Here is a 243,793-nt window from a genome sequence, read left to right on the forward strand (position 1 = left end):
ATAGAAATACTACTGACTTTCATGTATTGATTTTGTTTCTAGAAAGCTTGCTAAACTCTACTACTAATACTGATGATTTATCTTTAGAGTCTTTCAAATCTATGATGTTTAAAAAACCATTACTGGAGTATAATGGTAATAGTTGCGATCATTTAAGAGACATGCCACAGGGCACCTGGGTGGCTCAGTCCGTTAAGCATCTGCCTTCGGCTCGGGTCATGATCCCAGAGTCCTGGGATCAAGTCCTGCATCAGGCTCGCTTGGTGGGGAGCCTGCTTCTCCCTCTGCCCCTCTGCCTGTTTATGCTCTCAATCCCCCCCCCTCTTAAATAAATAAATAAAATCTTAAAAAAAGAAAAGAAACATGTCCACAATTTTTTTGCTCCTTCTCTCGTCATGGTTCCACTCCCCGCTGAGTTGCAGACAGAGACTACGCTGGGGGAGTTTCCTCACAAGGTCGTCTTTCTTTGTACAAATAAGAAGATCATGAGGAATAATCTCCAAAGCCCTGACTCCCTAGTAGGGTTTGGAATGACTATTCAGATGGGGATTTTAACATTATAACGAAGCCGAGGTAACCCTCGGGCACTTCTGGCACTTCTGGTACTTTCTGATTCATCTGAGCAGGTGTCTTCCACTAATGTGTCTTTCTCTGTTCCAGCAGTCTGTTAGTTTGTTTCTAAAAGCTGAGATTGACAGCTAGGCAGAAGCTTGTACTAGAAGTTTCCGGAGCTTGGGGGTCAGGAGCCGTCAGAGGCCACAAGCAGGAGCGCAGGGCACCCAGCTGAGCCCATTGAGCGCCTCCTGGTCGTGGTCTTCAGGAAGAGCTACCCAGGGAGGCTCTTCCTTGTCTATTATCCTCCCAGGCCACACATGAAAGTGTGTGGACTTTAAGGGCGCCCTTCTGGGGGCAGCGCACCTCCGGAAGGAAGCCCGTTTCCTGTTACTGCAGGTGCGGGGCTCATCTGTTCCTCCAGAGGTTCATCAACCACAGGATTTAGCACACCCTGCTTGGAATGTCTTTGCCAGTATAATTTCTTCAAAACCCTAGGATGTTTTCTGTTTACTTCCAGTCGGTTCCAACGTGCATGTAATTACAGCCACAAATCTTGTCAAGACGAGTTTTTTTGTTAACTGGTCTCTGTGCTCTGTCCTTCCTCTGCTCTCTCAACTCACTGGTGCCCATGGGGAACGAGTGGCTTTGATTGGAAGGTTACAGTCGGGATCTGGTCTTTGCTGCTTGGGTGGCACCCGCTATCTGGGGAAGGACCTTTCAACAACATGCTTGAGAAAGACCTCAGGCTCGTCTCATCTCTAAGATGGCTTCTTCTTCTTTGGCTCTGCCGTAGTGGTCATGCCAAGGCCATGCCCATCTGCCCTCAGACTACATTCAGGACTAAATTTACCATGCTCATCACCCCTGTCTGTCCTGCTGATGAACCAAGTAGAAATCAGCCTGGGGCACTATTCTTAGGACACGTTTCCCATAATGCTCTCCACCCGCAAGCCCTCTCCTGGTCCTGTAGGAACTGGTGAAGAGTTGCCTGGCTCCCTGCCCTCCACCCCAACCTTGCCCCTTGGTGGACTGTTCCCGCATGGTCCTCAGGTCCATGCAGGGAAAGCTGCTGCTTTCCCCACGTTCCTCGTACCTCAGTCACGAGTTGGTACCAGCCTTTCCCCTGACCATCACTACACCACTGCTCGTCCTGCCTCTTGTCTAAGGTGGCATTCCTTTAGAGTGTGTGCTGCTCCTCTGCCCACCCTCTCTCCCTCCCTACTGCTATCATTCTCCGACCCCCCTCCCGCATTGGATCCCCCTCACTGATTGTACACTTTGGCACCCAGCTCTTGGCCTTCCTTTCCACCCCATGTCCCACCATCATCTTGGATGAGTTCCATGGCCATCCCAGACCCCCTCCTCACATCTGATGAGCTCCTCAACGTCCCTTGGCCACTTATTCCCAAGGGTGACTTGGGACTTGTTATTGCCCCAAACCTGCTCAATACCTGCTCAGCCCTCTTCCTTTCTGACCACGTCCCCGTCCTCCTAGGTGACATTTGCTCTATAGTCACCTGCACCTTTTCTAACCTCACCGACCCTTCAATTCACTTTAACAGCTACTGACTCCTATAGTTCGCCTACTTTTCATCTCCCCACCCACCCCTTCAGTGTATACCATCCATCGCTGTGACAAATTCCTCGTCAAAACCCTGACCTTTTACTCGTTTCCTTTTTCCCCTCCCAGCTTTCCCCCACTGTCAAAAATGCAGCCCTTGATCAGTTGCATCCTGCTAGAGGTCATCACCAACCAGGCTGCAGGAAAGCCCAGGGCTTTGGGGAGTCTAGTTGCGGTTGTCACAGGTGGTAAAGAAACGTTCTTTGAAGAGGCAAAGAATAATATGGGTGAGTTTGGGAATAATGGAATGGAGGCTTTTGTGAATCAAGGAGTTTGAAGGGAGGAGGAATGGGGATGTAAAAGGAAAAAGGAACTACAGAGCATTATGGGGATCAGAAAAGAGGAAAATAGAATTGACTAGTGGAAGCCCTCACCCGTTTTGGGCAGCACTGAAGCAAGCCCTGGATGGATATATTCATCTGGCCACAGTGTTAACCAGGTAACAAATCCCCATTTATTTTTGGAAGATGGTGGAAACTTAACCCACTCCATGTTTATCTGCTGCCTGGAAGTTTCTAGGACCAGGGACTTGAATTTGGGTTCTTTCATCTTGGAGTTGTTTGAGGGCAAAAGCGAACAGCTACAAATGAATGAGTGAGAAAGGAGATTGTTGTTTGGAGACAAATACCCTGAGCAAGTGGGAAGGATGTGAGGACAAATGAGGCTCTAGGCCTAGAGAGAAGGAAGGACGACCCTTTCATCGAACGCAAGGAGAGGAAGAAAGGGTGAAACCATCATCATTAGTCACCTAAGTGTGGCTCACGTCATCATAACAATCCCCAAATCTCAGGGGATTGTTATGTTTTATACCTAAAACAACTAAGGTCTTCCTTGTTTGTGCTACGTGTTCATCATAGGTTGGCAGGGAAACTACATTTATCAAAGGAACATAGGCTGATGATCAACCACCACCTTGAATGTTGCTGGTTCCTGTGCCAGAGAGAAGAGAACTCTGGAGGGTTTCCTGCTGGAGGTTCCAGCTTGGATGCGACATGTGCTGCTTTCCCTCACAAGTCACTGGCAAGAATTCATCTCTCTCATTCTCCCTCTCTCTCCCCCCCACACCCACTCACCCATGAGGGGGCTAGGAAGTGCTCTATGCACTAATGGCCTCTACAGCGTTTTGTGCCAGGTGGGCTTTAGTTGTAGAACTCACACAAAATGCCTGTGCTGGAAATAACCTCGGACAAGCCAGTATCTGCCCAAGATCACACAGAGCAGTAGCAGGATGGCTGGGAGCCAGATTTCCTGTTTCCCAGTCTCTCTGTTCCATGGCGGCCAGGACTCTAAGGTTTTACCTTCAGCAAGGTTAAGAACCCTTTGGAGTGTCCTCCCTTTACTTGGAGTCTTTTTTTTTAAATAACTTTCCACTTCATTTTTTACGTAAGCTCTATACCCAATGTGGGGCTTGAACTCGTGATCCCAAGATCAAGAGTTGTAGTCTCTACTGACTGAGCCAGCCAGGTGCCCCTGGAGTCATTTTTGTTAATCCTTGCCCCCAAGTGTTGATTGTATCCTCGACTATTGTCAGTCCTATCATGGCCACTAGAATTAAATTTGCTTTCTTCCCTGGGGTCATGTCAGCTGATGAAACATCTAGATGCAGAAGCCTCTGTAGGGCTACTTTGTGGTCTTCCCAGCCTGATTCTTACAGATGGTGAACATTTTGCCTACTTTGCCTCCATTTCTTATCAGAACTTCTGTTACATAATACTTTGCCTATCTCTTCTCAGATGCCTTTGCAGAGCTTCATGCTCCCACAGCCCCCATGCTTCTTTCTGTAATAGCATTTGATATAAAAGGACACTTGTCACACCTGAAGCACCTGAGCAGATAGGTTCCACCTTCAGGGAGGCTGTGCAATGGAGAGAACCTGACCAAGAACCCCAGCAGGCCTTTCTGCATAGCTGTCCATGACTGGAACTCTGAAGGACAGCCAGGAAAGGCACAGAGAGCCTGGGGCTTATAAAGGACATATATATAATAAAAACTTCTGGCAACCCTGGTCATACTTGCTGTGATTATATCCCATAAGACTGCCTCTCAGAATGGATCCTTAGAACAGTCTTTGCTTAGAAAATGCAAGAGATTTGATTGCTTCAATTGCTGGCAATCCAGGACAGACTTCAGGAGCTGGGGACGTTGGAGTTGGTGGTTTCTTACAAGAAGGAGGAACCAAGTAAGGAGTTACTGAATGTAATTTAGGATCAAAGTTCTCAAACCTCTAAGGATCATCTGACTACTTCACAATTTATAGGACAATAAACATGTAGCCACTGGAAAAAAGAATGCAGATCCAGATGTTTAGATAGGTAAGATTTTTAACCAGTTTCAGGTGGAAAAAAACACACAAAGGTCACTCACAGGTTATACAGTGTGCTACCATCTATGTAAAAACAAAAAGAGGGGCGCCTGGGTGGCTCATGCGTTAAGCGACTGCTTTCGGCTCAGGTCGTGGTCCCAGGGTCCTGGGATCGAGCCCCGCATCGGGCTCCCTGCTCAGCGGGAAGCCTGCTCCTCCCTCTCCCACTCCCCCTGCTTGTGTTCCCTCTCTCGCTGTGTCTGTCGAATAAATAAAATCTTAAAACAAAAAATCAAAAAGAAACCCAAAAAATCCCCAAGGTCGGGGAGAGTTATATATATATATGCACTCAAATATGCATATTTGGAAGGGTACACGGTACTGTTAAATGGTTGTTTTCCTAGAGGGCAACTGGGAAGACGGGGGGGGGGGGGGGGGGGGGGGGGGCGGAGGCAGGAACGGGTCACTTTTTATCTTCTGAATTTTGTGCATTCGTGTTCGTTTAAAAGTCAACAAACCAAATGCCACGTGGTATCCTGAAGCAGTAAAACAGGCATTACTAGGAAAATGGTGAAAGCAGAATAGTCTGTAGTCCAGTTAGTAGTAGTATACCAATGTTAACTTCCTAGTTTTAGCAAATTACCAAATTTAACTTTTTTGGTGGCTGTTCCTGGTTCATAATTTCATCCTACCCACTTCTTACCATTAAGACCCATAGAGAAAATTTGGAATTTCTGGCATTTCCTCACATTGGTCCTTGTGCCTGGATGTCCCTTAACCTCTTCTTGTTCTCAGAAGCTGTACTCATCTTTCAAAGCCTTCACCAGTTATTTGCTCTGAAATGCTTAACTCTCCCAGAGACAGGATATGCAGCTTTCGACACACATGGTTTCCTATTGTTTTACACTTAACAATTGGGCTTCCCTGCCAGCTGACTTTTAAGATGAAAATTACAGTACAGGTTAAGTTTATTAGGGATTAGGCCCTGTGGAAGGGGAGGTCCTTAAGCCCAGGCAGACCTAGCAAGAGCCTCAGGAGACCCCACAAGGAGCTCACAGAGATGCCCTTCAAAGTTGTCCCAACTTGCAGTGAGAGGGAAAGAGCTCTTAGTCTCCTAGCCAGTTACTGGATATGGGCCACCCAGGAAAGGGGCCATGAACTTGGCAAAGGCAGCCCTCTTAAGCAAAGGGTCTTCTCAAGAGGGCTGACCAGCTGAGGGCTGTCTGTCCGCAATACTTTCAGCAGCTGGGGAGTAAGCGCTTCATTTCTCAAGGTGCTGGGGAGTGGTGTAGTCCGCCACACCGTTGTAATTATGACATCGTAATATTCCTAATGTGAGGACTAGAGTAATGTTCCAGTTTTTTTAGGTTAGGTGACTGAAAGTACTCTGGCTTGGTTCTCTGAAGGCAATGGCCCAAACCACAGGATTTTAGGAGGTCCCTTCCTACACTAAGGACCGAGTCTGTCCTTTCCTTGACCAGTTCCTATAGTAGCATGCAGAGATAAATGTTCCCCATGACGAGGCTTCCCGAGAGCCTCAAAAACCGTAAGAAATTCATCTTCCATTTGGCAACGACTTTGATTTCATTTTGAGAGAAGTAAAATTTTAGTCAATAACTTTTTAGGTCTTTTGTCTTTTCAAGCAAATGAACACTTTTATTAACATGGTCATTTTTTTTTTCCTTTTTATTACACATGGTAGGGTTTTGACCTCAAATACTTGTCAGGTCTGCTACTCAAATGAACTTATAGCAGGACGACTTATGAACTTCAAAAATACCTAGTCCCTGTCCAGTTTAGGGTCCAATGCAGACAGTCCTCCTTTCCTTTCCCAGCCCCTCAAGAGCCTTTGCAAATCTCTTTTCCATTTTATGCCCGGAATCCCCTGAAATGCATCAGAGTATTACATCAACTTGTACAAAACCGAGATCTTGTCTCCTATTCTAGGTTCCACATCAAATAAAGCTGAGTTGCGTTGTCCAAACAAACTGACCAGACAGGTTACATCAGATAGCGTGCCACATAAAATTTAAATTTTGAACAAAATACATCTCTTCTCCTTTGGTCTCACACAGAAATCAGAGTCCCAAAACACAGACACTACCATCCGCCACGCGCTGCCTTCTGATTCATCAGTTCTAGCCAGATCAGCTCCATTCACATTTCCAGTTGAAGTCTGGTCCCTTCTTCTTCAGCTTCTTTAGCAGTTGCTGCATGAAGTAATCTTCTAGAAGTAACGCCGCTCCTTCAGCACCTCCAGAGCTGGAAAACCCCAGCTCTTGAGTCTCACGTGGACACAGACTCAAAGTTCCAGGGAGCTATCAAGTCACACAAGAAAGCACAAAGCACCTCAAAATTTAGAAATAACCAAAGCCCAGGAACAAATGTGACTGCTGCAAGAGCTTACAATCTAGGCCCTAATTCTCGTGTGAGAGCATCTTCCAAATAAAAGTTACTTCCCCAAACAAAAAACATTTAACAGAACTTATCTTGAGGTCGTCAACCACAGACCATAGCAGAAACGTAGTGTAAGTGAGGACAGAGTGTAGACAGAGGGGAAAAAAAAAAAAAAAAAAAAGAGAAAACAAAAGGCTCTCTGGTTTCAGCTTCTCAAGGATGTCAGCCAATCTCCATCAGTTGACCAGAATCCGTTGGCTGTCAACCTAAGGCGCAGGTGGGAGAAAGTCATCACTAAGAGATTAAAATCCTGAAAACACAAATCAACACCCCTCACAAATTCAACCACGCAGGACGCCAGCTTTTCGGGATGCCCCCTGCCCCACTGCAGTCTTCTAGTAAAATCTGAAACCGTCCAGCAATGGCCTTCCCTCGGATAATCCCCCCCCGTCTCCCCCTTGCTCAGTGGCCCCCGGTGTGACTTAAGTTTCCTTAAAGGCCTGCACGACTGTCGTTCCAAAACCGTGATTTTGGCTTTCAACCAGACACACTCCAACCTACCTTCTCCCCAACCACCAACGTCAAGAATCTGGACGAGCGACCTCCTCCCCCCGCGGTGCAAACCGAGCAAACGTTCACTTCTCGCCCCCCCCGCCCGCAGCTTCCAGCCCCGCGGACCTTTACTGATGCGGGTTTCGTCGGAGGTCCACCGAGGGTCTGGCAACGACCCGGCCCCGCACCCGGCCCCGCCGGCCTCCCGCCTTACCGCCCGCGCTCCTTCAGGACGACTCGCTTCTCTCTATCCGCCGCACCAGCTCCACCAACATCTCTGCCATCTTCGCGATCTCCTTGGCCTTCTCCTCGGCCTTCTCGCACCTCTTGGCCGCTCTGCCCTCCACTCCATCGTTGGGGTTCTGCAGATGGTTCAGGGCGCTCTCCTCCGACGCCTCCACCTGCGTTTTTATTTGGATGAGCATATTGTCCATCTCCCACAGCTTGCTCCTGTTCCGCATGTAGGCTCTCCCGTGCTCCCGGGTGAGGGCCGCGATGTCCTCCCGCATCTCGTTGATGACTGGGAGCAGGAACTGCTCGAAATCCTCCTCGGGCTCCAGCACTTCCACCTCCTCCGGCTCCGCCAGCTCGACGATGTCCAAGGGCCGCATCCTCCCCGCCTCACCCGGAACCGCGGTATCGACGTCTGCTGCGGAGAAAAAATGGAAACTCGCTAGGCTTACCAACAGAGTTCCAGAATATTCTTTAAAACTTTTACCCTTTTTAAACTTTTCGCCTCACAGAAGCCACGGAAACGAGCGACTTACGAGCAGAGAAGCCGCGAACAAAATGGAGTCCCAGCCGTCAACCAGCGCCCTGCGCGTTGCGGCCCCTTTCACGACACGGCCGTGCCTCTTTACGGTCACGCCGCTCGTAGACCGAGGCGCGGGCGCGCGCTCGTCAACGGGGCGGGGGGCGGAGCAACCATTCTCCTGTGGCCGCGAGCGCGCACGGGTGCGCGCCCGTTTTCCCTCATTTCGCCTACCCTCTGTGGCTCGCCCCTCCGCCGCCGTCGTTTTGGGGTGAGCCCTTCTGGGTGCACCCTCCTGTTGGAGGGTTTCTGGAGCACTGAAAGTTACATATTTTTAAGTTATAAACACGATCTTCCTACAATGAAGAAGATAGAAAGGCTGTGGCATCCCCAGATTAACTCCCAATAGCCCCTTCCACTTTAGTAGCGCCGCCAGACCCCTCTCAGCTGTCTGAAAGGGTAGTTTTCCTTCTTTGAATTACAGTCGGAAATTTCGGGGCGTCTTTCCGCCAGTCGGAGCCCCCCACACTCCAGGGTCCCAGGCCTTGTCCGGTACCTTCATCTCGAGGACCCACCAGACCCAAAGCTCAGTGGATGTGAAGAGGGTTTTTCTGGCTAGCTTTCACACCTTTTACCTGGTTGAGGGTTCTCCGTGAGTCTTATTTAGCTCTGTGTCCCTGAAGCCCTGAGCAGAGCTTGGCACACAGTAAACTTGCTTTAACATTTACTAGACGGAATTTTAAGAAAAGAAGTTAGTTTCCTAGCCTGTTCACCCAGTCACAAAACCAGTAAAAACGTGAGGGATCCAGCTTGCCCAAGTGTCGTGCATTTGGCTTCTGTTTTCCTGTCCGTTAAATGGATACAAATCCTAGTTCTGAATATGGCAGAGTTAAGAACGAAATAGTCATGAAAATGCTTTGTAAATACCAAACATATACACCTGTAAAGTCCTTACACTTTAGACTTTTCTCAGGATCTTTATATTTTGGTTGCTCTATTAAAAATCCAACTTTTGGGCTTCCTCAGTATATCAGAGGCAGCTAGCTCATAAGTGTTTTGTATGCGTGAAAGACTCAACAATGAGATACCACTACACCCTTGTTAAAAAGCCCCAAATCCAGGAAACTGATACCACCAAATGCTAGTGAGGATGTGAGGCAACAGGAACTCTCATTCCTTCCTAGTGCAAATGCAAAATGATACAGTCACCTCGAAAGACTGTTTGGCAGTTTGTTGTTTTTTTTTTTTTTTTTTTTACAAAACTAAGCATACTCTTCCTATATGGTCTACCAATTGTGCTCCTTGGTAGTTCTCCAAATGACTTGAAAGCGGACATCCACACAAAAACTTGCACACACCATGTTTATAGCAGCTCTATTCATACTTGTCCAAACCTGGGAGGATTTAAGCTGTTCTTTAATAGGTGAATGGAAAAATGAACTGGTAATGCTGGCCGTGGAGCATTATTTGGCACCGTGAAAATGAATAAGGGGAAACCTCACTAAAACCGAATCAGGAGATTCTGCAGGGGGAGCTCTCATGGCCTTCTTGTCAAGAGCAAATCCAACAGAAAGAGGCACAGGGAAGCTTGCAGGTGGATACTACTTCAGCTACTACTTTACTATCCTTAGCAGGAGGAGGAAGGGCTTACTTCTCCCCTAGCAACAGTCCAGCCAATAAGAAGCCACTACACTTCAAACTCCTGGTTTACTCCAGTGGACTTTCGGTTTTCAACAGCCCTGCTAACTCCCACTTTCCTCTGTAAAAGAGTGTTCCTCTTTGCAGTGCGTCCTCACCTATGGTCTTGCCACCAGTTGCTTGTCCTGGGTTGCAATTCTCTGCTGTTCCCGAATAAACCCATCTTTTGCTGGTAAAATAACTGGCAGTTTTATTTCAAGGTTAACAAAGATCTTTTTTCAGATATCAACATGAATTTCTGCTCTCACCTCCTTGAGATCTTTGACCATTTGCTAAATGAATGAAAAGAGAAGTTAATAGCACTTTAAATATTCTCTATAACCTTGTTAATGTGTTGTCTGCTTGACCTAGCAATTATCTCATTATGTTGATGGATTTGCTAACTTCTTGTAATTCTGTCACTTTTTCAAACACATATAACATACGCATGCAGATATTTTATTCAGTGCACAGAGGTTAGAATCATGATACAATTCTTACCAATTGAAGTTTCAGGAAGGTTTTCCTTTTTTTCCCCAAGTCTCCTGGCCAATTTTCTCTTTTTCTTTTGTTTTATTAAAGTAATACTTTAACAGATTCTCATTGCAACTTGGTTTCACATTTATTTATTTTTAAATTTAAAAATATTTTACTTATTTGTCAGAGAGAGAGCGAGCGAGCACACACAAACGGGGAGTGCAGGCAGAAGGAGAAGCAGGGTCTCTTGCTGAGCAAGGAACCTGATCCCAGGACCCTGGGGTCATGACCTGAGCCGAAGGCAGATGCTTAACTGACTGAGTCACTCAGGCGTCCCTTGTTTTCACATTTAAATTTCTCCGAAGTTGTGCGGCATCTTTCATTTGTTGTGATTTTAAAAAAAATTGATTCACACTTTAATTGTAGTGTATTCACATTTTAGTATTACCTAAAAGAAGGGTAAATCTTAAAAATTGATGGCTTTTTAGATTTGACAAAATCCCATATTATTTCAAAGTTTTATTGTGATTTTGCTGCTTGCTCAGTTATGTTTTCTGTAGTATCTGATCTTGTACCTTGCTCTAGAACAGGATGTTCTCAGCGGCAAGTGATTTGTCCCTCAGGGTATGTATATTTGTCAATGTCTGGAGGCATTTTTGACTGTCACAGCTTGCCGCGGAAGGGCTGCTATTGGCATGTAGTGGATAGAGTCCAGGGATGTTCTTAGCATTGCCTGGCTAATTTTGATAGTCTTTTGTTTATTTACATTTTTTTTCCTTCAGTCACCTTTCATTTCTTTAAAAATTTCATAAAAAGTCATTTTATATTTTATATCTGATAATTCCAGTATCAGTTACTTTTTGTTTCTGTGACTCATTATGGTGTTTTGTTTCTGTGTGTGTGTAAGTATGTGTGTATAATATTTGACTGAACTTAATTTGGGGGAATCCTAATAGGTTTGTTTGAGAAAGCTACTCCAGCAGGGATTTGTGGTTGTTTCTGTTGGGCACACACCTCCGGATCTGGTAGAGAGCAATCCCATAATTACAAGTTCTCAGAATTCTTTTTTCAAATGTGTATTTATATTTTTATTAGTTGTTTCCACCTATAACCAGAATGTACAAACTGGTGCCTTTGCACAGATTGGAAGATTTTCAAAGGCATGGTTGGTTCAACCCCTCCAAGACCTAGTCTCCCATCCCTCATATTTCTGCTGTTGGTAGCTCTGGATTTGATCTTTGCTCATGCATTTGGTTTTAGTATTCACTTCCTTCCTGGCCACCTTTGGGGATTTCTCTTACATTCTTGCAAGCTCAACAATGCATTTAAAGGAAAGTTTGTTGTAATCTATGCACCCTCTGAGTGTGGTAGAAAAGCATTCTAAAGATATTCTTATCCACCATAACTCCAGAAGCAGATGGCCTCCCTCCAGCCTGCCTTTCCTGCCTTTCCTTGCATCACATCTAATGCTTGGGTGAGAAGTCACAAGTACATCAGGACTTCCAGGACATTGGAACTCCACCCCTCCTGGGGCATTAAGAGGGGAGGTACTCCAGGAACCTCAGGCTGTTTGCACTGTGAGGACCTGGAGACCAGCAAGTCCCACCTTACCCCCTTTCCAAGTGGAAACCTGGCAGGGATGGGTAATGAAATTAATGGGGCAGAAGCTTATGGCCCCCTCTTTTCCCTCCTGATGGAGTACCTAGCATATTTGACGCTCAGTGGGGATAATTTTAATACCCCCTCCTCTCTATGACAAATTATTTGCAGTAATAAATGTGAAATAAAACTATTTGTGATGTTGTGGGCATTTCATATTCTAGAATAGATCCAGATATTGTTCCAAATGCCTCCTCTTTTGCTTAAAATTTTTCTTTATTGAACTTCATGGGGGGTCAATGTCGTTCAGGGTGCTCCCTTCACATTTCCTTTTTTAAAATTTTTAAAAGATTTTATTTATTTATTTGACAGAGAGAGAGAGAGACAGCGAGAGAGGGAACACAAGCAGAGGGAGTGGGAGAGGGAGAAGCAGGCCCCCCGCTGAGCAGGGAGCCCAATGCGGGGCTTGATCCCAGGACCCTGGGATCATGACCTGAGCCAAAGGCAGACGCTTAGTGACTGAGCCACCCAGGTGCCCCTCCAATATGATTACAGTCCTTATAAGAAGAGAAGAAGAGACACGTGGGCAAGATGGCCCTGTGAGCATGGCAGTGTTGGAGAGACTGGGGGGATGCATCTACAAGTCACGGGACACTGAGAATTGCTGGACCTACCACGAGCTGAAAAAGTCAAGGAAGGATCCTTCCCCTGAACTTTCCAGGGCCCAGCCTGGTCTTGCTGACACTGGATTTTAGACTTCTGGCTTTCAGAACTGTGAGAGAATACATTTCTGTTGTTTTAAGCCCCCTGGTTTGTGGTACTTTGTTATGGTAGCCCTGGGAAACAAATACAAGGGTGGTCTGAAACTCGCTTTTCCCTCAAAGATGGGTCAAGCATGTTTTCCTGAGCCAATCAGTGGGTTCCTTTTCACGGGGCCCATTGGAGTCTGATGTTCACGATACCCTCCCACCTCTGCCCTGCCCGCTTTGTCACCAGCCTCCTGGGTCCCTCTGGTGTCTGCCCTTCCTCGGTGGTACTTGGAGAGATTTGTTAACTCAAATCGAAGCAACAGAAGTGGTCAGTGATGCTGGGCTACCAAATACACTTTGTGATTTAGCAGTTCCTGTAAGTTGATTATGCTTTTACCTACACCTACATACCCACTCAGCCGCAATTCTGACACCCAAAAAGCTCTCAAAAGGAAACATTTCTTCTTACCTCCTGTGATGGCAAACCTCACCTGAACTGAGGTGAGGACATTTGTGGCCCTTACATTATTCCATTTACTGTGAATATCGTGTTTTCACTGCATAAATATCAGTGTTTGTGTCAGTTGGCCAGGATCCCAAGAATGAAGTCACATAGACTGGAGACTTGAACAACAGAAATTTGTTTTTCATGGTTCTGGAGGCTGGAAGTCCAAGATCATTATGTGGGTAGGGTTGGTGTCTTTCTGAGACCTCTCTCCTGGCAGTGTGGACAACTGTCTTCTCTCTATGTCCTCACATGGTCGTTCCTCTGTGCACCCTAATCTCCCTTTAAAATAAGGATTGTGGGGAACCTGGGTAGCTCAGTCGGTGAAGCCTCTGCATTCAGCTCAGGTCGTGATCCTGGGGTCCTGGGATCAAGCCTGGTGTCAGGCTCCCTGCTCTGCGGGGAGTCTGTTTCTCCCTCTCCCCTGTCCCTTCACCCCGTTTGTGTTCTATCACTCACTCTCTCAAATAAATAAATAAATAAATAAAATCTCTAAAAATAAAATAAGATAAAATAAAATAAGGATTGGATTAAAGCCCACCCATATGACCTCATTTTACCTTAATGATCTTGTTAAACACCCCATCTCCAAGTACATCCATATTCTGAGGTCCTGGGGGGTAAGGACTTGAACACACCAATTTTGGGGAACACAATTCAGCTCACAGCAGTGTTTAATCACAGGTGCTGCCCCAGATCTGATGCAGGGAGCTCCTTGACACAGGACATGTAGATCTAAAGATCTAAAGAAGTCTGAGGTCTGGGGCACCTGTTTGGCCCCAGACTCTGTGGAAGGACCTCTATTACAAACAGATCCTGAGGGCATCTAGGGTGTGAAGTGGGTCATCTCTGACCGCTAGGGTCCAGATGAGGTAATCTGTTAGAAGTGACCTGGCCAGGGATGTGCTGTGAGCCACCCACACTCCTGAAATTTCCCATAGCTGGGGTGCTGCTCCACCCACAGCCCAGGCAGGAGTTTGTGGCTTTCTAGAGTACAGAATCTTCTGCTTGGCCACGCCCACTTCTGTCCCCTGCTCCTGGCCAGGGCAGCTGAGGGGCCCCTTGGACTCAGCCAGGCCCATAAGTGCTCACTGCCATTATCTCCCCCACCCTTCATGGGCCTGGAACTAGCATTAGCAGCCACCCAGGTGCCTCAATTTCCAGAGAAGAGCATCCTGTAGCCTCTCTACTCAGCCACCCTTCAACTTCTTCAAGATGAGCAGCTCCTTAAGAAGGCTACAGTTGATAAACCATCCTGTGTGTAGCTGGGGCCTTCACCTGGTCCCATCTTGGGAAGAACCACTAGCCGGAGATATCAGTAGCCAGGGGCCTGGGAGCTAGTCCTGGGCGACACTGGCAGAGGGATTTCAGCAATCCAAATCATAGTTCCCATAAAAGAAGTGGAGTCAAGAACCCAGACCACGCAGCATGCCAGAGGCTTCCAGATCACATCTGTCAGGTGCCCCAGACAGAGCCTGGCACACACAGGAATGGCAATGAGGGGATATGGAAAGGGCCCCTAAAATTTCCTCCAATGACAAGGTGGAAGGTGCTGGGAATCCTCTTCAGGCTCCTGCTCCCACCTCAGGGCCCCTCCTAGGAGAGCATCACACGACACTGGACACCTGGGCTGTTTCCGACACAGCCCACGGTGGGCCACCCAGGAGCCCTGTAGCGAGAGCAGAAAGAAATACCCAGCAGATCCTGCCCCTTGCTCTTGGCGCCCAGCCTGTTGGGGCTCAGGCCTCAGGGCGCCTGCTCTTCCCACAACTCCTGCCCCGAGGGTAACCTTTCCACAGCCTTCCCGAATGCGTCCCAGAGGCCCATGCCACCCACGTGCTCTGAGGGCCCCCTGTCCTCGCAGTGCACCCCCCTCCACAACCCATCATTAGGCACACAGTAAGCCCGCACGTCACACTGGTGGCCTGGGCGAAAGGGGGCGGGGCCTGCATGGCAGGTGCATTTGCTGTCACACTGGGTATTTCACTCTGCCTTAGGGGAGCTTCCTGAGGACTCCACACAGGCAGGAGGAATGTGAGGGTGCGTGCAGGCATCGCCCAGGTAGGAGGATAGGAGAGGCCGGCTCTAGTGCCCCAGGAGAACATGTGGGTCTGTGAAATGCAGTTTTTATTTAAAGAACAACAAAACCCTCAATCTGACCATTTTCTGCATTAGCCTATCGGGTGGGCAGCTGGTCTCCCCTCATCCCTCCATGCTGCTTTTCCATGTCCTGGGTCCTGTTCCTTTTCCTGGGGTCCCTGGGGTCTCTCTGAAGTCACAGGGTCGGCCAAGGGCTCACTGCTACGAAAGTGGATGAAGAATGTCCGGATTTCCTTTGGGTAGATGGTGACCTTGGTGCCTTGCAGGGGTGCCGAGTGAGAGCTGGAGCTGTCTAAGGGAGCAGAGATGGTCTGTCCTTAGAACCACCTGCTTCCCCAGGGCATTTCCACTCAGCATCCCTCTCATACACTGTACCCACCTAGACTCTATTGTGACTGTTTGATGAAGGTCCTTGAGTGCCCCTGTCCTGCCAGGACCCCACTGTCCCGGGCCCCTTGCATTTTGGCCCTCCCATGAGCATAATATATAGGTGGTCCTGGCCATACATGGCCTCATTTCCCATGGAGTGTAGCACTGAATGCCTAGAGCTTTTTCACTGAAGCCGTCTGGTGGGCCTGCTCTTTATATTATTGGGTTTCACTAAATTCAACCTTGAGAGGGAAACCTCTTCATCCATTCATCCACCCACTCACCTATCCATCCATCCATGATCCATTAGTCCATTGATCCATCCATCCTTCCTTTCAGTCATTCAAACACTCAACCTTCCAAAGACTCATCCATCCATCTATCCATCTATCATCCATCCATCTATCCATCCAGCATGCATGCATACATCCAACCATCATCCACCCACACACTGATCCATCCATCCACCACCAATTCATCCATCCATCATCCATTCATTCATCTATCAATACATCCTTCCTTTCATCCATTCACATAATCACATTTCCATATACCCATGTATCCATCCATCCATCCATCATCTTGCAGAAAGAAATAGACATCTACCCATCCATTTATCCATCATCCCTCTATCATTCGTCATCTATCTACCAATCCATCTATCCATCCATCATCCATCCATCTATCCATCAGCCATCACCTATTCATCATCCATCCATCCGCCCATCCATCAACCCATCCATCAATCCACCCATCCATCCATCCATCCATCTATCCATTCCCAAATGACACAGTGTCCAGCTATGTAGATGGCACTCTGCTGTGTGCAGTGCACAGAGGATGCATGGGAAAGAGGAAAGAGAGGGAGAGGAAACAAGGAGGAACCTGACCCAGCCCTGGGCTCCGCAGAAGCTTGAGTAGGGGTGGGCCAGAGGGAAGAGGACAAGGGTGATCCAGGCAGAGGGAACAGCGTGGGAAAGACTGGGAGGCATGAAGCTGCTGTGGTTCCCAGGAGCTGATGGTGGTGTGTGCAGTGTGAGGCACAGCACGGCAGATGTCAGAAGCCCCTGGGATATGCTTGCCAGTTCAGGACGGAACCAGGGGTGTGGTCTGCCGACACACACACAGGCATGCACACACACACTGACCTGTGGTAGATTCAGGACGATACAGAATCAGAGAAGCAAAGTGGCCTGCTCAAGGTCACACAGGCCGTAAGGGGCAGAGCTGGGATCTAAGCAAGTTCTGGCCAGCTTCTGAGTGAGACGGGGGGCATGCTGGGATTCCCGGCTTGGCCTGAACCAGGGGCTCCCAAACCTCTGCGGTGGGGACGATCCTGTGTCCTCCAGCTCCAGCGGTGCAGCGTGCTCACGTCCCAGGTCCCTGTGAGCGAGCGCTCCTCCACCGCCACCACGGACCCCAGCCCCTGCAGCACGACCTGAGGGACAGGGACAGGAGCACAGGGAGGGTGAGCTACCCCCGAGGCCCCATATCAGAGCAGAGTCAAAGCAGGAGCAGGGGCGGCACCCACACCCCCCGCACAACACACCTCCTCATGAATTCTTACAGCAAATCCCCAGAGGGAACTGTGTGCCCATTTTATAGATGAGGACACGGAGGCCGGCACCAGCATGCTTCCCCAGGTACTGTGCTGGATGAGCATACCCAGGGGGAGGCAGGCACAGGAGCTGCCTCCAACATCCAGACCCCTTCTCCCCGGGATGGCTCAGGGGGCGGCCCCAGGGGTGAGGCCAGGAGTAGTTATCCATCCGCTGTGCCAAGTAAGCAGGGACCCGGCCTCCTGTGCGGGCAGGGAGGCAGGTGGCCCGTTCTGGCCTGAAAAGGAAGGGCGGGCTGGCCGGGAGGTGGGACGGTTCTGGAGAAGCTTCTCTGCACCGACAGAAGGAGAAAGCACTTGAGGGCAAGACCCCTTCTGCTGCGGCCTTCCCCGCTCCTGCGGATCCACCTGCTTGCGAGGCCTGTGCCTGCTGGTGACCACAGGGGATGATCCGAAGAGAAACAGCCAGCGCGCTGATGAGGCCGGCTGCGGGACAAAGTGCCCCAGGGAGGGACCAGAAGGAGAAAAGGCAAGAAGCCAGGGAGAGGCGGGTGGGGTGCCCCGCGCCCCCACACAGCACCCAGGCCAGGGTGAGCAAGAGCGCCTGTAGGCATCTCTCTGCCGAGGTCTTTGCCAGAGGGGATGACCACACTGGAGTTTGCCTCCCTGCTGGGGCTCCAGGCCACGGCCAGGAAGGCCTGTTCCAGGGGCCTGAGGGCACTCACCTCCAGGTTCACACTCACTGGCTCAGACAGGACCGGATCCTCCCCCACCTCATACAGGTGGTGGAGCCTCAGCAGGACACGGCGGAGGTCCGCCTTGGCCTTCCCTCGATGGCCTTCAGGGACAGAAGGACCCCCATCAGGCCCAGTTGTCTAGTCTGGGCCCAGCACTCGACCCCTGCCCTTCACTTTGTACCCTCAGCCTCCCTGGGAGGCAGCTGACACCGTCCCTGCTTGATGAACAAGGAAACAAGGCTCAGAGAGGTACACTCACTTGCCCAAAGACACGCAGCTGGTGGGCACCAGAGGGAGGATTCCAGCCCAGGTCTGGCAGCCTCTGAGGCCTCCTGCCACACCCACAGGGGCGATGCTGAGGGCCCCTGCAAGTCTTGTCTCCCCTTGTCTGCTGCTGGGGTCCTCACTGGACCTGTCCTTAAACCGCCCAGTACTATGCCGGACCCCCCTTCCCTGCCCCCATATGCCGTGGTGTGGCCCGACACCCCAGGCCGATGCGCAGGGAGCAGAGGGACGTGTCTCTTACACAGAAGCTTCTACAGCCTCCGTGAAAGAGGAAGCACCTGCTGCATACGGCCTCCATCAGCCGGGGGCCCTGGGGGCCCCACTGACAAGGGCCATCTGCTGAGCCCCCTGGACGTGTGGCTCTGGGGAGAAGGAACGTGGCTGTGTCAGGCGGGGGAGTGTGGGGCTCCTGTTCCTGCCGCACATGGGGTTTGTAAAATCCCTTCTACCTGTCCTGGGGGGCAGGGTGGTTATGGATTCGAGCCCGAGGGTCAGGCAGGTCCTCTGTCTCCCGATGGGTGTGGGGGTGGAGGTGAGGCTGAGGACGAGCTGATGTCCAGGACGATGTACCTACTTCCTAAGGTGGCCCTGAGCTCGGGGAGAGCAGCGGGGGGGGAGGTCACACTCCGTCCCTGAGGCTCCCCTCACTGTGCCCCTGATTCACTGCTCTCCACGGAGGACAGACCTTCATTGAGTGGGTCTGGGGTTACCCCCAGGAGAGCCCCTTCCTCCTCCTAATTGGGACCCAGCTGTCTATAGGGGACCCAGTCTCTTGCATGTGACCTTGCACACAAGTGGGAAGGGAACGCTCTGACTTGTAGGGGAGGTTCCCGGCCCAGCATCTTCTGTGACAGTGGGGATTCCTGATGATGGGGTTCAGTGCTAGAAAGTCACTTGGCTGCAGGCATGAGCCATGGCCCCCAAGGTCCATTTTATCAGATAAAGGTGTTATCTGGCCTATTGCCTCTTCCTTTTCCTCCTTCCTAATTCTGCGCAGTCCTACTGAGCAGTCTTCGGTGCCTGCCAGGACCTGGGAGGGGCTCTGGGGACAAGACCCCGGTTGAGGGGCAGCCAGCCCTGCCTTTGAGCTGCTCCCAGTGGAAAGGGGAAGATAAGGTGCAGCTGGAGCTTTGGCAACAGGATGGGTCGGTTCATGGCAGGTGTCACCTCCACCAGGAAGCCCTCCATGATGCCCTGCTGGGGGCTTAATGTGAACACCAACATCACTGGCTGGTGACTTGGCTGCTTCCCCCTCTAGTCTGAGAGCTCTGTGAGTCCAGGGTCCTTGACTACCTTGGTCACTGCTGATTCCCCAGTGCCTGGCACAAGAGATATTTGTTCAGTGAATGAATGGAAGCTCTGGACAGTCAGGCTTCCTGGGTTCCGAGGACGAGTGGCACTGGCTGTTCGGGGCTCCAGGAGGAGTCCCTGAGGAGGCAGGACTGCACTGCAGGCTGAGGGTCTGGCAGAAGGTGGACGATGACTGGGGTTTGGTGGTGGGGTTAGCAGGGATCCATCAGAGAATGGGTGTGGACAGGTCCTGGGCTGGGGTCCATGCCCACCGTGTACCCTGCTTGCTGAGTGACCCTGGCCCCCCAGGGCCTCTCTGTGGGCCTGGGTCTCCCCACTGGGGAGAGAAGGGGATCAGGTGACCATGCGGAAGCAGGACAACACTGAGAGGAGCCCACTTTGTGTGGTGATGGGCGCGGGGCCAGGTTGACATGGGGAGGGAGCCGTGAGTCTGGTTCCCTTGGACACCTGCCCCACCTTTCTGGAGGTTCTGCAGGTGCTCTGTGTGGTTGGAGCTGTAGTTCCAGCCTGGGATGCTCAGGATCTGCAGGTGAAGACTTGGGGGCAGGGTCACGGCTTCTGGCTGCTGGGGGCCTGGGAGATTCTGGGCAGTCTCTGCAGGGCAGACACACAGAGCCAGGACGAGGATTGGGACCATGGTCCTCCTGCTGGCACCCGGAGCTCGGCACACTATGTGCCCCCGATCAGGTGACCCGGCTCCTGCCCACGTGAGCCCCACAGGGAGACAGCCTGAAGCACCTGCTGCTCCAAGTGCCTCAGGCATCCCCTTTCTTGCATTTGCCCACGGACATCCTTCCACCTGGATGCCTTTCCTCCCACATGCCCAGGGGCCTAGATCACAGAGTCTAAGAGCTGGAAGGACCCTGAATCTCTAGTCCAGCCATTTCAAAGTACAGATGGGGAGACTACCCCCCAGAGAGGTGGTGGGGTTTGTTCCAGATCACAGGGCAGGTTCATGCAGAGCCCTGATTTCAATTCAAGGTCTGAGATGCAAGCTCCTCCCTTGTTTTGTCATCCTTGGTCCCCCAGCTCAGAGGGCACCTCAGCCCCTCCTCCTCCCAGGAAATGCCCTTTCAACTCTGGGCTCCAGCTGGGGCACCACCTCCTCCCAGTCCCCCGGCCACAGTGATTGGTCCAGGCTCAGACCTCCAGCTCCTCTCGGCACCAATCAGAAACTTTCCCTGGGACCTCTGCCCCTGAGCATGGGAAGATTGAGCTCAGTCCTTCTGCAGGGGTAGTGTGGAGGGGGGCATGCACTACACAGGAGTTCACAGCCTCATCCCAGTAAGGAGGGTAAAGAAGGTTGCAGACAGAGAGAAGCACAGCTGAGAGTGTGAGGGAGAGGGATGGCTTCATGAAGGTTCCAGCCCCTGAGCGCCAATTGCACCCCTGCCCTTCCCGCAGTCATGTGCATTCACCTTGGGATAGGGTCTCCTGTTGGCTCAGCCAGTGCATGTTGAGTTTTTCCCACTTTCAACCAAGAGAGACCAGAGTGGGGCCGGTGGGAGATGCTGACCTAGCCACGGGCCCTCCTCCGACAGGGGCCATGGCCCTCTGTGCAAAGGGCTCCCAGCCTCCTGGAAGGAACCACTGAGTCATCCTGAAGCAGACCCCGACCTCCTGGCCCATCAGATTGGGAATCGGGAGCCTGAGACCCAGAGGTGGCCAGGCAGGCAGCTCTTGGCAGTCCTGCAGGGATGACCGAACACCTGCTCCCTGCAGGAACCCCAGCGGCCTTGCCCCCACCCTGCCTGCCCACGCCTCTCATCCAACTGCTCTGATTCCAGGAGCTTGTCTACACTCTGCCCAACCAGCTGCCCCTTCAGTGTCTCTGACTTCCAAACAAGAGAACCTCAACTGACACCCCTCCAAGTGGATCCTGCTCTCCTCCAGGCTCTTGGTCCCCAAAGCACAAGGCCCCAGGCTCTTTCCTCAGTACCTCTCCCTGTGTTCCCTGAAGCCTGGATGTGTATGAGCATGGCTCCCCAGTGGACAGCTCAGGAGAAATCCTTCGGGAGAGGCCTGGCCCTTTACCCATCCCTGGTGCGCAGCACACAGCAGGCACTCAATACGTTCTTCATACAAGAGTGAGCAACAGCCTGCCTGCTTCTAAAAACCTGGGAGGGCCCCGGCTCTAAAACTAAAGCAAGGAGAAATTATAACCACATTCTCTTCAAAACCTCAGCAAGTGAGTAGAACAGAAACACTTGAAGGATTAGTGAGACGGGTACCAAATTGTATCTAGCTGTTTCATTCTTTAAATGATGCTCCGAAGTACCATCTTTACACACGATCATTACCTATTGTTTCTCATGTTCAATTATTTTCATACAGACACAGACTGTGTAAGTCAATAGGGGTCTGAGTGGAGGCAATGCCTGAGCTTTGCAGATCACACCTGGATTCACCATCACCTGGTGACAGCATACTCAGAAGTCAAATGAAACAAGTCTTTAATGTTGATCTTCTAGGTATGAAGCCATATATGTCATATTAAAAAAGAAAAAGAGACATCAGAGAAGGAAATGAAAGATACTCAGGGAAAATGTAGAGGGTAGAATGGGTGTGAGTCTCAGAAAAGCTCTCACTACCTACATGAGCTTGAGTGAACCCTGGACCTCTTTGCCCGAGTTTGCCCACACCTTAAATGAGGACTTTGGGTCAGAGATCCCTGAGTTCCCTCTGCTCAAAGTTGTCCAGATCACTGGTGGCCCACACCCCTCCCCACGTCTGCCCCGGCCAGGTGGGCTCATTCTGGGGTGAAACCCCCTTACCATTCAGCTCTCTTAACACCACTACAGGTGCGTGCTGCAGCGCCAGCCCACTCCTCCGGCGCAGGCCCGTGGTGAGCGGCCGGGGTCCCAACAGGAACCAGAACACAGGCTGGACAACAGAGGTGTCGTTCAGTGTGAGGTCGTATTCCAGAGCCCAGTCAAAGTTGTTCCACAGCCGGCGATGGAGCATGACCTGCAGGGAAGAGCTGTCTGACAGGCCCCCGTCCCACCTGCTCGTGCCCCGGGGGGCCAGGAGGGCCCACTTCCTACCTCCACCTGCCCGTTCCCTTGGCTGGAGACGCCATGTGCCTGCTCAGACAGCAGCACCAGCCTGCTTCGGCCGTCCTCGATGAAGGCGGACTGAACCATGGGGTAGTAATTCTGTGGACACAAACATGGCCACACTGGCGGTCGTGGCAAAGGACCGGCAGACCTGCTGCTCGGGGTCCCCCTCTGGCCACCCCAGCCAGCCCCCCCCCCCCCCGCCACGGGCACAGCAGCAGCTCAGGGTGCAGCAGGGAGACTATGGTAGAGGCTCTGACGTTGGAGACCAACAGACTGTCATTCACATCCAACTCCACTGCTTCCTGACCATCTGAGCTGGGGACTTAGCCCACTCAAGCCTCAGTTTCCCCACCCATATAATGGGCCCAAAGACCCACTCTGCACATTCCTGCAGGAGTGATGAGGGGGTGTGTGGGGTCCAGCCTGATGTGGGTGCTGGGCCGAGGGCTGCTACAGAGAGAAAGGGACGAGTGTGGGCTGGTGGGGGTGGCAGCCACACCCTGCACGCTCTGAGCTCCTGGAACAAACACCCTGGCGGACCCACAGGGATTGTCAGGAGCCCCTGCACAGTGGGGAAGAGCGACCAAGTAGGGACGAAGGGACCAGAACTCACGAGCAGAGCAGGGAGGGGACACACCCCTCTGGGCCCCACAGGAGGAGCAAGAACTGATGTTTACCGGGGGCACAGGAGGCCCGCAGTGCGGGCTTCACCTGGATTGTTCCCGCTGACCCTCACAGCCCGGGGGGCCGAGGTCATTCCCTTGATCGGGTCAGCAGGGAGCCATAGGGGGCCGACCAGCTTGCCCAGGGTCACAGGGCTGGAGGCCTAGGGTGTGGGAGCTGATGTGTGGCTGGGGTACCGGGCTTCCCGCTCCGGCCGGCTGGAAAAGCGCCATCTGGGCTATCCTCGTGGGCACGGGTCCAGCCGGCACCCTAGGGCGTACCCGAGCGATGCTGTTGCTCGTGTGTTCCCGGAAGAGTCTCCGCTGCATCTGGTAGCCGTTACTGTCCGAGTAGAGGACCTGTCGGCTGTGGAGACTGGTGCTGGTCCTCAGGATGGCCTCGCAGTTCAGCTCCAAGGGGCCCACCCGGTACTCCTGCTCGATTCGACGGCAGAGCAGCTCCCCACCATGGCCGACTGGCACGTGGGCGAGCCGCGAGTAGATGGCATATGTGTGATTCCTGTCCCTCACCTTCCTGGAGCAGAAGTGGGAATTGGCGGGTCAGGCTCTGGGAGCTTTGTGGATGCCCCTCCCTTCTCCTTCCCCTTTCCTCCCATCTCCCCTCCATTTGCCCTCCCTCCTTTCCTTCCTTCCCTCCCTCCCTCCCCACATCTTCTTCTCTTCCTCCCTCCCTCCCTCCCTTCCTTTTTTCATGCCCCCTTCCCTCCTTTCCTCCTTCCTGCAGTCAGGCTGAGGGCAGGAAACCTTCCTGGACCGTATAATGGGAAGAGCCTGGTACCATGATAATCAGAACTGGGGTGCCCAGCCTGGATGGCTTCGATCTGTGCTGTCACCTGACTTCTTGTGTAAGTCATTATCCCTGGGTTCCTGTCCCAGCTCTGAACTTGGACACCCCCCACGAGGTACAGCACGTGCACTGGAGCCAGGATGCCCCCCACCAGGGCAATCACGCCTTCATCAAGTTCCCATCGAGAATGACCGTGTGCCAAGCAGCGGTCCAGGAGCAGGAATCAGGAACACACACGGACCCTGATTCGCTCGTACACGTGCCCACGTGCACCCAGGGAGCCCGAGCGCACCTGTAGAAGAACTGCCGGATCTCCGTCATGAGCTTTCCTGCCACAATCTGCATCCGCACGCTTTTCCATGGGCGCTTCGCAGTGTCGGTGGGGATAAACACAATGTTGTCAGATATAGGGCCATATCTCAAATTACCGTTGACACGGTACTCCATGAACTCCTGGGTCACACGCACTGTGCGGTTACTCTCTCTGCAGGGACAGGAAAGGGAAAACAGTATTCTCTTCATGCACGTGTGTCCTGAGCATTGTCCACGTCCTCTGGGAGCTGGCGAACAAGCCTTCTATGCAGACACCCACCTCCACCAAAGCGAAGAAAAGCGACTTCAGCAGAACCTCAGCGACAGTCACGAGGCCGCTCGGTGACACCCATGCACGTGGTTCAGATAAAGTCCATGAGACAACCCCTCCCCTGAGCCAAGTGGCCTTAGATCCTTCCATGTGCCGGGGGACCCCAAGCAGGAGGGCCACAGAGGCTGCATAACAGGCACCGGAGAGCATGAGCAGAGGGCATTAATGCTGCCCCAGAGGGAACGTCCCCCGGAGGTGATGCCTGGTCATCAGGCGGCCAGCAGCACCACCCCACACCTTTCCCAGGGACCCTGAGGAGCACTAGCAAGGACTTTGTCATGCAGACCCCCAGGTGTCCAGGTGTCAAGAGCCAGCACCTTCACGCACTTCGCTGCCTCCTCCTGATTCCCGAGGGCAGGGAATATGAACCCACTTTGCTAACGAGCCCCGCGAGGCTGGGGGCCCTGATCACTGGCACAGGATCACATGTCTGGGAAGAGCCCAAAGCAGGACTCAGGCTCTGTTCCAACAGCACGATCTGGGCTCATTCCATTCTGTTCAGATACTGGGGCTGGGACGGGGGATGGGGGAAGGGTGGGCAGGGACTCAGAGCCCTGTAGACACGTGGATGGTGTAGACATGAGTATGGATTGTACCTCTGTGTGTGGTCTAAGCAAAGGCACAGCCATGTATTGGGATCGGGGCATGGCGCTGCCAGGAGCAGAACATGAAGTGATATCCCTTCCACACCCAACTGGGGGATTTCTGTGCTATGGTGGTGGGCATGGACAGGAAAGCGGTGGGGAGTGGGCATCTGAGAAGGGCCCCTCTCGCCCTTCTGAAGAGGCCAGAAAAGATCCTGGTCGTTAGTCTGGCCCCAAGCCCTTTCCCTTCTGCCTGCAGGCTGCCCGCCCCCGCTTCCTTTCATCTGCTCCCCCAGGTGTCGTCAGCTAGAGACTGGAGTCAAACGTGCTCCATCTGTTGTGGGAATAACACTGAGCCTGAGGAGGGATGTGGCGCTCATGCCTGTGGCAGGCATTGTGGACGGACCTTGGACACACGATGCTCGGGGGAGGGAGCCAGTCCCACAGGGCTGCATCGAGTTTATCCCCTGGTATGAAATGTCCAATTTAGACAAATCCAGACAGACAGAGAAGGGTCAGAGGGGCCATGAATGTGGCAATGCTCACACGGGCTGTGAGTGTCCTAACACCACAGATGGGGACCATTTCCATGGCTGAGCTGCATGGTCAGTGAATTCTATCCATAATGCTGTTATATAAGAAAGAATCTTCCCTCCACCCACCCTCTGTGGGGTGGTCTTGGCACATGGTGGCCTCCCCCTTGGGCCTCTGCACAGGAGGCTCCTTCCATGGAACAGGTATCCCCTCGTCTGGGCCCATGAATTCTCTGGCCCTTCCAGTCCTCAGGCCTGGCTCCAGGTGCCTCCTGCCCACCAAGCCTCCTCTGAGCCCACTGCCCTCCATTTCCATAGCTTCTCTCTGTGACCAGGGGTCAGGCACTGGACTATCAGTTTACCCTGGAGGGGATTTCAGGGACCCATAAGGAACACCCAGTCCTCACTCCCTGAAAAGCAGCAGAGAGAGACGAGGGTAGCGGGGTGGTCGGCAGCCCACACACTGTACTGTAGACATGCCGGGTGGGTCATGGCTGAGGATGAGGCCTTCACGGGATGCACACATGGAAGGCGAGGTGGGGCTGGCTCAGCAAGGGCTGTCTAGCAAGGGGCATCGGGCCTGACTGGAGAAGCATCCCAATACCAGCCCGGGGACTCTGCTCTGACCAGGGAGGCTCAGAAGTTGCCTGGCCCTGCCCGGGTTCCACTGCTGTCCCCACTCTTCCCTCCCCACCCACGCTGGCTGCAGTCAGCCCCTTCTACCTGCCACAGTCTCTCTCAAGAGGATCTGCTGAACGATGAAGGACATGGCTCTGATGGAGCCCCTCTGTCGGGGACTTCCTAGTGCTGTGAGGCTCCAGAGTTATGCACAGCTGCCTTCGGGCTGAGCTCTAGGTGCCACTCACCTGGCACCCATGCTCCTCCCTCCCCCTTACTTTCTGCCAGCTGCTCCTCCCAGACTCCCTGTTCCTCCCCCCGCTCCCCATCCTGTTGGGAGGTCACATCAGGAAAAGCAAGTGGCTGTTCTGGCAGAGGCAGCAGGGGTGGAATGACAGCTATCTGGGATGTGGCCTGAGTATGGACAGGGCTGGCCCCAAAACACCTGGGAGGCTTTTTCCTGGGGGTCATCTGCTTTCTCTGCTGTCAACAATTAGTTACTGAATGAATGGATATGTAAATGGATATATGGATGGATGGATGGTTGGATGGGTGGATGGATAGAAAGGTAAACAGACATGGATAGATCAAATGGCAAGTGGATAGAAGAAGGTGTGTAGGCATGAATGAGTGGGTAAGTAGGTAGATATATGGATGGATGGGAGGGTAAGTGGATGGATGGATGGGTGAATGTGTGGTTAGGTATGTAAGCAGGTATATATACAGATGGATGGGAGGTGAGTGAATGGATGGGTGGATGGTTGAGTGAGTGAGTGGATGGATGGATGGTTGTGTGGTTGGATGAATATATAGATGACTGGGAGGACAGTGGATGGATGGAAGGATGAGTGGTTGGATGGATGGATGGGTGGATGGATGGATGGATGATGGATGGATGGATGGATGGATGGATGGATGGTTGGATAGATGGATGGGTGGATGGATGGGTGGATGGATGGATGGATGGATGGATGGATGGATGGATGATGGATGGATGGATGGATGGATGTGAGGGTGTGTGAGAGGGTACCTGATGGGCGGATGGGTGGTTTGGTGTGTGGATATAAAATGATGGTTATGGGGGTTAGTGGATGGATGTGTGGTTGGTTAGTTGAATAAATGGATGAACATGAAGGATAGTGGATGGTTGGATGGATGGATGGATGGCTGGATGGATGGATGGGAGGGCGAGGTGATGGATGGGTGGATGGATGGATGGATGGATGGATGAATGGATGGACGGATGGACAGACGGATGGATGGATGGGAGGATAAGGTGATGGACAGATGGGTGGATAGTTGGATAGATGGATAAATAAGAAGGTTAGTAGGTGGATGGATGGATGGATGGATTGATGGTTGGACGGATGGATGGTTGGATGGAAGGGTGGGGTGAGGTGTAGGATGGATGGGTGGATGGTTGGATGGATGGATAAACAAGGTTAGTGGGTGGATGGATGGATGGATGGATGGATTGGTGGTTGGATTGATGGATGGATGACAGACAAACAGATACATGGATAGGTGCAGGCTTGGACAGATCGAATGGTAAGTGGATATGTGTGTGGGTGTGAATGAGTGGGTAAGTAGGTGGATATATGGATGGATGGGAAGGTAAATGGATGGATGGAAGGGTGAGTGTGTTGTTAAGTATATGGGTGGGTGGATATATGGATGGATGGGAAGGTGAGTAAATGGATGGGTGGATGGTTGAGTGAGTGAGTGAGTGGATGGATGGATGTGCGGTTGGATAAATATATAGACGAGTGGGAGGATAATGGATGGATGGAAGGATTGGTGGTTGTATGGGTGGGTGGATGGAGGATGAATGGATGGGAGGGTGTATGAAATGGGTAGATGGGTGGGTGGATGGGTGGTTTGATGTGTGGTTATATGGGTGGTTGTGGGGGTTAGTAGGTGGATGGGTGGTCGGTTGGATAAATGGATGAACAAGAACGATAGTGGTTGGTTGGCTGATTTGATGGATGGATGGATGGATGGAGGGAGGGATGGATGGATGGATGGAAGGGTGAGTGGATGGTTGGGTAGATGATGGGTAAGTCGATGGATGGATGGATGAGCGGTTATTGGGTGGGTGGGTACATGGATGGTTATATGTTTCTTTAAATTTAAGATAGTGAATAAAGTGAATATTACATATTCTCCCTGAGTGGGTCTTCAACAACCACTTTGTGGATCAACAGCCCTGGAATGATAAGATTCATGAAGGGCTTTCTTATCCTGGTCTAAGTCTCACAATTGCAGAAATAAAAATGGTAACACAGGAAGGGCCTTAACCACCTTCTGGTGATTCCCCTAGCAAGTGAGGACACAGAGGCAGGTGGGGGAATGACATGCCCAGGTCCCAGTGCACGCCTCTGCCTCAGAGCCAGCAACGGCTGTACCTCACCTCTCCAAGATGCTGTGCATCAAGTTAGTGTCCCGGTCAAGGAACAAAGTGTAACAGTCATTCTCCACACGAATTAGGTGCCTGCCCCGTGGACCAGCATGTGTCTCTGTCTTGCGGCCAAAGTTGGAGGTTCTAGCCAGACTGGTACCCAATTGCTTGGTGTCTTCTTGGGTCCCCTGGGTGCGTGTGATGCTGTAGTGTCGATAACTGAGGCCTGGGATTGTGGTCAGCACATGCAAGTTGTAAGCTGGGTGCTTCTCCTTTGATTCCTGGACCTGCAAGGCCAGCAGAACAAAACAAAATGGTGGGTCTCAGTATCCTCAGTAACCTGTGACTTGCACACCTCCTGGGCAAGGTGCTCACTACTCACAGGCGGCAGGGTCTTTCCATCATTGGACTGTGCTGAGGTCCCTCCAGGCATCCTCCCTGCTCAACAGGATCCTGCCCCAGCCCCATCTCCCTCCCTGGCCTCCCCCACTCCTCAGACTCCAGCATCAGCAACTGCCCTCCCTTCTCAGCACCCCTGCTCTTTCCTGCCTCTGAGCCACTGCCCATGTTGTTCCCTATCCCTGGAGGGCCTTCTCTCCAAAGGGGCACTCTTATTTCACAACCTCCAATTTCCCCAAGGGGGCATATTCCTGTTCACCCACCTGGCCTTCCCCAACCCTCTGTCACATGAACTGGGAGGGATGGAGGAGGACCCTGGGCACACTCAGCCGAGCCTCTCACTCTCTTGGGGAAGCATGCAGCATCCGAGGCCCCGTGGGAACCTTGGGGGCCCTATTAGCAACCCCAGAATGGCTGCACACACCGTCCCACCCAGGCTCTGCGGGACATACAGCAGACACCTTGTCCCTGCCCCCATCACCTCCATTGGTCACATTAACATGCTCTTACTTGGTTTCCTGCCTGTCACCCAGGGCGAGAATATGAGTTCCCTGCAGGCAGGGACTTCATGGGCTTGGTTATTAAGGAAGTCTGGCACCCAGGGCAGGGCCTGACACACAGCAGGTCTCCAAAATATTTGTTGAGTGCATTTACTCTGAGTGGTGTTGCGTGTGGGTGAAGAAGGGGATGCCAGGGGTTGGGTCTGCTGAAACCAACACCGTCCCGTCTCCCTGCCCAGGTCGATGAACTCCTCCTCCTTCTGCATCAACCAAGGCCTGCTACCCTGGCTCCCCGGGTCATCACTCCAGACCACACATGTCCTTTAAAGTTCTGACCTCCCCTCCCCATGGTGGCACTGCTGTCCAGGGGACCAGCACAAAGCCCTGGATGGACCAGATTGCACCTTCAGGAGTGTTTGCTGAGTGGCTGATGTCAGCACCTCCTGCACCTCCGCAGGGAAACACTGGCACTGGGGGACAGGCAGGGTCCCTGGAGCCCCCCTGCTGGCTGCAGCCAGTGGAAGGAAATGAAGACAGATCACACACATGCTGGTATCTGGGTGTGTGGACACAGGCAGCTGGGCCAGCCTGGAACATCAGCGCCTCCACGAAGCACCCCTCTGAAGACTCCTGAGGGCCTTTCCACAGAAAGTGGTCGTTTACATGAGAATATCAATATGCCCCATGGCAGGGGCGTGAGGAGAAGCCTCCAACCAGGGCAGACCACCCAGGAGATCCTCCAGGGGGGAGAGAGTGGCAGGACTTCTGATGCTCATAGGCCAGTGTCAGTCTCCTGGTGGGTCCCACAGACCCTACTGGATAAGGGTCCCCATGGGGATATCCTCCAAGTGGGCCCCCATGGTCACATGTTCGCGTGAACTGCTCCCATTTCTGGAAGTGCCCTCCCGGAACAGATGTCAGCAACAGCGAGTGTGCCCCGTGCATGCTGTCATGACAGCCATACCTGTGCAGCCACTGGCCGGCCGGACTCATCTGTGACGTTGACCCTGGAGAAGCCCACAGTCAGGGTAACAAGTGTGGTGACCGTCCAGGCCAGGGGGTTGTAGACCACGGCAACGTGTCCCCCAGCTCCTGGGTCTGCACACAGAGAACCGGCGTTACCTGCTGCCATTGGACTCACCCAGCACACCTGGGGGCCCCTGGCTACATGGGAAAATGAGGCAGGAGACACAGCCCCCCAGAGCTGCCAGGGCAGCTGAGTATAGGGACCAGTGGGCTAGTGCGCTCCTATACCCAGCGGGCCCCATACTCTGCTCAGAGCTCTGTGTCCAGTCCCCAGGCAGGGGAGGATGAAGGGATCACTCCGTGTCCCTCTGGACAGTGAGGGTCCCTGTGTTCCTGACACATCATTCCCTGACAGCCCCACTGGACGGACGAGGGAACTGAGGCCCGGAGAAGGACAGTCACCTGCCCAAACTGACCCGCCACTAAGGTGTGGCTACCAAGTTTTGAGTGCTTGGCATTGGGAAGGACTGGAGAATTCTCAGAAGGCTGGAGGGTCCAGTCCAATCGCCTAGCCCAGCGTTTGAGCCCCAGTGAGGGTTTGGGTTCATGTCTGTTCTATCCTTTACCCCCAGTAAGGTAAACTCTGGCCATGTCTGATGATTCCTGGACCCCTGAACACATCACACACTTTCCAGCCCCCTGCCCCTGCCCAGGCTGTTCACTGTGGCTGGGACACCTTTCCTGACCTCCACCCGTTCACTGCTCGGGCAAGCCTCCCTGGTGAGGTCATGGGAATGGATGGCACCATCTGGCAGGGAAATCAGACCCTGGTTCCAGCTCTGCTGCAGCTGTCTCTCCTAGCCAACCCCAGGGTCTGTGGGCTGGGACTGTGTGCTGCGTGCGTGGTCCCCAGGGGCCTTCCCCAGTCTGAAGGTCAGATGGCATTGCACACAGACACAGAGGGGAGGGAAGAGCAGGCCAGGTGAGCAGGGAGGTCAGAAGTGAGGGGTGCACCATGACAGAGCGCAGGCTGAGATGGGAGCTGGGGAAGGGGCAGCTGGCCTTGTGCTCATGACATCAGGCCCAGGGAGGGAGGCCGATGTGTCCCGGTGCTCCTAGGACTTTCTGGTTCACAATTCCTCAGCATGAAGCTGGCATGATCAGTTACTCCATACGTGTGATCCCTTCGCTGTCAAAGGGTCGGACATCAGCACCCAAGCTAAGCTTAGGAGGGAGTTGGGGAATCTGGGCTGGGCTCAGGTCCCCGAGGACACCTGCATCTTCTACAATACTGAGCACAGTCCCTGGGTTCAATCCCTGCTCTGTTCCTTCCTAGCTGGGTGACCCTGGGCATGTCCACAACCTCTCTGTTTCTGGTGTGTCCTCAGCTACACAGTGAGGATAATAGCACCCCCTGGCTTACAGACTCTCCACCCACTGCAGTAAACACGGCGGGCTGAGCTCTGAGCAAATGCGGTACTGAGTTGGCTCACATGGTAACCTCCCCATCTTCTCATCACAGAGAGGACATGGAGGCTCCCAACAGTCAAGGCACATGCCAAGCTCAGACCAAGCGTCCATGGTGCACAGGGGATGTGGTTGCAGAGTCTGAGGCTTGGGTTGTTCAGGTCCTCTCTGAGACCCACAGGCTCTCTGCTCAGAAAGGTTCAGCCCTCCTCCCACACCTGCAGGGACATCCCATAGGGACCTCGCTTACCTGTGAAGGCAGGGGTCCTATCCTGGACGATGGAGGCCATCAGTTCATGCACACCCTGCATCCCTGACCTCAGATTCTTCACGTACATGTCTCTCACCTTGGGGGTCTCAGTCCCAGTGATGGCATGGTGGTGCTGCACCTGCATCCCGACCAGAGTGGGGAAACACCGGATCAGGCCTGCATCTGCAAACCACCTCCAAGGGGCTGGCTCTCCTTCCTTCTCACCAGCTGCTAGTGGAGCAGGTGAGGGTCCCTAGCACATTCCAGAACAGGAAATTGAGGCTCAGAGGGACTGATGACCTTGCGGAACCCCGCTGAGTCCCCTAACTTGGGCTGAAAACAGACATCTGCAAGGGACCCGCCCCAGCTTCACCTCCATTGTGCAGCGTTCCTGTGAGTGCCACTGGGATTCTCCAGGCACGCTCCATTCTCTGTACCAAAATGGGGGTGGGATGAGCTTCTTCCCCACAGGGAAACTGAGGCCCCAGCAGCTGAAGCCACGTGTCCCACTCACTCCAGTGGACTCTAAAATCCATTTCACCCCCAACACAGTGACACATTCTGCCGTCAATGCCCTTCCGGTGAGTGTGCCAAGGCCATGGCCAGCATGGCGCTTTTCTGGCTGGGTGATGACAAGTTACAGGATTTCTGGGGTCTCAGGTTTCCCATCTGTTCAGTGGGGCACGAGTGGAGACAGAAAATTGGGAGCAACTTGCTACGGGGCAGCCACCGTGCCGAGCAGGTTATGTACATTCTCACATTCAGTAGCCCCACTATCCGGGGGTGGGCATGAGCGTCTCACTGTACAGGGAGGGAATTAGAGCCCAGAGAGGGAAGTCCCGAGCCTGAGGCCACACAGCAGAGGCGGACTGGGTCCACACAGGACTGTAGACACCAATGCTTCTCCACTTTGCCCTTTGCCCTCTGGGTAAATTTGGCTCTAAAGCCTACTGAAGCCACCAGCTGAAGGTTGTCAGACCATGGTTCTAGCGTTGGCCCCGTGTCCACATGCACCTGCCATGTGACCACAGGCCACCTGCGCGTTCTGTTTGGAAAGTGGACCTCTAGTGACCCGGGGCTGGGGAAGCGCACTGCACAGCAGGTTTCCAACCTGATCGTGTTGCTGAGAGGTGTGCCATTACCTCGGAGACTGCCCAGCGGAGCTGCTGGAGCTGTTTCAGGGCCCAGTCCAGGTCCAGGTGCTGGTGGGGGGCCGGCCACATGGAGCGTGTGAACATGGACTCCCCGGCGTACAACAGAGCGCTGGCTTGCCTTGCCAGCCTCTTGAGCCTGCTGCGGGACGTGTAGAAGCCGGTCCAGGCCTGAAATGGACCTACAGAGAAGGGCTGGCAGTTGGCGTGAGTCTCCCTGGCCTGGGGGCTTCCTGAGCCCAAGTCCCTGTAGAACCGGGGAAGCTGGGGCCTGGGGTCTGGCTCTGCCTGGGTCACCTATGGGGGCAGCCATACATTCCTACTCTGGCCAGACCAGGAGTGGCCCGGGGATCCCAGAGAGGGGCTGGGGTAGGTGTGAGGATCAGGCTGGGATGGACCAGGACTGGGTTGGGGGACCAGAGAGCCCAGGGTGGACCTGGGAAACCTGGAACCGCCTGTGAGCCCAGGGCCTGGGAGACCTCGGGGAGGGGAGGGGGGGTGGGAGTCAAGTAGGCAGCACCCAGCTGGCACAGGCCCTGAGTGCTGGCAGAGGCCTCTGTATGCGACTCAGGAGCAGTGGGGAGTCCGGGACGAGCCTGCAACCAGTGGGGTTCCACTGGCAGCGCAGGGAGGTGGGACGGGGGAGAGCTGAGGGATCCCGCAGCTGCTGTGCCGACCCACACACATGATGACTCCTGACCAAGGCTCCTCGGGAGGATGGGGGCTGGGTGCCTCCCGGGGAGGGGGGGGTGGCTGGGTCTCACAAGGTGGTTGACTGTTCCTACTGCTCTTGCCTCCACACAGGCTGAGCAGTGTCTCCATTCCCTGACCGTCCCCCACACGACCTGAGCATACCAGGAAGGGTAGCCCCCCAGCCCCGGGAAAGGAGACCATGTAGTCCTCAGCTCCTGCAGCAGGCTGAGTGTCCTGGTCAGGCAGGGGCACTCCGCAGCCTAAGCTCTAAGTCCCCAGTGACTCAGAGCAGGGACCAGGGCTCACCGCACCTGTCCAGGCTCCCAAGAAACATTGTCTTGTTGCAGGGCTGCACCAAGCCGAGCCCATTCAGAACACCCTGCAGGACCTTGCCCTGTCTCCTCCCTCTTTGGTGTAGCCCCACCTATTTCAGCATAACCCCACCCACATCCACTTATCCATCTCTACCTGGGCTGTAACCACGCCCACACAGATGAGTCTTTGACCGTCACCTGTAACCCCACCCACATCCACGTATCCATCTCTACCTGGGCTGTAACCACGCCCACACAGATGAGTCTTTGACCGTCACCTGTAACCCCACCCACATCAATTTTCCCCTCCCCCCGGACTATAACCAAGCTCATAGCCTTGTTGCCCTCCCACATGAAGGCAGCCAAGGCCTCCTGGATGTGGAAATAGGAAGCTACAGAGCCATTCTGTGAGTGTTCCGTCAATCCTAGGATGTCTAGTGGGACAGAGTACGGGGGGCAGTGGGGGGCATGGCCAATCTCGGCCCCAGTGACCCTCACAATCTCCTCAGAGGGCAGAGCAGACACTAGGTGGGTGCCCTCCGTGGTACCAGAGCTGCCCCCCAACCTGCATGGGCTCATACCTGAGGAATAGGGCAGGAAGTCTTGGTGATCGCGGACGTGCCAGGTGACATTGGCAGCGTGCAAGGCACCGAAGTATTCGGCCAGCGTGGCGTACTCCACAGTGATGCCGAGCTTGGATGTACTACTGTTGATGAAGTCCAGCAGATGGTCCATGTTTTCGAACTGCAGCGAAGCGTTGAAGAACTGTTTGTCACAGCCCTGCAGGCCAGGACACAGTGCAAAGCCTTGGAATTCCGGGGCAGAGCCCAGCCCAGGTAGAGCCCAGCCCATCCCTCAACACCCCCTTCAGGGGCCCTCCGCTCTTCCTGGCAGAAGCCCCAACCAGCTCCCAGAGGGCATTTTTTGCACCTTCCTTCATCTCTCCCTCCCTCCCTCCCTCCCTCCCTCTCTCTTTCCTCCCTCCCTCCCTCCCTTCCTTCCTTCTTTCCTTCCTTCCTTCCTTCCTCCCTGTTTACTTTTTTCGTTTTAAAATCTTGTTTTAATCATGCTGTACATTACATCTCCAGCACATATTTCTTATATAAATGGAAGTTGGTACTTTTGACCACTTTCGCCCAGAGTCTCCTCCCTCACCCCCTAAATCCGGGGACTACAAAACTCATCTCTTTTCTCTATGCTTGAGGATTTTATTTATTTTTTTAATATTTTATTTATTTGAGAGAGAGCATGAGATAGAGCATGAGATGGGGGAAGGTCAGAGGGAGAAGCAGGCTCCCCACTGAGCAGGTGGCCCCGATGCAGGACTCGATCCCGGGACTCCAGGATCATGACCTGAGCCGAAGGCAGTCACTTAACCAACCGAGCCACCCGGCGCCCTATGCTTGATTTTAGAACCACATTAAATGAGATCGTGCAGTACTGGAATTCTCTGTCTGACATATTTCTCTCCGTTGGAGAGACCAACAGAATTACTATTCATCAATATCATTAATTATAATAGTATGATAATCATGAATAACAGGGATAACAGCCATCACCCACAATGACAGACCTTCTGTACACCTTCCCACGGGCAGTCAAGAGGTAAGAGGACCCGCTAGGGGGCGCCCTGCCGGGGTCTGAGCGCAAACCCGCATCCCCATCCTAACTGCCCTGCTACGTGGCTGTGCAGCGTTGGGAGGATCCCAGGACCTCTCTGGTTTTCAGTTCCCTCATTCTCAAAATGGGATCCCAGCACTGCCTGCGTCCCAGGCCCATGGGGCAGATTAAGTGGATGAGACAAATACAGCACACAGAGGGCGCCAGGTGCCCTGGAGCTGCTCAGGGAAGGCGAGCTCTGCCCGCGAGGGTGGGGAGGAGGGGGACGTCCCGTGTCTGACGCTGTCACGGGGCATGCCTCCTGTCAGTCTCAGATCAAGCCTCTGAGGCAGGGCCTGTCATGATGCCCGCTTTAGAGATGAGGAAGCCGAGACCAGAGGGGCTAAGGCACACAGCGACGGAGCAGGGGCCGGGATCCCCGTCCCGGCCTCACACCCCAACACAGAGCTAGGAGAGGAGGAGGGTGGAGCTGAGTGGAGCTGGGGGCTGGCATGGGCCGGGGGCTGTATTTCAGGTGGGAGAGGCTGGGGGAGTCCCGGGAGGTGGGAGGACCTGGAGGAAGGGGTGAGGCTGTGCGGTATGCAGGGCAGAGGCACTGGCCCGGGGCTGCGGATGGCAGCCTGGCCCGGCCCCTGGAAGAGCCTGCTTGGGTGAGACTGGACTGTGCTGGGGACCCCGGGGCCTGGGACCCTGACTTACCCAGGGCCAGAGGAGGTGTGATGTCCGGAACCAGGCGGCCCGCTCCTTCACATTGTCCACGAGGAGACGGACATAGTATTTCATGTTGTTCCAAGTGATGGGTTCAGCCATGGGTTGAAATAGGTTATTTGGGGGTGGCTCCGGGAAGACGGCCGAGCCATCCCAGAGAAAGCCTTCCCTGCAAGGGAATGAAGGGTTAGCTGATCCCACCCCGAGAAGGGAGGCAGCTTGGGATCCAGGAGGACAGGCAGGGTGCAGCCGGACCCGTGCAGCTCGGGGAGTGCAGACCGCTGCTCAGGCCTTGCTCTCCCACTTGTTGTTGTTGGTTTTTAATATTTTATTTATTTATTTGAGAGAGTGAGTGTGTGAGAGAGCACAAGCTGGGGGAGGGGCAGAGGGAAGAGGAGATGCAGACCCCCGCTGAGCAGGAAGCCTGATGCACAGCTCATTCCCAGGACCCCGGGATCATGACCTGACCCGATGGCAGACTCTCCACTGGCTGAGCCACCCAGATGACCTCCTTCTCCCACCGGTACGATGGGCAGCTCAATGGTGGCCCACGAGAGCTCTGCACACACATGGGACTCAAATGCACGTGTCACGGTTCGCCAGCTCTGGGTCCACACTGCCTCAGCCGCCACATGGAGCCCACAGCCTGCGCAACCCCACTTTCACCCCTGGGGATCTCACGGGGTGCCTTTCATCAAGGGATCCTTGGGGCCACCTCGGTGCCCATCAGACCTGGGTCCAAGGCCCCGAGCAGGGCTGGGGCGGGGTGAGGCGAGAGAGGCACCGTGCCCTGGGGGTGAACTGTTAGCGGGTGCTGAGTTTCAGTAGGGGACACAGAGATAAGTTAGTGCGCTATTTCAAAACTCCGACTTAATGCAAAATAAATCGCCATGAATGGAATCCGAACATTCCACTAAGGAAAAGGGCAGTCTTCCAGATTTTCCCTTTGCCTCGGGCTCCAAATTGGTCCTCACGACAGAGACCCCAAAGATCCATCCTGGGGGTCTGGATGCCCCTATCAGGGTCCTCCCTGCTCACGCAGGGCAACACGGGGTGACATAGGGGGATCCCAGGCCAGGCGCCAAGAGCCACCACTTGGATCCTCTGAGCCTCTGTCTCCTCATCCATAAAATGTCCTGATGGTTGTCATGAAGGATAAATGAAAGACATCGGTGGAAAACCCTGGACTCGGGCCTGGCACAGAGCGGGGCCTGACTAACAGGAACGACCGGTCCTGAAGTCCGTGTCTGGCATCCTGCTTGCCAGCTGCCCTTCAACTGCCTGCTAATCTCTCCTGCTCAGGGACGGGCAAGCCACTTGCCCACAGCCTCCCGCGTAGGAAGGGCCAGGGCCGGTTGAACCCAGGGCCGCCCACCCCCAAGAGCCCACAGGCTGGCCGCTCCCACGATGTGGAGGCTTTGGAGCCGGCCACCCGAGCCAACCTGACCCCGCCACTGCTGACCACGGGGCCGGGGCTGAGTGGCCCTGCCTCGGTTTCTCTTCCTGTAAGCTGGAGCACTTAGAGCATCTGACAAGGGGCTGATCGTTTCTCAGGTAATACAGGGAGATTGCTTAGAACAAGGGCCGCCCAGGGAAGGTGCTCACGAACAGTAGCTGTACTGGTCCAAGATGTGCGTGAAGATTTCCCGCTCAGCCGACAGGGATGGGGACCCGCGCCACACGAACTGCAGCCCCTGCAAACCCCGAGGGAACAGAGTCAGGGCCCAGGGGCAACACGGCTGCCCTGGTTCTGCCTCCCCAGCCCCACCTGGGTCTCCCTCAGTGCTTCAGGACTCCATCCTCTGTGCTGGCTCATCTAGACTCCCTCTGCCACGTATGGTGGCGGAAACTGCCCTCCAGAAGGAGCCAGCCTGCTTGTGCCGCCCCCCGCCCCCAGAGCATCACTGTCTCTGCCAAGGCCTGCAAGAGAAGCTCATTCTGGCTCTGCTTGAATACCTCCTGGCACAGGGAGCTGCTCGCCTCTCACTAAGCCTGTGGTCTGTTTCTTTTTCTTTCTTTTTTTTTTTTTAAGATTTTTAAAAATGTATTTATTTGAGGGAGAGAGAATGAGAGATGGAGAGCACGAGAGGGAAGAGGGTCAGAGGGAGAAGCCGACTCCCTGCCGAGCAGGGAGCCCTATGCGGGACTCGATGCCGGGACTCCAGGATCATGGCCTGAGCCGAAGGCCGTCGCTTAACCAACTGAGCCACCCAGGTGCCCTGGTCTGTTTCTTCATTGCTCTCATGGTTAGAACACAGTCAGGGTCACAAAGCAGGGAGAAACCCTGCTTCTATTAAGCTCTGGCTCTGGGACCACGTGCGTGTTCCCTGAGTCCTCCGTGCCTCGGTTTCTGCACGTGAGAAATTGGGGTGTCCCCTCTCAGCCCCGAGCAGCTCACAGAGTCTGCTGCGGGAGAAAGGAGCTGAGGCGGGAAGGGAGGTCCGTGCGCAGCGTGGCCTGTGGTGGGGCTCAGTATGATGTTGCTTCTCTTGCCCAGCTAGAGCCCAATTCCGCCTTCGTCTACCGCTGCTGGCCGTGCCTAAAATTGGTCTCAGACCACTCTTACCCGGAGAGAAAACTCATTAGTGCAGGGGCTTGGGAACATGCCCTGCACCGAGACGGAAGGAGGCTGTGGCCAGAGGCAGCAGCGCATGTGGCCCACGACTCACCTGCGCTTTCTGCATGGCTTCCTTCAGGTCATAGTCGATCCGGGAGATGACGTGGGCGTGGAAGCCTGCCAGGGCAAACAGGGTGGGGGTCGTGGCAGAGGCGCCAAAGGGGTCGACTTGCCAGGAGAACCGCGGCCGGATCCCAAAGGTTTCATACAGGAACCCGTGTCCTTCTGCAAAGAGAGCACCGCCTTGCTGCGGACAGGAGGGTGGCCTCTCGCCACCTGCTCACTCAGGGCCCCTGCCCTTCCAGGGGACTGGAGCGTCATCCCGGGCTGTGCTGCAAGAGATCCTAACACACAGGGCGCCACACCAGGATCACCTGACGTTTCCTTGACTCATTCATGACCTGAGAGCCACCACATGAGCCTGAGGTCAGGTTGAAGGCCGCAGGGCAAAGAAATCCCCAGACTAGCGTCAGCCATTGCTTCTGCTTCCCAGGCCTCCCCCGACGTGTTGTGTCAGAAAACTCTGGGTGCTGGGCTGCAGTCTGCATTCAAGGGAGAAAGCCAGGCCTCCCAGAGCTGAGAGAATGGTCTTCGCTCACACTGCCTCTCTCCACTCACTCCCCAGGCCTGGGGGCACTGGCCGCGTCCCACAGGACCCCAGGCCTGTTGGACAGAGCCACGAGCAGACCAGAGGCCAGGCCGAGTCAGGAGGGGTGACGGCTGGCAGGTGTGGGGGGCTGAGGAAGTCCGGGTCTGATGCACCCGGGAGGGGATGAGGACCAGCCAGCGGGCACGGACCTGGCGTGGGACTCCTGGTCCTCAGGGACAGCAGGGGGAGGAGGCAGAGGCTGAGCAGGAAGCAGAAGAGACCAGGAGGGAGCGGTGGAGGGGAGGGAAGACCTGGGGATTGTGGGGTCCGGGATTCTGAGGGAGTGCTCAACAGCATCCCGGGAGGGAGGGCCGGTAGCAGGGAGCCAGAGGGAGGGCAGGCCTCATTGCTGCCTGTTCGGGAGCCCCTTTTCCTGCACTCACAGAATCCTCACTTTGTTCAGGGGACACCATCCCCACCCCAAGGGATGAATTATCATTGGTCTCAGCTGCTCATGGCAAGTTCATTCCCCTCTGGCAGATACTGGTTTTCTCAGCCTGTCTGGAAGCTAGAGGTGGGCATGGACCACGGTTGGAGCCAAAAAGATGTGTGCATTAAGCTTGCTTTGCTTTGGGGAAAGCTTTCCCACCTTCATTAAAAACGGCGAGTCAGGGGGCGCCTGGGTGGCTCAGTCGTTAAGCGACTGCCTTCGGCTCAGGTCATGATCCCAGGGTCCTGGGCTCGAGCCCCGGAGCCCGCTTCTCCCTCTCCCACTCCCCCTGTTTGTGTTCCCTCTCTCGCTGTGTCTCTCTCTGTCAAATAAATAATAGAAATAAAACTCTTAAAAAACAAACAGCGAGTCAGGACGAACGTCCCTTTGTCCCTTCTCCTGACTCGAGGGGGGATATATGGCAACGTGACGCCTGGAGCCGTGGCACTCGTGTGGGACCTGGAGGGGAGGCGTATGAGACTCAGGGAAACATCAACGAGCTGCCCAAGGGGACCCCAAAACAATGCCCGCCAGTGTAGTAAACGGGACATGTCCTTAAGACTCAAGTCGCTGCCGCTCAGGTTCCCGGGCCCTCCGGCACAAAGCATCCCTGAGCCTCAAACGAAGAGGTGAAGAGTGAACGAAACTGCTAACTGTCCCATGGAACGGCGTGCTCCTGTGCCTTCTGCTATCAGAAGTCCACCCTCCTTCTCAGCTTCAGCAGGGGCAGAGCCCCTCAGCTAGACCCCGCCTTCCATAGCACCGGCCTCCGCCCTGGCCAATGGGCTGTGAGCTGAGAGTTGCAGTAAATTCCCCAGCATCCCTTGAGGGCCGTTCGGGTCACGTGACTGCATCCTGGCCAATGAGGTAGGAAGCAGGACTTTCGGACCACACCCCCAGCATCCCCTGCCGCAGAGTCACCCTGGGGGGGAGGGGCTTGGGGGCGGGGCCGAGAGCTGGGGCTGGACCACCCCAGTCCCAGCTGTGTCCTTCCCTCCTGGCCAGACCCTTCCCTTCCCTCCGCCGCGGCGCTGGCGCCCCGGGCGTCTGCCCGGAGCCGGGCTCTCTCCCACTCGGGACGGGGTGGGGGTGGAGCTCTCCCTCGGGCACCTGCCCCTCGTCCCACCTCTGTGGAGGATCCCGGCCGGGGAGCTGGCCCCTCAGCCGGCGGGGTGAGGGCTGCCATCCCCGGGGGCGGCGGCCACACTCAGCTCTCCCTGGTCACCGAGGTGCTGCGGGCAGATGCGTCTCCCCGCAGGGAAGTGTCGGGTTTCAGACTAAGGTGGGTGTGGGCGGCCGTCAAGAGCAGGAGTCGGGGAGGCCCCTCCAGTCCCTGCCTCCCTCGCGGGCAGCCAGAGGGGGCCTGTCACGGCGAAGCGACGCCTCAGAGCTGGGCGGAGGGCCAGTGCTTGTGGCCACCGAGGTGCTGGAGGGCGGATGGCGATGGCCGGGGAGGTGGCGGTGGTTTGGTGGGGTGTGCATGGGGCTGCGTGGATCCGAAGCTGGTGGTGATGACGCTGGACGTGACGATGGTGGTCATCGTGCGGGTGACGTGGGTGGTGTGTTGGGTGCCGTGGCTGTCAGTGTGGACGGTGGGGGTGTGTCGATGCAGGTGGTGGCGGTGAGGCTGGTGAGGGGGCGTGTGCAATGGAGGCGTGGAGGGTGGCCGCACTGGTGCTGATGGCGCTGTGTGTACGGGTGCGAATGGGGGGGATGGCGTCTAAGCCCCGCTGCTCATTTCCTGGGAACCACACGCTCCACTCCGTGTGCTCTGAAGAATTGTCCCCGTTTGATCCTCACAACTACCCTGTGAGGGAGGCAGCGCCTTCAAACTCAGTTAGGCCAGGAGGAAAGGGAGGCCCCGTGAGGGGACGTCCCTTGCCCGGGTCACAGGGTTGGGAATGGGCAGAGGCAAGAGAGAGCCGGGCCATCTGGTCTCGAGTCCACGCTCCACACGCCTGCACTCAGCGGCACTGGCAGGAGGATGGCACCCGCCAATGACTGCTTCCTCTGGCCACAGTGTCCTGCTCAGAGGGGAACACGGGGCTCACAAACCCAGTCCCAGCCTGATTGGAGGCCCCAGGAGAGCCTGGGGCTGGGGAAGGGGACCTGACCTGTGAGCTGTAGGATCTGGTCATCAAAGTGGGTCACGGCCTCGTCATGCATGACCTGGCCCCCGATGACAAACTCCAGGCGTCTTGTGGCCAGGAGATGGCGGACCTTGGTGACAAGCAGAGAGAACAAGGCCAGGTGAGAACCCGAGAGTCGGGCTGGGTCTGTGGGGACATGTCTCCAGGGTCTCGTGGCGCCTTCCCCCAAACCCTCATGTGCATTCAATCTGCAAGAGGAGCAGGTCAGCGCTGCCTCCCACCAGCCACCGCAGCACCTGGCCCATGGCTGTTACTGGATCGAGGTTACCTCCACCTGTAAGTCTACGTGTGCCTCTACCTCGACCTCTTTCTCTACCTCCATCTCTACTTCTTTCTCCGTGTCCGCCTCTACCTCCTTCTCTACTTCCTTCTCTGTGTCCGCCTCTACCTCCTTCTCTACTTCCTTCTCTGTGTCCATCTCTACCTCCATCTCTACTTCCTTCTCTGTGTCGTCTCTACCTCCATCTCTACTTCCTTCTCTGTGTCCGTCTCTACCTCCTTCTCTACTTCCTTCTCTGTGTCCGTCTCTACCTCCATCTCTACTTCCTTCTCTGTGTCCGTCTCTACCTCCTTCTCTACTTCCTTCTCTGTGTCCGTCTCTACCTCCTTCTCTACTTCCTTCTCTGTGTCCGTCTCTACCTCCTTCTCTACTTCCTTCTCTGTGTCCGTCTCTACCTCCATCTCTACTTCCATCTCTGTGTCCGTCTCTACCTCCTTCTCTACTTCCTTCTCTGTGTCCGTCTCTACCTCCATCTCTACTTCCTTCTCTGTGTCCGTCTCTACCTCCTTCTCTACTTCCTTCTCTGTGTCCGTCTCTACCTCCATCTCTACTTCCTTCTCTGTGTCCGTCTCTACCTCCTTCTCTACATCCTTCTCCGTGTCCGCCTCTACCTCCTTCTCTACTTCCTTCTCTGTGTCCGTCTCTACCTCCATCTCTACTTCCTTCTCTGTGTCCGTCTCTACCTCCATCTCTACTTCCTTCTCTGTGTCCGTCTCTACCTCCTTCTCTACTTCCTTCTCTGTGTCCGTCTCTACCTCCTTCTCTACTTCCTTCTCTGTGTCCGTCTCTTCCTCCTTCTCTACTTCCGTCTCTGTGTCCGTCTCTTCCTCCTTCTCTACTTCCTTCTCTGTGTCCGTCTCTACCTCCTTCTCTACATCCTTCTCCGTGTCCGCCTCTACCTCCTTCTCTACTTCCTTCTCTGTGTCCGTCTCTACCTCCATCTCTACTTCCTTCTCTGTGTCCGTCTCTACCTCCATCTCTACTTCCTTCTCTGTGTCCGTCTCTACCTCCTTCTCTACTTCCTTCTCTGTGTCCGTCTCTTCCTCCTTCTCTACTTCCGTCTCTGTGTCCGTCTCTACCTCCTTCTCTACTTCCGTCTCTGTGTCCGTCTCTACCTCCTTCTCTACTTCCGGCTCTGTGTCCGTCTCTACCTCTTTCTCTACTTCCGTCTCTGTGTCTGTCTCTTCCTCCTTCTCTACTTCCTTCTCTGTGTCTGTCTCTACTTCCTTCTCTACCTCCATCTCTGTGTCTGACTCTACCTCTGTATCAACCTCATGCTTACCTTTCTCTTTCTCCAATTTGTATCTATATCGGTTAAATTTTCACTGATGACATAATTTCAAACTTACCAAAAACTTGTACGAAACGTGCGAATGGCTCCCACGTATTCCTTCCCCACCTTCGTTCCCAGATATCCTGCTTTACCTATCTGCTGTAGCGCTCCCCAATGTGCTTATAACCTGGTACGATTCTCTCTAAGCCTTTTGAGGGTCCCGGTTAGACATATCGTGCCTGCCCCCGATTCCTTCACTGTGTGTTTTGTCCCAACAGGGTAATTATAGCCATAATATAATTCTCAAAATCAGGACATTTAACATTAATGCAACACTGCAGCTAATCCAGACCTCATCCACATGTTCCCAGTTGTTTGATTAACACCCTGTTTCTGGTTCAGGGTTCCGTCCAGGATCGGGTCCTGCCTCCCCTGTCACGTCTCATCATTGTCCTGTATTCCCAACAGTTCCTCAGCCCCTAATCCTCTTGATCAGCTGGATCATCTCGGGGATTACAGCTCAGGGATTTTGGCGAGTGTCCTCCTGCTTGCTTTGCCTCGTGATTGGCCGATAGGTATTTTTTAAAATAAATGAAGGAATGGAGGGATGGAGACATGGATGGGAGGGAAAGACAGTAGCCGTGGGTCCAGAGAGCTGTTTGGAGACTGTAGTTTGCATTTGCTTTCAGGACCCTCAGGAATCCTGATTATTCACTCCTGAGGATTGAATGGGCTCCCGCTGGGTACTGTTTTCCAGGAGCACCCACCACATCCCAGGTGCTGCCCAGGCTCTGGGGATTCATGGGAGCAAAATAGACAAAATTCCCTGTTTCTGGGGAGCTGTGCCATGAGTGGTCTGCCCAGGTCTCTGGTGGGTCACGTCTCTCCTCAAGGGTAGGGGACAGACAGTTGGGTTTGGGGGTGTTCACGTAGGGGGCAACCCGACCCCTGGACACTCTGAGAGACCTGCTTCACTCAGACCTGCCCTGCGCAGTGTCCCACCCATCTCATAACAGCTGTGTGACCACAGCGCCTGCCCTCTCTGAACCGGGACCATCTGTGCAGCATGGAGTAACTACCCCCACCATACACCCTGTTGGGAGGACGCAGTGACGTGGAGTGTAAGAAGTAGAGGCCAGCACCTGGCACGTGGCCAGCGCCCATGCCGTTCGAGGCTCCTCCTCATGACTCCACAGGCTGCAGGTTCAAGACACCCCTCAGGTGGGACCCGTGGACTCTCCCCTCCACCTTCTCAGCTCTGCTACCTTGGGGGCATCTCTCACCTCCCTGCTCTCACGGTCAGTGACTGTTCTGAAGGAAGGTGAATGCCGGGGAGGGGAGCAGGTCCACAGTGACCTCCCAGGTGCTCATCTGGACCCGGCCGCTCTGAGGAGGGGGAGGCCACTCCCATTTGCACAGTGTACCCCCCTGCCTGAGGTGAACCGGGTCCCGGGCTGCCCCCCGTGGGGCGGGGCCTCTCTGACCCTGCACCCCGTGATGCCTTCTGCGGCCCACTTTAAATGCAGGGACTGGGGCACCCTGGGCAGGGCAGTCAGCTGCGAGCCACGGGGCCATGCAGATGGTAGGTGAAGGGGCAGGTGGGGTCCAAAGCGACCCCGTTCCGCGCCGGCTGAGTGCAGGGCTGACTTGCCAGAGCTCCATTTCACACCACCAGCCACAAAGGCGGATGAAATCAAACCTGTCTTGTGGGCTGGGGCTGAGCACAACCCTGATCCAAACAAGCCGTGTGAAGCGCCCAGTGGGCCTGGTCCGGGAGCTTCAGGCCACACAGCCCCGGTCACTGAGGTTCCTGGCCCGGGCGTGCCCCCCGGCCCTGGGAGGCCCCCGTAAGCTGCGGTACCTGGCGTTTCTGCCTGTCCGAGGCGATGCCGTCCCACCACAGGCGGAAGTACTCCTGCTCCACGGCGATGAAGCGGCGATGCTTCTGGAGCATCAGCTCCTCCACCACGGAGGTGTAGACGTTGGCAGCGTAGGCCCGCAGGCTTTCCTGGGGAGGGGGGACCGCGTCACACCAGCCCCTGTGGAGGCCCCACAGGTTTGGCCCCAAGGATCCAGGACTACATTCCCGGTGACACAGGGTCCCTCGGCCCCCCCCTCCCTGCGTGCCCAGGGCCCTTCCCCTGCTCCCCCACCCCCAGCAGCTCCGACGGAGGCCCCTCGGGGCCCGCTCTGTGCCGGACACGCAGTGCGGACTGGCCCTGAGACAGCGATGTGCTCGCCTGCCTCTGATGAGCTCCTTCTGTTCTAGGAAGAGAGGGGACCCTCCAGACCGTGACACACGACGTGCCCAGGGGTCAGGGACGGCTTCCCTGAGGGGGCACCGTAGCTGGCCCTGAGGGGGCAGTAGGGAGACAGCCCAGTAAAGGCACGGGCTGTCAGGGGAGGAGGTGCAGGGACCCCACGGGGCCTGCCGGGGGCTGAGATGCCCTGAGCCTGTGTTGAGACCTGAGGCTGAGAGCGGCTGCCCCCGCCCCCTGGCTGGTCGTGGGCGTCCGCCGATCCGCCTCCCCCAGGCCGGGGGCTCCACGGGACAAGCCTGGCTGCTTCCCCGGTGTGTCTCCAGGTTGGCACAGGTGGTGTCCCCAGGGGCTCCTTTAATTAAATGCAAAGTTCCCTGGGCAGGGAGGCCTCAGGAAGGGGGGGGGGGTCGTTCCTGGGTGCCCTCATGCAAGTCACCAACCCTCTCTGGGTCTCAGTTTCCTCTTCTGTACCTGAGGGCGGCAAGCACGTTTGCCCCCCTTCAGCCAGCTCCTCAGGCAGCTGAGTGTCCCCCCAGAGGCTGCCCAGTGCCTCCCAGGACCGGACTCCACCCGCTCCCCCGCGCCGCCCCCAGCGCCTGATCCTCCTGCTTCCTCGGGCTCCCGTTGAAGTCCAGCTGACCACTCAATAACGTCCTCAGAAGAGTCACTGTGTCCCTAATCCCAGACACCGTTGTCTTCCGGGTTTCCTTCCTCTTCCCACAGGACAGCTGGAGGGGGCCTGGGTGACAATATCCCGTCACTGACCCAGGACTCCGAGCCGATGTGAGGCTCTTCCTGCTCCTATTCCTGCATTCGGTCCTTCTTGCATTCATTCATTCCTGTACTTATTCATCCCTGTATTCACTCATTCCTGCATGCATTCATTCATTCGTTCGTTCATTCCTGCAGTCATTCATTCATTCATTCCTGCATTCATTCGTTCATTCTTGCATTCATTCATTCCTATACTTATTCATCCCTGTATTCATTCATTCCTGCAGTCATTCATGCATTATTTCCTGCATTCATTCATTCCTGCATTCATTCCTACATCATTCATTTATTCATTCCTCTTTTCATTCATTCATTCAGCAATACCTGTTGCACCTCTTCTGTCTGTCAGGGTGGAGATAACATGCCAGGAAATAAAATGGATGAAGCCCCTGGCCTGTGAAGCTAGCCTTCTGGTGAGGACAAGGGACAGTCTACCAGCCCCCTACCTAATGTGCATGGAAGGGCAGAGGGGGAAGGCAATGGGGGTGCAGACGGGGATGCCAGGAAGGCACCGCCAATAGTGCCTCTTGTGGAGCCACCCACAGGATGGGGGAAACTGAGTCCTGCCGGCTTGTGGGAGGAAGGCCTCTGGGCATAAGGAACAGCCTATAGAACGGGTCGGAGGCCTGTGTCATCCTACAGAAGGGGGGCCTGGGGCTCAGAAAGGGAACACAGTCCACCCAGGGTGCCCCAGTCACAGACTGCGACCATGGCCTGTGTCAGGCCCATGCCTCTTTATCTGACTTTCCCTAGCACAGATGGGGAAACTGAAGCCAGGGAAAGGAGGCAACCAGCCCAAGTCAGCCTCCCTGATCTCCGGCAGACTCAGGTCGTAACCCAGCTGCTCCCCTGCAGATGTCAGCAGACCCCAGGCTTCAAACCCACCCTGGGATCTGGTAGGGAGAAGGAAGATGAGCTCCAGGGGGGCCTGGGGGGCAGCGACCGGGTGCCTACCTGTACCGTGTAGATCCAGCCCACGTCCATGTGACTGTGGGGCACCACGAAGACCCTGATGGGGCTCACGGACCCGGCCACCAGGAACCGCAGCAGCATCAACTGTGTGAGCACAGGAAGCCAGCCAAGAGGCCCCATCCTGGTGGCAGGCGGCCAGGGGCTGCTACTGGCAGTCACTTGCCATCCACTGGCGACTGGCGACCGGTCCCCCAGCAGAAAACAGGGCTCCCGACGCTCGGGGCAGGTGGGGCAGGAACAGGAGGAGCGGCTCCTGTAGCCGTGCTGTCACCTGAGCCAGGTGAGGGGTGGCCCTTGGGCATCACCATTCGGCGCTCCGCCCCCATCTCGGGTCCCGGGCATTGCCGTCAATTTTATAAATTTAGTTTTATTTAAATTCAATTAATTAACATATAATGTATTATTAGTTTCAGAGGTAGAGTTCTGTAACTCATCAGTTGCGTATCACACCCAGTGCTCATCACATCATGCGCCCTAATTAATGCCCATCCCCCTAGAGTTAACATTGTGTTTTGGTTTGTCTCCGTCTCTGATTTCGTCTCCTTTTATTTTTCCATCTCTTCCCCTATGATCCTCTGTTGTTTCTTTTTTAAGGATTTTATTTACTTCTTCATTTGAGAGAGAGAGAGAGAGAAACAGCATGAGATGGGAGAGGGTCAGAGGGAGAAGCAGGGTTCCCACTGAGCCGGGAGCCCGATGTGGGACTCGATCCCAGGACTCTGGGATCATGACCTGAGCCAAAGGCAGTCACTTAACCAACTGAGCCACCCAGGCGCCCCCTCTGGTTTATTCTTAAATTCCACAGAAGAGTGAAATCACATGACAATTGTATTTCTTTGATTGACTTATTTTGCTTAGGATAAACCGTTGCTGTCCACTTCTCAGCAGAATCCCAAACTCCATCTTCCCCAGGGCGGTTGTCATGGTGTGCCCTCTCCTGGAGCCCTGTCTGGAGGAAGCCAGCAGTCACGTTGCAGGTCACCACAGCCTTCCGTGCAGGGGACACACAGGGAGGGGCCCTGGCGACCTGCCCACAGCCAGCACTGGCTTGGGCGCCACGTGAGCCAGCCACCTGCAAGCCGCTCCTCCGGCCCAGCCCAGGCTCCGGGAGTCCCGGCCGAATGCTCGCTGCAACCTCAGGAAGGCCCGGGAGCCAGAAACACCCAGCTCATCGCTCCTGAATCCCTCACCCCAGAAACCCGGGTGCTAACGGGTGTTCGTGGCTGCTTTAAGTCCCAGTCCTCAAAATAGCCTGAATCCTCTCTCCCCAGCGTCCAGTCAGTGAGCAGGAGCCACCTTGGGGAAGGGATGGAGGAGTCCTTCCTATAGGCTCCTGCCGGGCCCTCCTTCCTCCCAGGGACCCAGCTCTCCTTCCATCACTGGGTTCTGGGTTTGGAAACTGGGTTAGGTCTGGAACCTGGGCAAGGGATCCGACATGTCATTGGGGTGGCTACCCTCAGCATCTGGACTCAGCGATCCTCAGTGGCTCCGGAGAGGACATGCAGAGGGCTGTGCATGCACCAGTCCATCTGTTTTCCCGCTAGGCGCTAGGAGCGCCATGTACTGTCTCCTCCACGGCAGGCAGTGGTCCTGCTGCCATTCCGACCTCCATGTGTTCCCAGGGATTGACCTGACCTTGCTTTCGACGGCTCTGTGCAGTCACCTGGCCACTTGTTTCTGTGTCCTGTGACCCCCTGAGCCAGTAGCCCACCCAGTTCCGCCATGGACCCACTGCATCAGCCCCCGCCTGGAGAGGGCCGCCCATCTCTGAGCTCTTGGTGTGCTGGTGCTTGGGAAATGGGAGTGTCCCCTGGGCCTCCTGTGAGCACTGTCACCTGCAGGGCTCTCACCTCACCCACCGTCCTTCCGCCTGCCTGTGCCCACCTGTCCGAATCTCTGCTCCCACTTCCCCCTCTGTCGTGGCACCTCCTCTCCACCCGGAGTGGGTGACACCATGTACACCTCCAGAGCCTCGTCCCCTGTATGTGAGCCGCACCCCCTGCTGACGGTCCCCACGACGGCAGCATGGTCTGCTGGAGCTGCCAACACAAGATCCCACAGCCCGGGCTCCAACTCTGGACGTGTATTTGTCCGGCTCTGGAGGCTGGAAGTGCCTAGGGCTGGGGACAGGGTCGGGGTGGCCTGTGTGACCCCCTCAGAGCCCCCGCTCTCCCCGACTAGGGGGGTGGCGTTGGCTGCACAGGGAGGCTGCCGAGGAGGAGCGGAACTTCCTGGAACAGGCTCGGGTGGGCCCGGCCTCAGGAGGCTGTTTCAGTTTCTGGATCCTGTGACCTCTGTCACTAGCAGCATACTGTTGTCAGGAACAAGCCGGCGGGGGACGTGTATTCCCCGCTCCAGTGAGATGCCCCTCAGACGCCACACATCGGAGTCAAAGCTCCGGAAAAAGAACGCAGGGTGCCGGCAGCTCCCTGGTGGCAAAGGGAACATGTTCCCAGCGTCACACATGGGTTCTCCGGCCTGTGACTCCTGATCTGGCCACCGCTGCACACGACGGTGCTGGGATTTGTTCCGGGCGATCTAGAAAGAGGAACGTCCTGAACGTTCTTTGTGGGTCTGTAGGAGGTTGCGGATGGGCACCCCTGCACCGTGTCCCAGTGAATCCTTGTGAGCTCAGTGTTGTGTGTCCTCTGGAGCAGCTGGGACAGGCCTGGAGGCTTAGGCTGTTTGATGGTCAACATGCCTGGGGGCTGCCCCCAGTGCCAATGACCTCCCTGGCCGACAGCCTCGACCCTGGATTCCTCCTGCCTCCAACCTTCCATAGCTCCCAGTGTCTTCCCTCCAGACCCTGATCCTCTGCCTGAGTCCCAGACCCTTTCGGAAGTGGCTCCACTCTGCCTTTCTGGCCTCAGCTCCCACTCCCTTTGACTATATTCCATCTAGCAGCTGTTGGTAACCCCCACAGCTCCCCATTGTCACGACCCATGTCCTCTGCTGTGTCTTGGCTGCCATGGCTCTTCCAGCTGCAGTGAGCTGGCTTCCTCCCTCCACCCGTGCTGCATGGCCAGATCCTCCCTGCACTTCAAGCCCTTCCGTGCCTCAGGCCCTTTGTACGTGCTGTTCCCTCGGCTGAGAAGGAGGGTGGGCTTCTGATAGCAGAAGGCACAGGAGCACGCCGTTCCATGGGACAGTTAGCAGTTTCGTTCACTCTTCACCTCTTCGTTTGAGGCTCAGGGATGCTTTGTGCCGGAGGGCCCGGGAACCTGAGCGGCAGCGACTTGAGTCTTAAGGACATGTCCTGTTTACTACACTGGCGGGCATTGTTTTGGGGTCCCCTTGGGCAGCTCGTTGATGTTTCCCTGAGTCTCATGCGCCTCCCCTCCAGGTCCCACACGAGTGCCACGGCTCCAGGCGTCACGTTGCCATATATCCCCCCTCGAGTCAGGAGAAGGGACAAAGGGACGTTCGTCCTGACTCGCTGTTTGTTTTTTAAGAGTTTTATTTTTATTATTTATTTGACAGAGAGAGACACAGCGAGACAGGGAACACAAACAGGGGGAGTGGGAGAGGGAGAAGCGGGCTCCGGGGCTCGAGCCCAGGACTCTGGGATCATGACCTGAGCCGAAGGCAGTCGCTTAACGACTGAGCCACCCAGGCGCCCCCTGACTCGCCGTTTTTAATGAAGGTGGGAAAGCTTTCCCCAAAGCAAAGCAAGCTTAATGCACACATCTTTTTGGCTCCAACCGTGGTCCATGCCCACCTCTAGCTTCCAGACAGGCTGAGAAAACCAGTATCTGCCAGAGGGGAATGAACTTGCCATGAGCAGCTGAGACCAATGATAATTCATCCCTTGGGGTGGGGATGGTGTCCCCTGAACAAAGTGAGGATTCTGTGAGTGCAGGAAAAGGGGCTCCCGAACAGGCAGCAATGAGGCCTGCCCTCCCTCTGGCTCCCTGCTACCGGCCCTCCCTCCCGGGATGCTGTTGAGCACTCCCTCAGAATCCCGGACCCCACAATTCTCAGGTCTTCCCTCCCCTCCACCGCTCCCTCCTGGTCTCTTCTGCTTCCTGCTCAGCCTCTGCCTCCTCCCCCTGCTGTCCCTGAGGACCAGGAGTCCCACACCAGGTCCGTGCCCGCTGGCTGGTCCTCATCCCCTCCTGCGTGCATCAGACCCAGACTTCCTCAGCCCCCCACACCTGCCAGCCGTCACCCCTCCTGACTCGGCCTGGCCTCTGGTCTGCTCGTGGCTCTGTCCAACAGGCCTGGGGTCCTGTGGGACGCGGCCAGTGCCCCCACGCCTGGGGAGTGAGTGGAGAGAGGCAGTGTGAGCGAAGACCATTCTCTCAGCTCTGGGAGGCCTGGCTTTCTCCCTCGAATGCAGACTGCAGCCCAGCACCCAGAGTTTTCTGACACAACACGTCGGGGGGAGGCCTGGGAAGCAGAAGCAATGGCTGACGCTAGTCTGGGGATTTCTTTGCCCTGCAGCCTTCAACCTGACCTCAGGCTCATGTGGTGGCTCTCAAGTCATGAATGAGTCAAGGAAACGTCAGGTGATCCTGGTGTGGCGCCCTGTGTGTTAGGATCTCTTGCAGCACAGCCCGGGATGACGCTCCAGTCCCCTGGAAGGGCAGGGGCCCTGAGTGAGCAGGTGGCGAGAGGCCACCCTCCTGTCCGCAGCAAGGCGGTGCTCTCTTTGCAGAAGGACATGGGTTCCTGTATGAAACCTTTGGGATCTGGCCGCGGTTCTGGCAAGTCGACCCCTTTGGCGCCTCTGCCACGACCCCCACCCTGTTTGCCCTGGCAGGCTTCCACGCCCACGTCATCTCCCGGATCGACTATGACCTGAAGGAAGCCATGCAGAAAGCGCAGTGAGTCGTGGGCCACATGCGCTGCTACCACTGGCCACAGCCTCCTTCCGTCTCGGTGCAGGGCATGTTCCCAAGCCCCTGCACTAATGAGTTTTCTCTCCGGGTAAGAGTGGTCTGAGACCAATTTTAGCCACGGCCAGCAGCGGTAGACGAAGGCGGAATTGGGCTCTAGCTGGGCAAGAGAAGCAACATCATACTGAGCCCCACCACAGGCCACGCTGCGCACGGACCTCCCTTCTCGCCTCAGCTCCTTTCTCCCGCAGCAGACTCTGTGAGCTGCTCGGGGCTGGGAGGGGCCGCCCCAATTTCTCACGTGCAGAAACCGAGGCACGGAGGACTCAGGGAACACGCACGTGGTCCCAGAGCCAGAGCTTAATAGAAGCAGGGTTTCTCCCTGCTTTGTGACCCTGACTGTGTTCTAACCATGAGAGCAATGAAGAAACAGACCAGGGCACCTGGGTGGCTCAGTTGGTTAAGCGACGGCCTTCGGCTCAGGTCATGATCCTGGAGTCCTGGGATCGAGTCCCACATCGGGCTCCCTGCTCGGCAGGGAGTCGGCTTCTCCCTCTGACCCTCTTCCCTCTCGTGCTCTCCATCTCTCATTCTCTCTCCCTCAAATAAATACATTTTTAAAAATCTTAAAAAAAAAAAAAAAGAAAGAAAAAGAAACAGACCACAGGCTTAGTGAGAGGCGAGCAGCTCCCTGTGCCAGGAGGTATTCAAGCAGAGCCAGAATGAGCTTCTCTTGCAGGCCTTGGCAGAGACAGTGATGCTCTGGGGGCGGGGGGCGGCACAAGCAGGCTGGCTCCTTCTGGAGGGCAGTTTCCGCCACCATACGTGGCAGAGGGAGTCTAGATGAGCCAGCACAGAGGATGGAGTCCTGAAGCACTGAGGGAGACCCAGGTGGGGCTGGGGAGGCAGAACCAGGGCAGCCGTGTTGCCCCTGGGCCCTGACTCTGTTCCCTCGGGGTTTGCAGGGGCTGCAGCTCGTGTGGCGCGGGTCCCCATCCCTGTCGGCTGAGCGGGAAATCTTCACGCACATCTTGGACCAGTACAGCTACTGTTCGTGAGCACCTTCCCTGGGCGGCCCTTGTTCTAAGCAATCTCCCTGTATTACCTGAGAAACGATCAGCCCCTTGTCAGATGCTCTAAGTGCTCCAGCTTACAGGAAGAGAAACCGAGGCAGGGCCACTCAGCCCCGGCCCCGTGGTCAGCAGTGGCGGGGTCAGGTTGGCTCGGGTGGCCGGCTCCAAAGCCTCCACATCGTGGGAGCAGCCAGCCTGTGGGCTCTTGGGGGTGGGCGGCCCTGGGTTCAACCGGCCCTGGCCCTTCCTACGCGGGAGGCTGTGGGCAAGTGGCTTGCCCGTCCCTGAGCAGGAGAGATTAGCAGGCAGTTGAAGGGCAGCTGGCAAGCAGGATGCCAGACACGGACTTCAGGATCGGTCGTTCCTGTTAGTCAGGCCCCGCTCTGTGCCAGGCCCGAGTCCAGGGTTTTCCACCGATGTCTTTCATTTATCCTTCATGACAACCATCAGGACATTTTATGGATGAGGAGACAGAGGCTCAGAGGATCCAAGTGGTGGCTCCTGGCGCCTGGCCTGGGATCCCCCTATGTCACCCCGTGTTGCCCTGCGTGAGCAGGGAGGACCCTGATAGGGGCATCCAGACCCCCAGGATGGATCTTTGGGGTCTCTGTCGTGAGGACCAATTTGGAGCCCAAGGCAAAGGGAAAATCTGGAAGACTGCCCTTTTCCTTAGTGGAATGTTCGGATTCCATTCATGGCGATTTATTTTGCTTTAAGTCGGAGTTTTGAAATAGCGCACTAACTTATCTCTGTGTCCCCTACTGAAACTCAGCACCCGCTAACAGTTCACCCCCAGGGCACGGTGCCTCTCTCGCCTCACCCCGCCCCAGCCCTGCTCGGGGCCTTGGACCCAGGTCTGATGGGCACCGAGGTGGCCCCAAGGATCCCTTGATGAAAGGCACCCCGTGAGATCCCCAGGGGTGAAAGTGGGGATGCGCAGGCTGTGGGCTCCATGTGGCGGCTGAGGCGGTGTGGACCCAGAGCTGGCGAACCGTGACACGTGCATTTGAGTCCCATGTGTGTGCAGAGCTCTCGTGGGCCACCATTGAGCTGCCCATCGTACCGGTGGGAGAAGGAGGTCATCTGGGTGGCTCAGCCAGTGGAGAGTCTGCCATCGGGTCAGGTCATGATCCCGGGGTCCTGGGAATGAGCTGTGCATCAGGCTTCCTGCTCAGCGGGGGTCTGCATCTCCTCTTCCCTCTGCCCCTCCCCCAGCTTGTGCTCTCTCACTCACTCACTCTCTCAAATAAATAAATAAAATATTAAAAACCAACAACAAGTGGGAGAACATGGCCTGAGCAGCGGTCTGCACTCCCCGAGCTGCACGGGTCCGGCTGCACCCTGCCTGTCCTCCTGGATCCCAAGCTGCCTCCCTTCTCGGGGTGGGATCAGCTAACCCTTCATTCCCTTGCAGGGAAGGCTTTCTCTGGGATGGCTTGGCCGTCTTCCCGGAGCCACCCCCAAATAACCTATTTCAGCCCGTGGCTGAACCCGTCACTTGGAACAACATGAAATACTATGTCTGTCTCCTCGTGGACAAAGTGAAGGAGCGGGCCGCCTGGTTCCGGACATCACACCTCCTCTGGCCCTGGGTAAGTCGGGGTCCCAGGCCCCGGGGTCCCCAGCACAGTCCAGTCTCACCCAATCAGGCTCTTCCAGGGGCTGGGCCAAGCTGCCATCTGCAGCCCCGGGCCAGTGCCTCCGCCCTGCATACCGCACAGCCTCACCCCTTCCTCCAGGTCCTCCCACCTCCCGGGACTCCCCCAGCCTCTCCCACCTGAAATACAGCCCCCGGCCCATGCCAGCCCCCAGCTCCACTCAGCTCCACCCTCCTCCTCTCCTAGCTCTGTGTTGGGGTGTGAGGCCGGGACGGGGATCCCGGCCCCTGCTCCGTCGCTGTGTGCCTTAGCCCCTCTGGTCTCGGCTTCCTCATCTCTAAAGCGGGCATCATGACAGGCCCTGCCTCAGAGGCTTGATCTGAGACTGACAGGAGGCATGCCCCGTGACAGCGTCAGACACGGGACGTCCCCCTCCTCCCCACCCTCGCGGGCAGAGCTCGCCTTCCCTGAGCAGCTCCAGGGCACCTGGCGCCCTCTGTGTGCTGTATTTGTCTCATCCACTTAATCTGCCCCATGGGCCTGGGACGCAGGCAGTGCTGGGATCCCATTTTGAGAATGAGGGAACTGAAAACCAGAGAGGTCCTGGGATCCTCCCAACGCTGCACAGCCACGTAGCAGGGCAGTTAAGATGGGGATGCGGGTTTGTGCTCAGACCCCGGCAGCGCGCCCCCTAGCGGGTCATCTTACATCTTGACTGCCTTTTTTGTTTTCATGCATGTTTAGTATTTTAGCCATTTTTATTTGTTATTAGCCTTTTATATATAGAAAAAGATTAATCAATTAATGTTCAAAGATAAAATTCCCTTTGGTAGACACATTAAGTCAAAATATAACTATATGTGACTTTGTATGAGTCTTTTTTAAAAATGTTTTATTGTTATGTTAATCACCATACATTACATCAGTAATTTTTGATGTAGTGTTCCATGATTCATTGTTTGTGCATAACACCCAGTGCTCCACGTAGAACGTGCCCTCTTTAATACCCCTCACCAGGCTAGTCATGCCCCTACCCCCTCCCCTCTAAAAACCTCAGTTTGTTTTTCAGTGTCCATCATCTCTCATGGTTCGTCTCCCCTTCCGACTTACTCCCCTTCATTCTTCCCCTCCTGCTATCTTCTTTTTTTTTTCTTAACATATATTGCATTATTTGTTTCAGAAGTACAGATCTGTGATTCAACAGTCTTGCACAATTCACAGCGCTCACCATAGCACATACCCTCCCCAATGTCTATCACCCAGCCACCCCATCCCTCCCACCTCCCACAACTCCAGCAACCCTCAGTTTGTTTCCTGAGGTTAAAAATTCCTCATATCAGCGAGGTCATATGATACATGTCTTTCTCTGATTGACTTATTTCACTCAACATAACACCCTCCAGTTCCATCCACGTTGTTGCAAATGGCAAGATCTCATTCCTTTTGATGGCTGCATGATATTCCATCGTGTATATATACCACATCTTTATCCATTCATCTGTCGATGGACATCTTGGCTCTTTCCACAATTTGGCTATTGTGGACATTGCTGCTATAAACATTGGGGTGCACGTACCCCTTCGGATCCCTACATTTGTATCTTTGGGGTAAATACCCAGTAGTGCAATTGCTGGATTGTATGGTAGCTGTATTTTCCACTGTTTGAGGAACCTCCATACTGTTTTCTGGAGTGGTTGCACCAGCTTGCATTCCCACCAACAGCGTAGGAGGGTTCCCCTTTCTCCACATCCCCGCCAACATCTGTCATTTCCTGACTTGCTAATTCTAGCCATTCTGACTGGTGTCAGGTGGTATCTCATTGAGGTTTTGATTTGGATTTCCCTGATGCTGAGCAGTGTTGAGCACTTTTTCATGTGTCTGTTGGCCATTTGGATGTCTTCTTTGGAAAAATGTCTGTTCATGTCTTCTGCCCATTTCTTGATTGGATTATTTGTTCTTTGGGTGTTGAGTTTGATAAGTTCTTTATAGATTTTGGATACTAGCCCTTTATCTGATATGTCATTTGCAAATATTTTCTCCCATTCTGTCGGTTGTCTTTTGGTTTTGTGGACTGTTTCTTTTGCTGTGCAAAAGCTTTTTATCTTGATGAAATCCCAGTAGTTCATTTTTGCCCTTGCTTCCCTTGCCTTTGGCAATGTGTCTAGGAAGAAGTTGCTGCAGCTGAGGTCGAAGAGGTTGCTACCTGTGTTCTCCTTTAGGATTTTGATGGACTCCTGTCTCACGTTTAGGTCTTTCAACCATTTGGAGTCTATTTTTGTGTGTGGTGTAAGGAAATGGTCCAGTTTCATTCTTCTGCATGTGGGTGTCCAATTTTCCCAACACCATTTGTTGAAGAGACTGTCTTTATTCCATTGGACGTTCTTTCCTGCTTTGTCAAAGATGAGCTGACCATAGAGTTGAGGGTCCATTTCTGGGCTCTCTATTCTGTTCCATTGATCTATGTGTCTGTTTTTGTGCCAGTACCATACTGTCTTGATGATGACAGCTTTGTAATAGAGCCGGAAGTCCGGAATTGTGATGTCGCCAGCTTTGCTTTTCTTTTTCAACATTCCTCTGGCTATTCGGGGTCTCTTCTGGTTCCATACAAATTTTAGGATTATTTGTTCCATTCCTTTGAAAAAAGTGGATGGTATTTTGATGGGGATTGCATTGAATGTGTAGATTGCTTTAGGTAGCATTGACATCTTCACAATGTTTGTTCTTCCAATCCATGAGCATGGAACGTTTTTCCATTTCTTTGTGTCTTCTTCAATTTCTTTCATGAGTATTTTATAGTTTTCTGAGTAAAGATCCTTTGCCTCTTTGGTTAAATTTATTCCTAGGTATCTTATGGTTTTGGGTGCAATTATAAATGGGATCGACTCCTTGATTTGTCTCTCTTCTGTCTTGTTGTTGGTGTATAGGAATGCCACTGATTTCTGTGCATTGATTTTATATCCTGCCACTTTACTGAATTCCTGTATGAGTTCTAGCAGTTTTGGGGTGGAGTGTTTTGGGTTTTCCACATACAGTATCATATCGTCTGCAAAGAGTGAGAGTTTGACTTCTTCTTTGCCGATTTGGATGCCTTTGATTTCTTTTTGTTGTCTGATTGCTGTGGCTAGGACTTCTAATACTATGTTGAATAGCAGTGGTGATAGTGGACATCCCTGCCGCGTTCCTGACCTTAGGGGAAAAGCTCTCAGCTTTTCCCCATTGAGAATGATATTCTTTGTAGGTTTTTCATAGATGGCTTTTATGATATTGAGGTATGCACCCTCTATCCCTATACTCTGAAGAGTTTTGATCAAGAAAGGATGCTGTACTTTGTCAAATGCTTTTTCTGCATCTATTGAGAGGATCATATGATTCTTGTTCTTTCTTTTGTTAAGGTATTGTATCACGTTGATTGATTTGCGGAAGTTGAACCAACCTTGCAACCCAGGGATAAATCCCATTCGGTCATGGTGAATAATCCTTTTAATGTACTGTTGGATCCTATTGGCTAGTATTTTGGTGAGAATTTTTGCATCCATGTTCATCAAGGATATTGGTCTGTAATTCTCCTTTTTGATGGGGTCTTTGTCTGGTTTTGGGATCAAGGTAATGGTGGCCTCATAAAATGAGTTTGGAAGTTTTCCTTCCATTTCTATTTTTTGGAACAGTTTCAGGAGAGTAGGTATTAATTCTTCTTTAAATGTGTGATAGAATTCCCCTGGGAAGCCATCTGGCCCTGGGTTTTTGTTTGTTGGGAGATTTTTGATGACTTGCTTCAATTTCCTTAGTGGTTATAGGTCTGTTCAGGTTTTCTCTTTCTTCCTGGTTCAATTTTGGTAGTTGATACATCTCTAGGAATGCATCCATTTCTTCCAGGTTATCTAATTTGCTGGCATAGAGTTGCTCATAATATATTCTTATAATTGTTTGTATTTCTTTGGTGTTGGTTGTGATCTCTCCTCTTTCATTCATGATTTTGTTGATTTGGGTCATTTCTCTTTTCTTTTTGATAAGTCTGGCCAAGGGTTTATCAATCTTGTTAATTCTTTCAAAGAACCAGCTCCTAGTTTCGTTGATCTGTTCTACTGTTCTTTTGGTTTCTATTTCATTGATTTCTGCTCTGATCTTTATTATTTCTCTTCTCCTGCTGGGTTTAGGCTTTATTTGCTGTTCTTTCTCCAGCTCCTTTAGGTGTAGGGTTAGGTTGTGTATTTGAGACGTTTCTTGTTTCTTGAAAAAGGCTTGTATTGCTATATACTTTCCTCTCAGGACTGCCTTTGCTGTATCCCAAAGATTTTGAACAGTTGTGTTTTCATTTTCATTGGTTTCCATGAATTTTTTTAATTCTTCTTTAATTTCCTGGTTGACCCATTCATTCTTTAGTAGGATGCTCTTTAGCCTCCATGTATTTGAGTTCTTTCCAACTTTCCTCTTGTGATTGAGTTCTAGTTTCAAAGCACTGTGGTCTGAAAATAGGCAGGGAATAATCCCAATCTTTTGGTATTGGTTGAGACCTGATTTGTGACCTAGGATGTGATCAATTCTGGAGAATGTTCCATGGGCACTAGAGAAGAATGTGTATTCCGTTGCTTTGGGATGGAATGGTCTCAATATGTCTGTGAAGTCCATTTGGTCCAGTGTTTCATTTAAAGTTTTTATTTCCTTGTTGATCTTTTGCTTAAATGATCTGTCCATTTCAGTCAGGGGGAGTGTTAAATCCCCCACTATTATTGTATTGTTGTCAATGTGTTTCTTTGCTTTTGTTATTAATTGCCTTATATAATTGGCTGCTCCCATGTTAGGGGCATAGATATTTACAATTGTTAGATCTTCTTGTTGGATAGACCCTTTAAGTAAGATATAGTGTCCTTCTTCATCTCTTATTACAGTCTTTGTTTTAAAATCTAATTTGTGTGATATAAGAATTGCCACCCCAGCTTTCTTTTGGTGTCCATTAGCATGGTAAATCGTTTTCCACCCCTCACTTTCAATCTGGGGGTGTCTTTGGGTCTAAAATGAGTCTCTTGCAGACAGCATATTGATGGGTCTTGTTTTTTAATCCAATCTGATAGCCTGTGTCTTTTGATTGGGGCATTTAGCCCATTTACATTCAGGGTAACTATTGAAATAATGAATTTAGTGCCATTGTATTGCCTGTAAGGTGACTGTGACTGTATATTGTCTGTGTTCCTTTCTGATCTATGCTGCTTTTCGGCTCTCTCTTTGCTTAGAGGACCCCTTTCAATATTTCTTTTAGGGCTGGTTTCCTGTTTGCAAATTCCTTTAGTTTTTGTTTGTCCTGGAAGCTTTTTACCTCTCCTTCTATTTTCAATGACAGACTAGCTGGATATAGTATTCTTGGCTGCATATTTTTCTCGTTTAGTGCTCTGAATATATCATGCCAGTCCTTTCTGGCCTGCCAGGTCTCTGTGGATAGGTCTGTTACCAATCTAATGTTTCTACCATTGAAGGTTAGATATCTCTTCTCCCGAGCTGCTTTCAGGATTTTCTCTTTGTCTCTGAGACTTGTAATTTTACTATTAGATGTCGGGGTGTTGACCTATTTTTATTGATTTTGAGAGGGGTTCTCTGTGCCTCCTGGGTTTTGATGCCTGTTTCCTTCCCCACATTAGGGAAGTTCTCTGCTATTATTTGCTCCAATATACCTTCTGACCCTCTCTCTCTTTCTTCTTCTTCTGGGATCCCAATTATTCTAATGTTGTTTCATCTTATCGTATTGCTTATCTCTCGAATTCTGCCCTCGTGATCCTGTAGTTGTTTCTCTTTTTCTCAGCCTCTTTATTTTCCATCATTTGGTCTTCTATATCGCTGATTCTCTCTTCTGCCTCATTTATCCTAGCCGTTAGTGCCCCCATTTTTGATTGCACCTCATTAATAGCCTTTTTGATTTCGACTTGGTTAGATTTTAGTTCTTTTATTTCTCCAGAAAGGGTTTCTCTAATAACTTCCACGCTTTTTTCAAGCCCAGCTAGTATCTTTAAAATCATGATTCTGAACTCTAGGTCTGACATCGCACTAATGTCCGTATTGAGTAGGTCCCTGGCAGACGGTACTACCTCTTGTTCTTTTTGCTGAGGTGATTTTTTTTCGTCTTGTTATTTTGTCCAGAGGAGAACAGATGAATGAGAGAACAGAATGCTAACAGGTTAACAACGTCCCCAGTAAATATACTCTATACAAATCAGAAAAGACCTGAAACCAGGGGAAAAGAAAGGGAAAGAAAGAAAAAAGGAAGAGAAAGAAAAAAGAAAAAGATAAAAACAAACAAAAACAGAACAAAACAAAAAAAAAACCCCAGAATATGATCAAATATGTTCAGACTAGTGTATAGATCAGTGCCACGCACTAGATTTTGGGCGTATTTTGGTCTGTTAGAAGAAAGTGCCTCCTAATATTTTAAAGGAAGAAAGACTTATATATGTACAAAATAAGGGTTGATACAATGAAGGGATGGAAGATGGCTGTAAAGATGAAAATCATAAAAGATTTTATAAAAGGAACTGATAAGATAAGAAGTTGTTTGAAAAAAGAAAGAAGAAGATTAAAAAACAAAGAAGAAAAGGAAAAAAAAGGGAGAGAATGTGATCAGGCAGGAGACTAGGACAAAGCCATACACTAGTGATTTAGGGTATATTTTGATCTGTTAGAAGAAACTGTATCTCAAAATTTTAAAGAGAGAACAACTTATATATATATGCCAAAAATAAGGGTAGCTACTATGAAGGGATAAAATATGACTCTAAAAAATGAAAAATAAAAAAAAATTTAAAAAAGGGATTCATAAGATGTTGGTTGAAAAAGGGAAAAAGAAAAATTCAAAAAAAGAAAAAAACGGTTAAAAAAATCAACTTTGAAAAACTAATGAATCATGGTAAAACAGCCATGAATTCTATGTGCAGTATTCCCCTAGCGCTGGAGTTCTCCCGTTCTCCTTGATCGGTAAACTTGGTCTTGGCTTGCTGGCTGTTCGTGCTGATCTTCTAGGGGAGGGGCCTGTTGCCGTGGTTCCCAAATGTCTTTGCTGGAGGCGGAATTGCCCCGCCCTTGTCGGTCCGGGCTAAGCAATCGGCTCGGGTTTGCTCTCAGGAGCTTTTGTTCCCTGCAAGCTCTCGGTACAGCTTTGGAGGACCAGGGTGAAAATGGTGGCCTCCCAATCTCCGCCCGGAGGAGCTGAGAACTCGGGGCCCCGCTCCTCAGTGCACCCACAGAGAAAAGCAGTCACTCCCGTGTCCCCGGTCTCCGGCCGCACTCCGTGCTCACCCGGCCTGTGACCGAGCGTTGCTATCTCTGGCACCCGACCCCGTGTGGAGTCTCCAAACCCAGCAGATCCCTGTCGTGCGCTCCCGCGCCGCTCCTCCCAGGGGAGGAAGGGGAGTCTCCCCGGCTCTGCCGCTTGTTGGGTCCCTGCTGGAGGAGCAGTGGCCCGACTGGGCCGCGGATCACAGTTTACGGCAACCCCGAGCTGAGAGTCCGCGCCTCGGCTCCGTCTCTGCAGCCGGCTTCCCCGCTCCGATCCCTGGGAGCTCTGCCGCACTCAGGCACCCCCGGTCTTTCTGTGACCCCGAGGGTCCTGAGACCACACTGTCCCGCGAGGGTTCCACCCCCCGCTTAGCCACTGCAGCGACGTCCCTCCGCGGAGCCGACTTCTCAAAGTTCCGATTTTGTGCTCCGCGGCTCTAGCACTTGCCAGAAGCGGCCGACGGAGGCCCCCTCCCCCGCCGTCTATCCTCCCGAATATCGCCTCGGATTCACTTCTCCGCACGTCCTACCTTCCAGTAAGTGGTCGCTTCTCTGTTCAGAGAGTTGTTGCTACTCTCCTCTTCGATCTCCTGTTGAGTTCGTAGGTGTTCAGAATGGTTTGATCCCTATTCAGCTGAATTCCTGAGACCAGACGAAACCCAGGTCTCCTACTCCTCCGCCGTCTTGCTCCCGAGAAACTTGGATCTTACTGGAGACTTCGTTTTCCAATTCAGTGTAACAAACAGACCCCGGGATGAGATGGAGTCTGTCCAAAGAGTGGGGACAGAGATGAATGCTTTCAAGGAGCTGTTATATGGGGCAGAGACAGAGGAGGGTCCTCACTGGATGGGGAGGAGGGCGAGGAGTGAGGGAAAGCCAAGTTTCCTCACAGGAACCTGGAGGGAGGACGATGGTAGGCAGCCTGGCTGCACAGATGGGCACCTACTTGTACGGCTCCGTGCCACTCCGCCAGGCTGGAGAGACTTTGTGTGAGCCAGGTGAGCGCGAAGGGGACAGGGGCGGCTGTGAGGGTGGACAAGGCTAGACTGGTTCACAAAGGGCCTCCAAACCAAGCCAAGGGGAATGTGGACTCAGGGACAGGTCGCACACAGGAGGACACCCTGGAAGGGTGTGGGAAGGGAATACCTGGGCTGGAGAGGCCCCTACCTCCTGCCTGCTTTGCTGAGTGTTCTACTTCAGGGAGCATTCCCTCTGCAGACACCACCCATTCTCTCCCCTCATGAATGACCTGCAGGTCAGAATAACTTAGGAAAATATTTTGCAAATCTCTCGTGAAAATAAATCAAATCAACACTAATTTTGAGGTATTCTAAAAGTGTTCAAATACGGATGGGATGGATAAATTGGTCCATTTCTATTTAGGATGTGGAACAACACAAAAACAGAACCCTGTTAGCGAGCGCCGAATTAATTTTATGTCAGGAGAAAATAAATTTCCTCCCTTTGACTTTGTTTTTCTTTTTGGACAATACAAAACCTAGTATTCTTTTCCTGTGTTATTATTCTTTTCTTATGTAACCAAATAGCAGGTGAAAACGTTGTATAATTAATCTTTTCAATTTTGTGAACCTATGATACTAACAGAAATTCAACTCCATTTATGGGATAAACCACCCAACGGGGGGATCTGATAATCTAGTCAGTTCAAGAAGTGTTGGTTGGAGACCGAGTCGAATCGGGTACCACCCAGGTGTTGGCACGTCTGTCCCCACTTAATCCTCACATCTCTCAAAGCAGCATGGTTACAGCCACTTTTATAAGAAGTTCCTAGAGATCATACGGTAGCTCTAATTTCAACTTTTTGAGGAACTTCCATACTGTTTTCCAGAGTGGCTGCACCAGCTTGCATTCCCACCGACAGTGTAGGAGGGTGGATAAAGAAGAGGTGGTCTATATACACAATGGAATATTATGCAGCCATCAAAAGGAATGAGATCTTGCCATTTGCAACAACATGGATGGAACTGGAGGGTGTTATGCTGAGCGAAATAAGTCAATCAGAGAAAGACATGTATCATATGACCTCACTGATACGAGGAATTCTTAATCTCAGGAAACAAACTGAGGGTTGCTGGAGTGGTGGGGGGTGGGAGGGATGGGGTGGCTGGGTGATAGACACTGGGGAGGGTATGTGCTATGGTGAGCGCTGTGAATTGTGCAAGACTGTTGAATCATAGACCTGTACCTCTGAAACAAATAATACATTTTATGTTAAAAAAAAAAGAAGATAGCAGGAGGGGAAGAATGAAGGGGGAGAAATCGGAGGGGGAGACGACCCATGAGAGACGATGGACTCTGAGAAACAAACTGAGGGTTCTAGAGGGGAGGGGGGTGGGGGGATGGGTTAGCCTGGTGATGGGTATTAAAGAGGGCACGTTCTGCGTGGAGCACTGGGTGTTATGCACAAACAATGAATCATGGAACACTACATCAGAAACTAATGATGTAATGTATGGTGATTAACATAACATAATAATAAAATGCATTTGGGCAGAAGGGGAAGTCGGAGAGAGAGGAAGCGAAGCAAGGGAAGCATCCGACACACTGTGGCTGGCTTTGAAGATGGAGGGGACCATGCCTAAGAAACAGAGAGGCCTCCAGGAGTTGAGAATGATTCCCTGTCTGTTGCCAGCAAAGAAATGGGACCTCAGTCCTACAGCTGCAACTCGTCTGAGCTCCCAAGAGCTTCCAGAAAAGAGCCCAACTCAGCTGACCCGTTGCTTTTGGCCTTGTGATATCCTGAACATAAAACCCGGCTGAGCCCACCTGGATTTCTGATCTACAGAACTGAACTAATAAGTGCGTATTGTTATAAGGACAAAAATGTATTCAATTTACGGGCCTGCCCTTCATTCTGAGATTATGTGTTTTCCACTTTTGCGGGGGCATTAGCATAGTACTCCTCTTATGACATGAAGGTGATGACTACTTTCAGAAGAAGCCCTTACTTGGCAAAATGGCCAGCTGTCAACAACACTGGCCCTTGAGTTTCCGTGGGGAGATGTTCCTGGTTCATGAAATCCTGCCCTGGCTGACCCCAGGCTCCCTTCCCGGGTAAAATCCTTCAACAGCCGTGAGCAGGATGGAGGCAGGGTGCTAGCTACCTCACATCCTCAGAGCGTCAGGAACTCAGAGCTCATCAGGGGGGCTATTTATAGATAAGGCACCATTTTCTTGAAAAAGCCCTGCCACAGTGAGCTCCCCCAGCAGCCCCCACAGGCCCAGAAATAACCTCCCCTTCTCCAGCCTCGGGTGATGGGAGAGACACGGATGCAGATACTCACTCTTGCCCCCAGGTGGCGCAGCTGGTGGACGGTGGGCAGGGGCTCTGGGTCAGGTGCAGGACCTACAGCTGCCCGGGACCTGCCCTGTGAGATCCATCTGACCGCAGCCTAACACGGAGCCCTAGAGTCAGCCTTAGGGGCCAAAGCCAGGCTGCACAACTTGGTAGCTAAGGGAGCCCAGAAAACTTCCTCAGCCTCCCCGGACCTGGCTCTCTGCTCCGGGAAATGGCAGGAATGAGAGTGCCAACATTCCAGGGACAGTAAGAAGGTGCCATGAGACACAAGCACGCCCTCCGTGCTGGGTGCTGCTGTGATCGGTCTCTGAGTATATGGCATCCTCGTCTTGCCAATGGGGTGACGGAGGCTCTGAGAGGGTCTGTGGCTGGTCGACAGCACTGGGAAGTCGGAGAGAGAAGAAAGGACCTCTTGGGCTCTCCGGAGAGTCCTCCTACAGAAATGCATCCCTTCCGGATGCTCCCCCTTTCTTTCATTCAGAGTTTCTGCACACATCTGCTCCGTGAGTGTCCACTGTGCTGAGCTCAGGCTTGGGCCTGCAGCAGGGACAGGGGAACAGGTGGGTTTGGAAGCCAGGCGGACACGGCCCCACCCGCAGCTCCCACACTTCTGGGGCAGCTGGGCCTCCGCTCCTCCCTGCCCATGGGGAGGCCGATGATCATCAGGGCTGCCTGGGCTTGGGGTGAGTCTGGCAGGTTCTGGGGCTCAGCCTGGGGAGCCCCTTGTGCTCAGATGTAAGCCACATTCTCCACTGTCAGCTTTCTCAGTAACAAGACTGATATTTTGATGTCACTTCTGCCTCTCTTGTCTGTTAATTGGCTCCAAATCTGGGACGAGAGGTTATGTACTGGTCTCCTCGTATTCCACTCCGACCTAGCCAAAACTTACAACCAACAGGCATCAGGCAGGAACCTAGACTTAACCTGTCCAGAACAGCAAACAGTCCCTCCCCAAACTTGGGCCTCCCTGACTCTTCCCTCCCCTGTCCCCACAGAGGGCATCTCCACTGCTCACCTTGCCAAGACCCTAGCATTCAGCCTCACCTCCTCTGTCCCCAACCTGCACTGGACCCTTCACCTCTATCTCACGACCTGCCCCAAGCCCTCCCCCATTCCCAGCTCCGGTGCAGCGTCCCCCCAGGGACCCCCACCTCTCACCTGGAGCAGTTGGATGGAAGAGCAGTGGAAAGACCCTCATCAGACCAGCCTTTGTTCATGCCCTCCGATCCCCCACACCCCATGCTCAGACCTCCCGTCAGCCCTGGCCCCTGCAGGCTGGCCCTGCCACACCTGTCTCTGGCCCGGCCTTCCTCCGGGTGTCCTGCTACACCTGCAGCTCTGGCTCAGTGCAAATGCCCCTGGGACGCCTCCTGCAGCCCTTTCCTGAGGCTCAGGGGGTGGTGGAAGGGAATGGGGTCTCCAAGAAGGTCTATAAAAAGAGACGGGTCTCCAAGGCTTTGAGGTTCGGGACCCCTGCAGGCCTTTAAGCCAGCTGGCAAGACTGGTGGCAGCAGACTGAACAATGGCCTTCCGAAAAGACACGTCCATGCCTCACCCCCAAAACCTGCGAACGTGACCTGTGTGCAGAGATTTTGAAGTTTTGAAGCTGTTTGCAGCTACCCAGGTGGTGGGGCTTTGTTGTGACGGCCAAGGGAAGCAATGCTGCGCCCTTATCAGGGGCCAGGCATACAAAGGAGGCACGAGTGCCCATTGTGCAGATGAGATCACTGAGGTGAGAGTCCCTGGGGACCGGGGGGAGGCGTCCCGGCAGCCCTCTGTCCATGGCTGGCATTCCCGTGGGGACTGGCATCTCAGCGAAAGAGCAGTTCTGTCCCCGAGCGTCTCGCCGTTCACCCTCCTCTGGACAGGGTCTCTTGGGCGCTGTGCTGAGTAGAGTGGTTTCTGTCCCACATCCGCGACCGCCCCGCCAACACCATCGAGGTGAGAAATGCCGTCGCGTGCACGGGAGGGGCTGCCCGAAACCGATCGCGACAGGGCCGTCCCAGAGGGCAAAGCACAGCCCCCAGCGAGTGAAACTTGGCAGTGAGAGTCCAGCTGGACACTTGGTTGAGCTTCATGATTCAGGCCTGACGGCACAACCTCCTCTGCCAGTGGGGTTCCTCAACCCCCACTTCAGGCTGCGGCAGGATGCAGGGTGTGCTGGGCACGGGAGAGCGCCTGCAGACTGGGGGTGCTGCTCCCACATTGGGAAGGCCCATGATGTGCCAGGGAGGCTCCGCACCTCCCCTCCAGTGGGTCACCTATTTCTCCCAGCAACCCTCAAGCCTGGTATTATTAGCTGCGTTGTGCACACAGAGAAACTGAGGCACGAGAGGCAAGGTACATTTCTTTTTTAAGATTTTATTCATTTATTTAGAGAGAGCGTGAGGGGGGAGGCGCAGAGGGAGAGAGAGAATCTTAAGCAGACTCCCTGCTGAGCACAGAGCCTGACTAGGGCCTCGATCCCAGGACCCTGATATCACGACTTGAGTCCAAACCAAGAGTTGGATGCTTAACCAACTGGGCCACCCAGGCGCCCCAAGGCAAGGTACATTTCTTTCTTTTTTAAAGATTTTATTTATTTATTTGACAGAGAGAGACACAGCGAGAGAGGGAACACAAGCAAGGGGAGTGGGAGAGGGAGATGCGGGGCCCAATCTCAGGACCCTGGGATCATGACCTGAGCTGAAGGCAGACACTTAACAACTGAGCCACCCAAGCGCCCCAAGGCAAGGTACATTTTTTAATGACTCGTGGCTGACAAGAGAAATCTAAGTATGCCCCGCTTTCATACCCTCTGGATGATGCTCTACTCCCTTCCTCTGACAACCATATTGATCTCACCCAGACTCAGTTTCTTCATCTGTGAAATGTTGAGAATGAACCCATGTTAGAAGGTTGTTTGAAAAAGCACAAGTTTAAATACAAAGAAGCCCACAAGATCAGTTTGGAAGCCTGAAATCTTTGCTCAAATATTAAATGCTATTTCCATCTGTCATGGGAGACAGAAGAGAGTCAGAGATTGTAAGCTGTGGTCAGAATCCCACCTTCACCACATCCTGGCTGAAGATGCCAGGCAAGTTACAAGCCCTCCCTGGGCTTCCATTTCCTCATCTTTGAAATGGGGGTAATTTGGGGGAACTGGCTGAGAAAATGCAAAGACTTTAGAATGTGCCCGGCTCCTAGCCAGCCCTCCTGAAATGCCTTTCTTCTTATTACCACGGGGATCTCCTGGGGTTTACAAACCTCTTGGTGCTGATGGGGCAAAACTCAAGTGAGGAGCAAATTCAGCTCCATCACTGAGCAGAGTCTGAAATGCACAAAGCTTGGAAAGTAAGGTTCAGAACAGTTACATGACCGGCTGGAGGCCACACAGCAGCCATGTTGGCTCCGAGTCTGCCTGACTCAGAGCCTAGCGCCCAAGGGCTTCGAAGGCGCTACCAGGACACCCAGTTCCGAACACGTGCACCACAGGAGTCTAGGCAGGATGGGTCCTGAAGGGCCTGTCTGATGTCTGTGTCTCCTCACACGTAGTGGGTTGTGCTCAGCCAGCAGGAAACTACTCATACGAGTTATCCACGTCACCTACCCTAATGGGTAGTGACTCCTTTGCTTGCTCTAACACGTGTAACATCATCACAAAACCTGTGGCACAATCTTAGTTTTCACCCATATCCCTCCTCCAGTTCTTCCTTACTCAAAGAACCACAATTTTGTTTGGGGTGCCTAAAAAGCTGCCCAGAATTCTTTGCAGCTAGGATGAGACAAAGGTGAAGGTTGTTGGGGGGTGGGGAAGAGTCTTCCAGAAAGATTTCTTAAAATGGACCAACCTCAGGCCCTTCATCCCTTCCTCCTTCTTCTTGCCTGTAACAGAGGCAGGAGCACAGAGATGCAGCAACCATTTTGTCATCATGAGGCTATACGCACGAGGACAATGGCTGCCCACTACGCTTGGCCGAGTGGAAAGTTGGCAAGAGTAAGGGTCCCTGGTGGCATGGCTGAGTTTCTCACTAGCGCTGGACGACCCCTGGGCCTCTTGGTGCTAGAATGGATAAACCTCTTAAGGGTCAAGCCATGGCTGGTAGGTTGCGGAAGGAAGGAAGGGTCTTTCATGGAGCTGTTCCTGTCCTTAACCTCCCTGAGGTTACCTTATCCTCGGTGCCCTGCTCTGGTGTCTGCTGTGTGTGTCAGATCGTCCCTCATCTCGCAGGGCATCTTGTGGATCAGTGCCCTTGCAGTGGTCCCCTTCACGGCTGCCCCCTGCATGCTTCTTACCCCGGGCCTCTAGCTTCTCACCAGCCCGCTCAGCACACCCCTCATCCAGGTACGTAGAAACTTCTGGGTCCTACTGACAGTGTGGTGAGGGCCTCCTGAGGTTTCTACCCACATGAGTGAAGACCTGGCTTCTCCCTGCCCTGCCACCTCTCCCCAGGAGGGATGACAATGAATAACAGCTTCTGCCCTGACCATCTCTCTTGGCGACAACAGGCCCAGAGGAAGCCTGCCTTTAGCACCACTACTCTGGGGCCCCAGACGGACAGCAGGGGCCTACCTGCCCACAGCGGAGGTGTTGTGCACGACGAGGTGGGTGAGTTTGATTCTGGGCTTCAGTATACTGATCCCATTGCTGCCAAGCACCTGAGCCATGCTCTTCAATATCACATTGTTTAGGGAGGTGCTGTTCAGCTCCCCACGGTGATGGACTGAAGTGTGTCCCCACCAAACCCATACATGGAACTCCTAACACCAGCATCTCAGAATGTGCTTGTATTTAGAGACTGGGGCTTGAATGTGGTTGTATTTAGAGACCGGGGCTTGACAGGTGTAATTAAGGTAACATGAGGTTGTTAGGGTGGGTTCTCATGCAATCTGATGGGGGTCCTTGTAAGAAGAGGAGATCAGGACAGACATGCACAGTGGGACAACCACGTGAGGACACAGGGAGGGAAGATGGTCGTCCTCACGCCAAGGAGCGAGGCCTCGGAGGGAACCAACCTGCCCATGCCTTGGTCTCGGGCTTCCAGCCTCCAGAACAAGAGCGAATAAGTATCTGCTGTGTAAGCCCCCCGCTCGGCGTTCTTTACTACGGTGGCTCCTAGCAAACGGATACACCCCATCTACCTTCATTGAGTGTGATCACTTGGGTGCTTTAGAAGTGGGTACCCTTCATCGAGCCCCCCTCAAAGCCCTGACAGGGACATCCCACAGGATGGCCCCTCCCGGAGTTCCGTGGAGGAGCCTGCCCATCTGACTTCCCTTCACCCCCCACATACCCTGCAGGGGTAGGGGGAGCTGCGTTGGTTTTAGCTTTGGAAACCGCATCTCATCTGGGCCTCTGAGACTCTTCACTTCTGCCTGAGATGATATGACTTGGTAGGTGGGAAGCTCTGAAAACAGACCTGGGCCACTGTACGAACTCCCAGGGGCCAGTGCGAGGCACAGTCCTGCTCTCCCGCACACCCTCCACCTGCCTGACTGCCGGCACCTACTGAGCACCTACAGCATACACCAAGGGCCATCTGTGAGGTAGGAGTTACTGCTACCGCTGTTACACACGAAGAAACTGAAGCACAGTTAGAGAAAAGCCCAGATGCACCCAGGTCCGTGGGCCTCCAGAGCCAACCAGATCACCGCGTGCGGTGGTGCGGTGGTGACAGCTTTGCTCTCACTGGGCTCCCCCCTGCCCCCGGCAAGGCAATGAGGTCCCTGAGCCAACCAGTGGGGGACTCAAGATAAGTGGGGCTAGTGAGCTCTGAGAACAAAGACATAGTATTTCTGAGCCTTCCCCAGTGTGTCTCCGTGGTGCATGGCTCCAGCCTTTCACTCCCTCGTCCCGTCTAAAGCCCCCTCCTGCTCCACGTTCCTCCCACTGGGTCCCGGTGCTAAGCCTAGCTGGTTACTCAGGCTGCGGCAGGACCCAAAATGGAAGTGCCAAGGAAGGTCAAAGTCCTTCTGTAATTGTTCACAGTCAACAGAAACCCAGTCACAGCTGGGGCCGTCCCCATCCCTGCTGATCCTCACTCTGGAGGCCAGACACTGAACCAGGAAGGCAACAGTTTGACCCAGACTCTGCAGCCAGTATTTGGAGCAGGTGCAAAAGAACCCAGGTCTGAAACTCCAAAGCCCTCCCACTTCCCACCACATCTGCCTCCAGAGCTCCTCCGGGAGGTCCCTCCCATCCCTGCAGCCCCTCCCGTCCCCAAGTTCCTGGGTGTGGGTGGGCCCTGAGTGGGGGGACAGGTTCCCTTAGGGGGGCAGACAGAGCATGGAGCTCTGCACAGGTGGAGGCCCGGCGGCCGGCGGTGGGAGCTCTCAGCCATGGCTCCATGGTGGGTGGAGGGACCAGGTGGCTGCTGGGTGCCCGTGTTTCTGATGCAACAGGGAGGTCACTGGTGGGTCGGCCATCATGGGGTTTCAGCAGGCATCCCCCCAGGCTCTTCTCTAGCTGGCCTGATGCCTCTTGGCTAACATCTGCTGAGCCAGCTCTGCTACCTTGTAGGAGCTTCATCCAGGAAGGAGACAGAGAAGTGAAAACAGGGAATGTCTGTCGACAATGCCTACTGGCTTTCTAAGCAGTGTTTCTGGGAGTGTGGTCCAAGGACCTCCCGGCCACCTTCCCCAGGGACGCCCTCAGGGGGCAGGGGTTGCAGGGGTCACAGATATAACCCCAGGCAACAGGTGTCCCTCCCAGGACAGGAGCCCCCTGGCCCCACCGCCAGCCCCCTGTGTTTGAGGGTAAACGCACAGGCCACTGGGCTTCAGACGCCACATTGCTTCTCGCTCTATGGCTGGGGGCAAGCACCCCTTCCCAGCCTCATTTCCTTCATGTATAAAAGCGGTTGATAAGAACAGAAGACAAACAACCTTACTTAAAAATGGACAAAGGACTTGAATAGACATTACTCCAAAGAAGAACCACAAATGGTCAACGAGAACACGGGAAGTTGCTGGACACCGGCGGTCATCACAGAAATGTAAATCACGATCACAGTGCGAGCCTTCGTGTCTAGTCCGGTGGATAGAATCCACAAAACGAAGAGTAACGGGATCTGTGAAGACAGGGAGAAAACAGAGCCTCCCCAGTGGCTGGCGGGGCACTGCAGGGGATGGCCTGGGGAAATGCACGCCTGCCTGTCAGCTGTGCACAGATAAACAAAATTCCAAAACATTCCTCTGCCGTTAGGAGGCTCAGACGACTGACGTCTGCGCCCAGGCCAAGCCCCCTTCTGTTACAGGCAGGGAAATCGAGGCAGGTATTGTCCCCCAAATCCCTTGCTTCCATCCCCGTGAAGCTTCGTTGCCTCAGATGTCTGTGCCAGGTGTCTGAAATCCGACACGCCCAGAGTGGGAGGAACTGGTGATCCCCCCAGGCTCGCCTGGCCAGCACTGTCACCCCATTCATTGCACGCCTGGAGCCCCAGCCCCCACCCCGTCCTTGACTTCCAGCTCTTTCCTGCCTGTGGTAGGGTCTCCACAGTGGCCGCCGTCAACTGCTTCTCTCCCTGAATGTGGTGCCGCTCCTCGTGACCCGATGTGGAGCCTGCTTCTCCTCTCCTGGAGTCTGGGCTGCACGCGTGTCTTGTTTAATCAGGACAATGCAGTGGAAGTGACCTCTAGGGCTCCTGCATCTGCATCACAAGAACCACTACCTTCTGTCTGGGTCTGTTGAGTTCACTCTTGAGTTGATCGGCCTGGGAGAAGCTGGCTGCCATGATGGGAGAATCCGAGCCACGTGGAGAAGCCACATGTGGGTGCCCTTGTCACCAGCCCCAGCTGGACTCCCAGCTGATAGCCGGCATCAAGTACCAGGTATGTGAAAGAGCCCACCCCAGTTGGGCCTTCAGATGACTGCAACCCCAGCCATGTGGAGATCGAGGGGAAGAGCGTCCCAGGAAAGGGGACAGCAGCTGTGATGGCCCTGAGGTGCTAGTTGGCTGGAGTGGCCCAGGAAGGCAGGAGGCGATGGGGTGCAGGAAGTACTGGGGCCAATCACAGGTAGGTGGCATAGGGCTCAGGGCCACTGTAAGCATCTTGCACTTCTCCAGGCAGGACGGGAAGCTGTGAGATTCACAGAGGAGAGCCGTCAGGCCGCGTATGGTGAAGGACGGAGATGTAGGGCTCCAGCCAGGATGCTCCCGGGACCCCCAGCTGCGGTCAGTGCCGGCTCGGTGTTAGCAGACAAAGGGGACAACACCGCGGGCCCTGGGGTGTATTTTTCGGGCAGAGCCATCAGGATTTGCCAGCACATGAGAAGCAGGTGTGAGACAGAGAGGTGTCCAGGACGAATGCAGGGGTTTTTGGTCCCAGTGACTGGAAGCATTGAGTGCTGTCGAATTAAATGCTGGATATTGATCCAGCAAAGTGGCAATAAACCCTTGTTGGTGGGATGGGAACGGAAAGAGGCTAAGTCACTCTACCCTGATCTCTGCCCAGGTTTCTCCAGAGTATCTTGAAATAATTTAATTTCTTATTTGCTTCCATACTATCTCTGTCCCCTACGGCAAGAAACTCCAGCTCAGGGAAGGTTCCCACAGGTGTAGGGGAACTCAAAATTATTGTGGAAGGACAGGAAGGACATTCAGGAGAAGGGAAGGGAGCGGGCAGAGAGGGAAGGAAGAAGGGAAGAGGGGAGAGCAGGGGGGAAGCCAGACAGGACAGGAGGGGAGAGGACAGGGACTGGCTTGCCCAGGCTGAGCCCCAGATCTCCCTCCTTCACACCCTGAGCCTGTGTGTGCGCCTTGCTGCAGCCTGGCCAAGCCTCACAGCCCAGTGGGGGACTTGCTGTCTCTCACAAGCATCCCCAGAGGATCCCCTTCCATACACGAGGCACCCTGGGCTTCGGGTTTCAGGTTCAGCTTGCCTGTGGCTCACTCGTTCCAGCATTGAGAAGCTCTACAGCAGCAGTGTTCCTTCTCACGAGGAAAGACACTCATTATCCGATCAGTTCTTACCCAGTGAGGAGGGGAGGAGCGACTCCACAGCCCCCTGGGACACCCTAAGCCTCAGCTTCCTCATCTGTGAAATGGGCCAAGGACCCGCCTCCCTCATGATGGCCAGGACCACATTTCTTTCCCCCATGGGTCTCTCTCTGGAGGCTAGCCCAGCACCAGGGGAGAGCCACCAAATGAATGAACGAATGAATGAATGAGTCAGTGTCATGAGGGCTCATGGCGCTGATCTACATGACCCCGTGTGTTTCCTGTAGGTGTTCCTGTGATTCTCCTAGGGGAACCCAGCTGACCTGCCACTGTCCATCCTGAGAGCGGGTCCTGGTGACCCTGAGGGTGTCCTTCTGCGTGTGCCTGATGAGACCGGGCTCAGATTCCAGCTCCTCACCTGCAGCTCAAAGGCCCAATGGGTAATCACTTTGTTCCAGAACCAGCCACGTACATTTTATGGCAGCAGCTGGGTTGATGCGTCAGAATCCGAGAGGAGCATCCTGGGCACAGGGCAAGCAGGAGCAGAGTGGGGCTTACATTTGTCAGAAAACAGCATCCAGATCACTGAATAATTTATGGTTCGTTATTCCAGCTTAAAAGAAGCTTTGCATCACTCTTACTTCTCCCCCAGAGTTGTAAAGGTCCCAGGTGCTCCATGTCAGCATCTCAGCCCAGCCTGGGCTGTGGAGGGCCAACGAGCAGGTGTGTGATGCCCTCGGGGCAGCCTCGGCTGATGAGACCGATCCTCCTATGTCAGCTTTTATTACCATGAACACCCAGCTCCCTCGGGTCCCTGAAGGATTCCAGATGAGCCTCGGATCAGAGCACTTTGTCCCCATGTCATGGTGTTTGAACCATCAGCCTTGAGTGCCTAGAGGGTGTGGGCCATGCAGGGCCCTTGGGCTACTGTATGGGGGTGGGGCAAGGCCCCAACACACCCAGGAACTCACTGCAAATGACTGATGTGGCCACCCAGAGCCTTGACACTGCATTCGGCGCCCCTCCTGGGGAAGGCTGGGGCCGGGGTGAGGGTTCCTAGGGAATGGGCCCTTCCAGGAGATGGTCAGTCCCAGGCCATCTACCCTGGATGCACAAGATCAATGGGGCTGGGGTGACCCCAACTTCCCCTCTTCATTCTTCTTCTGAACAGAAACCACAGACAACCTTCATCACTGCAGCTTTGATTCAGGGATTAAACATTGATCAAGGGCTGCCTGTGCCTAATCTGCTTCCAGCCTGGGGATACAGTGGGGGAAAATCAGAAGTTTCCTCCTCTGTGAAGCACACATCCAGTGGTAAGAGACAGATGATCCCAGCCATAATGAGCAAGGGCAGACGGAAGGGCTGTGAAGGAAGAGAAACCCGGAAGGGGAGGAGACTGGCAGGGGGAGGGTTGTGTAAGTGACACCTGCCATAGAGGGGCCAGAGGAGAAGGTGACCTGGGGCAGAGACCTGAATGAGCAGGGAGGGAGCGGTGTAGGCCACCTGGTAAGAGTTTCCAGGCAGAGGGAACGGCACGTGCCAAGGCCCTGGGGTGGGACTATGCTGGGATGTCAGAGGAATTGGGAGAAGACTGATGTGGCCGATGCAGAGAAGGATGGGACCCGAGGCTAGAGTGTGTGGTGGAGCCCACAGGGAATGGGGGAAGGACTCTGGATCATTCTAAGTGGACTTCACACCTGTTTCATTCCTTCAGTTATCCCGAGTCAGGTGCTTTGGAGGATTTGGAAATGAGTTAGTCCTTCCCCCAAGCAGCTCATGGTTGGGTTGTTTGTTTGTTGTTCTAGCCTCTCAACACAGGTCGTGGATCTCTGAACACCAGGTCTTTGGATGCTCCAGGGTTTTGGGGGAGAGTCTGACGATAGGAGTGACCACTGTGTTCTCCCCTCTGTCACCACCCCCACCATATGCATGTGTTGCTTCCCATCACCGCCCGGGCATCTGGGTCCACTGTGCCCTCAACAGTCAGGTAGAGAGAGACAGAGACAAACAGAGACAGACAGACAGAGTGAGATTGTCAGAGTTACTTTATTATCATCTAAAAGACCAGCCACGTTACAGGTTATAGATTTAGGGACACTGCGTCAATACCAGCCCCACTAGGAAACCTGATGATGTGACAAGGGTAATCCAGAGAAGGCTCAAGGAAGAGACACTGTCCCTGTGGCTGGCCGTTTGCGCCACCCTGTGTCCCCACGGGGCTCTCACACAGCCAGGCAGCTCCTCGGGCGCACGGGGGATGTGCTGCTCAGGTGGATGAACTGGCTGCTCAGGGTGGCTCACCTGCGGTCCCCTGTGCCCGGCTCCCCGGGCTCTACACAGCGTCAGTTCCCCCACCTCTGGGTGTCACCTCTGGCAGTCCCCTTGGCCAACCGCTGTCCCTGTTATTCTGCAGTGCCCCTGCTGAGTCCATTCCTCCTCTCACTTCTTTGTCTTAGTGCTTGGCACCTTACATCTCTATTTTTCTAGATGTTAAATTATGAAATCTTTGATACGTACAAAAGAATATCAGAGAGAGGCTGTGCCGTTTGCAGAATGGGGTAACATCTGTGAACCCTACGCCAAGTCCCCAGCACGTTATTCTGTCGCCCTTCCTGTCCTACCCCAAACCCTCCGCCTCCCTGTCTGCAGAGTGACCGCTCTCCTGAGTGTTATGCTTATCATTGCCTTGTTTCTCTACAGCTTTATCACAAAGCTATAGCCCGAAACCGTCTAGTGCGGCGAGCACAGCTTTTGAACTTTATGTAAGTGGAACGTTCTCTGTGCGTTTTGTGAGGACCTGGCTTTTCTCACTCCACGTGTGTGTCGATGCGTGTAGTTGGTCTGCATCCATTTTTACTGCTGTGCACTGTTCCCGCCGTGGACGAGTCAGCAGATACTCATCCTCTCGTGAGGGCATATTTGGGTTGTTGCCCTTCCTTTGTTCGTAGGACGATGAGCTATGGCCATGGCTGTATGCATCTCTAGGGAGGAGGCTGGAAGAGTTTCTCCAGGCGTTTATTAGAAATTGCGGGGCTTGGGTGTCTACAGCATCAGCTTTACTTCATCCTGACAACTGTGCTCTGAAGTTTGCCATCCCTCAGCCATCTGAGACCTCGCGACTATCCACATTAACATACTTTCTAGATTTTGCCAATCCGGTGGGTACAGTCTTTCATGTGATTTTAATTCCTCTTTTCCTGATGATCTTTTCATATGTTTCCCGGAGCTTCTCATGACCTGATCTATGAAATACTTGTGCTGGTTTTTGCAAACCCTTGTATTGGGTTCTTTGGCTTCCTGTTGAAATTCAGAAGCTCTTTATGCATTTCCTGTATTAGTCAATTGTTCGTATCCTGGGTAGCAAATGCGTTCTCCTTGTGTGTGGCTTGGTTTTTCACTCTGTTTATGGTGTCTTAAGTTGGTGATTTACTGTAGTAAAAGGTCTTCCTCTTTTTGACTTGTTTCAGAAATCTTCTCCTACCCCAGCGTCATAAGGATAGTCTTCTATAATGTCTTACACGTGTTTTCAAGTTTTGCCTTTCCCATTTGAATCGAGTTTACTCAGAAATGATTTTTGTGTAGGGTTTGAGGTAGGGATTTAAATGAAGTTTTTTCATTTAAATGTGAGAACAACTCCTCCAGAACCAACTTAGCGAATGGTCTACCCCTTCTTGCTGGTCTAATCAGTACGTCCTCTCCACGTTACACCAGTTTCCTTGTCTGTGTGGTCTGGATTCTGTTCTGCTCCACTAACCGATGTCATACCGCCGGAAGTATTAGAGCTTTACGATAGGTCTGGCTGTCTGATAGGGCAAGTTCTCTTTCCCCTGCAACACCTCCTCCTCCTCCCAAGGCCATTCTTCTTCTAAAAATAAGTAACTAGTGACTATAGTCCTACTTCCGCGTTCGTGGACCCACTCAGCTCTTTGTCATCTTGCCTTTGCCCCTGGAGCTCTTTCATTTCTCTGGGGTGCCCTCTTTCCCCTTCGCCTGGGTAAGTCCTACTCGGTTGTAGACTCAGCTCAAGCATCATGGCCTTTATTAAAAGCTTCTGGAGCAGTCCCACAAAGAAGAGCTAGGTGGTTGTCTTTTGGTTCAATTGACCTCGTGTGCTTTGTTGTACTTGCGTGCTGCTTACTTGCTCCCCGCCCCCGCCCCCCCCATCTCCAGCACACCCACCGGCCCTGACTTTCATCTCCACCCGCCCGGTGTCCACCACTGGGGCTGATGCACAGAGGTGCTCAGGGAATGCCCATCAGAACAAACTGTATTTCCACCTCAGCTTGCCTTTTCTTCCCCTAAAATGCTATTTCCCACAATCCTTCATCATATATTTGTAATAGGTGAGTTCTCTCAGTGAAAATGGAAGGAAGAATGTTTAAGCAAAACCTTTCATGGACCCATTTCAAAGATCTGTTCTCAGAGAATCCCACCCTCAGAGGCCCTGGCTGGCTGGTGACCACATAGGATTATCTTTGATCTGATTCTTTTTACGCTACAAATGTTTATAAAGTTAGAATTTTCTTTTCATGTGTGGTGGGTTGAATTTGGTTTCCCAGGAAGCTATGTCAAGTCCTAACCCCCAGTACCAGTGAGTGTGACCTTATTTGGAAATTGGGTCTTTGCAGATGTCATTAAATTGAATGATCTCAGGATGAAGGATTGTCCTGGATTTAGGGTGGGCTGCAGATCCAATGACCGATGCCCTCATAAGAGAAAGGAGACCAGACCGATAGAGAAGAGGAGTCAGAAACATGCCTACAAATCAAGGGACGCCAAAGATCACCAGCAGCAACCAAAAGCTAGGATAGGAACGAAATAGATTTGCCCCTAAAGCCTCTGGAAGGAACCAGCTTACTAACTCCCAGTGTTAGGGCTAGAAGACTCATTTTGGACTTCTGGCCTCCAGAATGGTTTCTGTGGTTTTAAGCCACCATGTGGGTGGTGATCTGTTGCAGCAGCCCCAGGAAAGTGATGTACCATGCAGAAGTTATCCAGCAGGGAAAGCGAGCCTCCAACCCTCCCCTCCCTCCTAGACAGCAGTGCTGTGTCAGCTTGAGCTGACAGTCACCACAGCCCTGGGACGAGGACCCAGGGACCCGTCAGCTCCATTTTCCAGGCAGAAAATGTGTCCCCACCCCTCTCTCATCCTGACTCAGCATTGCTTTCCTTCTGAGTCACTGCCGGAGCCTGCAGTGAGCTTGGACTAGACCCTGTGCCTCTCCCTTCCCCGAGAGGGCTTGGGGGACAAGTAAGGACACTGCTCAGTGCCCCGGGACCAGCCACCTCTCAGCACCATGCACACCCTCAGCCTCCTCCCCACCACCCGGCTGCTGTGTCCTGGAGCCCGGCTTGCTCCCTGGTTGGGGTAGCATTTGCTGCACTAATACAGACTTGTCACTCCTTGGGCTCAGGCGAGGCAGAGGTGCCATTGGCAGGGCTCGGGCGGTGGGGAGGCCTGTCCATAGCCTGCACTCAGACTGCTGCTCACTGGCTGGCCAACACTGTGGCTCTCGTCTTGAGGACTCCCCTTCTGGCTGTGGAGGCCACTGGGCAGAGTGGGCGGAACCGCTGGAGTGTTAGGGCCCTGGGCAGGGCCCTAACTGGTGGACTCGTACCCTCTTCTGCAATTGCTCCCCCTCTGTGAATAGCTCCTCTTGTTGTGTGGGCAGCAGCCTCCCCTCTCCCTCCCTCCTCCTTGGACACCTCACTCCCTTGGTCCCTGAGCCAGTCTGGCCCCTTTGGAGACACTCAATGTCTCCTGCCCAGGCGTTACTCCTCTCTGCCAGCAGGGGCCAGGCACAGGGCCTGACAGGAAGGAAGCGCTCAGTAACTGTTTGTTGAATGACTGACTGATTGCACAGGTGAGTGAGTGAGTGCAGGACGGGCTCCAGTGTCAGGGTACCCGGGACAGGGGGCTTCATATCCTTATCAACCCACAATTATTGACCCACCATGGTGGGTTATTGGGGGAACTGCAGGAAGGACTTGGGTCCCCTGTCCATCCAGACCCTCTGGAGGGCCAACCCAGTTTCCCTGGATGTAGGGCTGAAATGGAAGCACTCAGGAAGGATGGAAGGCTAGGCCTGGTCCTGGTCCTGGGCACTGGCCAGAGTGCTGAAAAAGCACAAGGGACTCATGCTGAAAAATCAGACAGGCTGTAAGGTAGCTTAAAAATGTACAAACCCAGGTGCTCTATGAAGTCAGGTGGCAGAAAGGCGGGTACAGGTGGGGCATGGGGGCAAATGAACATGTTTGGATTGAAAAAGGCCAAAACATCTAATAGCCAGGGAGCTTTGCTCTAACATTCCAGCATGTTCTGGTGATTTATGGCTGTTGCTAGGTAACAGTACATCGAGGTGGGTGTGATTTTAAAGCCAGGGCTCCCAACCAAAGAGTCAACAGAAAGGGAAAACCATTCATGGGGCCGGGGGGGGGGGGGCTGGGGGAGGGTTTAAATGCAGTTCAGAGGACCGGATACTGTAAGAAGCAATTAGAGCGAAGCCAAGGGTATCCACCCCTCCGTGTTTGCAATCCTTCACGGGGGTATTCAACTGCAGGCTGCAGGCGTGGAGAGCCAGCTGCTGACATGGGCTTTTCCTTCAGAAAGGCACCAGCATGAATTTATCTTTGATTTTGCAGTAAATCGATTTAGTACGTGTCAGGTTTCTAACACAGTGCCGCTAGTATACAAAATGTATGAAGTGTGTAATCCTGATGGTCAGGATTAATTGTCCTTATTTTACATCACAAATGGCTCCCGCCTCTCGCCTCTCGACAGCACCATTCATTTGCGAACACATACTGATGCCTACTGCGTAGCCCGCTGGGGTTCAAGAGTGAACAAGACAGAAGTTCTCCCCATACCCCACAGCCCCGCCCTGCCACCACCTTGTGAGGCTGACATTCGGACTGGGGGGGAGACAATGAAGAACGGTCATGATTAACAAGCAAATTATATCTTATGTGAAAAAGAAAAAGCAAAGCTGAGTAAACAGGAAGAGGGGCTGGGGTGTATGTGTGTGCAGGGGTGGAGTGGGGAGGGGGAGGGGCTGGTTGCAATTGTAAGTAGGGGGATCCTGGCTGGCCTCACCGAGTAGGTGACATTTCAGTAAAGGCTTGAAGAAATGAGGGATTGAGTCTTGGGGATATCCAAGGGAAAAACAATCCAGGTGGAAGGGCAATCCAGTGGGTGCAAAAGCCCTGGGCAAAAGAAACAGCAGGGAGGCCCATGTGGCTGGCTGGCGTGGAGTGAACTGGGGGGAGAGCGGGAAAGGGAAGCAGGTGGTGTAGGATCCTCAGGCCACAGGGAGCAGCACTTCATGGCAGGAAGAGCCAAAGGCTCGGTGGGGAGGGAGAGCCATGGTTCACTGGGCCGTTCTGTACCAGGTGCTGTGCTGGGGTGTCCTGCACCTGAGAGGTATGTGACCCATTTATCTGGTTCACGGGCAAGCAGGCTGAGAGGCACCTGTGGGTGCCCCCAAGTGTTATGAGGTGCACTTGAGCTGACACAAGGTCCAATAGCCGATGAGCGACTGAGCCTGGATTTGGATTTTCACTTGTCAGTTCCTTACCTGCTGGCTTCTTACCTGCCAACCACACGGGAAGGGACACGTGAGGAACAGAGGCTGGGCACCAGAGAAGAACAGCCCAGGTCAGATGCTGGCTCCTCTGTGAGCTTCCCTGGGGGACCTGGGACAAGTGACTTCATCCCCCAGCCCCTGTTTTCCTTCCCAATCTATAGAATGGAGGCAGTGACAGGTACCTGGCAGAAATGATTATGGTTTTTGAAGGAGGCCAGCTGGTGCAGCACTGGGCATGGAATAGACGCTGACTGAATGCATCCTCCTCCCCATGAAGCATGCCTTCACCGAACAAGTGCATTCAGTTGGGGTTACAGACCGTGGAGGCAAGCCCAGGTTCCCGCCGCCCTTCTGTGCTTCCATAGTCCCCTGTGATTTTTTTTTTTACCTGCACGGGCACAGCAAATACATAGGAACCTTGATGCTGGCACCCATCATGCCCCAGAGCCAGGGCAAGCATCACTGTTGATCATCGGTGGATCAGCCCCTGGACTCTGCTCAGGCCGGCACTCCAGGCAGCCCATGCCCATACTCAAAGTTGGCGTGAAATGACAGCCATTGTCTTAATGCTTCACAACTAGCTCCCTGATGCCCGTCTGTCCTTCTGGCTGGGAGCACCTGGATAAAGGGGTGGGGTCTGATGCACCTCTGGGTTCCCAGTTCCCAGCACAGGAAGGGTGTTCAGAACATGTGATCAGGAGGGAAGGAGAGAAGCGAGAAGGAAGGTAGGAAGACAGGGAAGGGAGCATGGAAAGAGATGCATTTGGGCGGAGTGGTCTGTGTGGCCTTCTGGAAGAGCATGGAGGTGAGCCGATCTTGCTGTGTATCATTTAGTGGGAGGATACAAGGAGACCCTCTGTCTAAAGCAGGCTATTGACACACTAGCCTCTTCCTCTTTACCAAGACCCTCAGGTTTTTTGGGGAAGGGCATAAGGCACAGGCATAGTCCCTGACAGCCCAGCTTCATTCCTGGCTTTGAGACTGTTTTCCCATTTGTGAAATGGAGGAGGTGACAATGCCCGCCGGGTGGGGTTGTGATCCGTTCACTGTCTACGGATGCTCTGGAAGGTGCTTCATCAGTGGCACTGGCTCTTGTGACCCCTTCTTGCCTTGTACCTTCTCTTCCCTCCCCTTGAGGAGCCCCTTCCTGCCCTTTCCTCCCACAAACTCCTACTTATTCTTCAAGCCCCAACTCAAATGTCCCCTCCCCCCTGCAGCCTTTGCTGACCCCGTGCGTACCCAAGTGTTTGAGGCCCCCCTGTCCCCTGAGCCCCTCTCTTGTAACAGTGCTTCAGGCCCCTCTCTGGACTGAGGGGGTGAGCCTGGGCTGATTTACACCCTGACCCCAGAGCCTGCTCAGCAAGTGGCCGTTGACCAAATGAATGATGGGAGGGAAAGGGAGAGGAGGGAGGGGGGTGTGTCCTGCAGGGTGTACAGGAGATGGGCTCGGAGGGTCGCCCCACTGCCTAGGCTGAGTGCCTCCCACCATGGACCTCGCCTCCTTGCAACCCCTCAGGAGCCAGTGGACTCCGACCATGGCCCAGTGCCATTTCAGCTCAATGAGGGTATATTCTAGACAAAGATGGAGAGTGGACAAATAGACAAGCAGACAATAATATCGTGTCTACCATGCTATTCTCAACTACTACACAATCAAGTTGCCATTTGGGATGCAGTCACATTAGGGAAGGCCTACCTAAGGAGGGGATATTTGAGCTGAGGCCACAGGAAGAGAGGAAGCCAGCAGAAGAGCCAGGGGAGAGTGAGACCCCAAGTCAGCTCATCTACTCACAGTCACATAGTTATTCCGCTTAACTGCCTGGTGGTCCCATGACGTCCACCTGGGTAAGTGCCAATGAAGGGCCTCGCACCGTGCCCAGCACAGAGTAGGTGCTCATCATGAGGCATCAAGGACAGCTGTGGGGGTGCCCAACTCTGGGAGTGGGCACTCGTCTTGCTCCCTGGGCCAGAGAGCCTCATCTAGGGCCTCACGCTTTCTGTGACCACTGGATGCCCCCTCGTGTCTGCCACCGCTGGGTCAGAATCCTGACCCCACGCCTGGGGCCCATGCCCTGCAGACAGGCCTCCCTACCCCTTTCCAAAAGGCCTGCAGCGGGTGCCTAGACTCCAAGGGGCCCTCTCTGCAGTGCGGCTGGAGAGCCTGAGAATCACATGAGTGCAGGTGGTTTATGCGGAAGGAGACCCCAGGGCATATTATCTGGTCTCTGTGGTGAGAAATGGGGCCTCCAGTCCCCTGAGATGTATACAGAAGTTTCCAGAACTGATCCCTGAAAGGCAGGGATAGAGGCAGTTCTCCAGGGCTTCACCTTCTAAACTGGTGGAGTGTGTCTCAGGTGGCACTGATTTCCCACGCTGCAGGCAGCGCATGCCCAAGACCCAGTGGCATCTTGAAGGCCTGGGGGTAGAATGCAGCAAGATGCTAGAGCTTGACGTGAGGCCTGGCAGCCAGGCAAGTTGGAGCCTGGGCTGATGGTCCAGCACAGCTGTGGCGAGAACCAGAAGTGGGCTGAGGCTCTCATGGCATCTTCCCCAGGCCCCATTCTCATTCTTCAGCACCATGACCCTGGGCAGGCCAAAGACAGGACCAGGCTGGAGGGACTGACCCAGGGGTGGACAGGTGTCCCGGCTGATGCAACCAGAGTGCACCCTGGGATTTGTAGCTATAGTGGGTAGCGAGGGGCTCTTTTCCTGCTCTGGCTGAGATGCTATGAGATGTAACCTCTCCCCTGCTGCAGGCTGACTTCTCTGGGTATGAGCAACAGAGAGGAGGGGCAGACAGCCCAGCTTCTTCCAATTGTCCCCCAGGCTGGGTCCACCTTCAAAGGCTTGGGTTTATGCCCCTTTTGCTAAGCCAGTTGGGACTGGCTCTCTATCACTTGCAGCTCAAGAGTGCTGAGCAATGCTCATCATCCTGAGCACCACCAGGCCCTCAAGGACAGTGGTTCTCAGGGCCTGCAGCAAGGCCAGCAGGTAGAGCCTGGCATAGCCACCCCTGCCAAGCCCTGCTCCAGGATGCCCAGCTGCTCTCCTATTTCAACCAGTCACCACCTCCCTGGCTGTCCAAGGTCCTCTGGGTTCCAACAGCCCCACTGGACTTGCCTCTCTGGTTCCCAAGGGGTGCTTGGAATGGCCTTGCCTCCCTGCATGACTCCCTGGCTCAACCCCCCAGCTGGTGCTGCCCCATGTGCCCATGGCACAGCCTGCACCACTCCATGTGGGAGGCATTGTTTGGGGAGGGGAAGGAGAAAGAGCTGGCCACCTGAGCTACAGGTGGGGTCCCAAATTGTCCACTCATTCACCGATTCACCCAGCACATACTGAAGGAGCTTCAACCACATGCCAGGCACTGTGGGTGTGTTCAGTGATGACAAAACACCAAAATATCCACCCTTGTGGACTATCCTTCTAGTGGGGGAAACACAGAAAATCAAGGTAAGTTGTTAAAATACACGCTGTATTGGTGGTAAGCACTAATGAATAGATAAAGCAGAGCGGGGATGTGGAATGTTGGGGCTGAAGCTGAAATTTTAGGTGGGATGGTACCTCATTCTTAGCACAGGGAGGGGTTTGGAGCCCAACACTGGAGCCGGGCTGCCTGGGTTCGAGTCTCCCCCTCTGCTCATGTGTGATCTAATGGAGGTTGTTCAACCTCTTGGAGCTTCAGTTTTCCCATTTGTGAAATGGAGATGCTAGTAGTCCCTATCCATGGTGGTTTGGGATGTGGAGTGGAATGGCACATTTGGAGTGTTTGCACTGTGCATGGCATGTGAGTGGCCCCAGTCTTAGCTTCTTAGCTTCTCTCCATGGCTAATATTCCTTCTTAGGCTGAGATGTGTGGATTCCCCTAATGCTCTGTGCCCTGACATGCTCTCTCTTTCTGGAATGCCAGGCTTGGGAGATGCAGGGAGAACAATCCTCATGTTTGAGGTTTAGTGCCAGTGCAGTCTATGGATCCTCTGGATGGTTTCCTGTCCATCTGTCCATCAGCACTGTGGTTTCCTTGAGGCCTTTTTGACAGGAATGTGTATGGTTCTTTGGTTTCTGCTCCCATCTCTACTACATCCTGATACTTAATGAGTGATCAAAGATTTCTAATTAAATTAATAAATGGTAAATAAGGACCTGGTGATGACTTCAAGCACCAAAGCAATCAAGGAAGGCTCCACAGAAGAAGTGTCATGGGAGGAGGGCTTGGAACTGCCAGTGGGAAAGAAGAACTCCATCTCACTGGCCTCGGCTGGGTACATCTCTATTCACTGCAGTCCCCCCTTTAGAGAGAACACGTATCCCCAGAGAGTCTGGCTGTGGTCTACCACACTGAGGTCCTGAAGCCTACCCATGGGAAGCCTGGAGTCTTCTTTCCTTCCCGTGGCCAGGTCCATGTGGGAGGTGGGGATGAAGGGTAGGCCTTCAGGGCCCTTTTGAAAGGTCTAGGCCAGTTGGTCGACAAATAGATAAATAGAGGGGGCACATTCAGTCAGCAGTGCTGTGAATTATTGATCACCAGAGAGCAATGTGTAGGCAAGGTCATTTCCCTCTTAGGCCAAACTGTTCGATCATGCTTAATTGTCTGTTATCCAAATTTCCCTAGGGCTGGCCTAGGGGACGGATTTGCTCTGTGCCCATTTATTTTGCTTCAATCCAGTTTTTAGGGTAAGAAGGGATGCCATCCATTTCTCTTTGGTATTAGGTTTTAAAATTGTGGATAGGATCAATTCAGGTGCTAAAGGGGGTTCTTGTCCTACATGGCATTGCAAAGAGGTATTGCTCTGTGTACCTCCATCACCCCAAGATTTGACTTACTTGTTTGAGTCATGCGCTGGAGGAATCTGAGAAATGAGGGGCACTGAATACTCCCTGCCACCTGTGATGTGCCAGGCTCCGGGTATATTGCCTCCTTCCATTACCACTGAGACATTCCAGTAAAATAAATACAACACACCAAAGTGGGGAACCAAATGAAGAAACAGATTTTCAAAGAAAATCATCCAAAGCTGGTTGCAAGGATTCTTCCACTCCTTACTGACAAAGAGGGTATGAAAGGGTAGGGTGTGGGTAACGAAAAGGAGGTTGTGGGGAGTATGGTTTTGGGGACTGTATGTACTAGAAATCCTATCCCTGCTAAGTAGGAGGAAGAGGAGGGGTCTGCCCTTTCACTAAAGTTAAGTGTGGATTGATGACTCAAAGCTTTAAATGTAGCTGCTGGGCTTCCAGCCAAGATGGAATAACAGAGACCAGATTTACCTTCCCACCAGAAATAACTAAAAAACAGGACAAAACATATGAAACAACATTTTTCAAAAGATTGGACATCAGGCAGTGAGGGACAGCAATCATTGAGAGATGAAAACAAACAAGGTAAGCTCAAGGATTGCTCTAGCTTGAAAGGTTTCTGCCCTTGTTGCAGGGAGAGATTCTCCAAGCCAAGCTTGGTAGTATGGCCAAGCTGAGAAGACCAAGATGAGGATCTGGGGAAACCATGGCTGCTAGAATTCACAGGGCAGAATCATGGAGAGAGAGCTGCAAAGAGAGAGCTCCAGGGATAAGGAGAGGCCCAACCTGAGTACTCCACTGGGTACTAATCAGCACATGTGAGGAAATTACTCCAATTCAGAGAAAGAACCACCCAAGGGAACAGTGCTTTGTGCACACACAGAGTGAGGACCCTGCCTGCTCTCACCAACCAGACATAAAAACTCATCATTCATGGGGCATTGAGTAGCTTCCCTAGAAAAGTCTTGCCTCACTAGTGGAGAATAGTCTTAGATTGAGAACTGCTCCAAACATGCTTAGCAAATCACCAAAACCAAGACTGGAAAGGATCAAGCTGTTTCTAAGTGAGTTTACTACATCCTAGAACAAAGATCAAGAATATTTATAGGGACACAAACATAGCTGGTACCCACAAGGTAAAGGTCACAGTGTCTAGAATCCAGTAAAAAATTACCAGCTGGGACGCCTGGGTGGCTCAGTCGTTAAGCGTCTGCCTTTGACTCTGATCATGATCCCAGGGTCCTGGGATTGAGCCCTGCGTCGGGCTCCCTGCTCTGTGGGAAGCCTGCTTCTCCCTCTCCCACTCCCCCTGCTTGTGTTCCCTCTCTTGCTGTGTCTCTCTCTGTCAAATAAATAAATAAAATCTTAAAAAAAAATTATCAGCCATCCAAAGCAGCAGGAAAACACAACCCATAATAAGGAGAAAAGCTGATCAATTGAAAACTGATCCAGAATGAACATAGATATTAAAAATTAGCTGACGAGGATGCCAAAACAGTTATTATAACCGTATTCCATATGTTCAAGAAGTTAGAGGAAAAGTGGAATATACAATGGACATGGAAGTTGTAAGAAAGACCTAAATCAAACTCTGATAGATGAAAACTACAGTGTCTGAGATGAAAAACAGACTGCGGGGGATGAACAGCAGAGTAGATGTTGCAGAAGAGTAGGTTAGTTAACAAGAAGACAGAGATAGAAATTTCCCAAAAAGAAACATAGAGTAGAAAGACAATTATGATAATAATTTGAAAGAGGGACAGAGCCTCGGCAAACTGTGAGATGAGGTCCCTAATAAATGTGTAATTGGAGTCTCTGAAAAAGAGGAGGAAGAGGAACAGGAAAATATCTGAAGAAATGATGGCTGAAATTTTCCAAATTTGATGAAAACTATGCCCTCACAGATATAGAGATTTCAGGGAACCCCAGTACAACAAAAATGAAGAAAACCACACTAAGACATATTGCAATTTAATTGCTCAAAATCAGCAATAAAGAGAAAATCTTAAAATAGCCAGAAGGGAGGACATGTTACTACAGAGGAACGAGATAAGGATTACAGCATATTTCATGTAAGAAGCAATGCAAGTGAGAAGGCAGTGGAGCAATGGCTTTAAAATACTGTATTGATTTTTTTTAACTGTCAACTTAGAATTCATGACCAGAAGAAAAGTCTTTCAAAAGTAAACGCAAAATAAAGACTTCTCAGACATATAAAAACTAAAAGAATTTACCTCTAGAAAATCCTAAATATAAGAAAGGTTAAAGGGTGTCCTTCAAACAGAAGGAAAAATGATACTAGATGGAAATATGGATCTCCACAAAGGAGTGAAAAGCATTACCACTTGACATGGTAACTGCACAGGTAAATACATATTTTCTCTTATTATTTTAGTCTCTTTAAAATATAATTGGCTCTTGAAACAAAAATAATAACCATGTAATAGGAGGTTTATGACATATGTAAAAATAAAATGTATGACAGCAATAGCAAAAATGCTGGGAGGGGAGAAAATGGAAGGACAGTATTGTAAGTAAATATAACTACCTTAAACTATATATGAAGTGGTATTATATCACTTGAAGGTAGACTGTGATAAGTTAAAGATGTATACTACAAGACTTAAAGCAACTACTAAAATAATAAAACAAAAATTTATAGCTAATAAGCCACAAAGTAGATAAAATGAAATCATTAAAAATGCTCAATTAATCCCAAAGAAGGCAAAAAAAAAAAAAAGGAGGAAGAAGGGAACAAAGAAAAGATGGAACAAATGGAAGACAAATATCAAGATGGTAGATTTAAACCTAACCACATCAATAATCACATTAAATGGCAGTGGTCTAAATATCCTAATTAAGAGGCAGAAATGATCAGATTGGATGAAAAAGTAAGACCCAAATATAGGCAACCTAATCTAAATGTAAATACAGAAATAGATTAAATGTAAAACAATGAAAAAGATGTACTGTACTGGTCAAATGAAAGCTGCAGTGGTTATGTTAATCTCAAAGTAGTCTTGCAGTAAAAAATATTACAAGGGTCAAAAAAAGTAATTTCATATGATAAAGAGAATGTAACAGTCTTAATGTTTATGCATCTAATAACAGATCTTTAAAATACACGAAGCAAAAACTGATAGAAGTACAAGGAGAAATAGATGGATCCATAATTATGGTTGGAGATTCAATAATCCTCTTTTAATAATTAATAAAAAGAGTAGAACAAAAATGTTAAGGAAATAGAAGACATGAACAACATTGTCAACCAACGATAACACTCCACCTGATAAGGGCAGAACACATGTTCTTTTCAAGTGTACACCACAGAAAATTTACCGAAATGATCATATTCTGGGTCACAAAACAAGTTTTAATGACCATAAAGGGATTCAAGTCATAAAAAGTATGTTCTCTGCTACAGTGGAATTAAATTGGAAAGCAATAACAAAAAGAGCTCAGGGAAATCTCCAAATATTTTGAAACTATGTAGCACACTTTTGTATAATGCATGCCTCCAAGAAAAAATCAACAGGAAAATTAGAAAGAATTAATTTGGATGAAAATGAAATTGTGATACAATCTGTGACATGTTGTTAAATAATATTTAGATGGAACTTCATAGCACCAAACATCTATATTGGGAAAAAAAGTTCTCCAGTCAATTATGCTAGCTTACATCTTAAGAAACCAGAAAAAGAAAATCAAATTAAATCTAAAGTAAGTGGGAAAAAAGGAAATAATAAAGATCAGAACACAAATTAACAAAATATAGAACAAATAAAATAGAGAAAATCAATGAGGCCAAAAGCTGATTCTTTGAGCTTTGTATTAATAAAATTGATAACCTCTTGCCAGACTAACCAGGACAAGAGAGAAGACAAGATTGCCAATATCAAGAATGAGAGGGTGACATCACTACAGATCCTATAGATATTAAAATAGTAATAGTAAAGGAAGAATACAAACAACTTTTTGCTAATAAATTCAACAACTTAGATGGAGTGGGTAAATTTCTTGAAACACACAAACTATCAAAACTTACTGAAGAAGAAAGAGATAGCCTGAGTAGTCCTAAACTATTAAAGAAATTGAATTTATAACTTAAAACCTTTCCGCAAAAAAAACTTAAGGCTCAGATGGTTCACTGATGAAGCCAAATATTTAAGAAATGAATAATACCAATCTACACAAAGTCTTCCAGTAAATCAAAGAAGAGGGAATATGTCCCAAATTATTTTGCATGGCAGCATTACCCTGATATCAAAACCAGATAAAGACCTTTTGAGAAAAGGAAACCACAGACGATTACCAATATCCCTTATGAACATCAACACAAAAATTCTTAAATCTAACCCAACAATTTAGAAAAAGGATAGTACATCCTGACCAAGTGTGGGTATAGCCCAGAAATGCAAGGTCGGTTTAACATTTGAAAATTGATCAATGTAATTCACTATATTTACAACCTAAAAAACAAACAACAAACTATATAATCATTATGGTAGACATATAAAAGCATTTGATAAAACCTAATCTCTACTGATCAAACCTCTTAGCAAACTAGGAATAGAAGTGAACTTCTTCAACTTTTTGAAAAATATCTGTGAAAAATCTATAGACTTACTGGGGAAAGACTGAATGCTTTCCCTCTAAGACTGGGGGCAAGGCAAGGATGGCCATTCTCACCATGCTTGTTCAACCTTGTACTGGAGGGTGAAGCTAGGGCAATAAAGCAAGAAAGAAATATAAAAGACATTCAGATTAGAAAGGAAGAAATAAAACCATTCTTATTCACAGACAACCTGATTGTATATAAAGAAATCCAATGGAACCTACAAAAAAGCTGCCAGAAATAATAAATGAGTTTAGCAAGTTTACAGGATGTTCAGATCAATCAGAATTGAAAAACTTTAAATACCATTTAAAATATGAGATATAGGGGAATAAATCTGACAACAGATGTGAAAAACCTACACACCATAAATTATAAATCGCTGATGAGAGAAATTAAAGAGCTAAATAAGTGGAGAGAGATACCATGTTCATATATTGGAAGACTCAGTATTGTTCAGACATCATTTCTCCCCAAATTGATCTATAAATTCAACTCAATCCAATTGAAATCTCAACATACTTCTTTCTTCCTTCCTTCCTTCCTTCCTTCCTTCCTTCCTTCCTTCCTTCCTTCCTTCCTTTCTTTTTCTTTAGAAACTGACAAACTGATGCTAGAATTCATATGGAAATGCAAAGATTCTGAGATAAGAAGAAGAATAAAGCCAGAGGATGAATATGATCTGATTTCAAGAAGTTGTTATAAAGCTCATTAATTGATACAGGGGATATTGGTGTCAAGATGGACAAGTAGATCTATGGAACAGAACAGAGAGTCCAGAAATAGATCCCCACATTTATGGCAGCAGATACAGCTCGTTTTCACCAAAGGTGAAAAAGTAGTTCAGTGGAGAATATATAGACAATTGGTGCTAAAACAATTTGTGTGTGTGTGCGTGTGTAAAACTGAACTATATTTCAAAAAAAAAATGAACCATAGCTCTCATCAAATATAAGAATTAGTTCAAAATGGATCATAGACCAAAATTTAAAACCTGATTCCAGAAAACTAAGGAGTTGATGAACTTTTTCTTAAAGGACCATATAGTAAATATTTTAGGCTTGTGGACATTATAATCTCTGTTGCAACTACACAAGTCTGCCATTATGATGTGAAAGTGGTCATAAAAAATACAGAAATGAATGGGTGTGGCTGTGTTCCAATAAAACTTTATATATAAATGTAGGCAGCTGGTCTGTAGGCCATAGTTTGCTGACATCTGTTGTAGAAGAAGATGTATAACAAAAATCTTCATGACCTTGAGTTAGTCAAGGACTTCTTAGATATGACCTCAAAGCAGGATCTGCAGAGAAAAAAAATTCATAAGTTGGGCCTCATCAAAATTAAAAATGTCTCCTCTTTGAAAGACACCATTAGGAGAATGAAAGACAAACTATAGCCTTGGGGAAAGTTTTTGCAAAACATATATCTGATAAATGGCTAATATCTAGAATGCATAAAAAAATCCTCAAAACTCAATAATAAGAAAACAAACAAGCTAAATAATAAATGGGGAAAATGTCTGAGGAGACACTTCACTAAAGATGACATATAGATCACATATGAACAGATGCACAACATCATTAGTTACTGGGGTAATGCAAATTTAAAAACCACAGTGAGATACCACCACATACCTATTAGAATGGCTAACATAACGAAGGCTGACTACACCAAATTTTGGTGAAGATGTGGAGGAACTGGAACTCTCACACACTGCTGATAGGAATACAAAATGTTATAACCACTCTGGAAACAGTTTGGAATATGATTTCTATCATATTCCAAACTATGTCATAAAAACATAAAAAGAGGGAAAGATATATATACATATCTTATGACTATGTAGGGTCCACAATAGAACTACAAGAATGGTTTGAAGATAAAATTGTTAATGTAACTGACTCCTTTATCAGATTAAAGGCAAAAGAAACTTTATCATATCAGTAGATAGAACAAAACAAAGTGATTAGCCAAACAAAAAAACACTCACATTGGAAAAATTTCAACACTCATCGTTCTTAATAAACTCCCTGAAAGCTAGGGAGGATGAGAAAGGGTATCTATGAGAACCCAACAGCGGACAGTATTCATGGTGAAACTTTACAAACATAGCTAGACCCACAACAAAGACTCCTACTATCACCACTTCTACTCAACCCTACCTTGTAGTGGAACCAACTGGACCAGATAGCAAATGGGTGAGGAATGGCAAGAAAAGCCCAGAACTGTCTTTAATTGCAGATATGACTGTCTACGTAGAAAATCCAAGAGAATCTGCTTTCAGACTATTAGAACCGTATGACAGTTCAACAAAACTGCTAGGTACAAGACAACCTACTAAAACCAGTAACACTCCTCTTGAACAGCAATACCAATGCTACATTGTTTAAAAGTAAACCCCATTCACAAAGGCAGTAAAATCTGTAAGGTACTTAAGATTAGGGGCGCCTGGGTGGCTCAGTTGGTTAAGTGTCCGACTCTTGGTTTCAGTTTAGGTCGTGATCTCAGGCTTGTGAGATCAAGCCCTGCACTGGGCTCTGTGCTGGGTGTGGAGTCTGCTTGAGATTCTCTCTCCCCCTCTCCCTCTGCCCCTCCTCCCTGCCCTCTCTCTCAAAAGGAAAAGGTACTTAAGATTAAATCTTAGGAAAGATGTACAAGCCCTTTACTGAGGTAGAAGAGGGGTTCAGAGCAGGGCTTGCCTCCAACACAAAATGCCTGGTTTCAAATGCAGCCCAACTGTTTACTGGCTTGGGTAAATTACTTGATCACTCCATGCCTCAGTTTCCTTATTTGTAAAAATGAGACAGTAATAATATCTACCTCATAGGGAAGTCGGAAAGGTTAACTGAGTTAAATATAAAGTGTTTATTGCACAAATAATACATATAAATGTTTGCTACTATTGTTACGAAGAAAATTATAAAATTTGATTGAAGGACATGAAAAAACATCTGAATGAATCTGCAGATAGACCACGTTCATGGATGGGACACTTCAGCATCAGAAGGATATAAATTTTCTCCTGGTTAATTGGTAAGTTCTTTATAGTTGCAATGAAAATGCCAACAGAATTTTTAAATGAGATCTGAAAAAGTGAAAATTTATGTAGGAAAGCAAAGGTTCACAACTAGTCAAGACGATTTTGAAGAAAAAGACTGTGCCATTTTTATTTGATACTGACTCATTATAAAACTATACAATCTAAGGCAGGGTATTACTGGCACATGGGTCAGATAAAAAGACCAATGGAAAGAACAGAGTCCAAAAGTAGACCTCCATGTATATGGGGATAGAAAGGAAGAGGCGTTATAAATCAGTGAGTGAAAGATGGGCTATTCAAAAAATGATTCGGATATTAGATTCTTTCATATGGAAAAAGTATATAATTCAGCTTCTACCTTACCCCAAACAGAACAACATGTTCCAGATGGGCTAAAATATAAATGTAAAAGGACATTCTGTAGCACACTGATATAACTCAGGAGGTAGAGAAGTATTTATCAAACAGGACACAAAAGGCCAAATACTTAAAAGAAAATATTGATAAATTTCACCACATCAAAATGAGCAACTTCTGTAGGAAAAGAGCACCATAAATAAAGTTAGGAGAAAAGCAACAAATTATAAGCAAATGTTTGAAACACACACAAACAGAGGATAGGTAGTAAAAGTATATGAGGCTGCAGGAAATCAGCAAGAAAAAAATTCAAGTAACCCAATGGAGAAATGCGCAGAAAAAGAACAGGTAATTCACAGAAGAGGAAATTGAAAGGGCTAAACAGAAAGATTCTCAACCTTACTAGCAATCAAGAAATGCAAATTAATCGATCATCATAGATCAGCTCCCTCATCAGCTTGACATGCATTTAAGTCAATTCCAACTGTTATAGGGAATGTGATATACTGCTGTAGGATCATAAATTGTTTCTTGATTTGGCAACATGTAGGAGGTTACAAATGTACAGACACCACAACCGAGTGGTGCCCGCCTCCAGGTGTGCCTCCTGGGAAACCCTCACACTTGGGTGTGAGGAAGTAGGTATAGTGATGTTACTGCAGCATTGTTTAAAAGCCCGAAATGCTGGAAACAACCTAAATACCCATTAACATGGGTGGAGTGGGGTGGGAGAAATAATAAGTGGATTGTGGTCACCAGTATGCTGGTAAATGTTTAACAACCCGCTGTCTAGGGAAAAAGCCTTAAATTGTAGCATTTGTCGATTTCCAGGACATGAATGCCTCCACCATGGCTGATTTCTAGCTACCACCGTGATATCGCCGAACGCAGAGTTGGGAAGAGATACACACACTCAGCTCCTGGTGAAGGTCCTCGGGGTAGCCTCCAAGACACCATTGACTGTTTTCTTCCAGCATCTAAGATCAATGAAGGAACTAGGTAGAGCTGAAAAAATAATGCTTAGAAAAAAAGCAATCTGCGATATGGTATAATCAATAAGATCGTGTTTATATAAATTTTAAAATTACACAAAATGATATAATGCATGTATATGCGTTAAAGAATAGAACATGGATGGAAGAAAACAAAAATTGGGGGATAGTGTTTGCCTTTGGAAAGAGACGGATACAGGAACGGACACAAAGAATTTCAGCGTATCTCCACGGCTTTATTTCTTAAATTAAAAGAGCTGAAGCAAATATGTCAGAATCTTAATATTGATTTCTTTTGAATCAATATTTAAAAGGGAGGGTCTCTATTTATTCAAAGTATCTCATTAACATAAATATAATGCAAAAATGAAGTATGATCATGATTATGTAAAAACAGAACTCCCTTGAAAGACCCTGGAAAGCCATCCAAGGGGGTTTTGGGTCATTGTGCTTGGTTGGATTGTGGACCGTTGCTTTTCTATTGTCCTTTATTTCCACATTTCCTCTCCTAAGTGTGACTTCTACAGTGGCAGAAAGCCACCGAGCCCGTGAGTGTTGGGCCGGGTGACGTGCATGCTGCCATCTCTATTTGATGGTTTCAGCACCTGTCAGAATTCTCAGCCAGCCTCCAACTGAGGCACTGTGACCAGCCTAGGGGTCCGGGGGGTGGGTCTTTATTTGACATTTTACTGTGAGAAGATCCACCCTGGCACTATTCCAGGAAGCCTCTCCAGGGTGAAGTAGAGGGTTCACAGTGGTGGGAAGCACCGAGAGACCACCTTGAAGCTCCACCCTCGGATCTGGGTGGTCACGGAGGGAAAGGTGGCAAGAAGGAGTTACATTAGTAGCAGCTAACATAGGTTGACTATCCAAGCTTTGGGTCCACAAGACCTGGGTAAGGCTCTATCACGGACTAGCTAGGTGACTTGGGAAAAGTGACCTGATGCCTGTTGTTGGTTTTGTTTCTGTTTTCATTTATAAAGTGAGTACTGTAGATTGTATTATTGTGCAAACTATTTGCAACCCCTCCTTGGGGGAGGATTGTCTTGTGTGCTCCATTGAGGTCACGTGGTCATGTGACCTACCATGTCCCTCCTTGCCCTGTTGAACTCATGAGTGGTGGTTATGGGACTCACCTGGGGAAGCTGTAAAAGTGAACTCACAGCCCTCATCTTTCCTTTGCCTCTGCCAGGAGTCCAGCCCATCCAGCTTTGGGGCTGTTCCATCAGCCTGGTCCCCAGAGTAAAGATGGCAAGGATCAGAGGTGCAGCCAGGTTCGGATGCACATGGAGCCTGAGTGAGACAGACTCTATCAGCTGCTGCATGTGGAAGATCATCCATTACTGCAAAACCACCTAGACCATTCTGGCTGAGACAAGGGGGCTCAAGCTGGAGAAGGAGATAACGTACGTGAAGTGCATAGCCACCATGTGGCATATAAGGATGTCACAGTTGGGATAGGAGAAGTCAGGCACAGCTATAAACAACCCACAAATCTTGTTGACCAAACATGGTGCATGTTTATTTCTCATGCACACTACACATCCTAGGGGGTCCCTGCCCTTTGTAGTCATTCAGGGACCCCAGCTGGTGGCGATTCTATCTTGATGGGTGCTTTTTTCAAGACCCTGGGTCAAGAGGGAAAAAAAGAATCTAGCAAACCACACTCAGGCTTGTAAAGCTCCAACTCAGGAGAGATGCAGGCCACTTCCTTATTTCACTGCCCAAAGCAGCTCTGACGACTATGCCCAATTTAAAAAGGGACAGGAGTGCCAATCCACCCCGTGCACAGGAGGTGGAATTTGGGTATGTGAGGTCAGCACTGAGACCTCCCTGGGGCCATTTGGGGAATGGTGGCTGGTGCTGGAGTTATCATTCATCATAACCTTTAGGCTGACTCCAAATGGGGAAAAGTGGCATGTGGGACCACATTCTAGGCAGGGGACCGGCATGCACATATCCAGAGCCTGGAAGGCGCCTGCCTTGCTGGGGACATTGCAGATGTTCAGGGAAGAACGTGGTGCACACAGGGAATTGGCCAGAGATGCAGTTTGGAGCTGTTCCGTGAAGACCTCTGGATGTAGACATTAGCATGGGGCAGCTGGGAGCCTGGAAACATGGTAAGCAGGAAAGTGAACAGGGTCAGCTTTTGGCCCATGTGAGGGAGGGGTGAGCCCCTGAGTTCTGGTAGGGCAGTGAGGCTGGTGGGAGGAGGGGGGTTTGTGAGCTCTGAGGGTTAGTCAGCAGGACTGGAAGTTCGACAGGACATGATGGCTTGAGGGGTGATGGGTGGAGGCTGGCTCCAGTCCGTCCTGAGTGGGGATGACGAGGAGGGCCAGTCTCAGCTGCCAGAGAGGATGTGAGTGCCGCACTGGAGGTGGTGAACTGCTAAAGTCACAGACAATGACAGTACTTTGTTTCGGGAGGTTTGGGAGCAAGAGGAACTTCTTACCTCCTTGGTGAACTCTTTGACATCAGCTCAGCATGCATAGACCCCGTTGCCCGCAATCCCCCGCTGAGTACACACACCCGATAGAAGTGAGCAAAGGTGCATGCTGAGACGTAGCTTTAGTCATAACCTCCAAACCGAAAGCAAGCCAAGTGCCCATCCACAGGAGGAGATACCGCAGTGCATTTCCATGATGGAATATTACCCAACAATGAAAAAATGAATAGATTAAAACCACAAATATGCCATGATGAGTGAGCCTCTGAAACAGAGTGTGGAACAAAACCAGATCCCCAAACACTCATACTCTGTGGTTCTCTTTGTGGAAAGCCCACCAGGCAACAAAGTCACAGTGTTAGAAGTCAAGCTAGGGCTCTCTGTGGGGTGGACAGAGTGGGTCATAAGGAGGTCTCCGGAGGATGGCGGGGTCTTCTTTTCCTGACTGGGGTGGTGGTTAAACAAGTGTTTGCTCCGTGATCGTTCAGTGAACTGTACTTCTAACCTTTGTACGCTTTTCTGTACACAAACTAAACATCAGTTGAGACGAGTGGACTGAGACACGACATTTCAGGGACCACCAGAAGGGGCATAACTCGGTAAGCAGCCAAGAGGCAGAAGATGGCGGGGTCCGGGAAGCAGAGGGAAGGAGTGGTGGGGCGGCCCCGCAGGGTGGAGGCTGCAGAGAGAGCTAAGGGAGGGGGCCAGCAACTTCACTGGTTCCAGGAGCAGGAAAGTCGTTACTAACCCTGCTGAGACCAGTTTCCCTTTGGGGAGGTGGGGGGGTGGGATGATGAGAAGAGGTCAGGCTGGTGGAGGGCTCTGTCAGCGAGTGTGGGGGGTGCGGAAGAGGAGATGGTGAATGCAGATGTGTCCTTTGGCACTCTGGTCTTGAAGGGGGAAGGGACAATGTTGACAGCTAGAAGGGAATTCGGAGTCAGGTCTGTTTTTTATTTTATTTTTTTAAAAGATTTTATTTATTCACTCGAGACACAGAGATACAGAGAGAAAGAGAGCACGAGCAGGGGGAGAGGCAGAGGGAGAGGGAGAAGCAGGCTCCCCGCCCAGCCAGGAGCCCGATGCGATGCAGGACTCGATCCCAGGACCCCGGGATCATGACCCAAGCCGAAGGCAGACGCTTAAGCATCTGAGCCACCCAGGCGCCCCCAGGTCTGTTTTTTAATGTGGAAAAAAGACCCAAGCAGGCTTTGCTGTGGGGAGCCCCCAGGGGGATTGCTGACAAATTTCACTTTATCCCAGAGGTTGTGTCCACACCCACTTTGTACAGGAGACCCCCCTCACCACCCATCTCCATCCCTGCCTGACCTGTATGTTATATGCTTACTTCACCTTGTTGATCTTGCCCCGCTAGGGGGTCAACCCCATGGGAGCGGGGAGTTTTATCTGTTCTGTTCCCCATGTTAACCCTGTGCTGGGAATGTGACTGTACACAGTAGAAACATTTGTCGTGGACAGATGAATGGGGAGGCAGACAGAGAGAGAGGCTGGTGATAGGAGGACCGAGGGGCAGGATCTGGAGCTCAGCCCTGTACTGAGGGGGCAGGGACATTTGGAGACACAAAGAGGAAGCAATGGATTGTACCAGGGTGATTGCGGGCGGGGTGGGCAGGAGGTTGAGGGAAGGGCCTTGGTTCTGATTGGGGGGGGGTGCTTCAGGAGAAAAGAGGAGACAGTCGGGAGGAGCCTGGAGGAAGTCAGAGAAGACTGCACTGCTAGAAAGTGCAGAGGGGCTGATGTGCCCTGGGCCCCAGCAAGGTTGGAGATCATCAACCCGGGGGGTCCCCTGCTTGGCTCAGAAGCTGACAAAGGGGTGTGTTGTTGTGTTGGGTCAGGCCAGGGTCGTTTCCACGGGGATCCAGGGCATCCTGGAAGATGGGGTGGGTGCTTCCACAGACCTGACAGATGGGGACGATGGAGGGGTCTCCCTAAGATCAGAGAGGAGACAAGTCTCAGCATGATGATGGTAACAGCTACCATTCCAGAGCATGGACGAGGCCAGGCCCCTACTGAGCAGGAACTGGCCACACCAGCTCTGTGATCACGTCCATTTCACAGGCCAGGTTGTGTTTGCCGGCCCCCTCCCTTTCAGGACTTGAACCCAGCCGGTGGCTTCCAGAGCCTGAGGCTGTAGCCACTTTGCTACATGGAGCTAAAGAGGCGAACAGGGTATGGACAGAGAGCGGGGTGCTGGGCTCTGGATGTGAGGTTCAGGCAGCCCAGGCATGAGGGAGAGAGCAGAATGGGCCAGGCTGCCGGGTGGGAGAGGACATGGACGTCAGCTTCCTTCACAAGGAGGAGCAAGTGCACCCAGAGCACATCTGACCTGCGTTTACCTGGTCCAGGACTGAACCTGCCACACCCGTGCTCTGAGGTGGACGTTGTGAACAAGCTGAGGGTCTGACAGGTGGGGGGGGCATTCAGGAAGCAGGTGGTGGTGGTGGCACAACCTCCAGGACTCCCAGGGCTCCAGCCCTTTCCATTACACCCAGAAGGGGCGGGGAGGGGGGCGGACCTCCCCCTGGTCCATTCTGGGCATTTTGGTCCCATGAAAGCCCAGCTCTAGCTGCCAAACTCCCACTCCCCAGCAAGAAACCCCAGGCAGCGTCCACCTGCCCCAGTCTCCCTGACCCCATCCTCCTGCCCCTGCCTCTTCTGGATTCCCCTGGCCCCCCTGCAGTCTGGAGTCCCCAGAAAACCGGCTGAAAGAAGCAGAGCCTCATACAATTTTGGGACTGAGGGATCCCGGCTCCCTCTCCCACCTGGGGCTGAAGGCCCCTCAGTATTTCTTACTCCTCTCAGGCAGCCCCCGCCTTTCCTCCCCCTCCCTTTCCAAAGAGGTTTTCTGAGCAGGTAGGAAGGTACTGGGGGGTCCATCCTCCCCCCCCCCCGAAGCCCCCAGTGCGACCTGTGCTCCCCGCAGGGAACTCGATCGCTCAGGTAAGGGGTTAGCTTGGACAAAAGAGGGGACTACTTTTTGAGGGTCTGCTCTGTGCCAGGCACTGTGTGCGATGCGGCCCCACGCTGGTGAAAACGGAAGGGAGGCAGGAGGGTCCTGTTTGCCAGAAGCCCTGGGTTTGGTGGAGAGGGAGACTGGCAGAGGGACCCGTTTTCCAGCCTGTTTTTGGAGTGCACCCAGCGCCGTTTCTACACTTTATCTTTACCAGTAAGTAGAGAGATGAACAAGAGAATAGATCATGGAGCTCTGCCTGGGGGAGGCCAACTACTCCAGGCAGCTCATCCAGAGTTTCCCCGCCCGGTCCGACCCCTCCCCTGCCCCCCTCCCCAGCTTCTTCCCACGGGTCCAGTTTTGCGCTCCAGAAGGTCCTCTACTTGTCTGACCCACCCTCCTCTACCAACGAATGGGACCCTTGTCCGCCCTCCCTCCCCACTTCTGAAGTCTTCCAGGCTCCAATGTGCCACCTTCAGCCGCCCCCATCCCCTCCCTGTCCTTCCGGTGGCGGCCCGCCCGCCCTACCTCTTCGAATCCCTCCATCACTGGGCATCTCTTCCATAATTCCGGCACCTGGGCGGCCAAGGTGCCCCCCAAAAGCTCAGCTGACCAGCGCCCCCCACCCCCAGGTGGCCATCTCCTTCCTCCCTCCCCCGCCCGCACACCCAGACACCAAAGGTGCCCACCCGCGGGGGCCGGAGCACCGCGGTGCCGCCCCTGCCGGGGCGCGGCTCCACCTGCAGGGCGCCGGGCGGCCGGCGCGCGGCGGGCGGTGCGGGCCGCGGGGGCGGAGGAGCGGGCGGCGCGAGGGAGGGGCCTGCGGAGCGGCGGCGGCGGCGGCGGCGGCCCCAGCCCGCGCAGCCCGGCTCGGCCCCGGCTCGGTCGGCGCAGCGCCGCGCGCGTCCCCTCCCGCCGCCGCGCAGCCAGGCGCCCCGGCACCAGGCCGCCGCCGCCGCCGCCGGGCGCACGACGCAGCGCGCACCGGCCGGGATGCGCGCCCGGGCCCTGGCCCGCCCCCACCCGCGGCCGCCGCCCGCCCGCCGCGCGCTCGCTTGACCGCGGCGCCCGCCCCGGCCGCCCCGCCCGTCCCCGGCCGCCCCCGGCCGCGATGCCCGCCCCCCGGGGCCCCGGCGGCCCGCGCCCCTGCTAGGCTGCGGCGGCATGGCCCGCGCGCCCGGCGCGACCTCTGCGGATTGCATCGGTGTGCGGCGGCGGGGCATGCCCAGGGCACCGGGCACGGCCTTCAATGGGCGAGGACACGGACACGCGGAAAATTAACCACAGCTTCCTGCGGGACCACAGCTATGTGACTGAAGGTAACGTACGTGTTGTCTGAGGCCCCCTCCGGCCGGCCGCGGCGTGGGGATGCCGTCGCACCGAATGCCCTCCGAAGGTTTGGACCGCGCGCTGTGTGTCGTTTCCCCCCCCCCCACCCCCCCTACCCCACCCTGCCCCGGGTCCGGGAGGGAGGGAGCCCGAGGGCGCCGGCCTCCGCTGCCCAGCGCCCTCCTCCGCGCCGCCCTCCGGCAGGCAGCTTCCAACCCCCAGGCCTGGTGGCATCCTGAATCAGCCCTGGCCATCATTTGTAAAAAGGCCATTCCTGCGGCTAATGTGGTGAAGAAATCTGGGGAAATGTAGTGGCTTAGAATCCTGGGTTTGCCATTTCATCCCTGTCCGAAGCCCACAGAATTTTCTAGGCTGCCCACTCCCCGGAGAAGAAGAGGGATCCAGGAAAAAAAAATCCAATGCCAGATTTCGCCCCCCTTTCCCCCAGAGGCTCGCTGTCCTGGGCCCCTCCTTGTGCCTCCAGAGGCAGGGGCCCCTCGTGGGTGGGAGAAGGCGGCCGTTTGGGTTTGGTCTTTTATTCCCAGTGAGTTATACTGAGACAGAAGGAGCTGGCCCCAAACTGTCCAGAATTTTCCCAAAAAAGTGGGACATGCCATCCCAAACGCGCCCTGCATTTGAAATTCCCCAAATTGGCCTAACAGGCCCAAGCCCAACCCCCACCCCGAGGTGGTAGAATCCAGCTGGTCAGCGCTGATGGGCCAGGGACTTCCAAGGGTCCCTCTACTCCACCTTGCCCAGAGAATGGTGGCGGACAGCTCCCAAGCCGCAGCCAGGGGCCCGCGGAGCGAATCCTCTATTGAGGATGGGGACAGCTAGCCGCGGGGTGTCAGCATGCAGCAGTGGGGACACTTGGGCTGGAGACCTTCCCGGGTTAGGGTCTGGCTGCACCTTCCCTAGGGGCCGCAGAACTGGCCGCATAAGTGTTGGTGGGTTGGTAGCAAGAGGTCCCCTGGTGGGTGCCCAGTGGGAGGGGCCCTGCGCATGGAGTTCCGCGGGGCTGGCGCGCGTGGGTGCCTGTGTCAGGGAACCTGTGTGGGCTTGGCGGCGGTGACTAGACTCCCGGGTGGTGTCCGCGGCTCTAGTGCCTGGCTCCGCCGGAAATGAGGCCAAGCGGTAGCCCGAGCCCTGCGGAGGCCGGGGAGCGCGGGGCCAGCGCGGGGCGGGACCCCCGCGTCTAGTCCGGGAGAGCTGAGGCTGTTTGTGTAACCTGGGCGGAGGGATGCTGAGGGGTGGCGCTTCCCGCCCCTCGCAGGAGAACCGCTGAGTCACGCTTTGCTGATGGGGGAGGGGGGAAAGGGAGGAGGGGGGAAAGGGGGCAGGGCTGCCTGGCTGGGTGAGGGCTCAGCCCCCAAGCTAGGGCTTTCAGGGGCCCGGGGAGCTGAAAGCGGCCCTTTGTGGCCTGCCTTGGTGAGGCTGAGGAGGAATCAGCGTGAGTCGGGGTGTTTTCTTCTGCTCGCAGGCTGCCGAGAGCCAGCGCAGAGGGTGAGAGAAGCCTCTGGGTTGTTGGCAGGTGCCCCAGTGGTCTGGCTCTGGGTGAGAGGAGATCTTGGCAGGGCATCCCGGTCTGGCTTTTTGCCGGAAGCCTCTGTTTTCTCATCTCTACGTTGAGGATGATGGGACGGGACGCAGGACCCTGTGATTAAAAGTAAAAAGCCCTGTGCCTGACCCATAGTGGACGTTTGCAAACGTTAATTCCTTCTTCATCCCACCCCCTCCCCGGAGACGAAGAGGGATCCAGGAAAAAAAATCCAATGCCAGATCCCCACCCCCCCCAACCCCCCAGAGGCTCGCTTTCCAGCTTTCTTCCAGAGATTTACCAGCTCTTAGCAGAGGAGAGCAAGGGGGAAGTGCATCGTTTGAGAAAGAAGTGATGTTTTTTTCCCCTCTTCATTCATTCAGCAAATATTTACTGAACACCTACTATGTGCCAGTCACTGTTTCAGCCCTGGGGACTAGACCATGATTCTGCCCTTGGGCAGCCTATATTCCAGAAGGGAGCGCTGTGCTATTGAGGGGAAACTCTTCTCACTAAGTCTTGGTTTCCCCATCTGTAGAGTGGGAGTGAATAGTACCATCCTGCCGACAATTGCGGTCTTAGGGTTTCTGTGAGGGGCAGGCGGGATGGTGGATGAAGGGGCCGCCTGGGAACTGTAAATTGTTAACTGACAGCTGAAGTATGTTGAACACCTACCTGTGCTGGGGCCTCACACAAGGTCTTGCATACCCACAGTCCCACTTTATAGAAGAAACCGAGGCTTGACCTTCTCCACATCCCAAACCGAGTGCCAGTGTGTGTAGGGCATAGGGCTCAGGGGCTGGGATGCAGAGACGAGCGAGATCGGAAATTCCTGTCCTCAGGGAGGGTAGGGTCTAGAAGAGGAAGCAATCACTGTAATTGTTAGAATTAGAATTATATGAGATTTCTGGCCTCTGTGCATGAAAACAGACTTGCCCAGCGTTGCATCTTGCATTTTGTGCTCAGAGCAGGGTAGGGTGCAGAGTTGGATGTCAGTTAGACTTACATTCAAATCCTGCTTCTGACTCTTCTCAAGCTTTGTAATCTTGGACAAGTTATTAAACCTTTCTGAGCTTCACTTTCTCCCTTTGTAAAGGGAGAAATAATAATAACTTATCTCACATTATTACTGTTGGGATGATCAGTGATTATGCTAATACAGAAAATACCCAGCACAGTGCTTGGTCTGTTGGAGGCATTTAATCAGTGGCACGGGTATAATTTATAAGGTTCCTGGAAGAACTTCATGAGCAGATAACAGATGCTGAGAATTTGCAGAAGACCCAGGTGCACAAATATCTGTTCCACTTGGTCATTTGGCCCACAAATTCTCACTCATTACACCCCAGTGGCTCTGGTCTACTTCCTGTTCCTTAAGCAGGTCATTTTTTTTTTTTCTTGCCTCACAGGATTTGTATTGGCTGTGTTCTCTATCTAGAATATCTCCCTCCTGCTCTTCTTATGGCTGACTCCTTCTCATTCTTTAGGTTTCGAGTTAAATGTCATCTTTGCCAATGGGAGTCCTGCTTGAGTTCCTGAATCTCCTCTTGTAAAATCTCAAATACTTTGGGAAGAGTTTAGATTTTTGTTAGTCATTCACACCTTGGTATGAATTAGTCAGAGCAGCCTACCCGCCCCCCCTCCCCACCTTTAACTCTTGGCTCAGCTCAGCTGATAGAGTGTTGTTGTCATCACTAAGCATGGGTGCTGACCACCTTGGGACAGAGAGAACTTTGAAAGGTTGGCTGGGTGCTGGGGAGAGCAGTACAGTTGAGTCTCTCAGGACAGTAGAAGGACCTGGACCCTTGAGAAAGGGACCGCCAGGGGTGGGAGAGTGCCAGGAAGTCTCTGTGTGTTTAGACTTTTCTCAAGAGCCAGATATGGCCCAGGAAGGATGCTTCCTGGCTCTGTTCCCTTGCTGCAGCCACAGAGCTCAGCTTTGGGGTGAGTGAAGTGGGCGTCTCTAGGCTAGTCTGGTCTACAAACCGCTTCCTCCCCCTTCATGTAGCAGTGTTTAGGGGCCTGCCCTCTGCTGGGTGTGGCTCTGGGCAGGCAGTGAGGGACCAGATGTGGGGGCTCACAGCCCAGGGGAGGTGGCAGTGGTCACTCCTAGGTGCCTGAAGGTGAAGGTGCTTGAGGGCACGCTTTCCTGCTAGGACCCCAGTTCCAGCTTTTCCTCCCTCGAGCATCTCAGCCATGAACCTCTGTCATATACGCGTGCCTCTTGGATCCCCAGGAGGAAAGATGCCTCTGTTTCCCTGACCCCAATATGCTTGCCATTCTTGTGCATTCCACGTGATTTCAGAGCCATGTGCCTATCCCCACGGATCGTGTGGCTGAGCAAATGAAGCAGGGGCTGGGACAAGGGGTTGGTAGGGTCAGGAGACTGTCGCAGGCCTGTCTGAACCCAACAGTGGGGTGGATTCCATGGCATGGAATTGTCCTCATGTTTTGAGCTAGCTGCGTGGGGATCATGTCAGCCTTTTGCCCAGGCCTGGACCACACTAGAGAGGCGTGCTGTTTGTGGGAGACCAGTTTTCAGTTAAATTTGCCCCCCCCCCCGTGGAGGGTATTGAGGCTGAGCTCCCCAAAAGCCGACCCCTCACCCCGCCAAGAGCATAGTGGTTCCCAGCCAGAGACCTGTGGCCATAGGCTGGGCCAGCTTGGTCCTGGTGTAGTGCCTCCGTTTGGCAGTGATGGTTCTAGAACGGACGGACATGGGAAGCCGTTCTGGGGCTTGAGTGGAAAGCAGAGCTGCAGGAAGTCAGTCTCTCTCTTGTGAAGGGACAGGGAGGCCCCGTTGTTGCCGGCAGCCACCTTGAGGCCACAAAGGGAGTAAGCCCTAAGCTAACAATGCTGTTGGTGCCTGGGCAGAGCGTGAGTGGCATCGGGGACACTGTGACTCCCTGGGTTAACCGGGCCTGATGTCCACCCACCCCTGGGCTTCCCGTTCCGTGGGCTGGCACATTCCCTCACCAACAACACCCTCTTTCCTGGTTATCTGGAAGACCAGGAGCCTCCCTTGTCACTCACGGCCAAGATCTGAGATCCCAAAAACCAAGAGGGAGTTTGATGTGTTCGCTTCCTGCTTGAGGAGTCCTTGGTGATGGCTTTCATTGTACTCAAGTCAGAGCTGCCTAGTTCTGGTTTCCCTTCCTCGGCTGTCCTGAGGAAGCATTTCCAGCCGGGAGAGAGATCCCGGGATCTGGTGTCGGGAGACCCCTGTTCTCCGTGGGGTCTGACTCTGGGCTCACCATCTTGGGCAGGTCACACAGTCTCTCAGGGCCTTAGCGTCTTTAGATCACTTGAAACCGGGGACGTACCATTGTTTGCTGTGGTAACACGTCGTGAACCTCCCCACCCTGCTTCGTGGAAGGAACACTCTCCGTGAATTCATCACGCGAAATGGCTTGACGTGTGTAAACATGCCGGGCCTGGAGCCTGGGACCCCGTCAGTGTTTAATAACTGGTCCGCCAACAATCATGCGTGCTCCTTCGGGGTTAGAGTTAGAGTAGCCCTAAGAACCATCATCAGACTGGCTAACCCCACCCCATCCCCACTCCACGAGGAAGTGGAGGCTCAGAGGGTGTCCCTTGTGGCGCTGCCCTAAAGCCAGCCCAGGGGGACAGTAGAGAGAGCCAGCCTTTGGTTTGGAAAATCAAGCAGTGGACTGCTGGATCTCCACTTCTTCCTTCCAGTTAGGAATATCACTTCCACAAGCAATCCTAGAGTTTCCCAGGCCCATGCTGTCTCCCTTTCAGGGGTGGGGGCAGCAAAGGCGGCTGCAGGGGGGTGGGGGGCTCACTGCTGGGTGTTCTCCGTTCAGCCACACCACCTCTGTGAGCCTCAGTCTCCTTGCCCTGCCTCCTGCCCTGGGTTGTCACACGGCCCAGAGGAGCAAAGGGCCCGCGGACTCCACAGGTCTACCTGTGTGGAGGGGTTCCTGTTGTTATCAGTTTCCCCAAACTGCCGAATGGGCCAGCTCCCAGGTTGTAAGCAACACACTCGTTTATTTTTAATCAATCCTAACGGAAAGGTTGGTGCAGTCACGGGCTAGGCTTTTTCTCATTTTCTTTCTGCGAGATGGGAATCAGATTCTGATAAAATTTTTCCACATCATCTCCTGGTGGTTTTAACTTGCTACAGCTTTTGGTTTTTGTCCTTGAAGACGGCAGAGCCAGGGGACGTTCTTGTAAGATGCGGTTGTAGGTCTGGAGAACGGGAAGCGTGGCTGTGTGTCACCCCAGGTTTAATGGCCAGGGCTGGAGTCTCCATGGGGATGAAGGAGAAAGGACAGTATCCAGTCTGCCCCACAAAGATGCACACTGTTAGCAATTTGTGATAGTTCCTTCCAGTCTTTTTTTAATGCCCACGTCTGTGTTTAATAAAAGCTGTAATCGCTCCATATAAACCATGTCGAAGGCGACTTTTTTAAATGAAGCATGAGCTTATAATAGAGTTTTCCAGTGCTTGGCTGGCTTCCTGGTTGTGCAACCTATGCAGTCACATGGGGCTCCACACTCAGGAGGACCTGTTTTTGGTTTCGCGCTCTGCCGTTGCCATGTTGAAATTTTTATAATTTTATCTTAGAACCGCGTTTTGTAAGTGATGTCTGATGGGACAGTGGATCGGGCGCCTGAGCAGAGGTGATGCGCACAACACCTGTTTTCGGCTGTTTTGTGTGGCTTCCGTACACACTTACCTTGTGTGCACTTTGAGCATCACTGAGCTCCTACGCGGTCTGTTCTCTCGCACTGGATCAGTGTGCCCACGACCCTGTAAGCAGCAGTGGGTGCTGACAGCCTGGAGAAGCCACTCTTCTCCATGTGAACCAGATCTGGACGCAGAAAGGAGAAAGTGACATTCCAAGGAGCATGAGGGACCAAGGAACCCGGTTATCATACTCTCCTAACCCGTATTACGTCCTTTTGTGAGCTGATCGCTGATGCTGAACAGGATGACCCAGAAGGAAAGGAAAAGGTGGGACAGCCATAGTCCTTCCCTTTCAACCCCTCTTCATCATGGTGCCAAGGGAATGTGCAAGCATCAAAAAGTGAAATGAAACCAGATGAGCTGCTTGGCGTCGAGTCCCCACTGCCCCGTTAAGAAGAAAGAACACATGCCGATGGAAGCTACCAGATATGAATTGTGTATTTCAGTGATTCTGCATTCCAGTTAAATACTCTTATATTTGCATTTTAAACTGGAATTGCATAATAGAATGATGAGTGGCAAAATTCATGCTAGTAATTAAAACTTTTATTCTTTAATATTGGCACAAAGTGGCAAATAACACTGTGGCAAGTCATGGGGAAAATGAAAGAGTGCTATATTTTAGTATCTTTTTTTTAAAGATTTTATTTATTTATTTGACAGAGAGAGAGAGACAGCGAGAGAGGGAACACAGCAGGGGCAGAGGGAGAGGGAGAAGCAGACTCCCCACTGAGCAGGGAGCCTGATGTGGGCTGGATCCCAGGACCCTGGGATCATGACCTGAGTGGAAGGCAGAAGCTTAATGGCTGAGCCACCCAGGTGCCCCATATTTTAGTATCTTTAATGACAGTTTCCCCCCTGCTTTTTGAACGGGGTGCTCTGCATTTTCATTTTGCACTGGGCCCTGCAAATGATAGAATTGGCTCTGCTTTGCTGTAGGAGCCAGGCTGGAATTCTAGGGGGAAAGAGCCCTTGGCCCGCCTCCCATCCCCTCTTGGCTTTTGTGATTGGTGGAGATGTGAGAGCCTGTCACCCATTGGGCAACTTCTCCGTATTGGGCGGAGCTAAAGTGTTAAAAGTCCCCGCTCCTTGCCTACCCATGAGGCCCCTCACCCCGTGGGATGTTCCAAGGAGATGCCTGTAGGTCTCTGCCGATTGCAGCCTTTAGACCTCTCTCTCTCCACAGGCCCAAGGGGAGGAGCAGTAGACTGAGGGGTCCCTGGCTCCCCCTACCATTACCATTAATAAAGCAGATTTTTTTTTTTTTAATTTCCCTCTTGTCCACCTTCCCTGTGTGGTCTCAAGTCCTAGCCAGGGGGAGGGGTGCCCAACTGGCAACCCCAGCGCCGCCCCCAAACTCCATCCTTCATTGGCTGCGCACTATTCCTGTGATAGGTGTGCCATAGTCCACTTAATCACCCCCTGATTGTTGGATAACGAGGTGGCTCTTTTTCTCTTATAACTAAAGCCCAGTGAACAAGCCCCTTCTGTGTATGAAGATACCCAACTCCCATCCCTCCCCCTAACTTTGGAATAATTTCTTACGAGAGAATCCTGTGCATGCAATTTTATGTAAAAATTATGAGTGTGTTTAGTGTTCTTGACACATACTGCCAAATTGTTCTCCAGAGAATTTTTCTGTTTTACCACATGCTGATCAACATTTGGTCTCCTAATTCATTTGACCTCTGCAGCTATCAGAGATGAAAAATATTTGTTTTAATTTATGTCTGAATACCAAGGAGGTGGGACATTTTTTTTCCCTTTGGTTCAACAGACATTTACTGCTCCCCCTTATATGCTGGGGGGACACGAGGTGCTGGACATGCAGAATCGAGGAGCAAGTTCATTGCTGTCATTCACTCATTCATTCATTCAGTCGTTGGACAGTTATCTCTGGAGCTACCCCTGTGTTCTGGGCAAGGAAGAAGCTCGTGTGGCTGGGGCTGGGAGGGTGAGTGTGGGGTCAGAGCAGGGAGAGGAGAGAGCTCTGGCAGAACCCGAGGTTCGCCAACACCTAAAGGACAGAGAGTGAGAAGTCTGGGGCACAGTTGGGGTAGTCACTCAGGTGGGAAGAGAACAGGAGAGCCGTGGAGTCCCAGGCCTGCCAGTCCAGCTAGGGAGGGGCAGGGGAGGAAAGAAGGATGGATGACCACCATTAAATGCTGCCACACCGCCAGGTAGGACAGTATTGGAAAGCATCTCTCGGGTCCCCTGTTTCAGCTGTTCACACCCACTTGGCACCCTGTCCCCTGGGGCTCTGCTTGGTGATGCTGTCTTTCCATGAGCCCATGCGGGCTGTAGCCCTGTCTCCCCACTTAGGTCTCCCTGCTGGCATACAGAATAGTTTGCTCTCTATTCTCTGCTCTCCCACCCAGCCCCTGCACCCCACTTCTCCAGTCTCACTGCCTCTGGGGCAAATACTCCAGGTCCTAGAAGGCACGTTTCGAGAGCTCTGTGCTCCTGGTTTCATTTTGTGGACGCGAGCCAGGCTGTGTTCTTGAGACACGGGCCTGTCTCTCCCAGGGTCTTGGATGCCACTGAGAGAGAGTGGCCTCCAGCAGAGTGCCCTGGGGAGTCCTGGTAGGTAAACCGGGCCCTGCAAGAGCGATGCGTCTGGCCACTGCACTGGTGTGCAGTGGCCCTCATGCAGAATGACCCATGTGGTCTTCAGTATTATATAGTTATAAAACAAACATAATAGCCATTAATATGATTAACCATTTATTGAGTGCATACTGTATGCCAGACGTGATGCTAAGTACCTCATCTTATTGGTTCCCAACAAAACGCAGTGTTTTATGTATTTTCCCCATTTCACAGGGGAGAAAGCTGAGGTTTGGGCACTGGCCCAGTGGTAGAGGTAGAGCTGGGGTTTGAACACAGGCCATTTGCCTGCAGAACACACACTCCTGACCTCCACCCTGCGTGGAGGGACCAGCGGGGCAGGGACGGGAGATCCGTTGAGTTCTGATTAGGAGCCTGGCCGCGGAGGGTCTGGATTTGAACCCAGAACTGCCTGGTGTGGTGCTCATGCTGAGCGTGCGGCAATGCGTCTGTCACGTCCATGTGTGTGGTTAAAGGTGATTGAGATGGGCCAGGAGGAGGAGGGATCCCCTCCACTGCACGGGGTGGGGCTTGGGGCTGGTCCCAGCTTTACAGAGGACAGGTGCTTTGGCACTGAAGGGAGTGGCATTGTCCAGGTTGGGGGGCAATGCCCTTTGGGACATGGCATTCTAGTACATTCCAGGCAGAAAGAACAGCATGTGGAAAGTGGCATATGTTTGTCTCCTGACAGCGTCCAGGCTCCTCTGCCTGAGCCCAGGAAGCGGTTGCCAGGCAGCTCAGGGTGAAGGGCCCACCTGGGAGCCACTGTGCTGTCCAGGATGGGCCCTGCCTCCTTGTACAGTGGAGGCTATTGTCTTCCAGAATCCTGGGCTGAATGGCCCATTGAGGCAGAACAAAGGCAGCTCAGAGGTCCCCGCTGCCCCAAGCAGGGATAGGATGGCCAGCTCAGGCCCGGGGCTTCCTCTGGGCCTGCCCGGCCTCCTGCATTCTTCCACCCTGCGGAGATGGTGGCCCTGACACCTGGGGCTGCCGGTGCTGGAGGCTGGGAGTTTAGCCCCCGGGGCCTGAGCTCTGGTCCTGGCCCACTTGGCAGGTGCTTCAGCCTCAGAACCTGGTTCCCCGCCTGTGAAACAGCAGAGAACAGCCACCTGGGCTTTCTGTGAGTATTGGGTGAAAGTATCTATATACTGGACATAAATCTCCAGAAAAGGCAGCTACTTATATTATCAGTATGAGCTTTTGGGTTTTTTTTTTTTTTTTCAATTTCAAAAAAGTTTTTTTTTTTTTAAGATTTTATTTATTTATTTATTTATCAGAGAGAGAGAGAGAGAGAGAGAGAGAGAGAGAGAGAGAGAGAGAGAGAGAGCGCACAAGCAGGGGGAGCGGCACACAGAGGGAGAGGGAGAAGCAGGCTCCCCACTGAGCAAGGAGCCCGATGCGGGGCTGGATCCCAAGACCCTGGGGTCATGACCTGAGCTGAAGGCAGCCGCTTCACCGACTGAGCCACCCAGGCGTCCCTCAAAAAGTTTTAATGAAACTTCCAAGTATGTACAAAAGTAGAGGAAATAGTACCTGGAATTGCTCCTCGCCCATGGCCTTGCTCCACCTGCTCTGAAGATTATGCCATGCCCCCTTTGTTAACTTTCCCCTCCTTTTGGCTGAAGAATTTTTTTAAAGATTTTATTTATTTGAGAGAGAGAGAGAGAGAGAGAGAGAAACAGCATGAGAGGGGAGAGGGCCAGAGGGAGAAGCAGGCTCCCCACTGAGCCGGGAGCCCGATGTGGGACTCGATCCCAGGACTGCGGGATCATGACCTGAGCCGAAGGCAGTCACTTGACCAACTGAGCCACCCAGGCGCCCTTGGCTGAAGAATTTTTTTAAGCCAATTCGGGGCTCCAGTCCTCTCACCCCTGCCCCAGCAGGCCAGGGCACGTCTTATCTGACCAAGTGCCACCACCCACCCTACCAGAACGAGCACTCATGCCTTCCCATACGAGTTCTCGGCCATCCTGGCAAGGTCCCCACTTGTCTCAAAAATGCCTTTTTCTAGTTACCGGGTTCAAAGCAGGATCCCAAGTTCCCGCACCTGCATGGGGGTGTTCTGTCTCTTAGGTCTTTCCTGTTTGAGACCAGCCCTCTAACCCATTTTCAGACGACTGACTATGGAAGACATTTGCTACTCTTCTGGAAAGATTAGTTTTACCCTCAGTGTCCCTAACCTGTGTCTGGCTCTCAATTGCCTTATGGGTCTAGAAGGTCGACGGGTTGTTGCCCGGATCCTGGGAGTCAGCCCTGGGTCGTGCCCCTCTGTCCTTCCAGGGTCCTCCTCACCCTTCATCAGCAGGGAGACCCTGGGCAGGTTGCTCAGGTGGTGAATGCATCTTCACCAAGACCTAGCCAGATGGCAGATTCATGAACAAGAGCAATGGTTTCTGTTGGAAGCCGCTGAGTTTTGAGATTGGTTACATAGCAGTCGGTAACTGGAGTAGTCCTGGATCGCCAGATTGAATTCCCAGTCGTGCCCAGCTCTTTCTCCTTCTGACGCCCCTTGTCCAGCTACTGTACTCTCCTTGATTCTGTAGCTCTTTCAGAGCCTTCCAGGGACTCCCTTCTTGGGCGTGTGAGCCTGTGTCAATTTCTTTTCCCTCTAACTGAAGAACCCTCATTCCCAGTCCCAGCCAGGTGACTCAGCTCAGATCATAAGACAGGACTGGCACCCAGGCCTTTCTGAAACCCAGGACCCAGAGTCCTGTCCCATGAAAACATCAACAGATACAGATATCGGACATGTCTGCTTTGTCTTACACAGCTCAGCACCTGCCACCCACCAGGTGCTGCATAAGTAGGTGTTTGAGTGACCCAGGGGACAAATGCCATCCTTGCGCCTGCCCACACCCCCGAGCACAAATAGTCTTCTCTTTGCAAAGTTCAGATATGTGCAGATTTCCGTGCCCACAGTCCTGTTAAATCACTCCAGACCTGCAGCCGCATGGATCAGACCTGAGCTACTATGGCGCGGTGACTCTGAGGAGATGCATAAAAGTGCAAACGTTGCTGCTATTTTTTCAGCATGCAGTTCACTCAGTAAAAGGGAAAATCAAGAAGAGGGGATTGGCCAACAGAGATGACGGTCAGCAGGGGAGTGAAGGTGGTCATGCAGGAGGAGAAGTGTGAGCGGAAATGTGGGCGGAGTTAGGAAATGGCTGACCCTCCCGTGCAGCCTGGGGCAGGGAGTCCGGGAGAACTTACCCCAGAAGACGTTTCCGGGTGCTGGAAGTGCCCAGGGTAAAATCTTGGGAGCTGACCTGAGCTTGGGAAGATGGGTCAGCAGAAGGAGCATCATCCGAACGACTCTCCGTACGTTTGTTTTTTACAAAGAAATGAAAACACTTGAATTCTCGATGTTTCTGAGGTTTTAAGTTACCGTACTAAATAAATACTGATTTTGCTATTTTTTATTTCTCTATACACTTAAAACCATCAATAAGAGAATTTTTAAAGACTTAAACATTTTTTTAAGTCACTGAACATTGGGGCGCCTGGGGGGCACAGTCGGTGGAGCATCCGACTCTTGGTTTTGGCTCAGGTCATGACCTCAGGGTTGTGAGTTTGAGCCCCGTGTTGGGGTTCATGCTCAGCACGGGGTCTGCTTGAGATTCTCCCTCTGCCTCTCCTCCGGGCTCGCGTGCACACACTCTCTCCGCCTCTCTCTCTAAATAAATAAATAAGTAAGTAAAATATTAAAAAAAAATAGAGTCACAGGATATGTGTAATTTCCAGATTGATTATTAAGATCACTTTGAATGATTTGGGCGTGCATAGTCATGTTTGTGGTCCCCCAAACTGAGAACTCCCTGTTCTCCTTCCAAATGGGCAGCGTCTATACTGCATGGCCCTTCCACAGTGATCTTCTGAACCCTGGCTGGAGGATTGCAGTCAGTAGTCTCCTTATTGAAGGCAACAACTCAAGAATATTAAATAATGCAGATCCCTCGCTGTGGAAATGGCCAGGCAGCTCATGGATCACTGTGAGAGGGGCACACAGCTTCCCTCCATTGTGCTCACCGCACAGACCTCCAGCCAGCCTGCGTCTGCTTTGGGAACAATCCATCATGGAATGAACTGGCTGAAGGAGTCAGAGGCTGAACGATAGTGACTCCACCAGCTTTCAGTGTGAAAGGTGATAAAAACAACCTGGAATATTTTATAGCCCCAAGGAGAGGTAAGGCTCTTTACTAAAGCTGTGAAAATATAATCCATCATCATAATGTGTCCCTCTCATCAGACTGTGGGAGCTAAGTTTCATGTTTGTTAAGATGCTCCTTGCAAGAAGATTTTAATCTTATTTGTCTACTTATTTTATCTCATTACAGAAACATTAAAAAATGCAGGAAGTAGAATAAAGGGCGGGGGGACTAATATCCAGAAACATTCCAGTTTTGTTGTATTTCCTGCTTACCACTCCCCTGTAGATGGTCATATAAATACAGTTTGTATCTTTTGAAATATTTAACATGTGAAACACTTCCCCATATTATCATAATTTCCGAGTAAACAATTTTTAATGGCTGCATAGTAGTCTATCACGTAGATATAATTATTTGCCCGATGACTAGGTATGGATTCATTCATCAGACTGGGGTGGATGCCTGCAGTGGGCGTGTGGGTGGGTGGGGAGGGGGTGTGGGAAGGAGGAATCGGGCACAGCCCCTCCCTGGAGAAGGTCTGGAACCAGGGAGACAGAAACAGATGGTCATAATACAGTGTGATGGCGGCTGGGAGACAGTGGGAGCCCATAGCTGGGACCCAGTTGCCGTGTGGGAGCAGGGCTGAGGCCGGAGCCAAGGAGCAGCCGGTAGGGAGTGGGGTAGAAGGCATTCCCAGTACTCAGATGTTATGGGCAGAAGCATAGCACTCAGACCCAGCATGGCTCTAGGGTTGCTGGAGCATTAACTTGTGGGGTCTTGGAGCCCCTGGGCAGGCCTGGTGGATGAGCAGACAGACCAGGCTGCTGCTGGGCAAGGGTCCTTGGTCGTCTGTCCAGGCACAGAAGAAAGAGGGAACAAGAGTGGCCAGAGGTCTCCGGGGGTTTGGAGGGTGAAGTGGGAGTTGGGGGGGGATGAAGATCAGAGAGGGGTGTGAGCACCTCCAGGAGAGGTGAGAAAGCTCCCCCTCCTCCCGCAGCGAGGCTCCTGGGGTGGGCAGTGGAGGGGAGTGGAGGGGAGTGTTGCACGAAGGGGAGGTTGGCCGGAGGGGTGGTCGCGTGCCCTGGTAGAGGGAGGAGGGTTGAGCCTCCTCTCATGGCCTGGTCGATCCAGGGGTGCTCCTGAGGCTGGTAGTGCAGGTGACGGTGGATGCAGGGTGGAGAGACCGCCCCACTCATGGGGCGTTTTGGGTGTTTTAAAGTAAGGTGTGTTGAGCATCTTTGTGAATGTGTATCTTCCCGTATTTCAGGATATTCTTGTCTCTGGCTATCTGGGAATGCAATTTCTTGGTGAAAGGATAGGAGAGCTTTTAGGGGCTTGAATAAAGATGTGACTATCATGTTGTCTATTAGAATAAAAATAAACTTTATCAAAAATTTTGTTTGGGTGATCTTCAGAAGAGTAGGTCCATGGGTATATGAAGCTCTGGCGCAAACTGTAGATTACGGCGAACCCATCAGTCTCTGTCTCTCCCGCTTAAGAAAAAAAAGGATCAATTTCAGCTGTGGCACATGGTGACTTATGGCTGTTTCATTGTCTCTTGATGTGTGTCCGATGGTGATGGGCCTCGGCTGTGTGGGGAGGACTCGTGCTGTGAACCTTTTTCTGCATCTACAACTCTCTTGGCTTTGTGGGAGAGTGAGTGACTGTGGTGGGCGGTGAGGGTGACAGGTGAAGCTAAAGCTACCATTTCTTTACTGCTACAGTGTCACGTGTCATGGGAACTTTATACCCACCCTTGGGGGTGGCGGGAGGGACTCCCTTTTGTGTATCAGGAAACAAAGCCCCGCAAAGGTCAGGTGGCATGCCTGGAGTCAGACAGTGGGTGTTATGGTTACTGTTACTCCTTGACAAAACACTCTAAATCTTAGTGACTTAAGGTGACAACTGTTTTGTTATGCCCTCTGGATTCTGTGGGTCAGGAATCTGGGCAGGGCTTGACTGGGCAAATCGGCTGTGTATGGCCATTGCTGAGTCCCCTTTCTAAGCTGGTGGGCGGGCTGGTCCACAGGGGGTTTCACTCACGTGCGTGGTGGGGATGGCTGGGAGGCTGGGCTCCCCTGGGACCATCCACATGGCCTCTCCAACATGGTGGTCTCACGGCGGGTGGACTCCTTAGGGGGCAGCTGGCTTTCCCAGATCAGGCGTCCCAAGAAGCAGGTGGAAGACCCAACTTCCTGACCTCCTTGGAGTCCCTCTCGTCAGTCGTGTGGCTTTAGTTCAGTTGAGTCACTGGCTAGCCCAGGTTCAAGGGGAGCTAGACTCTGCCTTTGGACGGGGGAAAGCAGATGGGATGGGAGACAGTGCAGTGGCCCTCATTGGGAAACCGTCTGCCGCAGACGGCTGGCCGAGCCAAGCTCTGTGCTGGGCTCTGTCTGACCTTGAAGCTGCTGCTTCTCTGGGCCGGGGAGTGACATTCTCCCTTGCCGTCCTGACTGGCCAGCAGAAGCGGACGCCTCTCCCATGTACCACTTCCCTGATCAGAAGTACAAAAAGCATCCTGTACTTTGCCAGTTTAAATACAGAGTTCGTGGTGATGTGGATGAACCTTGAGGCCATTATGCTAAGTGAAATAAGGCAGACAGGGAATGCCATATGATCTCACTTATACGTGGAATCTACAAAGGCCAAAGCCATAGAAACAGAGACTCGGATGGTGGTTGCCAGGGGCTGGGGGTGGGGACAAGGCGGGGATGTTGGTCGAAGGGTCCAAGCTTCCATGTCTAAGATGAAGCAGCTCTGGGATCTAATGTACAGCATGTTGATTATAGTTAATAACACTGTCTTACGTATTAGAAAGCTGCTAAGAGAGTAGATCTTAAATATTCTCATCATAAAGGAGAAATGGTAATCATGTGACATGGTGGAGATGTTAGCTGATGCTATGGTGGTAATCATTTTGCAGCATTTGAGTGAATCAAATCAACACATTCAACTCACACACCTTAAACTTACACAATATTATATGTAATTATATCTCCGTGAAGCTGGAAACAAGTACAGAAGAGAGGTGAATACAAGCTTCCTTTAGGAGGTAGATTTCCTGCAGACCTGCACCAGGCAGAAGTTGTTAACACAGATGAGGGCGGAATTGGATGCGGTGTGAGGCGCCCCCACCCCTCCCCCTCTGCAGGTGCACCATGTGGTGCCCACATCAGGGAAGGTGGCTTTGGGTGGAGAGCTGCTTTCTTTCTTGCCAGGGCCCCTGTGGTGGGGGAGGAATGCAGAAGACAAACAGGTGAGCTGGCTGGTTTTTCTGCTTGGCTTGACTCTAAGGACACGCTGACCTCCCGGATCATCGTATTTGCTCGGCCTCGCGGAAGCAGTTTTATTGGAAACCATTAGGGCCCGGTGGCCTGGTCCCAGACACAGCGTACGTGGCATCCGCCCCCTGGCCATGCTCTGAGTGAACGTGGTGGAGGGGAAGGGAGCTGCCCTGCCGTTCAGTGAGAGCACGTGTGCACCTGCTGGGCGGGGCGGGCAGGGTCCGGGCATTGTCCCCGAGGTAGATGCTCTCATTGTTCCCATTCAGCAGCCGGGCAGCTGGGAGCTCAGGGAGATGAAGGGACCAGAGTCCCACTGCTAGGACTCTCTTTAGCCTGTCTGTCCCACACCTGTCTGGCTCCCTCCTCCGCCAGGCTGCGCCTTTGCTGGAGAGAGGAACACCTTTGGGTCTCGTTCCCAATGAGAGGTGAACCTTAGAATCTCTCTGAGTCTCAGGCAATTACCTTTCCCCTGTAGACCCTCTCCTCTGGAGCAGGGGAGCATTGGGGTGCATTGGGGGTGCATTAGAGGTTCTCCTGGGTCTCTGGCCTCAGAGTAAGTGTGTGTGGGAAGGGTGTTTCCTTTCCTCTGGGTATTAGCAAAGCTAATGGAAATCGTCTCTGTCCACCAGGGCGCATACAGGTTGTGGAACAGGCAGGTGCCTTGGGTTTTACCAACGTGAATGGGCTCAGCCTGCCCCCCTCAGGACCCCTGGCCAGCCTGAGGCTCCGGCAGCCAGTCGGTATTCATGCCTTTAATTAACAAAGCAAAACACAAAAATCCAGCTTTTTTGAGATACGATTGACATATCGCAGCAGTTCACCCATTTAAAGTCTACAGCTCATTGGTTTTTGGTATATTACATAATTAATTTTTCAAAAAGTGAGGTAGAATGTTAACCTTTTTCAGTGTACAAATCAGTGCCGTTAATCACATCCACAATGTTGTGCAACCATTACCACTGCTTATTTCCAAAACCCTTTAATTACTCCAAACAGAAGCTCTGGACCCATTAAGCGACAGCCCCCGTCCCCCAGTGCCTGCCTCTTAGGGACCTCGTGTAAACGCAGTCACACGCTGCGTGTCTTTGTGCCTGGCTTGGTTCCCCGGGTGTACATCTTCTAGACTCATCCGTGTCAGAGCAATTGGGAAGGAGCCTTAGGTTCGCTGGGACGGAAAGAACTAAGCCACCCAGGCTTGGTTGTTCTGCACGTGGGCGAGGTGGGGAAAAACCCGACCACAGCCCCCTCACACATTTGCTGGTGCCGGGGTAACAGGCAGGCGCCACCGTGCTCTCTCCAGCCAGTGGGCACCTGGCTTATCTCCTTCGCATCTAGAGGTGGGAGTGACTCTCCCCATTTTACAGCCAAGGAAACTGAGGGGCCCAGGAGGTAGGACCTCCCCCCGCCAGGAGGAGGCGGAGCTGGGGTGCATGGGTGGGGGGGCGCTGGTTCCTGATGCTGTAGGCACTTGCAGTGACTCCTGACTCCCCTCCCCCCCCCCCCCCCCCCCGCTTCGGGCCCCTCCCCCCTGCCTTTCCCCCTGGTGCTTTCGCATCTGAGGCACAGAAGGGCACTGAGGGGGGCTCCAGTCACCCCAGGGCTGACTTTCCTTTGCTCTCACTGTCCTGTGTGTGGCTGACCTGCCCCAGCCTCTCTTGGTGCCCCTGTAGCTTCATCTCTGAATCAGGGCCAAGAAGAATGTCTTCTCGGGGTCAGTTCGAGGCTGGACTGAGGTAAAGCATTAGGCGCACCTGATACTCGGAAAGGTCCCATCAGACGCTCCTCTGCTGAGCAGGGGAACCCCATGTGGAGGGAGCCACCCAACCCCCCACGCTTTTGGCATCTCAGGAAAGACGCTGCAGGGTGGCTCTGAAGGCCTTGACCCTGGGCCCTGACCCACTCCAACCCCGGCCCCGCCCTGACGGCTCCTGCGGTGCCCCTGGTGTTCCCGGGAGGGTCCTGGTCCGCGCTGGGCTGGAGGGTGAATGTACCTCCGGGAGAGTGTGAGCAGGGACAGCTGGCGGGATGGAGCTGGCCGCCAGGGCCCACACGGGGTTTGTGTGAAGGCCTCCGTAGATGACTTTGCTTCCAGGTGGCTCCCTGAGTCCCAGACATGGACGCGTTTGGGTTGGGGCTGGAAGGCACCAGGGTCAACCCTGTGAACCCTGTGTGAACCCCGACTAGACCTCCCTGATGGCATCTTCCCTGGGTGTGACCCAATTTAAAAAAACCTGCAAACCGGGACACTTGGCCACAGCTACATGTGTGTCCATGTGGGGACAGTGTGGCTCTATCCTTACAAAGGGCTGTGTGGTGTGGTGATGGGTAAGGATGGTGGGCTTGGAGACACCGTGCAGACTCAGACTTTCCTGGTGACTAGCTGCATAGGACCCCGGGGAAGCCTCCCTGGGCCTCAGTTCCCCATTTGTGAAATTCAGGCTGTCTTGAGGGCACAAATGCCCATGGGTTCTCTGCAGAAGGCAGCATGCAGGCATGAGGCTCCGGCCCCAGGAGCAGGGGGGGCCATTACCGGGGGCGGGGCAGGGGCTAGGAAGTGAGGCAGATCCACTGTACCCTGACAGTTAAGACTCCAGTCTTCACAAAATGGGGGCTTGAGGGGGATGTGCACGGTCATTCTAGGGGACACTTGGCCCCCAGGCCAGCAGGAGGTGGCTGGACCCATTTATACATCTAAGGAAGGCACAGGCAGAGTGGGACCTGGCCCCTCTGGTCTCGTTCAGTCTCCTGTCCAGGCTGTCGGGAGGCCCTGACCCCCAGTTCTGCGCCTGGGAGGGGTCGTTCTCACCCTCCCCACCCCATTCCTTCAGGGGCGGGGAGAGGGTGGTCTGATTTGTGGGTTTGGGATAAGTTGTGACATAAGGTGCCAGGCCTGGGGTGGGGGTGGGGGTGGGTGAGGTCATTTCTGGGTTCTGGAAGAGCAGATCTTGCTGGTGTTAGAGCTTACGCCCCATCCTCCCTGCTGAGCCCGGCCCGACCCTGCATACGGAGTTCTCCTCTCCCTGTTGGGGAGCTTTAGCCTTGGGCAGGAACCGGAGTGCCATTTATTGGGCTGCCAGACACCCCAGCCAAGTCCCACAGGGGGAGGAGGAAGGAGAAGTTTACTGAGTACAGAGAATGCCCAGGAGCCCTGGAGGGCGGGAGTGTCCTCTCTGCCCCCCTGCCTCCCTGGCCACCCCCAAACCAGGCCCCATGGGACAGTGGGGATGGCAGGGAGGTGGCTGAGAATTAATTATGCTTCGGCTTTGTAAACAGGCAGCTATAAAAACCTATCAGCAGTGCAACACCTTCTCCATAAAACAGGCTCCGCTGGGTTTATAACCCGAGGCCCTTGTCCAGGGCTGCCCTCAGAGGAGGAACAAAGCAGCCCTCTCCGCTCTGAAAGGTGGTGCCGTTGGTTGTGGAGAGCACAAAGAAACAGGGACCGGGAGAGAGGGCATGTCTGGTGTTCGTGCGTTAGATGGACCTGTTGCCCTAAGAAGCTGCATTCAGTTGGGGGGTGTGGGACATTTGGGAGAGGAGAGAGGCAGAAGGGGAGGAAGGCCCACCCTGCTGAGGAGGCTCACATGTTTGAGAGGACTTACGCGAGGTGCAAATCTTCGGCCCACAGTTTATTGAGCATGTACTGTGTGTCACGTGCTTTGCTGGGAGTGGGGAATAAGGCCATTGATGTGCTTGACAAGGTCCGTGTTCTGAGGAGTCCCTAGAACAGTCCGGATGGACAGGGAGTCGGTGCCACGATGGTGGCAGGGAGGAGCCTCGGGGCTGGGCTTCCTGGAGGAGGTCCTGGGTGGTGGGAAGTTGGGGAGGGCTTCCTGGAAGAAGTGAATTCATTCAGTATGTATTTACTGAGGCCTGCTATATATAGGCATTGAGATTGGTTTGGGGGGAGACGGGAGAGAAAGGGTCCTGAGCAAGTTTTGGGATCTAAGGAGGAAAAGAGAGGGGAAGATGGTTCTAGAGGGTGAACAGGTAGTGGGCGGCATGGAAAGGGGAGGAGGCAGAGGGAGGCCTGGCTCAGGACTCCTTGTGGGTGTGGAATTGTCATCACCTCCCGTTGACAGGCAAGGAAACAGAGGTGGGGGCTTCATAGCTCCTACGTGGGTGGGCGGGATTTGAATACAGGACCGCATACGCCAAACCCCCCGACGGTGTGCACAGACCTCGCTGCACCCCTGGGACTTTGGGATGGGCACTGTGTCCAGGATGGCCCACGGCGTTCGTTGGCGCGCCCCCCCCCCCCCCCATCGGCCTTCCTTCGTTGTTGGCCAGGTGCTTTGAGCAGGCGCTGCGGGGCCGGAATCCCCTGAGCTGACCCACTGTGCGCATCATCTGGCATTTTCCTTCAAACACTTGGCAAACGTCCAGAGTCCGGCTGAGCAGCTGCTTGATTTTTCTCTGACCCGGATGAAGAGCTGGGTAGCCATTCACCCACTAAAGTGAGAGACAGACCCTGAGTTCAGGTTAAAATGGGGACGTCGATGGCAGGTGAGGGAAGCCAGCGTTTGTGGAATAGACGTGGGAGACTGGCCAGAGATACCAGCCACGGTCTTTGTTGTGATAACCATCTGCAGTTGGTGCTCACACCCCCTTCCCCCCAGACCCCCACAGAGGAGAAAACAGAGGCTCAGAGAGGTCAGGCTCCCTGCCCAGGGTTGCACAGCCAGCAGGAGGGTGGACTTGGGATTCAGCCCAGCTTTGCTGACTCCAAAGTGCCATTTCCACCACACCGGCATCTCCCAGAGCTAATTCTGCCGCTGCCTGAGACTCCGTCCCCAAAGCTATCTAGGACACGCAACACGGGTGACAGAGAATTAGGAGGGAATCCTACAAAAACGGGGTGTGGTGGCTCTCCCAACAGATTGGGATCAGCCTTTTTTCAGGGCTCTCCCACCCCCCCAGCCCTGTTCCTGCACCCTGGACCTGCTATTTCCCTGGAAATCATAGCTCACCAGCATTTGCCTTCTGATGAAAGAAGAGAAGATTCTGACCCCTCACAGCAGGGAGACTGTGTGTTGCCCAGGTGGCCTGGCATCCTGGGACTTTGAGATTTGCTTCCCCGCTGAATATATACATATGAGTCTCCTGTCTGCTTTGGGCAACACATTTTGCTGTGCATGGGGGCGGATGTCTTGACAGGAGGCCCTCTGCACAGAGCCCAGGGCTGGGGCCCGCGGAGGAGGCACAGGGCGGTCGGATGGCTGGGGGCCGTAGGGTCCTTGAGTCTGTACGGCTCCGTATTTTCCTTTCTCTCAAGTACGTGTTTTGTGGACTTTTATGAGCAGTTGCTTTTATAGTCATTAAAAAAACCAAACTCATTTTATTATTAAAAATTAACGTCATATGTTCATATGGTAGAAAATACTGGGAGTACGCAGAGGCATAGTATGAAGATACTGTTCTTTCTGAATTGGCCCGTAGAGTTGTGCCCCATTGTGTTTAGTGGCTGGAGAGAGTTCTTGGTAGGGAAGGAGCTGTCACCTGTTAGACTGTCTTGTGTTGTTGCGTTTTGTTCCCTATTTTGCACGATGCTGCGAATGAACACCCGTGCCTTATATTTTGAGTGAGGTAGCCAAATCTGCGGTGCCCATTTCCCCAATCCTCACCAGCACTGGGCTGTATGGCTTTCTACCCTTTGCAAGGCCTTGCCTTCAGAAACAGTCCTGAGGTCTCCTCTGAGCTGCCCGCCGCCCAGGTGGGAGGCCGCCGAGGGGAGCGTGCCCAGGGCCTGCCCGCAGGTGCACGCGCTGCACCTGGGCGGTCCCACAGGCGCCCTCTTAGGGAATGGAGGTTGGCTGGTTGGTGACTAGGGCTGATGGTGGGGATTTGAAGGGGCTCTCTGTGGGAAGTGCCATAAGCAGGGACATTTCGGTTGCCTGCTGGGGTCAGCATTGCCCCCCAACCCCCATTAACCAGGACCTCACTTAACCTGATGTAGGGCCTTCCTGCAGCACATTCCTTTTGGGGTGTAGCCACTGGCTTGTGGTTCCTTTGCTCTCCTGGGGCGAGGGGGACAGCCAGATACAGATGGCAGTTCCTGTCCTTCCTTCGCCACCCTCCAGGAGTTCCTGGCGGAAGGCCCTGGAGAGGGGCTCTTAGCTTCCTGGACCTCAGCTTTCCTACCTCCCAGGGCAGCAGAGCCCAAGCACCTTGGCCTTGGTGGTTCTGGCTGGCGGTTCTCCCTGAGTCCCAGGAGCCATGGTGCCTCGAGGGAGGAGAGGACCCTGGGACTAGGTGGAGTGATGGGGTGATCCAGATGGAGGGGATAGCGACATGCAGCATAGGTTGGGGGGGCCTCCCCTGAGGGACAGATTTGGTCCTGAGCCTGAGCCTTCATCCAGCCATAGCTTGGAGCTGGGGAAGGTGGGCCGACCTGGGCAGGGCAGAGCAGGGCAGGGAGGCCCCAGAGTGGGCTGTGAGCAAGTCAGGGGACTTGGGCCCGAGTCCTGCCCTGCTACCCTCTCCATGTGACCTCTAGGGGCCTCAGTGTTCCCATCAGCAAAGTAGGGGCAACAGTTCTCGAAGTCTGAGGGTGGCTTTGAGAACTGCATGGCACAGGAAGTGCCCGGTACGTGTTTGTAGCAAGTACTGTTCTCGCTAGCCAGGTGCTCTTCTTCTTCTCATTTGCCAACTGCACGTGAAGGCTGGTGCACCCCACGGGGAATGCATGGGAGCCCCCACTCTCCCTGCCCTAAGCAGGGGCTCAAAATCCTTTGATGGCCTGAACCGAAGAACTTTTCCATAATATTTTAGGATTATGAGGCCAGCACGGTTGCGCTGCAGGGGGAGGGAGGCAGTGATGTGTGAGCTGCGGGTGCTTCCGTATCTGCTCTTGCCAGAGGCACTGGAGAACGTGGAGGCTTTGAGTCAGGGGCTTGTCCAGGTCACGCTGGGATGACAGACCCAGGCCATGTCCCTGCAAACCTGGGCCCTCCCGAAGGGACATGGATGTTGTTTTAGATGCTGTGGGTAATTTCCTCCTTGTTCACTTGCCAAGGAAGTGGTCTTATTGCCCCCCTGTGCCAGCAAGGAATCAAGGTTAAGTCGGCCCCCAGGCCCTGCTCACCTCTGTTGCCCGAGTGAGTGGGTGGGCGGCACGGGGCTGAGCCCTTGGCCTTGAAATTTCCATGGCATCCTGTGTGCGGGTGAGAGTCCGCCTCCCTCCATTCCTTCCGTCACATTTATCCTGAGCACTTCCTCCGCAGGGAAGACAGCAGCCTGTTATGGGGTTATTTCAAGGGGATCCCCATGGAAACGGAGAGTGGGAGGCTCCCTCAGCACTGGTGTGTTGGGAGTTGCCGTGGCTTCCTGTCCCCAGCAGGTTGAAGGGTGTGAGGGCCTTTGCCAGGTCTCCCTCTGCACTTTGTGGGTCTCAGGCTGGGAGTCCCTCGTCCAAGGGAGGCCGCTCCCCTCCCTGCAAGCACTGTTCCCCCCACCAGTCTCTCAAGCGCTTTGAGCCTGTTCACCAGCTGCTGCCTGAATAAGGCCCTGGTTCATCCCTCTCCCCTCCATCCAGCGGGCTTGCATTTTACCCGCAGGCTTGGCAGGTGGGTGGGGGTGGGGCTGGGGAAGTGATGTCCTGTGCTCTTCCAGGTGAGGCTGTGCTTGGTGGCGGTGCGGGGGGGGGCGGTGGAAGGAGTTGAAGATGCTGCAGGCTCACCTCCGAGTTCTAGAGTCTCAGGATAATAACTGACATTTGTGGGCACTTCCTATGGATCAGGGACAATCTGAGCTCTTTACCTTCATCTTCAACATGACCCCCTAGGGTAGCTTGTCACTGGCTTTTTATAGGTGAGGACACTGTGCGCAGTGTCCCTCAGCCAGGACGCAGCAGAGCCCACACTCGGGAAATGCCAGCTCTCAGGGTCAGGGTGTGGTCCTTGCCCAGCACCCAGCTGGGGCCCCTCGGGTGGACTTGAGGCCACGTGACCACTCAGGGGCAGCAGATCTTCTATTCCTACTTCAAGTTCAAGTTTTGGGACACATGAGGGCCGAGGCTCGGCGGTGTGTGTGTGTGTGTGTGTGTGTGTGTGTGTGTGTGTGTGTGTGTGTGTGTGTGTGTGTGTGTGTGTGTGTGTGTGTGTGTGTGTGTCTCCCTTTGCTTGTGTGTGTGTGTGTGTGTGTGTGTGTGTGTGTGTGTGTGTGTGTGTCTCCCTTTGCTTGTGTGTGTGTGTGTGTGTGTGTGTGTGTGTGTGTGTGTGTCTCTCTCCCTTTGCTTCCCTCAGAACACCACGTCGGCAGGAGAATGTTTGGAGCGAGCAGGAACCTTGGTGCTTAGAAAGGCCTCTTGAGCCACTTGGATTAGTGAAAGTTCACATGTAGAACTCCGCTTTTCTTGCAATTTTATTTTTTTGATTTATTTATTTTGAAAGATTTTATTTATTTGAGAGAGAGAGAGACAAAGCGAGAGAGGGAACACAAGCAGGGGCAGTGGGAGAGGGAGAAGCAGGCTTCCCATGGAGCAGGGAGCCCGATGCGGGGCCCGATCCCAGGACCCGGGGACCATGACCTGAGCTGAAGGCAGACGCTTAACGACTGAGCCACCCAGGTGCCCCTTTTCTTGCAATTTTAACTTTGCAATATCACTAGCCTATGTATGAAGCTCTGCCTTTTTGTAAGATGAGCACGGCCGCCTCGCTTGTTCTTTGGATGTTTGGTTCATAGATGCAAAAGCCGAACTCCCTCTGACAATCTGTCCTTCTGCAAACTTAGTTAATTAACTTGCCCCAAATTGGTTCCAGTTGGATTAATTAAATGCACAGTTGCTGATGCAGATGTGCCAATGATCCCAGCATATCCTGTCTTACCTGGGCAGTGAGCACAAGAATCTGGAATATTCTCAGCTGGTGCATGGAGATGACCAGGAGTCACCCTGAAAAGGCTCGGGGAGGTTTTTGATGCCACGAGGCCATGGGTGGGAAGGTGCCCTGCAGAAACGATCCCTGGACGTTTCTCTGATCTCTGCAGGATCATTATCATATGTCACAGTAAAAACTGCTGAGTGCAAAACCATCTGCCCAGCTAGTCATCACTCGGAAACACGGGGACATTGGACGTCTGTGCACCTTCCATGTGCAGCTTCCTTATGTTCAAAGAAATTTAGAAACTAGTCCCTCCACCCTTAGTAGCCTCGGATATGCAGAATCGGGTCTCTGAAGCAGTGGGACAGGGAGAGGCAGAGAGAAGGAGCGGGGTGACTTTGAGACCCTTGGGGGGAAATTGCACATGGGAGAACCCTTGAGAGTGAGTGGCACGGTGCATTTGGAATTCCCAGGACTCCTGGCTCCCCCACTTCCTAACCGGGGGACCTGGGGCAAATTATGTGACCTCCTTAAGCCTCAGTCTGCTCATCTGTAAAATGGGAGAAGTAGCAACTAGGCTCTGCTATTGTTGGGAGGATCGAGAAAGAAAATGGGTGCAGAAGATGACCCGGTGACAGACCCCTGCTCCCAGCCCCGGGCCCTGGCCACCCCAGCTTCTGCAGACACAGACCTCCTGTAATAAGTATCAGGGCCTAGGTCTTATTTATCAGCCTGGTTTCTGTACCTGGGGAGACTAGCTCTCGTCTGCATCGAGCACTTGGTAGCCACTTGTCCTGTCAATCTTTGTCCGTTATTTGGTTCTGGGCTGTAGTTGTCCTGATCCGTCAGTTCTTCGCTCCATCCAGGCGGAGGGCTGCACGCAGGCCAAATCTGTGACTGGGGTGTTGGCTTAGGCTGCTGTTGTGCTGGGTTGGCTCAGTGCTGGCCTCACCATGCTGCTTGCAAGCCTGCGTGGGCCAGACGAGGCAGCCGGATAAGAAGCACCCAGGAACCATCTGTTCCCAGCCCTTGGACCAGATGGTCTGCAAGGACACCCGGGGGTGGAGTGGGGAGGGAATACATTTACGGAGCACCCAGCGTCTTCCGGAGCCTCTCTGTCGCCCTATAAGCCCAGCATTGCCATTGTGACCGTAAAGACCAGGAACACGAGGCCCAGAGTGGTCCAGTCACTGGTGAAGGTCACACAGCCAGGAAGTGGTGGGGTGGGATCTGAATCCAGGGCTTCCTGGTTCTTAGCTCACGTCTTTTCCACCGGGCTGCTGAGGTTCGCCATTGTCTGGCTGAATGCGGCGGCAGTGACTTATGGGAAATATCCATAAATAGGGAGTGACTCATGCAGGAGTAAGCCGGCTCCTCTCACAGTACCTGATGACCCCCCGGGTCCCAGGGCGTCCTTGGGCTTTTGCACGCCAGTGTGGACGGCTTCCTGCAGTGGTATCAGACAGCCAAGATGGGAGGTTTGGGGTGGAGGGCACCCTGTGTGTGTCGTGAGATACCCATTGCTTATACAAACCTTCCTAATAAAATCAGCAGAAGATGGAGAAGCCAGAGTCACTTTTGAGAGATGATGTTGATTGTATTAAGGTTGATCAGGCTGGTGTGTGTCGAATTAGTCCTGCCAGGCGGCTGCCGGGCAGGCTGGCTGGGATCCTCACTGGAGTAGGGCCGAGGGGAGAGGGAAGGGGCCTCATCTCTTAGGGAAGTTTAAAAAATTGGGGCCACTGCAGAGCTTTATTCTCCATCATGCTCAGAGTGGAAAACAGGGTTTCCCACGAAGTGTGGGAATGGGTGTGGATGGTGGTAAGCCTGCAGGGAGGCAGTCAAGCATAGTGATTCAGGGCATGGGCTTTGGAACCCAGCGGACTCAGGGTCAGGTCCTGTGCGTGGCCCTGGGCAAGTCATGCAAGTTCTCTGAGCCTCAATTTCCACAGCTGCGATAGGAAAAATACAGGTGTCTTCCTTCGGCGAATTCTGGGGACCCAGAACTCATTAGGGAGAATGCTGGGCTCAGCCTCGTAGCCAGCAGCCACTCTGTGCGTTCAAAGCCCAATTCCTCTTACTGGCTGTGTGGCCCAGGGTTAGTTGCTTAACCACTCTGTGCATAGGTTTCTTCATCTGTAAAACAGGGATGACAAAAGTGTTCTCATGGCTTAAGGTTATCGGAAGCTTAAATCATTTAATTCTTGTAGAATACTCAGTGAGTCCCTGGGACACAGAAAGTGCTGTCTGTCTCGGTGGCTCTGATTATTGCCATGCTCAGCAGCAGCAGCAGCAGCAGCAGCATGTCCTCTCCCCAGCCCCCTGGTGCCATGCCATTTGTGGTGCACACTGGGGCCTGATGCCACCTGAAACTAAATGGAACTGAATGGTCAGCAGAGCATCATGATCATGGCTTGGCAGCCCCAGGGGATGAAGCAGGTGGCTGAGGGCAGTTTTTGCTTCCCACTGAGAGTTTTGGAGTGTCCAAGGAGGTTGGTCCCGAGCCCAGGCCTCTGCCCACTTGCCCACCTTCCTGCCAAGAGCAGGCAGGAGCTGATCCTCCCCCCGGGCGGGAGAATCATCTGCAGCCTGAGGCTCGGAGGGGAGCGAGGGCCTTCTGCTGGTGGGGCAGATGGCGGGGAGTAGCAGCCCAGGTGCTGGGAATGGACGCGGGAGATAGCACGCTGGACAGGCTGGTGGCTTCCTCGCCCTGGGGCTGCCCAAGCCGCCGGCAGGTTCATTCCATGCTACGATGCCACATGTCACAGCTTTCTGAGTCACGTCAGAATGTGACAGCCCGAGCTCAGCAGCTCAAGGAACAGGACGGATCGGAGAGTGAGGTGGCCATCTTGGCCAACTGGCTTCTCCCACCCACAGTTGGTGTTTGACTCAGATCGGCTGTGTGCTCGATTTGACCCAGGTGGCCAGGTGGCTTCTGCCATGGCCTGTGAGACGTGGGAGGGAGGAGCTACTGCCCAGCAGGTGTTCAGTTCCAATGGCAGGGCTGGAGGAGGATCCTGAGCTGCCGATGAAGACTCGAGACTTGGGTGCTGGGTCCTTGTGCAGGAACACGCGGTGCCTGGTGGAGCCAACGGCTTACATGCATGTGGGGGCCACCCCCTCCCTCCACAACACCACCCCTTTGTTACTTACCCGGTCCACCCCCGAGGTCCCTCTGCTCCTCACAGGGATGGCCACTAGGGCCGTGGAGGCCCAGGCTGAGGAGCGGAGGTCTAGATGAGGTTGAGGAGCAGGGACACGGGTGTGCTGAGTGGTAACCCAGCTGCAGAAGGTGATGATGCCTGAGCAGTTAGCCAGGTGGGCAAGACTGGGGGGCTCTCAGGAGGAGGGCACAGTGGGGCACAGGCTGGGCAGAGGGCAAGTTTGCATGGGGAGACTGCAGGCCATCCAGGAAGGCAGACTGTAAAACAGGGTGGGAGTTGGGGGCTGCGGGTTGTGGAGGCCTGTGGGGCAGGCTTGAGGAGGCTGGATTTTCGCTGGGGCTGGTGGGGCTGGGAAGGGCATTGAGCTGAGGAGGAAGAGACCAGAGCTGGGTTGAGAAGGGCCACTGTGGCATCAGTGAGGAGAGGGGCTGTGGCCCATGTTGTCAGGCCTCTGCCATGTCCCCTCAGAGCCCCATACTGTTTTTGTGCATAAGGACCCCAAAGTGCTTTCTTTTCCAAGAGCCTGCACCTGGGTCTTCCTCAGGCTGCTGGAGCTCCTCTTGCCTGTGCCCTGGGGTGCTCGAGGTTCCTGGGCATCTGTGTCCTCTGAGGGGCAGCAGGGACTGGCAGGTATCATGGTACAAACACCCCGGCCCCTCGCTCCTGATGGGGACACCCTGGGGGTGACCTACACTCCCCTCAGGGCTGAGCCAGGTTGTCCTCCGTGTGCCTTTTCTTGGCCTTCTTTCCATCCTGGTCCCAACTCCCCACACTTCCCAGTTTTTCCTGGGAACACGAACTAATCACTTCTGCTCAGAACCTTGCCTCAGAGTCCACTTCTAGACAGGGTGACGAAGAAGCCGGGCTGTCACTCAAAAGGATGTTCAGGGGAAATACAATGAGAAAGGACCCAGGCAGTGGCTGCCCGCTCAGTCAGGAGGCTTGGAGGCAGAGGCGGATGGGGAGGGAGGTGCTGAGGCCCTAGCGCACCAGAGGCTGGAAGTCAGCACCGTGGACAGCACCGGGTGGCGGTCACCTGGTTGTTTACCTTGGGGCTCCGCATTGGCTGGGCCTCGGGGACCACAATGGGGTTTTACAGATTGGGCATTTTACACCACTGCTGAAAACCAGGCCATCCTCCGATCAATGCCATCCTGCCCAGGGGCTTGGGCTTCCCTTAGGAAGAGGCTGGTCTGTTCCTTCCATGCCCACCCTGCAAATCCTTGGCCCTAGGGGACAGGGTCTGATAGGACTTCGGGTTTCCCTGTTTCTGCTTCTCCTATGCATGGGATTGGAATTCTGCCTTGAACTTGCCAAGTCATAGGACTGATTGTTCAGGCATGAGGCTCTGAAGGTAGACAGATACCATTTCCTGAGGACGTCCCAGAAAATGAATCTGTGAAGCATTTGTTTACTGGTCCACTTCCAATGTGGATTGCTTTCCATTTGTTTGTTGACCCCGTGCTAGGCCCTGAGGACCTAGGGATGGCTCAGTCCCCAGGGTCATGCCTCAGGGAAGTAGTGTGGAAGGGAGACAGTTGGACAAAGAGACAACTACGATGTGTGTCATTTTGATGAGTTCTGGGAGGGAGGGTGCCACGGACTGTGAGACCTCTTTGTGGTGATGGAGGGATGGGGAACGTGACCCAGTGTTCCCTGAGCTGGTCTTAAGAGCTTAGCGAGTTTCCAGGCAGTGAGGTGAAAGCAGAGGGCAGGCTGGGTGGAGGCGTTGGCCCCTGAAGAATGTGAAATAGCATGGTGTGCATGAAGAAGGGTAAGTAGCAATGTGTGGGTTAAGCTTAAGCTGGCTAAGCTGGGACCGGCAGTATGGATTTGGTTGGCAAGGACTCACGACATGTGCCTGTGCATCTGGACTTGACCCTGAAGGTGTAGCCATCCAACAAAGGTATTTAAGCTGGAGTGTGATGGAGTCAGATCAGAAAGATCTCTCCAGATCTCGAGGGAAGAGGAGATCAGGCAGGGGACCCTGGAGGCAGGAGGGCCATGGGGAGACTTGCAGACTTTTCAGGGGAAGGGAGAGGGGCTAGTCCCAGTGTCTGGCCATGAGGCTGTGACCAGAAGCATCCGTCAGCCCAGATCATGCCTCCCTAATTTAGAAGAAAATGACAGGAAAGATACTTGTCATCTCTGCTCTCCTGGGATGGAAATAAACTATTTTGAACCATGCCAAAGTTAGATTTCTAATTTTCTTCTTCATCTGCGTCTCATTTAGAGCACTGGAAACTGGAAAAGCGGCACAGTGAGAACGTCGTGCCGTAAATCAGTACACGTCACAAGCTGTAGAGCGAGTCATCTCTGCATGAGTGCGCATGCTGCATTTATAATAAATCTAATTCTTTATCTTTCTGGGCTTCAGACTAGTAATTAGTAATTCCTGCTGATGCTGGGCAACCAGTGCTTATGCAGGGTTAATGGAAAGCAAGTTTATTTGAACTGCCTTTGCTGTTGCTGATGGATGTCCAGTGGGCTGTTCTGCCTGGTAGTAGAGGGGAAACATCCCATTTATTTTGTTCTTGCCTCTTCTATAAATAAGGGTGGCAATAGTAACAAACATCATTTGCTGAGTTCTTCCCACATTCCCCCGGTGCTGCTGAGGGATTCAGCGTGAAAGGATCCTCTGTCCAGATGTCGTCTGCCCCGTGTGTTCCGAAGTCCTGGGACTGGTACGTGGGTTTGCTCTGTGCCCACGCTGTGTCAGGTTTCTACCCCGTAAACCACAGTGGGTCAGGGACTGCCTCTGCACTGTGCGTGTTATTATTAGCTTAATATTTTCCCTTAAAAAGTGGCTCTCTGCCATAAATGGAAAACCAGCAAATCAGGCCAAAAGTAAAAGGTAACTGTAAAGATAAGTGTGGGTGTCTCTGCTCAAGCAGGATGTATATGTTCCTGGGAAACCTCTAAATTGGGAAAATCGCATGCTGACCCCGGGCTGGTGAGCAGAATACGGCCGGGGCAGAGCACTGGAAACGTATGCAGCCTTGAACTGGAATGCTAACAAATGTAGTAACAATCCTCTAAAAATCTGGCACAGTTAAAAAACATGTTGGGGGCACCTGGGTGGCCCAGTCGGTGAAGCGTCTGCCTTCGGCTCAGGTCATGATCTCAGGGTCCTGGGGTCGAGCCCCACGTTGGGCTCCCTGCTCAGTGGGGAGCCTGCTTCTCCCTCTGCCTCTCCCCGCTCTCATGCTCCCTCTTTTTCTCTCTGTCTCTCAAATAAATAAAGTCTTAAAAAAAAAACACGTGTTGAATTCCTAATAAATATTGGAGCAATTGTATAATTTTCTCCTGTGAAACAAGGTGAAGGTTGTTTGATGTACAGGTGGAGACGAGTTCCAAGCACAGAAAGAGAGACTTGCCCACCAAACCCTTCCAGACTGAGCCAAGAGAAGGGAGCGAGCGAGCGAACGGGCACGGTTTCCCGTGCTGTCTTCCTTGGCAGCTTGCTGTGTTGGGCTGTTCGTGGTTTTTGTGTTCAGCTGCCTCCGCTGGCTGGCACAAAACATTCACACACCGAGAAACATCGTGCCTGAGCCAACCCGACTTTCCTGTGCTCCTGACATCATTCTCCTGTTTGCCAGTCACACATGACCCACTTTGCTTTGCAGCGGTACTGACTGTGAGGTGGCAAGCCGTGTCGTTCTGTGTGGCTGGGGACACGGCGGGGGGCCTGGGACCAGGACTGTTTGTCCGGGCGCCTGGGAGGAGAAAGGACGGGAAGGAGAGGTTTTGTGAGGACTCTGGCGTAAGTGCGCTCTGTGTGCCTTCCAGAAGATCTGGTAAAACCGCAGTCAAGCCAACAGCAGTGCTGCTTGGGGACCGGTCCAGACTGAAAGGAGGGAAATGAGCCGAAATATTTCTGTCCCCTCCCTCGCCAGGGTCCATAGTTGTGTTATGTGAGAAAACTTAGTTTTGGAGACAGGAGTCGGCAGCTCACTCCCGCAGGGTGGGGTGGGTGCTTTATCTAAGCGCAGGGGTGTTGTGAGGGTTCGATGAGCGAGGGTTTGAAGGGACAGACAGCAGAAGTAGCCATGGCATCGAGGGGCCATCGAGGTGGCAGAGACTTGCTCGCACCGCTGAGTGCCCACCCCGTCATGTCTGCTGGAAGCTGCTGAGTCTGTCTTTGTGCACCGAGTTCCCGGGCGTGTTTCTGAGTCCTTACAAGTACATCTCCGTAAACACAGGAGACAGATGGCGGGAGACACGACTCCCTCTGCTGTCCCTCTTTGCCTTGGTTGAGTTCAGCTTTGAAGACAGGGGCCCTCGCGGGTTTATAATGACGGGGTCCTGGATGAAGGGACGTTGATGAGACAGCTCTGGTCCCGGCTTCCCTGGCTCCGGTCAAGCCAGGCTCCTCTCTGGGCTCGAATTCCCCATCTTTAAAAGGAAGGGGTCACGCCCGATGGCCCCAGGAGGCCTTTGCAGCCCTCGAGTCTCACATCCCCCTGTGGCCAACAGAAAGATGGCCTAAGCCAGAGATGCAGTTTCCTTCTGAGCAATTCCAGCCATGTCTCTTGACGGCCATGTTCACGTAGCACTTCAGCAGCTTTTTTGAGGAAATGGAACCAGAGGTGTGGCCTTCACGTTGATGACCAGGAAACCTGGTTGGTCGGGCCATGAGCAAAGGACACCATGTGTGAGGAGACACAGCGCAGTGTGATGCTGGGAGTGGCAGAGGGATGCTCCATGCAGGGGGCTCTTACGATGTGTGGGAAGAAATCAGAAATTCAGGTTTGCGGGTCAAATCTCACAAATTTCTAAATGTTCACTGAGAAGTCTTCAAACATCAGGTGGGCCAAAGCGCATATGTGGGGTCAGCTTGCCCAAGGACAGCTTGGGCATTTGTGACCTCTGCATTCTAGTCCACGTAAGGGGCTCAGTGGACAGTGGCCCACGGACCACACCTGGACTGCCTCCTTTTTCATAAATGGAGTTTCGTGGAATGTAGCTATACGGATTTGCTCAGGTGCCTTCATTCTGCAGCAGGGCTGAGAAGCTTTGTTGGACACAGTGCAGCCTGCGAAGCCGAAAATGTTTCTTCTCTGGTCCTTTATGGAAAAAGTGCCAACCCCTGAGGGGGTCATTGTAGGGCAGGGGAAGCCTTCCGGATTTGGAACCAGGATGACCTGAGTACACAGCCCGGCTCAGGGAATTCCAGCTTGAAAATGACAGGGTAGAGACAGTGTCCCCCCCCCCTCCCTTTTTTCTTTCCTCTTGGAAATTATCCTGAAGCAGTAAGTGGACCAGTGGAGTTGTTCATCTCTGATGCTGCCTTGGCATCTGGAACCCCATGTGTGGGGAAGGTCAATGCGGGCCGCACGTGGGTGCAGGAGGACTCCAGAGGGAGAGAAGATGCCTAGGGCTGCAGAGCCCAGACGGAGCAGGGAGGCAGAATTCTCCACACCTTGTGGAGCAGCGGGTTTGAGTACCTCGTTGGCTCGGAGCCCTCCCACTCTAGTTTTCTACAAAGGGAAGCAGGGAAGTGTGGGCTGAACATGGTTTCGCGTGGACAAACCATGTTTTCCAGAAGCAGTCCCCAGGGGAGGCAGGGCGGGCGGCAGGGGGGAAGAGGCTCTCTGTGGGGTGCAGCCTTGTGGCCTCTTATCTTTGCCTGGAAAACAGTAGAGGCCGAAAGAGCTGACCCTCACTCACTGCCTTGTATCATGAGAACTGCCTCGCTTTTTGGGCTGTCTTGCACACGGATCTTGTATAAGTGGGTGGCTCAGGAAGAACCTGCCTCATGCAAAGATGAGTCATAGTCAGTAGGAACCAGCACAGACTCCATATGAAATTACTCTAAAAAGTCAGGAAAGTAAGAGGTGAAGAATGTGCACGAGAAGCAAGTACCACAGAGCCGAGGACAATTTCAGCTGTACACGGTGTCTTGGTTGAGGGAGAGGCACACAAGGCGGTCACACCTGTAAGACAGAAGTGCCGGGTAGGTGTGCAAGCACTCAGGAGAGGGGGCAACATGGCGGAGCCCCGTGAAACAGCTGGACTGAAAAATACACTCTTCCAAGAGGTGAAGTCCACCATGGAATTATCCCAACAGGAAATACAGAGAAACACTGGGAGATCCAGCGGCTGGGAAGAGCCAGGCAGATTCATATAAATCAAGGAGGAGAAAGCAAGTGACATGGGAGACGGAGGGGATCCAACATACATGCGAAGTGCGGTCCCTGGAGATTGGAGTGGAAGTGATTAAGTAAACCAGTTGATTTCAAGAAAACCTTTTGTGGATTTTGAATTTGTGGATCAAAAGGGAGTGTAGTGAGTGACGAAGAGGAAAAACACACTCAGGGGTGAATTACGAGGGAAGATGAGGTACCATTTTCATCTGCCATAGAGACAAGGACCAAATGGCCAATGATGTGTGTGCTGGCGAGGGCATAGGGGAAGCAGGGATGCAGGGAGTGGTCACAATGTTGGACTCAAGGAGCTCACTTCTAACCACTGTCTACTGAAGAAGCTCCCACAAGTGAGGAATGACACGGGTCCCTGAGATGCATCGTACCATTGTTGGCAATGCCAAAGTGTAGAAGGAACTGCTGGCCACTGGTAAGGGACTGGCCAGACTATCCCAGAGTCTCATAACGATTGGCAAATGGAAAGCGTGAGGCAGCCCAGAACACCCTGAAGTGGGTCAATGTCTAAGATATTTTAGGTGAAATGGGCAAGGTGCAGAGTGGTGGGTGATCTGGGACACCGTGGTTGATGAAAGTAGGTTATGTTGTCATTGCTGTCCATACCATATTTTGGGCAGGATGATGCGCGTGACACTGTTCCCCATGGTCGCCACCAGGCAGGCGAGTGGGGGATGGGGAGGGAGAAGCATGTTGGGGAGACTCACTGTCACTGTTGCCTTTGTTGCATGACCAGAGGCTGCACAACTTAGAAAGGTGATGACCATAAGCTCTGGAGAGCGGAGGCTACATGCTGGCTGGGCCACCTACCCTCTGTGTGACCTTGGGCACGTTACTTCCCCTTTGTGGTCTCAGCTGTGCACAGTGGAGTCAAGGATACTACCTCCCTGCTATGGTCTTAATGTTTATGTCCCCCCAAAATGCATATGTGGGATCCTAACCCGAAGGGGGTGATACTAGGAGGTGGGGCTTTTGGGAGGTGATGAGGTCACGCAGGCAGAGCCTTCCTGATTAGGAATACTGTCTCAGAAAGAGATCCCAGACAGCTAGCTTGTCTCTTCCGCCATGTGGCGTTAGAGTAAAAAGACCGCTGAGAATAGGGGCCCTCACCGCACACCAAATCTGCTGATGCCTTGGCCTTGGACTCCCCCGCCTCTAGAACGTGAGAACAATCGTTGCTCGTAAGCCCCCTGGTCTATGGTATTTTGTTATAGCAGCCAGAACGGGCTGGGATGCTACCATATAAAGCTGTTGAGGATTAAGGGAATTAATTCAAGTGCAGCGATTAGGCAGAACCATAATAAGTACAGTCACATTAGCTGTTACGATTACTGTGTCCATGGTTGAACCCAGGGCTCAGATGTGGAGCTTGTGCGCCTCTTGGCCTGGTGGTGGATCAGCCACAGCCAGGAAGTAAGAGGTCTGGAGCCGGGCGCTGAGGAGGGACAACCAGCACGGCCTGGGTGTCAGGGGTGCTGCGCAGGGGTCGCCGCCATCCTGCTGGGTCTCAATGGGGAGATGAGGTGGTCCCGTTCCATACCCCTCAGCTGTGCCAAGCTCTCACGACGCCAACGCCAGGCGTAGGGAGGGTGGAGAAGTGGAGGTGCATGCGCACGGCCGTCGGAAGCATAGAGGAGAGCCACCGCCTGGAAGGGGATTTGCCAACATGGAGACACGGCCTCCAGTCTAGCTACCCCCTTTCCCCGGGAAGTAGGGCAGAAAAACTCCTGCGGCTCTGCACAAACGAAGACCGTTCACCGATCTTCTCCAATCCCCAAAGCTCCAAAAGCCTGGAGATTTTTTGTAACTTATTTGGCAGCAAAACCTGACTTAAATTGAGTTGACTGAGAGTCTTGAGTGGATTGAGAGTCCTTATTTGTCCCTTTAGTGTGAATTTTCATATGTTTTGCTACAGAAATAGAAATGTGGTTCAGCATGGGGCACTGGCCCAGATCCTCGAGGACCTCCTCTGACTTACGCTCACTCCCCCGCCAGTGCGGGGGCCCGGTTCAGAGTGGGCAAGCATGGCAGGGGACTGGGTTGGGGGCGTGGATGGCGGGGAGAGTGGAGAGCAGGTGTCTGGCCCAGCCTCCACCCCGAGTCCACGAAGCTGGAAAGCATCTGAGGTAGGCTTGAGATCGTGAGAACCCAGGCTCTCATGGGAGGGCTTCTCCAGAAGCTGACCCTGAGACCAGACAGGAGTGCAAGTGATTAGTAAGGACATGCTCCCCGGGGAGACTAGGTGGGGCGTGGGGAAGGCAGGGCAGGGAAGGGCAGGGTGTGGTTTCAGGTGAAAGTAGTTTCTGGCCTGATCCTGGCAGATTGTCCCCACCCAGGGTAGGGCGGCCATTATGGCCATGGGGCTGGGGCGCAGGGTGGTCCTCACCATGCCCAGGCACTCCCTGCTTTCTTTGGGGGTGAGAAAGCAGCTCTAGGAGCAGGAGGGCATCTTCCTTCCAGAGAATTCTGGGTGCAGAGGGCCAGAAGCTTGCACACAGAGAAGCCGGGGCGGGGGGCGGGAGGAGTTTGGAAACCGGGAACAGGGAATGATGGAAAACAGGGTCCCCGGTGTAGGCTTGGCACTCAGTCCCCTCCGGGACACAGACTGGGGAAGGGCGGAATTACAAAGGAACCAGGGCACGGTGGTCTAACCTCTGGGTCGTCCTGGGTTCTGGAGGCCTGCCGGTGTCTCTGCCGGGCCCTCCTCACTGCAGAGGTCCCTGGAAGCCCTGTGGCCCTGCCTTATTCTGTCCCAGGAGGTGGCCCTCACCCCATCACATGCTGAAGATCACATTCCAAAGTGGCTCATGCTAGCTCATGAGAACCATTTACCAAGCTTTTCCTTTTGTGAGCTGGTCATTATCTTGGTAGCAGTTTGAACTTGGCCATAGTATGAGTATTTCTCCTATGGAGATGGGCAGTTGCTATGGTTCAGGCCCCTCCTCCCTCTGTGGTTCAGCCGCTGTCTTGGGTGGGCTCAGGCAGATTATGAGTGCTCAGTATGACTGCGAATCTCTGGCTGTGGGCCTTACCTCACAATGACACTCTGAACGCCAGTGTTTCCCAGCACCCTGTGGTGGTGGGGTCTTGTCACTTAGGGGAGTCCCCTTTCTCTTCCTGAACCTATGGTCCCCTTTGGCTTTTCACGGATATAAGGCACTAGAAGTGGAGCAGAGAAAGCACAGATTTTGGAGCCAGACACTGGTGCAGGCTGTGTGATCTCAGGCAACTTGCTAGACCTCTCTGGGCCTTGCCTGCCTTCTTGGAAATCTGGATGATCATCATGGACCTCCCAGGGCTTCAAGGGAGATGAGGGGAGACCGTGCAGCTGGCCGCTGTGAAGCAGCATGGACATCAAGGGTCTAGTTATGGCAGACTCTCATTGATATTGGTGTTGGGGAAAATGCAGCTCATTGTGGGGAAGGAAATGGATTCACGTGGCCACTTCTTAAGTGGAAGTTCACATCCCAACTTTGGTCCAGGCCCAGTTGGGAGGTGATATTGACGGACTAGGCTCTGAGCAGCATCCTTAGCCTAAGTGACTGGGGCGTTCAGGTGGGGGTCAGGCTCCTGTAGATAGGATGTGTGACCTTGGGCAAGGCCATCAGCCCCTCTGGGGGTGTGCCCTCCTTACGCCGTTTCTGTACTGAGCAGTTGGAGCAGGCCATCCTCAGGGAGGACCCCCTCATCCTCAGACCTCTGGAAGCTTCCTGGGAGCCAGCCTGCACTCCCAGAGCCTTTCTTCTTGGATGTGACTGGGCATTCATTTGTCCCTTAACCATGAACTCTGTTCCATCAAGAATTGATGTCCATGGTGTTAACATACAATAAAGCTTCAAGAAGGTAGTTAGATGCTAGGAGACAGGTCATACATTTGGCTTTTCATCCCTGTCAGAGCTTTCTCACTACAGACAAGGAGAAGCACGACAGCGGCACAGTATATTCTGCGGTGAGCTTAATCTAGAGCAACAGCCAGGACCGCGGGGGCCCCTCGTGCTGTTCATGACCATGGACTGGGGTGTCCTTCTGATCGACGGCACTGGAATTAGTTCTCTTATACTTGACTGCTTGTTTTGGGGTTTCCCTTTAATATTTGCTGTTGCTTTCTTTCATGGCTTTCCTTCCTTCTAGTCTTAAATTAAAACACATCTTAGTGAGGCTTGGGGTCTTCGTCATTTTATTTTATTTTTTTTACACTGTAGAGGGGCCTGAGATTTACTCTTAATTGACTATTGATTATCTGATTTGAGCCACACTTTTTTTTTTAAGGGATGTGAAATTCAGCTTAGAAATGAAAATAAAAGATGGGGCGTTTAAGTTAGAAAAACACAATGTCATGGTCAGAAATTTGGGCTGCGTCTGCCCTGGTTGTGGGGTTTAGAACTGGGATGGCAACAACAGCCCGAGGGCTAAATCCAGCCCACTGCCTGTTTTTGTAACTACAGTTTTACGCTCATTTACAGATTGTGTGCGGCTGCCTTCGCACGATCATGGCAGAGGTGGGGAACTGCGACAGAAGCCGTGTGCCCCACAGACTTCTCTCCATGTTGGCTCTGCAGCCTTTTTTAGAAAGAGTTTGCCAACTGTGATGGTTATTTGTGAACTTGGCTGGGCTGTGGTGCCCGGACGTGTGGTCCGACATTACTGTAGATGTTTCTGTGAGTCATTCTTAGACGTGACTAACATTGAGATCTGTAGACATTGAGTTAAGCAGATTACCTTTTAGGGTATGGGTGGGCCTCATTTAATTAGTTGATGGCTGGAATAGAATGAGGACTGACGTCTTCTGGGCGAGGGGGAATTCTGCCAGAAGACAGCCTTCAGACTCACAAACTGCAACATGACTTCTTCCTGAGTCTTTAGGCTTCTGGCCAACCCTGCAGCTTTTGGACTTCTCAGCCTCCATAATCACATGAGCCAATTCCTTATTAGATTTCTTTCTCTGTATAAACATCCTATTGGTTTTGTTTTCCCTGACTCATGCCAACCCTTGGGATAGAGGAAAGCGTGTGGCTCAGGGTCAGACAATATGTAGTGAAAGACTGTATATATCCCAGGAGTCAGGCAGACCTGGATTTGAATCCCAGCTCTGCCCCTTCCTGGTTGGGACTTTGGAGCTGATCCCTTCACCTCTCAGGGCTCTGGTTCTGATTCTGGAGATTGCGGCCGTCTGCTGCCCACTTTGCAGGGTCCTTGTTCATGACTGAGACACTTGACAAGGGGCCTGGCGCCCGTTGCGCTCACTGTCAGTGTTAGCACCGTAAAGGAGTTGCCTGGCTTACTCGTCAGTCTCTTGTGAATTTGGTTCAGTGGAGTCAGCTGTCCAGGCCTGCTAAACTCCAGCTGGCCCTGACAAGATGTGGTTTCTGAGCCAGAAAAATGGTGGCTTTGTGACATTGGTCTCCTCCCTGTCCCCCATCCCCCTCCACAGAACCGAACAAGCCCCAGGCCCAGGAGCTGATATCAGCTCCTGTAAACATGGCTGGACGATGGGAGCTTCAGGCCAGCCGTGTCCTGACTTCTTGTAGAGAGGCGTCTGTCCAGGCAACTGCTAGAGGGGATCAGCACACCCATGACAGGAACCAGAGGCGAACAGAGACCGTGAAAGTCTCCTCCCAGGAGGCCCTTCCAGCCTTCTCTTCCGGATACCCACTGGACAGCCTGGCTGTGGATCGCTGCAGGGAGAGATGGGGTGGACTTGTGGGCGGGTGCACCAAGAGGATGGTACAGGAGGTGCCACCGTGCTGGACAGCCAGGGAGTGTGGGTGCTGGCCCGGCTCTGTCCTTTCAAATTTCAAACCGCGGTCCTCACCCAGCCTCCTCTCTGGCTCGTTTCCTCATTTGCAAAGCAGGGGCACCGGCGCCCACCTCGGTGGCACTCCGTGTCATGGGAGGAACTAGGACCTGGGCCCAGGAGGCTCCTTCCCAGCGTCCTGCCTGTGCCGTGCTCATGTAGGTTGGACACCTGGAGCTCCTCCCTCTATACGTGCCCTGCCTATGAGATGGTAACCTCCTTCTGGTTCCAGCTGCTTACTGGGGCTTCCATTACTGTGGCCACTCCTGCGGGGGGCTCACTGTCTAGCAGGAGATGTGCAAACAGACCCCTAACAGGCCAGTGGCCTTTAGAGGTGAGGGTGACAGAGAAGGGGGTGGCTGTCATCCCTGGGGGTGTGGACAGGCTTCATGAGGAGGGTAAGCGGGGGGCATGACCCTGTAGGCCATGTATGGAGCCCAGGCACATTGGGGAGGCTGCTCCCATTTCTGTCTGGCTGGAGCTGAGCACGGGAGAAGGGGCGAGGAGCCTGGGATGCTGGCAGGGGCAGCCTCCTGGGAAGGCCCCGGCATGGGCGCCTCCCTGGCCTGGCTGCGAATGGCAACACTCAAGATGCGGTTGTTGAGTTAGTCAGAAGGAATTGTCCGGGATTTCCTGGTCTTCGTTTGAGCACCGAGGTACTGAACGTGGAGCCCTCATTCTCCCGCTCAGGTCTTTTATTCATGCAATAAACATGTATGGAGTACCTGCCGTATGCCAGACCTGTTCTAGGCACTGGGCATGTGGCAGGGGCCTGGCAGACCCTGGCGCCCTAAGTCCCATGGGTGCAGAGCAGTCAGTAGGGGTCCGAAGCTGGCCCAACTCATCTGTGTGGGTCCCATTAGCAAAGAGCTAGGCTCTGGGCCAAAGAAGAGAGTGGGGTGGCCTGCTGTGCGGATGGGAAGAACACAGGCTTGCCATCAGAGCTGAGCATGAATTCTGCCCTGCCATGTGACTCCCTGATGACCTTGGGCAGGTGACCTGACCTCTTGGGGCTTGTTCCTCTTTCTATAAAAGGAGCTGAACTTGATTTCTTGAGGGCCCCGGCCAGTACCCACCCTCCATGATGCCGTTCCTTGCTCTGCTCTAGGATACTCCAGTCTGTCTTCTGACGCTGCCTTGGGAGTGCTTTGGAACGCTGGCAGGTACGCAGAATAAAGTGGGGGTGCTGCAGGCTTCGTGGGGACGACGCTGAACTTGCGCCTGAAACATAAGGAGCACGTGGTCGTGCAGGTGCGAATTCCTGTAGCAAACACACATCTCCCTGGGCAGACCGAGCCGGCCACTCTCCAGGCTGGTCCCAAACCCCGTGTCCTGAGGCCATGGCACCTGAGGGCCAGGCCCCCATCTTGTTTCTCTCCCTCCCCAGGCCTCAGCCTGGAGCCCGGCACACGGGAGGCATGCCGGCAGAGCTTGTGGAAATACATGGGTGAATGGAAGTATTCCTGCTGTTGCCATGAGGTTACTGTCTCGTAGGCAGGCCAGGTATAGAGGGAGAGCGGGACTGCAAGGCCGCCTCTCCCCTCCATGATGGGCGTGGCGTGTGAGGGCTGCAGGCTGCAGGCCACTGGCTGCTGGCTGATCCCAGGAGCTGCTTCCTGACACTCCCAGGCCCGGCGGAGAGACCCAGTGGGTCCCCGGGATGGAGCGCACCATGGAGGGAAGTGATTGGCCATGGCCCCACGGGCACCATGGCAACAGCTGGGTGCCTCCTGGCTCCCTGGATTGGCTGCATGGATTAGAGCCTGGCTCTGGGAGATGGCCTGCCTGCCCCCGCACCCCGGCTGCAGAGGCCCCCCCCGCCACACTCAAGTATTGATTCTGGGGCCCGTTCTCCCTGCACGCGGATTGACCCCCACAGATGCCACTCCCCGCCGTCTCGGTCAAGTGCCATAGCCTGGCAGTGAACAGTGATTTCTCACAATGCTGGAGGCTGGAAATCCATAGTCACGGTGCCAGCCAGTTTGGTTCTCGGTGAGAGCTCTCTTCCCAGGCTGCATACGGCTACCTTCTCGCGTGATGCAAAGAGAAGCAAGCTCTCTTGTTTCTTCTTGGAAGAGCGCTAATCCCTCTGCGGGCTCCACCCTTGTGACCTGCTTGCCTCCCAGGGGCCCCACCTCCAAATATCATCCCCCTGGGGGTTAGGGCCTCAACATATGAATTCTGGGGGGATACCAGCATTCGGTCCACGGCCCCCAGGATCTGATGGTGGGGTGGCTTCAGAAACGCCAGGCTGTGCTGCTCTGTGGGGGACGGGCAGGGACAAGCTTTTCCCAGGGTTCCTGTGTGTGCTGAAGAGGAAATTGCAGCTGCTGGGGCTGCCCGGGGCTGGCACAAAGGCAGAGGGTTTTGCATTTGCTCCGAAACCAAAAGCCACAGGTTCACACGCTAGGGCAGGTGGCAGAGGTGAATGCGTAGGGCTCCTGAGCCCGATCTTAATGATTGTGGGGAGGGTGTGGCTTAGCTTGTGCCCTGGGCCAGCAGGGTCTCCGCGGGGGGGGGGGGGGGGGGGGGGGGGGGCAACAGGGAAGAGCTCACTAGGGGTGGGGAGGACAGGCCGCAGGGGAGTGGAGCAGGCTGCTCTAGGGACCCAGCAGAGAAGGAAGGCCCTTGACCCACCCCATGCAGCCTTTGCCTTCGGGCACATGGCCCTGCCACATTCTTCCTCTCATCCTCAGATAACTCCTGATGAATGAGCACAGGAACGGCGAATGCCATCTTTAGAGCCTTCTGGGTCCCAGGCTCGTGCTAAATCCTTTGCCTATGTTAACTTAAGTCTTCCCCGGGATAATCCTAGAGTTGGAGACTTGCATCCCCAAGTCCCAGAGGAAGAAATGGGCACAGAGAGGCCAGCTAGGCAGCTAGGCAGTGCTGGAGTCGGGTTTTGGACCCCCAGAGTCAGGCTCTGAGGTCTTAGCGTTGGCCATTTGTGAAGGAAGAAGTAGACTCTCGGAGGTGTGGTCATTGTCCCGGGTCTTGTGGGAGATAGGGTCACGCTCCACCTGCCTCTCCCTCCGAGCTTGACACACAGGGCACAGTCCTGTCCTGAGCCTCTGCACACCCTGCCTAGAGTGTTCTTCCTCTCCCAGTGTCACACCCCACCAGCGGTCCAGGCCCACGTACAGGGCCTGCTTTGAGGAGGCCTTTCCTGGGATCCCCTAGGTACATCTCCCCAACACTGCTTGCCCTGTTTGGCGTCCGTCTTCCCAGCTGGAATGAAATTTCTTAAGGACGTGTGTTTCTTGCTTACTAAACTGCCTATCTGCATAGATAGCACAGGGTTTGGCACACAGTAGGGCTCTGAATATGGGTTGAAGGAATGAGCCAGTGCCGAGTGAATACATTGCAGCCCCTCCCCTGCAGGGCACGGCCATGGGAGGAAGTGAGTGTCTGGCAGGCCCTGGGACAGGTTGTGAACCCATGTGGCCGGGTTGTTCCCTGGCTGAGAGATGATGTGTGTAAGATGCACGGTGTGTTACTGGCACTCGGTGGGCGCTCAGGCAGTGCTAGTTATTATTCTCTTGAAACTTTGGCGAAGCAGGTGTGACATTTATTGAGGTTCTGCTGTGTGCTAGAGCCTTTACATGTGTTACTGTTATGGGCTGAATTGTGTGTCCCCCCGGATTCATATGTTGGGTCCTAACCCCCAGCATCTCCAAATGTGACTGTGTCTTTCTCCAGAGCTAGTGTAGGCTCGGTTTCATCCGCAAGGCTGCTGAGCTCAGAGGATGCTGCCCAAAGTCTTTTGTAGAATCTATGTATGTACCTGGTCTGGCTACCAAGCTGTTTTTTGCCTGCATTTCATTTGATGCTGACCATACCCCACAAACGGCCGGATCTGAGCAGGTGCAGAGCCCAGCGCGGTGCAGGCTCGGTGCTCCCTTGGCAGTCCTGTGCCAGGCGTCCTCCTCTCTTCCCTCAGGTCTCTGGCGATGGAAGCCACCTGGTTGGTCTGCACCGTGCCAGCCAGGTCTGCGGCAGCCGGCGGGCACGTGGCGCAAAGCAGGTGACACTCTGCTCTGGAGCTGTCCATCACGATGAGCCATAAACACTCAGTGTAACACCTCGGTGCCGGGTGGGGTGCTCTGATTGCCAGAAATGGGATGGGGCATCGGTCCCAGCTAGGGCCTGGAGACCAGGCAGGAGCCACAAAGCCAGATTTGTCAAGGGCAGCCTGGGAAGCTGGAAAGCATGAAGCCAACAATGTCCTTGGGCGGGACGGACCAGCCGCGGGACCTTGGGCCACGTGGCCATGGCCAAATTCTGGGACCGTTCTCTTTACGAGCATCCGATTGGCCCGCACGTGTCATGTGACAGCCAGGAAGCTCGTGATTGGCTGAGCCCAGGTCTCCTGTCTCAGTGTGGTTGGGGGCACAGAGGGGAGTCTGGCCGCTGCATTTCTGCCGAGGGCATGCAAATAGGAAGGGGCCACGCACAGAGCAGCTAAAAAGATATCAGACGCCCACCACTTCCGCTGTGTGTCCCCCACTACGCTTGGGGTGAAGGGTAGTGCCATGGGGTTATGCCTCGGTGCCTCTGGCCCCAGCGATCCCTCTGCCCGGAATACCCTCCATGCTCTTCAGAGCCCAGCACCCCTCCTCCACGGAGCCCTCCTCAAGCCCACCAGGCCACCCCCCCCCCCGCCCCCACCCCCAGCAGTGCAGCTTCCCTCCCAAGGCTGTTGGCCCAGTTGGAGAAAGCCCAGGCTTGGTAAACAGGTGATGGTACATTCACCTAAAATATCTGGTTAGTCACCTTCAGCCACGTATTTAGTGAGCACGCAGTGTGGCTCGGTCCTGGTGCCAGGAATGTCGGGACCATCTCTACAGATCAGATGCACATCAGTCCAGTCATTGTCAGCGGCTTATATTGCCTTATATGGCCATGGTGCCTCATTTTACCAACGTGCTTTCTTGGGCAGTAGGTTTGTTTTTACTCTGTTCACACCATCTACTGAGCCCTGGAATTCATCACTTGCATCAGCAGATCATAGGTACTTGGTCCCCAGCAGTTCCCTTTCCAGACCTAAGCAAGTGGGAGCCAGAGGTGGGCATAGGGAGGTGGTGACGGGCCTGCCCCTGCAGCTCACGGGCAGAAGCTGACCCGTTGCAGAACAAGTCTGGTCCCCGGGACCAGAAGCTGCATGGGCAGCTCCGAATCCCTGGCTGGGCCCTCTGAAAAGCCTTGCTGCCTGCTTGGTTGATGGGAGGGAGGGGACGCTCTTGATCCACGCACAGCAAATGATCTCATTCTCACCTTTATCGCCTGCAGTTTGTGCTCCTGGAAGGAGACATTGGCAGTGGGGCTTGGCAGAAAACAAGCCATTTGTTGTGGCCCTGTGCCAGCCTGAGTGTTGTCACACAGCCTGTCCTTGGGAAGTCTTGCCCACCTGTCGCGGGGAGCAGAACATGTGTCCGTGTGCGTGTGAGACAGAATCGTCCACACCCTTGATAACACAGTTCCCCGGGGGAGGCAGCATGAATGGGTAGAAGAAATTGGGGGCTCCAGACTGTAGTGGGTTGAATGGTGTCCCCCCAAATTTGAATCCACCCAAAACCTCAGAATATGACCTTACTGGGAAGTAGAGTCTTTGCAGATGTAATGGTTTAAGATGAAGTCATACTGGAGTCGGATGGGCCCTGAATCCAGTGACTGGTGTCCTTAGAAGAGGAGGGACACACAGAGACACGAGGGAGAGTGTCATGTGAACACAGAGGCAGAGACGGGAGTGACACACCTACAAGCCAAGGAAGGCCAAGGGCTGCGGGCCACCACCAAAAGCGAGAAGGGCAAGGACAGGCTTTGCCCTGGAGCCTCCATAGGGACCCAGCCCTGCTGACACCCTGACATTGGCCTTCTGGCCTCCAGAACCATGAAACAATACATTTCCAGAGTTTCCAGCCTCTGTATTCGTAGTGGGAAAGACACAGGCCCGGCCCGGCCCCTAACTTGCTGACCCCACTTTTCTTCCTCTGCAAAGTGAGGTGTTAGACACCGTACGGGTAACACACATTTGCTGTAAATGACCAGATAGAGAATATATTTTCGATTTTGTAGGACTAAAATACAGTAGTGTCTGTTGCATAGTTTGCTTTGTTATCCTTGTTTGTTTGTTGTTTGTTTTACAACCCTTTACAAATGCAAAGAACATTCTTTTTGTTGGGGGGGGGAGGGCAGAGGGGGAGAGAGAGAGAATCTTAAGCAACCTCCATGCCCAGCACGGAGCCCGACACGGGGCTTGATCTTACGATCCTGAGATTTCATGACCCTGAGATCATGACCTGAGCCGAAATCAAGAGTGGACTCTTCACCGACTGAGCCACCCAGGCGCCCTGACAAATGCAAAAAAACATTGTTAATCTTGGATTGGATGTGGCCCACTGACTGCAGTTTGCCAGGCCCTGGATCTGAGGCATGAATTCTGCTTGTGGGGAGCCCCAGTCCCACGCACAGCCCTCCTGGGCCAGAGGGTCCTGCGTTCTGCTGTCAGCCACATGCTGATGGAGGAGCCAGCCTGGAACCCCTCAGGTCCACATTTTCCCACCTGTCAGTGTGGATAAGGGCTGGTTTTCCTGAGTGAAGGTCACGGGACAGCACTAGGCGGGGGCATACCGGCCTGTGTCCGTGCCCAGGGCCCTTCTGTCTTGTTCGCACTTCACTCCCTGGTGCCAGGCGCAGGGCCCGGGGGAGAGTGTCTGAAGAAGGAAGGAAACTTTCCAGAAGCTCTCTCTGGGTCAGGTGTCCTCAGCTCCCGTTTCCACAGCAGTGCCTTCCATGCTGTCATTGTCCCTTAGGGAGGGCAGGTCATCTGGCTGAGTCACCTCCATACGTACATGTTTGATGACGGAGGAGAGTCCGCGAGAGTAAGGGACGCCTGATGGGGATCTGGGCTGTTGTCTGCGGTTTGAACCACACCCAATGCTGGCACAGCAGAAGGGCTGGGGCCCGGCTGCAGTCCCACAGATGCAGCATCTAGAAAAGAGGGAAATGATGTCTAAAAGCAGTGCGAGCTGGTCCTGGGAGCACGGAGTTTGACGTCAGACCCCGATTTGAATTCTATCTTTGCTGCCTAGGAGCTGTGTGACCCTGAGTGAATGTCTTAACCGTGCTGGGCTTCAGGCTTCTCTCTTGGAGGGCCCAGCAAGCCTCCCTGTCAGGAGTGTCCTGAGGACAGGGTGAGGAGCAGCCTGGTGTACGGGGGTGCTCACTGTTACTAACAGTTCTGTTGCCCTGTGGCCTCCGAAGGATAGAGCCTCACCTTTTTGCCAAGCCCTCTCTCCTTCCAGAGTGGGTTTGTGTCCCCTGTCCCCTTGGGTCCTTCCCATCTTGCCACTGTGCAAGGGTTGCACTGGTCCTCCCCATTTTACAGATGAAGAAACAGAGGCTCAGCAAGGGAGGTGACGTACCTGAGGCCACAAGGCAAGGTGCCGGGCAGAGTGGGGGCCACGGCCTGCTTCTCCTCTTGCCCCTCCCCCCCATCCAGAGTCCCTGCCTGCTCAAGGCCGTGTCTTGGCCACAGACGGTTGGGCCACGTGGGCCAGAGCTAGGAGAAGCCTCCATCATCTTAGATCATTGGCTTGAATGACAAAATCCGTCAGGAACGCCACCATCTGAGGCCTGGTGACTCCACTGAGCCCCGCCCTGCTCGCTGTTCCATGTGCCCACCTTCTTCCTCCCCTCCCCTCCCTGGGCACACACAGCCAGGCTCCCACCCTTGATTAGATTTTCCCAGCTTTAATCAGAATCTATCCCAAGAAGGCCTGTGTGATTGCCCTCACCTAACAGGCATCTTTGAATTATTGCCACAGGGCTGAGGCCATGGGCTGGGGTCCCTGGGGGCCCCCTACTTGAGAGCCTCTGCTGGAGAATGCATTTACCCAGAAGCTGGAGCTGTGTCCAGAGGGAGCCAGGCAGGCTGGGGCCTGGAAACGCATCCCGTTGAGCTGCCCTTGGGATTCGAGGAGCTGGAGCTCATTCCTGGCATATTGCAGGGAGGGGGTGGGTGTTATCCAGGAGGGCCACAGACAGGGAGGGGCGCCAGGAGCCCCAGAAAGGGTGGTGCTTCTTAGAAGAGTCCAAGGCCCGGAGCTGGCATCAACAGGTATTAGAATTAGAGGAAGGGCCATGCCCTTGATTAGCGTGCCCCAGAGGATGTGTGTGCGCACCTTGTCCATGGGGCCTAGGCATCCCTGAGCTCTTGTTTTCTTAAAAGCAGCACCCCCCTACCCCATCCCTGTTCCTCTCCATTCACTCCCTCCCCTCCTTGTCCTCGACGACATCCTTACAGGGGGCCCAGGGGCTGATCCAGACAGGGGTCAAGGAGGCAGCACAGAGAAGCAGAATATGGCTTTTAGCGCTGTGCTGTGGCGAGTGGAGGACGTGGCTTAGGGGTCTTGGCAAATGGGCTTCCTAATAGTGAACCCCGGAATTGGTCTGGCATACCCACCCATCTCTAGACTCTGGCAGGCATGCAGGGGCAGAGCCCGATGGGTGGGCTTTCTGTGGGCACCTGGCTCCCAGGAGGAAGGCGGGCGGCTGGGCTCTTCCGTCAGCCCTCCTTCCAGGGACACCAGAGCGAGTCACCCTCCCTCTCAGGATGAGTGCCTCCCCTGCAGAAACACAGCAGGAGTCTGCAAGAAGTGTCTCCCCAACTCTGGCAAGTGGTGCCAGCCGTCCTGTGGGGTGGTGACAGCACGGCCCCGGGGTAGGAGCCCAAATCTTGAGAAACAGAAGGATCTGGAGTCAGAGCCTGGCTCTGCCACTTGACGTCTGTGTGGCTGGAGGGCATGTTGGCAGCCCAGACTGTCAGTGGGTCAGTGTAACTAGAGCAGGGCAGGGGGGGAAGGGGGGATGGCAAGAGAGAAGCCTGGCTGGGGTGCCAGGGGGGCTCAGCCAGGGCTACCACTTCCTCCTGGAGCTAGCAGCTGGTCCGCTGTGTGGGAGAAGACAGGCTGCAGGGGGAAGGGGGTGGGCAAGGCTGGAGGCAGTGGTGGTGAGCGCTCGGCTGAGCCGAGGCTGGGGGTGTCCCAGAAGAGCATGATAGGGGGCTTCAAGATGACAGGAGGGACGGGCTGTGCTGCTCGATTGGTCGTGACATTTCCACTGGGTTCCATTCAGACCTGGCTTTGAATCCGTGCTCTCATTCCTGGTAGCAGTGTGACTTTGCCAAGTTGTATGCCCTCCCTGAACCTCAGTTTTCCCATCTGTGAAGTGGGAGAAACTCCCCGCTCTGGGGTTGTGTGCATGCGTAGAGAGCACCTGGCCCAGACCTGGGAGCTTGGGCAGCCTGATGAGTATAGTATCCTGGTCAGCATGTGGTCATGAGGGAGGTGGGGGGGCATTGAGCTTGTTCTGGCTTTGAGGCTGGGCTGATGGGTGGACATGGCAGAGGAGTGGGTTCGTTTCAGAAGGTGGTGGGCTCAGTCCTAGACATGTTGTATTTAGACTTCTGGTGAGGGGGCAGCTGGGTGGCTCAGTCGGCGAAGCGTCTGCCTTCAGCTCAGGTCATAATCTTGGGGTTCTGGGATGGAGCCCCGCATCGGGCTCCGTGCTCAGTGGGGAATCTGCTCCTCCCTCTCCCTTTTCCCCTCCCCCGCTTATGCTCGTGCACACACACACACTCTCAAATAAATAAATAAAATTAAAAAAAAAAAAACAACTTCTGGTAAGAAATCCAAGTAGAAAGACCCAATGTGACAAGCAGGGATTAGAACAGAAAATTGAACCTGGGGTCCCTGTCACTTGTCATGTGGATACTGGAGCTGGGTGCTCTGTGTGGGCCCAGAAGGCGGACGGGGTGAAAAGGGGAAACCGGTAAGGGACCCCTTGGGGGAAGGATGTTCTCACCACCATAGCCACCTTAAGTCGGAACGGGTTGTGCAAGGAGATTGTGAGTTCCCCGTCGTGGGAGGTGTGAGAGTCAGCTGAAGGTCTCCCTGGGTGGCTGTGGAGAGAGGACAGCAGAGGGGGCTGGCCTGGATGATCTTCAGGTGCCCTCCTGTGTGTCCGAAGCTCTTCAAGGCGCTTGGTATCTGCCCGGCCTCCACACAGGATTCAGGGCACAGAGGTTCGTTCCAAAGTGTAATGGTCACCCTGGTCCACACAGGCTTGAGCCTTGGCTGGGCAAGCTTATCAAGGTTTGTTTGTTTGTTTGTTTGTTCTTTTTTCACAAAAACAGTAAAGCAGGCACAAATTTGCCTTTAAAATAAGATGCTGAGCGTCTGCCAAATGCAGATGGATTTAAACAGCTGAAAGTCTAACCTCGAGACGTGTTGTGTCGTTGGTCGATTCCGTGGAGCTCTGAGCCCCTTGCGGGCTGTCCTGGTGGACCCACTGGCACTGGCGGGTCCTCGGGGAGGCATCCCGTCCCGGGTGTTCGGCTCTGAGCGAGGGACATACAGCCGGTCCTTGAACACATGGACAAGGGAGTGTGGCTGTCATGATCCGCTCTGTGCCAGGACAGGGCTCTTTGTCCATTGTCCTGGCATTTCATGACCCTGTCTCCCCAGATACCTGCACCCATTGCCGTCACCACCCGTCCCATCGCTGTGAGCATGAGTGAGATGGTCCTCCGGCCCCTGGGAGAGTGGCCCCTTGCTCCCAGGGTCACGGGCAGCAGGCTGGTGCCGGAAGCCGGTAGCACATGCTGAGCATGTGCCGAGATAGCCCTGGGCAGGAAGTACTTTCAGATGAGGCCCCAAGGCTCAGAGGGGTTAGGTGACTGGGCTGAGTTTGCACAGCCATGAGCCATGAAGGAGCGGCGGTTCCCGCTGGGGTCTCCACTTGCTGGTCCTCCCTCCACGCTGCAGGGCCTCGTTCTAGATAACACCCAGTACAGGGCCTTGTGAACACACCAGCAGTTCACTGCGAGTGCCTTTCCCTGCCTTCTCTGAGCCTCAGCTTCCCCATCTGTACGACGGGAGGAACACCTACCCCTTTTACAAGGCTCTTTGAACTTGAAGTGAGAGCCAGATACTGGCTCTGCGTAAACTGTAAGTGCCTGTCGCCTTCCTGGAGAGTAAAAGGGACTGTCACCTTTGCCTGTTGCTCCCCCGTGGCCTCCTGCTTTCTGTCCAACTGGACTCATCCCAGCAGAGAACAGAGCTGCCTGCATATTCGTTTCCACGGGCATTCCCACTGCGCACGTGGACAGAGCATTCACACGCCCAGCTCAGATCTTCGGGGAACTAGCGCTTCTCCTAGGGGTAGAAAGTAACACAGGGCACCTCTGAGTAAATCCTGAGTAACGTACCTGCTCAGACTAGCTCTAGCTCCAGCCAGGAGCAGGACACACACATCCTAGGTGCTGTTTCGTTTCTTTGAATGTTTATCTGTTAAACCACACACCGTAGCCACACGCATGCCCGTGCACAATTTATAGTGCTGTCGCAAGCATTATTCAGTAGATTTGGGCCCCATGGACCTGTTTCTGGCCATTGACTGGCAACATGGTGTTGACTGCAGAGTCATGAGTGAGGATTCTCTGATTCTGATGCACGCGGATGAAACCTGTGTGAGGCAGGGAGCAGGGTCCCAAGGGGCTGGTGGCGGCTGGGAGCTGACTGGTCCTGGGTGGGAGTCCGGTTCTGCATCCAGCTAGCTGTGGTGTTGGGCCAGTCCCCCCACTTCTCAGGCCTCGGTGTCTCCACTTGCCTACAAGAGGACTGGTGGGGTGTCCAAATTTAAAAATGTGGGTCACACAAGAGCCCGCATGGGAGAGCCGAGTCAGCTTTGGCTGTCAGGACAGGACCCAAGGCCCACGCTCTTGTGCCGACGGAGGAGCCAGCCGGGGGCCTCCACCTGCTGGGGGCAGGTCGTGGCTCTGGTAACGGCGTCAAGACAAATAGCTGCAGTCTCGGGATGCACCACACACCACCCCCCTGCATGTGGCGCTGGGGTCCTCGGTGGGGCTCCAGCAGCGATAAAGTCGGGTGAATCCCCACATCTGAAGGCCGTGGCTTTGACGCCAAGCTGCTGAATAAACTGGGGGTTCAGCTCCAGCTGGTGTGAGTGTGAGTATGTGTGTGTGTTCACTCTTTATTCTGGGGGGGGGGGAACAGAGTAATTGCAATTGAAGTGAGGCAGCTGTGGGGTTGTTCCAAGTGCACAAAATCACAGGGTTGGGGCCTGTGAGGCTCTCAGAGCCTGCAGGGGTGGTGCTATTGAGCAGTTTTTCATTGTTTGTTCAAGCACACAGCTGGTGTCCCAGGACACCTGTGTCCTGGGGGACATGCACAAGAAGGCGGGAGTCACTGTCATCTTCGGGCAGCCGGCTTGACCTCCCCGAGCCTCATCTTTCTCACCTGTAAAATGGGGTGATGCCACCTAGGGGGGTGGGTTATTTTCAGGGGTCAGTGAATTTGGACCATGACAAAAGGGCCCCCACACATCGTTTGTAAATAAACACTCCGTTCCATCTCTTCACATCCTTGCTGCCTTTGACTGGCAAATGATGATCAGCTTCTGAAGTCCTTAAGAGGATGTCTTTTTTATAAATGTCACAGAAACTGATCTTTTATCCAGGGTAGCTTTTTAAAAACGTTCTCATCCAGTGTGGATTTACTGGGCACCTTGTGCGTGCTCCTCCCTGGGCACAGGGCGTGGGGGAGCCAGAGCCGGGAAGGGGCAGACCTGCTCCCAGGCACGTGCACTCCTAGAATCTCAGGGCTGGAGGAAAGCCAGCGCTGAAGGGTTGGCTTGTTTCTCTGCAGCATCTTCTACATGGGAAACTGTACCTTCTGTTCGCACATGCCCACTGCCAGGGAGCTCACCATTTCCTTACCATTCTGCCTTCAGCTTTGACTGGTGGGTTCATCCATAAACTGAGCTGAATTTCTCTCCCCAGTGTCCCCCCACTGGACCAGTTTGGCCTGTGGGGAACTGAGTCCGTTCCCTCTTAACCACGAGAAACCACCAGACACTGAGGACAGGGAGCGTCATCTTCTGTGAGCCTTGTCTTCTCTTGGTTAAACATCCCACGTTCCTTCCAGGGTGCCTTTTGGAATAGGGTTTTGGATCCCTTCTGCCTCCTTAGTGCTCTGCTCAGAATGCACTTGGGTTTGTCTCTGTTGCCCTAAAATAATATGTCTGCAGTCAAGCCCAGCTGCCCAGCAAACAGCCATTCCGACCACCATCTTCCTTGGTTCTCGGGGCTCTCTTCAAAGTAGGTGGCTGTGGTGGGTGCCCTGGTCTTTGTGAGCATAACCCCTGCTGAGTGACGGATGGGTGACAATGGAGAAGTCACTTAAACCCCCACGCCTCAGTTTCCTCAGCTGTAAAATGGGGGAATCCACTCAATGCTTCATAGGTTTGCTGGGGGATTAAAGGAGGTATAGCAGGTGAGTAATGCACCCAGATGGTTAACCAGTCACGGTTGGCTGACATGGTCATTGTCAATTTGATCTGGACCCCTGGGGAGCTTCTTTACTGAGCTGGGCTGGCATCTGTGATCCTATAGGAAGTCTGGTCTCACCAGTCTGATACACGAAGGGCCTGCCACCCCCACCCCCACCAGGAGGAAGGGCTAAGGAAGAGAAGAGAAACAGCGACTTTCATTATATTTAACACTTAAAGAGCACCTGCTGTTTGCCAGGCACTGTTCTAAGTCATTTTCAACTATTAACTCATCTAATCCTCAGAACAACCCGTTGAGGTATTATTATCCTCATTTCCCAGATAAGGAACCTGAGGAACCGTGAACGGTATGTAACCAGGTAAATGGCAGAGCCACCAGGACAGCCCAGGTGGAGAAGAGACACCAATCTGAAAACCTACAGAGCACGGTTGGTTTAGGGAGAAACAGAAGTTGTGTGGAGCAGGGGTGCAGAGGAGGAGAGATGGGAGGAAGGTAGGATGGGCTGGGAGAAGCAAACCTCTCTCATGCTTCTCTTCGCTGCACGCCAGGCTCTGTGCCCGAGAGCCATGCATCAGCACTAACACTCCCCCCAGCCCTGGAAGTAGGCGCAGACAGCCTGGGCTGGACTCCCGGCCGCACCCCTTCCTGGCTGTGTGACTCTGGGCATCTTGCCTGTGCTCTCTGACCCTCGGTCTCCTCATCATTAAAATGGAAGTTATAATCGTCCCCACTGCACAGGGCTGCTGTGAGGATCAGGTGCTCCGTGTACGGGAAGGACTCTGATCCTGTGTGAGAATTTCTGAAGAGAGCCACTTGCCCAGACTGGCTCCTGTGGACGGTGGCAGAGCTGAGTTTCGTCCTCATCTGTCTGGCTCTGGACGCACCCCACCACCTCGTGGTCGACCAAGGCCTGTCTGCACACCAGCCAGAATGCCCCTTCCTTCATGCCACTGCATCAAATGCTGTCACCTGGCATCCCCCCCATTATCTTTTTGATATTTTGTCTTCCATCTCAACCCAAACTCAAATCCCAGACCCCCACCAGCTGGTGCATGAATTCCCCTCTCCCAGTGCAGACCTCCTTCTGGTGCACACCCTCGGTGACATAGTCACTGCTGCTGCTCCCCGTGTCGGGCTGGGGTCCCCTCCTTCGCAGTGGGTGACTAGAGCACACCTGGAGCAGAGGGTTAATTAAATCACACAGCAGGGTTTGTAGAACATGGGATGCTTCATTAGGCCCTGCGTGAACGAGCACGCCCAGACCCTGCGCAGGCTCGTGAGCTGGTGTAATTACAGTTGCACGCGGCTCCAGTAGCCCCGAGAGGCCCCACCGGCCGGCTCCTGCTTGGGGCCCCACAGAAAGTGGCCCTGGGCTCTGAAGCCCAGTTCTAAGCAGGTATGCCCATCTCTTGCTGGCTTGCTGGTGGCGCAGAGCTGGGGCCCTCTGTTTAAGGGCATCTGAGGGACAAATGAGGTTCAGATTGTGACACCAGTGTAGCTTCTCCTATAAACTCTGTTTCCTGAGAGATTGCCCTGAACTCTGGAACCAGCTAGGACTTCAGGTGGAGGTGAAATGGAGTTTTCATCAAACAGATGCCAAATGAAAGACAGGAAGAACATTGCAGATCCATCTGCTCAGGTTAGGGGGCTGAGAGCCTGGCACCACTGGCCAGTTTTCCAGGAAGTTCTGAGGCCACGCTGGACGTGGGCTTTGTAGTGAGGGTGCCCTGGGATCCTACTGGGGACCCTGAGACAGGGATGCTCCTGGCTGGCTCTGGCCTCTTGAACTGGACCCAAGGCAGCCGCCCCTGATCTGTTCCAACCTCCCTTCTCTACCTACTGACCTCTGCAACCCTTGCCCTTGGGGTTTCTCAGACTTCCTGTGGTAGACATGCTCAGGGGCTGGTTTAAAAGCCAGCTTCCCAGGTCCCACCCAGACTGTCTGGGGACAGGGCCAAGGACTCTGCATTTTTAACAAGCACTGCTGAAATCGTCATGCCCTGCTCTGGGTTATTCGTGTTTCTCGTGGCCTTGGTTTACAGGTCTTGCAACCCCTAGGAATCCTTACACCTGCTGAACTCACAGCCCACTACCTTTTACGAGCCCCCTCCAGGGAGAGCAACGTGATTGGCTCAGCTCTCTAGGCAGTCTGGTGATTGGCTGCCTCTGAAGGGGTGTGTCTACCTCGTGATCCAATCAGCTGAGGGCAGCGTGGAGGCTGTGGTCATGCGGTAAAGAACCACTGACCTAGCTGGTGGCGGGTAAGGGACCATGAGAAGTCACTGCTGTTAGTTGATCAGGTTAACATTTGACCTCTTTGGGGTGTTGTTGCATAGTTTGGGGATCCTGGTCTCTTCTGCCATTTCAATTTTTTTTCACCAGCCAAATGGCCCACACAATGTTTAAACTCCCACTAATCACCAGATTTTTGGCATACCCTAAATCAGTGCTGAGCGATAGAAATGTCATGGAGCTTTCTAGTAGCCACGTTGCACAAGCAAAAAGAAATAGGTGCAATTAATTTTAATAATTAATTTACATACCCAAAATATCAACATATAATCAATATAGAAATTATTGAGATATTTCACATTCGGTTTTTCATACGAGATCTTTGAAATCTGTTGTTTGTTTTATGCTTACAGCATATTTCTGTTCAGGCTAGCCACATTTCAGGGGCTCCGTGGCCACATGTGGCTGGTCGCCGCTGTCCTGGGCAGTACAGCTCTGCAGGATGACTTTAAAGATTTTATGTATTTATTTATTTGACAGAGAGAGCAAGAGAGCACAAGCAGGGGGAGCAGTAGAAGGAGAGGGAGAAGGAGGCTTCCCGCTGAGCAGGGAGCCCGATGCGGGGCTCGATCCCAGGACCCTGGGATCATGACCTAAGCCGAAGGCAGACCGTCTGAGCCACCCAGGTGCCCCCCCCCAGGATGACTTTATATCCTGTTGATTATGTTTTTATCCACTTTTGAATAGTTTAAAATCATTTAAGTACTTTTCCGTCCATTGGCTAAGAGTATTTGACTTCAAAATGCTAGGTTTTCAGCAATAAATGGTCATAAAACCTGTTGGAGTTTTGGAGGATTAGGTCCCTTCTTCCTGATTCACTCCCTGTGTCCTGATTTTTTCTGGGTCTTTGTTGACAGGTCAGGTAGCCCATTATTTCTGATTAGTAAGTGTATTTATTTTCTGGCGGTGTCCCATTTATTATCACAGACTCTGTGGCTTAGAACAACAAATTTATTTTCTCACTGTTCCACTGGCCAGAAGGCTGAAATCAGGGTGTTGGGAGGGCCACGCGCTCACTGGAGACTCTGGGGAAGAATTCTTCTTTACTTTTTCCAGCTTCTGGCGGCATGACTTGGCTTCTGGCCATATCACCCCAATTTCTGCCTCTTCTATCACATGGGACTGTGTCTCTCCTCCGTATGTCTCTTACAAGGACACTTGCCACTGGATTTAGGGTCCTCTCAGATAATCTGGGATGATCTCATCTCAAGAGCCTTAATTTTATTATGTCTGCAAAGATGCTTTTTATAATTAAGGCCACACATACAGGTTCTGGGGGTTAGAACGAGGACACATGTCTTGCAGGGCGACCATTCAGGCCACCACAGTGAAACATTAGTGTCCCACAGTACAAATGAACACGTGAGGAAGCTGAGGCACGGTTTTCTTTTTCTAGGCTGCAAAATGCCTACAGCAGTAGTAGGTTATATGAAAGGCACGCTAACCCAGCAGCATCTGCTGGTCCATGTTGGCTGGGCTTTAGACCCCTTTGGCCGGGACTGGGCAGGAGTTAATTGGATAAACAACTAAGCCAGATGCATTCAGAAAGACAAACTGAAAGATGGCAGAAAGACAAGAATGTCTTACATTGTTCAAAAGTAGATATGGTAATGCTCGTCACATGCTCTGAATAGGGCATAGGGCTAGGCTCAGCACAAGTGCTTATTTAATAAATGCTAAGTCTCGTCATTGCACCTGTGATTATCATGATTGTGTATTTATATCTATGTCATACACCTTTATATTACTATGGAGGATGATAATTGATAAGCTAAGAGAAGAGACTCCTGCCGGGATATGAAACAAAGAATTAAGCTGAGTCTATAAGTCACCAAATGGGTTTCGGTGACAAAAACCTTTCTATATGAGCTCTCCCAGCTCTTTGGTGATGCCGTTACCCGTGGTCATGCTTGTTCACGGCTCCCTTTATATGCCCATCCTTCTTGTGTATGATCATCAGGATGGCACTAATTTGGGTTTGCAAATGAGGTTTTTTTTTTGATGTTGTCATGTCAGCATCTGGATTCAAGATGGGATGCTTCCCAGACCTGGACCCTCCGGTGTGGCCCAGGGAGCAGGCCCAGCCCCTCCCCCCGATCTAATCACCCCCAGGATCCTGGGGGATTTGCTAATGGGCCCAGGAAACCATAAACAGTAATGAAAGAGCTTGTGTTACCGCGGGCACGGGGTTGCCCTTCCCCGTCATTACACTGGGGGATCTTCCTTCTGCCTTTGAACTGGACGAGAAGGTTCTTTCTCCCTGTGGCATTCATTCGTCCCTGCACCCCGCCCCGTTTGTCCGTTTGTTCATCCATTTATTCATCCATTCATTTGTTCAGTAAACCATTGTCAATTGCCCACTAAGAGCAAGTTTCGAGCATTGCCCTTCCTCTTCACAACAGAGGAGGTGGGAGGTAGCCGGCTTCCCGCAGGACAGGAAAGAAGGGCAGTGGGGTCTTCTTCTAAGAGCTGCCCGGCTGACCTCACCCAGCTCTTCTACTCCAGAGCCCCGTGACCTTGGGAGAATCCTTTAGCTCTTCTCATTTGGGGAGACTAATAGAATAGCAGCTGTCTTACAGAGCAGCTTTGAGAATTGAAGGAGGTCATGGAAATGACCCCCCTACTCACTGCCTGGCACAGGGCAGTGAAGGCGTGAGAACTCGGATGCTTCTCTAGCGCTCATTCTGTGCCAGACGCTCTTCTGAGAACCTTACACCCGTGAACCTGTCCCATTCTCCTGTAGCACCCCACTACCTGCCTCTCTGCGCACCCCTGGTCTGCCCACTGCACATCAGGACCTCCACTGCAATCACCTGGTGCCCCGAACCCACCCTGCTTTTCCATACCTACCTGCCCTCATGCCCACTGCAGCCCCTGCTTACCCCCGGGCTCCAGCCTCCCCTGCGGAGCCTGTCAGATTCAAATTCCTGGACCCCCCAACTCAGAAATGTCAGGGCCCGTCATCTCTTCACAAGCACCCTGGGAGATTTTGATGCACATGCAGGTTGGAAAGTTGTTCTGTAGGGAACTGAAGGTCGTGCCCCCAAGTCTCAGCTCCTTTGTCTTAGGATGGCCAGCATGCTGCTGGGGTGCTTCAAGGTTGATGTTGCAAACATTCCACCAAACGCAGGAAGTGAGCAGGAAGCAAACGCACCTTGAATCTGCAAAGTGTCTTGTGGACGGACGGTCAAGGTCATCGGGGGCAGCACCTCCCCGTGGACCTGGGTGGTTCTGGTAGGACGTGCTGGAAGCAGCTACAGTCGCTGTTTTCCTGGCTATGGAAGAGCAAGTTCAACACACACTTTCAAGGTGCCTTCTGCATGCCAGCGCCTCGCCTGGCCTGGGAGCCAGAGAGGGTCAGGTGTACTTGGTGCTCTCCAGGAACTTGGACTATAGGATGATGAAGGCATCTTCAGCCAGGCCTGGGGGAGGGGACCCTGAAGACCTGCTTTTTCTTAAGGGAGCTCACCAGAGGCCTGCTACAGAGCCCAGAACTTGGGAGAACCCACCTTGTTGGCTCAGGAAGGAAATTTCCACAGTGCTTGTCCAGGGACACCCGTTTCTCCAGTGGAGACCAGCACTGAGCACCTCCGGGGTGGGGAGCCAGGAGCGAGCCGGGAGCTGGGACACCACAGGTGGTGTCTAGTCCCGGCTCTGCCCCTTGGCCTTGCCATTGAACCTCTCTGAGCCCCAGCTTCCCCATCTGAGAAATGGGTATAGTAATTATTACCTTAGAGGAGGTGTGGAGGTTCGGTGACGAGGTGCATACGCGTAGCTAAGGCAGTGCCAGAGATGCAGCAGGAACTGACTTCACCTTAGTCACTGCGTTAACCAGCGAGGATGCGCACTCTGGGGAGGCCCATGCAGGCCTGACCTCTCTGCTGGAGCGTGGCAGGGGGTCGGTCACAGTCAGCTGACTGGAACCAAGCTGAGAGGGGTGAGGAGGGGCGGTTTAGAAGGGAGGTCCCGAGAGTCACTGGGTGGGGGCAGCCGCAGAGGCCGGGGCTCAGCCCTGGGTCTGGGCGAATGTGGGGTCTGGGAGTCTCCAGATAGACCTGCCTGCCCCCCCCCCCCCTGCTCCTGGAGCTCAGGGTGGCTCTGGCCTTGGACCAGCTGTGTGAACCCTGTGGGCAAGTCCCGCCACACTTCTGGGTCTGCCTTTGCTTATCTTTACAACAGCAGAGCGACAGTTTCGGCCCCCGGGGCTGATGTGAGAGAAACCCGGAGGCACACTTGAGTATCAGGAGCAAGGTGCACCCCCAGGAGCTGCGGTTGCCACTCAGAAATCACGGCATCTGCTTTTCCTGCCTGGGTGATTCTCAGTCAGAGGGGACTGACCCCTCCGCTCCTCCTCCTGCCCTGTGAGAATCACTGTCTAGTCTATTGAGAGTAAGTTGTGTTGCCAGATTTAGCAAATAAAAAGGTTGCCTGATTAAATTTGATTTCGGAGAACATTTTTTTTTTTTTTAGGATGAGTACATCCCATATAATATTTGGCATCTGCTTATAGTAAAAAATGATTGGTTGTTTGTCTGATGTTCAAATTTAACTGGTGTCCTGACTCTTATGCAGCGACTCCCAACCCTGGGTACGTTGGGAAGTTGTAGGGTTGCAGAATTCCTGATTTCCTGATTCAGCTCCCACTGCCCACTTCACAGATGACCAGACTGAGACCCTGAGAGGCCAAGCACCAGAGCCAAGGTCGAACAGCAGGCTTGGGAGGCAGCTGGGGCCCTTGACTCCACGCCAGTGGTCCTCGCCCCCGTGACAGCCACGGGGTGGGATGGCAGAGGGCAGCCTCATCATATGCCTAACCCCCAGGACTAAATACCCTCACCGGAGGAATAGGTTCGGCGTTCAGAGAGTGCGTCAGTGTGCTCCCAGTGAACACACTTGGAAACAGAGAGTTGTGATTTCAGAGTCATTTCATTTGTCTTATGTATTTTTTTTAATTAAATAGAACGTGGGGGAGGGGCGGGAGGGGAGGAGGAGTCCGGAAGGTTCTTCTTATTCTCGTCTCCAGATCAGTTCCTGATGGGGGGCTCGCTGCCCTCCCGTGTGTCCGTCTCTGAGGCTCTGACCCCTCAGATGAACAGCCCGCCCACCTAAGCGAGACAGAATTGCTGTGGGACCCCGCTTCTTTGTAATACCCCGCCCTACCAGCGACGTCCCGGTGGACTTAATCACCCCACAGATGTGGGGACGTGCTTCCTGCCGGGAGTGGTAATTGAGACCCTCAAACTACTCTGTGGTTCTAATTAGCCCAGGGTGGCTCCTTCTGGCCTCAGTAGAATTTATAGCTCCTCTGCGTCCTGATTTACCAGCTGGTCCTGGAAGGTGTGAGCTAGCCAGGCGACAGCAAGAGGATGCAGATTTCCTGACTCAGTTGGCCTTTCTCAGCAGGCCGTTCAGGGCCTGGCAGAGAGGTGGCTTTTGAGGACTGTGTCTGCCTCCCCGCCTCCACAGGCTGGGTGCTCCAGCCATGCACGTGCAAGCCCCTGGCCATCCGAAATGCCTCCCCACCGTCTGTGTTTCTGCTCATACTGACCTTACAGGACCCGGCTTCAACACCACCTCCTCCAGGAAGCCATTCCCGATTCCCCTGGCTGGGCCCTCCCAGTCCCCATGTCTCTCTGTATTGAAGCACTGGCCATGCCACCTGGTGCTTGTTTGCCTCCCTGACTTCAACGAGACTGGGAGCTCCTGAGGCCAAGGGCCTCCGTGTCTGATTCACTGCCTAGTGCGGTGGTGCAGCACATGTCTGCTATAACGAAGGAGTGGGGGAAGGGAGAGAAGACAAGGCAAGGAGAGAGAGAAGGAAGGAAGGGAGGGCAGGTGGCACTATCCTCACTTTGCAGATGAGAACACTGAGCATGCATGACTGGGAAAGGGCAGAGCCAAGCGCCCCACCTACGAGTTCATCCTACTTTCCATCTTGGGTCTAAAATAGCAAGGAGCAGCTTCTTGATTTGGTGAAACAAGAACAGCTTAACTAAAAAGCCACAGGTGAAGTGCAAAGTGCAGAGGGCTTGGGGTCAGGCAGATGGATGTGCAGAGCCCAGTTGTACCTGCCACAGGACCTTGGACAGGGCCCTTCAGCCTTCCCGAGCGGCTTTTCTCGAGCCTCAAACAATCCTCACTCACCTCCCGGGTTGCTGGTTGGTCGGGAGGAGATGGGTCAGAGCAAGGAAAACCGCCCCAGGCAGTGTTCCAAGAGCATCACCGGTTGTCGCCCCCCGTGGCCCCATAAGGAACTTGACACCTGCTGTATCAGCAACCCTGGTGTACAGATGAGGAGGCCCAGACCCAGAGATGTTGAGTAACTGGCCCAGCGTCACACAGCTAGTGCATGACAGAGCCAGGATCTGAAGCTGGGTCTTCGGCTGGGCCACTGGGGCCACTGACTGTTTTGCTCCTGAGGCGTGTGTGCTTCCAGCCGTTGAGTCTGGCTGCCGGGGGTACTTAGGTGGCAACACTGTTATCGCCATGCCAACACACTCAGCAGGACCCTCCACTGCTGTGTTCGGGGGAGGCTCCCCTCCTAGATTCTGCTATTTGTGCATCCGGAAGACAGGGCTCGTTACCCTGTCTTGCTCGTGACTTTCCTCTATGAGCTCACAGCCAGGGCACTTTGGAGCTGATCTGGGGCCCTTGGAGCCACTTGGATAAAGTATGACAACGGAGGGCTGTCAGGCTCATGGATGCTGCATGCGAGACCGAAGCCCTCAAGCCCAGCTCCAGGGCATCTCAGACCAGCCAGGGTGTAGGGCTCTGAGTTGTGTGGAGCCCCAAGCTGCTGTTCCATGTGTGGCTTTGCCCTAGGTCTTTGGAAGGCTGAGGAACTGTCTCATTGTCGTCTGAACTCTTGGGGATCAGTGGTCCAGAATCACCAAGATTGCTGTTATAGTCATAGTGCATAACAACTACCAGGCAAGCGTGTGCAGAAATATTACAACTGAACATACAGCAGAGGGAGGCATTCTGAAGGCTGGAAGTACTCAGAAGCACCTTCCAAAAGCATTGGCCAGAGTGTCCATCTGTGAAACCGCATCCTCACCATCAGCTGGGTCCAGGAGATGGAGAGAAATGTCAACCTCACCAGTTTTTTTCTAGAAGGACAGGCGAGCTGAGTAGTGTGTTAAGATTCATGACTCAAATGTTGACTACAATTTCAGATTTATTCTCATATCCAGAAGTTTTTTTCTATGGTGGTAACATTTGCCTTTGGCCAAATATTGATTGTAGCATGTAGCCATGCACCATGAACCATGTAGCATCCAGTCATGCACTATGTGGCAGCTGTGCACCATGCACCACGTAGCATGCGGCATCCAGCCTTGTACCATGCACCATGCAGCATCCAGCTGTGCACCATGCAGCATCCAGCCTTTTCTATGCACCATGCAGCATCCAGCCTTGTACCATGCACCATGCAGCATCCAGCCTTGTACCATGCACCATGCAGCATCCAGCCTTGTACCATGCACCATGCAGCATCCAGCCTTGTACCATGCACCATGCAGCATCCAGCCTTGTACCATGCACCATGCAGCATGCGGCATCCAGCCTCGTACCATGCAGCATCCAGCTGTGCACCATGCAGCATGCAGCATCCAGCCTTGTGCCATGCAGCATGCAGCATCCAGCTGTGCACCATGCACCATGTAGCATCCAGCCATGCACCATTTGGCCAAAACGTGCACTGGACACACTGCTGCTTTTGACAGAATGTCTGTATGAGCTGAGATCCTTTTTCCCCCTTGAGATGTTCTCTTGGCCCCTTCTGGCTCAGCTTCCCTCCCTCACTCCCTTGGCCACAACAACCTCGTGAGCAGAGGTAGGGCATTGTCTGAGACGGCAGCAGCAAGCCTGCCTGTGCAAGCTTCAGCCCAGTTCTGGGATGTTTGCTATCAGGTTCTCATCGGCTCACCTTCACGTCTCCATTTGGCTCTGGGCATCTTGTGACAAATGGCACCAGCCTAGGAACATGGGAGGGTCCTTGATGGACCCAAGAGCTCTAAGGACTAAGGAACAATGTGTGGATTAGTAGACATTAATAGATCAAACACCCAAATTGCCCACCATACTTTTAGGGGTGGTGATTGTCAACCTTTTAGGTGTTAGAAGCCCTTTACACTCTTAAACATTATCAGGGATTCCCTAAGAGCTTCTGCATATGTGGGCTATTGCCACTGATATTTACCATATTTAAAAACGAAAACTGAGACATTTAAAAAGATTTACGTATCTATTCATTTAAAAGTGAAAGTAATATGCCCATTATACATTAACATAAATAATATTTTTTCTCTGGAAAATTACTGTTTTCCAAAAACAAAAAACATTCATGAGAAGAGTAGCATTTCTGTCCATCTCTTTAATGTCTGGCTTCATAGATGACAGCAGGATTCTTGCACCTGCTTCTGCACTCAGCCTGTTCGGGTCTGCTGTCTGGTTGGAGTGGTAGAACATACAGCCTCAGGCAGATACGAAGCTGGAAAGAGCAGGACCCTGTGAGCCGCCGGAGGTCTTTGGACCACATCTGAGAACTGCTGACTTAAGGGACTGATGAAGCTCAGGATGAAGCCAAAAGAGAAAGCTTGTCTCCCCTCCCTGGGTCACTTTCCATTGGCAAGGAATCTTAGTATCCCAAAGGAAGTAGACTGGGAGGAAAATACCGCCTCCAACTGGCTTGACCTGAGACCCCCAGCCAAGACTCCCACACTTTGGCTCGACTGTCCCCTGCAGTTTTATCCAGCTGCAGACTTCTGTCGTCCGGCTGGACTGGACATACCTGGTGGAAGCTTGCATGTGACGCCGTATCGGCTGCCCGCTGGTTTTCAAGCTTCACGGCTGCATGGCCAACCCCGATCCCTAATAGCCGATCAAAATGGTCCTGACTCTGCCTTCGCTTGCTGGTCCAAGCCTCAGCATCGGATAATGCCCTGGAAAAGGCTTTGTCCATGGAGTGGGGCACCTTGGGCTTCTCCCAGGGTCAGCTCAGGCTACCCACGCTGGCTTCTGGTTTCCCGTTGGCCATTGATGAGCTCTGTGCACCTGAGGAAGCAGGATGATTATTAATTAATTCAACATGCAATTAATGAGATTCTACCGAGTGCCTGGCACAATGCGTTTCTCATGCGCAGGCCAGGGTGGGTCAGACCTCCTTAGACAAATCAAGAGGAATTAGCAGCTTGATAAATATGAATGATCGCAGTTGATGAAAAATGCACCAAATGATTGTTTCCCTTAATGTAATTACTCGGGTGGTCGGCTTGCCGATAGAGCCCTGAGGGTATTAAATCAGCAGTTTGCTAGAGGATTCAGAACAGGGTAGGTGCCTGCTATTGTGGCTTCCCCCCCTTCCCCTTTACTGCAAACAAAAACTTAAAAACGGTGTTAGTAAGTGCTATAAACCGCATCTCCTCACAGTGCAGAGTCCCATTGTTCTAACAGCTGTAGACACTTAGGAAACTGCCACCACGGTTAGGATTCAGAACATTGCCATCACCCCCAAAAGTTTCCTTGTTCTCTGGCGCTGTCTGTCCTGGACTGTGCCCTGTGCGCTGGCGACCACTGATTTGCCTTCTGACGCTGTATATTAATTTGCTTTTTTCTGGAGCTTCATATAAACGGCCGCACACGCTTTTTTTTTTTTTTAAGATTTTATTCATTTATTTGACAGAGAGTGAGACAGCGAGAGAGGGAACACAAGCAGGGGGAGTGGGAGAGGGACAAGCAGACTTCCCGCCGAGCAGGGAGCCCGATGCGGGACTCGATCCCAGGACCCTGGGACCACGACCCGAGCCGAAGGCAGCCGCCCAACGACTGAGCCACCGAGGTGCCCGACCGCACACGCTTTTGTCTGGCTTCTTTCACTGGGCATAATCATTCTGAGATTCACCCGTGTTGTTGCGTGTCTCACTGGCGTGTCCATCTTTATGGCCGAGCGGCATTCCACTCTATGGACATACCAGAGTTTGTTTCTGCATTCACCTCTTGGTGCATCATTTCCAGTTTTGAGCCGCTGTGGACAAAGCTGCTATGAACACGTGTGGGCAAGTCTTCGTGTTCATGGGGTCTGTTATTCTTGGTGACAAGAGATGGCTGGGTGATAGGAGCAGCATGTGCTGAACTCCATAAGAAACTGCCCAGTTCTTTCCCACAGGGCTGAAACCCCTGTGCGTTCCCACCAGCAGGGAAGATTTCCAGTTGTGTGACATCCTCACCAACTTGGCATTATCAGTCTTTTTAATTTTAGCCCTCATCATGGGTGCCTACTGGCATCTCATCGGGATTGATTGATTGATTGATTTATATTTTTCCGAGAGAGAGAGAGAGAGAGAGACAGCATGAGCTGAGTGGGGAGGGGCAGAGGGAAAGGGGCAGAGAGAATCTCAAGCAGACTCCACGCTCAGCATGGAGCCCAATGCGGGGCTCCATCTCACGACCCTGGGATCATGACCTGAGCTGAAATCAAGAGTCTGACGCTTAAGTGATTGAGCCACCAAGGTGCCCCTCTCATTGGGATTTAAATGTGCATTTCCCTGGTGACCAGTGTTGTTGAGTATCTCTTTGTGTATTTACTGGCCATTCATATATTTTGCTGATCATATATTATCTGATCACGTCTTTTACCCATGTTTAATTAAGTGGTTTGCAGGCTTATTACTGAGTTATACAAGGTCTCTGTACACTCTGGATGTGGGTAGTTTGTCCAATATATGTATTGTGAGTATTTTCTCTCAATCTGTGGCTTGCCTTTTTGTTTTTATAATGGTTTCTTCCAAAGAACAAAACTTCAAATGTCGATAAAGTACAATTTATCCATTTTTTTTTCTTTTGCCATTCACGCTTTTTAGGTCTTGTTTAAGAAATCAAAGCTGCAAAGATTTTCTCCTATATTTTTGTCTGGTTGTTTTGTAGTTTTAGCTTTTATATTTAGGTTTGTGACCTACCGTAACATAATTTTGTACATGGCATAAAGTAAGGATCGATATTAACTTTTTGCCCCATACATTTACGTATGGATTGGGAAGACCAACCTTCCTTCATCGAAATGCCTGGGTGTCTTTAACAAAACCACAGACCAGGGGCGCCTGGGTGGCTCAGTCGGTGGAGCATCTGCCTTCGGCTCGGGTCATGGTCCCGGGGTCCTGGGATCGAGCCCCACGTCGGGCTCCCTGCTCAGCGGGGAGCCTGCTTCTCCCTCTCCCTCTGCCTGCCGCTCTGCCTACTTGTGCTCTCTCTCTCTCTCTCTGTCAAATAAATTAAAAAAAGAATCTCGAAAAAAAAACAAAAACCCAAACCACAGACCATGGGTGTGCGGGTCTGTTTCTGACTTCTCCATTCTGTTGTCCTGTAGGTGTATTCTTGTAGCAATTCCCACACCGTCTGGTGACTGTAACTTCATAGGAAGTCTTGAAGTCAGGTCAGGTAGGGCCTTCAGCTTCGCTCTTTTTCTGTAAAATTGTCTTGGCTGTTCTAGGTCCTGATCTAACGTGAACACATGCTCACTCATTTAATCCTTATGGCTCCCTGAGGCAGATGTGAATATTTAGGCTGTTGCATAGCGTGCTGGAGTCTGGCTGCCCTCCGCAAGTGCCCTGGGCCTGGAGTCCGTGATGCTGGGCTGGGCTGGGTGGAGCTTGGAAGCCATGGTGAGGGTCCTGCTGACTGAGATGTCAGGCTTCTAGGGGCCGTGCTTCCTTCTGAGGGCCGCCGTGCAGCTGCGGGAGGAGTCTCACCGGGAGAGGCTGAGGGCTGGGACCGAGGCTGGATTCAGGACCCTCACAGGCGTGGATGTGCGGACTCCACCTGGGGTGTGCCAGAGCTGTCTTGTGTCAGGAATTTGGTGCCCCAGCCCTGGCTGTTAGGTATTTTAGAGATTTTGCAAGCCCGTTTTAAAACTGTGAGCGGCTTGAAGTCTCAGGCTCAGCAAACACACAAATCAGGGTGTTCACTCTGGTTCTCCCCGTCCCCCGAAGAGCTGGTGGTCAACTGTTTACCGGCACGGCACAGACCCCACCCTCAGGGAGGCTCGGTTTCCCCATCTGTAAGTGGGGGAGAGTCAAGCCACCCCAGAAGGCCGTCACAGCCATGAAGTAAGGTCATGGGTGCAAAATGCTTGCGGTGATTGTGATGCCAAGTTTAAGGGGCGGTCACCATGCTGGCCCCATAGCTGGGACCACACAGCCGTTGCCGAATATAATGTCCTTGGGCCTACGTTTACCCGCATGGAAATGGCAGAATGGCCCAGAGTCCCAGAGCTGTAGTGGGGTTAATGCACCATGGGGCTAAGTAAGGCTCCTGGCCAGTGCCCGACTCGTGGTGGCTCTCAGTGACTGAGGCCCCCCAGGACCCAGGTTCCACCAGGGTGCCCGGCGAAACCATGATGGGGTTGTCCATGGCTTTGGTATTCCAAGCAGAGTGCCTGTGCCAGCCACGTAGCCCGGTCAGCCTTGAGGCTGGGAGAGAAGAGCCCCAGAGAAGCCGGGACTCCTTCCCACTAGGGAGCACCAGGGTTCCTTGCCGGTGGACGAGGCCCAGCTAGAGTGACCCTGCCCATCTGCTGCCAAGGCCATGCCCTCACCCTTGGCCAGCTGCGGGGCACCCCCAGTGACAGGGCTGGAACAACAGTTGGGGCTGTCCAGGCCCTGCCTACACTCCTGGCCACCCCTTAGCGGGAATGCACGGCATCCTGCATGGGGCTGTCACCCAGAGGCTGGGCCACAGGGCCTTCCCAGGAGGAAGGGCTAGGGGAGTGTGTACAATGTGCGGTGTTTCTTTGTTTCTTTGTGGATACTTTCCTGCTGACAGACACTGGATGTTGGGAGGGCCTGCTCTGTGCCCATTTGGCGCACTGCTGACTTCCTGTGGCCTAGTGTGAGGTCTGGCACTTAGTCGGTGGTCACTAGATATTCAGTGAATAAATAAATGGTCCCATTTGGGGAAACACAAAAAGTCCAGGCTGGCTAAGGGGTTGGGGTTGTGTTGGGAGGCAGAGAGAGAGAGGCAGGTGAGGGCAATGGGGAGCCACAGAAGGTTTTAGGGAGGGTCATGGTGTGATAGGGTTTCAGCTTCACAAAAGGCCCTCTGGAATGGGGCCCTGTGGACCCGGCCGGACAAAGGCAGGAAACCCCAATCTTCCAGGAGAGAAGTAGTGATGGCCGGTACCAGGGCAGAGGCAGGAGAGGTGGGCAGAGGGGCCAGCCGGCTGTGCCAGCCATGATGTCAGCACCCAGCTCAGTGCCCAGCCCTCTGTCCCAGCCCTGGAGCAGAACAGAAGCAGGCCTGGCAAAGGAACCAGTGGACACACTGATGTGATGAGGCCCGAAGGGTGTCCTTGTCATCAGGCCATTTGGCCCTGGTTGCCCATCTGCCAGGGGGCGTCTGAGGGACTGGCTGCATCCTGAGCAGAGTGGCTGGGGCCTACGGGACCCAGGCACTGGGAGGGCCCTGGTCAGCTGGCCCGGCCTGACACTGGTGGCCAGTCTGGGTTGGCATCAGGCCTCCATCCTCCCCTCCACAGCAGGCTCATCATCCTGGCCTGTGAAAGCATGTTGCCATTTCCAGAGCCCTCCAGCATAGGTAGCTCCTACTGTGACCATTACACAGAGGGGGAAACTGAGACTCAGTGGGGTTCAGAGCCAGGTTCCCCAACAGCTAATTCACCACATCTCAAACCACCCCTGCCGTGTATTAATTCTTCCCCTCTGCCCTTTCTCTCAGGATCCAGATCATTCTGTTGGTTTATGTGCATAATAACAACATAGTACTGATTGCAGCTCAATTTTTGAGCAGTTTCTTGTTATCAGACACTTCTGTGTATGTCACCTCAAGTCCTCACAACCAACCCTGAGAGATGATAGCATTGTACCCACTGTAGAGATCGGGAAACTGAGGGTCAGGCAGCCCCAGGGAAGTGAGACTCTCTCACTCTCAAACCTCCCAGCGCTTCACCAGTGGCTCGCAAATCTTGGCACAGCACAGAAGAACCTGTCAAAGTGCAGATTCCAGGTGTCAGCGAGCGATTCTGATCCACTGGGTCTGGGCAGGGTCCTGGGAATCTTCATCTTTAGGAGAGAAGCCCAGGTGACCATGCCGTGGGCTTTTCCTGGAGCTTGTGCTGTGAGAAAGCAGGCAGGGAGCAGGTGGTCTTCTCTGGGTCCCTTTTACACCTTGACCCTGTTCTGAGGCCGGTTGCTAGCCCCAGCCCCCCCTGGCCACCTTCTGGGCCCACAGGGGTCTGATTCTGGGATGATTCCTGGGGGCTCTGCTGGAGTCAGATCTGGGGAGTTGCCCCTGCTCTGAGCGCAATCTGACCTGGCCCGAAGTCAAAACCAGTGACCTGACCAGGTCCTGCTGACCACAGGCAAATCCACTGCTGCCCCCACCACCCCCTGCCCCAAGCCCATCTGCCTCCGTGCTGGCCAGGCCAATGGCTACCCAGCAGGCGCCCATCTGGCCTGGCAGGGAGGAGCTAGCAGCCACAGCCCCTGCCCTGTCTGGACCCTGCCCCTCGGGGAGCACCATGGAAGGGGCAGCACCGTCCCACCCTTGCTTTGGCTCCTACACCTGCCCCTCAGCTGGTCGGGGGGGCGGTCCCAGGGTGCAGGGCCCCTCATAGGCTCCCAGCCACCACTCAGGCTTTCTGGGGCCTGAGTTTCTGCTTCAAGGGAATGGGACCTATCCTAAAGAGCGTCTTGATCACAGTGGAGTGATACTCAGCCGAGAAAGGACTGAGCAGTGGCATACACTCCACATGGAGAACATGCCGGGGAAAGAAGCCACACACAGAAGGCCCCCAGCTCTATGATCCCCGTTGTAGCAAGCATCCCGAAGAGGCCAAGCCACAGAGACAGAAGGCAGGTGAGTGGCTGGCAGGGAGTGAGGAGTGACTGCTAACAGGCACGGGGCCTCTCTTTGGGCGTGAGTGGAATGTTCTGGAATTAGGTAGTGGCGATGGTTGCACAGCACAGTGAATACACTAAAAACCACTGAAGTATACAGTTCGAAATGTGAATTTTATGTTACGTGAATTATATCTCCGTTTTTAAAATGTTAAAATAAAAGCAGCAACCACAAGAACACCGTGATGCTGACACCTCTCCTAACAGCTGAGGACCCAGAGCGAGACACAGAGAAACTACGGAAGGCATGGAAGGCACGTGGGTGGTGGGGGTGGAGCAGGCTCCTGCCATCCCCCGCTACTTCCCGGTTTCCTGAGAGCCACTCAGGTGCCAGGCCTGCGCTCCTGGGCAGGGAAGGGACTCTGCCCGCCGCTGAAAGAGCTCACGTCCCTTAGCGAGAGACACACGCAAGGGGAGCAGACGCCGTTAATCCTTGTCAGATGGTGGTGCCCCAGCCCAGAATGCTCTGCAGTTGCTCCTGTCACTTGGAATCAAATCCCAAGTCCCGCCTTGGCCTGCCTCGCCCAGGGACCTCGCCCTGCCCGCCACTCTGAGCTCGTCCTGCCCCTGTCACCTTCACGCATGCGCTGCCCTCCTTCCTGACAGACCAAGCTGACTCCTACCTCTCCGGGCCTTTGCACCTGCTACGCGCCCTGATATCTATGTGGCTCCCTCAGGTCTCTGCTGAAATGCCCCTCCTCCAGGAAGTCTTCCCTGACTTCCCCAGCTAAAACAGCACCTCCCACCCCTTCCAGCCCCTTTACCTTTGTTTTCGTCTTAGCTCTCACCTCCTCCCCAGTAAAATGATATATATATATATTTTTAAAGAATTTTTTTTTATTTAGTCATTCGAGACACAGAGATACAGAAAGAGAGAGAACATGAGCAGGGGGAGAAGCAGAGGGAGGGGGAGAAGCAGGCCCCCCGCTGAGCAGGGAGCCTGATGCGGGGCTCGATCCCAGAACTCTGGGATCATGACCTGAGCCAAAGGCAGACACCTAACCATCTGAGCCACCCAGGCGCCCTGATATGTGTGTATACGAAAATTTGCTTATTGGTTGTGCCCTTCACTAGAGAGTGAGCTTCCTGCGGGGAGTGTATATGCAGAGCTCCCCCATGTAGGCAACAGTGCTTGGGATACAGTAGGTGCTCAATTACTGTTCTTTTTTTTTTAATTAAAATTTTTTTTGGCATCCCTGGGTGGGCCCGAATAAATTAAATTTCTTATTGCAAAATATACACAAGATAAAATGTACCATTTTAATTGTTTTTAAGTGTACAGTTCGGTGGCATTAAGTACATTTACAGTGTCGTGCAACCAACCCCACTATCCATTTCTAGAACTTTTCGTCATTCCAAACAGAAACTCTGTATTTCTTTTTTTAATCTTTTATCCAACAGTCTACATTAAAAATATCAAACTCTAGCCAACGTTTTCCCTTAAAACAATAACTGAACAACTCCCTGTTAATTAACATTCTTTCAAGAGGAGACATGAACGGTAAACGGATTTACCCAGCGCCTGTCACGTGCTAGGTGATGTCAGGTCAGCCTTTCAACCACCTTGGAAGGTGTGGATGGCCATCTTTGTTTCCCAGATGATCAGATGGGCTCAGGGAGGTCAAGTGCTTTGTCCAAGGTCACACAGCTCGTAAGACTGGGATTTGAATGCAGATCTCCCGCTTGCTAGACAGTGGCCGACCCGAGGAGTAACTACACTGTGAGGGCATAAGCTACACCAGCCCAGCCCCACCCCCACCCCAGGCTTCCTTCCACCACCCCTCTCTCCCGCGAGCACTATGTGAGCCACACTTTCCCAGCATCCCCGGCTCTGGCCGGCTGACCACAGGGTGGGAGGGGGTGGCAGCTGGGAGCCGCTGCCGAGACCCTCCCAAACCTCCCACCAGCCCCTTCTCATTTGACTCCAGCCACGTGACCCAAATGCCATCCAAGGAGACCCACCCTGGCCTGGCCACAGCGTCCAGCTCCCCTCACCTGGCCTCTGCCTGCAGCCTGGGAGCTGTTCCCCGGCCCCCCGACCACGTTCAGGCGGCAGGAGGGAACTTCTCACAGACCTGCTTGGGGCCGGGGCTGGGCTTCTGTGGCCGGGGCCGAAATTCAGCCACAGCATGATCGTGGCTCCTGGTGGGCCGGGTGCTGGCGCCCAGGTGAGCGGGAGGCAGGTGTGGACTGTGAGCTCAGCCCCTCTGGGGTGGCATCTCCCCCCTTCCATCAGGCCTTAGGAAGGTCAGCTTCCCTGCCCTGGGTGAGGCCTTGTACAGGTCTGTGCCTCAGTGGTCACCCTCAGGGAGCTAAGTGGCCCCTTGTCACATGTGCTGTAGTGGCTGTCCAGCCCCAGGTAATGGTCCAGAGGCCAAACCAGAGCTGGCATTTCCCCTCTGCGCCCCCTCCTGCTTGTGCTGGGGGCCGGCAGTGGGGCTGGGGTGGGGCTGGGTCTTGCGGCCTCCCCTGCCCCCACTCACTGGCATGGCCGCCAGGGGGACGGGCCACCTCCTACTTCTGGTGGCTTTGTCCTCTCTGGGTGGGCCTGGTGGGTAGGATAGAGCTGCCTGTTTTTCTCATGGGTCCTTCCCTGGCTATTCTGAAGTTTCCTGCCAAACCTCTCACAGAAGGTTGATCCAGACCTTGACCCAGACCTTGACCCAGACCTTGACCCAGACCTTGACCCAGGCAGTCACAGCTGTGTGTCTGGTGGCCTTCCTTGGCCCCTGGATGCAGCGGTGTCCCCCTCCGGCCTTCTCCTTGCCCTTCTGGGAAGCCAGCAGATAGGACAAAGATGACCTACACCAGCTCTCTCCTGTCCCCAGGAAGCACATGGGCACAAGCCATTGTGTCCCTGACACAGCCATACCCCAACGCCCAGCTTTCCCGGTCTTGGGCCCGGGTCCCCTGCCTTCAGGAATTGTACTTCAGAGCTCTGTGAAGGTGTTGCTAGGCTCGGGCAGGGAATGGGTGGGTGGGGACCCTCCCCCCGCCTCAGCATCTCCTTTCTCCCAGGAAATGTCTTCACCCACCCCCCCCTCCCATCCCTGACCCCTTTAAACGTCTTGAGAAACACCAGGCTGGGGGTCAAGTTCAAGGACTGTGGAGCCAGCCTGCCTGGCAGGGGGCCCCAACCCTGTATGCCCCAGGTAGGCAGCTTTCGGCAAGTTATTAATCCTCTCTATGCCTCTGTTTCTTCATCTGTACAATGGGGACAAGGGCATCACTCCAACTTTTGGGAGCTAAGAGGATTTAGTGCTATGTGTCAAGTGCTAGAACAGCTCCCAGCAAGTCCCAGGAGGGTTAATTATTACTATGACCTGTTCTGGTCCGAGGGGCCGGGGTCGCGGAGCCACACACAGTCCAGGTTCTCAAAACTCGCACTCCCCTTGCCGTCCTGGTCCCTGTCATATCAGGCCCCCTGTGAGTCCGATGGCATTACCCCTGTTTTCCAGGGGAGGAAACTGAGCCTCGGGGGATGGGACTCGCTTCGGGTCACACATCAGTGAGTGGGGAAGCCTTGAGCCCGAGTCTGCTTTTGGGGCCTCTGTCATCTTGCTGCCTCCCACTGCCTCCCACCCCCAGGGCCATCACAGTCCCCTGTGACCCGAAAGAACCAGCTGTCAGCATGGAGGGCTTGGTGGCTTCCCCAAAGATGGGACATTTGGGCTGAGGCCTGGAGAACATTCGGAGCTGTCCAGGTGAATGGGGAAGGGACAGCGCTGTGGTCAGAGTGCTGACCCTGGGTGGGGGACAGAGCGTGCACCTGCCTGGAAACCTAGCTGAAAGTTGAGAGCTTGTTCTGATCAGGAAAGTCTTCCCTTTTCAATGACTGGCCCGCCTCCAAAAACAGGTCATCTACAGAGCAGAGCTGGATGGGGGGCCATTCTTTGTTTTAAAGACACAGCGATGCAGCTCTGCCGGGCACCCTTTTGTCCCAGTCAGCCCCTGCTGCATAACACCGCCCCCCCCCCCGCCCCCCGCCAGAGCTCAGTGGCTTCACACAATAAGCATTTAGTTTGGTTCCCAAGTCCGTGGGTCAGCTGGGTGTTCCTTGCACATTGCACACTGGCTGTGCTCACTTGCACACCGGCGGTAGTTGTGGTCAGGAAGGTGTCTGCTGCCTTTTGCAGGCCGACCTGCTGGCTGTAGACTGGTCCAGGGTGGCCTCAGCTGTGGTGGCTCATCCCTGCTGCACCTGCCTCTCATCCTCCAGCAGGCTGACCTGGGGTTTCATGGTGGAGCAGGGGTCCGGGAGAGAGAGAGCAGCAACCACAAGGGGCTCCTTTCTTTCGCTGAGCTTCCTTCTGCAGCAGGCAGACCCCTCTTCCCTCCTCTTTCTGGCCTGCAACTCCCTCCTCATCAGCCTGATGCCTCTGACAATACTAATTAAAGGCAAGGCTCCCATCAGAAGGATCAGGCTGGACTTTCCGAGGCCCCCCCCTCTGCGGTGAGCCCCGACATCTGACGGATCATTAATGGTGTCGACAGCACTTATGGTGACAGATGGTGATGGATGAGCAGGGGAGAGTCCCCCCTGACGAGCATCTTAATCTCCCCGATGCATTTGCAGACTTCTGCCAGAGTTTTCAGGGAACTTTCCAGTCCACACATAAACCCTAGGAGAACCGTGACCAGGCAGGGATGACATTTCCCATCCTACCAATGCAACAGTCAGGGCTCAGAGAGGGTGAGTGATTTGGGTGAGGTCACACAGCGAGCACGGACCAAGGCTGTGACTGGAATATCTTCGTCTTGGTGACAGCCACAGTGGGTATCCCGGGGATCCATGGGCTGACCCTCCCCCACGTGGCACCCACAGGAGCCACAGCCCAGGGTGCGTGCAGCCAGTGTCCTCCAGGGCTGGTGTGTGCACGGCCTCTTGTTTTAGCCCTGTTCTCCCTCTTAAAACAACAGAGATCCCTACTCTCACCATCTGGAGGCCGGAAGACAGAAAGCGAGGTGTGGGCAGCGCCGTGCTCCCTCTGAAGCCTGCACAGAAGCGTCTCTTCCAGGCTCTTCCAGCTTCTGGTGGTGACTGCTGTCCCCGAAGTTCCTCGGCTTGCAGATGCCTCACTGCAGTTTCTACCCCTGTTGTCACATGGCCTTCTCCCTGTGTGTCCCCGTGTCCCCATGTCATCATGTAGCCTTCTTATTAGGATGCCAGTCATTGGATTTAGGACCCACTGTAGTCCAGTATGACCACATCTTAACTTGACCATCTGCAAAGATGATCCAAATAAGATCACAGTCAACAGGTCCTGGGAGTTACGACTTCAACATATCTTTTTGGGGATACCATTCAACCCACAGCACCATCCCTGGCTCCAGATCCCAATCTGGACCTGTCACGTGACTGGTCACATCGAACACCACTTTTGACCTCTCCCTAAGCCTACACTGGACCATAGTGTGGCTTTCTGGCTACCTGACTGGGTAGCTCTGGGCTTCACCTGCCAGGGCTGCATGGTGCCCAATTCTAGGGAGTTGATTGGTTCTCCTTGTGCATGGTCCAAGCTGCCTCTTCCAACCCAGCCTTGCCATTTGGGGGACTCCCCAGAGCTGCAGCAGAAGGCAGAGGGGACCCCCCAAGTGGAAGGGCAACATGGGCTTTCATGGGATTGTTCTTCACCCATGACAGGGTAACTTGGAGCACCCATGACTGGGTGGGCTTGGCAGACCTCACTCAGTGGCTGAGTTGGGACCCTGAGCCTGAGGTTTTAGCCTACGTGAGGCTCTACAGTGTGGTGCAGGGGCATGCCAGAAGCCCACACTGCAGAGGCCCCACTGCATGTGTGACTTTGGGCAAGTGTCTTGCCTCTTAGTGACCCAGTTTCCTTATCTGTAAAGAGAGAATGATGAGAGGGCAATAGGATTGTGCCAAGGTTGGACTTCTGGTCCTTGCAAGGCTTTAACTGAGTCTTCATTTGCTTATCATTCTTGAAGAATATTTGCGCTGGATACAGAATTCTGGTTCATAGATTTTTAATAGCACTTTGAAGGACTTTTGGACTCCAGTATCTTTTTTAAAAATATTTGTTTATTTATTTTAGAAAGGAGAGAGCATGAGCAGGGGGAGGAACAGAGAGAGAGGGAGAGAGAGAATCTCAGGCAGACTTTCCACTCAGCATGAAGCCCAACACGAGGCTGGTCCCAGGACCCCAAGATCATGACCTGAGCCGAAATCAAGAGCCAGCCTCCCAACCGACTGAACCACCCAGGCACTCCTGGACTCCAGTATTTCTGATGAGAATTAGCAGTCATTTGAGTCCTGGTGCCTCTGAATGCAACATGGTTTTATTCTAGCTGCTTATAAAATGTTATTGTTTTGGTCCTCAGCAGTTTAATGGTTAGGTGTGGTTTTCTTGGCATTTATCCTCTTCGGAGTTAACTGAGCTTCCCAACTGTCTGCATTGATGTCTTTCCCCATATTGGGGATTTTTTTCAGTCATTATCCCTTGAAGTCTTTCTCCTACCCTATTATTTCTCACCCCTCCTTCTGGAACTCCAATTACATGTATGTTAGATGTTTGATAGTGACCTAGAGATCCTGGAAGATCTGTTCTTTCTTCTTTAAATTTATTTTCTCTCTCTTTTTCACATCAGGTAATTTGTATTGATGTATCTTCAAGTGTACTGTCTTTCTTCTATCATCTCAAAGTTTCTGTTAAGCAATTCAGTGGTCTTCTGTTTCAGATACTGTATTTTTTAGTTATAGGATGTCCATTTGGTTATTTTTTCAATAGCTTTTCTTTCTCTGTTGAAATGTCCTTTCTTTTCATTCAGTGGGAGCAAATTTCCCTTTACATCCTTGAACATAGTTATAATACCTACTTTAAATTTTTTCATTTGCTAATTCCAACATCCAGGGCATTCCATGGCTAGTGTCCATCAATTATCCTTATATTAAGTATGGGTGATGTGTTATTTCTTTGTGTGTCTTCGTATAATTTTGGATTATATCCTGGGCATTGTGAATGATAACATTGTAGAGACTCTAGATGTTTCGTATGTCCCTCCAAAGAGCATTTTTGTTTTATTTTGTGTTTGTGAGCAGTTAACTTGGTTGAACTCAACTGCAAACCCCATCTCTGGGGTGATGGGCACAAACCCCAGCTCACTTCTTTTAGTCTCAGCTGGGCTGCTCGGAGTCTGTCATGTGCGTGCATGTTTTGTGGCCAAAGATTTGGGCAGAGTTTATGTGCTGTATTTGGGGGCCCCCCCTCAGGCATCCCCCTTTCTGGAATTTACTCCCTCACTTTCCAGCTATTACTAGGGCTTCCCCAGCCTCTGTCATCTGGTTTATGAGACCTAAGAGTAGGACTTTCTACCTGTTTCAGCAGCTGTAGGACACAGGCTAGGGCCTGTCCTCAGACTAAAAGCCATGAAAATGGCTCACTGGGTGAGTGATTGCTAATTTTCCTGCATGTTCCACCTGCATTTGGTCCCCTCCAGTGCCTTCCGGTAGTTGTGTTTTGTTATTTTTCTGTTGAGGCTTTATAGTTGTGATTGGTGAGAGAGTTGATCCAATAGGAGCCACAAGGCTAGAAGCAAAAACTCCTATGGAGAGATTTAGAACAGTGCCTGGCAAATGAGCACTTAAGACACGTGAGTTGATGTCATTGACCCTTTTGTGGTCAAGATGAGAGGCAACATGGACATAAGACACCCCCATGTAGGAAGGGGTCCACATTCAATGAGGGGGCACACAGTGGGCATGAGACTGTAGTTGTAGGAGAGACCACTGAACTGGGGGGGCAGCGGTGCTCTCTGGGAGGCTTCCTGGGGGAGGTGGTCTTGGGACGGGACATGTGTCAGGTATTCCAAGATGGGAGAATGGATTTTCTGATTTCAAGGTTTTATTGATAAGGATTTCTAGCTTTCAGGGGAGTTAACCTTTCCTAAGGTAAGCCCTAGAAGATACTTCCTGTAGCAGTGAATCAGTGGTGAAACATCTACCAGCCCAAAAGCGTGAGGAAGCAATGCCATGGCCTGCTTATTCCATAGATGTTTCCAGGATGGGACTAGCACAGGACTGGAGGTCAGGACCCCCAAACCTGCATAGTAAGGTTGAGCCACTACTCATCTCGCACACTTCTGAGCTGGCCACTGCGAAGTCTGTAGAGGCCAGAAGCAAGGATGAGAGGGGGCTTTAGTTTTCTGTCCAGTTAATTTTGGTAACTCCTTGTTCCTTAGACTCATGATCCTTCCTTCTAGACCTCCACACTCCATAGTCCCACTGGGGCTTCTGACCCCGGGCACACCCTATTATAGTCATGCCACAAAACTGAGGCTCAGAGAAGTGGTGTGACCAACCCAGGCCACACAGCCAAGGCGCCGGAGCCAAGACTCCAACCCAGGACTTCCCACTGGCCCGTGAGCAGCTCGGGAGGTTGCCCCGTGCAGGGTCCTCTATCTCTCTAGCTGCCAATGGAAATAATAGCGGTACCCCCCTCAGGGGCTGGCATGAGTTTCAAAGGCGGCAGCGGATGTGAAACTGACACATAAATTGTAAATTGCCTGCAGATGTTAGTGTCTGTTACCGTGGTAACGGCCCAGCATTTATGGACTGCATTGGCTCTGGGTACCAGTGGTCACACTGGCATTTTAATTTAATAGCATTGTTATTCTTCCATCATAAAAATAATATAAATTATGCATATGTTCAAACTCGTCAAATAGTATATATTAAATATGTGCATTTGTATATCTGTTATATCCCAATAAAGCTATTAAAAATTACCATCATTACAGAAAATCGAGAAAATGTAGGAAAGTGGGACAAGAAACGAAAATATTTTATTGCAGCCATCCCAAAGCACCCTCTGCTAATGTGGTGGTGGGGGGGCGTTTCGGGTTTTCTTCCCTCTTCCCAGTGTGCTTGCCATTTAACACGGCTGTGATCACTGGTGTATATAATTAAAAACATTTTATACACAATTTTATATCCTGCTCTTTGCCCCTTAGGGGGTGCTAGTAGGAAGAGCAAGGACTGGTGCCACGCCGTCCGGGACCCCGGAACTACTGGGCTCTGACGCCGGGTCCAGGGTGCTTGGGCTCCCGGGTCAGGCCAGGCGGCCCCGTGGGGGGCCCGACCCGTTCCCGGCTCCGTGCTCAGCGGGCGAGTACACGTTCCCATGTCGCTGCTCTCCTCGTCTTGTCTTGTTTTTCTAAGTTCAATGAAATGTGTTTTTATCGTGATCGATGAAAATGTCCGGCCCATCATCCCGCTTCTAAACCACCTTCTCTCTCTCCTCTTTTCTTTTGCTGTCAAAGCTGGCGTTTACTTACGGCTCAGAAAGCCATTGCGGGCCAGAAGCTGCCTCTAACAGGCACTGATTGGAAAAGCAAAAGGTGTTTATTGAATAGGAAAGTGAAAAATCACTTGAGGTCTTGAGATAAGAGGTAGCCGGTACTCTTGAGAAGCAGCAAGGGGCCCAGTGCCACGTTCTGTGCAGGTGCAGGAGCAGGGTAAAGGTTTGGGCTTCCGATGCGGTCTGCCTCGGGGGCCTGCAGACCACTCAGGCCGTAGACCACTCTGAGACCTTTGCTCTACTCTGAGGTCAAATGGGGATTTGGTCTAGAGGGTTTCGGGCGGGCTCCCTCATGCTCTGCTAGGTTAGCTTAAGCAGGGGCAGGGAGGAAGCAAAGGGATCCTTTAGGAGGCTGTCGGAATCTTCCAGGTGAGAGGCGGGGAGATGTGGGAGGAATCTGGATACATTGTGAAGGCCTGGCCAGTAAGACTGGACACGGCGCCTGGAGATGGAGACAGAGAAAGGGGTCAGAGAGACCCCAAGGCTTGGGCCTGAGCCAGGGGAGGATGCAGCTGCCACCACCTGAGAGGGGAGGCTGCCCACGATGGCTTTGGGAGGGAACAGCATCTGGTTTTGGGGACCAGTGGAGGGTTTCGGGCCGAGACATGCTGGGACTCAGGTTGCTGTAGGAGAATGAAGTGGGGGCAGTGATCAGGGCTGAGGCTCTGTGCTAAAGCTGGATCAGAGATTCTGGGGCCTACAGAGTCCAAGGCCAGGAATGTGTGAAGGTTATGGGGGTCCCCCCGATGGGGAACCCATGATGGGCAGGGGTGACCACAGTTGGTCCCAGGGGCCCCCAGAGTACGGCTAGTGTCAGATTGTGGCCCAGTCACCTGGGCAGCACATGAAACCCCCAAACTGCTTCTGGAAGGAAGGAGAAGGAGGAAGGAAGGATGTAGGAAGGAGACAGAGGGAAACAAGCCTTTGAACAGGTCTCTGTCCCGCGGCCAGCCGGGAGGGGACAGGGGGACCGTCGGCCCCTCGTTAGTGCCCCTGCTTCTGGATGGTGGCCCAGCCCAAGGGTGCAGGCTCTGGGGGGTGGGGGACCTGTTCAGTTGAGCTCTGCAGTACTGGGGTCCTAATGAGCCACACCTTCCTGTCTCTCCCCCTGCAGCCGATATCATCTCCACTGTTGAGTTCAACCACACCGGAGAGCTGCTGGCCACAGGCGACAAGGGTGGCCGGGTTGTCATTTTCCAGCGGGAACCAGAGGTGCGGCGGGACCTGGTGGCTGTGGGAGGGGAGCCACGGCCCACGCAGGCCTTTGCTGGCTCTGTCCTGGGCCCTGGGGATGCATTCAGGACAGGCAGGGCCAGCAGTGGCCCTGGGTTAAGCCTCCGATTTCTGCCCTCCGCCTGGGTGAGCCGGCGCTGTCCCGGCCAGAGGGGGGGGGGGGAGACAGGAGGGCTGCGTTTTCTGCAGCCGTGGGGCTGCCTTCAGGCTGGGGTTGGCGACTTGGCTCAGCCCGGGCCTCGCCCTTGCGAGGTTTTGTTGTCCATCAGAATTTCAGGTAAGACAGGAGCAGCCCGGAACAACCCACCCAGGGGCGCTGTTTCTGAACCACTATAAGAACCTCATGATTAAAAAAACCCCATTTGTTGAGCACCTACTATGTGTGGTCACCTTGCTACGTTCTCTACACACTTTTCTCGTTTACTCTCTGCTGCCAACCTCAGAGGGTGGGGACCGACACCCATTTTACAGATGAGGACACTTGGAGAAGTCGCCCAGCTAGTGCGTAAAGACCAGGGACTGAAACCCAGGCCATGTGTGGTCGCGTACACGCCACCCTGCCTCAGAGAGGGGGCCACCCACACGCCGAACAGGTGCAGGGATTAGATGCTGAAGACGGCATGGCAAACCCCAAGGAGGTGGAGGACGGGGAAGGGAGAGGGGAGGGGAGAGGGAAGGGGTGAGGAAGAGACGAGGAGGAGGAGGGGGGATTGAGAAGGAGAGTGGGGAGGAGGGGAATGAAGGAGGCAAGGGAGACGTTGCAGATGCATCCCTGCCCCGCTCCGTTCCGGAGCGCGTGTTCCTCAAGGTCTGACTACTCTGTGTTCCCTCCCTCCCCCTGTAACCTCCCTCACGACAACCCCAGCGAGGCCATTAGGTGTTATTAGCATCCTCATGTCACAGATGGGGAGCCCGGAGCTCGGAGGGTGTCACCTAGCTTAGCAAGGACGCATAGCGGAAAGCGGACAGCTGAAAACCCGTTACCCGAGCACAGCCCTGTGGCCAGAGCGTGCCGATTTCACGAGAAGGACCTGGGTAGCCCACCAGGGATTGCGAAGCCAAGCCTCCTTTCTAGAGAAAGAAATTAAATGGGTAGATGCGCATTTCCTGACTTTGGAATTTTTCTCCTTTTTTTTCCTCTATTCCAGTCCCAGTGACCTTAGTCATAGACAGTGCTCGTGGCAGCTGAAGGGACATAGAGGCAAACATACAGAAGAACTTGAAAGCTTGCCAGAAGCAGGACAGGTGTAGAAATATAGCAATAGATGCTTCCAGAAAAAATGAATAGGAAACTTGAAATTGTACTTGGTTGACTGTCTCCATTTGCTCCCAGGCGGGTTATACGTCTGGTTGAAGCTTCGTATTACCACATACACTGAACTTGTCCGCTGAGAAACCCACGATGGACTCAGCACCTCACTATTTTGAGGGCTCTGTCACGAGGGTCCTTGTTATTAGGAGCTCTGCTGCTTTAACCAGGATGCGCCCATGGAGGAAAGTCAGGAGGATGATGGCCTGGCCCCAATCTGACATTCCAGAATATTCTGCCTCCGTGTAAAATCTGCTGCAAGATGGGTACATTCCATGAGTCAGGACCAAGTTGGACACTCAGACTGGAAGAGCAGGCCAGAGCCTTGGCCTTGGTGTCAGACGGACCTCAGAGGGGCGAGTGACAGCACTTAGTGGACACGTGGCCTTTGCGGGGAGTGGTCAGTTCACCTCCGAGTCTCCACTTTCTCATCTGTAAAATGGGGAGAATCGTGGTGGTGCCCAGTACAGAGGGGCCGTGCAGATAGAACAGGACGGGGAGTGAGAAGCACTTAGCTCAGCACCCGTACACATAGTAGGTGCTCAGGCAATGTGAGCCAGGCTTGGCCACAGCCACACGCCAAGTCATCGGCCATTTAAAATACAGAGCTTCCTTTGGCCCTGGCTCCAGATCCCCCAGCCCTGCTGGACACGGGCTGGCCGGCTGCGTCGGGCTCTCGGAGGGTTTGGTCGGCACAGCCCTCACCCCGGCCCCCGCCGTGCTGGAGCTCAGGCCCGCTTGTCTGGGTTTTCCTGCAGAGTAAAAATGCAGCTCACAGCCAGGGCGAGTATGACGTCTACAGCACCTTCCAGAGCCACGAGCCGGAGTTCGACTACCTCAAGAGTCTGGAGATAGAGGAGAAGATCAACAAGATCAAGTGGCTCCCACAGCAGAATGCAGCCCACTCCCTGCTCTCCACCAACGGTGAGGGGCCCACGTGTGCTGGCATTGCCGGCCGCCACGTGCTCTTTCCCAGCTCGCTTACACTGAGCGTTTTCCTGGGTCCCCAGAACTCGACAACGGCATTTTGAGGAGTGGGCACATTCCATCCAGTGACCGTCCCACAGCTTGCTCAGCCTTGGCCAGTGGTGGGACGCGGGGCTTTTTGCATTATGACGGATGGCTGGGTCAGGGACATCTCTGTCATTGCTGTCCTTGGGGGGGTGTGTGTGTGGAGGGAGCTTGGTATTCCCCACGAAGGAGGCAAAACTAACTCTTCTGGAACCCCGGAGCACCCCTGGGTGGGGTTGTCACTCTAGAGCGTGAGGCGGGCAGCAGGAGGAGCGTGGGTTTAGGAGCCTGCCTGGCCACTTGACCATTCTGCCCCAGGGAGGATGTGTGCGCCCCCAGGCCCCAGGGGGGCTCCTGGCCAGGCTCCTGCTTCGCTGTGCCCCACTCAGGGCCTGGCTCCCGGGGCCGGAGGCTCGGCTTCCCCTTGCTCGCCCTCCTGCATCTCTCGCCCCTGTCATCAGTGGTGTCTGAGGGGTAGGAGGACAGGCCTGGACTCCACTCAGCCCTGTGACCTCGGGGCGGTGGCCTTGCTTCCCTGAGCCTTGGTTCTGTCACCTGTGTAGCGGGGTGGATGCAGCATCCCTGGGTCGTGTAAGGGTGACATGGATGACACCCAGCCAGCACCCTGAGACCAGCCAGCCCTGCTGCGGCACGTGTGAGCCCCACACGGTGATGCCACCTGCCTTCCCCGACAAAGCCCAGACTCAGTGCGGCTGCTAAGGCATCCTCAAAACTGCTCGGACTCAGTCCCACCAACCCTTGTTCCGGAAGGCCACCCAATCTGCCCCTCACCTGGCCAACAGCTTCCCCATCCCTTAGACCCCACTCAGGGTCGCCTCACACTTAGCCTTTGCGGACTTCTCCGCTGAGCCTGCCGTCCCTCCTGCCGTCAGTCCTGACCCCCCGCCCGCCCCCGCCGACCCCTCCTGACCCCAGGCCTGCCCTCCAGGCCTCCTGCTGTTCTCATCCTTCACTGTGCCAAGTGCAGGATCCGAGCCCGCTAAGGGTGCCTGACCCAGGCCATGCTCAGCCAGTGGGGAGTGGAGGCAGTGAGGGCCTCCCCGAGGACCGGAGCCCCTCCCCTGGTGCACATCCCGGCCTGCCACCTCCGCATCTGAGTTGCTATGCTTGTGCCTGCCTCATGGGGGCGCTGGGGGACGAAATGACGTAAGGCCGTAGCGGGTTAGAACAGGGCTGGTGCCTAAGGGGCAGCACACACATGTTGCTTTTCCTTGAACCATGTGAGTGGGACGTGTCATTCTCTTCCTGCCCCTCTGGAGGGAAGGTCAGCTTCAGGGGCTCTCTACACCCCCACCCTCAAAGCTTCTTGACCCTGGGTTTAGATTCCAGCTGCACCCTTTCCGAACGGCATGTCCTTGGGTACCCGTCAAGGGTTTAATGATACTGGTTGTCTCCCGCTTCCTTCTCCTGAGCAGGGCTGTTTGTTTTGGCTACAGTAGCAGTCAGGGTTCTCCGGGGAAGCAGGACCCATACGATGACCGTGTGTGTGTGTGTGTGTGTGTGTGTAGGTAGGGATGCACATGTAGATGCAGCAGATATATGGAAAGAGACTTATTTTAAATTGTCTCACATGATTGTGGGGACTGGAAAATCCAAAATTTGCAGGGCGACCTGGAAGGCCGGAGATCCAGGGAAGAGCTAGTGTTTCATCTTGAGTCTGAAGGCCACCTGCTGGCAGAATTCTCTCTTCCTCTGGGGGAGGTCAGTCCTTTTAAGGCCTTCAACTGATTAGATGAGGCCCACCCACAGTATGGAGAGCAGTCTGCTTCACTCTATGGATTTTCTTTTTCTTTTGGTGGTTTAACAACAGTTTATTTCTCATTCCCATAAAGCGCATCACAGGGCTGTGGGACTTTTCAGAACAGCTGCTCTCCATGTGGGGGGCTCAGCTTTCCAAACTACTCTGAGTTTCTGGCTCCTGTGTCTGTATGGGCTTCCGCGACTCAGGCAGCAAGAGCATTAGAGTTTTGCAACAACAAATAGAGCCTCAGCCCAGCACTCTGTGGATGTAAGTGTTAATGCCATTAAAAAAAAAAAATACCATCACAGCAACGTGCACCTATGTTTGGCCAAATATCTGGGTGGCTTGGCTTTGCCACACTGACATAGAAGATGAACCATCACGCCGTGAGGTTCCTCTTCTGATGTTCGTGGCAGGAGGCCAGAGAAGTGCGGCCACTGGGAAGCTGCCCCCCGGATAGGCCCGATGCTGCTCAGAAAGAGCGAGCAGGTTACCCTCTTTTTGTCTACCCCTGCAGGGCTTCAAAAGTAGAACGCTACATCTGTACACTCTTTCTGGGAGTGGGTTCAGAGAGTTCGCTAGCTGCCCTTGCAGGTGCCTTCCCTTTTGACCCAGCAGTTGTGAGGAGCCAGCGGATGAGGGCAGGTACCCCGCAGGCATGGCGTGTGTGCATAGAAGGAGCAGGAACCCGCGTGTACAAGAGCAGGCTACCGTCAAGGAATTCCCAGCATGGTACACCCCTGTCTCGTGGACTGTGCTCTGTGCTGGTGTTAATCATGCCTCTCGTTTGTTTGCTCTGTTTTGAAAGATAAAACTATCAAATTATGGAAGATTACTGAACGAGATAAAAGGCCTGAGGGATATAACCTAAAGGATGAAGAAGGAAAGCTTAAGGACCTGTCCACGGTGACGTCACTGCAGGTAAGGTGGAACGTGGAAGGTTCTGGCAAGCGGGAAGCCATGTAGACTTCTTTTGTGAAACGGTGAGCCTTTATTTAGCACTTCAAGGGCCTTTGAGATTTGAGCCAGAGCCGGGTTCGGGTCCTGGCTGGGCTGCTTCCTTGTGGGGTGGCCGTGAGCTTTTCCCTGCCTCTAGCCTTGGGCTCCTTGTGAGCAAAGCAGAGGCGGTCCTCTTTCTCCCAGAAGTGATGTGGGGGTGAGGCAGGGTGATGCATGTCCGGGAGAACTGGGGGGCCGAACTTTGTGGATTCCAAACCCTTTGCCGAGGGTCCGAGAGAGGCCTGGAACGGGTGATTCTCGCTGCCTGGACAGAGGCTCAGCCGGAAAAGAGGCCGGGAAGGTGAAGCTGCAGGGTCTTGCCGAAGCACACTCTCCTCCCCACATGGTGAAAAGGCAAAAGAACTCTTTCAGGGAGAGGCTGTGAGACATGGCAGAGAGAGTTCTGGAGTCCAAGGATCTGGGTTCCAGTCCTGCCTCAGGCACAGGGACGAGGCTCTCAACCTCCACGAGCCTCCACCAACTCCTGATCTGGAATGAGCATAAGCACTTCCCGTGGCCAGCATGTGTCTTCCAAGCACTCGGCCTATAGTACCTCAGTCCTCACCGAAGTCCTGTAAAGGGGGCACATGATTATCAACCCCATTTTATAGCTGAAGTGAGAGCCGGGATCCAAACCCAAGGAAATCTGGCTCCAGAGTCAGCCTCCCAGTCTCCTCCATGAAGTGGGGATGAGGTCCCAGCCGCCCCGGGGAGCTGTGGGGGTGGTCACTGGTGTCCTGCTGGAAGACTCCGTGACCGTCTGTCCCTACCCTTCTCCAGCAGGGCAGGGAGCATAGCAAGGCCACCACGCCCGTCCCTGGCTTCCAGAACCGAGCCTGGAATATAGTGGGCGCTCTGCTTGTGTCTGTTGAAGGGGATGCTGGTGCACAGCTAATTTGGATTTATTTGTTCACACTTACTGAGTACCTGCCCTGTGCCCAGCCCTGCTCTGGGCATAGGGAGACCTCGGTGAAACAGAGCCTGGGGGAGGGATTGGGTCTGAGTCTTAGTGCCCCCTGCTCCTGGGCCTGGCCTGGCTCCGAGGAGGTAGCCTGAGTCCCATGAGTGAGCATCAGAGGTACTGCTCCCTTCAGCCCCAGTTTCCATATTCTAGCCAATTTGGAAAGGCTGGGTCACATCGCATGGACTGCCTGTCCTCCTGGGAGAGGGGGGCCAACTCACAACTATGTGTGTGTGTGCCACCTGGTGGTGGGGGGGCAGTGGCGAGGCCTGGCGTGAGGGTGTTGGTGCCTCCCCCGGGCTCCCCGATGGCTCCCAGATCCACGTGCCACTTGTCAGGTGGCTGTAGGCAGGGCCCTGCCCCGTGCCTCCGTTTCCTCACCAAGAAAATGGGGGTGAGGACTCACTTGCCCTGAAATAGCTTAGCGTACGTGCTCACTACCCATCCAGCAAATCGTTGTAAATATGAAACGGTAATCAGTGTTGTTCCCGAGATGGGGAAATAAATGTTTAAACATCTCAGCTGCTAAATGACAGGCAAATTGTGCAAATAAATTCTGAGAAAGCCAGGAGGCCAGTTAGCTTCCGCATTGAGTAATGGGAGTGATGTGGCCCCCCCATACCCCCTCCCAGCCCCCAGGAAGTTTATGAGGCTTTCATCTGGTGGGAAGGATGCAATTATCACCTCTTGATGGGGTGGCCCGTGGGAATCCGTTTATTTCCCTCCCAGCATCTGAGACTTTGCTCTGTATCTCACTCACGTCCCCAGATGGCCCTTAACCATCCGCCAAGCCTGGAGGAGGAGAAAGGGAGAAAGAATGGGGGCATCTGGGTCCTTCCTCCTCTTGCCTCTTCCTTGTCTCCTCCCATGTCACCCAGGCCACCCAGCCGTGTGCAGCTCTTTACCGAATCTGAGCCGTTCCCACTGGAGGCTGGCGCTGTTATTTACCAACAGGCTGCTCTGCACTGGGCCCCATGCTAGATCCCTGGGTTTCGGAGGTGGGCAGGTCAGGCTGAGTGCCCAGCCCCCGCCTCCCCCCCAAGGAAACAGACAGGGAGTCACTCCATCTTGTTGATTTGGTGAACTCCTATTCATCCTTTAAAACCCTAGTAGCCTTCTCCTTTGTAAAGCCATTTCTACACAAGCCAGATAAAAACCCTCACTGCAGTCTAGCCTTGTGTGTCCCACAATGTTCTGTCCTTAGGGTTTAGGTGTCTGCCTTCCTGCCTCTCACCTTGACTAGACTGTGGCTTCTAGAAGTGTTGGGGGAGGGGAAATGTTTTATTCATGAGACACCCAAACCTTCAGGGCATATTTATTTTCACTCTTCCTCTCCTTTGTTCTTTTAATAACTTCGAAATATGGTTTGGGGATGGCAGTGAGTGGCTGGAGCCCTGGCTGTAGGCCAAGGCTGCCAGGCGGGGAAGCGATGTTGCCAGAAGGAGGGGAGGCAGACTGAGATCCAAGACTTGGCTTAAGCCAGTGATGCTCTGATCTTCTCCAGGAACAGGTGTGACTTGGGAGAGTGCAGGGGACCCTGGGGCAGCTGTGCCTTGAGGAAAGAGAAGGGGAGATTGGGAGCTGACCTAGAATATCTGACACAGGGGGACATGGGCAGGGCGGAGGCCCTGGCACACCATCCGCTCTCATCTCAGGCAGAGAGTCTAGAAGCTCAGGCACAGAGCCAGCAACACAAGACTGGCCCAGAGCCAGGCAGGCATGCACACTGATGTTGCATACACGCACACTTATGCTCACACACATGCACACTCACACGCACACACCCATATTCATGAGTGCACATGCACACGCACTGACACATGCTCACACTGGGTCCCCTGGTGCTGTGCATGAGAAGGAACATTTAGTGCTCACCCACCCCAGCTGCAGCACCAAAGCTATCACCTTCCATCTCAGAGGTCCCTGAGGAGCTCAAGGGACAAAACCCATTCATTTATTCACTCACTCATTCCCCTGGGGACCTTTCTGTGTGGGGCCCTGAACTGAGCACCAGCCATACAGAGATGAACACGAGGAGACACAGTGTGCCCCTAACCATTCCCAGCCACTGCAGGGACAAGACAGCAGCCTCGTCATGTGGCCGGGGCTGTGACAGACTGTGGCCACTCCAGGGAGCCCCTGGCCCAGCCTAAGAATGAGGTGCAATCAGGGGAGGTCCGCTGGGAGGAGATTCTCGGGTCCCACGTCAACCTGAGTCTGATCCACACGGCCCACATCAGCCCTGCTCCTACGTCCCCTCTTGGTTACCCTTCTTACCTGGCACCACCCCTGCAACCCTCTCACCGAGGCCCTGTACCTTTTATTTTTCCAAATAGCACCTGTTGCTATGTGAATCTCTCTCTCTCTCTCTCTCTCTCTCTCTCTCACACACACACACACACACACACACACACACGCACACACATACTCACTTCTGTATCGGTTTATTGTCTTTCTCGCCCACCTGATGGCAAGCAGCCCGTCTGCCCCAGTGTGCACTGCACCCAGTTGGGCTTGGATTCCCACGACTCTACCTGGTAACTGCCGCTCCAGGCCCAGGAGCCGTGCAGTTAGCCGACAAGTTTGCACAGCCCGACACCAGGACCCCGAGCTCTTCCTCACTCGGAGGCCGGTTGAGCTGCCTCTCCTGGATGCAGTTCCCATGTCCCCTGCGGCAGGGTCCCCTGGGCCCACGCTGAAACCCGTGTGGCTGTGTGAGGCCTGTCCCTCCTCCCATCATCTTCTAAGGAGGAAGTCGGGCGCTAGCACAGACTGAGAACTCGCCATGTGCGGGGTGCCATTCTAAGTGCACTTGACCTACATGAACTCGTGGGATCCTCACGGAAGCCCTGAGCAGGGGCCAGCATATCCCTCTTCACAGATACGGAAACTGAGGCCCAGAGAGGTGAGGTCCCCAGTGAGGGTAACCCTAGTGGTGGCAGGGCAGTAGGGTTTCAGGGGTCTGTCTTTCTACCAAGTTGCCCCGACGAGGCAGTCACCCCTGGCTCTGCATTTCCTGACTCTGGGACTTCGACACGTCGGGGTCATCTTGGCATCCAGTCTTCCCACCCAGGACAGGATGGCCATGCCAGTCCCCATTTCCTGAGCATCGAGTCTGGGCCAGGCCTGGGAGAGACTGCTGAAGCCTTGTCTGTCTGTCTACCCATCCCTGTAGCTTCAAAGACCTCACAGTTTCCTGGGGTGGGGCCTTGTGCCCGATACACAGCACAGCATATGCTAGGAGCCTTGATACAGATGTGTGCAGTGTGCTGGGGGTGAGCAGGCTCTGGGACCCCACTCCTGGGGCAGGCCGCGTGTCCGAGGGGCTGTTGCTTCTAGCCCTTGCAGGAAGAGTCAGTATAACTAGGAGTTCAAAGGGGGTGAACGTTCCAGGCAGAGCGTGTGGAGAGAAGCAAAGGCTCAGGACCTGATGCTGTCCCAGGGACTCCTCTCTGGTGGGAGTTTGTGTGAGTTAGGCTAACACCAGCAACTGTAACAAATAACCCCAGCATTGCAGGGCGCAACACACAGAAATGTATTCCTCACTCGTGGAAAGGTCCAGGGTTGGCGTTCCTGGTGGACACATGACTCTCCAGCAGGGACGCAGCCTCCTTCCCTCCCACAGGCCTTCAGTCCTAAAGCTTGGGTCCTCATCTTCCAGCCTGGAAGGGGAAAGTGGGTAGAGAAGGCACACCCGCCTCTCAACAGCCTTGGCTCTCAAGAGCCCCGAGTCACTGTGTTCACATCCTATTGGTCAGAACCAGTCACATGGCCACACCCAACTGCAAGGGCAGCTGGGAAGTGTAGTTCTTGCGTGAGCAGGCACTTCCTTGTGACAAGGGAACAAAAGGTGGAGAATTGGTGGGTGCTGCCACGGTATCTTCTCGTTCCATTTTAGAGGTGAGGAAATTGGGGTGCAGAGGGTTCGGCCACTTATTCAAAGTCACACAGCAGGCTCAGAACCAATCCCAGGAGGCCAAGCTTTCCTGCAGGGCTGGCAGGTGATGGATGTTGGCCACGTGGCGCTGCTTATTTCCAACACATGCAGGATGGTTGCCCACTGGCACATTCCCAGCCTCCGGTTTTGATCATGCAGCCCTGGCATGCCATTTCCTGCCTTGGGCACCTGCCCCCCTCCACTCCCCCTCCGACACCTCATCATCCTGCAGACCGCCCCCTCCTCCACAGGTGCCCGTGCTGAAGCCCATGGATCTGATGGTGGAGGTGAGCCCACGGAGGGTCTTCGCCAACGGCCACACCTACCACATCAACTCCATCTCCGTCAACAGCGACTGCGAGACGTACATGTCGGCGGACGACCTGCGCATCAATCTCTGGCACCTGGCTATCACTGATAGGAGCTTCAGTATCCTTTCCCACTGCGGGCACCTGCCACCTCCTGGGGCAGGGGGCTTCCGGGTGGGGGTGGTTGGCTTGGCTCTGCGTTTGTTCAACTTCTTCAGTGAGGGAGGCCCAGATTTGGAATCCTGATGAGCCGGTTTATGAAAACTTTACTTTTTTAAAAAAGATTTTATTTATTTATTTGACAGAGAGATAGCGAGAGAGGGAACACAAGCAGGGGGAGTGGGAGAGGGAGAAGCAGGCTTCCCACGGAGCAGGGAGCCCGATGCGGGGCTCGATCCCAGGACCCTGGGATAATGACCCAAGCCGAAGGCAGACGCCTAACGACTGAGCCACCCAGGCGCCCCAGGTTTATGAAAACTTTAAATCCGTGGCTGCCGAGGGTTATATTTGACCCCTTGCCTTCTCCGGGTGGCTGTGTTCCCTGTCATTCGGGGACTGCAGAGGAGATAGAGTCCTGGGGTCTGCCCTCCTGGAGGAGGGATGGCTGACCCACCGGAGAGTCAGCCCGAGGCTCTGGACCCTCTTCCCTGTGGCCTGAGGCAGGGGCCTCAGTGTGTGATGAACAGCCTTGGGGTGCCACCCAGGGCTTAGGGTGACAGTCGAGGTGTCAGAAGCCCAGTTGGATGGGGTCAAAGGGGGGCCCTGCCTGGCGGTCCCCTCTGTCTAGGCAAGCCAGGGGCAGTAGGATGGACTCCAGGCCCTGCTGACTGGTGAAGAAAGAACTTGGTACGCAAGCTTGGGCCTGGGAGGGGCCGCAGTGGACAAAGCAGCCAGGTTGCTCCCATGTCGCTATTTGCAGGCCAATAATAATAATCCTACACAGTGTGGCTCTGCGCCTGACCTCAGCATGTGTTTGTGTTAACTCATATCACCCTCAAGACAACCCAGGAGGTAGGTGCTCTCATGACCTCCTGTACAGATGAGGAAACTGAGTCACAGGGAGCCCAAGTTAATCTGCTCAAAGCTCACACCTAACAAGTGTCCGATCCAGGTCCCCCCGCAGCCCCCGACTCCCCATTTCCAACCTTTATGTGCAACTGCTCTTTGTGAAGTCTGCCTCCAAGATGTGCAATGGAACAGGGTAGGAGCCCCCCCACCGCCCAGAGTGTTGTGCAAGCCGAGTGTCCCCTCTGTGCGGGGTGCTGGGCAGCTCCTGTGGCGAGAAGCTCCTAACACGGAGGGTTGGACCTGCTACTGCTGCCGCCTTACCCCTCAGGAGTGGGTTGTATCCCCCAGCGCCGAAGCCAGGGCTGGCCGGGAGGGGGTGTGGGAGCAGGAAGGAGCAGTCTGGAGGGTTTGAAGGAGAGACAGAGGGTAGCAAATGGCTTCTGCGGGCCAAGAACCAGGGGCTGGCCGGGGTCCACTGGGCAGAGAGACCTCGGGAACGGGGAGAAAGGGGGCTCGGAGAAGCAGAGAGCAAGCATAGGCTGTTCCCTGAGCCCAGCAGGAGGGTGGGGGGCAGACCTGGGGCTTGGCGGTCAGTGTGAGCCTCTGTGGGAGTCTCGCTCTGCCCCCTAAGCTCACTGACCTTGGTGAGTAACTGGATCCCTGTGAGCCTCACTGACCGCTCCTGGCTTGGACTGCAGTGTGCACATTCAGTGAGCCCCTCCCAGATGCACCCAGCACAGAGCTGGTGCTCTGCATGTCAGAAAGCAGAAGCATCTGTCTCCTTCCTGCCCCAAAGGAGCAGAGTGCTCTGAGCCAGGAGGGTGGAAGCGGATTGGGGTGGTCACAAGGGTTCAAGGAGGGGCTGAGGCTGGAGCTGCTCGGAAGGAATGGAAGCTCAGATTTGGCTTGGTGGAGAGGGCTGGGCTGAGCATCTGCCTGACCATTCAGGCTGGAAGCCCAGTGGGCCCCACCCTTGTCCCCAGTGCTCAGGGCTTCAGTTGGTCAAGACTCCTTTGGTTGCAAGGCTTAGAATGCCTCATCCCTGCTGGCTCAGTCAAAACATGGGCATTTACTGACTTACGGACCATGAGAAGGCTTCAGGCTCAGCTGGATTCAGGGGCTGAAACAATGTCATTAGATGGTTCTCTCTGCTTCTTGCGTCCGCGGTCTGCTCTGGCTTGTCTCAGGTGCCCCATGGTGGCAAATTGGGGCCAGCAGCACATGCCCTGCCTTCCCAGAATAAAGCCCAAGAGGAAAGAGACCAGCTTTCTGTGAACTGTCCCACCAAGCCCTCAGATGGCACCCCATGGGCTATGATGGGGCCTCAGGGGCACCTCTAAACCCGTGACTGTGGCGGAGATGCAGTGCTCTGACTGGCCAGAGTTAGGGTTAGGGTTGGCCTGAGTCAAGGGTGCTGGAGGGGGTCAGCGTGGGGGTTCCCTCAGGAAAGGCAGGCACTGCCCCAGCAGTTGGGGGCCCCCGTGGTGAACCGCACAGCCAGACATCCGCTGCGAAGTTGGAGGTGTTGACCAGCTTCCTAGCAGAACAAAATGGGTCACATGGGAGCCCCAGGTCTGCACACGGGGTGGGCACAGGACTCGTGGGACCGCCGCAGGCCGTCCTCAGCGCTTGCTCACGGCACCGGGCGGCGTGCAGACCATTCACTGTCTCACTTGACCTTCGTGTTGGCACGAAAGCTAGATGCAGTGGCGCGTTATCACCCCATTTTGCAGATGCAGAAATGGAGGTTTGGGGAGACTCTGGGGCTGGCTGACAGCGACAGAGCTGGGACTCGCCCTTGGGCCTCCGTGGCCTGGCCCCAGGCCGTTTGCCAAGCTCTTGGGCCGCCCCCTGCGGCCACCCTCCCGGAGCCCCGGCTTCCTTGTCGCAGGACCCCAGGCTGGGGACACACCCCCTGTCAGACTGACACTGCTGGGCTACTGTAAGGACTCGGCAACACTGTGAATGCGCTCGCCCTTTGTCAACTGCAAAGCCTGCAAGTGTGTAAGGGATAGTGTTCCCTGTCATTCAGCCATTGATTCCTGGTGCCTCTTCTGACCCGGGCCCATGCTGAGCCCCGGGGAAAACAGGGACAATGAAAGAAACTCAGCCCTGCCCGTGGGGGCCTCCGGGCCGTGCACCCTTGCTGTGAGCAGGGCCTGGGTGGGCGTGGTGGGCGAGGATGGTGGGAGGGCTGTGTGTGTGTGTCCTGGGTGGGCTGGATTCCAGCAGGCAAGCCTGGGGGCCAGGGGCCCAGTGAGGGGATCCAGGGAGAGGCAGTGATGGGCAGGCAGGGGCTTGGCCGGGGGCAGGAGGCAGTCGAGTAGTGGGGCAGTGGGCCGTATCATAACTGTGTTTCAGACTGAGGTGGCCACGGGGCATTGGAACAGGTTAGTCGTGAATAAGAAAAGAGGGTTGATCCACCGCAGAATTGCAGGCACAGTCCTCCTGAGTCCTTATTATCAGCTGTGCCTCCCTGCCCCATTTAAACACACTTTGTGCCCTGTCCACATGCTGGGGAACATGCCATTCACCACTGTATTTATTGAGTACCTACTGTATGCCAGGCTCTATTAGAATTTGATAGACAAATACCCCTGCCTTCCTGGAGCTAACCGACAATAAGCCATTAATATAATAAACAAGTACCATACCCAGCATGCAAGCAGCTGACAAGTGCAGCGAGACCACCAAGCCCAGTGGTGTGCATTTTTTCCGGCCCTGTTTATCGGCGGGGCTGCAGGTGTGGGCTAGGTGGAACGGGAGCTAGGGTGGGGGTTTTGCCCAGTGAATGAGCAGACACGGGGCTGATGGTGCCTGAATCTAGGCCGGGTGAGGAGATGGCTAGTGACGAGAGAGGAGCGTCAGTCATGGGGGGGGTTCCCCCTGGAACCCCGGGAGTCTCCCCTGACTGCCAGTCCTGCCACCTAACCCCGTGTTAAACATGTGTGCTGCCTCTTAATTTTGTGCAGGTGAATTGGTAGTTGATCAAAATGCAAAGACGACCTGTGTCTTGAGGTCGAGGCGTGGGGGTGCTGCAGATCGCTGATGGGGGCCGAGCTGGGCTGCAGGCAGCCCCTGCCTGTGGAAAGTGAATACCCAGTAGGCAGACGGAAGGGGTGGAGGGGAGTCTCCAGGGGCGTGTGGTGGTTATGGAGACCTCCCTGCTGAGACCAGTTCGTCAGGGAACCATGCTGCACGTGGCAGTCCCCAGGGCCCACTGCTGCTCGGCCATCAGCATGACGAGACACAGGGGCCCCACGCAGAGACCGGCACCCGCCCCGCGGAGCCAGCCTCCTTGCCGGGAAGGTGTCGGGACTGCGGGCTGCCGGGTCCTGTGCAGCCGAGAAACTGGAAAAGGCGTTTCATTTCCAACGTGGGAGGAGGCCGGCAAGGCCTGCCGAGCTGGGGAAGTGCTCCGAGTCAGCAGACCCCTTTTGTGCAAGCACGTGGCTGGGGGTTCTGGGCCTGGGGCTTCACCTTCCTTTAACGCTTGCCCTCCGGTGTCTTGACTTGCCCCGGCGGGCGCTGCTGTTCAGTCTGAGCCACTGGAAGTTTCGTGCGGGAGTTACTACCTTCTTGTAACACTTTCCACTTAAGCAGAATTGATCTCTAGCAAAGGTTTTGAGAGAAAGGAAAGCCATCTTAATAAAGGAGAGAAGGTGGGCATTGTCTTGACCAGCACGAACTGACAATGAGCAAGTGGACTCAGAGGACCTCTGCACTGCTAATTTGAGACTTGGCCGATCTGCGCAGAGAGGCAGGGAGCCCAGAGCTCACGGAGCCTCTGTGTGTGCCAGGCACCTCTTTCCTCTCCCTTACCCCCAAGATGGAAGGAGGTGCCAAACCCTTTCCTTCCTCCCCCCGGATGGCTCTGGGATCCTGCCTACCTCTCTATCCCTGCCAAAGGCCCTGCTGGAGCCAGACCGTTCCTGCCTGGCCCGTTGCCTGGATCCCACACTGCCCAGCCAGCCGGCCCTGCACAGAGCGGCTCATCAGGACCTCTGGTCTGACCACGTCGGGCCCCAGCTTAAAGCTCTCAGTGGCTCTCCGTCAGCTTCTGGAGAAAGTCCGAATCCCTCAGCAATGCCCTGGGGCTCACAGTGACAGGCCCCTGCACGCCTCCCCAGGCTCCTGTGCATCAGGCCTGCTCATACCTTCAGGCCGTTGGGTTTCTCTTCATGTTATTGGGGGGGAGTTAAGGGAAGGGGATGATCTGTCTCCTGCTGTTCCTCCCCTGGATCATTCTTTCTCCTTCTCATAGCCTGGCTGGCTCGCCTTTGCCCATAAGCATCGCTCACAGCCCCCTTCACATGGTCACCTCTGCTCTGTCCACTCTATGTGCCTCCTGGGCTGTCAGAGCCCACACTCCCTGGTCATACTGGGCTTTCCTCCTCAACCTGTTTTCTGGTGAAACCCTTGAGATGAGGTACACCCCGTCTGAGCCCTCTCTGTCCCCATACATAATGCAGGGCCCAGCACATAGTAAGTGCTTAGGAATGGTTGTCTGTGACGACTTTGATTGAGGAATTCCAGTCTCCATGTGGTCTTAGGAGGTAGACACCTCCTTGTAAGTCTGGGCTCCGGGGGACTCAGAGACGCTGGGCGCGAACGAGCAGCAGTCTGGGCTCTGGGGTCTGGCAGACTTGTGCTCAGATTCATCGTGTTACCTCATTGGCCACCAATTTCTACCAGTGTAAAATGGGCCAAATTCCTCGTCCTAAGGATATTTGTAAGGAATAATGAAATCATGCTCGTAAAAGGCCTGGCAGTCATCGGGCCCAGCAGGTGGCCAGTGTTCCCCTCCTAAACAGCAGCTCCTCAGGTCTTTGAGGCTGGCTCTCAGAATCGCTGCGTCGTCTGATTATTGAAGCCTGTTTCTCTCCCTGGTGCTGTGTCCGCATCTGTTTAAACAACCTGTCACGTCCTGTAATACCAACATTGGAGACAGTTAGGCAGCTCCGAGTGATTTTTCTGGAGCTCGATGCCTCTTAAAGGTAACAGATTGCACGGAGGGTCTCAGCCGATGGGCCTCTGCTTTATTTTTAGCACTCGGAGAACTGTGAAGATGGTTCGGTTGATTTTTCTCCCCCCTGAGCAATTTCTCATGGTGGAAGCTGGCATCGCACCAAGCCTCCGTCTGGAGCAAATTTCTAATTGCCGTTTATGGAACAGGTCCTGAAGCCAAGTGGGATAGTGTGGCGGTTAGGGGCAGAGGCTCCAAACCTTGGTCCCCACTCGGCCGCCTGGGGGCTGGGCGTGGGGAGCAAAGGAGGGGACTGGCTGAGGACTGTGCTGTGGGCTAGGAGGTGGAAGCGCCAGGGGGCACAGGGCCTGATGGGCTGTCAACACAACCCACACTGGCCCTGACCTGCTGTCAGGCACCCTACAGGCTGCCCTGTTCCATCCTCCGAGTAGGACCACTCTACAGAGAAGGAACAGGAACATCTGCTCAGAAAGACCCTGAGTCTGAATCCCCCAAAATCAGTGTCCACCCAGAAAGCATGTGGTTAGGCTCTTGCCAGCACACCCCTGCTTTGGGGGGCTTGGCAAGACTGGGCTTCCGGGGGGAGCTGAGTGCTCGTGCAGCTGTCCGTGGTGCTGACCCCGTGGGCAGCCAGCGCGGCGGGTCCTCTTCCCCACCACCGCGCACACCACGCACGCGCCGCCCCGCACTGCTTCGCAGTGAGGAGAGCGATAGCCCCCGCAGCAGCCGCTGTCATTCTATCTCCGCCCCTTACGCGGCTCGCCTCCTGGTGCTGTCATTCCCTCTGTTTTGTGGGTGGTGCGGCGATGAGCTCTGAGAAGTGGGTGCACTTGCCCGTGGCCTGTCCAGCCCCATCAGTACAATGATGTTTCCTGGCTCTACTTTTAGACCCTAAGGGAGAGTGGGTGCTTTTCACCCCACTGCAGGGCAGAGCGGGGATCGTTGGGTGACATAGGTGACAGGTGACACAGGCGGCCGCGTGCACGGGCGGTGGCAGCTGTGTGTTCCCTGCACGTCCTCTGATGGTGGGAACGTGCGCCTCTCCTGTGCTTCTGATCCCTCCTGACAGGCCTCCGTGGCATTTCTGAGACACGCTCCTGATTAAACTCCTCTGCCCTTGACCCTGTCCGGAGGCCTGTCTCCCGCTCTCTCCCCACTGGGGCTCCGGCTGCCTGTCCTGTTGCAGCTCCTCAGCCTTACATACCCCCCTTCACATGGATAACTCCTACTCTTCTCATTCCTCTGCTTAATGCTTCTGCCTCCTGGACTCTCCAGATCAGCTCCGGGCTTCCCCCCAAATCCCGTCCTGTGCACCCTGTGTGTCTCTCTTGGAGCAGCATCGTGGGCCTCTCTGGTTTCACTGCTGGGCTGGAAGGCCTGGGAGGGGAGATCGGGACGGGCTCTGGTTTGCCCTTTCTCAGTGGCCACGAAAAGGCAGCCACCCGGGTGTGCGTCCGGCTCTGTCCTGTCTGGAGTTTCTCCCCCAGCTCTTAGGAGCCAAAGAAGGCACGCATTTCAGCACACACCCTCAAGTCCTTGTTTTCTTGGGGAGGAGGGGCATACATTGCACTGTGGGCAATCTGCTTAATTTCCTGTTTTTCAAGAGGAAGAGAGAGACTCTGATTCTGATTTAGCAAACTTTAATTATTGCTAAAAGTACTAACTGTGTGCTTTTTAAAAATTATTAAAAAATCATATGTCTAAGTCATTTTATTTACTTTTAATTGCTAGGGCCTTTGACTTAATGTCATCTCATTAAATCCCCATCAGAGTCCTGTAAAGCAGATGTTATCAATCCATTCTACAGAGGAGAAAAGGGGGTGCAGGGAGGTGGAGAAGTTGTCCAGGGGGTCACACAACTGTGTACAGTGGGACTGGACTATCAAGCCCCGGTCTTTGTGACTCCAAACTGAGTGCTCTCTTCCCTGGCTCGGTACTTGGGAATTGCCTAAGCCGGCTTGGGGAAGAGATGTGTAGACTGGCTCACCACATGGAGAAGACCGACGAGGGCTTCAGTGGGCTTGTGTGTGAGCGGTCACACGGAATGGCCCCCCGTGGCCCCAGTGATTGGGCTCCTCTCTCTGAGCAAGATTGTACCATCATAGTAAGGTTCTGAGCAGAGAAGGGAAGGCGGTTGTTAGGGGCTGAATTGTGTCCCACCGAAATTCGTATGTTAAAATCCTAACCCCAGGATCTCAAATGCGACTGTATTTGGTCTTTAAAGAGGGGATTAAGCTAACAGGAATCCATCAGGGTGAGTCCTAATCTCATATGACTGATGTCCTTACAAGAAGAGGAGGTTAGGGGAACACAGAGGGAAGAGCATGTGAGGACATGGGGAGAAGAGGACCATCTACACCCCACAGAGAGAAGCCTCAAAGAAACCAGCCTTCTGACACCTTGGACTTGAACTTCCAGCCTCCAGAACAGGGAGAGAATAATTCATTGTTTAAGCCGCCCGTGCTGTGGCAGCCCATAGCAAATTCATGCAGAGGCTGAGGTTGCCAGGAGCCTTACAGGATTTGACACGGTTTGGCCAGAGTGCTTCTAGCTCATCGTTGTAGCCAGGTCATCTTTTGGAGAAAACTGGCTGAAAAAAAGCAGCTTTGCTGGCTGTTCCCCAACAAGACTGCCTCCGTGTGCAGGAGGCCTTCTCCAGTGTCCCTGGAGAGCCCGTGGGAGCAGCTTCTCGTGGCTGGTCCTTGGCAGAGCTGCCTCCATCCTCCCTTGGTGGCTGCTCGATCACCATGGTAACCGCCTCCCCCATCCTGAGAGCATGTTCCTGCCGAGACATCTAGATAAACCACGCTTTGCTCAGTTAAATCAATGGAGCCCAAGGCTGCATCCTTCTCCTCACTGAACTCCCCCCACCCACGCTCTTAGCAGCCCCCTTGCGGGGTCGCCAGCCAGTCCAGTGTGCCCCAGCCGCCTTGCTCGTGGGGTTGCATAGCGTGTGGAGACATACTCCCTCCCGAACAGGGGGGCGCAGGGAGGAGCACCTGCTGGGAGTTAGGAAGCCAGGATCTATCCTTGCTCTGCGGTGCCCCACACGTGGCCCTGGGCATGTCACTGGGCGGCCCTGGCCTCCCTCTCCTCCTTTGTGGGAGTGGAGGGTGGGTGGTCCTTCCCGCAGGGGTGTGAGGTGTCTGGCCCGCAGGTGCAGGGTCGGGGGCTGCCCTCAACAGCTCTCTGAAGGTTTGACTGTGTCTCCAACCTCAGTTGCTGTGTCTTTATAGAGTCATTTGTCGTGCTGCCCCTAAAGCCTGATGTTAGTTAATATTTGTGTACTTCTCTGATGTTTATGGGATGGTTTCCATACCCATTTCTCCCTTGAGCTCCTTCCCGAACAAACCAGTGATGTTTGTTCATTTCATGTGCCTGACTGATCTTAATGGCCGGGGCGGGGGGAGATTTGGCCGTGGATGAGTGATGGCCCTTTGCATCTGTGCCCACCCCCCATTCACATAGGGGAGACGAGGCTCAGAGGTGAAGCTCAGAGGAACGAGGGCCACTGGAGGTGCAGTGATCTTCTCCCCGACGTTTCAGGGGCCCTCCGAGTGGGGCGTCGTGGTGTTGCGGCCCGGGGACCGATGTGATCCTGGCTGGCTTCTGGCCATCAGGCCTTGCCTTTGGCAGCAGGCGGTGAAGGAGTTTCTATAAAAATCTCTGCAAACCTGATGACGCTGCAGAAGGCCCGCCTGGAGTACATTGCAGTGTCCTTGACAGCAACAGCCTCAGACTTTGCTCTAGGTGGGGACAAATGCCTGTTTCTGAGCTTTGCTGACTCCCCCAGGCAAGGGCTGGAGCTCGCAGGGCACAGCTAGGCTCCAGAGGACATCCTCCTGCTGCGGGAGAAGCCAGGCCCGTGGGGCTCTGTCACACACGAGTCCTGCATGGGGTCAAGAAGGGAAGTTACTGTTAGAAAAGCAAGACTGCAGTCCTCAGCCCGCGGCCAGCAAAGTACAGCCCTGGGGGCCAAAGACACCTGTTCCTACTTTAAGGGCGCTCAGCCACTGCCGTTCACTCCCATGCTGTCTGTACCCGCTTTACAATAGAGCAGCAGAACTGAGTAGTCGAGGTGAGATTCTACAGCCTGCTAAGCCTAATAAGATGCTCTCTCTGGCCTTTTACACACATTTGCCTGCCCTGGGTCTAGAGCAATACACCGATTCACACTAGGACCCTGAAGGAAAAGGGATTCATTGTATGATGTAGGGTAGGAGCCAAAAGCTGCAAGGAGCCCGAGACCTCCACTAGACCCCAGCGCTTCAGGGGACTGCACCCCTCCCGGCCCGAAGTTTGCACTTCTCACCCCTGCTCTGCTTTGCCCCTATCACAGGGATGTATTGCCAACTCTGGAAACCAACTTAGTCGGTCCCGAGAGGGCGGCTCCTCTTTGCTGAGCCTCCATGTCCTCAGCCACAGGATGGGGTACGCATCACTCGGGTGGAGAGGTTTGAACGTGGCACAGCTGGGAAGTAGTGGGCTCATGGCCAGCCCACGGGGCATAGCTGGTCCTGGGCTGGAGTTAGGTGTAGAGACAGGAACAGGACTTTGCCCGCACTCAGAGGAGCAAAGCCGACAGGTCAACCTGTATTCGCCCCCTGGAAAGCTGAGTGCTAGCCAGTCTGTGAGCAGAATGCAGTGGGGACCTAAGGAGGGCGCTGTGGGGGAATGCGACCTTCCTGAGAACCCCGCAGAAACCCGTGCCCAGCGTGCTTCCCGGTTTCTGCAGCGCTCTCGAGCATTTGTGTGGCGCTGCAGTGCTCCCTGTGCACCAGAGAGTGGTGGCTCTTTTCATGGCCCTAGTCAGTGACAGTCCCCCCTCAAGGACCGCCTCCCCCGCCCCCCTGGCCTGGTGTCTCCCTGAGCCTGCGCTTCGCCTCTGCTTTAAGGCCTTCTTCCCCTTGAGATGGGTGGGACACTCCCCGTGCTCCCCCGGCCCGGGTCCGAGGGCCCCCGACGGGCTGGTGGGTTCACTGACTTCGGCAGCTGTTCTGCGAAGCACCTGCCACGTGCTGGGCGCTGCTCCAGACATCGAAGGTGCAGCAGCGGCGCAGGTGGACAGGTCCCTGCCCTCACTGGGGAGGTGGGCAGCCAACCAGTAAGCACTATGGTACTAGTGAACAGCTAGGCCACTGCTGCCCAGCTCCCAGAAGCAAGCCGGTGTCTGAGTTTCCCACAGATGCTGGAACAAATGTCCACAAGCTGGGTGGCTTACGACAGAAATCCGCACCGGTTCTGGGGGCCAGAAGTTAATGCTGGCAGGGCTGTGCTCCCTCTGGAGGCTCCCGGGGATGGCCTCCTGGATGGCCGCCTCTTAAGATCCTTCATTATATCTACAAGGACTCTTTTTCTCAATGCGGCCACATTCACAGTTTCGGGGCTTAGGTTGTGGACATGTACTGGGGGCCACCATTCAACCTGCTGCTCTGGAGAAAGCCCTTGTGCTCATCGAGGGGCGTGGCACCGAGCGAGTTCCCCTCTCCTCCTCCTCCCTGCGTGACCTGCTCCTTTCTTCACCTTCCTGGTTGTCAAACTTAGTTGCCAGGGTGTGACCAAAGGTTAAAGGAAAGCTCATCAGACAGGGGGAGAACAATTAGATGGAAAACAGCACATGAATAATTCATGCAGCTTTGCAGGGGGAGGGGGGGTGGGGGGCTTGTAGATGAGTCCAATTACACTCGTTCCCAGGCCAGTTTGCCTTGAACCTCATAAAGCTCCACCATGTACAAGTGGGATTTATGCAGCTGACCATGAAACGGGGGAGAGGCCACCCGGGGGTCAGGTCTCCAAATGAAAGTGTGCTCCGGGATCATGCCCAAACCCTCATTTTGCAAATGGGGGATACTGAGTCTTGAGGAACGGGAATGACGTTTGCATGCAACACTGAGCATTCCAGAGAGAGTGAACACCACGTGCTCAGCCTAGGGCCCCCAGCTTCTCGCCCAGGACGGGTCCTGCCAAAGTCAAAGCCACCACGTATGGTCCCAGTTGGACCAAATATCTCCCGGTCCATGTGCACAAGGCCACATGGGTGTGAGTCTAGGAGGTGTGTTTGCAGCATCGGTGTGGGGTGCAATTATCACACTATGGAGTCTTCTTCTGAACCTGCCTCCCTTGTGAGTAGTCTGCCTTCAGGCCCGGCTTTATGATGTGATGAAGGGAATTTGACAGGGACAGGCCCCCTCTGTACCCACCTGCACCCACGAGGAGCCAGGTAGCAGGTGCAGGGCTGGTCCTGTAGTGAGCCGAGCAGGAGGTCTTAGAGAGGCTGCCGTGGGAAGAGGCTGGGTGGCCGTGCCCTGAAGGATACTGTCCCGTGGGGCGCGGGCATGGCTCTGCACCCTGGGATTCAGAGGTGCGAGACTGCCTGCTCCGCCTCAGGGAGCCCTTGCCCTGCAGGGGCCCCAGCACATTGGCTGTGACTGTGGTTGTGTCTTCCTCCACTGGGGTCCCGTGGAAGTGTTACCCATCCATCTTTCCCCAGCACCCCCTGTATCCAGAGTCCTTTGTTTGAAACAGCAAGAGATTTCCTGAGTGATGCTTGAGCTGTAAGAACTGTGGTCCTCGGCTGTCAGCGGGACCCTGGTATGGGAGGCTCTGTCTCCCGAGCCCACACACAGGATTCTCAGTCCACGTGCCACGCCCTTGGCCCCTCTGTGTCACCAGTTCGGGCCTGCTCGCTGCAGAGGGCTGCAGACGTCACTGACACCCGTGGACTTCTAAAAGCCGTCACGCCTCGTACGTATTTCTAATGAGTGTTGTCATGAGGCGGTCGGGAGGGGTTAAGCATGATGGGGTCGCAGGAAGCGTGCACTCTGGACTTCAGCGAAGAGGCCACACCCCATTCGCTTGGCCTTGGACCCCTCGTGGGTCTCGGAGCAGCATGTGGGGGCCGGGGGAGGAGGCTTCTGAGCCCCCACCCGCACTGCGCTCCCTTCTTGAACACCAGTGTGCACAGCTTCCCAGGCTTCCCCTCTTGGTGAACAGATTTTCATGAGCATCAGCCTCCGTCTCCACGGGCCAAACGCTGAGTAAATGTGGGCGGCCAGTGACTGAGCTCCTGCCCGAGACTCAGGACGAATGACAGAAACAGAACAACGGTTGTGTTTGGGTGTGTACGAGTTTTGGTCTTGGAGGCAGAGCGATCGGGGCTCATACGTCACACCTCTGATCCTTCTCCGTTGAGCTGCGTTCTAGAACATCCCGATGTGAGACGGTGAAGAGGGTTTGGACGCTGAGTGGGTCGGGAGGGTAAGTTATGGGCAGAAACAGAGGATTGGAAGGTCTGAGGCTTGAAACAGCCCAGGGGGACCTGAGGCACGGGTCCCACAGCAGAGGGGAAGGTGTCACGGCGCGCCACGTGCTGGCTCTCAAAGCTTCAGCCTGGGAATGACGCGCGGTGCCTGTCACTTCTGCCCTCCCTTCGGAAAAAGCAATAAGGGCGCGGTTGCCCTGAATTCCGTGGGGCCCGTGGGCAGGTCCCCCCACCTCTCCCGGAAGGGAAGCCGGAGTTTCCACCTTATCCCACGGAGGCCTGCTTCCCTCGGAGTTGTAGCCCGACGAAACACGGTGTAAACACGTGTCCCCGAATACATGGCACACTGGTCTCCAAGCCGACCTGTGTTCCCTGAGGCCTGGGCCCTTCTGTGCCCCCCACGCTTCCTTGGGCTTCGTGGCTCGAGTTCTGCAGAGAGGATTTAGTTCCTCTGGTGCAGAGCATCAAACGGGTGCTGTGCTCCTGTGCGTGGCATTTCATAAACGGCCGCACACTTTCCCCGGACACCAATTTAAGTTGAGGGAGAAATGGAAGGGTTCCCAAGCAGGCGTCTGTAGGCGCTTAGCCCCTGAAGGACAGGGATGGAATTAGCAGCACAGAAGTCTTGGCTTTTTCTCTCTTACTGTTCAGTCTCATTTTTCAAGATTTAATCTCTGCTTCTTATCGTCCCAGAAAACCGCAGTTTCCTGGGAAACCAGCTCAGGCTCCTTCTTCCTCCTCTCTATATTTTTATGTGATTCTAAGTTTCTGGTTAAGGAGGTGCTTCCAGAAGCAATATTTGAGCATGAGCGCACAGACCCTCCTTGGTGCCCCTGGTCACTCAGAGTGAACATTTTTTTTTAAAGATTTTGTTTATTTCTTGACAGAGAGAGAGAAACAGAGTACAAGCAGGGGGAGCTGCGGGCAGAGGCAGAGGCAGAGGGAGAAGCAGGCTTCCCGCCGAGCAGGGAGCCCGATGCGGGGCTCGATCCCAGGACCCTGGGATCACGACCTGAGCCGAAGGCAGACGCTTAACGACTGAGCCACCCAGGCGTCCAGATTCAACATTTTTTTGTGACGTTTTATAAACTCTCCTGTTTACGAAAGTCACAAAATGCCCCTTTATTGAGGCGGTGGTGGGAGGGGGAGGAAGGACTGATGGCAGGCGAGGCTCAGAGTTTCAATCAGTATTTTCCAGATAACAAAAAGCAGTAATGTCCCTGATAGTCACTGAGCTCTGCGGTGTGTCAAGCAGTGAACAAGGGCCTTGGCCTCTCCTAGTTTTCACAGCAAGACTGTGTTAGAACTGTTGGCCCATTTTACAGATGAGGAAACAGAGGCACGAAGAGCTAGGGAACTTCCCCTCGATCGCACGGGCAAGAGGTGATAGAGATGGGATTCAAAGCCCAGACTCTGACTCCAGGACCCCCACACAGATGCAGAGGGAGGAGAGGGTATTTCAGCCAGAGGGGTAGGTTGGGCAGAGCCTCACACAGGGCCGGGGAGACCAGAGGCCAGGGTGTCGCTGTCAGAGAGGAAAGCGCCTTTAGGGCCCAGCGACTAGTTGGATCTGAAGCTGGAGAGGTAGAGAGGGGCTATGCCAGGCTTTGAATGCTACACCACGGGGTTCGGATTTGCTGCTTTAGGCTACAAGCAATGGAATGGAACGCAGACTTACTACTTGCTGCTGAGCCATCCTGGACAAGTTGCTTACCCTCTCTGGGCTCTAGAGTATCTGTCAGGGATACTTTCTTTGCAAGCAACAGAATTCTTGATCTTAAACAGAAAATGGATTTATTGGCTCCCATGTTTAATCGTCCAAGGCTCATGGCTTCCATCCTGATTCGGGATTCAAAAGGCATTGCTGGGTCTCTCCCTCCGGTCTGGCCCACCCGCAAGCTCCGGGTTTCCCTTGTCCCAGCAGCACGTACACACCCCTCCTCTGCACCCCACCCAGGCCAGCAGAGAGGTCAGAGCTGCCCCCAGCGCGCCCCGCGTCTCAAGCCTGGAGTCCCTCTGCTGGTACCTCAGAGGCCACGTGCCCCTTGCTCATGGTGATTGTGACTGAGTGGAAGGCACAGATGAGAGCGGAGAACCCAGAAAGGCAGAGAACCTTTTCCCCAAAGGAGAATCTTGATGCTGTGGACAGAAGGGGAGTGGGTGCCGGGGTGGGGCTCCCCGCACACTCAGCTCCGGGCACAACTCACGGACTGACTGAAATTGTTCACCAAGAGTCCAGCATGTACTAGGCACTCAAAAGCTCCTTGCCTTCTGCTTGGCACCTGGTGTGGGGGGTGGAGGGGAGGCTGGGCAGCTGGTGGGTGCTGGCTGGGGAGAGGGCATAGGTTGGGGTGGGGAGGCTGCAGGGACAGCGGACGGCACCCAGACGGGGCAACCAGCGGGTGGCTGGACATGCCGGTCTGCAGCTCAGAGACCATCTGGGGCTTTGTCCAGGGGTCTCGGGGATGGAGATGCAGCTCAGATGCAGGGTAGGTGGGAAGGCAGAGCAGCGAGGGTGTCCTCCCTTCTCTGCCCTTTCCTTGACGGGGCCAGACATCGTGGACATCAAGCCGGCCAATATGGAGGACCTCACGGAGGTGATCACGGCGTCAGAGTTTCACCCCCACCATTGCAACCTCTTTGTCTACAGCAGTAGCAAGGGCTCCCTGCGTCTCTGCGACATGCGTGCAGCCGCCCTGTGTGACAAGCACTCCAAACGTAAGTGTCCACGCCAGCCGGGACCCGGCGCAGAGTGGGGACGGCAGAGCAGCGCCCGTCCCGGTGCTGGTGCCCTGGGGCGGGTGGGAGTGGTGCAGGCATGTGCTTTACCGGCTGGGGCAGGGGAAGCTGGTCTGGCCACCCACTGCCCCCCAGGTCCCCAGACAGATACTGCCCAGCTTCCGGGGACCAGACAGCTAAAAGAAGGGTCAGGGAGCCAGAAGCTAAGGAGGGGGCTTCCTCCTTAGCAGTCACTTCCTCCAGGAAGCCTTCCCTGATCCCCACATTGGTTCAAGCCCCTTCTCTGTGCCCCTCTCTCAGACTGGCTGCACCCTGAAGAACTTTCTATAGGTTGGGGTATCTCCCCCAGCAGCCTGTGAACTCCACGAGGTCACTTCCTCCTGCTGGAACCCGCCAAAGGGCCAGCCAGGGAGGGGGATGCCTGAACGAGGTCCAGGGAACACGATAAGACAACCCCCGTGACCACACAACAGCTCCCACTCACTGGATGTGCTGAGCCAGTCACCCAGACAGCTCTCACCCACATCATCTCCTCCTCACACGAGCTCTGACGGAGTCCTGAACGGAACAGGAAACCGAGGCTCCAGGGACGGGTCCAAGGTCACCCAAAGTGACAAGTGGCGAGGCAGAACTTGAACCCAGGACTCTGGGATGCTCCGGTTGGGGCTCTCACCTCCAGGCCGGGCTGCTTGGTGCTGGGTTCCCCAGAGGCCCCCGAAGGCAGAGGATCAGGAGGTCAGGCCGTGGTGTCCTCCCTGGGTGACCTTGCAGTGGCAAGAGGGTGGGGACTTTGGTTCATCTCTGTATCTACCCCAGTACCTACGACGGTGTCTGGAAATAAGCACTTGTTGAGTGATTGAATGAATTAATGACCAGTAGGTCCCTGGAGGCGGTTTTATCGAGGCCTGTTGGGAGGGACAGCATCACTCTTTTCCCCTGGGGGGCCTGGTTTCCCTGGGCAGTCCAAGAGGGTGGCTGTCAGCCGGCTCGCAGGGACTCGGGCTCAGGACCCTCTGCGGCTGCCAACCCCTCCCCGCTCCTTGGCCAAGTCCGGTCCCCCTACGTCTCCCCACACGGCTCTTCTCCGGGCAAGCCCACGCTCTGCAGTCCCTCTCCGGGGCTTCCTCACCAGCTTCCTCACAGGGAACCACGTCCCTTTTCTGGGTTTGCACGTGCTCCAGCAGCTGTCGCCTGTCCCTGAGCCCAGACCTCTCCCACGGGAATGCCTTTGTCCCCAGCACTGAGCCCTCCTCCTTCTGAGGGCTGAGTGGCCAGCACTGAGGGTGGCGAGAGCAGATCTCCCTCTGAGCAGAGCCGAGCCCCCACCTGCTATGCTCCAGACACTTCCTGCCATGGTGGGTGCAGCAGGAACTAGCAGACAGACGATGAACTCCTCACTGGGTCGTGTGATGTCAGGAGGTGGTGACAGATAGCAACAACAGCCACCAAGGAGCGGGGCGCAGGGAGAGTCCTCTCCCTGGAGAAGTTACAATGGAACAGACACCCTGGGCACCGTTGAGCCATGCAGTCTCTGGGGGGAAGAATGTTCTAGAAGGGGGACACTGCAGGCTCTGAGATGGGACCTGAGATGCAGTGACCAAAGGGAAGGATGCTGGGAGCTGAGGTCAGAGAGACACACAAGGCAAGTAAGTGACTTAGGGCGCCCGTAGGTCCCGGGAAGGATCCGGTTTTATTCTAAGTGAGGTGGGAAAACAGCAGGGGGCTGAGGGCAGGGCATGATGTCACGAGACAGGTGTTTGGAAAGAAGAGACTGCAGAGGGGTCAACGTAAGCAGGGGTGGGAGGGGCCCCTGCCAGGGTTCTCACTGAGAAGAAACAGTGCAGCCTGGGTGGGATGGCCAAGGTGGGGAGACAGGCCCCATTCCGGGTGTTCTTTGAAGGCTGAGCTGGTAGCCTTTGGCAAGTGGAGTGTGGACCACGATGACTCTGAGGTTTGGTTTGCGAGGTGGGTGAAGGTGGGGTCCTGTCCTGGGACGGACAACGGGCATGCTGGGAGCGGGGCAGCCAGGAGCAGAGGTGGGGCCAGCAGGCTGGTGTTGGACACGGTACGTGTGAGATGGCGTTGGGCTCCAGGGAGGGCTGTCAAGAAGGCCGCCGGATGCCTGGAGTCAGGGGCGGGGTCCTGGCTGGGGATAAAGCGTGGAGTTGTCGCCAGTGTCTGAATGGACAGGAAGCCCAGGTGTGCGTGTGGACGGCGCCCAGCCCCCTAAGAGAAGCCCGGGGCCGTATCGAGGTCTCAGGGCTGCCCAGACAGATGACCACAGACTTAGTGGCTTAACACGACACCGATTTTTTTTCTTTTACGGTTTTGCGGTTCGGAAGTCTGACATGGGTCTTACCCAGCAAAAATCAAGGTGTCGACAGGGCTGGTTCCTTCTGGAGGCTGTAGGGGGCAATCCATGCCTCCCCACTTCTGCAGCCTCTGGGGGCGCCTGCCATGCCTGGTTCCCTGCCCCTCCCTCCATCTGCACAGCCAGCCCTGGCTGTAGGCTTTCTTACGCTGCATCACGCTCACTCAGTCTCTCCTGCCTCCGCTTTCCCTTTTAAGGACCCTGGGGACCCCATTGGGCCCACCTGGATAATTCAGCTGATCGGCAATCTTAGTTTCCCCTTTGCCACGGAACGTAACATATTCCCAGGTGCTGCGGATTAGGGTACAGACAGCTCTGGGGGCCATTGTTCTGTGGCTCAGGCCACAGGTGGCCTGGAGATTTGTCTGTGTGCAGCTCTGGGTCAGACTGGCACGGAATGAGGTTGGGGAAGAGTCTGGGCTGCACTCCTGGACCCAGTCTGAGCCCATGCAAGCCCCATGGGAAGGAAGTAGGATGAGACTTCATGGCCCAGCTTTTTTTATATAAAGTGACCAAATTCAGAACCACTCTAGACGTCCAACAGAGCAAATGACAAGGGAATGATGATGCCATCTGTATACTGCAGTGTTGTTTAGTCATTTGGAATGTTGATTTAGAAGATTTTTAATGACACGAGGAAGTGATTATGTTAAAATATCTGGTGGGGGTAAGAAAGCAAGGCAATGACTATTCTCCAAAAAAAAAAAAAAAAATGGAAATAGAAAACAGGGGAAAGAAATATGCCAAGAAATAGTCCCTGAGCGGTGGGCTCTGGAAAGTGATACCGTGTTCTTCTCTACATCTGTCTGTATATTTGCATTTTAGCTCAGATTTCAACTCTGAATCAGGAAACAGGTGTGTGTGTGCAGGAAGGCTGGTGGTATCTGGGGAAGAGAGAGACAGCCTTGTGCACCCCACACTGTTATGACGTTTCTTGGCGGGCTGGAGGTGGAAGTCAGTCCTTCTTGGCTTTTGTCATCCGGTTCCCTAGGAGTCTGAGAGAGCGGCCACCCACAAGGCCAGCCATCGCTTCCCAAGTGTAGCACACACTCGAAGATTCTGGGCCGTAGCTGTCACATGCCTGGGGTGGGGGTGGGGGTGGGGTGTCTGCTGCGTGTGAATCAGCCCACGAACTCCAGAGTGCAAGAACTTGAACTTCATTTTGGATGACTCAACTCCATTTGTGTTTCTCGCCTCCTCTCCCAGGGCTGCCGGGAACATAACAACTTCAGGGTTGCCCAGAGATCACGCGGAGGTTCCAGAAGGCTTTTGCAGGGCCCAGGCATGAAGGGAGGGTCACCGTGGCCTCTGACCACCATGATCTTTTGCTGTGCCTGGGTGCCCCGGGGCCAGGGCTCTTGCTGAGACACTTTTGCATAAATGCAAAAATTCTGCTTTTTGCATAATCATTCATAGGTGAAATTGGAAATTGGTCTTCAACTGTCTTTTTTTATGCTCTCTTTGCCCAGTTTTATTTGGATTCTTCTACTCTTGGAAGACGAGCTGGGCCACTGTCTTTGCCTGGAATGGTTAGTTTAAATCTCTAACTTGAAGTCTTAGAGAAACTCGTAGATCTGTTTTGATGGTTGGTTTGTACAGGTTTGCTATTGGAATAGATGGTGTATTTTCAATTTTTTCCATTCTCAAACCCAGTATCATGCACAGGAAGCTCTCCTTTAATGCCCGTAAGGGGATCGTTCACAGTCTCTTTCCACCAAGTGTGCTTCGCTGCTTATTCTCCTGCTCTCGTGTCGTCGTGAGTGAGCGGATGGAGTGTCTGCTTCACCAGGATCGGATCCTGCTAGCTCGTAGCCCTCCTGAGGACTCAGGCGGGCGGCTGGCAGCCAGTTAGCGGGATGCTGGTGAGGCTGTTTCAGATCAGAACACAAATGGTTGTTGTTCAAGCCGAGTTTTTAAAGAGCCCCTGAGATTAGATCTCTTCCTTTATACCTCGCTTCTGCCCGTTAATCAGTGGCTGCTCCAGACTCAGGAGGGGCTGGTAAGGGCACCTGGAGATGCGTGGTCACGGCGTCATCCTCCCAACAGGTGAAGCAGGGACTCTCCCTTCACTGGATGAAGAGAGTCCTGGATCACACAAGCGGATGTTTATTTCTGCCCTGGGGCAGCTCAGGAAACTGAGGCACAGAGTGATGCGGTGGCTTCCCCCGGCGCTCCGTTGGGGGGCAGAGCTGGGGTGCTCGGGCCACGCTGCTGCCCAGCCCACAGCCTCACGTCTTCCTCCGAAGCCGTGGAAATTCGAGGCTTTTGTCTGCTAGTCATTATGACAGGGTAACCATGGAAACACCCTCCGTGATGCCTCAAAATAGACAGTTATTTCTGCTTTCGACAGCACAGAGCGTGGGCTGGGCCGGGGCCCTAGAACAGGGGATCATGTCAGCCGCTGCCCCTCGTGGGACCCCTGCGATGTGCTCGCTGGGACCTGACGTCTGTTGACTGCTTGCTACACGCGGGGGGACTACTCTTCTGGGTTCACGTCCCGATAAATCCTTGGAGCCGCCCTGGGGCGGAGGCACTCTGCCCTTGATCTAGACGAGGACGCCGAGCGTCCGGCTTTTCTGGGTTGCTGTTACAAACTGCCAAAGATTTCATGGAGTGAAAACACAGACGTATATTTTTACAATTCTGGAGGGCAGAGGTCTAGAAGTCAGGCGCGGCTGCTTTTCTTCCAGAGGTGCCAGGGGAGAATATTTCCCCTGACTTTTCCAGCTTCTAGAGGACCCCGTGTCCCTCGGCTTGTGGCCCTTCCTCCATCTCCAGAGTGCGGCCTCCAGCCTCTGCTCCATCTCCCATCTCCTTCCTCTGCCTTTGACCTTCTACTTCTCTCTGGTGAGGACCTTTGTGGGGACAGCAGGGCCGCCCGGAGAATCCAGGATAATCTCTGTAGCTCCAGATCCTTCCCCTAATCACATCTGCAGGGTCTTTTGCCATGTGGGGTAACATATGCCACATTCGGGGGATTAGGATGTGGACGTCTTTAGGTGCCAGTATTGTTTACCACATGAGCGCCACAGAGAGGTTAAGGTGTTCTCCCAAGGTCACACAGCTAGGGGGAGCTAGGATAGAGGCTCTAATAGTCCCCACGCCTATAAATTTGTACCTTCTCTCACTTCATCTCCTCTGAGATTTATAACTTGAGAACTAAGAACTCTCAGGGGGACTGTGGGTGAGCCAGGTTCATTGAAAGGAGCCGGGGGGCGGGTAGATCCCCAGGACTCACTCCTGATAATGGACCTGGGATAGAAGCACCAGAACCAGCCACCCTCTGCCGGGGAGGCTCCAGATACCTGGAGGCAAAGCCAGGGCAGTTGTCTCCAACAGAGGGACAGCCAGTACAAAGGCAGGAGTAAAGCAGGTAGAGGTGGGAGGTGCGGGCAGAGAGGTGTGTACTTAGAGGACAGTCCATAACCAGAGGATTTTACAGACCACGCAGGAGCTCTGGGTTTCCTCCCAAAGGCCAGGCGCCTCAGGGGCGTTTGAGCCGGGAGTGACCCGGCCTGGCTGTGTGTTGACAGGATCCCTCTGACTGCTGAGTGGGGAAGAATAAACTGTAGGGTGACGTTGGCAGCGGGGGCCAGCTGATGCTCAGAGCCAGGTGGGCATCGTGGAGGAGGGAAGGCAGTCCCGCATCCGCATGCAAGGTCCGGCCTGCTGGCTTTGCAGGCCAGCGGAATGGAGAGGGTGGGGTGACGGCAGGCTGTGTGCCGAGAGCAGGCTCCTGCCCTTACGGAGCTGAGTGCAGTCGTAGGCAAACTGACTGCCAAGTAAATGGGAGCATCGAAGCGGGGAACGTTTCTGAGGTTGTCCCCCTGCTGCAGTTGGCTCTTGATTAAGGTGGCCCGAGGAGGCTTCTCTGCACCTCAAAGAACGAAAGAGCCAGTGAGTGGGAGGAGAAGGGTTAGAAGGCGGGGCTAAGGGCCTCCAGCTGGTGGGAGGAGCCTGGGAAGAGAGGGAGCAGAAGGCAGGGCTGAGGGCCTCCAGCAGGTGGGAGGAGCCTGGGAAGAGAGGGAGCAGAAGGCGGGGCTAAGGGTCACAGCCGGTGGGAGGAGCTTGACTGCAGTGGGGAGAAGGGGCAGGCTGACAGGTGCGAAGACAGAGAGGTGGGGGCAGATCATGTGGGGCCAGGGCCACAGTGAGGGTTGGATTTATTTTTATTTTTATTTTTATTTTGCCTAGTGGGGTTCATCAAACGGTGCCAAGCAGGGGACGGTCATTAGCAGAGAATGACAATTGTCAGCTCTTCATCAGTGAGCATTCATTGTGCCCAACACCTTGTAGTGACTCCCTGTTTCACCCCGCTTGGCACACCGTCTACCTTCCCGGTGGCCGAGGATTGCAGGGGGTGCCCCGTGATCCACAATCCAACTCCTTCTCCATCTTCTGCTGCACGGACCCTAGCCAGCTCCTCTTGGAACTCTGCCCAGGAGGCTAGCCTGGGCCGCCCCTGGAGCCTGAGGTGGGGCTAGCCTGGACGCGTGCTCATCATTCAGTGGCTGTCCTTGTTTAGTATCAGAGCAGAGGGGGGACCCGATGCCAGGGCAGCCGGGAGCAACAACCCGGTAGAACCCCATCTCTTCCTTCAGGCCCGCGTCTCCCTGCGCTCCCCACGCAGCCCCTCCCCTGTATGTCTGTCCGCTTCTCTCCAAGGCCTCACTGGCCTGCACAGTTGTCCCTGGCTATGTGGCTCAAACCAGTGCAGTTCTGCCGTCTAACTCTGATCCCTCCTTTGCCCTGTCCCCGTCTGATCAACTCTGCCCTCTCTGTTTCACCCTCACCTCCCCACCCGTGATCAGAGACACCAACAGGACTGGGATGGAGCAGGTGCCACCCAGAGGGACCCAGAGCAAGAGCTGTGGGCACTCAGAGGCCACTTCTAGCAGATACAGCCTTCCCTGCTGGGTCTGGAAACTTCAGTGGGATTGAATCAGGTTGGGGAAGAAATGTATCAGGAGAGGCACAGAGAAGAGGCAGTGTTGGCAGGCAGCACCGAAGATCCGTGCACTCTGTGACTAGGGCTGGGCTCTGAGTAGGGCTTCAGGCTGGGCAGAGATGCTTAGATGACCAGATGACCAGTGACAGAGGAAGGAGTCCTGCCCCAAGAGCTCACAGTCCCGTGAAGTGGTCACATAGCCCTGCTGATGCCATATAGGAGGGTACCCCAGGCCATGGGGGCAGTAAGGGTGAGCTTTATATTTCTTTGGAGAGCATCTGGACAAGATGCACATAGAACAGGGCATTTGAGTAGGGGTTCTGAAGGATGTATAGGAGTTGGTAGGAAAGACAACTGGGAAAGGAGATTTCAGGGACAAAAAACAATGAGAAAATGTTATAAAAATAGCTACCTGATTTTACTGAGCCGCTACCTGAGTCCCTCACTGAGCTGGGTGCTCCCAGTTACTCCCTCCAGAGGTCCCAGCATGGCTTTGTTCTCCAGGCCAGGAAGTTGGGCTCAGACAGGCTCAGGGGCTTGCCTGAACTCTGCTTTGCTCTGCTACCTGGTACTGCAGGGCAGGGCGTTGAAAGAGGCATTGATTTAAGGCGACCCTGACAGTGAGTTGTTCAGTGTGCTGCCCGAGGGGCCTTGCTTGCCTCACCCTTTTCGAGGCCCTGGGGCCCGGGCGGAAAGGCCACTGGAGGGTGGCTGGAGAAGCAGGCCCATGAGGGCCCAGTTAGGAAAGAGCTTGTCAGCTACGCGTAGGAGCCCGGATCTTGATCCTGTGGGCGGTGGGAGAGGCGGGGACGGGAACTGACACGGAAGACGACCGTCTGCAACCTTTTGACAAAAAAATTCACAGAAATGTTTGAAAAGTAAAAAAAGAACTTCTAGGTATAATTTTCTCACACCTGTCTGTATCCTTTCCATTCGTTGAGTGCAGCCCTGGTCTTTTTGTGCTGAAAAAGCCATCAGAAATGCCCGCGAACAGGCAGAGCGGAGGTGACAGAGGGCCGTTCGGGGTTTCCGTCTCCAGCTATTGATTAGAGCATCCTCTGAGCCCTTGACCTTTGCGGTGTCCTGCTCCTGGAAGCTGGCAGGAGACACAGCCCGTGGCTCCGTGACATCCAGGGCAGAGGCTCCCCTGTGGTTTTGGTCCCCACCCACCGACCCTCCCTGCACCGCCTGCCGGATGCTCTGCACGGTGCAGGGGCGAAGTGAGCTGGGCCGGCCCTGGGGATTTAGGTGGAGGCTGGCCAGAGGAAACTTCCGGGGTGGGCCTGGGGGGCAAAGTTGGGGTGCAAGAGACAGACCACATTTTATGCTTTTATAACTCATCTTTTGTTCTGAGCCCTAGTGGCAGGAACCGCATCTGCCTGGGACAGGAGAGAGATGGGGGGGTCCCAAAGGTACAGGACTGGGACAGAGCTGGGCAGTAGGATGAGGGACTTTGGGGTCGGGGGGGGGCGGCTGGAAGGCAGGGCATGCCTCTTGGGACATGTGATCGGCTCTCTGCTTCCCTATTTCAGAGCTGGGGGCTCTGGGCCCAGCAGGAGGGGCAGCCTCTCAGCCAGTTTCCATGGGGACAGCTAGAAAGGTTGTCAAATGTTTAAGTCCTTCCAGACTGGCTGGTAAGTAGCTGCCAGCCCACCACTCCATCCTCTTCCCCGCTCCCCGGGCCCACCCCAGCCCAGCTCCTACGGAGCTAATGCTTGGTTAGCTTGGTTCGCTACGGTGACGCTTGGGTCATGTTTGGTTCCCACCCTGCACCAGGGCCACGTGGGATCTGATTAACCAGTGAGCGTGTTGGTGGGCAGCCTGGTGAGACGGCCAGCCACAGACTGAGCCCAGAAGAGCCGGTCCTGCTGTGTGGGAGCCTCCATGCGTCGGGGAGGGCCCGGTTCTTCGGGGCAGCAGGGAGGGGATGCCGCCTGGGGAGCCGCTCACTGTGCACTCTGTCCCTGAGTGGGATCCTCCGCTAGGGGCAGCAGGCTGTCACCTTCAGGAGCCATGTAAGCAACTTCCTGTGTGGAGCTCCTGGTCCGAGACAATAGGAGGTGGCTGGCGGGTGGCACATGAGACTCAAGCTCCATCTCTGGCGAGATTTGATTTTGCCACAATCCAGCAGGGCTCAGCCGCGAATGCCCAGTGTGGCATGGGCAGAGGCCCAGGGCCCCAAGCCGTGCCTAGCCTCGTCCAGGACACTGCCCAGCATGTGCAAGCATCTTAGGACACCCCGTGGTCCGGGCGTTCAGCATCCCCAGTAGGCGGCAGTGGGGTGCTGCACAGCGAGTGCCGCTCTGGGTTCAAATCCCCATCCGCCACTTTCTTCTAGCTCTGCGTCTTGGGCATGGTTTTTAGCCATCGATGCCTCAGTTTTCCCGGCTATGAAATGGGAATGATAGTGGTACTGACCGGATGTTTTTATCAGGAGGTTAGATGAGGTAATGCGCGGTAGGGCTCTGCACAGAATCTGGCTGAGAGTAAATGGTCAATAAACGTTGTTCCAAAAGCTGCTCCTTCCCTCCTCGGAGGGCCCATTCAGGTGTTTAGTTACAGGTTTGATGAAAGAATGAAGGAAGGACCATCCAGCGAGAGCCCAGGATGGGAACAGAGTTGTCTATTATTCTGGCCCGTGGGGGCGAGCAGCCCGGTGATGGCCGTCCATTCTCTGTCCCTGCAGTGTTCGAAGAGCCCGAGGACCCCAGTAACCGCTCCTTCTTCTCGGAGATCATCTCCTCCGTGTCGGATGTGAAGTTCAGCCACAGTGGCCGGTACATGCTCACCCGGGATTATCTCACGGTCAAAGTCTGGGACCTGAATATGGAGGCGAGGCCCATAGAGACCTACCAGGTAGGTGCTGCAGCCCCTCCGCGGGGTGGGAGACCCCCCGGCCTCCTTTCCCTGTGCCCAGAATCCCCCCGGAGGGGACATCCCTCGCCGCAGAGGTGGCTTTCATACTCCCGTATTGGAGGTGAAGGCACTCAGGCTCAGGAAATCAGGCAGTCCGTCTCCAGCCCCCCAGCTTGGCCGAGAGCAGAAGCACTTGCTCGGTCCTGCCTCGCGGGGTCAGTGGGTGCTGTCCGCTCACTGGCCTCTGTGACCCAGGACCCAGGGGAACAAGGATGAGCGTCGTCAGGCTCGGCCCAGTTCGAGGGTTCAGGTGACTAAGGGTGTGGACGCGGTCCCTCCTCGGAGCCGGGGGCTGCAGCCCAGGTTAAGGAAGGAGAAGAGCTGCCCTACCCCCGGGGAGCACCCCTCCTGAGCGTGTGCAGGAGGCCGGCGGCGGGGGGATGCTATGTTTCTAGATCCTCAGGCACCGGCCTTGGAAGCCAGGCACTGAGGCTGAAGCAGGAGACCCCTCCCTGGAAAGGTATTTACTGACCAGTTTTCTGTTGTGATCCACCCAGCTCTATTAGGGGTGGAAAACAAAATTCATGGGATGTTAGAGGAAGACCTCACCAGAAGCCCCGGGCAAACCCTCACAGTGTCACCAAGTATTAGGTGCCCACAGGGGGTCACGCACTTACATTTGTCACCTCTGTTCCTTACTGTCCCCACGAGGTGGGCACCATCAGCTCCACTTGGCGGGAAGGGATCCCCGGGTGCCAAGACGCAGGACAAGTGGGACCTGCCCTCGCGGCTGGGCGGTGACGGATGCAGAGCCCTCGGGGCCCTCCAGCCCCTTCCCTGTCCTCCCTCCCTGCCAGGGCCTGGAGTAGGGGTATCCCAGGAGGCAGGGGGGCCTCACTGGGAAGGGTGCAGAGCTGCGGGGAGAGACCGGGAGCTCAGTCTGGAGGCCATATGCCCACAAGGACTTCTGATCCCTTCAGACCCTTCCCTGAGCTTCTACCTCTTCCTGGGAAGGGCTCATGGAAGGGCTGTCATGGCTCCTGGTGGCAGCCCTATTGCTAGCCACATGTTTACCCGAGGTCCTGCCCAGTCCCCCAGTTGTCACCTAGGCCTCTCTTCACACTGTCCACCCCAGGGGGGATCAGCCCCTCCCCTGACCCTCAGGAGATGGCAGAGGCCGGAGATTGGGGCAGACATGGCACAGCCCCGGCTCAGGTGCAGGAGTGACCAGCCCCTCTTAGAGCCAGCCGGCGAATGACTGTCCCTACATCCACAGGGCCCCTCAGCCTTCCGAGGCCCTGGAGTCAGTAAAGGCCCAGAGACCCTGAAACTAGGTGCTATGTTTAATACAGGCATTTTGCGGGGAGAGGGTCCATAGCCTCCAGAGATCTTCAGAGCATATGAGGACCCAATAAAGTGGAAGGAGACTGTTCTGGAGCTAAGGCTGAGAGCCGGTGCTTGGCTTTTGGCCTGCTGGCCTATTGATTCTAAAATCACAATAGTTCTATAAAACCAACACGGTAACTAACATTTTTGGCTATTATGCTCTAGAATTGTGTTCAGCAGGGTTGTGGTTGGCTGACTCACAGTGCTGAATGCACAGGGACTTCTCTCCCTTCAGAAGAAGTCTGGAAGGGGGCATCCAGGAACAGCAAGTGGCTCTGGGACCTCCTTGGTGTCCGAACAGCTCCTCCTGTGATCCAGTCCACCATCATTTGTATATCGGTTCCCTGCTTTCATGTGTGACACCTCCTGGTGGCAAAATAGCTGCCCCACCTCCAGGAACTATGCCTACATTCCAGGAAGGAAATAGGAGGAAATGTGAGAGTCCGTGCTGGTTGGGTCTGTTGGATGTTTTCTTGGGAGCACAGAAGCTTTCCCAGAACACTCCTCAGAAGACTTCTTACAAGTTGTTGGCCAGAATGCGTCTGTGACGAGGCTGGGGCATGAGTAGTTTTACAGCCTCTCTGAGGAAGGTAGGGGAGAGGGGTTGGGGATGGGTGTTGAGTGAGCCAACCCTCAGCATGCGCTGCCTTGAGCTGAGTTCTTGGCACACTTTTCCTCTTCTAAAGCCTCACAGCTGCCCTGGGAAGTGGGGCCAGTGTTCTGTCAACTCCAGTTTATTTGGAGAAAATGGAGTTAAACGGTGTATCTGCGGGAGCAGAGCTGACAAACCGCACACCTGGGATGGCTTTCCCGGGAGCCCACGCTCTTCCTTGACCTGCCATCAGAGGGCGCTCCCCCTCCAGGAGAGGGAGCGGGAGACCGGTTCGTGCCTGTGCTCGGACGGGTGCATCAGTGAGGCTGCTGAGACCGCACAGGGAGAGGAGTGCACACAGCAGGGCAGACCTGGAGGGGTTGAACCCGAGCCCCCGAGAGTTTGTCTGTGGGCGGCAGTGAAGCCAGGCACCATTTATCCCCACTCATCTGAGTCGTTACACATATTCGGCAGGTGTGTTCTGTGCCTGGCTAGACCCTGGGCTCAGGGGGAGGTAGGAGTCGCAGCCTCACCCTCCAGGGTCCTGGATGACAGGCACACAGCGAGCGTCGGCGTGGCGTGGCCTCGGGCCAGGGGGCTCGCCGAGGGGGGGAGGCTCCCCAAGGCGGGCACCTGTGTGAAAGAAATAGCACCCTCCCACATCTGTTTCCCATTTTTCTCGGGGACTCACAAGCAGGCCAGTGTCCCATCGGAGGCAGCCTGTGGCTGTAATGTCACCTGGCATGATTCCTCCTGCCGGGGTTCTGTGTCGCCTTTCCCCTGGCCGTGCCGGCTCCCATGGAGGCAGGTGCTCCCCCCGGCCCCCCAGCCACGCTCACCATGGGAGGAGGGCGGGAGTCCCTGACCCAGTGACTCCAGCCCAGGTTTGGGCCATTTCCAGGTGTCCTGGAGCCCTACCCTCTGCTTCCCTCCCTTTAGGTCTTGGAGATGCACAAGACCCCCACCCCCACCCCAGCCTCCTCTCTTGGGTCCCTCGCATAGCCCCCTGGGCCCTCCCCTTCCTGCTTCTCGGCCTCCTTCTCAGCCCATTGCAAGGCTCACCCTTCTCCTCCTAGCCTCTGGCTGGGGATGCAGGCCCATCCTCTCCCCACTGCGTGCCCTCGCCCGGACCCAGAGCCTTGCAGCTCCTGGAGGGCCATGAGTCAAGTCTCTAACCCCACTCATTCATTCTAAAAAGTGCATCAAGCTCCTGTGATGTACCAGGCCCTGTGCACCCCACTGGCAAACTGTGAGGAACAAGACAGATCCTGCCTCGAGGGGCGTCCGTTCCAACAGGAAAGATGGCCGGAAACCAAGCAAATAGACAAAATAATCACAGGCTGCAAAAAGTGTGACAAATAAAGCAAACCAGGGGCCGAGGCAAAGAAAGTAGGGGTGCTGGAGCCTGAGGGGGGTGAGGGCATCAGCCATCTGGGGGGAAGGTGCTCCCGGAGGAGGGAGCAGTGGGTGCAAAGGTCCTGAGGCAGGCACATGGTTAGCGTGGTCAAGGAATGGTGGGGGGCTAGCTGGAGCAGCGTGAGCAGTGGGGAGAGAAGAAGAGTCTGAGGTCAGAGAGGTGATTGGGGGCAGAGCCCAGGGGGTTTGTGAGCCCTGGAGGGTCTTGAGCAGCGGTGTGACATGATCCAGCTTGGTTTCTTACGGGTCTCCCTGGCTGCCCATGGAGAGAGACTGGGGCTGGGGGGCATGGGCAGACATGGGAGAGCAGTCAGGAGGCGTTTGCCACGAGCTGGGAACTGGTGCTTGGAGAGGAAGCTGCACAGGACGTGGGGAGAAGCAGCTGGGCTCTGGATCACTTTGGATCCTGGACCAGCGGCCTGTGGGGTGGGACTGACGAGGTGTGGGGAGGGATGCTGTTGTTGGTGGCCTTTGTGCCGGGAAGGCTGGGGGACGCTGGAGTGACCCGGGGCTCAGCAGTGGGCAGCCTCCATGGGCCCCTTGCCCACCCCCTTGGCAGCTGGATGGTCCCCTGTGTGCTTCGTCATCGGAGCATGGAGGGGATCGCACAGGAGTGCGGGCGGGGTTGGGGGCAAGGGCCGTGGAGCCCCCTTCATGGCTGGGCGGGCAGGTGGGGAAGTCACCGTGTGAGACCGGGGCGAACCTTCGGAGGGGAGGGGGTCCACACGAACACAGACGGAGCCACAGATGCCCCTGACACTCCGGAGGGGATGAGACGGTTCAGCCTGGGGGACCCATGGGAGCGGCCGGTGGGGCACCCCTCCTTTTAAAGATGAGTAAGAGGTTCCCAGACAGAAACGGATGACCTTTTTCTTTCCTCTCCCCTCCCCCCCTCCCCTCCCTGCCCTTGACCCTTGGCTTGTGGCCTGAGTCGCTGCCCAGTAGGAGTTGAACTGTATTTCTGTCTGTGCCTCCGGAGTTAATCAGGGTCCCAAATACCTATCGGTGCCTTGCTCCGCACTTGTCTGCTTGGGGGGGGGTCTCGTGACCCCCTTTCGAGGTGGGAAACCTAAGGCTCACAGAGGTTAAGTGACTCTCTGGGTCACACAGGCGTTCGGGGTTGGGTTACCGCCGTCCCCTCCCCTTGCCCCACCCAGGGGGCAGGTCCACATCGTCTGCAGGGAGCCAGCCCCCACGAGGCCCTCTGGGTGTAGAGCTTGGGGATCAGGCTGCTGGGAGGTGGACGCGGCCCCAGGGGCATCGCCATCTCTCCCGTGGTATCAGGTGACTCTGGAAAAGGGTCCTGGTCTTCCACTTATAAGCTGTGTGACTTTGGGCCAGTTACTCACCCTCTCTGAGGGTCAGTGCCTCATCCACAAAACAGGACAAATGACGCCTACTGAGATCATGTTCGAGAGGAACGTGTGCGTTCGCCTTCCCCTTTCCTCCATGATTTGTGCTCAGGGTGACTGTTACTATCCTCAGAGGGCAAGACCCTACACCAGGCAGCCTCCTTGGGTTGATCCCACAACAGCCCATGAGGTATGTGCTCTTATCACTCGAAGGAGGAAGAAACCAAGGCTCAGAGAGGTGAAGTCACTTGTCCAGGATCACACAGCTGGGGGAGGGGTGGAGCCGGGATTTGGTCCCTACGGTGTGGTTCCCTTTGTCACTGTGACTGTCCCCTCTCTGGCCACAGCTCAGGGGTCAGCCGTGACAGGCGGTGGGCCCTTCTCAATAAGCAGGGCTGAGTCGGGAGGGCCATCTGGACTCCCCCGGGGGCACAGCCCCTCACTCCTCAGGGAGACGCTTCTCGCTGCAGGGGCCAGGACGCCCCCTGCCCCAGCTCAGCCTGCGCCTTCTCTCACTAGGTCCATGATTACCTTCGGAGCAAGCTCTGTTCCCTGTATGAGAACGACTGCATTTTCGACAAGTTTGAATGTGCCTGGAACGGGAGCGACAGGTAACCCCCAGACCTGAGGCCGAGGCCCCCTCGCTGGGCAGGGCCTGGGCTGCTGACCTAGCATCGTGCGAATGTGCTGTTCGTGAGCCTTGTTGAGTGACGGTGTCGGAGGGGGGGCCCACGGCTCCTTGCGGCGCCCGGAGCCCTCAGCCCGCCCACGCTGGGGCAGAATAGGACGCCGCTGTCCATGACTACACCTGCCTCCACCCTGAGCCCTGGTCTCCTTAGTGGAAACTGTCCGTCTGGGTCCCTAGCCACACGGCCACTTCCCTGGGTTGTCGGGACTGAGGGCTGTACCTCCCTGGGGCGGAGAGCTTCAGCCAGTGGCATGCACCCTACCCCCACCCCGCATCAGAGCTGCACCCTCCTCTTTCTGGCAGCTCCCCTAGGTCAGGCCTGCTGGGGCAGCGGGGGGGGGGGGGTGGCACATTCCAACTCACCCACCTCTGGGGCTGGCAGGGGTTCCCCAAGTCCAGCCACGTCTCACAGCCCCACCCACCCAGGAAATGGCCTGATGTGAGCTCCCGATTCCCCATTGCTGGCTCAGCCCAGGGCAGGTCCAGACAGGAAGGCCTACGCTGAGACCATAGGGTGGGGGTGGGGAGGAGGGCCCAGAAACCACAGGGACAGGCCGGGAGGGAGCCACCTGCACACAGGCTGGCCCCACGTGGGGCTGGGCCACCGTGTCTGGGGGTAGGGATCCCCTAGGGCTGCTGCTGACATCCTGGGGCTCCCCTGGCCCACAGGGGTCTCTGAGCAGGGCAATGCTCTCCATCAGACGCCAACATGCTGATCAAAGGAGGTCTGTCCAGTAACATTTAGAAAACCAGGGTGGAGTCCCTGCCTTGAGACCAGGCTGACACAGAGGGTCAGAAGGGACACACGGTATTCCCTCCAGGTGCCTGCACTCAGGCTGACCCCCAGACACCCCCAGTCAGGACAGGGCTTCTCAGATACCCCTGAGCTTCAGACCCTGACACATTGGGGGCTCCCCAGTGAGCACCAGCAGTGGCTCTTGGGGTGGGGGGTCCATTAGAATCTCAGGAGAGAGACTTATTGCTGGCTAAAGGGGATTCCAACACTACTGGGGGGGTTCTCCACTGGCCGTGACTGCTGCACGCCCTTCCTCCACGTCACCACCAGGGGGTACTCGTGAACAGACCACGCTTGGCTCCCAAGAGACGAGCCGCCAAGCTTGTCCTGGTTGGTGCCCAGCCTGGAGCTCAGCTCTGTTCCCAGTGCCTCTCATGCCACTTCCTGCCATGCACTTTACATGGCAGCCACCCCCATCCCTGGGGGTCCTGCCACTCCCCTTAGTGGTTCCCCTTCACAACCAGCTCTGCTGCCGTACCCTGAAATCCTGGCTGCATTGCACCTAGTTCACTCCTGGGGTCGCCTCAGATTACTGACTCAACTGAAGGCTGTCTCTTCCAGGAAGCCCTCAGGGCCCTCTCCATCTTGCTTCCCCCCCCCCCACCCCCCCGCCCAACCTCCTGCATCTTCTATCTATGTCTTGGCATTTATCACGTTTTCTCCTTGCCTCCGCTTGCCTTCCCTGTTGGATGGGGTGCCCTTGGGGGTGTGACTGGGGCCCAGCCCACCCTGAGCTACTCCTTAGGGGTCTCAGGGCTGTCTAGTCAGTGGCTATTAATGTTCCAGAAGGCATTGGGGTGGGCCACCTCCTTCCACTTCATCCTGAACACCTCCTCCAGGAAGCTCTCCTTGATCTGTTCTGCCTAGGACAAAGAGATTTGTGTCAACCAGGCATCTGCCAGTTGCAGAAAGTCAGACAAGCCTAAGCTTGTTCTGGGCAGGTATAGGCAAGGCTACCCCAGGGCTCAGGTGTACCCTGGGACCATCGCTTGCTCTGTTCCCATCTCTGTGCCTTCCTACCTCTCCTTACACACTAGCCTCACCCTGTCCTGCAGCTCCCGTCGCTGCTGGGGCTGACGCTCCTAAATAGTTCCCCTGGCGTTGACCTCACCGCCCACAACCCTCCCGGTGTCTATGGGAAGGTCTCTTGGAGGGTCGGATTGGCTTCAGGTTCCGGGCTTACTTTCTGAGCCAGTCAGCCTGGACACGATTGTTGGATACCTCGCTTGGCCAGCAGGGGGCGTGTAGAGCCCGGAGCTCCATAGTCCCTCAGCTGTGCCCAGTGCAAAGAGCCCTGGGGACAAGAGCGGTGACTGAAGCCCCCCCCCATGCAGATGAAGAAAATGAGGCGAGCAGAGGTGAAGCAACCTGTCTAGACACAGTCCAGCGGCAGGGGCTTTTTTCTGTTAAGGGAACCTTCTGGAATGTAAGCAGTGGGCCATTCTGTCCTGGCGTGGTTTGCAGGGAGCTGGGACCTGGTGCTCTGAGATGAGAGAGACCCTCCTCCTTGCAGGTGGGGACGGGGCTCCCTCTTCTGCCCAATTTTGTGGGTTGCCAGTGACTTTAGTGACCTCACTCGGCCTTCCCCTTGGTGGATCAGAAGCTGGGGTAGGGGACTGGGGGCAGCTGCCTTCCCATTTTCTCTGCCCTCCTGGCCTGGAGGTGGGGGGGGTGCTCCAGCAGGACCCTTCCCTGAGAATCATGCCTCATCCACTCTTTCCTTCCACTGCCCTAGTTGGGGCATCCTGTCTCAGACCAAGCCGGGCCTTCAGGCCAGGGCAACGATTAGAATCAAGGAATACCTCTTGGAGTTTCCCGGGCCCCACACTGCCCTGTTTTACCAAGAATCCCATACCATGCTCACCAGGAGTTGGGGTTCCTCGTTACCCCCCTTTTATTGATGGAAAAGCCTGCATGAAGGTGGGGGACACGTTAAGGGCAGAGCTAAAACTTGGACCCGGGGGTGCTGGCCCGAGCACCTGCCCACGATACCTGGGCTCGGGGCGTGCCTTTGCCTTTAAGGCCCAAGTAAAGCAGGTGGAGAGAGAAAGGCCTCTGACCCCATTTTTTACAGTGAGGGCCAGGCACCAGCCCCTGACCGCCCAGAGCCTGGGGCTGCCCCACCACGTTCCTGACCCCAGTCTGAGCTCCGCAGCAGCTGCTCTGGGCCCAGGGAGGGGAGGCCTTGGCCCCATGGGGATCTCAGACTCGCCATCCAGTGTGGGTGTTGGAAACCACAGCTGCGTCCTGGCCCCGGGCTCCTGAGTCTGCCCCCGAGGAGGACTGCTGTGGGTTTTGTGAGCACCCCGGGTGGGTCTGTGGCCAACAGGTGGCCCCTCTCCTCTGCAGGCTCTGGGAGTGACCACCGAATAGGGCAGCCCGGTGCAGGGCGGAGGTCACAGGGTGAGGCCAGACGAAGGAGGGGGTGCCACAGCTGCTCGCCCTGGGGGAAGGGGAGAGCCCCCCTTCTCTTGCTGGCATCTCAGCAATGTCCCCTGAGTCCCAGGGCCGGGCACAGTCGGTGCCGAGGAGGGAGCAAAAGCAGGAATCACCTTCTAATAAAGCTTGCGGCCAAGGGCATCTGGGCCATCAGCATGGCCTACCTGTGCATTTGCTGTGGGCTCCTGGCAGGTGGGGGCCTTCCCCATGGCCCAGCCTGGCACAGCACCTGACACCAGGGGGCACCCGCTGTGCGAGCGAGGGGGGCATCTGGCAGGGCCACAGGCGGGTCCCCCTGACTCCGCCCTTGTCTGCTGAGCCAGACAGGCCTGATGGGTTGCTGTCCTGGGTCGGGAGGTCAGAGTTCATCCCAGCTGGTGACCCCCGAGGTCTGAGCATCCCCCTCTGCAGGGCGCGTGGCACAGTCTGCCCCTAACGTGCTTCCTGTCTGTGCAGGTATGAGCCTGGCATCTGCAGATTCCAGTCTTGGGACCCCCAAGAGCACAGGGCACCAGGGACACAGCAGAAGTGGGACCGTGCCTATGTGGCAGGACCCTGTGGTTTGTGGGGCACAGACTAGAGCAAAGCTCAGAGGGAAGCCCTGGGCAGGAGGGGAGTGGCTGGGGGCCCATCAGGGGAGGGGTCTGGGGATGGCCTCCTGGAGGAGGTGCCCTCAAGTCTCAAGAAACCAGTAGAAATTTGCCCACAGAGGGTGGAAGGGCACTGGGGCATAGGGAACAGCATGGCAAAAGCCTCAGGAAAGGAAGTGGCCATAGCTGATGTTGAGGGCCAACGGATGTGGCCATAGCTCGGTGTTGAGGGCAGAGGTTAAGTCTCAGGGTGAATAGGGGCTCTTGGGCGTCCCTGGGGTGGGTGCTGTGAGAGAGTCCAGCATGGGGGATAATGGGCTTGGGGGTCAGAAGCAGGGGGACCAGTGAGCAGGCTGTTGCAGCCGTCCCTCGGGGCCAGAGACAAGGGTGATGTGGGCGGTGAAGGTAGAGGAGAAGGGCTGGAGTCAAACCACGCTCAGGGCATCTGAGGATGGACAAGAGCTGGGTCGCGTACACCCTTGGGGGTGGCCCCGGGGGCCGGGGTTTCCCATCCACCGTCCACCACAGAGACCCGGGTGGAGCCTTCGAGAAAACATACCCCCTTTCTGGAAAGCAAGAGATGTGTGCAGAAACTCCCCAGTGGGGTCGTCACCTCCTGGGCTGCATGAGGATCTGTCCCTGAATGTCCACTCGTTATTGCAAGAGTTAACCAACGAGCCCCCTGCAGCCCCCTGCCCATCAGCCTCAGGACTCTGGCACTGGGCCGCAGGGTGGCCCCTCTTGCCCCTCAGCCTTGGTGGCAACGCTGACATCATCTGGTCCTGGTCCCCAGCTCTGTCCTCCAGCACGGGCCTTCTAAAGCCCCTAACACGGGCACTCCACGGGCTGGGCCCCGGGAGCCCCCTGGACTGGCTGGCGTCCCTACGTCTCCAGTGGGCTCCCTGGGGCCTGATGTAGGGGGCCTGCCTTTCCGCAGGAGAACCGCTCTGGGTCTCTGACCTGTTGCCCACTGTCCCCTTCCCGTGGCCTGGTCTCAGTTCTGAACTGCAGCTCGAGGGAGGGCACTCGGGTGATGGCCTGGCCTGGCCCAGGGTCCCATGCTGGACTGTCACCTGTTGGCTGCGGTGGCCAGACGCCTGGATTCCGAGGGCTGCCACTGGCCCGCACGCCAGCTCTGAGGGCAGCTCTGTGACAAGCCCCGTGGGCTTGGGTTCCAGTGACGAAGTCACCAGCCCACTCCCCGTTCTCACACGGGGGGATCCGTGCTACGCGGGAGAGGCCTCACGGGTCACAACCTGGGGCGAAGTCCGAGCCAACCCGGCCGTCGTCGGGTCAAACTGATGTGTGAGGAGAGGGGCTTCTCCTGGAAGGTGGGAGCGGGAAGGCCTCTCCCCACACAGCGCGGCCCTGCACCTCCCCACGAGCCATGTCTTTGTCTCTACAAGCAGCGGGTTTGTTCCCATGGATTAAGGTTATATGGGCAGAGTTAGGGAACAGAAGAGCGTAGAGCCAGCCTGCCTTCCCCTCCAGAGATGCCACAGACCTCCAGAAAAGGCTGAACTGCCTGGCTGCGCCCCTCCCCCAGGCACAGCTACAGAGAGGCCCCTCCGCCCGCGCGGCCCTGTCCCGGGTCAGGTGGAGAGTGGGGGTGGGCGAGGCGGCCTGCTGCTTTCCTAGGACTCCCCCCGGGGGGAGTTGGGAAGGCCTGTGACCCTTCTGCTGCATTCACTCACTCATACCCGCAGATACCCCTAGAGCACCCACGGGGTGCTCTGAACTTGCACGTGCCGCAGTGAACAAGAGAAGCTTCTGGCCCTTCCTTCCCTATGGTTCGCAGAGCATCTGTGGCCTTTTCCCCGAGCACCAGGCCAGGGTGCTCGGCTTGGCCCCATTGTGTTTGCGGCTGAGGGTTGGCATTTGCTGCCCTGATGAGGCCAAGCCAGGCCCTGGGGCTCAGACAAGACACGCCTGCCCCAGGAGCCCCCACCGAGTGGTAGAGACAGGCCCCCCCCGACGCTTGCCCGCGGTGGCTAGCGCTGTGAGGCGTTCCCCGCCTGCCCCTCTGGCTCCCGACCGTCAGGGGCTGGCTCGATGGCCGCCATGCCCTCTGGCTTGAGGCCAGCTTCAACCAGTGGGGACACCAGAAGGAGGTCTGAGGGCAGCAGAGAGAGACAGGGTATTTGTCCCACCTCCCTCCTTGTCCTCTGAGCCAACTGTGTCCCTGTGGGCACAACTCTAGTCAGCCACCTCTCTCTGTCTCTGTCAGCCTTCCTCCCCTCACCCCTCAGGCCTGGGGGGGATGTTGCAGCCCCAGGGCTCGGCACTTTCCCTGTGGTTCCCTTAGAACCTTCCAGAACATTTGTGCATAACCTCTTTATGGAGCTCCTCTCCAGTCACCCACTTGGCATGTGCCCTCTGTCCTCTGCCTGGACACCCCAGGAACATCGCAGAAGAACAGCTTTCTGGATGAGGTTTTCCACCCCCACTGCCCCCAAGCACCCTCCCCCGCCCACTGATCTCACAACACAAGGTCTGACAAAGCAGGTTGGGTGGCAGGGGGAGGGGACACCAGAGGGTGGCCCTGCAGATTGTGGACTCTGGCTCAAAGCCTCGCCTCGTGGGTGCAGGCCGTTTCCAGGAACCGCACGTGCAGGGCAGGCAGGGGAGGCCCCGAAGCCGCTCGTGGGTGGGAACCCAAAACCTCTACTTCCCTCCAAGGAACTATTGGCCAAGACTCGCCAGTCGCCGAGAACCCGAGGTCCTTCCTGGGAAGGATCGGAACTCCGAGGGGCTGCCTTCTCAGTGGGAAAGGAGACAGACAGTTGTCAGCCCAGCCCCTGCCCTCTGCCGGGGAGATCGCTCCCCTCGGGCAGGTCCAGGAGCCAGGCCACTGTGAGGCCTCCCCACCACACACCCCGCCCCACCCTCTAGAAGGGGCTGACATTGAGAGATGGCCCACCGGCTCTGGTAGAGATGCTGCGGGGAGGGAGGCCCCGCGTCTACTCTCCTCGTGTGTGTTTAGCAGCCCACGTTCTCCCATGGAAGGGGACATGTCATTTTCAGCCTGTGACTCAGCACCATCCAGGGCCTCCGAACCCCCCCCCCCCGCCGCGCCACCCCCGGGAGCGTCTGACCTCCCACAGCCCAGGTGCCTGATATGAGAACGTCTCCCGGTCTGTCCAGGGGACGTCTGCCTCCAGCATCTCCTGCTCGTCTGCATTGTTCCCCTGACTCGGGCGATCTTGAAGACATGGCCTATGTGCATAACCCTTGTAAACTAGGGGTCCACGGGGCTCTGTCTCGGAGCAGTGACACCCCAAGAAACACGCTTAGCTTCCCAAGGGAGGAAAGGAGTTCCAATCTGTACGCACCCTCCTGAAGAACGTTGAAGGGGCCCTCATTTCCTGGAATGCCCTCCCTCCTCATTTTGCCCCCCTCTCCCTGCCTGGCTCCCTGCCTGGCTGCTCCAGGGCCTCTCCTGAGCCAAACCCCAAAACCCCTTCTCTAGGCCTAGGCCCCATAGCTGGCATCCTGGCTCTCCCAGCTCTTACCATGCAGACTGACATGGCCTTTCTCCCATGCCCCGGGAACCCCTTCTTCTTGGGGGAGGTGGGGGAGGGGAGAAACGCAATGGATCACGAATGTCAGATTCTCTAGCAGGACAGGGAAGTGCATGAACATCCGCACAGCACCCGTGTGCAAAGAGCATTTAGTCTTCACCCAGCTACTCACAACAGGAGGGTGCTGGGTGCCCGCGGTGAAGGGTGCGGCGGGTGGGGTCGGGGCCAGCCCTGGGTCGGCCTTGGAGCCTGCAGTTGGGCCGGCGCTTCTGTGTTGATTTGCCCTCGGCTTTCCCTCTGCTGGTGCCTAGTCTCTCTGGAAGGCCAGGCCTCTCCTGGAGGCAAGGGAGAGTACAGGAGAATTTCCTCCGTGGTGTCTGGGGTAGAGCATTAAGGGGTCTCGGGAGCCTGCGTGTGGATGGCAGCTGAGCTGTGAGGGAGAACCAGAGCCCAAGAGGAGGGAAGGTGGGGACCGGACCGTCCCTTCCCCTGGGGGAGGGGGTGGCCCTGCAGCCCCGGGTTTGTCCCCGGGGGCGTGGCACATTTCCACTGGCCTCCTCCCCGCCTGACGTGTCTCCTCCTCCCGCCAGCGTCATCATGACAGGGGCCTACAACAACTTCTTCCGCATGTTTGACCGGAACACCAAGCGCGATGTGACCCTGGAGGCGTCGAGGGAGAGCAGCAAGCCCCGGGCCGTGCTCAAGCCGCGGCGCGTGTGCGTGGGCGGCAAGCGCAGGCGGGACGACATCAGCGTGGACAGCCTGGACTTCACCAAGAAGATCCTGCACACGGCCTGGCACCCGGCCGAGAACATCATCGCCATCGCGGCCACCAACAACCTGTACATCTTCCAGGACAAGGTGAACTCCGAGATGCACTAGGTGCGTGTGGAGCCCCGTCCTGGACACGAGCAGCGCCGCCCGGAGCGGCCCTGTCCCTCCGGCCCAGGCGGCCTCTGCTGGTCACACTCTCTGTTTGGAAACAGGAGTCAGGAGGGCTCATAGCCACAGACCGTGAAATGGACGTGATCGTGGCCTTGGGGTCCAGGCCCTTCATTCCCGTACTTAACCGTGAGCTGCCTGTTCCACGATTAGGACTTAGACATCTCCGGGTTCATGCTTCTCTTCTTCCAGCAGCAACTTTCAGGGGAAGTGGGCATCCTGGGCACCCCCCTCCCCCGGGCCCTAGATCAGGGTTCTGGGGACAGAGGACAGACTCAAGCCAGCCAGGGATTCTTTTGGTTATCAATGGAGCAATTTCCACTATCTCAGAGCCGAGGGTCTTCCCTTGGCCTTTTGGATCGTGAATTCATGCTGAGAATTGGCAGGTGCAAGCTCCTCTTTTAGGGTCTTTTAGTGTCTTTCAATACCCCAGGTCCGGCGTTTCCTGAGAGGAAAGGGGGCACTGAAACCCGCCTGTGTGTGTGTGCTTGTTCTTCTCACCGTGTACCCAGCCTTTGCTGAGCGTGGGCCAGGGGCCAGGCACGGTGCTCGGCCCATTAGGCGCGTGGATTCAGTCCCCACTCCGCGGGGCTCTCCTGTTCTGCTTCACGGTCACTGGGCACCTTGTGGGGGCTCACATGGGCCCTGTCCGTGACCCTGTAAGGTGGGTGTCCGTTCACTTACTCCATAAACACCAGCCCCTCACTGAGTGCCAGGCTCTGTGCCAGGCGCCAGGGACAAAAGGTGAATAATTATCATCCCCACTATACACACAAGGCAACGGGCCCTGACAGAACGAACAGTTTGTCCAAGGCACGCAGCGACCAAGTGGTGGAGTCAGGAATCCCGAGCACTGGGCGCTTTCCGATCCACCACGTTGGCGGCTCGTGTTAAAGCAGCGTTCTTGCCTGGAAGGTTCTGGAAACACCTCTTCATCTTAGGAGGTGGGCGATGACGAGGGTCCGGGGCGACCCGAGCCGCAGCACGGAGAATGGAGAAGACCCCGGTGGTGCCAAGCTCTGTGTGGTGACTTCAGACCCCCACCCTCTTGGGGGCGCCTCGCTGCACCCACATCTGTACCCCAGCCCCTTGTTTAGGTGCACTGAGCTGCCTCCAGGAGGAAATTGCATGTTATGACCATTTCAAGATACATTTTCTTTAACGACCTGGCCTCGGAGGACTCTTTCCTGAGGGCCTCAGAGAATGCCTGTCTCCGCGGCACCTGCTCCTGCCACGTGGTCATGGAGACCGTCTCGCCCATCCCCCCACTCGTCTTCTCTGCCTACAATTACAGCGAACCACTGGCTGTGCGTGGGATTCAGAGAACAGAGTGCAGAGGCCGAAGCCAACATTTTTTTTTTTTTTTACAAGAAGTAACCCAACCCAGGAAACAGACCCACCCGAGATTTTTCTCAGTGGATAATGGTATACTTTCGTGTGTGTCAAAGCACAAAACGCATGTGCATTCACTTCTGGCCATATGATATTTACACAAGGAAATGAGTCCATTGTTTCGTTTTGGGTTTGTTTTTTAAATCAACATGAATGAAGAATGTTTGTTTATATATCACTGTAAAATCCAGGTGACCTGGACAGTATTATATGTACATATCTATTCTAATTAAAATTAACAATCACAGGATTGGATTCCTTTTCTCCCCCCCTTTGTAAAGAGGTTCAAGAATGTGGTACCTTGTATAGAAAACTTGTTGAAGCCAAAATCCAGCTCTGAGGGCCTTACACAATTACGCGGATATTTGGCACAATCCGTTTCCCTTTGTGATTCAGACGCTAAGAGGAGACTTGCTTTTGCAGCTGGAGGTTACTGTCAGATCGTAGATTTCACATTTACCGTCTACAGAGTAACGACCCTTAACACTACATTCAAAGGGAGGTCTTAATACAGTTCCTGGTTCTTTACTCCTGTTTTAAACTTTGGATACCAAGCCAAAAAGGAAAAGAAAGAAAGAAAATGATCTTAGAGGAAAAGCATGTCTTCAGATTCCTGGAAAATCGTGATATCCAAAGCAAGTTGTGAATAATGACACATGTTGGGGGTGGGGGGCAAGACTAGATGTATGTGGCAGACGGGCCAGTAAAATAGTCACAAACTCTGCTTCTTACTGTTTAAATTTTCTGCTCTTCTTGAATGTATGAGCGTTCACATAGTCATTGTGAAGTTGTTGGGTTGTTCTGTTTTTATTCTAATACTCTGAGGACTGAGCTCCTGGTGGCGTCGGGTATTGTGGTGGTAGGTAGACAGACCTGATCACTTTGGATTCCATAGCTCATGGGTGCATTCTGGTTTTCTTCGGTATCTCAGATTATTCAACTGTTGAATAAAATTATAAATATGTTAATACCAGCTTTTTCCAATAAAATAACAAATGTTACATCGAACATGAGACTCAGAATGCCGTTTGTTTCTAACGAGGCCAAGCCCAGGGCGGTGGGTGCTGGTTCACCTCAAGGCTCTGTGACCTCTAGCTCTTAATGAAGTTTTTAACCTTTATGAGCTCTGATTTCATCACTGGAGAAGTGGAGCTAACCTTGTGAATCGGATAGCACCTGCAAAGCATAGTGTCTGGCACATAAGCTCTCAATAACTGATGGTTGTTTTGCCCTTTGTTTTGTTTTGAAGCAGGTGCACATAGCCCACCATGATTTCCAGTATTCTCACACTCTGTCATGATCTTTTTCACCACTTCAGCATGAAGGTATGGTACCGATGAGGGCATGGAGGTCCAGAGAGGTTAAGGAAGTAGCACGAGATCACACATCGTGTGTTGGAGCGGGTTTCAAGCCGCTGACCCACATACTCGTCTGGGCTCCATGTTATCCCTTTTGCAGGGGAAGAGGAGAATCCTGCTGTTATACCCACTTTACAGATAGAGAAACTGGGGCTCAGAGAGGTGAAGTGATTTAACCTGCGCCCAAATTCACAGAACCAAGGAGTGGTGGAATCCGGATTCAAACTCAGATGGTGAACGTGCCAGGCACATGGTGGGTGCTCAGAGGTTGGTCAGGAACGTCATGGCCTTGCTGACCAAGCACCAGCTCGGGGCTGTGCACGTGTGACCTTGAGATGAGAGGTTATCCCGGGTCATCAGGCGGCACCCATCTGTCACATGAGTCCTTGTCAGCAGAGAACCTCAGAGGGAGAGGAGGCAAGAGACGGAAGGTCAGATGTGGTAGGAGGGTCCCACCTGCCATTTTTGGCTCTGAAGATGGGGGAGGGGGCAGTCCACAGGCCCAGGAACATGGGCGCCCCGATTTATTCCTCACTGACTCCCATAACAACTCTGAAAAGACCATCCTTACAGCCTTGATTTCTCAGAGGAGTTATCTGAAGCCCCGGAAGTTTAGGGCACCTGCCCAAGGCTCACTGCCCACATGGTAATGACCACACTAGTGACCACTGAGGGCCACCAACTCAGCCCTTTGCAGTCATTATTTCATGCCACGGTAGACCCACGTGGTAGGTAACTATTACTGCTCCTGTTCTAGAGATGAGGAACTCGAGGCTCAGAGAGGTTAGAGAACTTGCCCAGGACCACACGGTAAGGGCAGAGCTAGAACCCACGTGTCTGAGACTTGTGTCCTGTGCAGTCATAGGTTCTGGAGCTGGGGTCCGACCTTAATCCTGTCTTGACCTCAGTGCCTGGTTCTTCTGGCATCGACACCCCTGGGGCAAAGAGTGGCCAACTGCGTGCAGCTTGCAAAATCGAGAGACAACTTTATGATTTCTGCTGGTACTAGATTCCTTATTTACGTGCACTGCAAAGTTGCCGCACGGGAACTTCTGCTACTTTTCACTGAAAGGGGGCCCTCTTGCCGAAATTCACACAGCCTCCTCGTTTTAACTTAGACGTGAAGTCCTCCAGGTTGGAAAGTGCCTGGGGAAGGCGTGTCCAGGGGTCAGAGCAGCTGTAAGAGCCGGACTGGTGGGGTCGGGGGGGAACCCCGCTGTGGTCAGGGCCCTGCTGGGCACTTCCTTGTTCATCTTCTGCAATCCTGAGAGGGATCCCTGAGGAAGTGAGGCTTGGGCATCTGACAAACCCCAAGTCACGTAACTGGTGGCTGGTGGGACAGAGATTTGGGTGGTGCTCAGGCCCCTCCTCCAGCAGGACAACAGGGAGTCTCTGACCAGGAGGACAAATGATCTTGGCAGGAGCGGGAACTTGATGAGAGGGGACCGGGGGCCAGTGTGGGCGACCCCACGGCATCTTTTCAATCTAGCTTAGCTCTGGGCTGACTTGGAACATCGCCGTGGCCCCATGGGCAGAAAAACTGCACTTGCCTTAAGCTTCGTTAAAGTAAACTGAGGCAGGAGTGACCAAAACATCTAGAAAAATACGACTGATTCAAGTAAGGAGAAAGTGTGGGGCCACCCCCCTTGGCTGGCAAATCCAACAGTCTAGGAGTCTTCATGACAACAGTTGAAGGCACCTGGGGACTTTTAAGGGGATTGGGGGCAAGATTCTGGACGAGACAGGGCTGCTGGCCTGGGGATATGCTGGGGGCACAGCTATAGGAGACCTGGGTTCAATCCCAGGTTTAATCGCAGCCTCGTCACTGACCAGCATATAGGCTGTATCTGTTATCTACTGCCCCCTAACAAATGGCCCCCCGGTGTAGAAGTTTGAAACCACGGCATTTATGGTCTCACACGGTTTCTGAAAGTCGGGAATCGGACATTGATGAGCCGGGTGTTTCTGGCTCAGGGCATCCTTCACCTGTGAAGAACTGACTGGGGCGGAGGTTCTGTTTCCAGGCTCACTTACACGGCTTGAGGCTTTGGTGCCTTGCCGCGTGGGCTGTCCCCAGCATAGCCTACTCACCCAGGGTGACCGATCTAAGATAGAGACAGCGCCCAAGCCGAAAGCCACGGTCTTTCTGTAATCTCCGAGGTGCTACCTTGGATTGGTCACATAGCCCGATCCTGGGGCCACGGGGCAAGAAGCTGCAGCAGGTGGTGGGGGTCACTGGGGGCCATCTGGAGACTGACTGCCACAGGGGTCCCAGCAAGCCACTGCACTTCTCTGAGCCCAGGGTTTGTTTATAAAGCAGTGACAATAACATCGACCGCACGAGGGGTTTTCGAGACACTCAAGGGTGCTGATGTCCACAAAGCCACTGTCACCGCATCTGGCACGTGGGAGGTGCTGTGTCTCTGTAGAGACCTAGTCAGCCGTCCCCCGACCCCTTGCCCTGGGCCCACGTGCCCTCCTTGGGAGGGCTGACATTCCGAGGGCTCTTCCAGCTCTGTGGAGATTGGGAGGCAGGAGGGTGAGCTGACCCGTCACCGCTGGTCTCCCGGTGGCTCTCAGGGTCAGGTGTCCCTCAGCCTCACCCGGGGGCCCTCCCAAACCCCACGGCCCAGCCATCAGCATCTCGGACTGGGATTCATTCAGCACAGGAACTTTTTAAAGCTCATCAGAGGTGGGACGTCTGGGTGGTTCAGTCAACTGGGCGGCCGACTCTGGATTTCGGCTCAGTTGTCATTGTGGGGTCGTGGGATCCAGCCCCATGTCAGGCTCCGTGTGAGTGTGGGGTCTGCTTGTCCCTCTCCCTCTGTTGCTCGCCCTGCTCACTCTCTCTTGCACTTGCTCCCGCTCTCTCGATAGACTAACCAAATCTTTAAAAAAAATAATAAAGCTCATCAGAGGACTCCACCGTCCTTAAGAGACCGGTTATTCTGTTAATTAAAAAGGAAAACAGTGCCTTTCTGGAGAGCAGGAAAAGCAAATGATCTATATTTTGTTGGGGGGAAGCTGAAAACTGTGTGTGGGACAGTTGATTTTCACCACTTCTGGAAAGAAAGACCCAGCGCCCCAGTCTTCTGTTCTGTTTCTCCCAGACTACTTTTCAGGGCCACCTGCAGAAGGTAACGACATGAGAAAAACTTGAACAAAGGCTTATCAGCTCTGGGGTGGTGTCCTAGCAACAGAAAAGCTTTTCATGCTTGAAATAATTGCCCAACTTGCAAGTGATTCATTTCAAACAGCCGTGTCCCCCACTCCACTTTTTTTTTAAAAAAAAACAAAGTCCCATTATCTCTACCTGGAGACTGTTCGCATTTCCACAGGGCCCACGCAGTCAGATGACATGATGAATTTCAGGGAGGAGGGACTGAAATCTGCAAAAGGCAATGGCAGTATTAGGACAAAGTACAAATGAAAATGGAAAGGAATCCATTATTAGAATTATGCAAAAGAGAAGTCTAAACATGCAAAATAGATATGAATGTTTGGAGCAGTGAATTATCCGTTTAATTCATCTGTAAAGCCTATGAGAGGTGCTGATGACCATCTTGTTCATGAACGTGCCAAGTAAGAGCTAACTTCACCTTGGAAGGATCATCTTTTCTTTTGGCAAATCTACTTAATCATTCGCCCGACGGAGGGCTTCTGAGCACCCACCGTGTGAGCAGCATGGATACCCCGTGGCTCCGAGCTGGGACACTGGAGCCCAGCTGCTGGGACTCACATCCTGGCTTTGGTGGATCCTTGGGGATGTTACCCCCACCTCCCACCTCTGTGCTTCTCAGTTTTCTCACCTGCAAAGCATTGGAGAATGACAGTACCTAGCTCAGGGAGGTGGTGTGGGTTAAACAAGAGAATCTTTGTGTAAGTGGTCAGCCCATAGCCCGAGCTCCCTGGGAGCCTGTTAATGACATCGTCGCTGGTCCCTCCCACTGTGACCCCACCTTCAGCGCAGCCCTGTGGAACGCTGCATCATGGTCCCCACCATCCTTGGGGGACACCGGGGACAGTCAGTGCCCGTGCTGAGCATGAGGACGGGGTCTCACTGAGGGAGGAGGGAGCACGGGGGTTAGCTGCAGCCCAGATCCGCAGGCTGACCAAGGCTGGCTGGTCTCGTCTAGGGTTCGAGGGTCTCCGCAGGACCCCTGGCGCTGCTGGCCTGAATCGGGATTCCCTGCAGCCATGCAGGGTGGGAGCATGGTGAACGTCTGCCGCGTACAGCCCCAGCAGCCTCTTTCCCTCTGGGCTCTGCCCTGGTCAGGGAAATCCCTGCTCCCGGTGAGCACAGGGTGGCCGGGGGTGTCAGTGCCTGTGCCCTGCCCCCCTGGCCCTGGGGTTGCCGTGTGGCTCCAGCCAAGAGCCAGGAGAAGAACGGCCTGCGAGGCCCAGGTGAGCCCCGTGACTGCGGAGTGCCTAGTGTGGTGGCTTCACTCTGCAAGGCTGGCAAGAGGGAGCAGGCGCAGAATGCGCCTCTGTCCTTAAGGCCACTGCCTAGAAGTTGCCCGTGTTCCCTCCGATCACTCCCACTGGCCGGAAATGCACCGGGCCAGGGAGGCTGGAAAACGCGGTACTTGCCGCGGGCTCGGCTCCGAGTCAGGCGCTACTGCCGTAGGAGGGCACTCGGGGGGACGTGGCAGTTGTGTCTGCAGAAAGCTGGGGTGGTGCGCCTTCCCCGCAGCGCTTGTGCCCAAACAACTCCCAGAGAAGCCAGAGTCAGCCAGAAGCCGCCAAACGATCCTAGCAGAGAGAGGACGGCCGCGGCCACTTGGTGTGACTGTCGCTGGCTCCCGGGGGCCTGCTTCCGGGACGGTGACGTCAGCGCCTAACTGATACTCTCCCACAGGTTAACTACCCACTCAGGACAGACAATGCTGCTTTCTGAAGGTGCCGACGGTGAACCAGGGAGGAGTGGGGGCAGGGGCCGCGGGGGCAGGGGCCGCGGGGCCAGGGCCCTGGGTGGGAACTTCAGCCTGAGGGCAGGCGCCGGTGAGGCCCCAGGGGGACGAGCAGGATCCTGACCTGCGGCCTGGCTCCAGCTGGAGAGCTGGAGCCTCTGCATGGCTGACTTGGGGCGTTTGGTAAAAGGAAGAAAACCCCTCACTTCCAAGGACGAGAAGCCGAGCAGGAGGCACCTGGGGGTGGGGTCTCAGGAGCATGGGGCTGTACTCACGGGGAGCGGGGAGCTCCCGGACCACTGGGCAGGGGCAGTGTGTGCCAGGACCCTACGGCTGGCTCACATCTGACGCCCTGGGGCTCCTGCTCGGGTGGGCCGGTCACCATCAAAAAGCCTGGGCCTGGGGCACCTGCGTGGCTCAGTCGGTTAAGCGTCTCTTTCTACTCAGGCCATGATCTCAGGGTCCTGAGATGGAGCCCGCATCAGGCTCGGTGCTCAGTGAGGAGTCTGCTTGTCCCTCTCCCCCCTCCCACTCTGTGCTGCACGCCCCCCATGCTCTCTCTTCAACTGGAGAAAAAAAAAAAGCAACCAAAAGCCTGGGCCTGTTTTCATCAGCAAGCCAGAGGGAACGAGTGCTGGGGCAGGCAGCACATAGCACGGGCCCCACAGGGACAGAATGGAGGAGGCAGCTGGGAAGTGAAAATGACAAGCCAGACGCGTCCTCAGGTGCTGGGTTCAAGGGGACACAGAGAGATCGGGACGTCAGCCGAGGCCCAAAGAGCATCCCTGGGCCGGGGAGTCAGAAGAAAGACCACCAGGTTCCAGCGGCAGGCGGGTGGCCAGCAACGCTGAGCCGTGGGGCTGGGGGTGAGGCCACACCGGTCAATAGAGACGCTGAGGTCGGGGAGGCAGAATGTGGACGGCGGGGCTCGCCCTGGGACTGCGCTGTGCCGCCGGAGGATTCGGGGTGCCGACAGGCGCTTCTGCCCCCAAGCCGGGCAAGAAGGAGAGTGGAGAAGGAAGAGAGAGTGGACCGGGAAAGAGCCCCAAGGTCCTGGGAGAGGGACGCCCACGCCAGTCCCTGTTGCCCATGGCCTGTCACACACGGGCAAGTCTGTCCCTGTCATTCGGGGCGCTCGCCTCT

General features: G+C 54.2%; 3 protein-coding genes and 1 long non-coding RNA gene across 6 annotated transcripts; 1 reads left to right on the forward strand and 3 right to left on the reverse strand.

Moving 5' to 3' along the window:
* Positions 1–6,096: 6,096 nt before the first annotated feature.
* On the reverse strand, positions 6,097–8,271 carry LOC113924603 (MORF4 family-associated protein 1). 2 transcript variants are annotated; one of them, XM_035726385.1, is made up of 3 exons: positions 8,195–8,271; positions 7,642–8,076; positions 6,097–7,141 (listed from the first exon to the last, which is right to left on the reverse strand). In XM_035726385.1, exon 2 carries the CDS (start codon positions 8,036–8,038, stop codon positions 7,655–7,657), a length of 384 nt encoding a protein of 127 aa, XP_035582278.1. In that variant the 5' UTR covers positions 8,039–8,076; positions 8,195–8,271; the 3' UTR covers positions 6,097–7,141; positions 7,642–7,654. The 2 variants fall into 2 exon arrangements, with proteins under 2 accessions (XP_035582278.1, XP_035582277.1); XM_035726384.1 differs by having other exon boundaries at positions 7,642–8,207.
* Positions 8,272–15,311: 7,040 nt separating this feature from the next.
* Positions 15,312–48,444, reverse strand: MAN2B2 (mannosidase alpha class 2B member 2). Its single transcript, XM_035726224.1, is given in 21 exon segments — positions 15,312–15,577; positions 16,972–17,092; positions 17,938–18,050; positions 20,002–20,139; positions 22,320–22,512; positions 22,590–22,700; positions 23,549–23,801; positions 24,367–24,558; positions 28,863–29,137; positions 30,714–30,909; positions 31,395–31,436; positions 31,582–31,589; positions 32,461–32,571; positions 33,575–33,765; positions 35,172–35,370; positions 36,910–37,109; positions 38,498–38,612; positions 39,588–39,760; positions 42,729–42,834; positions 46,179–46,325; positions 48,307–48,444. Coding segments are annotated over 21 exon segments (3,243 nt in total). The 3' UTR covers positions 15,312–15,356.
* A 54,813-nt stretch (positions 48,445–103,257) lies between these two features.
* On the forward strand, positions 103,258–237,384 carry PPP2R2C (protein phosphatase 2 regulatory subunit Bgamma). Of its 2 annotated transcripts, none has more exons than XM_027600554.2 (9): positions 103,258–103,447; positions 184,693–184,790; positions 186,879–187,044; positions 189,702–189,814; positions 195,042–195,219; positions 210,908–211,072; positions 221,099–221,268; positions 226,534–226,625; positions 234,639–237,384. In XM_027600554.2, exons 1-9 carry the CDS (start codon positions 103,378–103,380, stop codon positions 234,928–234,930), a joined length of 1,344 nt encoding a protein of 447 aa, XP_027456355.1. In that variant the 5' UTR covers positions 103,258–103,377; the 3' UTR covers positions 234,931–237,384. The 2 variants fall into 2 exon arrangements, with proteins under 2 accessions (XP_027456355.1, XP_027456356.1); XM_027600555.2 differs by having other exon boundaries at positions 103,399–103,524.
* LOC113925888 lies at positions 139,224–140,842 on the reverse strand. The gene is made up of 3 exons (XR_003521082.2): positions 140,544–140,842; positions 139,870–140,076; positions 139,224–139,537 (listed from the first exon to the last, which is right to left on the reverse strand). It is a non-coding gene; the product is annotated as an uncharacterized LOC113925888 (long non-coding RNA).
* Positions 237,385–243,793: the final 6,409 nt, after the last annotated feature.

This window comes from Zalophus californianus, chromosome 2, assembly GCF_009762305.2.
Source record: "Zalophus californianus isolate mZalCal1 chromosome 2, mZalCal1.pri.v2, whole genome shotgun sequence".
Classification (NCBI taxonomy): Eukaryota; Metazoa; Chordata; class Mammalia; order Carnivora; family Otariidae; genus Zalophus; species Zalophus californianus.

Excerpts from the sequence above, each read along its gene's own strand:
- LOC113924603 (XM_035726385.1), bottom strand. The coding sequence starts at position 8,038 with ATGCGGCCCTTGGACATCGTCGAGCTGGCGGAGCCGGAGGAGGTGGAA.
- PPP2R2C (XM_027600554.2), top strand. The coding sequence starts at position 103,378 with ATGGGCGAGGACACGGACACGCGGAAAATTAACCACAGCTTCCTGCGG. Across the intron at positions 103,448-184,692 it reads CCACAGCTATGTGACTGAAG|CCGATATCATCTCCACTGTT; the intron begins GTAACGTACGTG and ends CTCCCCCTGCAG. Across the intron at positions 221,269-226,533 it reads GGCCCATAGAGACCTACCAG|GTCCATGATTACCTTCGGAG; the intron begins GTAGGTGCTGCA and ends TTCTCTCACTAG.